The sequence below is a fragment of the Lontra canadensis genome, unplaced genomic scaffold (genome assembly GCF_010015895.1).
Source record: "Lontra canadensis isolate GAN:19392208 unplaced genomic scaffold, GSC_riverotter_1.0 scaffold8, whole genome shotgun sequence".
NCBI lineage: Eukaryota > Metazoa > Chordata > Mammalia > Carnivora > Mustelidae > Lontra > Lontra canadensis.
The window spans coordinates 9,425,192-9,713,549 of NW_022631002.1; the positions used below are offsets into that span (position 1 = coordinate 9,425,192).

At 45.5% G+C, this 288,358-nt stretch overlaps 3 protein-coding genes and 1 non-coding gene across 4 annotated transcripts; 1 reads left to right on the forward strand and 3 right to left on the reverse strand.

Moving 5' to 3' along the window:
• Positions 1-792: 792 nt before the first annotated feature.
• On the reverse strand, positions 793-8,140 carry CLEC3A (C-type lectin domain family 3 member A). Its single transcript, XM_032854617.1, has 3 exons — positions 7,963-8,140; positions 3,429-3,512; positions 793-1,728 (listed from the first exon to the last, which is right to left on the reverse strand). The coding sequence occupies exons 1-3, from the start codon at positions 8,075-8,077 to the stop codon at positions 1,337-1,339; spliced, it is 591 nt and encodes a 196-aa protein (XP_032710508.1). The 5' UTR covers positions 8,078-8,140; the 3' UTR covers positions 793-1,336.
• A 32,283-nt stretch (positions 8,141-40,423) lies between these two features.
• On the reverse strand, positions 40,424-174,189 carry VAT1L (vesicle amine transport 1 like). The gene is made up of 9 exons (XM_032853922.1): positions 173,841-174,189; positions 151,385-151,514; positions 146,789-147,004; positions 115,819-115,961; positions 106,294-106,397; positions 103,872-103,927; positions 100,135-100,329; positions 43,096-43,179; positions 40,424-41,022 (listed from the first exon to the last, which is right to left on the reverse strand). The coding sequence occupies exons 1-9, from the start codon at positions 174,071-174,073 to the stop codon at positions 40,924-40,926; spliced, it is 1,260 nt and encodes a 419-aa protein (XP_032709813.1). The 5' UTR covers positions 174,074-174,189; the 3' UTR covers positions 40,424-40,923.
• Positions 147,928-148,068, forward strand: LOC116866014. The gene has a single exon (XR_004382309.1). It is a non-coding gene; the product is annotated as a small nucleolar RNA SNORA15 (small nucleolar RNA).
• A 38,374-nt stretch (positions 174,190-212,563) lies between the features above and the next one.
• On the reverse strand, positions 212,564-222,905 carry NUDT7 (nudix hydrolase 7). Its single transcript, XM_032853924.1, has 4 exons — positions 222,854-222,905; positions 220,558-220,711; positions 218,280-218,438; positions 212,564-213,540 (listed from the first exon to the last, which is right to left on the reverse strand). Exons 1-4 carry the CDS (start codon positions 222,886-222,888, stop codon positions 213,172-213,174), a joined length of 717 nt encoding a protein of 238 aa, XP_032709815.1. The 5' UTR covers positions 222,889-222,905; the 3' UTR covers positions 212,564-213,171.
• Positions 222,906-288,358: the final 65,453 nt, after the last annotated feature.

Consider the following 288,358-nt stretch of genomic DNA (forward strand, 5'->3'; position numbering starts at 1 on the left):
ATGTAAAATTATTCTCCTAAGACATATAAATCATCAGTTTAGTCAGATCCAGGGTGTTTCCTCCCCCAAATTGTGCCAAGTTTGATATAAACCAAGGTAATTTGAGTAACTAACCAACATCCAAATACATCCGCATCAATCAGAACTCAGGCTTTATTATTGTGCAGTGAAAAAAACGAAAACTTAATTCCAAGTACATGTAATTAAAGTTTGCAGAGAAAGATGTTGTTCCTAAAACATATTCAATATTTAAAGGAAAAAATGACACTTATTTGAAGAACAGAATATACTTAGAATTGTTGGCTTATAAAAAGCCCATTTCCCCCAAGCCTAAGCTTTATAATTTCATATTAGGCAATGAAGTTATTTTATATGATCTGAAACTATTTAATGGAAATAGCATTTGACAGAGTAAAATGTTACATAGATGTATGACTCCAAAGTAGTAGTATTTAAATTCAATGTTCAACCTCCGAAGGTAGATTGCCCCAATACACTTTAATATATGCTTGTTTAGACATATGTAAGTATATAAATGTAGAAAAGGAAACTGACATATAATATCAACCCTCAGTTTCATCCAGGAGGATTAGGATACTAAAGCCAGGGAAAAGTAGACATGTTTTTTTCCCTACTTTATTTTGCTATACAGTCGCCTTAAGGTTACCCATTCAAGTCAGGAATTGTAATGTAATTCTAGGACTAGAAATTGACCAAATATGCTCCTTTATCATTTCCTTTCAGAACTTGTCTAAGCGTTTTCAAAATCAGGGCATGTATGTGGTGGAGGAAGAGGGTTATGAAGAAAACAAAGTGAAATCAGAACACTTCTGAGACATCTATGTTCTGATGTGGCAACAAGATGCAGCTCCCACCAGGGGATGCAGCAACTCAGAAAAGTTTATGGGCTAGCAAGGTGCCGGGACTGGGATGGAACAGACGCGGCATCAGACTGAGAGATTTCTGGATTTTATCACACCCAGACTCTCTGATTGAGAAAATTCTCATCAATCAAATGTATACTAAACTGTCAAGAGAAAATCGTCCAGGTAACTGTTGTGTTTTTAACATAGACCTCCTTTCTATACAAGGGAAAGTGGGAAGGGTTTGATAGCTCATTTTGCAGAAGCCATATTAACAGTGTGCACATAGCTGGATCATTATTTTCTGATCTCGTAAACCCCATGGAGGGCAAAATCACAAGGAGATGTGGTAACAAAACTGGCTGACTCCTGTATTCCCATGGACACAGATGCCCGTGTGACAATTCTGACTTACTCTTGCAAACCATCAGCCTATAAATCGTGACTGATCTTGCAGTTTTGAGAAGGCCCTATTAAGGGATAATAAATTCGCATATGTACCTCTTGCTACTACGACAGACCTCATCACTCCATTTGCCCTGAGCTGACTGGGAGAACAGGGCACAGTTTTCTCGCTTACCACCATTGGGCTGTGCACGGTCCCAGTTGAGGAAGGAGATGGTGACTCCATGGACATCAACAAACTTTCCCTCTGTGACCATGTCATTGATGCCTAACCAAAAGTCGTTGACACCTGGCAGGCTTCTTTTACCGTAGTCTCGGAGGGCATTGATTTCGTCGGAGTTTCTGGGGATAACCAAGGTTCCTCCCTTGGAGATGCAGTCTTCATTGGCTTCATGGAAGTGCTTCAAGCCTTCTGAAGCAAGGTAGCATTTCCTGTGAACTTTTGTGCCTCGGAGACAGACTGTAAAGATGTGAAATTTGATATAATAAGATGCCTTTTGAGTGTTCCACATCCGGGATTGGACTTGAAAAATAGCAGTTAATATTTGTGGAATGAATGATGTGTCATCATAGTGATGAGTTAATATTTATGGAGATTTTGTATGTGTCAGACCCTGTGCCAAGCACTTTATGATGATGAACTCATGTAATAATCACAGAAATCACATGAAGTGAGATTTTATTACTCCCACCTGTCCATATCAGGATAGTGAGGCTTACAGAAGTTGTTACTTGCCATGACTTAATGTATAAAAACATAACTTACATAACATATAAGATCATAACTATACAAACCCAGGTCTGTCTCACCCTTAAACCATTTTTTGGCCTCGTGCTGCTCTGATATACACATGCTTGTTAGTTTGCACAGCTCTATTGTGTGCTGTTTCCTTGGAACTTTTGGAACTGGGTGGTATTTCATAATTAGTTAACAAACAAAAGTCTGAGTTGACATATAGAGCAACAATAGTTTTGTTATTCAAATAACTCAGCCCTGGTAACTCTGTTCGGGTTATCCAGGATAAACCAAACTTAAAGATAGTTTTAGGGCGAAGCATTGGAAAACTAGGATCTGACATTTGTTAGGTTTGTAATTGTTGGAGAAAATACTTAATTTTTCTGTGCCTCAGTTTCCTCGTCTGTAAAATGAGGATAATCATAATGGTACCTGTCTCATAAGTTGTTGGAGGACTAATGTGTTTGTGTTTGTAGAGTATTTATAGTGCCAAATGGTGGGTAAAGCATTAATAAAACTCTGTTGCCTTCTACATGGGCATTTGATCTTCATTTAGCTTCTGAATTCTGTTCCTAGAAAGCTGATAAAAGGAATATGTCAACAGTATTACTAGGCAAAATTGTTTATGGTAAAAACGACCTTGAACTGATAACATATAGCTGGCCTGGGAGTTATAAATCCTTAATGGAAGGCTGTAACTTTAGTCTTCCCTGAAAGTGGTAACTCATAATTGGACAGGTCTCTTGCAGGACCCATGAAGTTCTGCTTTTGGAGTTGCTATGTAAGGTATTGGATCCTGTGGGTATAAGCCTTGTGGGCAAGGGCTGTTCTTGAACCCATTCAGTATAGCTCTATTTTCCTTACCCCTGGGATCCAAGGAGGGTCGCTCCTGGACAGCATGTGTAGAGGGCATAGCTTGCTGGTAGCTCTACCCCTGTGTAAAGAGGAATGCCAAGTTGTGGTTCTAACCAGTGGCCTTCTGTTTGCATCTGGTGCACCACGTGGCCCGAGTGAGTCCTGTGATCCTGCGTTTAGCTGAACCTCAGCAGATCTCCCAGTAGGCACTTAGTAAACATCTAATGAATGCTAATTATTTTTGCCAATCAACATTTGCTTCAATTCTGTTTCTTTGCCTATTAGAGAAGAATTATAGACAAATTTTTTAAATGCATTGTTGAAATGTGTATTTGTATTTCTATACTATCCATATACAGGAGAAGGGAGTGAGAAATCAAGCTGATATTCCCAAACAGTTGTCTCCCCAGCTTTTGAGTCCTGTCTTCTGGACACCTCTCTGGGTTGTCAATGTCTCTTTTAAAAGTGTCACCTAGAATTTGACATGTACCCTAGGTATGGTTTGAATTTCTGGCAAATCATGATTTCCTGTCTCTTTTGAGATGAAGCATTGATGAGTCGGGTCTTACCTGTCTGTAGGGCTTGCATTTCCTTCAGGGCATTGACTTCTCTCCAGAGCTTTTCAACTTGAGTCTTCAGGTCTCCATCCTTTTCTGGGGATATTTTAGGGTGGGGTAGGGTAGGAGGAATGAAAACATGATTAAAATAAGATAAAAAAATTAAAGCTTTGGAACCCAGAATCTAAGGCAAGGGTGGTTTTGATGAAACTGAGCCAAGTGTACATGAGCATTAATGTGTGAAAATAAGTTGGCCATGAAGGTTCATGAGAGCTTGGTTGTGGTAATAATACTAGATGATCCTTCTGTGAGAGAGGGCTGCTATGCCTCTCCCCCACCCTGTGGGACTCTCCCTCCATCAGACGTCAGACTTACTGACTTTTAGAGCATCTTAGACCAAGGTATGTCATCTCAGGATCCATTCCTTTGGGTTGGTTCCTCCTGCCTGGAACAAACATTCTTGCTCCAGCACTTGTCCGTCTCCTCACTGAGCTGAAATATCTTTTCTAGAAGCCTTTTCTGGTTATCATCTCTATACTAGCATCTGTCTGACTAATCTCTTTTCTTTGATCCTTTACTTTTCTTCAGAGCATTTTTCTCTGTAATTATTTTTACTTACTTAATTTTGGGTGTCTTACTGTCCATGGTGCTCCTGATGCTTAACACAGTGCTTGGCACATAATAGCTGTTCGTAATGTTTGTTGAATGAATGAACAAGATTCTAGGACTGATGGGGTCTGTCTTAGAAATAGACAGTTTGAACTCTTTGGAGGCAAGAATTATAATAAATTGTAATAAATAACAAAAAGAAAAAATACTAAGAACCCTCATACACTGTGTACCACGAGCTTAATTCTTTCAGTATTCCTGTGAAATAGACACTGTTACTGTCCTCAGTTCACAGAAGAAATAGAGGCACAGGAATGAACCTGCTTTAGGCCAGCCAGCAAATAAGGTGCAGTCAGGATTTGAATCTGTCTTACTCCAAGTCTGTGCTCTTCACATCCTTCTGATCTGCTCCTGCACAGTAATTGCCTGATCCCTAGCACATGGCCCTGGACTGAGAAGATGTTTAAAGCTTGGTATGAACTGTCACCACCTGCCTCCTTACACAGATACCATATGAGGAATCTGTGTTCTATCCTGGATTTTTCAGGATAGTCCTAAATCCACACATGCTGATTCGTCATCCTCTTAAACATAAGCTTTGCAAGCCAGGTATTTCCACATTGAGTTAGGAAAGCCTTCTGGGTTGGCAGGAGTGGACCCCATCTGTGTTTCATGTGATATTGCACATCATTTCTGAAAGCATCCAGTAGCTCAGCTCAGAAATACAGTACCTCCAAGAATTTCCTCAAAGAGATCATTCAATCCAGAATAAATGTAAGGGTACATTCAGAATGCAGAACCACCAACTGTGGGAGGCCAGGCTCACCAAGACCACTGAAGACTTTCTTCCAAGTTTCAAGTTGTCAACCATACAAATGTCATCCCCTTTCTCTCTCAGCTTCCTGCTCCATTCCGTATAAATATGTGGCCTCTACACAGAGGCTGTAACGTTGTAATTAACATGAAGACATGAATAATATTAGGATCCTGGGAGATCATTATGGGAATCATTATCCAGGTGACTTGGCTTCTCCTTCTAACCTTTGTGACAAATGTGGATGTGTTTTGTCTACAATGAATACAGGGACTAACTATTTCAATGTAAAATTGAATTTTATTTGTTTCTGCAACATATAATTTATTGAGACCTATGAATTAAATACCAGGGAAATTTTGTTTTTTAGTTAAGTAAGTCCCTTGTTTGCCATTTTGAGTAGAACAAAAACAAAAACAACAACAAAAACTCCCTCTCGTTTTATTATTGTTTTTCTCCAGAAGTAGCTTCTGTGTAGAAATGAAGAATTAATTCTGGAAAATCACCAGTAAACCTATGGAATATATATATACCTCCACCTCATGAACAACCAAAGAAATGTCAACCTTCTTAACAATCAAAGAAATGCAAATTAAAAGAGAGGCTTTTTTTTTTTTTTTTTTGGTGTGGTTGACTGAGCTTAAGCTGTGATATAATGTTAAGTTGTCAAGGTGTGTGGGAATGGCCATATACTGACGATGGGAGCAGTATAGGTTGATGCTATTATTTTGGGAGACAGCTGGAAAGTGTAATGAAGCTGCAGTTTTCTAGAGGAGTATCTTAACTGAGGCAGAGAATCAAAAACAAAATAGATGGGAAGCCACACAGAAGTCCACCAGGAGGGGCACCTGGGTGGCTCAGTGGTTAAAGCCTCTGCCTTTGGCTCAGGTCATGATCTCAGGGTCCTGGTATCGAGCCCTGCATCAAGCTACCTGCTCAGCGGGGAGCCTGCTTCCCCCCTCTCTCTCTCTGCCTGCCTCTCGACTTGTGATCTTTGTCTGTCAAATAAATAAATAAAATCTTAAAAAAAAAAAAAAAAGAAAGAAGTTCACCAGGAAACAATAGATGACATGAATCATGACCCATCTGTGCAGTGGAATATTATGCAGCCTCTAGAAGGACCTATGCATCCCTTATGTTGATAGTTATCCAAGATTTGGTAGATGAAATAAATTAATAACCAGTCCTTATTTGGCTAAAAATACAAGGTTTTAATTGTGCATTAGAACAACTCTGGGAATGTTATTTCCCAATAAGTAATAGTGGGTAATTCTGTGAGGAGGTTTGAGAGAGAAAAAAAACAGCCTTCACTTTTGATTTCATAAAGTTGGGTATAATCCCCAGGTACTTAAAATGTTTTCAAATTGTATATGTTAGTGGAGAGAGAAGTGTTTGGTAAGTTTAGGCTTACTGCTTCACTTACTGCTGTAGAGTCTGCTTTCTTGGACTTCATAGCAAAAACTCACAAAAATTCCTTTGGGAGGATGATGCTGAAGAGGTGTGCACAGTCAGTTAAAAGGCAAACAAGGAAAAGCATGTGTGCACACTTGCGTGTGGTTAGGGATGGGGTGGGGGGAGAGCTACATGACCTGAACCAAATGATCTCAGAAACATCCCCACAGCACACATCCACACATCCACATGTTCACACCCCTCCCCACATCCCTGCTGGGTGGTCACTGCTTTGCCACTGCTTCCCAGCAGTGAAGAGATGCTGACACCAAAAATACACCCTATCATCACACAGTATCTCCTACCTCCCTCTTTCCCCTGCCCTCATCTTCACCGGTACACTTTATCACTCCTGAGAAGTATTTTAATCTTCCATTTAAAAGAGGTAACAGGAAAGTTTAATATTGTATGAGGGAAAAGATTCCACTGAAGAAACCTTGTATCAGACTGAAATCATAGAAATAAATACCCCCTTTGCAAGGCATTTTATAGTATCCAAAACACAACACCCAAGACAAACCTCCTTTTACCCACCACCCATCCGTGTGTGTCAAGTCTGGCTTGCACTTTGTTGGTATGTTTCCTGTGTTTTGTTACTACTGAAGTGAAATCGATAAGCAAGTAGTGTCATAATATTCACCTTGAAATACGCTGAAATGAAAATGAAAATGACTCAGAGGATGAGATAAAACATCACTCTTTGTACTTTGATGCTTTTTCCCTCATGCTTTGCTTCCAGCATATTGCAAATAAATTGCTCTCATCTTTGTTCTTTGCAAGATTTTTTTTTTTTTTTAAGATTTACTTACTTGAGAGAAAAAGAGAGTGAGCAGGGGGAGAGGCAGAGGGAGAGAGAAAATGTCAAGACGACTCCCGCTGAGTGCAGAGCCCAACGCAAGGCTCAGTCTCACGACCCTGAGATCATGACCTGAGCTGAAATCAAGAGACGATCACTTAACTGACTGAGCCCCCCAGGAATCCCTGTTTTTTTCTCTTTTGCCTCTTAACCCAGTTCAAGCCACCCAGACTTTAGGATTGCTTAGAGAATCAGTTTTGCATTAAAATATTTTTGAATGCTATATGACTTCGCATAATGACATATCTTTAAGTTTAAAAACAGGTTCCATTTCTCTCTGACATGAAAAAACTTAAATGTGTAGGATAGACTGTCTTTATATTGTCAAGGGTATGAAAATGTATCTGCGTGATAACCGGTGAGATAAAGGTCTAACTTTGACTATACTTTTAATAAGATTATAGTTATCTTACAAATATATTTGAACAGTTATACAGTATCTAGGAATGAAACAGTATATTCTAATTACTGTCAGTCTATTCTACTTGATCCCTTGTTCATAATAACCAGATATCCACCTATCCAGGTTAACTTGCTCTGAAGAACATTCTGCCCGGCTAAGCTCACTTGACAAAGGATATACAATACAGACATTTTTTCTATTAAAAAAAAGGACTTACGCATGATTCCTTTAAATATCAAAATGTTCCAGAAAATTAAAAGGTCACTCAGTCCCCTGAACTGCCATGTCTGCATGATAGCATGGTGCTATCACCAGAGGCCGTTGTGCTGGAGGAGTGTGGAAATGAACCTTGCCCAGTCCCTCCCCACACTGCGCATGCCTAGAATTTTGCTGGCCTGAAAAGCCCCGTTACCTTTCACTCGGCGTTTACTGTGCTTCTTGGCTTTAAATTTGGACGTGTGGCTGGTGGTCTGGTCCAGGAGTAAGGTGATAACCAGGATGTAAATTACAAGTCCATTCTTTGCCATGGCTCTTGGTCAGGTCTGGTGCCCACTTTGCCAGCTCTTGTGAAGTAGCGGAGAGCAAGAAGGCTGCACAGCCTCATCTTGCCCTGGAGCGCCTGGGGCCAGCTTTATAAAAGTGCGTGTGAAGGTTGGCTGGACTCCTGCTGACGAAATGTTTGGATTCCTCGGCTGACCACAGCATGAGGTGGCCCCTTGTTCTTGTGTCTCATGTTAGACTTTTCTTGTTTTTAATGTCCCTATTACATTCTCTACTTCACTTGCATTTTCAGAGTAAATCAGAGTTAACTAAGGGATTAAGGCCTTTGCCTGCTTTCTTCTTCTTTCTTAAAGTCCAGGAGGTTTGGAGTATCTCTGTGAAGACCTCAGTATTTAAGCCCTGGATTTGGAGCTCTGAAGTTCACTTAATGATGTGGGAAATTTAGTCCCATTTTCAGGGCAAATAAATAAATAAAGCACCCCCCCCCCCCCGGCAAAAGTAGGAAAGCTCCTGCCTGTGTATGAGTGTGTGTGTGTGTGATGCCAGAGTCTACACACACTCAAGGGTCTACACAGCTCAAGTGAAACTTGGGAATGGTTTGCTCACAGAGTATAACAGGGATGGCCAAAGGGATGGTCCATGATCAGACAGAAAGCTTTCTTTTAGGATTTTGTGAATTCATCAGGAGTTACATCTTTGGGAAACACACCTTAGAATGAAAAGAAAATTAAGGTGAATAATTATTTCTGTAAGAATTAATGTAAAACATCAACTCCAGCTGTTTTGAAAATCCCCATCACCCAACACTTTCTGCCTTGAAATTATCCCAAACACTTAAAAAATACTTTGAAAGAAAATATAGAAATAACAGAAGAATAGAATGAAAGACTTAGTATAATGATTCTTACCTTAACAATGGGCTTTTTAGGACAAGTACTAGGAACCAGATAGGCTTTTGTATCAAAAGCAAGGGACGTCCATTATCTTTCTTTTTCTTTTTGAGACAACCTAAGATCAAGGGCTGATTGATTCCCTCTGGATCTTGGAAAACCACAGTCTAATCTGTCTTCATTGCCTTCCTGTGAGAGCCTCTTTGTACCCTACCCATGTGTTAACACTGAAACAAGAACACTGATAAAAGTCTGACATGATTTAGCAATGTAAATGTGAAATAAAGAATAAAGAGTTTACTTACAGCGCAGCCTCCTTGTACTGATTGGGCCTTCTGTGAGGAGGCACTTCACAGCACCGTGGAAACAAGCTGAGCTGGGTTCAGGTTTGTATTTCACCCATTTATCAGCTGTGTGCTGTTGGGCAAGTCACCGAAGCTGTCTGGGCCTGTTCTCACACAGAGCTAGGAATGCCTACTTCATAGGGCTGCTGGAAAGAGTAAATGAAGTGATAGCTTTAAGACCTTAGCACAATGCCTGGTGCTTAATGATAGGAATAGTAACAGCATCTGTAACATCCTCACCGTTGATTATAATAGTATGTACACTTCATCCCATGGAGCACCAGATCTGTTTATTCTTCACAGCAAGTCTATGGGATAAATATTCTCTCCACTTACAGATGATCGAATCTGAGCCTCAGGAAAGTTAAGCGTACTTGTACATCACTCAGATTCCAGTGGAATTGGAGTAGAATTTAAAATCTAGTTTTAAATGACCCTGGAAGGCCTCTCCTTTGACCTGGCCTGTGAAAAATGTGCTTTGATTCGAATAGGGAAAAGGATCAGTGCTTTATAACTGATCTTGCAATTGATTGAAAATACTTTTTGCCAGCTTCTCAAATCCTTTCCTCTGAGATTCTGAGTTACAGAAGAGTCATGGAAAGCTAATGATTTCTCTTGGATCTTTGATCTGTGCTATCTTCTAACTAGATTTGTAAGAAAAGGCTGTCTTTTTTCTTCAAAATAAATCTATATTGTTTTAGGCTCTTTTTCCTTTCCAGGAAGCCTCTGACACTTTTTGGATTTGTTTTCTTTTAGCCAGATTCTAAAACCTATGCTTTCATTCCTTTAAATTAAAAGACTTTATTTTTTAGAAAAGTTTTAGATTTCCAGAAAACTTGAGCCAGAAAGTATGGAGAGACTGCCTTTCCCCCTCCCCAGTTTCTCCTATTATTAGCATCCTGCAAAAAACCAATCAAAGAAACAAAGAAAAAAATCTTGCATGTGTGTGGTGTATTTGTTATAATTGATGAATGAATATTGATCTATTACTCTCCATTAAAGCCTATAGTTTACATTAGGGTCCATCGTTTGTGTCGTACAGCTCCATGCTTCTTAGCAAATAATTGTATAATGTCATGTATCCACCATTACAGCAGCATCCAGAAGAGTTTTGCTGAAGTCCATGCTTTTAGTTCTAATTAAATATTTGAAGATTCATTTCTTCCCCGGCTGTACTGCCTGGTACCCCCTCAGGACTCTCTTCCTAGCTGCTCTAACCTGTTACTCTCTCCCTAGATGATCTTCCTTCTTCTCATGGCTTCACAGTCTCTGTCTGGGACTCGTTCACATTTATCTCTCAGTCAATGACTCCTTCAGAGTCACAGTTCCAGTTGCCCGTGTGACCCTTCCAGGTGGATGTCTCAGAGACATTTCAAACTCATGATGGTTAAAGCAAAATTCTGGATTCTTTCCCCATTAATATCCCATGAATTTCAGAAAGCCTATTCTTCCTGACTCTTCTCCAGTGCTGTTAATATCCCCAACCCACTCAGGGGTTCATTTCTGAAAGCTAGGAATAATCTTTGTGCTTTGCCCACCTGCCCCCACCCCAGACCTTTGTTTGCAACAGCCTTCCTTACAGCCTTGTCAGCAGCAACCTTGTCAGTAGAAACATGTGGTTTCTACTTCTTTGTAGATGGTTCCTCTTTCTTGCCATCATCCATCCCATCTGAAGTCACCTAGAGCTCTTGTCCTGGTCCAGCTCAGCTCCTCTGCTCCTGCCCAGCTTAAGTGAATGCTCCACACATCATTAATGGGATCGTTACTTTCTGACTTAACACCTTCTAAATCTTTCCATTGTACATAAGATGAAACCTGGACTTCTTTCTTTGTTTTCTGAGGACCTTCTACCTGGTAAGACCCATCTGGTTCTTCCTGGTGACTTTTTCCCTTCATGGAGACCCTTTGCCAACTTTGAGTCATATTTAGTTCTATCTTTCCATTCCCATTGTGCTTTCCCACATGATTTTTTTCTGTCTCTATACTGTCGACCCTTCCCAAACTCAGACTCTTGGCGTGAGTTCAAATTAGTGCTACTTTGTGTATGACCAACTCTTTCTTGTCCTCCAGATCTGAACTTGAAGATCACCTTCTCACACATCTTCTCTATCTGCATAATGTAGCAAGGTCCTTCTCTGTCTTCTCCAAGAAGGTACCCTGCTTCTTTTATAGCCCTTTCATGGTTTGGTACTCATTTTAAAAGTGAATTGATGTACTTGATTCACTGGTTGGACGTCAGTCTCTCCGGCTGGGCTGTAAGCCCCCAGAGGGCAGGAGCCATGTTGGGTTAGCTGAGCTATGCATGCAGTACAATGCTTGGCACAGTGTTTGCTCAATAACTATTAACTAATGTGTGGCAGGACGGTCTTGCTTTTGCTTCCCTTCTTTCCAACCTCTGCTCTGAGACTCCAGCAATAAGGCACTTGACCAAGGAAATAGCAACTCAGCTCTTGGAAGAGTAAAGAGACAGACTCATTTGGCATAATAACACTTGACGTCATGCTAGGAAACCATCCTGCTCAGGACTGGGGAGAGACTAACTGGCTTGCACGTGCTTGGTCCTGAGGCCAGACAAGGATAGAGCTGTCCTTTAACTTTTCTTCTTCCTGTTGAGATTCCAAGTCCAGTTCATCCTCCTTTAGGGAAAAAAACACTGGAAACTAAATGACTACAGGATTGGCTGGAAGAAGATGAGAGTAGGATCTGAGAATATTCTTAAGGTAAGGATTTTTGTCCCTGTCCCAAATGCTGATTGACATCAGGCATGGCTTTCACCCCCAGAACCTCAATAGGAATAGCAGGGTGGGGGGAAATGGCAATGATCTGGAAAAAAATCACATCAAGAACTACACACACATCGAAGGTAATGGGGGCTGGTGGCCCTGAACCCACGTTGTCCTTGGGGAAGGCAGGCCTCACTCAGTTTTCTTGGAGGCTAAACAATCCATTTTTTGTGGAGTGGGATGATGTCACCAGCTTGTCTCCTGGGCTGGACCAGGGCTTCTGAAAGGACTATTTAAGAAGAAGTACACATTTATAGCCAGGGAATAGGAACCATAAAAATACTGCCTTTAGTTGGAAAGCATTTTGGTTCTGATTTACAAACTGTCACCAGAGTTTAAATTTCCCTAATAAATTGCTGTTTACAACATGTCTCCTGACCACCCTGTGTAATTGATGTGTTTATTCCACTGGTTGCTATTTTAAAGTTGCTCTAAGCTGCTGTTTTCCAGAGTGTCTAACCAACAAATCCATCGTCCCCCTTGCTGTTTGTCTGTTAATCTCCGGCTGAAATCTTTGAAGGCTGTGTTCAGAGATTCAAGGGCAGCATTTAGGGGAAGTGGTAGGGCTGAAGTTGGATATAGCAGAGATGAGGTTGAAATGCCTGAAGGAAAGATCAGTTATGGTGTCTGTGCAAGTTGTCTCATTTTTACTTAGGGCTATTACTTGTAGCTGTGACTGGCAAAGGTATCCGGGAGTTTGAAGAGACGGCTGAGGACAGGGTTTAGGAAGAGAGTAAAAAGCCCTGCTAAGATGGGGCAGCACTGAATATACATAAAGAGCAAGGACCCCAGTTAAAATTTCAGATCTGTTACTTTTTAGTTGTGTTATATGATCAGACTTTGACGTTTCTCCTGATTGGGGTTTCCTGATCTGTCTTACGGAATGTTGAGAAACCTACAGCATGTGTCTAAAATGCAAGCCACACCTTAGCATAGGCTTTCCTAAAAACCCATCACATAGATGTATGAGGCTTCATGTCTTCATAAGGTCCTCACACTCATCCTTGCCCTGACCTCAGCCCGCAGATTTGACCCCATTTGAACTCATACTGAACATACTTTATCATAAAACTTCTCAACTTTTTTTTACTTATTTTATGTATTTGTATCTCTCCCATTTTTTTACCTTGGACATGTTTCTTGCCCTGTTCTCTGCTGATTTCCTAGACCAAAACTGTCCAGTAGAACTGCTTGATAGCCACATGTGGCTAACAGCTGCCATATTGGATAGCACAATTTTAGTGCCTCACAAAATGAGTAATGTGGACATTTAATAAATGTCTATTACATGAAGTGGTTCAACAAAGAGAATTTGGAGTAAAGAGAATGGAGGTTTAGATCCAATTAATCTCATCGTAACAATTGTGCTGGGATTTTTCCTGTAAATCCTATAAGGAAGGCATTGTTCTAGAGAGAGAAGGTGGACCTATCCTTAGGGAATGAAGTGAGCTTTCTAAGAATCTTCATCTTCTAAGTATTAGTCAAACTTGGTCTCCTCAAGAGGCACCCAGGTGGCTCAGATGGCTAAGGGTCTGCCTTGGGCTCAGGTCACAATCCTGGGGTCCTAGGATTGATCCCCCACATTGGGCTCCTTGCTCAGCAGGGAGTCTGCTTTTCCATCTCCCTCTGCCCACTCCCCCCACCCCCGGCCGCTCACTTGCTCACTCTCTCAAGTAAATAAAATCTTAAGGACAGTATCTGTTGATACTATTTCTACCATTGCTCTAATTTCTTTGGGTTTTCCCTGATATTACAACAACCTCTGCCTGAGTTTCTTGGGTTCTGCTCTAGGCCTGTGGTTGCTCCTTCTCTGAGCTAGTTTCTAGTGTGTGATCTCAGCTTGAACCAGCTCCCTTCCCTCTTCTGGGACTGAGTGTTCTTCTGGCTCCATCCCATTCTGCCTTCTCATGAGCCCTTCCAGACAGTGGCTAACACCAGTGCATCCTTGGCCCTAACCTGAGTCCTCACCTCCCACAGCAACACACAGTATCAGAAAGTACACAAATGACACCGAACTGGGGTTGAATCATGGATCTCTCATTTACCAGCTGTGTGACTGGGGCAGGCTCACTAATGTCTCTCAGCCTCGCATTCCTATAAATTGGGGGTCATAATGACCATCTGCCACCATTGTTGGGAAGATTAAAAAGATTCCCTGAAAACAGTCAATATAGTGGCTGATACATAAGAGATACTTCCTATGAGCACTTTCTATTGATAAATCAGTTCTTGTTATCACCATCTCTGTTATAATGTCCTAGCGCTTACTGACTTCAATCTGAAGTCATTCCCTGCAGCCACCCAGTCTGCCCCCTTAATAGTTATCCCTCTGTCCCATCCTCCAAGCACCCACTATAGTGAACAGTTCTTTTTTTTTTTTTTTTTTTTTTTTTTAAGGAAAGCAAACATTCCATTGGTCTGTTTTTCCTAGGTGTACCAACGTTTCAAATTTATTGTGAGTTTTGCCTGGCCCTGCTGCCAAGATGGTCCAAGAATACAAATAAGTCAGTATTTGCCTCCCTTCTCCTGGGAGCAAGGGCAGCCCTCAGTGGAAAACCTTCCTGATTCCTCTCTGAAGGCCTCCCAAGTTTGGACCTGGTGGAAACAGTTTTCAGCCTTCAGGTAACTACAACGAGGTCGTTGTTCTTCCTTAGAATTCAAAGACTTGTGGACTCTGTATTTAGAGCAAGATGACTGCAGATTGCAGAATGAAACATTGAGAAAATCTGCCTTTCTGGGTATTAACTAATTTTCCAACTTTTAAGTCCATGACCATTTCACTGGTGGAAATTTAGTGATAGAACTAAAGCCATCTTGTGTTCCCCTTGAGCTGGCTCAGTTAAACAGTCAGGCTATTCTATCCGGTTTAAATGGGATAAGAAGGGATTGCCTTTTGGTTCTCTCTCCAGAAAGTGCTTCCTAAGGCTGAAACCCTGCATGGCTAAGCTGAAGAAATTGTCCTTGATGGGTTAGACCAAGGAAATTATGTCCACAATATGTTTCTCATAAAGAGTAATAAAAAGCAACCGAATAGTTAAGTGAATTACATGTACAAGGCATTACTTATATTTATTTTGAGTCTGAGATAAATTAAGAGATAGAGGAAGGAAAGCAGCAGTTGGAGAGGATCGAGAGATTGAAACAGGTTTGGTATTGGACAAGTCAGTCTTAAAGTTTTCAGGAGACACTTGCTGGATTTATCTAGTTGATGGGTAGTAATAGTTGGACACTGGAATGAAGTTAAAAAGTTCTTTAAGAGAATCAGTAATTTGTGAATAGTGAATCAATGATACATCAACAGTGGGGAACTGATGATGGTCTGAATCCAGGATACTCACATGGGGAAGAGAGGAGGATCAGAGACAAACCCATAGCGTCCCAGATACTTAAGGGGTGGGTGGAGATAGGAAGGGGACTCAGTCATCAGAAAAGCTTGAGGAAAACTATGTTTCTCTTTATTGGTTCCACATCTTTTAAACCTAAGGTGAAGGTTCTTGGGGAGGAGAGAAGAGACAGAACTGGCAAATGTGTCAAAGAAGTAAAACAGGAAAAAGACTAAAATAAACATTGGTCTTGGCAGTTAGAAAAATGACTCCAGGCAACTTCTGTAAGGCATAAGGCATGGAAACCGGATTACAGTGAGGAAAATAGTAAGTAGAATTTTAAAAGTTAATTTTTTTTTAGTAGACTTTCTTTTTTTTAGGCTCACAGCAAAATTGAACTGAAGGCACAGTGATTTCCCATATGCCCCCCATATTTGGCTCTGCTTATTGCTTGGGGGCAGGAGAGTAAGGGGTGTATGGGTGCAAAGTGGGGGTACATTTGTCCCTCTGCAGTCTCCTGCCCCAGTCCCTGCTTCTACCCCATCCTCTTTGCAGACCCAGGTCTACACACACAATCTTGCATATCCCTCACTCTCAGTGCAGGAATGTGTTGGCCATGGGGCCACACACATCCATGCCCACAGGCTGTTGGGCAGAAGGTGTGCCCACCACAAGCTCTGTGTGGAAATGGTAGGGATGTGGGGTGGGGGTTAAGGCTGAAGACTCTGGAAAGAGACCATCTTGGTTTGAATCCTGGCTCTATGACTTCTCAGCTGTTTGCCCCTACTACAGTGTCTCCTATCACATAGGAAGAGAAGGTGCAATGGTACCCAGCTCCTAGATAGAGATGAGGTCAGTGAATACCTACAACATGCCGCCAGCAGAGTCTGTCCAATAGCAAATGTCCATTAAACAGATGGGAATGTTGAGTGGTTCTGATCCTTGAAGCTTGAGTTTCTTGAGGTCCTAAAACTTGAGTGAAGTTTTTGTCTGTCAGGATGGGGCTAATTGTCCGTTTGGTGAGTTGTCCTAGAGCCTCTGCTGGGAACCTGGCCTGACTCTTCCCTAATACAGTAGGGCAGTCGGAGGCTGGCTGATAACTCAGAGGAAGGCTACTCTGCATGGGGTGGAAGTGTTGGATGGGTCTGCAATAGCCACGGGTTTGCACCTGCTACTCTGCCAACAATCCAGGTTATTGCACATCGTTTTAATGGACACATAGTTCATGTGCCTCACTTTACTGAACTCGTGCTGGTTGTTTAACTAACTTCCAGTTTTTCCTTTATTATAAATAAGGTTGAGATCTACATCTTTGTGTATACATCCATATTTTTTTATGCTCTAGATTATTTTCTGAAGACACCCTGTTGTATAAATGGATTTATTGAAGGGCAGCATAGTCTAATGCTGGACTACACAGACTGGAGTCTGGATTCTTGAAATCAAATGTAGACCCTGCTACCGGCAGTTGAGTTTTCTCACCCTCCCCCCCCAATCTTGGTTTCCCCATCTATAAAATAGGGGATGATAGTAGTATTTATTTATCTTTCTTTCTTTATTATTTAAAAAAAATTAAGGTTTATTTTATTTATCAGAGAGAGAGAGAGAGAGAGGAAGCACTGAGGGAGAAGCAGTCTCCCCGCTGAGCAAGGTGCCCAATGAGGGACTCGATCCCAGAATCCTGGGATCATGACCTCACCTAAAGGTAGACGCTTAACCAATTGAGCCACCCAGCCTTCCCCAAAAGTAGTATTTAGAATATAAGTTGTCGTGGGGCTTAAATTAATACTTGTAAAGCACTTACTTAAAACAACATTTAGCTCGTAGTAAGCATTAGTAAGTAATATTTAATATTACTGAGCCAAAGGGGATGAATATTTTAAGATTCTTGATACATATTGCAAATTATATTTGATGGTAAAGAGGAGAAGGCCTTAGCTCGTCTCCTTCCTAGGAGGAGTAAACAGTGATGAGGTTGGGGGAGAGGCAAGGAGGATCAGTTTTAAGACACAGATTAGGCCATGTGGCCTAGCAGGCAAGGTCACTGATACTTTAAAGGGTTTCACATGGGGATGGCTAGCTCTTTCTCTTTGCTTCCTCCAAAGAGCATTTCTTCTTGTCTCTTTATTTCTCTGTAATATTCAACTGGATGGATGGTGGTGAGGTCCTGAGATGTGGGTCTGGGCTAAGAAAGATACAGAAGCTCCTAAATTTGGGGGAAGTTTCTGTGTTCTAGCCCAGTACACTGTGGAGTGCTCTGTGGAGTTTGAACTGAGTCAGCCCTGGGTGCTGACCAAGTCAGTCCTGGGTTTCCGTTCTCCACTGTCCTTCATGCATGAAGGAGGAGGGTTGTGTGGGCCAAGGCAGGATTCAGGTATTTCTGTGCTTACTGGCCATGCGTAATATCATCTAATAAGGCCCCAAATGCCATCATCATACAGAACTCTATTTAAAAATGGATGTTCCCATTTTCCCAACAGGAAAAAAAAAAAGTATGTAAGAAGAAGATTTCAATGTTACATCTTTTCTTAGAGATGTGGAGAAGTTCCTCAGGTTATGGAGCAACATGGTGGCTTACTGGAGAGCCGTACTGGTGTCTTGGAAACACTGCTCTTTTTCTCAGAGAAAGCTTTTAGGGCTTTAGAATATGAACCAGCTTTTCTTTGCTTTCAGGAAACCACCAGCACATCCATTTTGAATGTCTGGTAAACAGTGAAGGAGTCAGTGTTTTAGGAGTGTCTACTTTTCATCTCAGGAGACTTTTTCAGCTTCTGTTTTTCCCCGATGAGTAGAGAAGGGCCATCCAATTTGCATTGGATGCTGGTTTTTGCTGTAGGGTTCCTTCCAGTAGAAACCAGACAGGAAATATTCCCAGAACGTGGTTGTTTGGGTGTGGAGACAGCAAGTCCAGGGAACAGGCTGATGTCTCTGAAAGACCAGCATTCACTATGCCCACTTCCTTCTATAATTTATTTCTGTCCAGGGGGACTAGGCTACCCTCCAAAATATATACCAGATATCTGGGATTGTAGTTGAAAAACCCACTGCTTGCCTTGAGTGTGCCTTGTTGGAAATAAAAGAGCAAACAGTCCTGGCTTTGCCTACTGACAGTTTAAGAGTAAGTAAAATAATTATTTCTCCAACCAAAAATGGAAAGAGGATTACTCAAAGGGGATTAATATATTGGACTTCTAAGCCATCATTAAAATTCTGCTGTAAAAGGATATTGAGTGACATGGAAAATGGCCGTAGTATATCTCTAAAGAGGAAAAAGCAATTATAAGCCAGAATTTATGGTTTATATATACTACTAATGGAGACATTTGTGTGCTGAGATTATGGCATTGTTTCTTTTTATTTTCTAAGCTTTCTGCATAAAGCATACATCATATTTAAAGGTAAACATTTTATTGAAGTATAACATATGTACAGAAATGTGCCCAAATTGCAAGTATACAGCTTTCTGATTCTTCATAAAATTTATATCTGGCCATGCTACCAGTACCTAGGTAAAGCAAGCAGAACATCTCCAGAAGTTTCTTGAGCCCTGTCCTAGTCCCTATTCCTTCATGAAGTGGCTGTGAAAGATGTCAGCTAGCCTGGCTCAGCTGTTTCCCAGAATTCCTTTCCCTGTGTATTTTGAGTTATGGTGACGCACTGGATTCCCCTGCAGAATACCCACAACATCGAAGGAGGGGGCAGTGAGAGATTGATCAGGGTTCTGACGTGTGCTCATGGGTTCTGACTTGTCTTCCTTCTCCTTCACTTTACTTCCATCTTCCCTTCCCCATGGGCGGCCCTATGGACGTCAGGCATGAAGACTACAGCCTTACAGAGACCATTTAACTAGTTTCTATTGTTATATAAGGTCAAATCCTACAGTAATCCCCTTGTTTTTTTTTTCAAGATTTTATTTATTTATTTGAGAGAGAGAGAACATGTGCACAAACAGGGAGGAGGGGCAGAAGAAGAGAGAGAAGCAGACTCCCTGCTGAGCAGGAAGCCCCACCATGTGGTGGGGCTCTATTCCAGGACTACTGGACCATGACCTGAGCCAAATGCAGACTTAACTGACTGAGGCACCCGTGTGTCCTTGCAGAAATCCCTGTAATAAATGTAGGTGTATGCACATGTGTATATATCGTAATGGCTTTGCTTCTCTGGTTGAACCCTTTCTGATAGCAGAATTAGCGAGTGGATGATGGCCAGTCTTCAGGACAGTTTCCAGTGAATGGTCCTCACTTCTTGGTGTTCACATACTTGTATAGTTCCCTCTTACAATGAGGATTGACTTGTGTCACTCATAAGATGTTCTGGAAGTGGCTATATGGGACTTTCAAGATTAGGTCATAAAACATATTGCAGCTTCTACTTCTTCCTCTGATTTCTTGCTTTGGAAGAAACCAGCTGCCATGTCATGAAGACATTCAGGCAGTCCTATAAAGAGGTCCACCCCTGAGTCAGAACGGCCCAGCTGAACCACTTCCAAATTGCTGACCCACAGAAACTATGTAGGATAATAAATGTTCTTTGCTATTTTTTGTTGCTAACTTTTGGGGTAATTTGTTATACAGCATTAGACCCATGGAATTCTGAGGAAGTGAAATACCTGTTATTTAAGGCCTGCAAATTTGGGGGTGGTTTGTTATCCACGAGGGATGTAAAAATCCTTTCTAAAATCCTGACAGTCATGCTATAAATCTGAAACAGTTTAGGGCTGTTGTCTGCTGTATGTAACAGCCACTTGAATAAATGGGGCTATATTTTTTCTCATATAATAAAAAATCTAGAGGGAGGTAGTTCCAGTGTGGACGCAGTGGCTTAACCTTGGGTATGGCATCGGCATCTTTACAATTCTCGGGGCCCTCTCCTCAGTTATAAGATGGCTACAATAGCTTCAAGCGTCACATCTTCACAGCATCACTTCTGAAAGCAGAGACAGGGTTTGTGGTCCCACATGGGACCACATGGGACCACAAGGAACCACAGGGAAAGACAGGTCCCACATGCCTCCCTTTTATCACGGAAGGAAACTCGCACTCAGATGTCCCCTAGCAGAGTTCCCTTTAAGGTCTCATTGGCCTGAATTGGGCCACAGGGTTGCCCCTAGACAGGTAGGCCCACTTTGTCTGATGCAAAGGGCACGCTACCAGATTCTTGAACAAAACAGGGTTCTAGCAGCAAAGGAGAGGTGGGGAGGTGATGGCTCTTGGGTAGACAGCCAGGAGGGTTTGCCAAAAACCTGGACCTGACAGAATCCAACTGACCTTTCAGATCCTCACCTCTTTAGGAAGGACTTATTCAACGATCTCAGAGCTTTCTTGTCAACTCTTGAGGGTGTATGTCAAGTTCTTTCTCTTTGAAAAGCTGGTCACTGTAATTTTCTTGGTTTGTTATTTAACTGTGCCTGTATCTCTTGCTGGAGTGCACGTCTCATAATTCAGGCCTAAGGATACAGGATCTGGCACCCGGGACTCAGGAAGTTCGTTCTCCTTCCCTGCTCTGCCTCACTCCTCTTTTTCCTTATTTCTGATCAACAGAAATAATTGTGAGAAGTAAACTTTTCAGTTTTCCACTGACTTTTTATTTGTAAATCTATCCTAGGAATGTTCAATTGACTTGTTGAGCATAACTCTTTAATAAAGCAAGATCGTGGATGTTTAGCAAATAGAAGGTTCCATTGTGAACGAGAAGTCCCATGACTGAGAAATGGGATTTCTCCTTTACTTTGTATATCTGACAGGGCTTGATTAAATATTAATCAGACTCTCCTGGAAACAGGGTCCGAGTTTAGTGATATAATTTTAACTCTTATTCATAACTTAGGATTCATGCTCCTTACTTCTTGCTCTGGAATATTAATGTTATTTCCTCTATGGCTTGTGAAGGAGAATAGAGAGGGAGAAAGGGTCATGTGTCAGCCATGGTTTCCTGGACTTTGAATGGGAAGGCTACAGGTTAGTTTTGACTGGAGTATGGTCCCTGTCTGCATCCCTCTTCCAGATTTTGTCCATCCGTTAATATCAATTGGGCCCTGCTGTATGCCAGGAAGTGTTCTAGGTGCAAAGATACAGCAGTAAACCACAGAGACAAAGATCTCTGCCCATAGAAAGCTATGAATTTTAATGTTTCCTGGTATCTACACTTTTGAGAACTGTCGCACATATTCTCAACTAATGCTCACAAGTACCCGTGACGCATAATTTCTTATCCCCCATGATGGACGTAAACAAATTTTTTTTTTCCCTGCCAGTATGTTTTTCTCCTCTTGGTTATAAAATCTCTGTGGCAAGGAATGAATTTTGCTTTGGGTAGAGATGGACAGCTCCCTTTTCAGCGTTTCAAAGGTGGATCAATAAACCAGAAATGACCAACCAGGAAATCTTATCTCCAGGCCAGGCCAGAGTCCTCTCTGGAGCTTAAACCCCAGAACTATCAGCAAGACTTGATTTACCCCCATCGAGATAACTGAAGAATAGTTGTTTGCAGACAGAATTCACAGGATGCTATCTACCCATCCACACATAACTAATGCACACACACATGAGAGAAAGAGAGACAGAACCAGCCTGCCAATGTCTTTTGAAGTTCTGGATTTAGTTGTGCCAGTCAAATATCTTCGAGAACCAACCTGCCTGTTTATATCTTCCATTTCCCTCTCTTATCTTTTCTGGTTTTTGACAAATTATTGAATACTGTTTTGGTTTCATATTGCTGTCTAATATATTACCACAAACTTAGAGTCTCATTTATTAGAAACACAGGTTTATTTTCTAAATCTTCATGGGTCAGGAGTCAGGGCTTAGCCAGTCTTCTGCTCAGGGGCTTCTAGCAAGGCATCAGCTGGGCTGTGTTTTCATCTGGAAGCTTGCTTGGGGAAGCATCTCTTCCAGTTCATTCAGGCTGTTACCAGCATTTGCTTCCTTGGAGCTGTATGACTGAGGCCCTGTCTTAGTGCTATTGGCAAGGGGGCACTCTCAGCTCCTCAAGGCCACCCATGGCTCTTAGCTATGTGGCCCCTCACAAGCCCACTCAGAGCACGGTAACCTACCTCCTCAAAGCCAGCAAGGGAGAGTCTCTTGCTCTAGTTTTCTAAGATGGCATCATACACAATGTAACCTAATCTAGGGAATGCCTCATTATGCTTGCCACAACCTGTTGGTTAGAAATAAGTCACAAGTTCGGCTCACCCCCTCAAGGGGATGGCATGGTACAAGGATATGATTCGTGGTGGGTCACCAATGAATGTGCCTGCTACTAGAACCTACTTTATGTATCAAGCACTAGGCACCACACTGGGGAATACCAAAGTGCAAAAGAGATATGGCTCCTTCTGTCTTGGAGCTTATATTCTTGTAAATTTGGAGCTTGTAAATTATAAAGCCAATGAAATGCCACCTATTCCCCAGTTTTGTGTTTCCCTATAAGCTAGTTTGAGTTTTTAGCAGCAGAAAGAATCCTAACCAACACAAATCTACTTTATAGATGGGACAAATATGTAGATTATAGAAGTCAAGGATCCTATCCTAGGGCTTTTTCCCTGGGCCCATAATCATGGAATGGGTAAGGCTTTGGGGATAAAATGTGGGGGTTAATTGTGTTTTGGTTCCACTGTTTCTGACCTTAGACACGTCACCTTTTTGAGCCCCACCTTTCTGATCTCTAAAGTGAACATAGTACCTGTCCACTGTAGGCCTATTCTGTGTGGTTCCTATGTGACAGTGTTCTGAGAATAGCTGTAGACCCAGGCAGATATTGCTAATGCACTTGGAGACCAGCAACAAGATGACACCACTGTGGAATATTTCTGGACCAGTTGATTGTTTACCTGGGTCTTCTCAAAGGACATATCTTGAGAGGAAGCACTCTTCCCTTTCTTAGAATCTTTGCTTCTTTACTTCTGGACACCCAGAATGTGCCAAGTGAATGCTGGTCAGTCCATCCTTCCAGGGTCTTGTGCGTTCTTTCATCAGTGCATTTGTGGGAGATGGAATAATGGCCCCTGAAAGATTCCCACACCCCGATCCCTGGAACCTGTGCATGGCAGAAGAGGCTTTCCAAATATGTTAAGAGTCTTCAGATGGGGAGATTGTCCTGGATTATCTGGGTGGCCGGTGTAATCACAGGATCTTTATAAAGAGAGAGACAGAAGGGTCAGAGGTACAAGGAAGGAGATGTGGTAATAGAAGCAGAGTTTGGAGTGATGCCATGGCTGGGAGGGACCACAAGCTAAGGAACACAGCAGCCTCTAGAAGCTGAGAAAGAAGGAACAGATGCTTCTCTAGGGTTTTCAGAAGGAATATAGTCCTGCTGACACCTTGATGTTGGCCAAGAATACTCTTTCCTGAACTTCTGACCACCAGAACTATAAGATAATAAATTTGTGTTGTTTTAAACTATTAAATTTGTGGTAATATTTTATGACAATAATTGGAAAAGAATAGAGTGCTAGTGCAATAACAGTGTTGTTTTATATGTGTGGCCTTAGTGTGTGCGGGAACCAAATACTATCAGCACATCAGAACCAGATTGTAAGTATTTGAGAAATTTGCAAGCTCATTGCAAAGTCATGATAGCCTGCAATTGACTATGTTGGGAGTAATTATACAAATCAACAGCTAATTATAGCTTCTAGAAATTCTGGGGAGGTAGTTTGTCAGCATATCACTATGGATGGGTGTCTGTGTATTATGGGGAGTGTGGCGGGGGGCAACGAGGTCTAAATGGAGATAATGTGATATATGGTGATTCCAGAGGACACCAAGGCCCTTGAAGGCAGGACCATGTCTTATTATCTCTAAAACTCTTCCTTCCCTATGCTTTGTACCTTGTGTGCCCCCCAAATATTTATTAAATAAAAATTTGGAATATGTCCTCTTTTAATGACTGGCCCAGATGAGATCAGTCCTTCAATCTTGGACTCTTATATACTATTGTCCAATCAACCATCCAGCGGCACCCCAAAATAGCAGAAAATGATGGGATTTGAAACCAGTGAGAATCTGGATTTGAGACACTGCCCTGTCACTGATCAGTTGTGGGACCCTGCAGAAGTAGCTTTTCTGAGGTCCAGTTTCCTCATCAGCAAGATGGAAATTATGGTTGCACACTGTTATGTGAAGGTTGAACACAATAGTGGGTGTGGAAGGAGTTTGTAAACTCTAAAATGCCATGTAGATGCCATTATCACATTGAAAATGGAGTTAGAGCCTCATGATATAAAACTGTGTGTGTATGTGTGTGTGTGTGTGTGTAAGAGAGAGAGAGAGAGAAAACACAAATAATTATCTGTGGAGTTTTAAAAAATGTATTTACCTTGAGAGATCTGAGGCTTTCTGAATATGAAACTTTGGGAGCAGGCCCCTCCTGAAATGGACAGGTGGCATTTTCAAAAAAGCCCCACCGTGGGTGATTTCCGTTTACACCCACTGTTGCACAGAGGCAAGAATGTTTGAGGTGAGTTTTCGGAGGCACCTGAGCTCAGTTTCATCATTGGGAATGACTTGACTTAACTAAGTGATTGGTAGCATTCCTTCCAGTAAATAAGACTATTATTTACCTTCCGAGCCGGCCAAAGTGCCTGACAACACCGTAGGCCCTTAACAAAGGTTTGTTGGATCAGAGAATGAGAAAGCAGGGGAGGTGAAGATAAATTAGCCACGTGTCTCTGACCACTAGGTGGCAGGAGCATCATGCTAAGTCCAAGCTCAGGTGCCTGGCTGCCCTGATGGGGCAGGGGTGGTTGACCAGAGCCTTCTTGAGGGGCCTTGAATGTCTTTCTAAGATAAGGCCTGTCATGGGAGTATAGGGAGGTGCAGGGAGCAAGGAGGCCGTTTTCACCAACAAGCCTCACACTTAGACAAGGAATTTCACAAAAGGTCTCACAGACAAAAGAAATTATTTCCATTGTCATAAAAAAACACAGATAGGATAGAAAAAAAATTTTCATGCTATTATAGATCTGCATATTTTGTAAATGTAACATTTCTTAAATTCCTTAAATGTATGGATAGCCCAAAGATGTAAGTGGCAATTTCTCCCTGCTTCCCTGCATTACCCCGCCCCCTCCACTCCATTCACAAGGTCCCGCACCCCTTCCCCACAGAGCCACAGATGGGACAGGCCTCCTGCTGGAAGCGACCCTGGACTGATCGGCCGCAGAGCTCGATCCCATTGCAGGAGGAGCCTGGCTCCTAAGCAGGGTTTTTCAAAATGCAGCAGAATCACCTGGGGCTGGTGTGTATAAAAATGCCAATTCCTAGAGATCACCAGACTGTGAATCCGGGTCCCTGGCAGTGCTTTAGCCTGTGGTCGCCCTGGCTGTGAACCAGCCGCATGCGATTCTCACGCATAACCCAAGTGTGAGAACCCCTCCATCGGGCTTTCTTAGGACCCATGCTGGGGCTCTCATGGGCCTTCTCAGAAGTCCAGAGAGGTTCCAGCCACCTCCAGTTTCACATACAGACACACACACACACACACACACACACACACACACACACACGTTGTTGTTGTTTTCTGGATTATATGCATGGGGACACATGGTCATTGTACAAATCCAAGAATTATAAAATAAACATGGGAAACAGAAATCCTCTGTCATGGTGTGGATCAGAGAGAGTTAAAATGTTAGCAGTTGGTGTTCTACTGCCTTCAATCGTGACCCCTCCCCGCCTTTAAGTATAAAAATAAACCAGTTTTTTTTTTTTCCTCCCCCTCCAGAAAAGCTTCATAAAAGCAAATAGGATGCCTAACCCCAAAGAGAGCGTTTTGGAGACAGGCAACAGCAACCCAGGATGCAGGCAAAGTGATCTGGTTGACACTAGTGTGTGTTCCTGAGAAACCCTCCAGAGTCCAAGTTCAAGGACATCTTCTTGAGACACATGTCTGGCTGTATAGTGAGGCTTAAAGTTCATCACAGACATACTTGTCGTTGTGCTCTCTTGAGATTTCCTTCCTTTACCGAGGCTGTAGTTGTGCAGCTGTGCCCATGAGTTGATGCTGTTTGAGCCCTTCCCTGAGCCGCCCACGGAACAGAGTGCTTTCTGTGCATGATCTCACTGCATTCTTTTCTTTTCTTTTTTTATCTCATTGTATTCTTATGGCAACTCATTTGCTCGCAGCTGTTAGCGTCCTCGTTCTACATATAAAAAACATGATTATGATTACATGAGGTGATGACAAGACTGACCTACGGCCCCCAGGTATTAAAGTAATCATGGGGCCAGGATTTCTGAAATCCGTGTAGTCTAACTTTAGAGCCGCACCCTTATTTACTATATTAACAGGGCCATTCAACTGTTTCCAGTGCCCGCCCATGAGATCCCTTGTAGGCATATGCTGTTTTCCTTATGGGAGAGTCAACTGTGCTTTGCTCATTGTCTAGGATTTCCCATCAATTCTCTCAACAATAGTGCAAGGCAGGTGCTGGTTCCTCCCATTTTGCAGAAAAGGAACTGATGTTTGGAGTATATGATAGGCACAGTTCTAAATAATGATTCCTCCAAACCCTCCCCCCATGATTCCCACCCTAGTATCCATGCCCTTGTATAATCTCCTCTCCTTGAATGTGGGAAGCACTTGTAATTCACTCTCCATTAATACAGGATATGACAAAGGTGGAGGGATTTTGCGGATGTTATTGGGGTCCTATCATAGGTGATTTTGAGCTAAGAGGGAGATTATCCTGAGTGGGTCTGGCCCAATCAGGTGAGCCCATAAAAGACGGTCCAGGCCACCCATCAAGCTAGAGGTATTATTCCACTGGCGTTGAAGGAATATGCTGCCATGTTGTGAGACAGCAGTTGAGTGCGTGTGAGGGTCGAAGAGGGCCCTGGGATTGAGAAGGGAATATAGCCTGCTGACCACCTTGATTCCAAGCCTGTGAGACCTACACAAAGGACCCATCTAATGATGTCCAGATTCCTGATCCATGGACATGATGAAATATTTATCCTGTAGTTTGAAATCCCTAAATTTGTGGTGACTTGGTATGCAGTTTAGGCTTCTCTGTCTGAACACACCACACCCAGGACTGTAGGGTCAGCCCACAGGTACTCCTTAGTTCTTCATAATAATTGCCTGTAGGATTCTTTGGCATCTTTCTGCAATTCATACACCACTACCCTCCCATCCCTAGAAAGTTCTGAAGTGAGGGGGCATGTAGATTTTTGTGAAATATCCCAGAAGATCCGAGTCCCACCTGTATAGCTGAGCCCTGTGGCCCAATAGCTAAGTTGCACCTCTTCAAAGCCGGAGGTTGTAGGTTTGCGTTCCACCATATTTGTGGTTTCCAGAATTAGCAAAGAAAAATTCAAGAGGGATGTCCAGGTGCATTTGAATTTCAGATGAATAGCAAATAATATTTTAGTATAAGTCTGTCTCATGCACAATTTGGGACATAATTATACTAAAAACTTATTTGTTTCTGAAATTCAACTTTAAGTGGGCATCCTGGATTTCAGCGGGCAGTCCCCCAGCAAGATGCCCCTTTATTTCCCGTGAGGCAGCGCAGCGTAGTGGTTGATGAGGGCTGAACACATGGATTCTGGAAGCAAACTTGGGTCTAAATCCTGGCACCACACAGCTGGCTGTGGAATCAGGGCGAGTTATTTCACTTCTCCTTGCCTTGATTTCTTCATCTCTAAAAGGAGAGCGTATAGTGAGAGGATTAAATGAAATAAACCATGCAGAGTGCTTTTCAGGGGGTCCTGCCTTGGTAAGTGATACATAAATATTCGTGGGGTTGATGCTGGGAATCCCTAAGGATGTCCCAGCACCACAGCAAAATACTCAGTGGGTTTGGCTCTGGTTTCCTTCCTCGCACTTCGGTGCCGCTAAAATTGAGCCCTTCCAAAGTACTGGGAACATTTTGGGGAATCAGTTTCAGTTTTGGGACTGCAAACGCTTGGCAGTGAATGACGAGCTATAGAAGTGGCTGACAGATGGTTTCTCTTTCCATCTGAGTTTCCTGGTGTGGAGGAAACAAAACTTCTGTCGATGATTCATTGTTGAAGCCGGCTTCAGCCAGCATTTAAATAGCACCGGCTGGCTGGAGAAAACGTGGCCACCACCCAGAAGTGAGATCTGTTTCAAAACTGTGATGTGCAAAGTGCATTTCTTAGAGATAAAACCAGGTTATTAAATCATATGCACTGGCGTGTCTTCTCAAGAAAGTCAGGCTTGCCTGGCTGCCCGCCTCCCCTGCTTCCAGCTGCCTCATGGATCCCAGTTTCTCTAAGCCCTGTTTGCTGGAGAGCAGTTTCCCTCAAGCTGGAGAGTCACACGGTTGGGGTACATACATTAAGAATGCTGGATCACGCAATTCCCTTTAAATCTTGATTATGGTGTCAGGGAGACAGTTTTAATTTGATGTTGGGATGTCTTTTAAAATCTTTACAGAACTTGCTAATCCCTTTTTTATTAACAGGAAACTGACCTGAAGCCCAGAGACTCTTAAGAGACAACAGTTTTTAATTAGACTAATAATGCTGTATTATATTAGTTTTAAGTATTCTTTTGGCAACTTTTTATTTTGACCTAGTTTCCAACTCATAGATAAGATGCAAAAATAGTGTAAGGAGCTCCTTTATGCTCTCCACCCAAAGTCACCTACTGATACGTTTTGCCCCATCTGTCGTGTAATTCTCTCTCTCCCTCTCTCCCCTGCTTCTCTTTGTCTTCCTGTTCCCCCCGTCTTTCTCTTTCCCTATATTTTTTAAACCAGTTGAGTGAATTTTGGAGAGACATCATTCCCCTTTATACCTAAAGTACTACAAAATGTGTATTCCTTAAGAACCAGGACTTTCTCTTGATGATCAAAATAAGGCAATTTACTGTTGATACAATGTTGTTATCTAATTTGCTGTTCGCATTCAACTCCATCAGTTGTAAATGAAGTTCTACAGAGCTCCCTCCCTCCCCTGCCACCCCCATCCAGAATTCAACTCAGGGTAGCCAGTTATCTTCAGTTGTCCTGTTTTTTATCTCTGTAGTAGTTTGTGATAGTTCTTCAGCCTTCTTTGGCTCTATTGATCTGGCTGTTTGGGGACAGTACAGTACCATTTTTGTTTCTTGCTTTTTGTTTTTGTTTTTTAGAATGTTCCTCAGTTTGGGCTTGTTTGGCATTTCCTCATGAATAAATCCAGTTATGCATATTCCGGCAAGAATATTACAGAAGTGATATTGCGTCTTTCTCTGTACCGTATTAGGAAGCATATAATATAAGTGTGTCCATATTGGTGATGCTGCCTTTGATCATTCGGTTTCTCAACTATAAAGTTAATCATTTTTCACTTTGTAATTAATATGTAATTTGTGGGGAACTATTTTGAGACTAGGTGATAACCTTTTTTTTTTAATCAAACTGAGCAGCTGGTTGATTTTCTAACATTTCTTTTGTATTTTTTAGTAGGCATTCAATGGCAATTACTTATTATTTAATGGTGGACACATAGATCTTTAAGTTTTATTCATTTTTGTATAATCCATTAATATCGTCATTTATTCTGATGCTCAAATTACCCCATATTTAGGTGGTGGGAGTCCCTAACCTGCCTTCATTGTATTAATGTTTAAGATTACTTTCTCTTCATGGTAAATGACACTCATTTTCCTTTTCTGGTAGCAATAGAATTTTTAAAAATTTATGCTTAAAAGTGAGTTTATTTAAATAAAAATAATATAATTCTATACAATATGTGTATATGCATATATAGACTATTAATAAAAATATTAATGATACTTTGGACCCAGGTATAACAAAAATCACAGAAATGTTGGTGTGCAAATAACAGAAATTTAGGAAATGCTGCTCTTATATGGATATGTTGGCTCTCGTTTTTGTATTTTAAATATTTGACCATTGTGTCCAAATTAAGAACTTAGAATGTGGGGTACCTGGGTGGCTCAGATGGTTAAGCATCTGCCTTCAGCTCAGGTCATGATCCCAGGGTACTGGGATTGAGCCCCTCATCAGGCTCCCTGCTTGGCCGGAAGCCTGCTTTCCCTCTCCCACTCCCCCTGCTTGTGTTCCTGCTCTCGCTGTCTCTCTCTGTCAAACAAATACATCAAATCTTTAAAAAAAAAAAAAAAAAAAAGAACTTAGAATGTTTCCAAAGTGCTTCCATTTGGGCATGCATACTTTCTCTTTTACACTACCTCTTTTCCTTGATGTGCAATAATAATCCTTTGCCAGGTTTTATGTCCTGGCCTTTCTTTGAGAAATATGGAATACAGCCAGGAAAATGAACTATCCCCATTACAACCTCACCAAGTTATTCAAGGCCCAATTTCGAAGAACCCTCTTATAATCAGGTAGGTTTCTTTATGCATGCAATAAAGATTAGGTCTGGCTTACTTGAACTGTACGTATGGGATTGCCCACAGAATCTAAGACAAGCCTGAAGATCTAAGCTTGGGGAAAATAGAAACATGATAGCTTTGGGGATCTGGGTATCAGGGGATCACGGGAGGCTCTTTAGGGTACCACCACCTGGGTGATGCGCTTCTTTCATTTTTCTGCGTTTACATCTCTCTTCTTAAACTTCATGTTACTAGAACAGCCATTTGGCTTTCCCTGGGTCACAAGTTCCATTTGGCTAGAGGAGGGAAGAGCACCTTGACTTACCGGAACCGTGAAACAACACACAAGGCAGGGTCATTCCCCAAAGGAAAATCAGGTGCAATTGACGGAACATCTCAAAATAAAGCAGTTATTACATACCAGGCCATCGGTTAAAAGTTTAACATCTATTGACTGATTTAACAGATCCCATAAACTGATAATAGTTTATTTGAGAGAGAGCTGAGCAGAGGAGAGAAGGAGAGGCAGGCTTCCTGCTCAGCGTGGGGCTCCATCCCAGGACCCTGGGATCATGACCTGAGCCAAAAGCAGACACTTAACTAACTGGCACCTATCCCAGGCACCTAATGATAACATTTTAGTGTTGTCATTCCCCTTTTACAGAGGAGACAACAAAGTAAGAGATTACATAATGTGTGCAAGGTCAAACACATAATATGTGCAAGGTCATACAGCCCGTGACTATAGGAGTCAGGATTCAAACCTAGTGCAACTATTTTTAGAGTCCCTGCTTTTGAACACTGAGCCGTAGTAGGGTGCAGTCAGTACTTAGCAGGAAAAGCCTACAGTGCCCACCCACTTCCATTCCATAGAGACTTACTTATCATCTGTACAAACGTCACTTCTACCTATTTTGCACCCTAGAGCCCCATGCATCTCTCCCTTTTACACTGCTAGCCTTCTCTGGGTGACTAGGTCCCTCTCACTCTGTCTTCTAGACAGTGGGCTCTTTACCAGCAGTGCCAGCCATATTCATCTCTGGATCCTTTACAGTACATAAAACAGGGCCATGCACATAGCAAAAGCTTAGTAAATATTTGTAGACTTGAGGGGAGTCTCCTTAATAATATTTACCTTAGCAAAGTTAGATAATAGATGCATACATACATACATACTTACTTACTTACATATAGATAGATAGATAGATAGATAGATTGCTCCTGATTGAGAATGAGAGCTTTGGATATCCTCTTAATTCATCTAGTTAACAATAAACTACTTCGGGTCAGTGCACCTTTGCACTGACCTCCTATCTTGCTAGTTGATGAATCTCAAAGGATCATTGGGATATCCAGTCATCTGCCCTCAAAGACAGTAATAGTCAGACCAGCTCTTACTATCAGCAGTCAACCTGAGCATTAGCTTGGGCTTAGTAAATAAGTATTTATGCTTCTCTGCAGAGGATTGTTTGTTTTTGCAAAGGATGAAGAGATCAAATGCATGTGTGCATTCGTGATGTGTGCATTGGTGTGACTCTCTGCTTCCCAGCACAGCTTTTTAATTCATTAGGTTGCTGGGCGCCCTCCTGCTGGCCTTGGATAGAATTCTCCAGAGTCAGGGAAACAGAAATAATCCCTTCTTGCTCCTTGGGCAGGCTTTCGAAAAACTGAGAAGGGCTGGCCCCAGAAGTCATTTTAATTGACACTGGCTTGGCTTTTGAATATTTTTTTTTCCAATTTGTTAAGTGGTATTGTGTGTTTTCAGTGACTGAGGCATTAGAGAGAGCTTAGCTTGATTTCTGGGCCCAAATTCTGGAAACTCAGTTGCTATGTGTAGTGTTGGGCATTTTACTTAACTTTTCTGAACTTTGTCTTCAGTAAAATGGGAATAGTATCACTTTATAAGGTTGTTGCATTTGGTAAGTTAGTACATTAAAAACGCTCTTTTCCCCCAAAATAGATTCCAAGGTAAGGATTTGGGTGCAAGTCATCTATTTATAAGGTGATATCAAGAAGCAGGAGTTGGACCTTTGAGATTCTGTGTGGAACATGGCCCAGAATCATGACAGCAGAGGAAAGGGAATCTGGGAGTTTATCCCTTAGCTCCAATTCTCTGCTTCTGTGACTGGTTTAGGATGGACATGTGACCCAAGGCGGACGAATCAAAGCCTTCCTGAGAGCACCTTGAGTCCCACCAGAGCTAGTGGAGAAGAAGTCGTTCTTTGTCTAGAGGAAAAGGGAGTGACGGTCTTACCTGGGAGATGTTAAGTTGGAAGTGCTGGCCCCCATCTTCCCCAGCTGAGTAAATATGGGCAGACCACTTCACCTCTCTGCAATGTAGTATCCTTATCTGAAAGCAGGGTTGCTGTCTTTTTTTTTTTTTTTCTTCCAAGGAATTGTTTTGATTCAGTGAAGGTATGTGTAAAAATGCTTGGCAAATAGCAAATCTTCAGTAAATGTTAGTTTTGTTTTTGTCGTTTGCCTTGATTTGAATTCATTCTATGGAAATCTCTGAATGCTAAACTGGGACGTTTTTTGAAAGCGATTTCCCATCTTCATGCGTGTGTTTGTGAGCATGCCATCTGGGGCCTCTGTTAGTTTTGATGCCCAGCTCTGGTACGTGGTGATTTACTTTCCGAGTACCTCCCATGGACACACGCCCCCCAGTCCTCAGGAAAAGCCTGCATCACCAGCCTTCTTTATCTTATCACTCCTGAAAGAAAGAGGTGTTCTTTCTTTCCCACTCATGCTGGGTTAGTAGGTACCTTAATTCATGAGCAGATAGACAATGGATTGGCCTTGGGGGACAAACCAAAGATCGGTTGTACCAATATGTCCCCCCTCCCAATCTGTTCTTCCTCCCAAAACTGGACCAAATAAAATGGTGAAATTTATTTTTGGAAGATACTCCCTAGTCTCTTGCCTGATTCCATTCTCTAGTAATCCCTTGATTAATCCCTATGCTTTTAGTAAAAATCCAGAACCCTCAGAGGGACCTTTGTGGATTTCTATAATGCAGTTTTGTTCATCTTTTGTCTCTCCTCTCGGTGCATGCAATAGCTAAATGGACCATTCTCTGAGCCTGTCCTGTGGTTCCCCACTCATATACCGAAAGATAGTTACTTCCCCTGGACAACTCTCCTCACCTGCTCCCGATGGACATTATTCACCCATTATAGCACTCTTTACCACATAAAAGTCCAAGGCAGGCTTTACAAATAAAGTGCCATTTGCAGAAGAGATAGAATTTATTTGTTATCACATCATTAAATTGTAAGTTTTTGGATGACAGAGGCTATGTATTTCTTATTTTTCCTAAGACATTAAAAATACCTTGTTGTGAGGTGCCTGGGTGGCTCAGTGGGTTAAAGCCTCTGCCTTCAGCTCAGGTCATGATCCCAGGGTCCTGGGATCAAGCCCCGCATTGGGCTCTCTGCTCAGCAAGGAGCCTGCTTCCTTTCCTCTCTCTCTGCCTGCCTCCCTGCCTACCTGTGATCTCTGTCAGATAAATCAATAAAATCTTTTAAAAAAAATACCTTGTTGAAAACATGTTAGGTATTTGATTAATGTTTGTTGAGTGAATGGAAAACCTTGTTTGAAAGCATTTACCATCTGGCTTCCAGACTGGAACTTGTGGGTCATGGTTTCAGTCTGGTTATACATACACAGTTAAATTTGATCTTCATCACAATTCGAGGCCATAAACAATGTGATTATCCCCATTTTAGTAGGGGAAAGCTCAAATGCCAAGCAATTTGCCCAGATTTGACCCCCAATTTGCAAGATCCGAAGTCTTATGCTCTCAATCACCACACATGTGGGTACGGACGCATGTGGTGTTTTGAGGGTGCAGTTGCTACCATCTGAGTCACTCCTTCGCCTGGATGTTTGGGTGCCAATTTGAATAACTCACGGGACGTATTTCCCAGCATCTTAGCTTGGCTGATAGTAGGAGCTATGTTCATTCTGCTCAAGGCAGAGAAGGCAAAAACACTGTTGTCTTTGACAACCCAGTCTGCTGTAACAAAGAGTCATAGACTGTGTAGCTTCTGAACAACAGAAATGTATTTCTTACCATCTCAAGGCTGGAAGTCCAAAATCAGCATGCCAGCATGGTCAAGGTCTAGGGAAGGCTGTTTTTTTGGTTGCAGACTGCCAGTATCTTTGTATCCACACACAAGGGAGGGAGAGAGAGGGGGAAAGCAAGCTCTCTCTGGACTCTCCTAATGGCAGTAATCTCATTCATAAGGGTCCACCCTCATTACCTCACCTAATTCTGATTACCTCCTGAAAGCTCACCTCCTAATACCATCCCATGGGAGAGAGGGAGGGTTACAACATGGGAATTTCAGAGAGTGACAAACATTCAGTCATATTTTTTCTCCCACAATCAAATTAGAAGTGAAACATTGAGATCTATATATTCCCTATTGTTTAAAAAAAGGGGTGGGGGAGCTACTGAGTATTTCCCAAGCACATTCTTCTTCCCTGCATTAACAAATGGGAAAAGAAGCCAGTGTTGATTGTGCTACATTCCAGGCACAATGCTGTGTGCATCAGGTACATTACGCTCAGGAACAACACCCATGCCTCTTAAAGGACTTCATTCAAGCATTACTTCCTCTGTGTACACTTCCCTTGATATCCTCTTTTATCACAGAGTTGATCCCTCCCTACCTGTGCTCACACTTGCCCTCCGACGTTGCCTCTTTTTTCTATGTTGCATATATTGGCATCCATTTCTGCCCATTCCCTAGACCTGCCTGTCCAGAATGGATGCCCCGACTCACAAGCACTACTGAGCATTTGCGGTGTGTCCAGGGCAAACTGAGATGTGCTGTGTTAAACCACACACCTGACTTTGAAGTCTTCGTTTGAAAAATGGAGGGTAAAATGTCTCATTGATAATCATATGGACTATATGTTGAAATGATAACATTCTGTATATTAGGTTAAATAAAATATTTAATTTTTTTTTTCTTTTTGAATTTGACTCTTAGAAAACTTAACTTTGTATGTTGCTCATCTTCATATCTTTACTGGATAGCACAGTTTTAGACTGTGAATTTATTTTTCTTTCTTTTTAGACTGTGAATTTCTTGAGGAGATATCTGTCTCTTATTTCTAGGACACGGAAGAGGGTCCTACACCCTGTAAATGTTCACTAAAAATCTGTTGAACAAACATGTGTCTTCATTTAACACAGAGTCCCAGATCTTCTGGCCCCAGTGATGAGACCTGATATTTGGCAGGAAGACCCCAGTGAAGGAACTCGTCACAGTGAAGGTTCGGTGAAGGGAGGCATTTTGGCCTTCTATGTTCAGAAACCATATTCTTCAAGTCAAGGGACCAATTAACAAAATAAAAGGTGAAACAAAGCACCTGAGTGGCTCAGTGGGTTAAGTGGCTGACTTCACCTCAGGTCATGGTCCTGAGTCCTGCGATCGAGCCAAGCATCGAATCTCATGGGGCTCCCTGCTCAGTGGGGAGTCTGCTTCTCCCTCTGCCCCTACCCCTGGCTCATGCTCTCTCTCACTCGCTCGCTCTCTCATAAATAAGTAAAATTGTTAAAAAAAAAAAAAGCAAAAACAGAAAGGGTGGTGTGATGGGATAGCTGGAGTGGGGAAGTAGTTAGTAAGCCTGGACTATGGTTACTGGAAAGCTTCAACAGTGTCCCCCTTGGACTTTTGAAGAAAGCAAATTCCCTGGAAGAGTTACAGTAGGAGCTGTGAGAACTTATGTGTTCCAGATCGCCTTGCTGCTCCTCCATATCCTAGTGGCTTCTTGTGGCTGTGCATCCAAGGGCATTGTCTGGCCACAGTAATGTGCATGATTCACACAAGGGGAAGGTCAGGAGCATCAGGGCATCAACACAGTTGTTAGAAGCAGCCCGCTACTAACGATGCACGGGGATTGATGGATAATATGACAACTTCCTCATCTTTCAAATGAGAAAACTCAGGGACCTGTTTACCTCCCCCACAGTGGTAACTTGCTCATCAACACACCCTGAGCTGGCTTCTTCCCTTTCCTGTTCTATCGTCTTCTTCCCTGAGCTGTGCTTCTTGGAATCACCTCCCAATGCTGCTGCTGGTACTCAAGTCCTTGCTCTGACACTCAGTGTCTGATTCCAGAGGACCCAAAGCAGGACAGCAGAGAATCGAGGTACTTGATGTCCCACTGGAGCCATATTTAGGCTCATCTCCTATCCCTGTTTGCACTGAACCCCACATTTACTCTTGGTAATCACCTCCATGCCCGAACTTTCAGGCCATACCACCACCTCACACCTTGTTCCTTTTCACAGAAATCCAGGATCATCGGCTTGGCATTCAGAGACCTCCACACCTGGTACTGGCTTCCCATCGTGCCTTTCTCCTGTCCCACTCCATCCCCATGTGTGGATTTCAGGTCCACTGTTCTCCTCTCCACTCCTCAGTATGCCCTTCAGAAGCTCTCACCTCCTTGCTTCTCCACAAACGTTTCCCTGTGCCTCGGATGGCTTTTGAAAGATTTACCTCCATTTCCACCCAAACCTCATTCACAGTGCTGAAAAGAATTCTGTTTCCAACGGCTGTTCCCCATTCTGAGTTGTAAGTGAAGATGTGGATTTTAGTTTAGATTCTAGTTGCTGGGTTGTGTTTAAATGGGACAGTGTACCAGCGCTGGCTAAATGAGACCGTGAGATTTATATGGAGTATGTGAACATTAAATCAGATTATGTAAGAAAATCCTTTATGCAGGCACTTTGAAGGAATTTCACTGACAACGTGAGTAATATTTCTCCCTTGCAAATTCAGGTTTACATGTCTGTGGCATTTTATTGACATGGGTCTTGGGTCTATTTTTTTGGCTTCCTGCTGAGAATATGGGAAACACTGTAAGGACTCCCTAATCATGAATTCTCTTTCATGAAATCTTAGCCTTGAGGATTTACTGTTGTGTATCTCTTTGATTACCTTGAGGATATTAGATCATGAAAATGAAAATGGTTGAGATGTATGAGGGGGTTTTTTGTTTTTGTTTTTGTTTTTGAGAGAGAGAGAGATGTGTGAGTTTTAAAATCAGTACCTCACTGAACACTAGGATGGAGGGCCAGAAAAAAAAAAAGCTTCTTGATATGCATGTTATTTGCTACAAAGCAAAACAAGTTTACAAACATATCCTTGAAATCAGAGGAAACAATATCTGAAGAGTTTCTAGGGAACAAGGGATGGTCATTTAAAATGCACCATATTTCACCCTATTTAAGCCAAGAAGCATGATAGGATGATTAAGAGCATGAGTTCTAGCTTGGCTAGAAACCCTGGCCCCACCACTTACTAGCTGTGTGATCTTGGCCAAGTGCAAAAACCTTAATCTTCAGTCTTTTTACCTATAAAATGGGCTGTTGGCAGGGTAGGCAAGTTAATGTAAATATTATTTAATTTTATGTAGCTCTCTTAACAGCATATGTTGGTATCTTATAAGCACCATTATAATTATTGTTGTTTTTATATGATGTCTTCAGTAGTTACGTTATTTAGTGGTTATACTTTCTTGCTTGAGTGAGTTCGAATGTTTCTTTTAAAGGCTCATCTCGACTCCTATCTTCTCTACAGTCTTTAGTTTTTCATTTGAAAATTCTGTCACATATATATTTTCTTTCTTGTTTAGTCACTCACTTCTTCCATTTTAATAGTGGGGCTGCTTTTCCAACAGCTATTTAAGTGGAGTCACCAATGCCAGGCGAGGTTATGCTATGCTGAATACTTTATTTATATATTTTATGTAAACATAATTTGCTTTGTAGGCACAATGTAACAAAAGCTCTAAAGCCACAAATACGTTAGACAATGTTTCAGTTCACTCCAATCAAGTTTAAATGACAGAGAAGCCTTCACAGTTCCTTTAAGGCAAACTGAGACTTTCTTTATACTTCCTTCAGAAAACCAATCACGTGACGGGAAGAAGGTGCTTAAAACGAGAGTGCATTAAACGACTGATTTTGGCATTTTTCTTTCTCTTGTTCCTCATGGCGTAACTGGACCTTGATAGTCAGACTCTAGTTTACTCTTCTGACTCGGTATTCTGAAGAGACAAAAGGGTTTTCTTTAGCCAACTGACATTATTTGTGATGACTGTATTAATTTTGCTGGTTGAAAAACAGATTTGGGGAAGTGTGATTTTTTTTTTAATGCCTCTCCTCTGGACAGAACAAAGGCCGTTTGGATTCCCACTCCCCTCTCAGAGGACAGCCCTGATTTGGCCAATGGCTCTTTGTTACCCCAGCCCTAGAAAATGCCATTTCTGTCCAGCTCACCAGGAATGTCACTTGGGTAGTGGTTCTTCTTAAAACCTCATTATCAGCTTGGTTAGGGGAGAAATGTGACCAATAACACAGCGTTTAATGAAAGTGTGTGTGGGGGTGGGGTGGGGGGGGTGATAAACCTCCACATTATCTTTCTAAGTGGCCCAGAAATGAAAGATTGGTGAGTCCTGGGGTATAAACAGATGATGTGAGTGTCTTCTTCTGAGATACTCTCATCTCTCTGCCCATCAGATGGCAGCACCCTTTCTTCTCCCCATATTTTACACGTACATTCACAATGAGGAGAAACTCCCTTCAGATAAAGATTTGGCATAAATAAGTCACCATTACAAGCTTAGGATAGGAAAAAAGAACATGATTAATGAGGTGATATTTGTTACAAAAGGACTTTGGAAATAAAAAGGTAATTGCTGGAATGCATTCCTTCCCATCGTTTGGGGGAAAGAGTTGGGTCTTCCCTAAGGCTCACTGGTGGAGAGATGGGGCAGTCAGGAGCACTCCAACGTCTTCCAGAAGACAAAGTGAAGGAGGAGGGCGCTGATCACGTGGGCTCCTTGGGTCTCCAGCTTGGTTTGTGAGTGAAAGAGTCACCCTTTGAGCCAAAGTGAGAGGAGGGAATAAGGACCCCCTTGTGGAGACATTGAGCCTCTCTCTCATCCTTCAGGGGAACTGTTCACCTCAAGACATGTGGTGCAGCGGGGTATGGGGTTTCTTAAGAGTTTAGGAGCTGGAAAATTAGACAGTGGTGTATAATCAAGTAGTTTGGTCCCTGAATTCCAAAAAGCAGGGGCTTCCAAAGAGCCTGCACCATAATTTCATATTTTAGAGGAGAGGAACTGCACATTTGGCATCAGATACTGAACATCAGCTGATTGTATCGCTAGAGTTTGTTACATGTCAGAACATGCTTTGGCAAGAAAAGAGATACTCATTTATTTATTTATTTATTTTTTCCTAATATGGTCTACAAGGGAGGTCTTCCTTGGGGGATCCTCAGCCAAGGCAGCTGTTAACTACCTGGAATTGAAAGAGCGAAATTGGTAATGCCCATGGGAGTGTGCAAACGTAGGCAAATCTCTGTAATGACTTCTGAAATAGTCCCACATATGGTGAGTTTTCTTGAAATTAATAGAAAACATATGTGGCGGGCAGGGAGGAGGATTTTGCTCATGGACCTGGTTTCAGAGGAGAAGTCTCTGTGGCCGATACTCAGACTCATGCTGTTGACCCATCTTCTGTCCTGAAAAATCCACATCTACTTTCCTGTGTTGATGGTTAAAAACCTATGAATGGATCAAGCATCAGAGGCTGAGAGGAGAGTGGTTCAACCTTTTTGACCGATAAACAACTGAATGGATACCAGGAAGTTGCCTCCTAAATGGGGAGAGGGAAAGTACTATTTGGAGAGATCCTAGGCTTATAAAAGCACCTCCTGGCCTACCCTCCTTCTGCCAGCCACATTGGCAAGTGCCCTTGTCAGAATCATGGGTGCCTGGCAACAAAAAGTGTCATTGGCCTGAAGAATTCTAGGATCTGGACAGTGCTTTTATGATAACACCTTTCAATCCAAACTTGTCTTTGCCCATGTCTGGTCTCGTAGGCATTGGGCCTGTGGGCTCGTATTAATTTGCAAGGCTGTTCTAGAACTGTCAAGAAGGACCCAAAGATGGATGGTTTTGAAGTAGGAGAGAGGGGGGAGTGTAATACACAGATGGGGGGGGGACATAATACTGCTTGGGATGGGCTTGGCACTTAATTTCAGAAACAACAGTGATCAACAGCTTTTAGCTCAGCTGACTGCAGACAAACACAACACACAGTGGACTACAGCATTTGTTCACTGGGGCACAGAAGAGCTTTCTCGACGGGCTCCTCTTGTTCCAAACCATCCTTCACATTCTCCTGCCTGGGTCCTGGGTTACTGGATAAAGGGCATCCGCTCCTTGTTCTCACTGTCCCCCTCGTGGTCCTCCTCCTCTTCTCCCGCCTCGCTGGTCTCTGTGCTGTCGTTGGCCATCTGCAAGTCAACAGAGGATGTTTTAGAGGGTCTGCAGGCTGTCTCTTACCTTCTCTGTGCATCTGAGGAAGGCCCCTTGGGAAGGACTTCTTTGAGGGCTAAGAGTTAGGGTCGCTTTCTTCCCCAGGAAGGCAGTGTGGTGCTGGCTGTCTAATGTTGGGTGTCCTAAGAAGCAGACTCTTGAGATAAGGATTTGAGTGCAAATATTTGGAATTTGGGAGATGATTCCAGGAAGCACAGGTAAGGAGGGAGGAGATGAGGCAGAAAAGGCAGGGAAGTCGGCACAGCGTGTGTTAATAAGTAGGCTCCTACTGTGGGCAGCTGGGGCTCATTCGTGCTGGGGACTACTGGGAGCCAGTGAGGGACACATCTCACAGTTGTTCCACATGAAGGATAAGAAGCCAGGGAATGGCCACGGTGGGTTTTCTCCCCGACATCTCTGGCCAGTTGTATACATACTGTCCAAACACGCTCCTGTGGCTGGAGGCTCTCAGACAGAGGGATCAGGTGCTAGGGGAATGGGGGCACTCATAGCATCCACAGCACAGACGGGCCAGGGTTCAAATCCTGATGCTGTCACTTCCTAAGAGCCAGGACAACTAACAGCTGTGTGTGTCTACTTTGTTGTCAACATCCCCACCATTGGAATGTCCTTTCTGTGAAGATGTGTACTTTGGTTCTAGCCAAAGCCTCATAAGAGCCCTCCTGAGATTGCAGAACAAGGACCACAGCGTATGCCAAGGCAGGCCCTGAGCCCTCAGAGTTGGGCTTTTCAGCTCCTGCTCTGCTCACAGACCCCCATGGTCAAAGAGGCCTTCATAGAGTTTGAGGGCCCAAGAGGACCTCATGTGTATGGAGACAGGCAGGAAGCTGATGCCAACTGTCCTGCTTAAAAGCAACAAACTCTCCAGGATGGCTCTAGATCTCCTCTACTGGTAGGGTAAAATAGATCTGGTCATGTGTTTTAAGAACAACATAGGTGTACAGAAAACCTGGGGCCTAGCCCCATTCTCCCTGGTTTCAACCCCTCATCTGCCTTCAAACATTTGCTGGCAGAGTCCTGGGACTTCGGAAGCACTTAATAAACAAAGTACCTATTGTTATCAGTCACTTGCATTTTGTAAAATGCTCTCTCCTGAAGTCATCCTTCATTGAGTGAAATGACTATCATTCCTGAACTACATTAAGTTTACAAAACCCAAGGAAACACTTAAACAAAACAAAACAAAAAGGAAATACACACACACACACACACACAGTAAAACATGGAAAGATTTTAGTTCTTTCTCTTTTACAAATGCCTCATGCAGGTTTAAAACTAAACAGGTGAGAAAGCAAACAAATAAAAAAAACCCTTCCTAAGTATTTTCTTTGTTAAACCTTTCCTAGAACTTAGTATGAACCAGCCAATGCCTTATTTGTATCATTCCACCTGACTTGTGAGAACGGATTGATCTCCACTTTATGGGGATACTGAAGACGGAGCAGCGGAATAATCACCCAGGGTCTCACACGGGAGATCAGAACCAGGTTTCAAAGCCACGCGGTCCGATGGCACTCTGCGTGTTGACCTCCACACTACATTGCCCGCCACTTGCAAGCGGCCCTTGCAAGAGGGCTAGGGTGTGAGCATGACATGCTTCACTCCTGATGGGATCCCTGGATGTGAGGGTGTCATCCTGACTAAAGGAAGCGAAATCAGTGCAATCATCAGGAGGCATCTCAGAGGCAGGTGGCATCCTTCTGTTGAATATGTGAATGTGAATTTATTCGATTTACCAGGAATCCCTCCCACTTATGGCAGCCAAGAGACAGCACTTGCAATAGACACAGATCGATCCTGTCCTTTCCTGACTGTCCTCAGGTTGCTCTTGAAACGCTCTCACTGGAGCATCTTCCTTTCTGTTTTAGCCTGTGTCCCAGTTCTGGGACTCATCGCTCATTTGCACAATCATTTGATTACACTGGTCTGCCGCAAGCCAGAACGGCTTGCATTTCCCCCTACCTGACCTGTGCCAGCACCAGATAGGCCCTTTTGTGGTGAACTGAACGGACCCTCTACTTTTGACTCACCAGTGGAGTCGGGGTCTTCTCTACATCGAGAATTAATTTGCCGATGTTCCCCCGGTCGTGGATCCGTTGCATGGCCTCCTTCACCTGAGAGGAGAAAAAGAGAAGCAATGGTTGGGTGAGAAATCGCCCAGGTAGAAAAGCCAAACCACTTGCTGCCCACGTGGGGGCGCAGTGGTTCAAGGTTGGCCGCTAAGCCAGCGATGGTTTGGAACAAGGGGTGCAAATAGGAGCTTGTGCAAGCAACTTGGTCTTCTGGGTCTAAGGACTGAAAGTGATAGTTCCTGCAATAAGACTAAATGTTCTTAAAAAACAAGAGTCGGGGTGGGGTGGGATGGGGTGGGTGGGGAGGGGAGTACCGTGAAGTTCTAAGAGACACAGGGCACATCAGCCAGAGTAAATTTTTCCTAAAGTCTCAGATTTTTAAATATTTTTGTTCACTCATTCAGTCCACAAAATATTCATCAAATGTCCTTGTAGGCTAGACACCATGGTTTTTGTTTGTTTTTGTTTTGTTCTAAGTAAGCTAGGATGTCTGTCTTGGAGGAATTCAGTCTGGGGCTGATGGAGTAGTGTTTGCTTCAAAAAACCGAAGCTCGCTTCTCATTTGGATAAAAACTTGACAGAGCCATTAAAGTGTGCATACTCTAATTGCTTTTCTAGGACTTATCCTAAAGACATAATCCAAATGGGGCCGGGGAACTCGCCACACGAAAGATATTCAATCACAGCTTTGCTTTTAATGGCAAAACACTGAAGCAACTTGTATATCAAAGAATAAGGGAATGGTTAAGTAAACCACGGCTCTTACATTTATCAACGGAATAGAAATATTATGTCGCTATTAAGCTGCTAATTATTGAAGAACGTACAGCAGGATTAAAAGCCTTCATAATATTGCTAACTGAGAAAACCGAGATGCATGTTTTTATTTACATCCCCATAATACCATGGACATCCTAAAATATCTAGAAAGGGGTTTGGATATATGATAAAACATTAGGTAGGGGAAATTAGTGCCTTTTAACTCCAAACATTGCTATTTGATTATGAAATTCAAATCAGTATTTAATATAAGTTAAATGCATCTTTAAATGTAGTCTTTGGAAAACCTAGCATTGGTTAGCATCAGCCTCTTTTATAGACTGTTAGTCTTTTATAGACTGTTAAATTTCCTGACCCTAATACATACGCCAGTATATTTCTTTTATTTCTGTGATGAACACTGCTTTTCAAAATGCTGTCATGTCTGGTCATAACAACTATTTACTGAGAATGTTTCAATATCATGGCAGACAGCTTCCAAAATGGCTCCCAACCGTTCTTTCCTCCTGACACTTAACAGCCATGTAATCCCCTTCCCTTGAATGTGGGCTGGACTCCTAACTTGCTTCTGACCAGCAGAATATAGCAAAAGTGATGGGATGTCACCTCTAAGACTAGGTTATAAAAGACAGATTTCTGTCTGGTAATCTCTCTCTCTGACTCTTCTTGCCTTCTTCCTCCGATGACACAAACTGCCATGTTGTGAGCTTCCCTATAGAGAGGACCGCATGGCAAGAAACTGAAGGAGATCTCCCACCAACAGCCAGTGAGGAACCAATACGCTCAGTCCAGAAACCTATGAGGAACTAGATCCTGCCAGCAACCAATGGGAGAGCTCAGAAGCAGATCCTTCCCCAGTTATGCCTGGAAATGAGACTGTATCCCTAGCTGACACCTTGTTTGAAGCCTTGGGAGATCCTAAGCTGAAGGACCTAGCTAAACCATGCCCAGATTCCTCACCCACATAAAGTGTGATCAGAAGTGTTGTTTTAAGCCTCTAAGTTTTGGGGGTAATTTGTTGTGCTGCAGTAGATAAGTAGCCTTATTTTCCCTACATAATTCTTACCTTGCAAGATCTATATTACACCCATTTTACAGGTAAGTACCTTGAGGCTCAAAGATATAAGCAATTCATCCAAAGATGATATGGCTATCAGTGCCAGAATCGTGGCTTAAACTCAGGTTTGTCAGACTTCAAAACCGATGCTTTTTCCAGTTCACCCAGACTGTGTTTCATCTGATTCTCAAAGACAGAGGAGGGTGGTAGATAATGTCTCACATAATGACTTCCCAGAACTCAGTTGTGGATTACCCTGGCAAGTCATTAAGCACCTGGTAACTCCTTGGAGATTCAGAACAATTTTGTGCTGCTTTTGCAATAAGACAGAGCCCACGGAAACTGAAAAGCTGTTTTCCTACCAGTTAAAGCTTATTGTGATGCTAGAAAAAAAGCCCCCTAAAGGGCTGGCTCTAATCTGCATATTTTGGGGATCTTTCTTTCTTTCTTTCTTTCTTTCTTTCTTTCTTTCTTCCTTTCTTTCCTTTCTTTCCTTTCTTCCTTCCTTCCTTCCTTTCTTTCTTTCTTTCTTTCTTTCTTTCTTTCTTTCTTTCTTTCTTTCATTCTTTCTTCTTTCCTTTCTTCCTTCCTTTCTTTCTTTCTTTCAGATTTCATTTATTTATTTGAGAGAGAGAGAGTGCACCCAAGTGGGAGGGGCAGAGGGAGCCCGGGAGAGAGAGACTCTCAGGCAGACCCGGCACTGAGAGTGGAGCGGACTTGGGGCTCAGTCCCAGGACCCCAGATCATGACCTGAGCCGATACCAAGAGTCAGAGGCTTAACCAGCTGTGCTACCCAGGGGGCCCTGCGAAGTGAACTGATTCCTTGAAATCGCTTCTGTGGGGGATAGGGAAAGAGTTAGGAGTCTTCCTAAGAGGTGACTGAAGTGGTCTGATCCCCAGCTATGCTGTCTGCGTTGACATCTTATGCTGCTCTTAGCATGTGAAAGAGTCCTTTTGATGACAGCTTAGAGGAAAGAATTACAATCTTTTGAGCAATTCTTTACCAGGAACAGTATAAGGCTTTGCTTAATGTATGAGGTACATAGGTTGCTTTTTATCTGCACACCTCGGGTTCACAGAAGAGAAACCCAAAGGTGAAAATCGAAGGAATCTGCCCCCGGTCACCATCTGAAAGGTGGGTAGAACCACTTGGAACCACTTGGGAGCTGAGAGAGCAGTTCCCCCTTTTCAGAACTCTGGACAAAACCTGGGACAGGGGCGCGCCTGGATGGCTCAGTAGGTTAAAGCCTCTGCCTTCAGCTCTGGTCACGATCTCAGGGTCCTGGGATTGAGTCCCGCATGGGGGTCTCTGCTCTGCAGGGAGCCTGCTTCCTCCTCTTTCTCTCTGCCTGCCTCTCTGCCTACTTGTGATCTCTATCTGTCAAATATATAAATAAAATCTTTAAAAACAAAACAACAACTGGTAAAGGGCTCTGCCTCTGCTCTCCAAAGCTGCCCTCAGATAATCCCATCACAAGGTAGAGTCTGCAAAAAAAGACCCTGCTCCCAAATTACCAGTTTATAAACTGAGCCACCTCTGTAGGTGACAGTGCCCAAAAGCTGGTGATGGTGAAACCTCCAGAAAGCTGCTTGTTCTCTCTTGGGGCTGGCATTTTTCTAAGATACACTTCTGCTTAAAACCTTTTCCCATTGCACTCGAGAAAAGCCTAGTACACCTGCACTGCCTAATGCAGGAGCCACGAGTCACGGGGGCCACTGGACCCTTGAACGGGGGCCAACACAGATTTCAGTGTAAACCAGCTGGCCAACTTCAAAGACCTAATAAATAGACTATGCACTGTCTCGTTCAGAATTGTTGACATGCATCACATATTGCAAGGATAACGTGTTAAATATTCTGGGTTAAGTAAAACATATCACTAAAGTGAAAAGTAAAACTGTGAGGACGTTACTTTTTATCACAATTTTACTCTTGCTTTTCTTTTTTTTTTTTTTTTAAGATTTTAATTATTTATTTGACAGAGAGAGATCACAAGTAGACAGAGAGGCAGGCAGAGAGAGGGAGGGAAGCAGGCTCCCTGCTGAGCAGAGAGCCCGATGTGGGACTCGATCCCAGGACCCTGAGATCATGACCTGAGCCGAAGGCAGCGGCTTAACCCACTGAGCCACCCAGGTGCCCTTACTCTTGCTTTTCTGGATGTGATTACAACAAAACTGAAAAATTTGTGCGTGGCTCCCATTGGACTTCTGCTGGACAGCACTGGACTTGATCTTCCGGAGCTAACGTCGGTCGCTCTTTCTGGTTTTACTGCTTTCTCGTATACCTTGCCCTCTCCGGCTGCTGGAGACGTACCTGAAGCTCCCTGGGCTTCTCAGTTGTGTCCCTTTGTAGAGATTGGGCTCCTTCCTGGAGTGCGCTGGTCCTGGAGCTAACTCACATTTGTCCTGTGGCTGGTTTAGATGCGAACCCTTGGAAGCGGCTCTGCATCCCCCACCCCCGCCCCTCGCAGTTCAGGCCAAGTCTCCTTTGGGCTCCCTTGGCACCTTGGGCCGGCTAGTAATGTCACCCTTACCCCAGTGTGGAACTTAGCTCCTCTTCTCTACGGTACAACTCTCTAGACCAGCGTCGTGCAGTAGAAATAGGAAGTGAGCTACAGAGGTTCTAAAATTTCTCTAGTTACTCCCGTTAACAAATGTAAAAAGAAACTGGTTAAGTTAATTTTAATAATATATTTTCTTTAACTAAATCTATCCAAAATATTATCACTTCAGTATATACTCAATATAATAAAGTCTTAATGAGATATTTTATATCCCTTTTTCCTCCTTTTTGTTTTTAAAATTTTTTAAAGATTTTATTTATTTATTTGACAGAGAGAGATCACAAGTAAGCAGAGAGGCAGGCAGAGGGGGTGGGGGAAGCAGGCTCCCCGATGAGCAGAGAGTCCGATGCGGGGCTTGATCCCAGGACCCTAAGATCACGACCTGAGCCGAAGGCAGAGGCTTAACCCACTGAGCCACCCAGGCACCGCTTTTTTCCCCTTTTGTACAGTGTGTTTGGAATCCAGGGTATACTTGACACTTATAACGTGTTTCAATTCAGATGAGCCACTCTTCAAGTGCCCAGTGGCTGCACATGGCTCACGTCGACCATACTGGAGAGCGAAGCTCCAGATGGTAGGACAGTGGCACCAACCTCAGGGACCCCAGTGTATAGGAGTATTTAGCATATGACAGCCTCCAGAATGAATGAATGAATGACTGAGCAAGTGGGTATGTGGAGAGAGTGAGATGCCATGTGGCTGAGCCGCACAAGAGGTTTCTGTTTCATCTGGCCCTCATCCCAGAGCCCCTGGCCCAGGCAGCTGCTTCTTGGTGGCCTGCTCAGTGCTGTCTGGGTGGCCTGTCTGTTTGTCATCAGGGCCATGGTCCCTCACATCCAGTCTGAGATACGACTGCCAGCTGTGCAGCTGGCCAGATTTGATGTTGGCAGCTGGATTTTCCAGGGCTAGGGATCCTGCTGGTGTCCCATCCAGACAGTGGGAGGAAATTTGAGTCACATCATTAAAACATCTCACGATGCCAGGACCCTGAGCACAGAGGCTGCCTGACCGTTTTCTGATACTTCCTGTCCTTGGGAGACTACCCTGGTGCCATCCAAAGTGGATGGTGGCAGGAGGGAGTGAGATCACCACCAGGCTCTGCTCTGACTCATCGGGTCATTCCGGGGAGCTGCCTCATCTCTGCTCCTCACCTTCTTAATACGTTCAACAGAAACAGCTCTTCTCTCCATCCATCATGCAGTCACTCACTCAAACAATGCCAAAGCCCCGTTCAGGAGCTGTGTATAATGGATGAAACAGATACGCTCTCTCTGTCCCGACATCCTCACAGTTTTGCTTATTAAATAGGTTAATCGTAGTAAAAAGAATCTCACAATTAAAAACATGTCTTCTTGATCTGTGTATTTAGCCCCCGTGGATCGCAACCCATCCGAATTGACCCTGTACCATTGGTTCCTGCTCCAGCAACGTCCGCTGGCATTCAATATGGCATTCAAGCACGACCTACGGGAAGGTGAACGGGGTCAGACCATGTTTGCTTGGAGCAGTAATTTCGGTCATTCTTATTTTTGTCTTCAGTGGAACTAAGAGAGGAGAGGCAGGGTTTCTGGAAGGCTGGGAAGACAATGGTGAGTAAACGCCTATAAGATCCCCTGCCTTCATGAAGTGTATGGTCTTGTGGAAGACACAGACAGAGAATGACTCGAATAAATGTAAGATTGCCGCTTGATAATTTTAAGATGCTGTTATGAGAGTGTGAATAGGGGATTTGATCTGGTAAGGAAGGTCAGAGAGAGCTTCCCTGAAGTGGTAATTGAGCTGGGATGTAAAAGATGAGTAGGGAGTAACTAAGACAAAAAAGAAGAGGGACCGTTCCAAGCAGAAGGGGCGGGATGGGAAAGGAGAGACTGAGAAGAGACCAGGGGGCGACAAAGAGCAAACCCGAATGTGGGGCAAGATCTGGCAAGCGTGGTTGGGGCCTATGGTGCTATATTCCAAAGAGTTTCCAAGGATGCAGTGGCCACACTGACCATACAAATCTAGACTGTCTTTCCACCTCCAGTTGCCTTCTAACTAAGTAGGCCGTTTTTTTCACACTTGAGTAATGAAAGTTAACAATGCTCAATCTTTGTTGGGATCTCATTTAATGTTTCATGGTCTTCAATTTCCTTTTGAATGGTGTGAAAGGCACAAAGTCATTAGGGTACAAATGACACCACTTAATAATCAAAGCATTTGGCTTGTGCCATGAATAATAATAAGCCTAGCCACCTAAAATAGGGAAAAAAATTAAGATGGGTTATTCCATGGATCACTGTGCCTATTAGGTGATAAATTAAAAGGTTTGAAAAGGAAGAAATGAGTAATACTATAATTAAGAAGCACATCTACCAATGTCATCTGTGGAAGATTACTCCCATTAACAACAGCCATCTTTGAGATGACTTCAAATACACAGTGGGTGTTGAAAAGTAACACATTCATTGCATGTGGACTTGAAATCTGGAATTTCTAAAGTGAGCGAGCCCCCAGATTTTGACCTAGATGGAAGAGTTACCAAAAAAGTAAAATGTCAGGGACCGTGGGTTGACCTACTTGGAAAGACAGAAAAATGATTCAGTCAACTGCTCTTTTGGACCAGTTGCACATGGGGTCTTTGCAACAAAGCAGCGTGTGGGCTAGGATGGAGAAAAGGAGGTGACAAAGGTACAGAATTGAAGGAGGCACTCACTCTCAGGGTCATGCAGGTGCTGGGTCGGCACCTGAGAGGAAGCCCCTCTTAGATTTTAACCCTTGTCACCTGTATGGCCCCACCCTAGTTCTGGTCCTCAAGGATGGCTGTTATTTTCTTTAAAAAGGGAAACATTAAGTAGCTTTTAGAAGCACGCAAGGGCTTGTGTGCAGGTGTTTGGGGGCATTTTTAGTACCCAAGGGAACCGAGAAGTGTTGATTACATCATTTAGACATAGCTGTAGTTGAGACAAGGGCTAGGATGCCAAGGGTGCCAAATTCGAGGTGGTCACCAGAGCAGATATGCGTGGCACAAGTTGTCTGGCAATGGTTAATGGCCAGTGCAAGTAACGGAAGTAAGAGAGGTGTTATGCTTGTATTAGAGGCCCCTGCAAACAAGTGCTCACGTAGAAAGCTGTTTCTCCACCACTTTGACTGAAGGGGGATTTACTGAGGATCCCTCCGCTTCAAGAGAAAGGATAGGGAAGGGCTAGAGGCTCTGGACCTAGCACCGTAGTGATATGAGAGTCACACCTGTCTGTCCATACCTTGTGTTAGAAGGCAAGAGTCGCAAGGAAAGAACTGGATCTAAAACCAGGTAAACGTCAAGGACAAGGCAGAGGCAGTCCCTCCGTGGGGTGGTAGGGGGCGTTGTTCACTGTCATCACAGCAACTGACACAGGACGAGCACTGAGCAGGTGCTGTCACCGAGCAAAGCATCTTACAGGCATGATCTCATTTCATTGCATCGACCCTGTGAGGTAAGTGGGAGTTTGTCAGGCTGCCAGTCAGGGGTACCTAAAAACACTCCCCCTTTTCTTCTGGAGTCCGTGTTGCTCATGGAGGACCCCTGAAACCGAGCTTTAGTGCGGGAAAGTGGCCCAAGGTGGAACAGTGGGATGTGGAGGAGCCGGGCCTCCAACCGAGCCCTGTGTAACGCCAGCACCTAGCGCACGGTTGCCAGGTATGCAAGCCTGGGATGAAGTGCGAGACAGGAGGGAACATTCTGGGGCCCGGGTCCCTGTATGTAGGAGCAGTAACACGTTACTTCCTCTCTACTTGGGTATGCACCTTACTGGTTCCCTGGCATGATTCTTATTATCCCTCTTGAAGAGTTTGTCACCAAGGAATATTCAGGTATTCAGCAGCATCGCTGGCTTATACTCACTCAATGCCAGTAGCACTCCCCAGTCTGATAAGTAAAAACGTTTCTAGATATTGCCACATGTCCCCTGGGAGGGCAAAATCGCCTCTCATTGAGACCCTCTCGTCGTGTTGCTCAGGATCCCCTCTGCACCCCTCCCACTTGAGCTCTGTGCCCTCAAGGGCAGGCAGCTGCCACACCTCAGCACCCAAAGGCACTTGCCCACAGGAAACTAGGTTCTGCTCCGGTCCTCGGACTAGGCCTAGGAAGTGTGTGGTCCACAGCAGGTGCTCAGTAAGAGAGGAACACGAGGCGGACTCTGACTTCAAACAGCTCGTTGGCGATAGTAGGTTCTCAGAGTGTGGACTGAAGGCTGCCTCCATCAGAATCACAAAGCGTGGCTTTCAAAGTGCTGTATTGGACTCAGCCTAGACCCGTTTGTGGAGACCGTGGAGATACTCCCCTCCAGGTGATTCAGGGCCTCTCAAGTTTGAGATCCTCGAGCTCAGCTGATTCTTCACTGAACAAATGCTGACCGCCCACTCCAAATCAGGCCTTGTGCTTGGCTGACTCAGGGCAAGGAATAGGAAAGGTAATAAGCCCCTTGCTCGACTAAGATCCCTCACAGAGAGTGAGCCTGTGTTCCCCCTTTCTCGTATCTGGGAAGAGCCTAGTTAACACGCGGCTTGTATATCATTGGGTGTTAAGAAGCGGCAGAAAGCCACAGCTATAGCCCCTCCCATTCCAGGGCAACGGGGAAGGAATCAGATGTCAGCTTTGGTTCTGCACCCTTGTGTGGACATTAAACAACCTGACTTTTACTCAGTGCATCAAGAAACCTTTGGGATATTCTTTTACAGTGAATTAAACCCATTCACTGGCTCTGTGTGGCCCCTCAAAGGACTCAGCAGCTGAGTTTCTTGTGCTCATCATGGAGGGGATGATCTGTGTGGTGGTGGGGTCATAGGATACGTGTGCGTGCATCAGTTAGAATCAGTGGGTTATTGAGCAGTCCACAACCTATGGTCACAAGGAGCCAGATCTTGCCGTAACACGAGCGGAAAAATCAGAAGCAGAGTTGCAGGCTGGAAATGCAGGGAGAAGGCTTGTTTCTTTTTGAGGAAGGAGAGTAGGATCTAGCGTGACCCAATGGCTAGTAGAGATGTATGTCCTTGAACTAAGATATGCAAATCAGTGCTCTGCACGGTGAAAACAAATGTCCAGAAATAAAATTGCATTTCGCTATAACTACAACCAAGTAAATAATTGCTTGCATATTGATAGGAATCTGGCAATAACACCTTGAAAAAAAAAATCACACCGAGTCTTCAGCTAAACTATTCATTCTTTTCATTAAAAAAAAAATTATGAACACACGGAAACGTCTGGGTAATAGTTGTGTAGGGCTGCAGAAACGAAGTACACCAAACTAGGTGGCTTGAAACAACAACAATTTCTCAGACAGCTCTGGAGGTTACAAGTCCAAAATCAAGGACTAATTGATTATTAGCTGCCATAATTTATGAGGAGACACGTCCCTTCATCTATTATTGAATTACCAGTGATAAACAATTCAAATAGGAAAGGCAGGAGAAATAATTGATTTTTTCCTTATGTTTACTGATAGCAACAGCTTTTCAAAAGAAGCAAAATGAAAGAAGCAGAATAAAGCTGCATGAGTAAAACAGGCACTACTTCAGTAGCTAATAGTCCTTATTTGTTATTTAAAGGCAATAAACTGGAGAAAAATGTTCATCAGGAGTAGGATAGGAGAACTACAGGAATCTCTGTATCTTATTGACATGATAAGGAGAGTAAGTGATTGTATATTCAGTGTGACCGCATCTGTGTAAAACACAAACTAAAGATAACAATAGGTTGTATGAACCCAACAGCTCTGGCTACATCCGAGTGGTAAGGATATGGCTAGTTTTCATTTTCTTCATTATCTCTGTTTCAAATGTTTACTTATTTATTTAAACCACCCTATTGAAGTATAATTGACATGTAAAAGCTGTACATAATCGATGATTACAACTTGATGAGTTCGGGATAAGTGTGCACCTGTGAAACCATCACCACCGTCAAAGCCGTAAACATACCCCTACCCATCACCTCCCAAAGCTTCCTCTTGTTCTCGTCATTATAATAATTACGTTGTAGTTATGTTTTATGATAAGAGCACTCAACATAAGATCCACCCCCTTGGCAGATGTTAGCTGTGCAGCACATATAGTGTGTTAGCTTCAGGCCCAGTGCCGTACAGTAGATCTCCAGAACTTACCCATCTCGTGAAACTGAACTTGGCGCCCTCTGGCTCTTGCCTCCCCAGTCCTCCCTCCCCCGGCCTCTGGTGACCGCTCTCCAATTCTCTGCTTTTGTAGGTGTGGCTAGTTTCGAATCCACATAGAAGTGAGAGTTTATTTTTTTCTATGTTTATAAAAATGTCCACAATGAGCATGTGTTCATTGTAGAATAAGTTTTAAAAGTAATAGTGAGTATACCCTCTAGGTCCACCTGTGTTGTAGCAAATTTGGCAAGATCTCATTTTTTTATGACTGAGTAATAATATATAATATAAATATATATAAATATTATATATACGTATATATGTATTTCTCACATCCTCTTTATTCACACATCTGTGGATGGACACGGATTTGCTTCCATATCTTGGCTATTGCAAATAATGCTACAACAAACATAGGGGGTGCATCCATCTTTTTGAATTAGCCTTTTCATTTTCTGTGAGTAAATACCCTGTAGTGGAATTACTGGATCATAAGGCAGTTCTATTTTTTTTTTTAAAGATTTTATTTATTTATTTGAGAGAGAGACAGTGAGAGAGAGCATGAGAGGGGAGAAAGTCAGAGGGAGAAGCAGACTCTCCAAGGAGCAGGGAGCCTGATGTGGTACTGGATCCCAGGACTCTGGGATCATGCCCTGAGCTGAATGCAGTCACTTAACCAACTGAGCCACCCAGGCGCCCCAAGGCAGTTCTATTTTTAATTTTTTGTGAGGAACCCACAGGGTATAATGCTCAGTTAAATCAGTCAGTCTGAGAAAGACAAATACCATATGATTTCGCTCATATGTGGAATTTAAGAAACAAAACAAAAAAGACAACCAAAAACCCAGACTCTCAACTGCAGAGGAGAAGCTTGTGGTTACCAGAGGGGAGGACAGTGGCGGGGTGGGGAAAACGGGTGGTGGGGATGAAGAGTGCCCTTATCTCGGTGAGCACCGAGAAGTGCATAGAACTGCAGAATCATTACATTGGGCACTTGAAACATAGGTAACACTGTATGTTAATTATATGTAGTAAAAAAATAAAAGAAATAATACCACTTAAAAAAATAAAAGTGATGGCGAGGGAAGCAGCACCTCCCCTTTGATCATCCCAGTAGTGAATGGAGGTTATAGAGCAGGGCTATTTCATGGGGTGTTTATTTCCTGGAGATGCGCAAGTGACTCCAAAGTAAACGAGCCAGGAGCCACACAGGAGAGCCACGTGTTAGCACGATCAGAGTATCTCCTTGAGGATGCCGCATCACAGGACGCCTCATCAGCATGAGAGGCTGTCCCACCCGTGCTGTCCAAGAGGAGACTCATGACCTCCCCAACCCCCGACTCTCTCCAGGCCACCAGAATCTAGACTCAGACCCCGCCCTGTGCAGCCCAGCAGTATGAGGTCTTCCCTCCCACCTCCCCGTGTGTGTGGTCTCCCCATCTCAATCGCCCCATCCGGGAGGATGATTTTCCCAGCCTCCTATTTGGTCCCAGGTACCAGGTTTTCCACCTGGTCTGCCCTCATTCTGCTGCCAGAGGCACGGTTACTGATGGGCGCTGTCATTTGTCCTTCGTGCCCCAGATGCTGGGACTGCGCCGTAAACTGGTATGTGATGACGGTGATCCTAATAGTGATTTTTGATGGCCAATACTGACCACTTCGCACAGGACCTAGGCAAAGGCTAAGTTAAGCATCAAGTGTTTTTCATGGAATATTCCATTTGCTCCTATGATGGGTGTACCATAATTATTCTTATTTTACATACACAGAAAATGAGGATCGGGGAGGTTAATTAACTGCCTAAGGTCACAGACACAGTGGCTGGCAGAGCTAGGGTTTTTAACCTGGACTGTTGATGAAATCCAGACAGATGAAACTCTTAACGCCTGGGGCTGCCTGCAGACACTCCTGACAAATAGCAGGGTGGTGGGGGGGAGGCAAGAAAGAAAACAAAAGTGACCAAACATTAATCATTGTGGGAGCCGGGTTGACGGGTATGTGGGTTGGGGAGGGCAGTCGTTATTCTCTCACTGCTTTTGAATATGTTTGGAATTTGCCAAAAAGCTTATAAAACATGAACGTCGAGCTTTGCTCCCCGAACAACAACCATGACAACAGCTGTAGCACCCAAATGCACAACTGTTACCCTATCATTAGGAACCTGTATGTCATATATATACCAAATATATCATCAGTGTATCATTATATATCATTCTATTTGATGATGATGATGATGATGATGATGTTATAATTGAGGGCTTTTTGAAACTTGGTGCTAGAGAAGCTGGAGGTGTTATTTTCATCTCCCCAGATAAAAGAATGTACCCTTTCAACCAAATAGCCCAGCTCAGAGAAGGTAATAACTTCCAGTATCGACCCAGTGCCAGGCTGCATTCCGGGGGACGAACGCACGCGGGCCCTGCTGTAGACAAGCCCAGGGTTGCTGAGCGGGGAGGCCACCGGAACGCTCAATTCCAGTAAAGCGTGGGAAGAGCTATATTGGAGGGATGAATGAAGAGGCGGTCGAGCCAGGAGAGGAAATGACTCAATTTAGAGAAAAAATGGCATTTGTGCTGGGTTTCTGAGGATAGGAAGGCATCTTCCGGGAAGAGGAAATGCTTGTACTTGAGGCAAGAACAGAGTCGTGGAGGAGGATTTATGGCTCATTCAGGGAACTGAGCCTTAGTGAGGGGGGATGCTGTGTGCTGAGTTTTGATGGTTGGGCTCTTCTGTGGGGACAGGGAGTGGGAGGGGCCTTCACCTGGACACAGGCGGAGGTGCACCCTGGCCAGTGGGCACTGGACAAGGAGGGACGGGAAACCAGTGAGATCTGGAAATTAGGGATGCTGGTGAGGTAGAACTGACAAGATGCAGTGGGATATGCTGTTAAATCCCACTTCGCCTTTAAGACCGTTTCAGGCTGTTTGTAGAAGCCATATAATTCCCCTAAAGATAGAAAGGTCCTCTAAAATGACCTATGTTTTGAAAGATTCTCCATCAAGCAGAGATGAGATCTGAGGTAATTTGATTTATCTTCATCCATTTTAATTAGCTGTGCAAACAGATGACCTTGCTAGCCCTGGAACCTTCCTTATGTCAGAGTCTGTGTGACGCTAAAGTCTAATTTCTAATTACCTGTGCCCATTTGCCAAGGCTCGGAGGGGCACGCGGGGGTGGGGTGGGGGGCTAGCATCTTCTTTCCTGCATCTTTCTTGCTTGTCTATCAGCTGAGTTTTTCTCCTTCTAAGCACTAGGGAATAGCTATTAGCCTCAAGATGAGGTTGCCATGGCAACGAGATAGCAAACCGAGTCAATGTGGAGTGGGAGGTAGGAAGATGAGGGAGGTGTGGTCCAGCAACCTCCCATTCCTACTCAGGGACCCCCTACCTCAGCCAACTTGTTGGCCAGTAGGGGATGGAGTGGCTGAGTCACTCTTGCTCTGAAGTGGGGTTCACTGATTAGGCAGTCAGACTGGACTGTTCTCTGAGGGATGGCTTTTGGGCAAGAGTCAGATTTCTGGGTTCTCTGGGGGAACAGTAGATGTGGGAAAGTCCTCATAACAGACAAAGGGTTTGGTAGAAGTTGGGGAGGCAGATGGCAATTCACCCACACTAATAAGAAACTGAGGTCAAGTAGTGTAGGAAATGTTTGTAGAGTCTGGTTTTTTTTTTAAGAGTTGATAGAGATCACAAGTAGGCAGAGAGAGAGAGAGGAGGAAGCAGGCTCCCTGCTGAGCAGAGAGCCCGATGTGGGGCTCGAGCCCAGGACCCTGGGATCATGACCTGAGCCGAAGACAGAGGCTTTAACCCACTGAGCCACCCAGGCGCCCCAAAATGTTTGTAGAGTCTTTAAAAAGTCTTCAAAAAATATCTTGCAAAGCCTTTAAATTTCTCCAATTTAGTAATTCCACTTTTGAGAATATAGCCCAAGGAAATAATCCTACAAATGGAATAATAATAGGAAAAAAATTATACTCAAAATGTTTGTTCCAGCTATAACAAAAAAGTTAAAATCTAGATGTCCAGGAATGGGGAAACAGTTGAGTAAACTCTGACATATTGATTTGTTGGCATATTATGTGGCCATGGTAATCTGACGTGCTTAGTAAGAGTCTCTGAGAGGGGGGAAGAAAGCAGTCTGCCAAGTTTGTTTGGCAGCATGATTATAATTTTCTAAAAAGTGTCAAACCCTTGAATCAAAGAAAAGCAAAACCAACCCCCAAATATAAAAATACTGGAAGAAAAAAGCAACAAAGTCCAACTGACCCTTGAAAAACACCACAGTTAGAACACCAACCCCAGTGCCCAAACACCAAAGACAGTTGAAAATCCATGTCTGACTCCGGACTCCCCCAGAACTTTACTGCTAATAACCTACTGTTGACTGAAAGCCTAACCAGTAACATAAACAGTTACCACATATTCTGTATGTTATATGTTCCATATACTGTGTTCTTACAAAGGAGTGAGCTGAAGAAAAGAAATGTCATTAAGAAAATCATAAGGAAGAGAAAAATGCATTTTTAGTCCTGTATTACAAACAATCCATGTGTAAGTGGACCCACACAGTTCAAACCTATGTTGTTCAAGGGTTGACTGTATGCACAAGGGTTATTGTTGGGTGATGAGAATATACATGTTTGTCTGTTTGTTTTTTCCTCTTTCTTTAATAGGATATACCTTTAAATGTCTCCACTGAGTTTATGTTATTTTGCCTACTGGAAGAAAATCATTTATTTTTTATTTTTTTAAAGATTTTATTTTTTTATTTGACAGAGGGAGAGAGAGATCACAAGTAGGCAGAGAGGCAGGCAGAGAGAGAGGGGGAAGCAGGCTCCCTGCTGAGCAGAGAGCCCAATGCGGGGCTCGATCCCAGGACCCTGAGATCATGACCCGAGCTGAAGGCAGAGGCTTAACCCACTGAGCCACCCAGGCGTCCCAAGAAAATCATTTTTAAAAAGAAAATCATTTTTGAAAGTTCTGTAATCTGTATTCTAATTTTTGGGCTCTTTTATTGTTAAAGCAATTCTTGGCACTGTGGGAGCTACAAGACCAGATGATACAACAGTTTTGTCCCATGGATATGATGGACTATGTCCCTTAGCTTCTGGATGGTTCTATCACTGAGCACTTTGAACAGACTTTGACTCAACCCAGACAATCTGTGTGAACACACAGCAGACAGTCCTGTGTACAACGTGGAATCTGTAACTAGCCTCATCGTTTTTGATTACTTGGGATTCCATGCAGGTTTCAAAGAAATTATCCCACGGTTGAAGAATGCCTGGGAGAGCGTTTAATTTGTCTCCACGTGTGTGCAGGTGGAATTATGCAAAACCTGCCCCCATGAAGGTCCCACCTGCCCGGGTTGTTTCCCTTTACCATGGCTCATCAGTCTGCAGAGTCTTGGCACAAAGAAGAGGCAGGTCTACCTGCCTCTCAGCCACCCACAGCTGTTTAAGTAACTGAAATTAGATCCAGAATAATAATGTGGACAAAAATAGCGATTGGAGCCCTGATGGTGTTAGGCAATGATAGTAATAGTAGTGATGATAACGGTTATGTTTTCCAAGTCCTTACAACATGCCAGCGGTGAGCGGTTTCCGTGTTTACAGTCATCTCCCTTAATCTTCACATCAATTCTATACATAGCAGGTGCGTTATTTCTACTTTCAGAGGAGGGAGTGAAGAGTCGTAGAACTTTATATGCTCAAGGTCCCACAGCTGAAAATGGGGAAGAGCTAGGATTTAGAGAAGGGAGACAGGGTATTTAAAATCTACTCTGTTGTCACCATTATGTCATTCAGTGTTTCTATAAAAAGTCTGAGACGCTTGGGGCATCACCGCAGCTTCTAAGGATAAGAACACTGAAGCCTAGAGACACTGAGTAACTTTCCCAACACCACACAGCTAGCAGGAAGCAGAACTACGATTCAAAACCAGCTGTGTGTGTGTATGTGACCCCAGAGCCCGCTTCTTTCCCCTTCCTACAGCACAGAGGCCCTGTCACCGGGCGAAGAATATTAGGCAAATATTTCATTTCTAACACTTAACATTGGACCCAGTGTAGAGTAGATGCTTTACAAGCTTTGTTGAAAGCCTGAGTAAATGACATCCAGATGCTGAGGAACTGTAAGCAAGACAGTAAAGAGGTCATGGTACATCCATCCATCCCAAACAAAATAGTCAACCAACCAAACAAAAGTGTCTTGGAATCGCCATCCAAAGAGTGTTGTACACCAAGTATGCGGGTGTTCCCCCAGACCTTATGACCGAAGAGGTGAAAACAGTTCATGCTCTGAGAGATTGGTTTTGCTCTTCTGGCAATTAGGTGCTGCTCCGTGAGGCTGCCTTGCTGGGACATGCCTTTGAATGTCACACGGGAGGCAGTCACCAGGAGCAAGTGAAGTGAGAGCCATTATGGGAAGATGAAGGATGTGCCCTTGCAGTCCCAGGACGGTCCCTAACTCTGCCCACAAGGGATGAGGTGCAGTCCCAGCCACGGAGGCTATGTCACTCCTCCTCAGCACGGCAGCTCCGGGGGTTCTTCCGGTATTTCAGCAGAACAAATACATCTTCCAAGTGACCTAGCTCACTAACTCTTTAGAGTGTGTTCTGCAACCTTGGCACTTAGATCATTCTTTGTGGTGGGGAGCGGTCCTGTGTGTTGTGGGACGTTGAGCACCATCCCCAGCCTCTACTCGCTGGATGCCCGAAGCAGTCCCCAACTTGTAAGAACCGGAAATGCTTCCAGACATTGCCAGTGATCCCCTGGAGAACAAAATCTCTCCCAGTTGAGAACCACCACCCAAGAGGTAGGCATTGGAAATTGCAAGCTGTAGGGGAAGGCAGGTCTCTGGCCAAGCATCAGGTAGTAGAGTCGCCTCTGAGGGTACATCATCTTTAAACAATTCCCCCTCTCCCTGGTCCTGCATTCGTGGGAGACAGAGAGGGCTGGCAATCCTAATGGTATCCTAGTAGCTGCCATTGCTACTGAGAGTCCTGTGTTCTGTGGTCCTAGACACATTACGGCTCCTTCAGGTTCAATGACTTGCCAGAGACCACACAGCTAGTGAGTGACCAGTCTGTGCATGGTCCCATGGCGCTGCACGACCCTGGGGCCTCCCTTAGCCTGATCTCCTCCTGGGTTGCCAGGGTCACTAATTGGAGGGGGAGAGAGAAAGCTGTTCCCTCAAAGTATCTCCCCTCCAAAGGTCCCTCTCCCCACGGCCATTACCACTCTAACCTGTGGGGGGCGCTGCTCTCCTTCCCTGTCTGGCCCAAGTGCACCATTGCAATTTTTACTTAATTATTGAGTTGAGCATTGGTTATAACATGTAAATGGGGCTTAACTAAAAGCTCAGACATTACCCACTCCAATAATTTACTCATCTGTGGATGAAGACCACATCATCTCTTAGTCTCAGGATCACCAGGCAGTGGATAAAGATCAAAGAAATGTCAAGGAGGAAATCAGCAGTGAGAGGGAAAGGGACTTGCCTAAGGACACACAGCTAATCAGTGACAAAGTCTGGATTAAAATCCAGGTCTGCCTGACTTGAAAATCCCGGCTCCTTCCACTGCTCTTGGAACACTACAGTCAATGTGGACGCCAACAGTCTTGGCCAGCATCCTTAGTGACTTGCGAGCTGCCGTTACTTGTTCACATGCGGCAGCAGCAGGAGAGAGGGAGAAGCAGCTGGCTCTGGTCTCAGAAGACCACCAGTGGGTTCTGGCTTCAGTGCTTCAGAGGAATCTTGACCTTTTGTCAATTGCTTCATTTTCCTGCCTTGGGTTTTTCTTTGGAAATAGGATTGTGGGAGGGAGGTTCCATCCGATTTTCAGATGCAGGTGTTTCAGAACCCCCAGCCAGTACATCTCATGGACCGTCTGAAGGAACGAGAACGTTCTTAATGCTTCCTCTGGGGCTCTAGCGTCCTCACCGTCCCTGCCCCCGTCCCTGCCCCCAGCAAGTCAGTAGACCGTACACGGGTGCTTGAAAACCACAACGGTGGGAATCTTTCCACCATGAATACCGGTAAATGGCTACAAATGAGAGCTTCCCACACCCCCAAGCTCCCATTGTTAAAACATTCCAGAGGATTCCTCCAGCTAAAGCTTGCCACGCCATTTTGAACTTGTAAAGGTTTACTCTGTAGGCCTAGCCTTCTGGGGACGTCCATTCCCCTCCTCCCACCTTGGAGACTTGGTGTGGAACAATTTGAGATGCACTGAATAACTTCTTTGTGATGATCTCATTTCCATCATTGCATCTTAAAGAAAAGTGATAGAAACCACTGCTGAGAAATCTGCCATAATTGATGATTGTGTGTAAAGCACACTGACAATCCTTCTTTCCAACACACACACTTTAATGAGCTCTTTTAGCACTGGCTCTGCTAACTGTTTGAATTTATAATGCCCTGGAAACTCAGTGTCTGAGGGTAGAATGGTTATTAGGGAAGAACAACAAAAACAAGATATAAGCCAATAAATTGAGCAGGAATTTTTCACCCCTTCTATCCCTTCATGTCACTGCTGTTTCATTCCAAGCCTTTCTGTGTATCTTTTTGGTCCAGAATCTCAAACCCTCTGGTCTTTCCTTACCCAGGAAGCAAGAGAGAGACCACATCCAAGTTACCTGATAGTGGGAGGGGAGGGGGGAGGCTTCAGGATGAAGTTTTGGGGTGCTTATATCTGGCACAGGAGTGTTACCATCAGTGTGATGGAAAATGGGTAACGACACATTTGTTTGGTATCTGCTGTGGGTGCGGGAGAGAGCCCCGATTTGTAGCGCTTGCTGATTTCTTGATGCAATGATTCCCACCACGGCCAAGGTTAAGCTACCTTACAATGTCACTGATGCAGAGCTGAACAGAGTGCAGAGCCGTGGGCTCTGGGGGGCTGGGGCACGCTGGTTCCGGCACACTACTGAGTGTGGTTCCAGTCCATCTCCAGTCCTTGCAACATTTCCGAGAACTGATAAGTGCTCGGTCCCACAGAGAGGTGTGGACAGGTACTTCTCCAGAGGTAGTTTGGAGAGGCGGTGACAAATTCCGGTCCAGAGTGGAAGGGTTACCCTACTGTCCTCTGTGGGTGGAATCCCTGGGAACCATTAGGGGGCAGCAAAGCGCTTGCAGGGGAAGAAGCTGCTGGGAGTAGGAAGTCCAGAGCGGAGTAGTCCTGATGGGTGCAGATAGCAAGGTCCAAAGCCTCATTCCAGGAGCGGCGAAAGGATCCTGGGATACCTTCCAGCCGTTCATCCCTTCTCTCCCATCCCCACTCTAACATTTCCATTTTATCCTTCTATTTTTTTTTAGCTTTTCTTACCTTCTAGTATAGAGTGAAAAGCAATTTATTTATTATGTTTATTATGTTCCTCCCCCGATCCCGCACCCCCACCCTGTACCACGTAAGCCCTAGAGATTTTTTTTTTTCCTTGTCAGTTCTATTGACAGGTGTAGCTCAAGTGCCTAAAACAGCCTGGAAAGTAGTTGTAATTCATTAAGTATCTGTTGAATTTGGATCCAGTAACAACGGGAGAGACACAAGATAGGAACTTAGAGCAGAGGTTCCCAACTTTCAGTGGGAATTAGAGTCTCCAGGAGATTCTGATAAAATGAAGAACCCTGGCCCCCTTTCCAATAACCTCTGATTCACTGGGTCAGGGGTGAGGTTCGGGATTGGCCCCAAGTGGTTCCACACTCTTAAAGAAACCCAATCTCCATCCTCAGAGGGCGTAAGCCCCAGTGGCTACAGCCCACAGGAGGAAGGGTTCTGCCCCGCACGTTCTTAGCGTCCCCCTTCCCAGGTGGTGGCAGGCAGCTGAGGGGACCCACCAGAGGATGCCTAGACGGAAGGCAGGAGTCAAGCAGCAGTCTTCTCTCTGGGTGAGTTCAGAACCCTAATGAGCCCTGGCTTTTCTCGTGCCCGCACCGTCATCAACAGCCTCGTTGGTACGGTGAGCAGCCATCTCCCCTGTTCAGAGCAATGCTTTCTGTTCTCGGAATTGCACATCTTCCCAGTTCCTAAACTTTCCAGGACTTAGCCCCTCCCATCAGAAGACTGTGGTTGTATCTCAAGTCTTGGGAATGTTTTCCTAGGAAATTGTCAACTCTCTCAAAACCTCTGGCTTAAAAGACCTTTTGAACCCTCGGCTCGTAGGGGCATCACAGCTGGCTGTGGGCTCTGCTGGTCTTCTCTGTCATGTGACTCTAGAGCTCCAGCTCGCCTTGCCAGTGGGCCTTTCCCTGGTCTCAGAACTCAGCTCCTTCGCTTCTCCGTTGGCTTTTTCCTGAAGGTGGGAGGCAGGTGCTTTGTGGCAGAAAGAGCTGCCTGCATAGTGATTTGAGAAAATTCGGGCTCCTCTTACTGAGCTTCCTGACCCTGGGCAAGTCATGACTTCACCCTGAGCCTTACTCTCTTCTGCTCCGGAATGGGGCACATGCTGCTCCTAGAGGTTTCGGCCGAGGGCATATGGCTACAGAAGTACGAGAACCCCTCGACCTCCAGTGTCCATATATTAAGGTAACTAGGTTCTCCCTGTTCCTACCACGCGTTTCCCCAGTCAGCCTAAGGAGCCAGTAAGAAAGATCATTGGTGCTTTGCTCTCCTTACGTCTTAACCATGCCTCTCCCTTTCTCCCCACCTGCTCTCCCTTCACCCAGGCACATGTCACTGATTCTGGGAAGAGAAGACTCAGGGGGTGTGGAGAGAGAGAGCCAGCATGTTCTGGAGAATGAAATGAATATTTATTTGGCATCTAGTATGTTTCGAAGGTGCTGGGCTCTTCAGATACATCCGAATGCTAAACAGCCCCCGCACACAGGTGTGATCCCTTCAGTCTGATGGATGGAAAACTGCAGCTCAGAGGGCTTCAATGTCTTGTCCGTGGTCTCCCAGGAAGTTTTTGCCAGACGCTGGTCGGCATGACTTCACCGCCAGTATGGACGGTACTGAGCAGTTCTGTGTCCTGCGCGGGCTATAGGCCCAAACCTGAGTCTGAACCTTTTTCACACTGATCACTTCCTGTTCTGGTCTTCATTCTCTCTCTCTCTGCCTCTTTTTCTGTCTCTCTGTCTCTCTCTGAGATTTGCGATAAGGGAAGGATCTTCTGGGCCATGGAGGGAGTCCTGGGCACAAGGTTCCAGCCGACTGGAAATACTTAACTTTCTAGTGCCCCCAAGAGGCTGCTCACCTCCGATGTCCCTGAGAGTCGTAATTCTGTAGAGGATCCGAGCTCTACGTGCACTGCCAATTTATTTCATTATCTATAATGAGCAGTAATGACATTTCTTAATTGCACTCCATAAAAATCTGAGGTATCACTTTAGAATTATATCAGATTCGGTGATGAGACGGTTCCTACAACTGAGAAAAATTCCCCTCTGCAAATGAATCTCTTACTGTTTCTTCAGAGATGCCTTATACCCGTGAATCATTTGTGCTGGTTTCACCTGAAAGTCCGAACCCAGCAGAATTGGTCTGTATTTGGCGCGGCTCAAGTAAGGGAGAGAAAAGCGTGCCTGCAGAAACATTCTCTGGGTCCATAAGGCAACAGGGTATCCTGAGGCATTTTCCTCTCCACCCAAAATTGAAGACTGGATCAGAGTCCCTTTCAGAGGCGACCAGAGAGACAGGTCTGTTAAACTGCCCTGAAATTGCTCTCCCGCCTGCAGGGGTCCTCCCGGAGATGTGGCCCGTCCTCTTGCCCATCCTCACCCTTCCATCCTCTGATGTGGGACCTGTCATAAAGGGACCCCTCCTGCTTGTCTCTGAAGCTCTGCTTCAAAGTTCTGCTGTGTGAAGACAGCACACAACTGAGTACTCTTGTTTCCGATGGAACGATAAACCCATCTGTCTCGCCTTCTCTGCTGTAATTCCTAGTTTTCTGTGGAGGCCGCTGTTTTGTGTTTCACAGTTTTCAAAGCACTGTTCCGCCTACCACTGTATTAGTTTCCTCTTGTTACCACAACCTTACTGGCTTAAAACAACACAAACTTTTAATCTCACGGTTCTGGAGGTCAGAAGTCCAAAATGACTTTCACTGGGCTAAAATGAGGGTGTCAGCTGTTCCCTCTGGATGCTCTAGGGGAGACTCTGTTTCTTCGGATTCTGCCTGTGTCCTTTGGCTCATGGCCCCTTCCTGCTCCTTCATAGCCGGCAGTATCCTAAAATCCTTCCCTGACTCTGACCCTCCTGCCTCCTTCTTGTGAGGATCCTTGTGATGACATTGAGCCCACCTGGCTGGTCCAAGACAGTTCCCCCATCTCAAGACCCTGAACCTAATCAGAATCTTAGATCTTTGTTATTTGATGGGACCAAAAAAAAAAAAAATACATATATATATATACATATATATATATATATATATATATGTATATATATATATTCCCAATTTCCAGGGATTCGAACATGGACATGTCTGGGGGCCACTCTTCTACCTACTATACACCCACATCCTGAATAGCAGGTGGTACATGTAGGTCTTTAATAAATAAGTGAATGAATGACTGGATTTCTAATTCATCAGTCTGCACAACAGCCCTGTAAGGTAAATACAGCATCTAGAGTCAGACAGCTATGGGTTTGATTCTGGCTTTGTCACATAATACCTGAAGGACCCTGGGCAAGCTACGTTCTGAACTACAATTTTCTCCAGTTGAAAACAGGAACTAAGATGTATCTCAAATGAGACAGAGACATGAAACAGCAAGATGTGATACCTGAAGTAGTCTATCATATCAATGTCCTTTTCTTCTCTTGGCCACTGAAATGATCAGGAACTGAAGGGATTGAGGTAGAGACATGCATGCTACCCATATCTGGTTCTCGTCTCCTTCCTGGACACTCAGGAGAATTACACTTCCCAGCCTCCTTAGAGTTAGCTAGGACCCTTTGACTGGTTTTAGCCAATGAGAGTTGTATGGGAGGAAATTCCCACCGCACTGTCCCTGTGTGCGCACTTCTAGCCCGCTTCAGTCAATGCTCATTCTCTTGTGCGCTACCTCAGCAGACCCTGTTAACAAGACCCCTTTTGTTCTTTTTCCTTTGGATTTCTGTGAATTCATGGAGGCCAGCAAGAATGTAGGTTTGTGGGAAGAGCAGAGAGAAAGAGAAGCCTGGGTTTGTATGGCTGGCATGAATAATGCGTGGTGGTATCTCACGGATTGCTTCATTGGTAGGAGGTGGCATTCTTTCCCCCAGACATGCTCTGTCTCTACCATGGATTCTAAGTAGGGAAGCACCATCCTATTCTTCCCCCAAGTTTGAACTATTGCACTGACAATCTGATGGCAGAGACATAGCTATATTTTTGTAAAGAAGGTAGTTTCCCACACTGTGTTCCATGGAACACTCGTGCCTCAGGAGATTTTAAGTGAACTACAAAAGTAAAGAGTTTCCACAGTCAAACTAGGTACGACAGGACAGTTCCTAAACCTGTCAACAAGAAATCCTACTTGAAAGAAACCTGCTGAACTTTTTTTAACCTTCTTTTATTTACTTTTTTTTAAGATTTTATTTATGATAGAGATAGCGAGAAAGGGAACACAAGCACAGGGGGGCTGGAGAAGGAGAAGCAGGCTCCCTGGAGCAGGGAGCCTGACATGGGGCTCCATCCCGGGATGCTGGAGCCAAAGGCAGACGGTTAACGACTGAGCCACCCAGGTGCCCCTTCTTTAACCTTCTTAAACATACGTCAGTTCAAGCTTATAAGATGTGTTTCCTGCATATCTTCTCCCCACATTGCAACAAAAGAATAAGAATCCAAAGATCACTGTGCACTAAATTGGATGGATGGATGGAAACCCAAAGCAAAATAATACTGGACGGCGCCCTTAGAGGACACATGGGCAGTCGTAAAACAGCTCAGTAAAGATACTTTAAAAAAAAAAATATATATATATATATTTTTTAACCTTAGATCAGAAGTTTTTTTTATCAAAATAGCAAGTTAAAGTCCACATACGGCTTAGGTATGGAATTTGGGTTTTCTCCTTAACATTTTGAAGTTAAATATATTATTCCTAAATCTGCCATGTGCCAGCATTCACTAAGACCCATGTATTTCGGCAAGCTATGTATTTTTCATATCCCTTCATGGGTTTGTAAGGAATTACTAAATATACCGATTTTATGGTTTTCCACTAGGATTCCACTATACAACATTCCGCACTTACATGCAGATGGGGTTTTTTTCCTCTATAATATCACTTCAGGAAAAGTACTGTTTTGCACAAAAATGAAATTGGGGTAGATCTCATATAACCAATGAATTTTGTAGACCAGCAAACCTAGTATTTGAGCCCAGAACCTTCACTTTCTTCCCTGATCTACGGGCCTTAATCTTACATGGAACACCTGCTGGGAAATCTGATGTAAAAATGAATTCTAAGTAGGCTGGTGCTGTTTGTTTCCTAGAGATAAAATATGTGATTTTGGCCAGGTTGTTTTCTCTCTCCGGCAGCCGTTTCCTTATCTCTGTAGATAGACAGGTAGGTAGGCAGACGGGTGGGTAGGTATATAGGTAGGTAGGTTAGGTAGGTAGGTAAAAGAAGCTATTAAACTTTCACTTCCACTCTTCTCTCATTCTGTGTATGATGATGTCCTTTTGTTTGAACTAAGCTGCTTAATTCCCACTCACCCCCTTCAACAGAAGAATGTTCTTCTGAGGCAATTTCTGATCTGGGAAGCAGTCTAATAAAAAGATTAAGCTCTTGACGTCTGGAGTAGAACTGACTTTAGTTTGAACTGCAGTTCTCCCTCTGTGCTTCTGAACAAGTGACCACTTTTTTTTTTTTTTTTTAGCCTCATCTTCAAAATGGAGGTGATACTTCATCTACCCCTAGAATTATGAGAGTTAAATGAGATAAATTTAAAATACTTAATACAGAGCTTGGCACATCATACGCACTCGAGAAATGAGGCTGAATTTTATGTCTCAGGCTGGGTCAGAGTCAAACCAGAAAGAATAAAGTGTCAGAAACCAGCCCGCCTTTCTTCATCTGCTCATTCTAGAAGGACAAATGTGCTGGGTAGGAGAGAGAACATCTATCTTCATGTTCCCTCAGACAACTCTGCAATGTCAGGACAGGCCAAGAGGAGATGTAGGTCTCCTGTGAGCAAAAGCAAAGGGTTTTCTTCGCAGTCATGGCTTTCAGTGCCCTGGGATTGACCTTGTGCAAGCACCAAGGGTGAGCCATGCCTTGCACAGGGTTTTACTGGGTGTCGGGGAATTCACTCTGTGATGTAGGCGAGGCAAGAAGAGACCCATCTAGAACACTGGCTAAGGATTAGGGGTGTGCTGTTGAGTACAGTTCACTGAGGTGTCCTCTATATAACCCCCCCCCCGCCAATGTAGGAACCTATCTCCCCTGCTTTGACAGTCATTCAAAGGATAATATCATCCTGAAACCAATACTTCTCTATATGTTCACTAACTTGAATGTCAGACTGAACTGCTGGCGCTCCTCCTCAGTGTGATGATAGGGTGGATGGATGGGGTTGGGGGAGGTGGCCATTTCACAGCGTACAGCTGAGCAGTGGACCCCAAAGAACACCAGTATAGTAACAGTGAAGAATACCCAATGGCTACCAGTGGGGCCATGCCTGGCTAAGAAACACAGAATATGGACTGGGATGGAATGGGCTGGTTCCCTCCACGAAGGGTAAGGAATATAGCCCCAGAGTGAATGTTGGTGATTAATTCCAGGAAGAATAAGGAATATGGGCTGGGGGTGCTGGTGGCTTGTTCCAAGAAGGACAAGACATGTGGGTTGGGGAAGGGGCTATAGTAGTGGTCCCTTCCAAAACAGATAAGGAGTGGGGGCCATGGGTTTGGTTTGGAGATTTCATTTGGAAATATGGTGCTATTCCTGGAAAGGCATGGAGAAAGCAGAGTGTATTGTGCTATATAGGATGGTGGCCTGGTAGGGGTGGTGCATTTTGGAATCATTCTGCTGGCTTCAAATCCCAGTTCTATCATTTACCACCTGGGTCTCCTCAGATAATTTGCTTCACCTCTAAGTGTTTCCTCACCAAAAAACAGAGGTAATGAAGGCACCTCCCTCGTGCCACCTTATGAATGTGAAGCTCTGAGTAAGGGTGAGGGTGGCCTTTGCCTTATTCTGTAGGGCCTTCATTTCCACCCAAGAATTCCCACCTGATTCCCTGTCTCCCTCCCCATTCCAGAAATGTCATTGGCTTGAGGTATGTTGACTACTTGGGAAAATGGGGCTGTTTACTTCCATCTGAAATTTACTTTTATATTTTAAATGTTCTCTGGAACATACGTACCCATGATTTGCTAGAGCCGAGAATTGCCACTAAGGTTTTATTCATGAAGTATTAAAGACTAAAAGAAATTCAGCAGGTCTTAAAACTCCTCAGGGAACAATACAAATATATATTCTGAAGAACACGCGTGGAGAGCTCGTGTCATTCCTGTTCCCACCGATGTAGAGCGATATTGCTGGTCTTTCCCTCCCCAGTGATCCCTGCCTGGAAGAGAGTGCCCTACTGTTCGGGAGGCATGGAGCCAAGGGCTAATTATTGAAGGAGAGAGAGGGGGTTTCTGGAGACAAAGGAAGGTGTCCTATTCCATCTATCTAGAGAATTCAGAGCTCAAATAAGGACATTTAAAGTATATCAGTACCATGTAGCATAAAAATAACAACTTCCTGGTACAGCAGCCTGGAAAGTTTTAAACACTCTTTTTTTTCCCTTTTTTAAGATTTTATTTATTTATTTGACAGACAGAGATCACAAGTAGGCAGAGAGGCAGACAGAGAGAGAGAGAGGAGGAAGCAGGCTCCCTGTGGAGCAGAGAGCCTAACGTGGGGCTCAATCCCAGGACCCTTGGGATTATGACCTGAGCCGAAGGCAGAGGCTTTAACCCACTGGGCCACCCGGGTGCCCCAGTTTTAAACACTCTTAAAAAAAAAAAAAAAAATTCTTACTTGTCTGAGTTCTGTATCAGTATAAGACATTTTGTGCTCCTGTTTTTATAATTGATTTTGGTAAATAATATGAAACAAGTCATTTCAGAGTGGATTGCTTTCAGATCTTATTCTCTTGATCATAACTACTTCTTTAAATGTCACTGGGGTGGAGAGAGTGAGGTACACATGCTTTAAGGGGAAAAGGTAGGGCGTACCACCCAAGAGAGGGGTTTCTGTGACACCAATTAATGGGACATTTGGATATGACTTTTGTCTTACACGTAATGAAATGTTAGAAAAAGTCTCGGTACTTGAGGGAGTTTTAAAAGCTCTGAGAGACAACTTCCCTCTATCCCTAAGTCCTCCCTTCATGGTGTAATAATAGTGAGAGCTAAATCCTCACAGTTAACAATAGTAGAATTAGTGAACAGTTTTTACAAGTGCTGGGCACTGAGCTGTGATTACATAATTCTTCTCATATAGAGTTAATGACATACACGTCTGTCAGAAAGGAGTCTGGTGACCTGAGAGATGATGGCTTCCTGGGTACCATAAGGGCGGCAAATGGTCCACAACCAGGTCTCAGTGTCCTCACAAAGACTTGACAAAGGGAAGCCAGCCTTGAGGTCTTTGATGGGATTCAGCTACATTAAAACAGCCTTGTCAATAAGTCCTGTGCTGAAAATGTTCCCCTGGAGCCCAGCAGACACCAAAGAGAACTGCTTTAGATTCTGATAACAGGAAGAGGAGGCATTTCATTGGAAAGAAAAGGATCAAACCAGAGGTCAAATGATGCTTGATTTCCAAGAAAACAGAGTTAGAACCATTGATCAGGAATGTTAATTATAACAATTTGAATTTCAAAAACCTAATGGCTAAGGCAGTTTTATTTTCTGAACTGCAAATCAGGGCAGAGGGCCGGATGTGAATCAATGGGTGTATCTAGGGTGACCTTGGGGAGACAGCAGTTGTTTGACCTTCATCGGGTTATTTAACTGTGCCCCGTGTCGGTTCCTCCACCTGTAAAATAGGGGCATAGCAATCCTCACTTTATGCAAAGCCCTCCTAACTGCCTGGTGGGTACTAAGTTCTCAATAAGTAGCTGATGATTGTTACGTTGTTTTGCATATTCCTAGCTGGAGGGGTACAGTATGTAAATATGTAACTTCCTCCTCACGGAGCAAGTGATTGGTTGATGTGTAACTTCAGGCTGTCATGATGGAGTGACCTGAAGAGCCAGAGTCGGTTCCAGGTCACAGGCTGGGGGAGAAGTGCCTCCACAGAGGGAGACTGCAAGGGGAGTGGCACAGGACTGCCTCCGTGAGCTGAAAACGAAGGCTCAGCCAGAGCCGTGGTTCGGGAAGTTGCAAATCAGAAAAGCAAAAAAAAAAAAAAAAAAAGGAGGGAGGGCATGAGGGTGGGGCTGGGGAGGACTGAGCCAACTTTATTTTGTATTCTGAGATAGTTAAAAAAAAAATCTGCACACAATCAACTACCACATTTTTGAGTGTTCTCTTTTTTTCCCATTATTCTTTAATGATGGATCATTGGCAGGAAAGGATCAAATGAACATGAATCATTGATCATCAAAGGACCAAGTAAAGCGTATAGTCAGTTTCATAGTCAAGGACTTTCAAAGCAAGAAGGGTTGGGGTGGGGGTGGGGATTAAAGAAGGATGATACTTCCAGAATTCTGTGTTGTTTTAAAGATTTCTCAAAGGGCACTGCCTTGTGATCCAGCAATGACTCCCCAAGTCCACGATCCATAATACTCTCAATTTCCTCTAGTCTCTCCTCTAGACTTTATATCATTCACAGTGCTGGGGGAAAGCAAAATTGATTTTAGGAAGGGAAACCGTGAAAAATGCTTTGGGTTAGTCTCTTCTCCTGCTGAGTTCATTTTATTAAACGAAGCAGAGAAAGTACCAGAACCTGGGAAGCTGAAAGTGTCCCTTTTTCTTATATTAGCTGGGGGGATGAGGAAAGCAGCATTTATTGAATAAATCTCCCTAACATATGGACACCTTTCACTCCCCTCAACTCTTCTTTACATTTAAGGGGTAGGAGCTTGATTTTATAACCAGGGTGAAGCTCAAGGAACTTAAGCTCAAATAGAGGTTATTTGGGAAAGGTGGGCTCAAATTCACACCCATCAGATTTAAGTAACTATGAAGGGCAGAAGTGCCATATTCGGGATCAGGGTAGGATGAGAGTTAAGAAGGCGTCACGTGAATCTGAGAGCTCTTCCCCACATTTTGCACTGAGTGCCTCCTCTGTCCCACCCTAGTCCATCCATGCTACTGTCAGGATTGGTTGGGGCGTGGTGGCGGCAAATGGGCTCCTAACTTTAGGGACCTCCTAAGAGCTGGACACTCTGCCAGGAGCTTTAGGTGAAGAACCGCATCTTCTCAAATGCCTTTAGAGAGGGTGTATTTACCTTCAATGTGCACAGGATTAGGTAGAAACAATTTTATAAACCAGAATTTCTCTTCCTGAGCGGGCCATATACTTGGCAAGAAATCCTTTAATAAAATGAAAAGGGGACAGAAAATGAGCTGGCATTTTCCCTGCCCTGGGGCTTAAGTAGTTGCTGATAGTAAGTCTTAGAAAGGAAGAAATTACTCTGCCAGACAGAGGGAAAAGAATTTGGTCTCAGGAGACATGGTTGAGGGACGACAGAAAGAAGGGGTAGTGAGTGGCAGTTTAAAGAAGGCTGAGGACTCATGTACCTTGATGTGACCCCTACCCTCACCCTCATATGCTCCTGAGTCTCAAGCAAATTTCACGAAAGCTCAGTGTGCCAGACATTGGGGGGGAGGGGGATGGTGGGGGTATATGAAGCAGTGATGGTGCTAAATTGACATCAGGGTGCCTCCAGGGGAAACAGCCCTGCCACACTCGTGGGAAGACCACCAGATCGGAATAGGGAGAATATTGGAGAGCATCAACTTTTGCAGACCATGGGACTGATTGGCTGGGCATCTGAGTCAATACTGCTTTTTAAGGGGAAAGGAGGTCCCCAGAGGACATCTATGTATTATGTGCACTGGAGAAAATGAGGTTCAGAGAGCTGAATGCTCAAGGTCCCACAGCTGGAAGGAGACAGTGGAGATCCAGGTTCAGAATTGCATGAACCTCGTCCTCATGAATGCGGGGGGGAGAAAAGGTAGGAGGGCAGGCCCCAAACTATGAGGGAGACGTTAAGGTGTGTGGAGAGACGGTCAGTTGATAAATGCATCCCATACACACCAGCACGGGGCCACTAAGATCTGGAGAACTGTTCTGGGATGGTTTTCTCAGCAGCCATTTCTTTTCATTGGAGGCAGTTTGTTTTCAGAAGCTGCATCTACCAACTCAGGTAGAAAATTTGAGCCAGAAGGGGCTTTGGGGGATATCCTTGCCCATCCCCTTCATTTTATGGCTTGGGAAACCAAAGCCCAGACGACAAAGTCCAGTGACCACACAGAGGCCAAAGGAGAACAGAAAAAACTTTACTTACAAGTGAGGAGGTCTGCTTGACTTTGATAAAATCAATTCTTCCAAGGACAAGGATTTGAATACCTGATTCTAGGTCTCTATGGCTGCTCCTTTTAATGGATGCTCTTGGCCCCTACCCAGTCTCTAGCTACTTAGTGCTGGCTGGAAAACTCAGCTACCCCTTTCCACAAAACTACTACCCTCTGGAAGTTGAAGTGTACGTGTACTGAGGGGAGGGGTATCTGCAGGTTATGAGGTCTGCTGCTGGGGGCGGGCATCGTGAGTTGGGGAAATTTCCAAAACCCAGCACTGTGGCAAGACAGCCCTGGCTTTGAGAGGCCACCAAGCCTAGTGCCATGGTTCTCAAGATTTAGTGCACATACACGTAATCAGGATTCTGAGTTCAAAGGTCTGGGCGGGGCCCTGGAATCCACACTTCAGAGCTCCCAGGGATTCCAGCTCTGTGGTTCAGAGACGGCACTCTGCGGGGCACTGACACATAGTGGACTGCATGGTCGGGAAGCCCAGCAAAGTTAGGTTGAAATCCTGGCTCTCCCTAATAGTAGCTACCTGCCTATAGGGAGGAGTATTGTCCTTTGTGCTTAAGCTGCTGCTCTGGAGCTTTCTTTGAGCTAACTGGAATTCCAACATTTATTAAAAGAATTGATATGGGGCGCCTGTGTGACTCAGTCAGTTAAGTGTCTGCCTTTGGCTCAGGACATGATCCCAGGGTCCTTGGATAGAGCCCCATGGTGGGCTCCCTGCTCAGCAGGGGATCCTGCTGCTTCTCTGCCCCTGCTTATGTGCTCTTTCTCCTTCTCACTCACTCGCTCACTCTGTCTCTCAAATAAATAAATTAAAATCTTAAAAAAAAAAAAAGAATTTATACAACATAAAGATAAAAGGGTGCTGATTGTCCTTAAGCTTCTTCCTCCATCAAGTGGAAAGGGTTTTGGGGTATGGAAGTTTAATAAGAATTTCTTAAAAAGTGCCTCACACAGTGCCTGGCACATAGCAGGAGCTTTATAAATGTTAGCACCCGTCTCCCTCTCTGCCCCATTTGAGTGGCTGCTTTCTTTCCCGCCTCTCCCCACTGTAAGCTCCCACATCTGCTGTCACTGCCAAACTGCCTCTCCCCACATCACCATCCCAGCTGTGACAAGCCACCAGCAGCTGCCTGGTTTTGTGTTTTTTTTTTTCATAAGGAATTAATCTCCGTTCACTCTGAGGCCAAGGCAGAGGAAGTCCCTTACAGCCATTAATAAGCAGTGCATTTCTCACAATGGCCTAGGCTTCCTTTGTCTGTTCAGCTGAAATCTGTCCAGCTCGGCTGCCTTGATGGAACCAGCCCTGATAATTCCCGTGCTTCCGCAGCTCTGAGACGCTCAGCTCAAACACTGTGCCTTTTAATTCCACGACCTGAGAAGAGCTGCATGCATTTCACGCATGTACATGTGTGCAGACACCGGCACGCATGCGCGCGCACACACACAGATGCACACACATACACAGTCATTCTTCATTTACCAAATGCAGTGTCCTACATGGGTGCTCGAGTTTTCCAGGTTGCAAGGACTTGTCTCAACAGGTGCTAACCTGAAAAGTTTTCCTAAAGCATACACAATTCCCTGATTGTTATCTATTGAAGAGGAATTTGAGAGGATTTAGAAAAATACAAAGGCCCCAAAGTCTCAAATCAGGACAAAGGGAGACGGGAATGGAGACATAAAATTGGGGGTAAGATAGTAAAATAGCTTCAGAAGACCCTACGAGTTTACATGGGAGCCCCTCTCTGGCTCCCACAGCCAGTGCGCAGGGGGAAGTGTAATTTATTACAGGATTTGCGGTCTCCAGCAGATCAGAGCCAACCAGTTTCTTAAGAGAAACACCATTCTTTCTCCCACTGGATGTTTCTTACAGGTCCTCATCCAGGGGGGCTTTACATGGATAAAGTTCTCCAAACACCCCCATGAGACACACAGTGAGTTTCTCCTATTGCAGCATTTCTCAGGGCCAGAGAGGAAAATGCCAACACACCACTCAGTAAAAGCCATTCTGTGAGGAGTCAGAGCAATAAGGTCTTGATTTACAGCGTTCTTGGGCTCTCACTTGCTTCAATTTGGAAAGAGTCAGAAGCCTGTCAGCACTCGCTTTCCAGCTCCCAAGACAGTCCTATCACCTTTCAGTAATAGCCCTTCTTTCTAAGATGCGATCTAGCCTCTGAATCCTTCCCAGCATGGATTTCCAGGTAGCCACTGCAAATCCTTGAAATTATGAGACGTATTTGCCACTGCTGCTCATTTGGAAGAATGGATATTTGTGTTATTTTCTAATGGATTCATTACACTGTGTGTGTGTATACAGTGTGCACACACACTGTGTACATTTATAGCATGCATATTCCTCTGCAGAGGCATGTTACGTATACACATGTATATGTAGATAGTCTTCTGATCATCAGGTAGCATTTTGAACAATAACTCAGTGGGGTTTTTCAGTGCGAATGAGCATGCAGTTATTCTGTTCCTGCTATAAATGGCAGCTGTGTTTTGGTGGGACCTGTGGGCAGCTGGGTGGAGGTCCACTCTGCTTTTTCCTCCCCCACTGCTGGGTTACTGGCTGTCACACTCCCGGCCACTCTTTGTGAATGGACCTGCCTCTTCTTTCTCCTTCACCTTTTGAAACTTCATATCCCACCCCAGATCAGATGAGAAGCAGCCAAGCCTTCCTGTGGTTATCATTGTGTGAAAAGTAAAAGTCCCCCGGTGCTGAACTGGGTCTTGACTGATTAGGCTTTCGCACCTCTGTAAGGTTCCAACAGCGATGACTTTGCTGTCCCTTCCGGAATTGTGATGTGTCTGGATACAGTTTGCATTTCAGGTAAATGAGATACATTGAACGTGTCCGAGAATTTCTTGCTTTCTAAAGTCCTGGTCTGCGAGTCCAAAAGCAAGGAGATTTAGACAGTAAGGGATATTTTCTAATTTCTTGCTCTTTCTCTGTAGTCTCATCTCTATTTCATATACTGATACACTTTCACTCATCTCACTTCATTTCATTTGGAAGAAATGGGATCTGAGATGACAGCTCAAATTCACCCAACAACACTTGCATAAACCTGCATCACCCCTACCCTTTCGCAGTCCTGTGGAGGGGGGGGGGGCGAGGGGAGTGTTCTTCCGTTCCACATATTTCCACCTCTAATTAATTTTAAATAAGCTGCCTGGCACTGCTCTTGCTGAACACTTCACATTCCAGCTCTGACTCTATTACTGTTAATTGGAGAATGTTTTATTTCAACTAATCAGCCCAGCATCCTTTCCAATCAAAACAGCATTCTGGTCTAGGTACAACACCCATCACCAAAGGGCCCAATCAGATTTGCACGTCGGGAAGCACGAGGGGCTCTCACTTTCCCCCCTGGACACCCAGGTTGTAGGCAGAAGACACACATACACACCTAGAAGCTCTCACGAGACTTGGATGCTTTCATCAGTGGCTGGTTGCTTGCAACCCTTCCCCTTCCCCACTGGCGGTGTCGACTGTGAAAGGTGATACTGACACCTTAGCATTGTTTATAGACCAAGGCTCTTGTGAATAAATAAGAAGCTAGATAGGAAGGAATGATGGATAATGCCTGCTTCCTGAGCAATTTAATTTTAACTAATAGCCATGCTAAACTCAGGAGAGAAAGAGAGAGCTTATCCCACTGAACACACATGGACTGGGAGCCTATCCCGGGCTGGGCATTGTGTTACCCACTCTGAACCCTGAGATGAAGAAAGGAAGTTTCCTGCCCCCAAGGAGCTCAGAGCTGGATGGAAGAGAGGCAAAGAATTATGTAGGGTGTAGTAGGAGATAGGGCAGAGGAAACCCCATGGGTCATGGAAGTATGGGGGTGAGAGAGGTTGACTTTACATGGGGTGCAAAGCATCCCATATAAAGAAGATGTTTGGTTTGAGTATGAAAGAATTCTTGGTAGGACAGGATTTTTTATTCCTGTGACCTTCTCCTCCTCCTCCATGGTGTGTGTGCTCGAGGGGGATTGCCTCTGGGTGGAAGAGTGGAAAGAAATCATTTATTTAAAAAGTAATATATTGAAACCCTATTATGGGAGGGGGCGTGTATGTCATCAAGGGAAACATGTGTTTGGCTTGTAGATGCCTTTTGTCACTTGTAAAAGGCAGTATGCCTCTCTGGAGACACAGAAAGATGGAGATTGGAGGGATACCCAGGTATGCTACTCCAGGATGAAGCCACGGGCCCCGTGGGGTGTCAAGGGAGAGGAAGGACCAGGAAATGGTGGGGAGGACAAAAGACAGGAACCCTGGAAGCTCATACCAAGAAGACTACTTATGGACTGAAAACTAAGAAACCTTGTTCACTGTCCCATGGCATGCATACTCATGATCAGCTTTGGAGAGCTGACATGTTTCCTTTCCATTGTAAGCCTGTCTTTTCAGGGCTGGTGCTGGATATTGAGAAACAATCAGAAGTGGTGACTTTTCCATCCTCCTGACAGCTCAGATACACAGAGGGCTCCATGAGCAGCACCTGTACTCCCAGCAGACATTTGCTGGCCTCAGGGGAGCAGGGGTCAGGGGGAAAGGAGGCAAGGAGACAAGTGGCCAGAGAACTAGTCTAACAGAGAAGACGGTGGGTAGTGGGAGAAACAGTGGCTGTAGGAGAAGAGATTAGATTCAAGAGAAATGTAGAAGAAAGAATGGACAAAATGTGTGTGAGTATGAGTCTGTGGAAGAGAGAGTTCTACCATAGCTACCTGTGTGGAAGGTAGTGCTGTTAGCTGGGCTCTCATGAGAACAACATTTCCAAATATCTCCATCAATAACTAGTTCACTGGGCTCACTGTATCCTCTTTTCCTGGCCTCTAAGACAACACAGAATAAACAGCTTGCTGGGCCGGCTGGTGTGGGGTCAGTGAGAGAACCTTCCAGTTTCCTGGGCCAGTTAGCAAATCCCTTGATGTCTCTGCTTTGCATCCCCACAGCTCCCCATTCACACACTTACTGGGCCATGAAATTCTTCAAAGTGTGTCTTTTTGGTAGAAGAGATTCAGGCTTATGTCTTTTCACATTTCCCTGCCTAGGTGGGTGTCCTATAATTTCTTGTTTCCCAGGGTGATGGGAAGGGGCTGCTTACACCTGGGGGGCCTTATAGATCCAGGAATTTAGTGTCTGACTTCAGGTGATTTCCATTCCTGGGGCTCCCCCAAGTATGAACATGGGGAAGTCTGGGAATTCAGAATCCTTCCAACCTGTGTCTCCTTCTTAAAGGCAAAACAAATCACATACCTTTCTCATGACTCTTCAACATACTTCTGTAGAAACCTCTCCTACATCTCAAGAAATTTACTGGAACCAGAAGAGCAAGGCAGGATAGCGGAGGGACCCCTAGATTAGACAGAAAGAACCAAATCTCCACGCCCCCTGTACCAGTCTTGTTAAGCCTCGGTTTTTTCTTATAGCCATGTAAACTGCCTATTCACGGAAGCTACAAATACTCCAAAACATGAGGAAAATGTGGTTAGTTCTCTGAGCTGGATTGAAAAGCGCCTTCCTAAATGCAGTTATTTCAAGCTGAGCGGGGATCTCTGGGACTGCATTAGGATGAATTTAATTATCTCCGTTAATTTGCAGTGGGACCTGAGTCCCTTTAGCAGCTTTTATTACCCAATATTAAAGAAGATATAGTTACAGGAACTACTTTAATAAAAGGTAATATCACTGAAATGACAAAGCATAGACATGTCTTTCCACGTAATACATGTATCTTAGAGCTAAAGTTGCCTTAACCTTCTCTTTTTTATCTCTTTTAACTTTTCCCCCCTTCTGATTCCACCTCCCATCTCTCTTAGTAATACTTACTGAGAAGATGAGCCTAGACTTCCTCTAATCTCTCCCTTTATTTTCCTTTCATCCTCCATCCAAATTGGCCCTCCATTAATGAAGTGAGGCTTCCAGAGTGATTCTGAGAATCCAGGTTGTATTTCTGAGGCTCTGTTAGGCCAAGGAGACAAATTACTCAAGAATATCTCTTATCTAAATCCTTCAAGTGCTGCTGGGTGAATCATAACCTTTTGATTCACTAAAGTAATACACAGAGATGGCTTTTTTTTTTTTTTTTTTTAATCAAAGCAGTGTGTATTAGAGCTCCTGGCTGGCCCAGCTGTTACCGTGAGAATGACTAACGTCACCATGAGAGCAATCACCACTAATCAGAGGGCACTCTTCACACAAGAGGCTGACAACAAAGTGGAGAAATGACAGAGGTCGCTTTGAAGATGTGCCTGCCTTTCAAAGAAAGGACAGAATTCAATATGTCATAAGAAGGATCCCCTTAGGAGGAGGTTCAAAAAAGGAAACTCTGCTATAGATTCTTTTAAAAACCTTTCTTTGTTTCTTTGATATTTCTATATGTGATCAAAATAACAAAATACCAATTTAGAAACCACCCTCATATTTATGTATTTTTTCATCCTCAAAACAACCTTACGAGAGCACAGTAATATCCCCATTTTACAGACAAGGAGGAGACCAGGATCTTCTGAGTTTCATAGTCACGTAGCTACTAAGTGGTACAGGGGGGACTTGAATGTTGATCTTTTGAACACTGCAGGCCCCTGGTACCTCCTTCTGTACCATGTTGTGGGGATCCTGTCATAGGGAAAGTTCCTGGGGAGACAGCCTTTCCAAGGACAGTTCTTTGTCCAAGTACATGCTCAAGTGAATTTCTACTGTTGAGTTCACCAAACCCAAAACTAATGGGTATAGCAGACCCTCATTGTTGCTGATCCCATAGTGCCACTCACCCATTTCTTTCCCCGAAGGCTTTCTCTACCTAATGCTGCCTGCACAGCAGGCCAGCAGTGTAAAAAATTAACATTCCCCATCCTCAGAGCAGCTTTCAACCAAGGACCGTTAGAAGTTGATGCTTAAGTATTCCTGCTTCCTTGCCCCACAGGTGGGATTACTCTGAGATGGGAGTTTTGTGGTACCTCATAGTTCCCTCCTAGGATTAACCTCCATTACCCACAGGGGTAGCTGGCTTGCTAATGCACCTTGCAGGGACTGCCTTTCTTTTCCTCTCTCATTTTCCCACCTCCCCCAGAATGTTCTAGATCCTTAAAAACAAACAAACAAACAAACAAAAACCTTGCACTTGGATCCCTGTCTCAGAGTCTACTTCTGATTTCTAAGACCCTCCCTCTGGTCCCATCTCATCTTCCCCACCCCTGCTTGCCATTAGTTTTCCATTCATTCATGCATCCCTATAGGCTCCATCTTGGGTGTAACAGGTACAGGAATGCTAACAATAGGTTCTCCTGCCTCTAAGCCTTTGCTTACTCTTGTTTTTACCCAAACTCGGCACTGTCCTATTCTGTGCTTCCTTTAAGGTTCTACTCAAGTCCATCTTCTCTGTGAGGTCTTCACTGATGATTCCCATATGGGTCCCTCCCATCTACTTAACAGGCTTTCTGCAACATTTCCCCATAGAAAACAATGTACTCCTTTGTCATATGTTTCCTTGTCCCCTAATTCTTCTTTTATCCATACCATTTGTTTCCCTCCCAAACAGACTTTAAGTTCTCAAGTATTAGGATCATGCTCAATAGCCAGCAGTATGCTGGTAAATGTTTAACAGCTGACTCTCTGAAAAAAATATATATACTTATATATATATATGCATATATGGACATGCACACATTTACTATAAATTTCACTGACATAGAGAATGTATCATCCACAATTTACAGGTAATAACAAGATACACACTACTCTTTATTTTAAAGCCCATATAGTTGACTCATTGTCATAGATCACCTTCGCTGTTTTTCACGGAACCGTTCTATCGGTAGCCGGCTGATGGTCACAATTCAATCATGACTTTGACAAATTGAGCGGCATGCCCAATAGATTTGGTGTTATTGACCCTGATTTATGATTGATATCTGATCAACTGTTAAGCTATTTCTCACCCTTTTCCAGATTTTCCTCAATAAACTGTCACCTCTTTCAGCTTCAGTCACCAGCCATGACACTTTTTCAAGTTCAATCTGCAGTATTCACATTTTCTCCCTTACTTTCTTGGGTTTATACAGCCCACAGCCCCACAAAATCAAGCCCTGGTTTCCGTGGTATAAATCCTCCCACTGTGGCTGATTCTGACGCTACCCAAGTGATGTCACGGCAGTTAGCATCACGAGCAATGCAGAATAGCCACGTGAGACGGTACTTTCCCCATCCAGACAGAGTACAGGTGGATAATCTCAAGAGCGCGGGTCGTCAAATGTAAAATAATTGTGAACTGATAGGTTTTAAGTCTATATTACCTTTTCTTACCATATCATTTTTTAAGCTAGAAGTTTATATACTTTGATATTTAATATCATAGTTTTGTTGAGTGACTGGCTCGCAGAATTCCTGACTATCGAGCAGTGGGCTCTCATGAGCTGGTAGGAGCCAGCTCCCGCACACCACGGTTCTGTTTCATAATTCAGAGAGTCTCTCTCGTGGTTCTGAGCAAAGCTCTCTAAATACTTCCTGTGTGAACAAGCAGCTTTAGTTCTCAAAAGGGCAGATGACCGGAGAACTTGAGAAAATAACGTGGCCCTCAGTAAGTGTTGCCCAACGGCCCAGGGCAGCAAGCCAGAGGATGAGAGGGTCAGTCCCTGGGCTGATAGTGGGGAGCAAGGTCAAGTCTGATAGTGGGGAGCAAGGTCAAGTAACAGAACCTGCCAATTGACCTCTTTGTTACTTCCTTATTAAAACCAAGGACCTTGGTTTTATTGTTTTATTATTTATTTTATTATTATTTATTAATGCTGATTAGCATTTGGATCCCCCTGTCCTCCCCTCAGCAGGGACACGGGGCTAACCGAAAATACTGTAGATCCACGGTTGGAGTTATTTCTTGTTGTCAGTTAATAAACTGGCCTTCCAGTTTGGACATTGGCCTTATTGGATGGAGCAGGCTGGTGTAGACACTGGCAGGTTATTCCTGAGTGGTACAGCCCTGTTCTGCAGGATGGGACTCCGTGTTCACATGTCACCGTTACAAGCAAGGCTGTGGAGTCAGACTGTTGGGGTTCAGATACCCGTTATTAGCCATGTGACCCCGGGAATGTTCCTGGATCTCCTTAAGACATTGCTTTCTCCTCTATAAAATGGAGACTGTGATTGCATCTTATTTGCTTGTTGTCAGGATTCAACGTGACACCTGGCACACAGTCTGTGCCCTAATATGCAAGATGCTGATGCTGATGAGAGTGATGTAGTAGCGCCTTTGTAGCGCACTGGTATTAATACAGTTTCTTTAATGCTGACTTCTCCAAGTCTTTAACATGTCACATGCCAAGTGATGCCATAAGCTGAATTTCCCAAACCACTGGCATTCATGCTTATGAACCATGCCTTGAGAAGTCCATTTTTACCTCTGTCTGGAAGTCTTTGAAACTTCCCTGTAGGAGAAAAGAGCAGCTGCTCTGTTTCTCAACTTTTCATTTTCCTTCCCTTGAAGTGGAAAAGTTATTTGTGCCTGTTCGTCAGATAGTGGGGCCCTTGTCAGAGCTCTGGAGAATCGAGGGGAGCTTCAGGATCCCTCTTTTCCATGTGGGAAGAATTCATATGTTTACACAGAATATTCAGGTCAAGCAGCACACAGCTAGGGTTTGCTCACACAGGAGACCAGCAGGAATGAGCGCTGTGCCTGGTGGAGTCCATCCTCCAAGTGATTGTATCGTTTGTCAATCAACCCTGGAGTCTGTGGCCAGGGTGTGTGTACCTGGGACACTAGCTCCAAGGGTGGGTTGTGCGAGCCTCTTCCCCATGGTGCACTCTGGGAGGACGTCATATTGATAATTTGCTATGGGTCCTGGTTGGAGTATTTACACCATAGAAATCGGCAAACGCGACCTATCTTCTCCAAGGCCAGTTGCTGAAACATTTACCAGCATCCCACTGTGTGTACCTCCTTCTGGGAACTTTCTGTGCTGCCTCTCACAAGACGTACCACTTTATAAGTCTCTGTGTCTTATTTCACTAAGGACACTTAACATTCATTGCATCAGACCCCTCTTCCGCGGCACTTTGTATCTTCTGGGTCCCCTTCATACTCTAGCTACTGCCGCTGGGACCAACTTGAGGCAGTGCCTCAGGCCCTGCCCATACCTGTGCCTCACCCCAAGGTGTCCCTGATGTGAAAGCGGAGGACAGGCATGCACAGCCCAGGAGTCCTGGGAAGTGGGTGCCTGTGGCAGCCCCTTTCACTAATGGGGGCTGATGGTCAGTGATCATCACAATTCCCCTCTGGTATCTTTGGAAGGCAGTTCTGAGATGCATTTCTGGAGTCTCCCCAAGAACTGAGGGTCTAGCGGTGCTGACTCATCCAGTCTACCCAAGCCGATCTGACTTCGACAGCTCAGGAGACAAGGGCTCGGAGTGACTCGGTTACTTGTCAGGGAGGAGACAGAATTTGGACTTGCATCCCTGGGACTCTGAATCTGTCCACGCCTCATATTGCCTCTGCCCGTCCATCAGCCCAGTCCTGCCCACTCCCCTTCCTCTGCCTCCTCCTCATAATGGCTCCTGTGGGGAACACCTTGGTCTCCTGGAAGAATGCAGTTGGAACCCACTTGTGAAAGCAGTAGCTGCCTTTGCTAACATAACCTTTCTTCGGTTCCTGAATGTTCTCCTTCTCCCTCTTTTCCTTCCTCCTTATCACTTTTCATATAAAAGTTTGCACACCAGCATGTTCCCCAGGCTCTGCTTTGAGGGAATCCCAGCCTAAGACACCCTCTAACTGACTATAGGGACATCTGTCACATGACCCTCCTGTTGTGATAAGCATAGTGTTAAGTAGCACGTGGCCCAGAATGGAGAACCAGATCAAGTCCACCTCCTCCTTGAAGCCCTGCCTGACTTCCCCAGACCTCCTCCTGCTGTGCCCCCAAGAGAACCACACTGTCCTGGAATTGATGGATTTACACACCAGACCTCTTTCCTTCCAGACTCTAAACGCGAAGACAGTGGGGACGTTGTTTTCCTCGTAACTTTCCCTAGCACAGAGTAGGTATCAATAAACTTTTTGAAGAGTGAATAAAGAAAGCACTTGTTAAAAAGTTTACTGTTTAGCACATCTGAGAAGAGCCTGTTCATCCCACACTCACTGTCGAGTGGAAGATGGTGACAGGAATTCCCGCTGTGTGCCAAGGCCATTCCAGAATTGCAGAGAAGGATGGTGAGAGGAAACTCGGGCCACAACCAGCAAGGAAAAGAAAAAAGAAAATTAAACCTGCAGCCAACATGAGCCCAAACTTCCTAGATCTGATAAAATGTTTGGAATGCCAGTGAGAGAAGCAGTAGCCACTCCTGACTATTTTTAATGACTGTTTTTTTTGTTTGTTTTTTGTTTTTTGTTTTTTTGAAAGGCGTGCTTCTCAACTCTGCCAGGCCGGGATAAGCTCACGAACAGTTTGGGGGAAGCGCAGACATGGGGGATGAGAGCTGCAGAGTGAGTCACACTTGGAAAGCATGGAGGGAGGATCCAGTAACACAACAAACCTAAATTGCATCTAATGACATAAACAGAGAATAATGATGCGGGGAAGACTGCCAGCCCGGAAAACAGAGCGAAGGAAGTCGACTTGCAAATAAGAGGACCTCGGAGGACATGGGCACACGGTAGCCACGTGGAAACCGGAAGCAGGGAAGCAACATAACATTTGAATCAGACAGGAACGTGAACTCCATGGGGGTAGCAGGGGTATTTCTGTATTTGCTCTTAGAAGCTTCCTCCAGGGAAGATCTGAAGAAGCCTCCCCATCAAATCTGTGAACTCAAAAAGTAAAGTTGGAATCTTGTCAAAGGGAAGGAGGGCAGTGAGACTAATGTCAGGTGTCTCTGCTCAGCTATCGCTTTCACTTTCTTGATTCTGCCCCAATTTTTTTTTTCCTTAAAGATAACGAAGCCATGCCAAGACGTTTAATATTACCTTTCTTTTTTTTAGTCATAGGAAAATTATTTCAGGATTTGAAGCACCGAAACATCCCATTGTCTCCACACCAGTTGGCCACAACATGGAAATAAAGCCCAGTCCCCCACAGGTAGGGGTGTTTTGTGAGTGTTTTGTAACCATGTAAGCATTCAGACAGAGTTGAATTCCTTCTATTTGCCAGTCTTTCCTGTGACCCTCTCCCATTACTGAGCTTGCAACACTGTATTTTAATTGTCTCTTTGCATGCCTGCTTTACCACCAGCCAGCACTCTCCTCAAGGCTGCTTTGCTTTTCTGCCTCTCCCCCGCTTAGTTCTGGGCTCCGTAAACAGTAGGTGCTCAACAAATGCAAGTTGGCAAACAAGCAAATGAAAAATTATTCCATGCACCTGCATGGAAAGTGAAAAAAAAGTCTTTTCTTAAATAAAAAGTGGGTCAAGGAAGGAATCGGAGTTGCCCAAACAATATTGAAAGCACCCCTCTTTACCTGAAATTCTTGTGTGAGAAAGGAAGGTCTCTAGGGCATTTGGGAAGTGTTATGGATTGAATGTTTGTGTACCCCTCTCCCCCCGAAATTCATTATTGAAGCCCTAACCCCAGGGAGCCATACCAAACACCTCCACTTTCTTGTGTTGCTGTGTCCCTCCTTAAGCAAGCATCATAACAGGCTCATGGGCACAGCTGGAGCACTTACAACTACAGCTGTAGGGATGGGGGAGGGCAGCAGAGGTATGAGAACAAAGCCCGTGATGGGCTACCTCTTTTTAAAATCCTGTGTAATGGGCATAATGTCATCTGTCCTGCCTGTCACTATGGGTTTACTGGGGGGCTTGATGCCCCAAAGGCTAACAAAATGCTGTGCAAAGAGAAGGTAGAGGGTGGGATGCAGCCTCTCTGAAATGTCACCTCTGCACTTCTAAGCACAGCCCGCATTCAGGGGTTTGCCATTAGGTTCCTGTATCTTGGAGGAGGCATCAGCTCTCTCGGCCTCAACCTTCTCATCTGAATCACAGACAAAACTGGGCCACCTACAGAGGGTTGAGGTGAGCATCATGTGGCTGTCAGCTTAATCACCATGTCCCCATCCTCACCCAGCAGGGGTCTGTAGAACAAATCCGCTGAAGGATAGTGTGTGTCTGTGCCAGGGAAGCCAGGAAAATGCCTTTTGGGAAGGGATGTGGAAAGGGAGAAACGAAGGTCGCACTGAGCACCCAGTCCAAGGCATTTCTAGACAGTACACAGTTTACAGCATACACATGGCTTGCACTAGACTTTAAAACTAGCAAGAAGAGCAAGGGCGATCAGCCGCATTTCACAGAATCAGGTTCACAGAAACTGAGGCTGGTAACCCAAAGTCACCCGCCTCCATTCACTGGAGTTAGGGAAGGAAGCACCAAGGTCTTGAAACCCACTCATCTTCCCCTGAACCAAGTGGCCTCTAATCAGGGAGACTGGGCAAGTAGGGAGAAGAGCCCAGAACACAGTCACCCCCACTTCTGAAGGGGCCAGGCTACGGCCACGAATACGGCTTAGGAGAGAGCAAGCTTGAGAGCCGAGTTTTGCCTTTAGCACCTTCGTCTCTGTGCCCTCGTCCACGTCACTCACCCCTCTCCGTGTCCTCTCTACCGCATGGAAATAGCAGTTCCTTACAGTCCTCAGGGCTTCTGTGAGTCTAGACGAGCCCAGGCCTGCAAAACGCCCAGGACAGTGCCTGGTTCAGTGTCAATGTCAAACTGGCTCCGCCGTGGTTCCTTTGTCCCTCACCCAGGGCTCCGCAGGCAGCTGCTCACTTGGAGTTTACTGAATGACTAACCAGAGCATGGCACTTTCCTGGCAACACCACACCAAACAAGCTCATAGCTTAGTGATCAGAGTCTAGAGGGCTGGAGAACCAGAGGATCCGAACACGAGCATGTGTTTATCACTGGGGCTGCTTAGAGCTTCTGTTCCAGAAAACAGCACCCACAGATGCCTTTGGAAGGGAGTAAAAGCAAAAGGCAAGAAGCAATGGTAAAACCACTGTTGGCGTCACAGTGGTGGCAGACCAGGGGATGGCCAGCCCTGGGAGGGTGAATTATAAGAGACAGAAAGGCAGGGCCACACCCAACCCATCCCTGCCCAGATGGGAACAGAGCTGACTTCTACAGGGTGCTAGGACAAGCCCCACAGCCTGGCCCCACACCATCTATGACATTTTCATGATGACCCCATAGGGGAAGTACTGCTGTTACCCCCATTTCACAGATGAAGAAGGGAAGCCTAGAGAAGTGAACTCAGGTGGCTTTCCCAAGGCCTCACATCTGTCACCCATGGAAGGAGGACTTGGCCTGATTCTGGAGCCTGTTCTTTTAACCCCTATACAAAAATTTATCTCTTCAAACCCTTTACAGTTTACAAAACATTTTCCCATCCTGAGTATATCCGACTCACCATCTGTTGTGTGTTGAATTCAGGTCCTTGTTGAAAATTCGTATGTTGAAGTCTTAACCCCCGGGACTTCAGCATGTTACTATTTGGAAAGAGGATCTTTGCAGATGTAATTAGTTAAGATGTGGTCACCCTGGAGTAGGGGAAGGCTTATTCCAATGACTGTTGTCCTTATTAGAAGGGGAGATTTGGAGACAGACACTTACACAGCACCCCATGTGAACACAAAGGCAATCATGGGGTGACGTGTCTATGAGCCAAGGAACCCCAAAGATGCCACTAAACCCTCAGAAGGGATCAACCCCACTGACACTTTGATCTGGGACTTCTGACCTCCAGAACTATGAAACTAATACATTTCTGTTGTCTTAAGCCATTCAGCCTGTGGTCCTTGGCTATGGCAGCCCATTTTCAATGGAGGAAAGGGATGCTCAGGGTGGAGAGCACCTTCCGCAGGTGGCAGGGGAAGCAAAATCCACAGCATTCCCACCTGCCAGGATATGGCCATTCTTCATACATTCTCTGATATAACTGTGTGCTCTAGTGTTCCAACGACCTGGGTCTGCCGCAGAGTTCTCTTCCTTCTCTGCTTCTAGCGAGTAGGTCAGAATCTGTGATTAACACATCAGTACAGATACCTTGGAAAATATTTGCAAACGGTCCTTCTGGTGTCACCTTGCAAATGAGACCTATAAAGTGATTGCTCCATCGACTTGGAAAGCAAACAGAGGCAACCAGGCATTTCTAGCCTCGGAAACAGCAGAATTTTGTCTAGGTCTTTTAAAAACAGTCAAGAGCAGCCTGCATTGACTCTGTGCCTGGCTCACAAGAAACTCGTTTTGTGATGTATGTTCAGCCGAACGATAGACATGAAGGCAAAAGCGATCATTTTCATCATCGCAGAAATGTACTCATTGCTGAGCTCCCAGGAGGAGTGCTTAGCTGTGAATAACCCTAATCCGGCAACACGCCGTGGTCTCTGGTGGATACAAAATTGTCTGGTTAGAGCCTGGATGCTTAGACGCTGCACTGGGCTGATGGACACATCTGCCTGGAGGCCCCAGAAATCTTCTCCACAGCGTACCCTGTGTTCTCCTTGCTTGGTGTCTTGCCTGAGAGCCCCTGGCCCCAAAGATCTCAACCTGGCGGCGGGGAGGGGGCTACGTCTGCATTGCCCTGCAGGACTAATAGCTAGCGAGCACTTAATAGCCCTCAGGCATGAGGTCATTTAAGTCCTCCAACTAGAAACTGCTGGAACATACCATTATTTTCTCCATTTATCTTTTTTCCCCCTTTTCTCCATTTTTTCATAGGTAACTGTCCATGAACATGTTGATGGAGGCGGCAAGCGCAGGGGTTCCTCTTTTGGGGTTGGGGGACATGGCACAGCTGGGGAATGTTGGGGATCCTGTTGCAGGAGAGCCAATGCCATTCCTGAATCTTGAAAGGGGGGCAGGAATTTCACAGGACAGTGGTGAGAGAAGGGCATACTAGGCAGAAATAACCGAGAACAGCATGAAGACGGGCACGGGGCAACAGAGACCTGGGTTCTTGAAAACCACAACGGTCCAGTTGGCCAGAGTGAGGATGGCACAGCTGGGCAGTGGTAGGAGCCTGTGCCTGCCCACTTCCTCCCCCTGTTCCACGGTCGGCCTCCTGGCGTCCCCAGCACTTTCCGCTCAGCCACATACACCTTTTCCCAGGGTTCGGATGTGCCAGCCTCCTCCTCTCTCTCTCCCGCTTCTGGGCCTGGGCCCAGGCTGTAGGATATGCCTCAGTCTCTCCTCTCTTCCTGTGGGTTTTACGTCCTCCTTAGGTAACCATCTGGCTGTTCATTTCTGCCACCCTGGCTGCTCCCTCAGTGTGGACCCACACCTTCCACTTCAAGTTCGTTTTCAGAGCCCAGCTCTGTATTTGCTGACTAGATGAGGTCTTAATTCCCAATTGCTGCTATAACAACCTCCCCCTCCCCCACCCAAACTCAGTAGCTTAACACAAATTTATTCTCTTACAGTTATGCAGGTTAGAAGCCTGAAATGGGTCTCTGCATTAAAGTCAAAGTGTGTGCAGGACTGGTTCCAGGATTGGTGGTGGTGGTGGCCCCACCACCGATGGATGAGCTAGCCAGAGCTGTGTCTCAGTTTGCTCATCTGTTTGGCAGCTCAGAGCAGGGTGGAGGGCGGGCGCCTGGCACGGCCTGCGGACAGGGTGGTGCTGGGATGTTTGAGCTGCAGAAAACCCACATGACCCGGGCTTGCGGGGAGACCGTGTGTGGAAATTGGGAACGTGTGTGTGTGTTTGGGGCAGGAGTGACTGTGCTGAACTGAAAAATCTAGTATTCTCCTCGAGAGAAAGGGGGACGTGCGGCAAAGGAAGAATGAAGCTTAGGGACATGAAGCAAACTAGCCGTCACTCCTGGGGACTCAGTTTCCTCATCTGGAAACTAGGGGAGGGCGCCAGGATACACGGATAGTTTCACAAGGCCATGCAGAGAGGATGCCGTAAGGACTGAGGCTGGCGATCTGGACTTGCCAAGCTGTACCTCCGCCCATCTCCCCTTATCCCGACTCTACACAACCCTTCTCTCCATCCCTCCCAATGATGTATCAGTCTTACTGAGATATGATTTGCCTGTCATACTGCAAAATGAATTATAGTGCATATGATGTATATAATGCCATGGGCTTAGTATAGTCCGCATTGGGCAACCACCTGTCATTTTAGACCATTTTCATCCCTCCAAACAAGAAGGTACGAGGACCATACCTCGTAGTGGTCCTTTTCATTCTCCCCCAAACCTCCCAGCACTAGGCAACCACTAGTCCACTTTCTAAACAGCCCCGCCCTGGAGCCTGCTCCTCCTGGCTGTTTTCGGGCCTTTTGTTCTGCTCAATGGGAGGCTTATGCTGGCTGTCAGCCTGCCTTAACCACACATTCCCTTCCTGACCCTCTGCATCCAGGCTTCTGCCCTCATCATCTTACTGAGAGGGCTTTCTGAAAGGTCAACGTGACCCAGGGCCAAATCCAAAGGCTTTTCCTCTATGTACTTCCCAACTTGTCAGCAGCAGCCGACACTAATGACCTGTCAGACGGCCATAGTGGTCCCGGTGCCACTGCCCTGTCTGTGGATGCCTCATCTTTTGCCTGCTGCTTGAAAGCTGGGGGATGCTGGGGTTCTGGCCTTAGCCCTCTTCCCTCGGCCGCAGAGAAGTGGCACGAACTCAAGAACCGATCTGTCTTGGTGTGACTGCCAGCTTGGCCACGCACCAGCTGTGTGACCTGGGGCACCTTCGTCACGAACCCATTTTCTCGTTTGTGCCATGGTGATAGTAACAGTACCCTCACTCGAGGTTACTGTGGGGATGCCGTGAGTTAATCAGCGGAAAGTGCTCAGCACACAGAGACAAGCCATGCCAAGGGTTCTCTAATGTGATTATTTTGCTTATTCTTTTGTTCATTGAGTTTATTCACTGCCATTTTTTTCATTAACTTTTCTGCATCAGACTTCCCTGGGCTTCAGATTTTCATTAAATTCAGTATAAGCAGGAGCTTGGGGGCAAGTGTAGCTTCCTGAAAGCCCGACATTGGTGACCTGGAGGATGGGGAGAATAGCGGCTGGGTGTTAGGGCTGTTGGGCGGCCCACATGGTTTGATACGTGCAGAGCACTTGGAACAGTGCCCAACGCACAGTGAATCCTCTGAAAATGGTGGCAGTAGCAGCAGCAGTAGTAATGGTAGCACCAGTATCCTCTTCTTTCATCTCCGTGTGACCGGGGTTTGACTTGTGGACATCCCCACCTGCATGTTCAAACATCATCCTCAAACCAAACTCACAACCAAGCTCTTGAGATTTTTTTGCGGTAGTGTCTACCACTGCTGAGTAAAACGGTATTTGCCAGCACCCCACTCCCGGTCTCCCCAGTTACAAGACCACCGGTCATCTCTGACTTCTGCTTTTTTATTTCCAATTTTCATTCTTTCCAATGACTCCAACTCACTTAGTCTCTCTCATTCCACGGCCCCCCTCTTCTGTCTGGGGCTCACCTACCCATGCCTCAAAATCTGCAGTGACCTCCTGGACAGACCATATGCCTTCAGTGTGTCCTCTAAACTAATGTACCCATGATACAACACACATTGCCTGCTTTGGGGTGATGTCTTTAAAATACCCTCCCTACCCCCAACCATGCCTCAGAAGAAGCTTCTGAATCTTTAAAGAGGGTCCATGCCAGCCAGTTGCCATCTGCCATAATTAAGTGGGACTTTCCATGGTTTCTCTTTGAGTTGCCTCCTTACCTTGACTTCGGACAACTGGGTCTGATGCCTGGCTTCATCTTCTGTTAACTTCCCAGTCTGATGTTGGAGTCGAAAGCTGCCTTTTTTTTTTTTTTAAAGTTTTTATTTATTTATTTGACAGAGAGAGAGAGAGATCACAAGTAGGCAGAGAGGCAGGCAGAGGGGGAGGGCGAAGCAGGCTCCCCACCAAGCAGAGAGCCTGACGCGGGGGTCAATCCCAGGACCCCGAGATCATCACCTGAGCCAAAGGCAGAGGCTTAACCCACTGAGCCACCCAGGTGCCCCAAAGCTGCCATTTCTTTGCACTGACAATCACACCGCACACCTGGCCTTGTCTCTTGGGTAATTCCACTGTCTCTCCCCAGTTTCAACATTAATCTGTCTCTTAGCAAGTCACCCTCTTGCTGAGGACAGGTAAATGTCCCTATCAAGCTCAGCATTGTATTATTTTTTTCTTCCTTGATTCTTTTAGGCAGACCTGTCTCTGTGTAGGTTTTGTGATGGCATAAGGTGAAAGGCACACATGTAATTAAACCCCAACTCTTAACATGGAGGGAAAAACGCAGGGGAACTACAATGAGGGCCACTTAAATAAGTGACTGCATTTGGATAGTTAGCTTCATGACGTTCAAGGCAAAGAGAGATGGACAAGGAAGGGCATAATTAACATAATTTGCTAAAAGGTAATCATGCCAGATTGCTAGGGTGGCAGATTTTTTCCTACTCTTAAACAGAAGGATGACATCATTTCCTAGATCAGCTCCAGCAGGATTTCGGCAACAACAGGCACGTTCTTCTATCTCTGCATGGTCTAATATGGTAACTGCCAGCCACATGTGACTATTGACTACTTAAAATGTGCCTAGGACCCCTAAGGAACTGACTCTCTAATTAATTTGACTTAATTAATTTACATTTAAATAGCCACCTGTGGCTAGTGGTACCATATCAGAGAGTGCAAACCTAGACAATTATGTAAATAATCTTGTAAAATGCTACAGACAATGCCTTTAATAAAAAAAAAAAAAAAAGATTTTAAAACTACCAAAGATCTCCGGGCAACCCTATATGAGTTTGCTGGGGCCGCTGTAACAAAATGCCATAGATTGGAGTCCTAAACAACAGAAATGTATTTTCTCACCATTCTGGAGGCTGGAAGTCCCAGGTGAGGGTGCCAGCAAGGGTTGGTTATATTCTGGGGCCTCTCTCCTGCCCCTGCAGATGGCTGTCTTCTCACCATGTCCTGACACGGTCTCTCTGTGTGTCCATCCTTGGTGTCTGTCTGTCTGTCCTAATCTCTTCCTCTTAGAAGGACAACTGTCAGACTGGATGGGGGCCCACCCCAAGGCCTCATTTTAACTAAATTAATTCTCTAAAGGCCCTGTCTCTAAATACAATTCCATTCGAAGTCCTGAGGGCCAGGGCTTCCACATATGAATTTGAGGGGGTACGCGGGTCAGCTCGTCACAGAGTCCTCCCTGTGCTATGAAATGGCAGGTGGGCAAAGGCATTGGTAATCAGAGCTATATAAGTCACAGGTGTATCACACTAGCGTCAGACTTAAGACCGGGACGGGCTTCCGGAAATTGAAAGAGTCAGATGGTGCCATGTTCCTTAAGCCACACTCTCAGAGAGCAATCACCTCCCCTAGAACGTCAACTCCTACTTCTCTGCTTGGCGGTGAAGGCTGTCAATGTGACTCCATTGACCAGACCAAACATACTTCCTCTCCTCCTTCACCAGCCACCTCTGCTCCGTGCCGTGTTTTGCTCAGACCTCTCAATCCCACCTACCCCATACCCCTGCTTCTGAGATTTTGTCACTGTCCCCCGGCTTGGAATGCCCTGTTTCGTAATCCCAATGTCATCCAGAGAATTTGTATCCTTCCGATCTCAACCAAGTCCCACCTCGTTCTTGGAGCCTCTTGTGAGCACTCATTCTTAATTAACATCATTCCCTCTCGTTTTCAAATCCAATTGCCCTTGAAAACAGTACCCCATGACCAACACCTCAGTGTTGTCTCAGAAACTAAACCATAAACTTAAGGGTCGGGGAACCCTAAAATAGTACTAGCACATAGTAGGTCTCAGTAATGTCACTGCTGCTTGGTTGACAAATATGTCTCATTCCTTTCCCACCTCTGAACTGTCTGGAAAGATGAGCTTTTTTCTAACTTAATGTACAGCTGCACATTTAATATCTGGAGGCAAACCTGAAGCTGGCGCATATCTCTGCTTCGTGTATTAAATTTACAATAAAGTCAAAGACAGATGGCTAAAAAGAAACACTAAATCGTTTCTGAAATTATTAAATCTTCTAGTCTGCGGGCTCAGAGAGCCCAAGAAAATCTTCTTTTAATCCCTATGGGTTTCATATTCCATCGATGAAGTTCCAGAGCTGGCCTGAAAAGCAATTTTATGAAATCATTTACCAGAGGCGAGGGGGAGAACATTACAGTCATCCCTCTGAGGTTCTCCAGTAATAAGCACGCTCTATTCTCCTCGAGCCCAGAAGAGTCGCGTGGGCTTGATAAATAACTTGAGTTTGGCCCAACTGCAGCTCTAAACAGATGTCTGTAAATATTGTGGAAAAGAACCCTCAGAAAGTTGGTGGGTGTTCCTCATGAGTGGCTGTGGACGTTTTTGTTGCCAAACAGGCAACGGCTGTCTGTCTCCCCTTTGTGGATGACTAGCTTGCCATAGGAACGTGTGATTGCTTTGTTTTCCTAGTGACAATCTTAATCAATATGGCTTCTTTTAAAGCAGTGTTTCTCAACTAGTGGAGGTTTTGCCCCTCCTCCCATCCCACTCAGGAGCCGTTCAACCATGTCTAGTGGTATCTTTTATTGTCATGGCTGGCAGTGGGGGGCGCTACTGGTATCTAGTGGGTAGAGACCGGAGAGGCTGCTAAAAATCCTACAAAGCATAGGGCAGCCTCTACCCCCAGCAAAGGATGGCTTGGCCAAAATGCCAATTGGGCCCAAGTTGTCTTAAAGTAGTAACACCTTGTTTTAGTATGTCTTGTTCATTGACTCATTTATTCATTCATTCAATGCATAGTTATTGTAGAACCTACACAATACCCACGTAGTCCTGTTTCTGTGTATTGCTGGATTCATCAGTTCACTCATGAAATGCCTGTTTGTTGAGCATCGACTCTGTGCCAGGCACTGGGGTCTTGAACAGCACAGTCGGGGTCTTTCCTCCTCTGGGGTTTACTTTCTAGTGGAAGGGAGACAAGAGTCTCGACAAGCCAACAGATGAACAAGATCATTTCAACCAGTGATGAATACAATGGAGATTGTTGAACAGAGTAAAACGAACCCCCTAGGTGGGTGGCTGTGTAGGAAGCCCCTTTCAGGAGGGGCTTGGGGGAGGGCCTCTCTATGTAGGTCACGTGGAAGCTGAGCTACGAATGGGTGGAAGGAAGCGGCTCTGAAATCTGGAGGAGTGTTCAAAGTACCTCTGTTCCCAAAGGCTTAGGTAGTTTCAGGATCAGGGACACGCAGGCCACTGAAACTCAGATGGAGGAGGCGAGGTGGACAGCGAGAAGATGACGAGAGGGGCAGGAGTTATGACCAGACAAGGCTGTACAGTCCAGGAAAGAGTTCAGACTGCATATCAGGTGCAGTGGGAAGTCATGGCGGGATTTTAAGTGGGGTGGACACAGTCTGGGTTAGGGAGAGATAAGTCCACTTGGGCTGCTGGTGGAGAATGGGAGGTAGAAGGGAGGGGCCAGTCAGGAGCTCACTGCAGGAAGGAGGCCAGCTCGGGCCACAGAGCCCTGAGTGGAAAGGAGAGCAAGTAGGTGAATTTGGGAAGTATTTGGGATAAAGTCCCCGACTTGCCTGGATAGGATCCGTTACTCGGTCCACCGCAGCTGCCGCCTGAGCTTCCTATCTCTGGTCAGTGCGGGTCCTGAGAGCCTCCACTCTGCTTCCTTGGCCGAGCCTGTCCTGACTTAACTCCCACATACACGGGGCTCCTCTGTCCCCCACTGCCTTAAGTGAGCAGACCCTCCCTAATGAGAGCTGAGCTCAGCTTAGCTCCCCCCTCCCATTCCTAAGTCCGTCAAGAGCTTCCTTGAGTATCAGACTTCTGCAGCTGCAGCCTAGCCCCCAGCCTCACCGTTTTTGCTTCTTCCCTGGTAGATCATACCCTTAGAGTCCCAATGTGGCACCTCCTGACCATGACCCGTCAGCAGCCTCCCATGGGGCTTAGGCTACAATCCAGATTTCTATCTGGTCCCTGCTCACCAAGTCAGACTGTCCTTTTTTTTTTCTTTTCCTTAACCATTTTTGTAATTTAAATTCAATTTAATTAGCATACTATATTATTAGTTTCCGTAGTAGAATTCTGTGATTTATCAGTTTCATACAATACCCAGTGTTCATTACTTCAAGTGCCCTCCTTCATGTCCATAATCCCATTACCTCATCCCCCCATCTCTCTACCCCCCAAGCAACGCCCAGTTTGTTCCCTATAGTGAAGAGTCTCCTATGGTTTGCTTCCCTCTCTGTTTCCCTCGTACTTTATTTTTCCTTCCTTTCCTCTAGGCTCATGTGTTTTGTTTCTTAAATTTCACATATGAGTGAAATCATACGATATTTGCCTTTAACTTATTTCACTTAGCATAATACCATCTATTTCCATGCACGTCATTGCACATAGCAAGATTTCATTCTTTCTGATGGCTGAGTAATGTTCCTGTGCATGTGTGTGCATGTGTGTGTGTGTGTGTGTGTGTGTGTGTGTGTATAGATAGATAAATACACAGATATACACCACATCTTTTTTATCCATTCATCCGGGCTTTTTCTGTAGTTTAGCTACTGTGGACATTGCTTCTATAAACACTGGGGTGCAGGTACCCCTTCGAATCACTATGTATCCTTTGGATAAAGAGCATTCCCACATTTGCTCATACCAACCTGTGGAAAGGGGCCACATAACCGATCCCTCTAATCCTTGTCCTTTTACTTTTGAGGGTCTCTCTGCCTTGCAGGCACTTTCTTTATTAGCTTTCAGCCTCTTTCACGTCCCAGCTCCAATGACACCTAACCTTTCTTGTGTGAAGTCATTCTACAGAAAGCACTTTAGATGGGAGCGATACCAGCCTCACAGGGGTGAAAACTGGTTCTTGGAGGATGAAAAAAAATCTTTTAATCTGTAAAGCACAGATACACATGCAGGACATAACCAGAAGGATAGCCTGCTAGAGGAAAGGTAGGTAGCTGAATTGTTAACGAGAGAGATAGTATACCCATGGTATTAAAATATCATAGAGGGGATTCATCTGGAAGAGAAGTCTAAAAACTCTCCCTCAGGGGCAGGTAACAAGGAGAAAGTTGAAAACCACTGGTCTGTAGAAACTGTCTCTCCACTCCACTTACTTGCCAACATACACCCTAATTTAATTCCTTTCAGAAACTTAGGACAATTGGCAAATACCCTGCTGATTTCTGTTCACTGCCAGGAATCTTCTGCACCTCCCCAATCCCTCCAAATGTAAGCTCTGTGAAACCCATGTATCTTGGCTGTCGTCCACTGTGTCTCGAGCATCTGCACATAGTAATCATCCAGTATCTACTGTGACCAAGCAATGATTTCAATTATGAGAATAAGGACCCAATGGGTGAACTGGACCCCTCCTGGATTTCAACTCTCACTTAAATGCTTCCCTTTTGAACACTGAGTTTAAGCCTTCTTCCTTGTCCCACAGTCGTTCATCTCCTAGCCCTTGTCTTGACTACCCCCAGTTTTCTCTCCTCTCTGATCACTGAGAACCAGCAACCATGCAGTCAGCCCTTCTTTATGCCACCAAGACACCACAGTGAATACCACAGGGATGTCTGACTCGGTGAATTAAAAACATTTCCACGAAAAGTATAACAGCAGGCCAACCATCTTGGAAATTACACAGCAGAAAGAATGCATGATTATCTGATTTAACAAGAAACTGAATCATAGTGACCATCTGCAAAAGAAAAAAAGACTGGAAGGACACAAGCCAAAATGTTGGCAGTGTTATCTCTGGAATGTGCACTTGCAGTTCATTTTCTCCTTACGCTTCTGTTCTTAATTTAGGACTTTCCTACAATAAGCCTGTATTTCCTTCAGCAGAAGACACCAGGGTTTTGGTGGCTGGTTTTTAAAAAAACCATTCATGATACTGCAGTATGAGCGGCAAATACAGGTGTACCTCTGGTCCACTCACCCAAGGCCAGTTCTACTTGATTACATGGGGACCCCCACAAAGCTTTTTCTAGGGCAATTTCTGTGTTTAGGGGAGCCATGGGATTTTGGCCAACGCAGTTCATTAGGCAAACAGTACCAGCTTTATTGCAGGACAGTACCTGCTATCTGTTCCACAGAACATTATGTTCGTTAGCTTTCCCAAGGATGTCTGTGACTCCCCAAAGCACAAAAGATTTCTTGCATTGTGAGGCACTCACCCATGCAAAATACAAAAACCAAACAGACGCAGAACACATTCCCACATATTTTAAGGTATTTCTCAGGGAGTTTCATGGCTCCCTGAAGCCAACAGCCCGACCGAGGAAGATTACTCAGTGAAATGTCTCTTTAAATCTGGGCTTTACCTCTTTATTTTCTCCACACACGTAGCTACCAAGACTGGCTACCCAAATGTCCGGAACTTCCTTGACCCTGGAGGCTCTTCTAGACCTCGCCTCCTCCTAGCACGTCCCATCTGCCCCAATGCAGCTAGTTCATGCTTCAGTGTCCTAAAACGTTATATGACAGAGTCTTGATCTTTTTCATGATCAAGGCACACTTCCAATCTGAGAACTTTTGGCAGATTCATTAACAAACACACTCCGTTCATTACTAGACCCAGTAATTCATGCATAATTACAGTGCCCACTGGGACAGCTAACAGCATCTCATCTCACAGGGTGTCCCAGCCCCTGAGTCTAGCACACAAAACATTTGGGCTCTGAGCCACTGTCTGCCCCCACCTTGATGTCATCCACCCACAAGGGGATGATACAAACGATGCTGCAGCCATAGTCATGCCGCCTGAGAAGCCGGGAGTTCGTCCATACCCATGAAAACTTGGTGGCCTATCTGAGAACAGCTCATAGTACAAGTGGTACGTTGAGGCGCATGATTTGAGACTCACTAGGGAACTTAGAGAATTTCTTACCTCCGAAGCCCAATGCTATAGGACAATGAGTCTTAGGACCCTCATTTAAAGCAAACAAACCTGGAGAATAATCTTTGAATAAAAGACTGTGTATCTGCCCAAATCTCCCTGGGCTCAGCAGAGATTATTTGCCGGGGGACAACGTCATTCTTACCTCCTCCAGGGCCCAAAGGGAGTCTACCACGGGCTTGATCTTCTTCTGGTTGTAGAGCCCAATGAGTTTGTCCACCACTCCTCGAATGAGGCCCGCGCGGCCCTGTTTGAAGAGCAGGTTCAAAAGGGAAAACCCCGCGATGACTTTGTTCTCTTCGTAGAGCTTGATGGGGTTCACCTTCTCGACCTGCCACCACTGGAGGAGAGAAGGTGCCCATTACAGGGAGCCAACGGCAGCCACGTTCACAGTATTGGCAGGCGGAGAACAGGGCTGCAGCAGGGTGGGTTCCAGGGGGCCCGGTGGGGTGGGGGTTGGGGGGTCCTTGTTGGGGTATTTTTTTCAAGCGGCCATGCAGACAGACAGCGCTGCAAGTGCAGAGTGAGGCTTCTGTGCCAAGCATGAGGTCTGGGCGGGAGAGAGAGACAAACATCCCGAGAATAGCTATCAGGCCACATGTCATTGGAACCCTGAGGCCCAGGGTTAGGACTGCCCGCTCTGGAGATGAATCCTGGTACTACTTGTGCTCCCTGTTCCTCTCTGTGCTTCATAGCTTCCAGCTACAGACCATGCTAGAGTGCTTCCTCCCAGGCTTCTGGAAGAGTTTAGCTTATGAACAGTAGGGAAGGAGCAGGGTGGCAGGGAAGTCTACCAAGTGTGGTGGGGACTCGGTGGGATGGTGACCCAGCCACAAGAGCAGCTTTCTTAGGTGGAATGATGGTGCAGCTGGAGAGGTGGGTAGGAATCCAGCAGAAGAAGAGTGAGGGAACGTGATACAGGCAGAAGGCACAGCACAGTGGAGCATGGAGCCATAGTGTTGGGACAAAGCCAGCAGTTCTTATCTGAAGGACAGTTGGCAAAGTCTGGGAGTGTTTTTGCTGTGGTGACTGGAAGGGAGAGGAATCTACTGGCGTCCAGTGGGTAGAAGCCAGGGATGCTGGTAAACATCCCACAGTACATAGGACAGCCCCTCATGACAAAGAGTTATCCAGACCCAAAGCGCCAATAGCGCTAACGTCCGTGACAGGATACGCATAGGTGGCAAGTGTGGCTCTCTCCCTTCTAGCCTCTCATCCCCCACTTCTGACATGAAAGTAAGTGAATAATCCAGAAACGGTTATCCAGCTGCTTTGTTCTGATTTAACTGCATCTCCTTTGGTGCTGGTTAGAATTTAGAATGCCAACTTCCAGTTTCTAAAGGCTCTAGGAGAAGTGGTGAATCGTTTAAACCAGAAAGCAGATTGGAATGTGGTGGGCACATAGGAACATTCACAATGTTTACATTATTGGGGTGTTTATTTACATCCTGCCTCTTTCCTGAATTGTGGGAGCTCACAAAAGCTCGCCAAAGATTTTGATATGTACTTTTTGAAATGGGAAAATCATACTATTAGGAAAATAAGTGTGCGAAAGACAAGTCAAAAGCAGGAATAAGGTTCGTATACGAAATTCTTTACTAATGTACATCCCCTGAAGGCCTGGGGGCCAGCTCTAGGAGAGACATGTATTTGGCCATGGGCTGGCTTCCCACAAAAACAAAGCAGAGAAATGATTAATGACTCGTTTCATGGTGCATCTGCATTGTCTCAGGGACTGTCCGTGAAATGAATGCTTGTAAAATCTGCAATTCCTGCAGCTATGCTTAAGTTCCAGAGCCAGACACCTAGTTTTGAATCCCAGTTCTGCCGCTTACTAGCTCGGCAACTTACCTAACCTCTCTGTGCTAAGTTTCCCTACTGCACCTCACAGGGTCATCATGAGGAATAAGGTGTTAATATATAGAAAGTTCTTAAAACGGTGTGTGACCTGGAGTAGGTTTTCTATAAATATAAAATATTTGTTATCTTTGATTTAGTGAGTAGGAGCTCTGAATTTGGTGTCAGATTGCTCTCTAGGGGTTAGCCACTGTTAATCATTGCTATTGTCAAAAAGCAAATGGTGTATTGGACAGAGTGAGTACAAGCTCCATAAGAGTTTTAAGGTGGAACATAATTAGGATATCCGAGTGAGAAATTCTTGTATAGTTCCAAGTATGGCCTTATTTTTGGGGCCTTTCTCCAATACCATAAAAGAAAATTCCTTTCTAGAATCTTCTAGAACAAAGTTATCATTCCATTCCTCGGCATGCCCTATCTTCATCTTACTTCTCACTGACCGACTAATATTGGACCAGGCCTCCAAAAGGAAATAGTCTTCGTTCTTGCCCTCCAGCTATACAGCACTCTTGTAATCAGCTCCCCTGCTTTAGGCAGGAGAATCTCAACCTCCATCCTGGCCGTGTTTTCATGCGTGCCTTCACTGAACCTGGGCACACTGCAATTATTTCATTAACACTGTGTGTTCTGATTATGCGTTTAAGGGAGAAAGGGAAAACACTTCTTACAATTGCATGTAATTTGGGATCACTTTGGTTCCCCACAGCAGGCTGTCAGCATCACGTTAATTACAGCTACAGCAACAAAACAGCTGCGAGTGGCACAAAGCCTATCTTCAGGGGACTTGCTCCAGACAGAATCCTTCCTCACACTCCGTTCTTGCTCCCTTACAGATTCTGTCATTGCAGCGATCCTTGACCTGAACACTGAAGTTCAAAGGCAAAGGCAGACCCTTTAATTCTAATGTCACAGGGCAGGGAGTACGAATCATTCCAGAATCACTGGTGTTGGGGGTGAAGCCTTGTGCAGCCAATGTTGGCACTTAGGGGGCACATGAATACCCCGTACTGCCACACTTAGAATGATTTCTGTGGCTTTCTCTGGGCACCCTATTCAAAATGCCTCCACCCAATCCTGCATCCTGTTTTGAATCCCTGTCTGAGTTCTTATGACCATTTACAATAATCATCTTATTAATATGTTTCACCTATTTCCGTTTGTCTCCCTCATTAGAATGTGAGAGTCACAAGGGGCTGATATGTGCCCATGTCACTCACTGCAATGCCCTGGTGTCTTGCACACATGGCAGGTGCTCAGAAGATACTCATGAAGTGAGTGAATCAATCAGTGACACACTGGCTGCTTAGGAGGCTTGAGGAGAGGAGACGAGACAAGACGAAAGCAAGCCCTCCTGAGAAGCAGCAGTTCCCTGTTGGGGGGGCAGGGGTAAAAACTGAAGTTCCAGCCCTAATTAGCTTAGTTCTAGCAAGTATTGCTCGAATGTGGGAATACAAATCCAAGTAGGTTGGAATGCCCAGGGATGTGGTTTCTCAATCTCAAAGTAACCGCTACGCTCAGAGCATGATTATTTAAGCTAGTGGTTCTCAGATTTGCCTGTGTCTAAAATCACCCTGGGGGCTTGCTAAAATTACAGGATCCCATTTGTGTCTCCAATTCAGTAGAATGGAGATACAGAGAAATCTTAAGTACCCCCCAGAGACCTGGGCAGAAACCAGTAAAATGTATTAATGCCAAGTTTATTTTTGACCAATGATTAAAAACACAGAAACTTAAGCAATCTCTGCTGAAATCAAAACAAAGCTTTTCTGAGTTTCTCAGATGCTCCCACCTCTCTGCTTCATTTAGACGAAGCAGCCAAAGTAAACACACAGTCTTACTTATGTGTAGTGAGCAGGGTGGGAACATAGGCTTTCCTGAAAATGAATGATGCGGATGAAGGACAAACAAGGTCTAGGTTATTAGGTCAATGCCTTTAGACACTGAAGAATATAAGTTGCACAGAGGAGCTCACGACGTGCAAATCACCATACAACCATAGTACATTTGACACATATGGATACTCACTGACTTTGCAAAGCTAAAGAAGCTCTTGGTCTCTCCAGTCACCATGTTGGATGAACCTGCAAATGAAGGATTCCCAAATCAAGCTATTGCTAGTGAAAAGCAACATCTCTTGCTACACATGGAAGAATTGACAGTTGTTTGGTCCAGAACTGTCAAGAGCTTGAAAACAACTTTAATTCAGCCTTGGAAAAATGAGGGAAATGGAGGGAGTAGGTGGCATCAAGTTGACCTGATTTTGGCCAGCTGTCACTGGATCAAAGAGAAAGTGGTATTTCTTGAGGTGACCATCCGATTACTTTGGAAAATTGGGCATGTATCAAAAACATGATTTAGGCCCACATCCTAAAAAAATGAAAAGTTGTTCAAAATGTCTTTTTGGTTCCATTCTTCAAGACTGGGAAATGGAGTCCTATGTGAGCCTAACTCATGGTTTGAATTTGATTCCTTAACAAGTGAAAGGCTTGGGGCTCTGGGCTGGTCTGGGCACTTAAGTAGCAGGGAGAGATGGGACTGAGCTTGAATTTAGATGGATGGGAAAATGGGGTACAGAAGAGCAGGTGAGAGTGAATATAGGTTCAGAAGCCAAGGAAATGGTGTGATCAACATACTAGCTCCAAAGAAATCTGAGCAGAGAGGATGAAACCACTTGAGACAAATGGTGTGAGAAACTGAGCTTAGCTAAAGGGAACAAACAATATTCAGAGGGAAGATGGGAGATGGTGTTAGGAAGATTTCCTAAGGTGCTCTTACAGAGAGAAAAGACCACTTTGTGTGGTTTTTGGGGATGCAGAGGGGATGAAAGCTCTTAGTAGATCAGATGCCATATTGGTGCTTTTTCAACAACTTTCTTCCCTTGTCTCCAAAGGCTGGGAATAAGTCCTTCTCAGAGAACCATTATTTAATGAAAAAGCAGTGTATAATTGAAACTTCATTATTTGGTCTCAGTAGACTAGTAACCAGTCAGTTAATCACTGATCTGCTTTTATGGGGTGACTACCACCAAGCATCATGGTACCAGGCTTTGGTTACTTAGTAATCAATGTAATCAGTTAGATCCTTGTGAGATGGTAAAATTGTATTCTGCCAAGTGACGTCATAGAACTGGGGCAAAATTAGAACTGGTGAATAAGTAAGAAAGAATAAATTGTCCATCAACATTTGACACACACCTTAGTTATATCCAATATCCCCATATTGTGCATTGACTCTCATAGCTTCTATTATCAATAATAGTAATAATTGAAGAATTATGCATCCACTTGCAAAGACTTTCAGCTATGTGGCCACTATTGAAAATACCAGAACGCTCCAGCAATGGGAAGCTTATTCCCTCTTTTTCTGTCATAATCATGACAAAAAGATGCTTAAATATTTATACCTCTCAAATATCTCTTTTAATGACTTTCAATGACTAGCAGGGAAACGAGTATTTTTTCCTGAGTAATAAAGAGCTAAGGCTCAATTTTCTATTGGACCTATGGAGGGCAGAAGTGCCAGAAATCTCAAACACAGGATAACCCCAGTATCCTTTGGCTTTGGAATATGGTATCTGGCTTCAGAAAGGCTTTTATTTGACTTTGTAGAGACTAATGTTTAAATTAGTTTACAATCATTTAACAGAGGAGAGGGAGAAGAGAAGGAGGAAGTTCTGGGGATCTCATTCTGCCGGAGGAAAATCTCCTAGATATCAATCATAAGTCCCCTCAACCTCAAGAGCATCTCAGGGGCTACAGAAGCAGAGGTGTGTCCCAATCATTCAGGGTGTCTTTGTGATCAGGACATACAGGAGTGGTTTAGAATAGGAAGGAGTCGTCCTTTGCAACTTTATCTCCGAAAGGGAAGACTCTTCCTTAAAACCCCCGTATCCTAGCCACCCTTCCCATTCTACTGTGGGTCCTTCATTCCTTCATTTTAAGAATTTCCTTTGAAGCCATTAGTATTTCCCACCTGTGCCACCTTCTGTGGATCAATGAATACACTTGCTTGGCCTGCCTTTACAAACCCTTTTGGAATGAGAAATATTCATGGGGGTAGTAGGGCAATAGGCACACATGTTACTTTTATAATTGAAAATAACTAGTGGCAATAGCAGTATTATGTAAAACATTTAAAACTGAAGCCCTCCCGGAGCACCTGGGTGGCTCATTCTGTTAAGCATCCAACTCTTCGTTTTGGCTCAGATCATGATCTCATGGCTTGTGAGATCCAGCCCCGAGATGGGCTCTACTCTCAACGGGGAGTCTGCCTGAGGATTCTCTCCCTCTTCCCCTAACCCCCCAAATAGATAAATCTTTAAAAAAATTAAGCCCTCCCAATCTCATTACCCTATCACATCAACACATTTCATTCATCAGAGCTTTTGTAAGCATGCGTGCCATGCTCCCTGTTGCAGACCATGTCCCCTCTTCTCTTCAGCACTTACCATATAAAATATAGGTTCCCAGTGGTTTGAGAAGGCTGAGACCTTTTCCAGTGTTATCCCCACAGAGGCAATCCAAAACAATGTCCACTCCTTCAGCAGAGATTCTAAATGGTGTGAAGACAAAGTAAGATACTGTCAACTGTAAGGGACCAAACTTCTGATGGCTCCTCCTTTCTGTGTCATGTTGTTTACTCCTAGAATCAGCAAAAACAAGAGCTCTGAGAGTAGCTATAAATAGGCCAGGAAGCCTGGAGGCCAGGAGGCCTAATTTTACCTTCCTGGGTCCCACTCAAGAACTTCACAGAGCTGGAGGTAGCTAAAAGTCTGGCTGGTGGCTTATATCAGGAGCCAGCCTGAGTTAGGAAAGTGAGCATGGAGATCATGCTCATTGAATTCATACATTTGAATTTGTGCCTAGCCACCTCAAGTATGGAGCTTGGGTTGTGGTCTAGGCTCTGTCCAAGGTGCTGGAAACAGAGAAGGGGAACAAAACCAACATGTTGTCTTCATGGGGTTTCCAGTCTAGCAGGGACTAGCTTTTCTCCCCTTCTCCCTCTCTCCTCAGTGAATCATATTAATTTAACTCACAAACTTGTATTCATTCAATCTCAAGGTTCAATCTAAAATGGAATCATTGAGGAAGAGAGTTAAATAGACAGGTTCTTAAGGTGCCTGGTTGGTTCAGTTGGTTAAGTAGCTGACTCTTGATTTTGGTTCAGGTCATGATGTCAGGGTCCTGAGGTCAAGTCCTACATTGGGCTCCATGCTCAGCAGGAAGTTTGCTTGAAAATCCTCTCTCTCCCTCTCTCTTTGCCCCTCCTCCCACCCTCTTTCTCTTTCTCTCTCTCTCAAATAAATAAATCTTGGAAAAAATAAAAAAGTAGAGAGGGTCTTCCTATAGCAGTAGAAGGTTCCAGAGTAGAGAGAATCCATATTTATACTGTATTAAGCAGACAAAACATTTTTTGATCCCTTCCTCCATTAATTTATTTGTACATTCACCAATTCACTCACTTATTCATGCATTTAACAAACATCTACTGGGCTTCCACTGTTAGAAGATATAATGTGGGAAGGAGCTGTAAACAGGAAGGCTCTGGGGATTGTAGGGAAGCTATTCATGCCCCCAGGGCTCCCAGTTATGGCTAGGCCTTGATCTGCTCAGACAAGAATGGCATCTCTTCAGATTCGTGAGTTTGCAGGATTATCTTGTCTTAGCACACAGCTCAGTATTTCTACCTCCACCCTCATCCCCAAACTGAGTTCATAGTTCATGTCAACAGCTAGATCCTGTTTTCATAAGTAGAAAATTGCATGTGTATCTCTAGGGTTCAGATACTAAGTCAACTGCCCCATGCCCCAGGACAGCCGAGTTGTGACTTTCAAAAGCTGAGTCATGATGTTTGAAAGCCCTCAAGTCAAGTCCAAACTCTAGTCATTACAAAGATGCATCAAAAATTATCAGCTTAGCTTTTGCCTAATAGAATGCTTATTTATAAAGGTATATCTGTTCAAGTCCAACCTATAAATTCAGAACCAGGGAATTAGGCCAGTGGATCTAAAACTTAAGCATCAGAATCTCCCTGGTGGGGGAAGCTCATTAGAACAGGTAGTTTGCCCTCCTTCCCCCTCTTCTTGTAGCTTCTGATTAAGTTGGTTTGGGGTAGGCCCCAAAGATGTGCATTTCTAACAGGTTCTCAGGAGATATTGATGCTGCTGATTCTGGCTCCACACTTTGGTCTAAGCCAGCTACTCAGGAGCCAAACTGGCATTATTTTTTTTTTATTAACAATTAATTGGTTCATTCAATATTTGGGCCTGGCACTGCACTAGGCACTCAAGGTATAGTGGTGAGCCCAAACAGATTTGACTTCTCCCCTTTTAGAATTCCTGTTCGGTAGATATTCACCTATAATTACACACAAAAAAAAGTAAATTGAAATTGAATGGCATCTAGTGCCATGAGACCATGTCAATCTGGAGTTTGCCCAATCGGGTCTTCCAGAGAAGGCATCCCTGGGAAAATGCAGAGTGAAGTTATCTAAGTAAAGAGTGGCCAGAATAATGTTCCAGTTTGGGGAACAGCATATGCAAAGGTCCTGTGGTGGGAGGAAGCCAGTGAGCAGGAAGACTAGGAAGCATCCAGTTTGGCTGGAGTAAAGAAAATGTAAAAAGATGAGGCCTCAGAGTCAGGTGGGAATTGGAACACAGACTCTGTTGGTGGGCTCTAGATTGGTGCCTCACACCTGGTGATCAGGCCTTCACACCTTGCATCATGGGCTGGGTAGGTATGTTACTGTCTTCCTCACTCCTACCAAGTGTGTTCACTCCTGTGGAAGTAGGGCCCTGCCCTGCTTCTACTACCAGCCCTCCTGGGCCACCTTCTTACCCGCGAATGCCATTTCCCCAGGACCTCTTTCCTTTGCTGTAAGATGCCCACCTGTGTTCAGGAGCAGCCTCCCAAATGCTGGGCTGTGCACACCTTTTGGGGTACCCCTGAAGGACCTGCCCAGCCCCAAGTGCTCATTTCCTGCCTGATGTTCCTCACATTTATATTCTGTGAGTGTACATTTTCTCCCACAGTCTGCCAGTTAATTAGCTGCCCCTTCTAGACCTGTTGCTCTGTCCTCTGGTTCTGCAGAAATGCAGGGCAGCCCACATTAAGCTACTGCCCACTTCCTCGTCCTCACTTGCCGCTAACTGCTCACGGCATTCTGACCTTGTAGTGATTCCTAAAACATTCCTGCCTCAGGGCCTCTGCATATGCTATAATCTCTGCCAGAACAGCCTTTCCCCAGTCTCCTTAGAGCTGGTTCCTTACTAATCATCCCACCTAGAGTGGGAGCCCCAGATTATCTCTAGCTCCCTTTGTGCTTTAACATCTGTACTAAAGACACTTTTCAGTTTGTCATGGGCTGTAATTATTCTAGTTTATTTGTCTCTTCCACCAAAATGTACGCCCCATGAGACAGGGACCATGTTTGTGCTGTTTTATCCTCAGTCCTCCTTATCCTGCAGGACACAGTGTTAGTTCTCAACAAATATTGATTGACTATATGAATAGATGATTAAATAAATGATGAATGAATGAATGCAGGACAACGAAGAGAACATTTTGAGTGGTATTTCCACATTTTTATATGTGTGCCTCCTTCAAAGGAAACTCACATTTTCTGAGCTCTGCTGTATGCCGGGCATTTCAGAATTAATCTTCATGACAAGTCTGGGACAGGCATTTTAACTCCACTTGTTTGAGGAGGAAATGGAGGTTCTCAGATGCAGCACCTTGCCCAAGCTTATGTAACTGGTACACCCTGCGTTCAAACCTCGGTCCAGTTTCACTCCCGAGCAACGGCCTTGCCACCTTTCTGAATATAAGATTTAATAAACATTCCAATCAATCTAACTATGGAAGCATTGTTTTAGCAAGCAGCTCTGGGAAGCAGTCAATTTAATTTATTCTTTGAAGAATTCTGGTTTAAATGTCTTTAAAAATAAGTATAGGTATATTTAGAGTTAGACCACGTTACTCCAAACAGGCCAGGAAGCTTCTATTTTCAAGCTGCTTTTTTCAGTCCTAGCTTATAGGAGAGGCCCAAGGTCAGGGTCCTACACATCTGTCCTAAGTTTTCCACCACTGGACTACCACTCACTAGTGCTTACTTCATGCTGGACAGTGTGTGTGCGGAGCTGGGTGGGGACACAGATGGGGGCTCAGGTTCCTCCCTGCCATGAGGGAGCTCATGGATACTAGGGAAGACAGACCAAATGGACAGCCCAGGCAGTCACCACAGCTCCAGTGGAGCCACTTGGGACAACGGAAGAAGATCTTTCTGTTGGGAGATGAACAAGAATTGACTGGGTGTTGAAGGAAGGGCATTGTGCAGAAAACGTTGTGACACGTCGACCCAGGACAAGCAGCACCAAATAGGCCCAAGGAAGAGGCTTTGGGGCATCAACCATGATAATGAGAGACTCTGTGTGCACACTGTCTCCTTCCAGAAGGACCTAAGTATGTCTGCCACAATGGACAAGTAACATGGAGTTGGCAGGCATGGGGTTGGCATAAGGGCAGCATAGCTCTGGGCTTAGGAATATGAATTTCATCTCAGTATTAAGCATCCTGTTGCCACCTACATGCTGTGTGACCTCAGGTGAGTTACTTAGCCTCTTAGTGTCTTGGTGTCCCCATCTGTAGAAGGGAATGATGGTGATAACCCCTGCCCCAGGCTTCTCTGTGAAGCTTGGATGGACTGAAGCACATGGAACATAGGGCCTGGCTCATGGTAACTTCCGGGTCCATGGTAGTTTTTTAATTATTTTTTTCAGGGTGGGCCAACTTAAAGAGAATTCTTTTAGTCAGGGAAAAGAGTATAAAGGAAAGACGGCAAAACCTCAACAACCCAACCATGAACCCAAGTAAATGTCAGTGTGGGTGGAACCACCAACCCAGAAACCATTAGAGCAGACGCTTGATCCCCTTGACCATCCTAGGAGAGCATGTCCCACTGTCAAGAGCGCTTACCACGTGCCAGGCACAGTGCTGAGCACTTCCTAAGTTGTGTCTCATTGAGGACGTCCCAACCCCATAACTTAGGGACCATCATTATCCCCGCTTAATGGTTAAGGAAGCTTAGGCTCCATGGGGTCAGGCAGCATACCCTAGGGCCCACCATAGGGAATGAGGAGACTTGCTCCATCACATCTAGAAACGAAGTGAGGGCCCCAGCAGCAAGGCAGGGGTTCATAGGTGGGCGGTGGCCAGCCCTGGTGACCACCTCTGCCACCATGAGTCACACAGGCTCCCATCAGGGGCTGACCAAAGCTGGGAGCTGCACCCTGGGCTTCTTGCTGGAGGGAGATGCTGCAGATCTGTGTTCCTCTCTCCCCACACCTTTCTTGGCGTTGTGAGAGCTGAATCAGGTAACTCTGGTTTTGCACATACACAGGGGTCACATAAGCCACAAATCCCTGCCCCTGTGCTGTCCCTGTGTCCTTTGGAAGGTCAGTGGTGGGGTGGGGGTGGAGGGTGAGAGCAAGATGTATACCGAGGAGAGGGAGATGTCCTTCCCCAGGCCCTGAGGCTGAGGATGCTTTGGTTGTTTCTGTCAAATCTTTAAGCAGTTGTTGCTCCTTATAAGGCTAGGTAATTTCCTTCAGGTGAGTTGGAAAATTTAAAAGATACTCCCTCCCGGATTCAGTCATCAGAAGTCCAGCCAGTGGGTCAGACAGAATGGGACTCAGTTGGGTCTGTCCCGCAAGTAGCCTTGGAGCAGCGCTTCCCTTACTCGCGCTCACAGAGAAGCACCTCAGCAGCTCCTTTTAATGCACAGTCATGGACATCACAAGCAGAGCTACCTAAGCCCTTGGAAGCTCAGGGGCCATCCTCATTTCTTAGCAACCCCCGTCTCTGGCGGTGTCTGCCTCGCCTGCATGTGTGTAATCATAATTGCACAAAAAGCAGACAGGGTGAGGGCTTTAGGGCTTTGCTCCCATAAATCTCTGCAGATTCAAAAAGCAAACGCAAAGAGCCCCAGCTCAGGGATTCTCTGGGCCAAATGCATCAGCAAAATACTTTGGAATTGCCATTCGAGGTCTTCCTGCCTGTCCTTCCTCCGTCCACAACCCCTTGCGCCTTAGCTGCGAATGCCATCTCTTTGCTTCCCACCCACACAGATCAGTGGCGGAATTCTACCCGAGCAGTGGTAGGTCCAACAGAGCCATGACTGGGAGAGAAGCCCTTGACTTTGCCAAGAAATGTATCCCCCTTTATTGTAACTTTCACCCCAGGCGGATCCTTGGTTCTCCGCTCAGTGCTTCTCTTTCTGAATTCCTTTTTCTTTGAGAACTCATCTGTGCCATAGCTTTAGCCATCACCTCCGAGCTCATGATGGAGGGATTAGGGCCTTCCAGGGTGCCCAGCACAGTGTCCGGGGCACAGAAGGCTGAGTACAGTTCTTGGCATATAGTAGTCTTCCCCCAGAGGGCTGAGCACAGTACCCAGTGCACAAGAGGCTTTTCACAGGGTACTGAGCACAGTGCCTCGTGCATAGTAGGCTTCCTAGTAAATGTGTACAAATACTTAGCCATACCACCTCTAGGAACCCATTCTTTTTTTTTTTTTTTTAAGATTTTGTTTATTTATTTGACAGAGAGTGCACAAGCGGGGGAGCAGGAGAGGAACTGAACAGGGAGCCCAATGCGAGGCTCAGTTCCAGGACCCTGGGATCATGACCTGAGCCAAAGGCTGACGCTTAAGCATCTGAGCCACCCAGGCACCCCTAGGAATCCATTCTTGATCACATTCTCTGCTCTCTCTAGGTGATTAGACTCTCCATGATTTCCACCATCTCAGTTTCTTTGCCTGCGAAATGAGGAGCTTTCCCCTTGCAGGATTGTCTGAGGAGCACACACAGTGGTGCAGTCATACGGGTCAGCAGAGGGAGCGGACGCCAGCAGAGCCTTGCTTGCACCCGCTCCCCTTGCTGGCATTCGGTCCCTGCCTCCCACAACCTACTGAGATGTTTCCCATCCTCAGATTCCCTGCTGGGGGCTGCCCACTTTGGTGCGCCTTCTCTCTCTCTCTCTCTGTCTTTCTCTCCTCTTAACTTTTGAAGTCCTTACAGTGAGATGCACATGGTCAAAGCTTCTAATTCTTCCACTTGGTTTCGAGCATAGACAGACAAGGGGCAAGGGACGTAAAGGTAAGGTCTCTATTACAACTGGGCCCCCTGTGCCCATTCAACCAGGCTGAAGGCTGAGATCGTGTTCAAAAGAAGCTTACCAAATGACTGGATGACAAAATCTGCATCTTGAGAAATTTGATGTTATTATTCTCCCCCTCTGTATCAACACAGAGCACAGAACACTGTAGCAGACAAGATCCGTGCTCAGAAACCAAAGAGAAATCACTCTCCATTGCACTCTTGTTGCATATTAGTGGTTAGGGTTTTTTTTCCCCCTCTCTTTTCATTTTTTGTCTTCATGCGCCAAGAATTTATACAAAGCTGTGATCACAGTGTAGCTGGAATTTGGCATTCTGCTTTTTTTCCACTCCATGTGCTACCATGGGTATTTTTTCATTTTGTGACAGAATCTTCATAATTATCTTTTTTTAGGGGCTCCATAATACTCAAGTGTGTGGGTGTAGCATAACGCACCAAACCGTTTCCGAGCTGTCGCTAATGGAGGCCGGTTCTGAAATCTCAGCCTCACAGAGAGTGCTGTAACTCTCCCTGTTGGTCTGTGTCAAGCACCGGCCCTGAGGCAGAAGCGACGCTGGGCTCGGCGACAGGCACCAAGTACCTCTTGCTTGTATCTTCTTCTGGATTCTTTCCTGAGGGTAGGGTCGGTGGGACGGAGGGCATGAACCCATCTGCGACTTCCTAGTCATTTTTACTGGAATCCTAGGGTCTCTGCTTAAACACACAAGCAATCAGGAGAAGTCACATTTGAAAGAAGCTGGTGGTGAGGCAGGTCTCAGATGCTGTCACTTTCTGCTGGTCTGACATTAGCATGAATCACTGACTTGGGGGCTAGAAAGGCAGCAGGTTGAGGACAGTGAAGGGATGAGGGGATGGAAAATTGTTCAGGGAAAATGGGGAAGGCAGGAGCTCTCTGGTTATGTACTGTCATTCATTCATTCATTCATTTACGATGTCCTTAATTTATTTGAGAGAGAGAGAGCATGGGCAGGGGGAGGAACAAAGGGAGAGGGAGAAACAGGCTCCCCACCGAGCAGAGAGCCTGAAACCAGGACCCTGGATCATCACCTGAGCCACCCAGGCACACCTCACTGTCACATTTTTAGAAGAGTAGTCACCTCCTGACGCTCATTGCCCATTGCCTCCCACACCCTACTCCCTCCAGCTGCCCTGGTCTCCTTTCAGATTCTTGAATTTACCAAGTCGTTCCTGACCCCCAGGCCTTAGCACATGCTGTTCCACCTATTCAGAAATGCTGTTCCTTTGGCCAGTTTCTCACCCTTTAATGCTCAGCCTGAATCTCCTTTCTTGACAGACTCTATGTCTGATCTCCCTGTCTGCATATGTTCACCAGCACCTTGCATTTCTCCACTAAAGCATGTACCAAAAGTACAAATCAGTCAATTTTTAAAATGCTGCTTTTGTTCCTCTTCCCTAGCTAGACTCAAAGCTCCATGAAGACAGTGACTCTTACGGTGTTTTTTTGTTTGTTTTTATTTATTTGTTTTTGCCAGATCTTCTGCCCTAGCACAGAACCTGGCCCATGGCAGGCACCCGGTACGAAGTGGATCAGGGTATGAACGAGGAAAAATTAAAATTATCATTTAAGGGATTAAGGGCAAAGCCTGCTGGAGGGACAATGGCAGTTCATTTTCCAGACCACAGCTTGAGAGATGCAAGTTAAAAGAAGGAGGAGCTACCTGAGGGTTAGGAAAGTCGGCAGAGATCTATCCGGGAAGTCTTTAAAATATGCCTGCAATGTCTAGATATCTGAGAAACAGGTGCTGAACTTCTGATGTCTAGTTTGGAAGGTCCTTTCTCACTGGAAATACCGGGACAACCTTAAACTCTGTGCAAATCTCTACCCTTAAAATTTAAAAACAAATCTGAAAATCCAGACCATCAGAAGACTTTCTAAAAAAACCTCCCCAAATTTCACCTACTCTGGTCTAATTCTATCCCCTTGGACAACCATATCTCCCATCCTCTAAGTCCTTCCATTTGGAGAAAGTTGTTTCTCTATTATGATGCGAGACAGACAAATGAATTTCTTTGTATCATACAATTTAGTGCCAGGACATGAAGAGACCAAAACCACAGCTCTGAGACGTGTCTGAATCCCCTTAGGAGCTGGGGGAAGCCAAGCCCGAGCGTTCAGCCTCCCCCCATTCTGAGCAGATATAGGGGATGTGACACACAAATCATCTCAAGGCAGCTGGGTTTTCCACCAGATTCCCCGTGTTGTCATGCACGGGGCCGTAGTTAACAGCTTCCAGACCACAGATGGAGCATGGGTCAGGTTAGAAACCCACGTTCCCCACCGTGGGTCTGCCTGATCTCCCTGCCTGCGACCTCCCACCTCCCAGTCCTTTTCTGCACACCACCAGTGACTCTTCAAAACTCAAATCTGATCATGTCACCGCTTTGCTCCTTCTGCGGCTCTCAGTCACACCCAGGTCCGAGGCCAAAATTCCTTTGTCTTGTATGTGAATGAATGAGAAATAAACCTCTCTGTGTTAAGGTCATGTCACAGCTACTATCATAATTTAGTTTGGCAGCTTACTCACCTGCACTGTTCGTCAGTTTTAGCCTCTCCTGAGGGGGGCGGGGGGTGGTCATAACAGGGTTGCTGAGGATTAAATGAGCTCATACCCATGAAGCATTCAGCACAGAGCTAGTAACAGTAGGCCCCCGATATATGTTTACTCTGATTGTTGTTACTATTATCATCATCTGCCCTCCTCTGAACCAGTGCTACTGTTCTTTGAGAAAGAGAGAGAAGCAAGGGCCCACCAGGTACTGACTAGGGCCCACACCTTACCTTTTCACTTCCTGCACATAGTCTGCATTCCTGTCAAAGAGGTGGGTCATGGAGTCTTTGATTGCTTCATGCTTGAAAGTAGAAGCTGTTCCAAAGACAGTCACATTGGGGATAGTGGAACACAGCTGAGCCACAGCTTGGCCCTGGAAGTGAAATACAATAGACAAGTCACACAGGAGAGTTACCATCCAAGAGCCCGTCTTGCTGGATTAGAGCAGGATTTCTCAACCTGGACCACTGACATTTTGTAGGCTGGATCAGTGTTTGTCGTGGGGGCTCAAGTGGGCATTGTGAGACGTTTAGCAGCAACTCTAGCCTCCGACATGCTAGGTGCAAGTAGCGCCCCTCAGTTTGTCTCCAGACATTTCAGAAAGTCCCCTGGGGGACAGTGTCTCCCTTGGTTGATAACTACAGCAAAACCCCAATACCAAGACTTAACAACCATTATTTTACTGCACTGAATCTCGGGTTCCTCATCTAATTAACAATAGTGGTACATACTCCATAGGATCTTGGGGAGATGTCTTAGCAGGGATCCCCCAGAAGCAGACCCTGCGGCAGGGATTTGAGAGTCAGTACTTGATCTGGAGTATGACCACAGGAAATACTGGGGTATCGAGACAGAAACAGAAGGCAGCCAGTAAAGGGTGTGCTATTGAGTCAGCACCCACCCTGGGTAAATGGAACTCAGTCTCTCTGAGGCGTTCCCTGATCAGGTACAGAATATACCTCGGAGTTATCCCCAAACACAAGGTGAGCAGGCTGGACTATTTATTCCCGAAATTTCCATCTGCCATCAGTCAGGAGTTGCTCCTGCAGCAGTAACTCCCAGGTACGTCTGGCTTGTTCTCACGAACCAAGCACGCTCCCACAGCTAGACAGAAGCCCGAAGCACGCAACCTGTGGCAGTGTCGTATGCAGAGAAGCTACGGTGACAGCATCCAATCCGGGGCACATTAAACAAGACCATGAATAACACAGGCCAAACGCTGGCCCAAAACACGACACTTAATATAAGTTACTCAATAAATCTTAACCCTCTGGTCCCTTTCATGGCTGAGACATTCAGGCATACAAAGAAAAGGCATATGCATAAGGTTTAAATGTTGAATGGTCTAAGAGAAATTACAGACATCGTTAGGAGTGGGTGATTTTTCCACATCCTTTTTCAGTATGGTCAGAATTGTAAGTCATTGGACAAAATACGGTGATCATGTGAGTCCAGAAACCTTCCAGCAAAAATCCAGTTTGCTGCTAATGAAGGTGCATTCTAAAACCAAGTTTTCTTTCCAGTCTTCTGTCTCCCATCTTAAGGAGGCAGGGATTATTCTACCAAAGGCACCTGGGATATTAACTTCTGCCTATCACTTCATGATGTGTCTTCATGTTGGTGGACTAAATCAGGTTGGCAGGTCTATTTTTGGAAATGTTATTCTTCCTAACGCTGGCAATGAACGGCAACATTGACTGAATCCTAGAATGTCAGACTTAGAAGATCATCCAATTACCCCTTCCCCATCATTGTTCCACAGATGAGGGAAAGGTGACTCAGAAAGGTTAAGCGGACCCAATTCTTCAGAGGCAGATCGCAATTGGAAGCAAGGTCTCCTAACTTCTGGATCTTGCCATTTTCTGTAATGCCATGCTGTCTACTTATTTTGACATTTTAAGCTAAGCAGACTTCCTTTGAAGCTGCTGCCTAAAATAGACATTTTACTGACTTGGGGGGGTCAGCATTTCAGAACATGGGCATGAACTTAAGACTCCTGTCAGGCTATCATTCTCTCTTCTAAGAATACCTTTGACATTTGGTTAATTTTTTTTTAATCACTTGATTTTAGAGAACAAAGAGGGGACTATCCTTCTTGGTGAGTGGAAATATCAGCATTCCATGTTGCAGTCCTCTAAAATTTAGCAGGGCTTGAGCTAACCTCATCTGTGCTGGGATGGGAGATTAGAAATAGTTCCAGGATCTGTGTGGTCCTTCCAGCCCACTGTCCGTAGGCCACCATGACATTTATCTACTCAACTACTTTTTCAAATTCCTATTATGTACTGGTCAAACTATGCTATGGACGGATGCAGGAGGGCCAGAAATGACTGACACACCTCACTGTCTATTCTCTGGCCCCAAGTCCCCCACCAAGTCTTAGATTTGTGTATTGAATGACCACTTGGTGCCGGTCTCCACCTAGCTGTCCAAAAACAACACATCACAGTCAACTCATCTAAAACATAACTCTTAGCTCTCTCCATATGAGTTACTCCTATTGCTTTGCTGGGGCTGTTTTAACAAAATACCACAGACTGGGGGACTTAAACAACAGAAGTTTTTCACCATTCTGGAGGCTAAAAGTCCAAAACCAAGGTGTTGGCAGGGTTGCTTCCTTCCAGTGGCTGTGAGGGAGGGGTCTGGCCCAGGCCTCTCTCCTTGGTTTGTAAATGGCTGTCTTCTCCTTAGGCCTTTTCACATGGTCCTCCCTCTACCACCACTGATTGCCATTCACCATGATCCCGGTGCTGTGCAACCCTCATTCCATGGTGTCCAACCTATGTCCAAATTTCCCCTTCTTACAAGGACTCCAGTCACAGCGGATTAGGACCTACCCTCATTTCAAACTTGACTACCTCTATAAAGTCCCTACCACCAGATGAAGGCACCTTCTGAGATACTGGAGGTTAGGACTTCAACATACGGTTTTGCGGGGGGGTGCGATTCAACCCATAACGTTCCTCTTTCTGCATCTCCTGCCTCAGTGGCTGAAACTTGTACCGTTTACGTATCGCTAGGCTAAAGTCAGGAAGCCGGGGTCACCTGGCTCTTCCTCTTCAGCCCCATATCCGGTTAGTGCCTTGTTTCTACTCACGTCTCTGTGACTATTACTTGTTCATCTGGGTTGTTGAACTTCCTTGCCTGGACGACGACGACGCACTTGTGGACACCTGGCTGTCCCTTGTGTCCTTGGCACCATGGGCAGCGTGATTTTTCTCAAACACAACACTGAGCACCTCACTATTTGTCTCAAAACTTCCCAGTGCCTGCCATGGCTTGCAGAGTGAAAAGCACACCCTTAAGTTTATCGCAGGCTGGGCTTCTGGGATCTGCCCCCATCTGCCTCAGAACATGCTAGAACATGCTGTCCCTCCACTTTTCCAGCATCCGCTCCCTAACAGAACAAGGCACTTGATCCACCGTGGATTGAAATTTGCCACGATCCCTCATTCCATGGTGTTCTCAGAACGATACTTTCACCTGACTTTGCTGAAGAGGAGACTGGGTTTACACACCTGCTCCAAGGCCACTAGGGTAAGATGGCAGACCTTGATCTGCTGTACTCGCCAGCTGAGCAAGCTCGAGTAACCTTTCGGTTCTTCTGGTCATGCATCTCGATATGCAAAGTGTAAGGCTCTCTGTGCTCTAAGGTTTCGGTGGGCCTGTTTGACATAACGCATCCAAGGGCTTAGCCTCACAACAGTGAACGCTCCGTACTTGCCATCACTGTCCTAGGAATACCATTATTATTTTTCTTGCTTTTATGTCAGCAGTACCTGACAGTATGTCAGCAAATCTACCATCCTGATCTCTTGAACGTATCACACTATTTTAACATGGACACTAGGTCCTCACATGCTGTCCCCTACCTGTCATGCCTGTCCTTCCACTTCCATCTTCAGAGCATGGCCACTCCCCCTTAGGCAACTCCTCTTCCAGAAATCCTTCCCAGGCAGGGTCGCTTGCCTCTTTTTGTGCCACCATAGACTGGTGGTTCCTTCCTCCAGGACATCGGCCACCAATGCCTTCTGGAAGGGGGCTGCTGAGTGACCCATCTGTGAGCCCCGTGAGGCCAGGGACCATGCCATATCTGGGTCTGTACCTCAGTGCCCAGGGCAGAGCCTGGCATCTGACAGGTGTTTGGTAACGCTTATCCAATGGATGCATGAGAAACTACAGGAATGTGATGTAATGCGGGAACCCCCATCACTTCGCAGATTGCCATTCCTTTAGCCTTGCACAGTAGGTGTAAAGCACAGGTTCAGTTAATGTATAGCATCTGACCTGAGCAGAACTTTACCGTTTCCATTTTTAAGGAAAAGATAGGTGTGGTAGCACAATGAGACCATATAAGTAACTGGATTACTTATGTATTTATACAATTATATAACATAATATGTGAATATTTTATATAATATAAAATACAGAAATAAATACATAATATCATGTATAATTAGAATAATATGAGTATTATGTGTATATATGTATAATCAGTATTATATGCATACATATATAATATCTATTATAATATTCTACTTGTAATATATAATTAGTGTAATAGTACATCATCACATACAATATATAATTAGCATAATATACAAGTATTATATATAATATTATATCATAATTTGAATTATGATATAAATCATCCTGGGGAGAAAAGCAAGTTCAGCGGACATCTGTTTGTAGCACCCCCGCTTTGAGCTCTCTCTTAACGCACTAAGGCAACGAGAGGCCCTTGCAAGATCCTCGGTGATCTAAAGTAAATAATACTCAGCATTCTGTAGGGAAGCAGGATGTGTGCATTCCCTCACATTTACAGAAAATCTGTACTCTCCCTTTTCCAAGTCCCAAGGTGAGTGCTGGATTAGCATCTAATTTATCCTTGTTTCTCCCACGTGCCTAGAAAACAGCATGGACTCGATAAACATTTGTGGAAGACGGAATGAATTTTCAATAAAAAGGATTTTGCAATTTACCTACAGACCCAGAACATAAAATGAACAAGACAATCCATTCTCCCAGCAACAGCAGCAAATGGAGCTTTGCACATACTTGTTTTTAATTGATTTTCCTGTCCCTCTTTAGAATGTAAGAATTCTGCAGCGAGCATTTGCCTTCCTTGCCTGTGGCTAGCAAGTACAGCAGCTGCTGTTCCCTTTGCCTCACTGTAGGCCAGATACTGTGCTTAAGGGCTCCGTTCAATCCCCAAACCACGTTTAGAGTAAATGCTTTTATTTCCTGTTTATACCTGAACATAGGAATTCAGACGGGGAAAGGAACTTGTCCAGGGTAATCTGGCTTGTAAGTAATAAGGCCCGGGGGTCAAACTCAGGTCTCCCTGACCCCAGAGCCACTCTGCCATTAGTCTTCTTATGTGTCCAGCTAAGCACTTGAGTTGCAGACATGGAACTGAAGACTTAGAGAACCCTGGGTCCTTGGCATCAATCTGGAAGGCTTCTCTGAGCCCCTCTTAAAATAGCCCTGTCTCAGGTTCATATGGGTTAACAGACTTCCACCAGCTCAGTCATAATTCCAGGGCCGCCAGGGTCCCCCAAGTAGTGCGCAACAATGAGAAATCCAAGGACAGTATTTACAAGGGAGCGGTTTGGGGTCACTGGAATCCGACCCTTATCAACAGACGAGTGGTTCAGAGTAAGATCCTGTTCCGGAAAAGCCGGGCACAGCAGACAAATGATTGGAGGAGCAAATGCATCTACAGAAAAGGCTTAGTATACTGAGTGGTACATACAAAGTACTCAGGAAATGGCAGGTTTTTGCTTTCATTGCTCTGGGATTAGGACTGAGCGTGGTAGAAATTCTGGGTTCCCCTTCAATGGGAATGTAGGATCGTGGATCTGGTCAATGCATTGAAATTTAGAAATCAGCATCACAGACTCAACTAAGAAGACACGAGGAATGGATGGCTTTCTCTATAACACAAATGACAACTTCCTCCTTGGATTTATTTCCCATCATATACCCAAAGTCTAGCTTCAGCCATTTGGAAGAATGCTCAGTCTTTGCTAAGTGTCACCCCTTTCTCACCACAGGACTTTTGCATAGAACCTTTTCCCTGTCTTTTCTCCTGTCTGGTGTCTAGTCATCCTTTGAATCTTGGTTCCTCGGTTACTTCATGGAGTCATTCATTCTATCACTGGGGCTAGTTAGTAAGTGCCTCTAACAGATTAGACATTGTGAAGGGTGCTGGAAAGATAAAGGTTAGCAAGTTATATATGGTCCTGTCATCCTGGAGCCTGCATTCTTGTAAAGACAACTATTTTAATAAAATAAGTATAGAATTAAAAGTACAATTATAAACCTAAAGCAGGATGCTGAGAACACCAATTTCAAAGACTGAACCACTGATATAAGACCACATTTGTACACTACATTTTCCCAAATGTACAGAAAACAAGAGGCATGTGCTAAAAGACATGTGGGGGAAAGAACAGATAAAATGGAAAGTAGACTTGGTCTCTATGTCCTCTCCAGTCCTAAGATTCCCAGTGCACACGGACCACTTCTTCAGCTGCTAAAGAAAATCTTTTTGAAGAAGCCTCTCAAAAAAGAATGCAAGTTTGCTCATTACCCTAAGTCTGGTGAAAAAAATGGAGCCTTCTATTGCTAACTTGACCATTTCTGAGATCATTCAAAAAATAAGATTATGTTTATCTCTTCCAAAGTTGTCTTCACTTTTAAACAGCTTACTCGTGCAGCGTCAAAGAATGGAAAAGAATTAGCAAAGTGAGCTTGTGAAAGACTGACAGGATTCCTCGGGTAAATGGCAAGGAAAGATTGTTTTCTTCCAAAGAATTGTCAGTTTCTCTTTTCATCTCTGTCAATGCATAGAGGCCCTTAGACTGAGAATGCTAACTGAACATTTTTACAGAATCTTGTACACTGCATACCGGAGCTGAGCTTTTGCTTTTCTTATGACAACATAGATTCCAACACTGGGTTTAGAGACAGGTTTAGAGCCATTTATTTCGGATCAGTGCTGTCATTCGCTGTTCAACAATTCAGTGGACTCGATTGTTACAAGGAGAGGAAATTCAAATCCCACTGTGGGGGCTGATCCATGTGACTCGCCATCAAAGGCAGCAAAGAATATGCCATGTTCTCACCAAGTACACTCTAGGAATCAGGTTTCTTTTTCTTTATCTTGTTTGCACTGCAGACCTGTTGTTCTGCCCACGACACTCCCTTTAACATACGTGTGCAGAGAATTGCGACCGCAAGGAGCCCCAGCAGCCCCTCGGCTGAAGGACGAGAGAAAAGGAGGAACCAATTGCTCAAGATAGAAGTACGGCCGCTTTTTTTTTTTTTTTTTTTTTTTAATCCAAAAAAGCAGTAGACACATTCCAGGGAAGACATGGTGGATAGTATCTTTATTTCCTACTTTTATTTATTATATAGATCAGGGCTTCTCAGTAAGTGGTGCTGGAACCAGAAGCACCAGCGTCCTCTGCAGATTTGTTGGAAGGGTTACACGGCCCCTCAGGGCTGCCTGGTGGCTCAGCTGATTAGGTGTCTGCCATGATGATTCTTCTCTCCCCTCCCCTCCTTCTGATCTAGGGGCCTGGGATAGAGCCCTGTGTTGCGCTCCCTGCTCAGCAAGGAGTCTGCTTTTCCCTCTCACTTTGCCCCTCCTCCCACTCCTGCTAGCTCTCTCTCTATATAATAAATAAATAAAATCTTAAAAAAAAAAAATCAGGAAAAAAAAAATCCAGAATCAGAAACTCTGGGGGCAGGGCCTGAGATTCTGAGTTTTCACAAGCCTTCCAGAAGATTCTGACGCACCTCACATTGAGAACCACTGATACATATCATCCGTATTGGCACCCACTCTGCTCCACATGATTTAGAGGCTGAGCCCCCCCATGATGCTCACAATATCTTAATATCAGATATTTTATTTAAAACCAAGGTAGGGCCTTGTTATTAATATATATTTATAGAATTTATAATTCTGTATATTTATAATGTGTAGCCTTTTGCTGAGGTCCAGCACTCTATAAAGTTTCCCTTCTACCAGTGTGGTCAATGATGGCATCATAACAACCCCCCTTTTCCTAGTTGGGATTGACATCACAGCCCGTGGGTTTGCGATGTGGGACCCTATAGATCAGGCATGACTCACACAGTCTTCTGTGAGTCAGAGGTGCAAGGAGAGAAAATAATTCGCCATCCCCATTAGCAGGGTCTGAAGTTCTGGGCACTTGGAGAAATTCAGTCCCCCCTGCTCCGCAGGGCTCAGCTCTGCCGCTGAACATCCAGGTTTTCCAAGCCATTCACAGCTCTGCCCATCTGAGACTGCAAGGGTGAATATGTAGACCTTTTCCCCTGCCTGTTCTGCACTGAGCTCATTCTGGGGGCGCTCAGTTGAGACGCAGTAGGGCAGAGCGGTGACAAGTGTAGGTTTATTTATTCCACCTCATCTGCACGCGGAGTTTCCTGTATGCCAGTCAGGGTCTCTGTGCTTCACAAACACAGCTCCTCTGATCTGCATCACAGCCTCCAGGAGGCTGAGGGCTGTTTCGTCCTCATTTTCTAGATGAAAGAACTGAGGCACGGAGCAGTTGTGTAAATGCCCAAAGTCACACAGCAATACCAAGACAAGAACTGAACCCACGGTGTCTGGCTCCAGGACAGTTGTGGGTCTGAAGACTGAAGAGAGAGAAGGAAGGGGAACCCTCTCCTACTGGCTTGTGACTCTTGTTCAAGCCCTGAGGGCACTTCAAACATCTCATTTTACCCTCTCAACATCATACTCCCACCATGAAGACAGGCTCAGAAATGGAGGCACAGAAAGTAAGTACTAGCAACCAGAAATGGTGGCATTTAGACCCAGACCTCCTTGTCACTAAGCCTGAGTTCTTTGTTCTTGACCACTAGTACATGGAATAGAAATGAAACACATCAGAGGTTGCAGAGCAACCTAAAACTCCTGGCTCCACACCCGGTTCAGTCCTGGAGCGGCCGCCTAACCTGCAAGGTTCCGCGTCCTCTTATTTAAATCAGGGATGACAAAGTCTACTTCATGAGGTCAAGTGTGGAACTCAGGAGACAACATAAGTGATGTGACTCCCCAAGATTGACCCACAGCAGGTTCTCAATAAGCAACTTTTCCCCTATTGCCCTTCAAAGCTGCCTCTTCCAGGAAGCCCTCCTAGGGAATCCCCAGAAGGGGTTAATGTCTCCTGCTTTGCCCCCAAAGTCACACACATCACGGCTCAACCATCTTTTACTCCATGCTGTGATGATTCTTCTCTCCCCTCCCCTCCTCACTCACCTCCTCCCTTCCCTTCTTCCTTCACCTCTGTCTCTCTCTCTTCTTTTTGAGAAAATATCTCTTTTTGCATCTCCCACCAGGTGTCAACTCCTTAAGGTGAGGACCACCTCTTACTGCCCTTTCTATCTAGCACATTGAGCCCACTGCTTAGTTCCCAGTGACTGCGTGTTGAATGTAGGAGAGAGCAGTAAACAGAAGTCTGGAGAACAAATAGCAAAGGTCAGAGAGGACTCTCAAGGTCAGAGGGTGATCCACAGCTGGGACTGGGGATGCAAGCAAGCCCTTCTTTGCTTTATCCCTCCGCTGGATGCGGACAAAGTCTACCCCAGACCCATTTGGCAGTTACGACTTTTTATCAGAGATGGGGGGAAACTTACGTGCCTGCCAAGAATAAATATTTTCTTGTTTTTCTATTCAAGCATATGCATGGAATGGGGAGAAAGGAAAGATGAGGGAGGGATAGAGAGAGAACATTAGGGTCAAACAGGTGTGACTGTAGAAATCTATTTCTCGCAGTCACCAGAGCCTTATTCTACTTGGATCACAGCCTTGGTTCCTCCTAGCTCAGTGTCTTGCAGATGCTGCCCTGGTTCCCTCCCCCCACCCATGCCCACCTGCCAGTGGAGGCCAGCTTCTCAGAATCTGGTCACCTCTGGGGACAGGGGGATGTGTTCCTGAAGGGATTGGGCAAAAATTACTCCCATGCCAGGCACAAGCCCAGCTCCCCTCCCGATGCCTAAAGCCCTTGGTCTCAGCACAGCGGGGTCTCCTAAGTACTGTGCAGCACTGAGCACAACACACAGCTTGGGGACTGAGGGTGGGAGAGAAGGGACTTCAACTTCTCTGAAGTTCCTCCTAGGAGGTGGTCCCATGAACAGAGGGTCCAACTGAGAGGTTGTGCTGGTAGCAGCTCAGCCTTCTGCTCTGATCCAGAGGGAGGCCAGTCTTGTATCCCGTCGTGTGTGTTTGAGGGTCCAACAACATGGTGCCTGTTTGTTTGAGCAAAAAGGAAGGGTAGCCCCAAGACAGGGGTTGGGAGAGATGCAGAAGTAGGACCTTAGGGAAACAGATTGTATGAGGCCCCCTCTTCCGAGCAAGACCTGAAATAGGCTGGTTCCAAAGGGAGCCCTGGACACACAGGAGCAGAAATGCTAAGTCCTGGGCCTCCTGGGTGGCTCAGTTGGTTAAGCATCTGACTCTTGATTTCGGCTCAGGTCTTGATCTCAGGGTTGTGAGATCGAGCCTTAAGTCAGGCTCTGTGCTAGGTGCAGAGCCTGCTTAAGATTCTCTTCCTCGGGGCGCCTGGGTAGCTCAGTGGGTTAAAAGCCTCTGCCTTTGGCTCAGGTCATGATCCCAGGGTCCTGGGATCGAGCCCCGCATCGGGCTCTCTGCTCAGCAGGGAGCCTGCTTCCTCCTCTCTCTCTGCCTGCCTCTCTGCCTACTTGTGATCTCTGTCAAATAAAAAAATCTTAAAAAAAAAATAAAGATTCTCTTCGTCTCCCTCTTACCTCCTCCCTTTCTCTAAAGAAAGAAAAGAAGGAAGGAGAGGATGGTAGGCAGAGAAGAAAGAGAAATCCTGAGTCCTAACCCTCCTGCCATTTCAGCTTGAGTTGCTCGTATTAGCAGGAAGGGCCAGAGCACAGCATCTCCAAGGGCCTTCCGGAAGGAGCTCAGCATACAGGGCGGAGAGAATAGGGACTTTAAAAATACAAACTTGGAGTGAGATTAAAAGGAAAAGGCTATACATATTTAATATATACATATTCATGAATTTAATGCAAACATCCCTTGAAACTCTCAGTAAGCAATGCCACCAACAGAAGAACAAATCCTACACGATCCCACTTAGATCAGGAATCTAAAACACTCCAGGTCACAGAAGCAGAGGGTGGGAGGGGCTGGAGGTAGCAGAGTGGAGATGTATCAAAGGGTGCGTGGTTTTAGTTACATAAGACGAATGAGCCCTGGCGAGGTCCTGTACCGCATAGAGCCTCTGGTTAACAAGAGTGCACCGACTACTTAAACATTTGTGAAGAGGGCAGAGCTTATGCCCTCCTTCCCTCTGTCCTCTTTGTTTGTGATAACGTTTAACATAAGATCTTCTGGCTCATTTCCTGTAGCATAATGTCCTCCTGATTCATCCATGGTGTCGCAAAAGGCAGGAGAGCCTTCCTGTTTACGGCTGAATGATATTCTGCTGTCTGCCTATACTACATTTTGCTTACCCACTCATCTGTTGAAGGACATTTAGGTCGTTTCCATGTCTTCGTTATTGTAAATACTAACTGCAGTGAATGTAGGAGTGCAGATAAGGTCCTGATTTCAGTTCTTCTATTTATTTTTATTTTTTGTAAGATTTTATTTCTTTATTTGAGAGAGACAGAAATAGTGACAGAAAGCATGAGTCGGGAGGAGAAGGAGAAGCAGGCTCCCCGCTGAGCAGGGAGGGCTCAGTCCCAGGACCCTGGGATCATGACCTGAGCCGAAGACAGATGCTCACTGACTGAGCCACCCAGGTGCCCCTCGATTTCCGTTCTTTTACACAGATACTCAGAAGTGGAATTGCTGGATCAAAGGGCAGTTCTATTTTTAATGTTTTCTGGAGCCTCCATAGTGTTTTCCGTAACGGTTGTACCAATTTGCGTTCCTACCCACAGTACATAAGGGTTCCTTTTCGACCCCATCCTTGCCACACGTACTTTGTGTGTTGTTTTTGAGGATAGCCATCCTAGCAGGTGGGGGGGGGTATCGCATGTGGTTTTGATTTGCATTTCCCTGCTGAGTGATGATGAGCACCTTCGAGTGAGGCAAACCTGAATCTGAAATCTTGCTGTCCCACTGCCAGGCTGTGTGACTTTGGCCAGATCCTTCACCTCTCTGGGCTGCAGCGGTCTCATCCATAGAATGGAGAAGAAGCCAACTATGAAGAGTGTTGCTGAGCGCAGACTAGAATGCTTAGGACAGGGCCCGGCCGACAGTCCAATTTAGGGCCGTTCTGTTCTTCCCACAGGAAAGACTGCTATGTGCTGTGTTAGGATCTCAGGCTTCGAGTTCCCGGCTCTACAGCTTCTTCTCGGCTCCTTTGGGATTTATGACTGTCAGGGGCAGGGCAGGTAGCAGGCTTGGAAGGGTCTGATGTCTGGCCACCACTCCTCACTCCCCTACCTCCTGGCAGGCACCGCTGGGAGTTCTGGCAACTGCAATGGGGGCATCTATGTTGTAAAGTTTTTGAATTTTCTGTTAGTTACATGTTTTGGCATCTTAAAGAATCTTTCTGGCTTGAGGTGGGGGGGCACCCTCCTTCCCTGGGCGAGCCCATCTTAGAAATTTAAAAAAGGCTCAGTTGGGAGCATGCCATCGATATGCAAGCTCATGAACCCAGAGCCAGACATCCTCTCTCTGGTCCATATACCCCGGAGGCAATATTCCTCTGCCTGGATCACCCCAGGGCCAGATTCCAGGGAAATAGAGACCATCCCTATAGCCCAGACCCCACTGAAATTATTCACACTAGCCTAAGCTGCCCATACTGTTCTGCTTTGCTTTTCCACAGAAACCCCAATAAAGTGCATTTACTATTGCTGTCCTCTGCCTCCTGAACACCCTGGTGTCTTTCCCATGTGGTCCTATGTGCCCCCATGTCTTTAGGACCTGTGGGTATAATAAACCTTGTTTTCCTGAGCCTCTCCTTTATCTCCTCTTGTGGCCACATCTGACTGACCATCTAATAAAAGAATACAAAACAGCATCCCTCTTTTGTCCCAGGGATTGAGTGGTTTTGCGCAGTATACAACTTGCCCAACCGCATATGGTGACCCTACTACGCAGCCCTCATGGGGATCACAGACTCAAATCTTGGGTCTCCCATCAGTACTACTTATGAACTAATGGAAGCCACGGGTGGCCGTAGGCCAATCCCTAGTTCATAGACTCCCACATTGCCTGAGACTTGGATTCCAGCAACCATGTGACGAATCCTAGCCAGGGAGCCAGTCCAGCCCACCAGATGGCAAAGTCTCCTTCACAGGGCTCCAAATCATGGTGGGGCAGAACCACTTCCAGGCTGGCTGCCTTCCACACAGTGCATCTGGATAAATTTCCTGGATGATTACATTTGCGTGGTGGGATGCCGGATTCACGTTTCTAGCCAAATGACAATTTGTACCTGCACTTTGGGTCTGTGGTTTTGATAAATGCATCTATTTCCACCAAAACCTTGTTAGGTAGAGTGAGCATAGAGTTTCTCATCTAAATTGGGATATTCTTTGAGAGTAAAGGGGGATACTATTACTACCTTTCCCCATCCAAGAGGTATAAACTGGAAGTGCCCCAGGCAGATCGGGTCACCCTACATATTAGAGTTGTCCCCCTAATATTAAGTCAAGGAAAATCAAGGTGGCCAGAAGAGGAGAGCAAAGATGTCAGCATCTGTGGGACTTTGATCCTTGGGTCCACCACTCATCACCTGAGGGACAGTGGCCCACTTATTCTGAACAGACAGCTTATCTTTAACACTGGGATAACACCTACCTCACAAGGTTGAATGAGTGTTAATAGACACACACAGAAAAAGCTCTGCACAGAGTTGCATACCAAGCAGGGGCTTAGGAAGTATATGCTTGCGTGCCCTACTCCCAGCTTTGCCCATTGACTACATTGCCTGCGCCCCAACTGCAGAGATCTGGGGAGATGGGGTGCCTCCGTGCCAGGCAGAAAGGAAGCATCTTCACTCAGATTTCAGTCTCCACAGCTCAGCGGTGTGCCTGCATGCCTGCATGCCTTTTCCCGAGCGTCCCTGTTTGTTGAAGGCACCTCATTAATCAGAGCCCTGGACAGGAACAGGAGCCTGACCTTCTGATCCTGTCAGCAGCTTCGCCGGAAAGCAACTGCCCCCCGCACGAAATACCCAAACTCTCAAAGCACCGCTACCCCCTGCCTGCCCTTGGAGATCACAGGTCGAGACTCTTTCTGCAGCTTCACACCCCTGGGCCAAGGTTCTGAACCTGGCATTGCAGAGCCCATCCCGGCAGAGGGGGCATCAGATGCCTCTGGACGAAAGCACGTTTAATCTTGGGGCCTGTGGGGGTGCGAAGTGCAGAGGCCAGTGTCTAGATGGCAATTCCACGGGGATGCTCAGCCCCATCCTGGGCGCTTTTGGCTTCTTCAGCCTCAGACCCACTCTCTCTAAAGAGCAGCTCACTTCCCAGAGCTTGGGAAGTTCCACATCAACAGCAAACTTTCAAAGTTCACTGATTTTCTCTGCAAATGTAGCAAGTATGAAATTATTCCACACTCGATCTTGTGTATCAAGGCCTCTCTCTTGCTTACAGTGACACCACCAGGTCCAACCCTAGGGCTTCAGTGGCCTCCGTTGGGACCCCACGGTCTTTGCATAACACCAGGCACACAGAAGGTGTCCATAAAAATGTGGGAACGGACGAATGCGAGAGGATCTCATCCCATTTTTGCTCCTTTGGCACTTCTCAGTAAGGCAGCATCCTGGTCCTTTCATGGTTTGCTTTTCACAGTCCCATCAAGTTCACGTTTATCTGTTGAAGCGTGCACCACATAAATCAGGGCGTTGTGCCCTGTGCATACTGAATGTGTGCCGCGCGCTACGCAGCAGCGTTCTGGGAATACTAGCAGCCAGCAGAAGGTTCTGGACATGGATTGCCTTTGGAATAGCCCTGACTATACTTAGCAGCCATCTGGAATTGGGCGAGTCACGAGAGCTTTCGGAACGTGAGCTTCCGCACACGTGCGTGCCAACGGTGCCCGCCCCTCGGTGGGCCTGACGAGTGACAGATGTGATCCCGCAAAGGTGTGGGCAGCCTGCCTGCTGGACCCCTCTTCCGTTTCTCCAACAAAGTCTCTGACCAGGCAGTCACACATGGTGGGACAAGGCGGGGCGGGGGCATGAAGAGCATCGAAAGCCTAGATTTGGAGTTTTCATTTTCTATGGATGTTATTGGTCGGTGCCCTCCACCCACCCATGTGGGGCAGAAAGCCTGACTCCGCTCCCAGTATGTACTCCCAGGATGCAACCTGATGAGACAGGAGTGGAGAGTGAATGGCCTCCCCGGTTAGCCAGTCTGTTCTCAGGCAACTGTGTGGTTCTGCTCATTTACACTGAGCTGTGGGAAGCCTCCCTGTAGATTTTGCTCCCAGGAGGCATGGCCCACTGACCAACACACTTGGGGGTCTCACAGCCTGCATTACTGCTCTGTTGATATTCCTAACATCATTCCCACATCCTGAATCCTTCCCGTGTCCAGTCCCTCCAATTCTTGTCATTGGCAAATAGAACTCTGTCCAGTGGACAGGGACCTGTAGGATGGAAATCCTCTGAAACGTGTCATGGTGGGACCATCTCCCTCCACCTGAGCATTGGCAGTTCTAGAAAGTTCTGTGTTCACAGCCTACTATCGTATAACCAAACTCAAATAGATCAAAAAGATGAGGAGAGCCCCCCCCAAAAGTAGGGAGAAATTCCACTGCTACTCAGTGTTGGTATAACAACATCTCACAGTCTCTGCAAAGGCAGCGCTGTCATCCTTGTGGTCTCCTGGGTTTCGCCACCCGATTTTAGAACTGTTCAGTGGCTGGTCAGGCTCTCTTTACATGTCTGCATAAGACAAATTCCTTGCATGGCCCCGTAAATGGGTATTTTTCTTTAGGCAGCCGCATCATTTAACCTTCTCATTTTACACACAGCGAGTTGGATCACGTGATCTGCCGCACTTTAGGGCTCTCCCCAGTCCACACTCCGGTGGGCAGGCAGGCTGTTTATCTTCCATTGGAGCAAAAGCGTGCACACGGGCCCATTATTGCCAAGCTTCTAGTGCCTCACTGGGCCTGTATGAGAGCAACCCAGTTGGAGGACCACAGGTTTGTACTTCGGAAGCATGGGGGACAGAGGGAGAGGGGGACGGTTTGGCTTTTGACCCCTCCCCCCACCCACAAACCCACTGCTTTTGGCCACTAAATATTTATAGGTTGCAATCAGCAAAGAAGCTGAAGGTAAACCCCTCCCAGGGTCTGAGCTTCCTGTCTGCTTCCTCACTCCCAAAGAGCTCCTGGCAAGCCGGAAGCTATTACTTCCCCAAGCAGAGCACAAACCCTGAACATCTTAGCAAGCTCTTCTGATACGCGAGAGGATGAAATGCCACATTTTGCAGTGGAAGGATCTATTCTGATTTCTACTAAGCTCTTTAAAAAGTATTATTATGAAAGCAACACATGTTCATGCCCATGGTAAAGAATAAAACTGGGAAAATGCAGGAAATTATAAAAATGCCAACCACAATGCCATATCCCAGAGATAAATCCTCTATATATTCTGGCTTACTTTGTGCCCGGAGTTTTACAACATAGAGACATCAATGTTTGATTGTCCGCAGAACTGGAATCACACTGAATATACCACTGTGTGTCCTGATTATTGTTTTCTTCCTAAGCTTATATTGTAAGCATTTTTTGTGGGTCATGAAAAATTCTTTAACATCATCATTTTGAATGGCTGGGGAATCTGCCATTATGTAGATCTATTATAATTCCTTTTAACCAACCCCTGTCTTACAGGAAATAATAATGCCACACTTTTATAAGCCGTATTTCAGGGAACATCTTTGTACATAGATCTTTGACTGTAAGTTTCAGAAGGCAAAGACTAAATCTGTTTTATCTGCTGCTGTATATTTCGTGTCTAACGCATTGTTGGACAAAGTGTAGATGCTCAGTGTTTCAATACAGACTGGGTCCTTCCTTGACGAACTCTGACTCTTTCTTTAGACGATATTGCTTGTGGGTAGGGTCGCGTAATGTATTTTAAATGGCAACCCTACCAGTATGAAATTTTGAGGTCAGAAGGCTTAGTTAGCACAGTTCTAAAGAGAAGGCTGGATGGCAAAGCAGGAATTCCAGACTCTATGATCCACAGTGATAAAATAGAGCTTGCCAAGGGCCGTTTCTGCTTTGAGAATACATTCTGGTTTTGGTAAATCAAACATGGTCTCTGGTTTAACGACCTACAAGCTATATTAAGGAATGGAACTGTGCCTTCATGTGGCTCACAATTTGATGAAAACATACTCATTTATTAATTGTACATACTTAGTAAATGTATCCTTCTCTGCATAATTAAAAATCTCATTATCATTACACAGATGCTGTCTGCCTGGAACAGGTGAAGTTCATCAGTTTAATTTGATCAAACAATTGCCAAGCACCCACTCCATCCTGGATCCTGTGTTGTGTGCTAGAAACACAGAGATGCCTAAGACCTACTCTGACATCAGGAAGATCCATCTAGACAGGAGGACCTGTGGACAGGTATGGCATGCTAGTGCTTTGCATCTAGACATAGTTAATACGTATCTGTTGGATGGATGGACAGATGGATGGATGGATGGATGGAGTCTGGTGAAAACAAGATCAGTAAAACAATGTTGAAGGTACAGAGATGAGAGCATAGGGAAGGCTTCTAAGAGGCGGTGACATTAAAATGATGAATGAGAATTTGCCAGGCAGAGGAACAAAGTGAACTAGCAAAGCCTGCTGGGTTGAAAAGTGTGTGGTTGCAAGGGGAAGACGGACAGACAGGCATGACAGTAGATATGGAGGTTGGTTGGAGTGGCTGAGGGGATGATGGGGAGGGTTGCTTGAGTTAACCTTTGACTGATCATAAATGACTTGTTCAGACAGTTTGGGTTTTCCCCAGAGCAGACTCTAAGATGAAGATCTGTGTGCATGTAATTTACTTGGGAATCCCAAAGATGGGAATGAAGAAGTCAGATGGGGAAGTGGGGTAGAGAAGCCCGGGAGAAGGGGAAGCCAGTCAGATGGTTTACACCGGTGAACAGTTGGACTCATCCCGCGTGGGGACTTCTGAGGGGCTGTGTGGGTGGTGCTAATGCTTATCCTCCCACCAAGGGGGAGGAAGCTCCGGGAATTTATCCCCCAACCCCCTGGCTCATGTGCTGAGGGATGCTCCAGGGGCAGTCACTCCCGTAGGCAACCAGTCTGCCCACGCAAGGGCCAAACTCAAACCAGAAAATGACCTCCGTGCATGCTGACATGAACCCGGACTGTGCATCAACCTCCAGGAGGCAGTGTGGGTGGGCGTCTGGGTGCCTGCCACAAAGCCTAGTGGGTAGTGACCCTGATGAGACAGGGAGAACTGTCCCCTTACAACGACTTAGTACCCTTGGCAAATCCTGCCTGGGGGGTTTGCTGCTTTCTGAAGCCCACAAAGAGCTTTCTTTCTTGCTTTTCACATAATGGCCTCCTTGTCTCTGCTTAAATGTCACTCACTCAGTGAGGTTGTCTTTGAAGATTCAATCTGTATCTCTCTTCCTACTTATCCTCAATGATAGCATCTTGATCCTTTCTTTATTATATATATACATAAAATATATATTACATATTTATATATAATATATACATACACACATATAAAATATCCATATATACTTGTACATATATGCATATGTAGAAAACATGTATGTATGTATATGTATTTGTTACCCGGCTATGTGACTATCTTCCTTATGTGCCACTGCCTTCTAGGCAGCTAGCATGCTGCCTAGCACATAGTAGATGCTCAGTAAAGGTCTGCTGAGTGATTAAATAGAATCTACCACCTGCCTCATGTACTTCCTGGCAGAGGAAGCCTCGTCTCCGCCATCGTCCCTAGCCCCGGGCTTTGGGTGCTGTCATCTCTCCATGCTGTGGGTTTGTGTGGCTGCAGAAGAGCCCTGAGAAGCAGGGAGTAAGAACTGGCCTCTGCATGGTGCCGGAAGGGGAGTCCAGGTCTTGGCATTGAACTCGTAGCTGTTTCTCATCCTGGGGCTGGGCTCTAGAGAACAGGTCTCCTTTCAGTGCGTTTTCTTGAGGCTTAAAATATTTGCCGTCCTTAATGCATTCCTCACTGGATGTAGCTCCTAATCGCCTAAATCCAGGATTTCAGCCTCCCTGGTGTAATTAACTCCCTGGAAGGGTTAGAACTTTCTGTGGGAGAACTCAGAGGGCCCCTGGGAAGTAAGGATTGCCAGATAAAATCCATATTTGCTAAATCTGGCAACCCTACTAGGCTTGACCTTCTGTCGGGGCTCTGGGGAAGCAGGGAGTAACGTGGCCATCCCTCCCACTCAGTGGCTCGGTGCATACCCACCACCTTCCCTGCCCCTACTGCCACCTGGCTAGTCAGGCCAACGTGACCCTGTATGCCATCGGAAAAGACAGCAGGCAGCAAGGTCGCTTCGATGCTCCCAAAACAGGCAAGCAGGCAGGAGCATGGAGCAGATGGGTAAACCTGGACCTGCTGCCACCGTCCTCACTTCCTGGCCTTACCGTTGTGGTTTAAAACAGACTCTTGGAGAAGGACCCATCGGAGTGTGAATCCACCTCCAGCTCGGCCAGCCGTGTGGCTGCAGATAACTGACTTCACTTGAGCAAGACTTGGTTTCCCAAATCTCGGAATGTGTTATGACCATAGAATATACCTCATCGGGCCATTGTGAGCATGAGTAAAAGAATGGGTGTAGGGCACTTGACAGCTTGCTTGTGAAAAAGAAAAAAAAAAAACAAACAAACAACATTGCCATGCCTAATTTTACGTGTCTCTGTAACATATATATTGTACATAAAATTCATAAAACTTGAAAAATTGGAATTTGGCAATGAAAACGTCATTTCCAACAGAACAATTAAAAATAGCTAAGTGGGTATTAAGTGCCAGGTCCTGCTCTGACTCCCTGGTCTGTGTCTGCTTTTACTAGCAAGTGCCGAGGCGCATACAAGGGCATTATTACGTTACCGTTATCTCTGCGGGGGCGGGGGGGGGGCGCGTGGCGTGGACGCATCCCGGGCGCCATTTACCGCACATGCTCCTCCGGAGGGTGGCTTGGCACTGGGGAGCGTCTCCTCTCGCTGACTGAGGGACCACAGCGGGAGCGTGGTGCCCTCATGCCAGCCTGGCACACGAGGGGACGGAGGCTCAGGCAGGTAAAACAATGGGGTTAAACCAGCCCATCAGTTGCTGAGACGGAGCTGCAAACAGGTGGGTCTGGAACGGAAGACTCTCCACTTCTGTGCCAAGATAAACAGAAGCCAGCCCGCATCGGTGCGGGGGACGGACGCGACACTAACGCTCTCCCTGCATCTGTGTTTCCCGGGCCTTACACGTGCCGGAGCTCCGCCACACGGTGACCGTGATGTCTCTTTCCTCCTGAACTTCTGTTCTGTGTGAGCTCTCCATACACTGGTTCTCAGCCAGGAGCTTGCACTGGCATCCCTCTGAGGGGTGCCTGTTGAAATGCAGATTGCGGGCCCCATCCCAGTGTCTGACTGGGTGGTAGGTCCAGGGTGGGGCCCGCCAAGAACTGGCATTCCTAACAGGCTCCCAGGTGATGCTGGTGGTCCAGCGACCACACTTTGGGAACTACTGAATCAGCTCACCGAACGCTCACTTCAACACTTCATGATGAGGAGGAGGAAGCTGAGGTCCCAAGAGTTTAAGTAACTTGCCCCCAAAAAAGAGAAATACAGGTTTAGTCTTTTATTTGAGCTTCCCTTCCTTAAGCCGATCCCAGAATAACGTCACCTCTTTGTCCTCGATGCTGCTGGCGAAGCCCACCACAGAGGCCTAAAGCCCAGAGCCCCAGCTCAGGGCCGTGTCATGGAGATAGTCCAATGTTCTGGCTGGCACAGGGATGGGAAAGCGTTATCCGGGCTTGACACTGTGAAGATTCCAGCCCCAAGCAGAGTCCTGGATACTGCCCCTCTCGAAGTGCTCTCATGAGGGAAATTGGAGAGAACAGTCTGGAACACAGCCATCTCTACGTCACCCAGCTCACACCCTGACCCCTTCAATCTCTTTCCCCTCTGGCAACACGGGAGCTTATGAAAATGTCAACCACGAGTTCAATCTCTACTCAAAACTGTCTGATTCCACGTGGGTTTTAGGGTAAGGACAGGCATAGAATTATCAACATAGCTGCTATGTGGTCACTTCTCTGCCCGTCACTCACTGCCACTTCTTTCTCCTTCTCTCCTGTCCTGGTCAGCTCCTTGCACATGTACAGATTCCATATCATTGCCGGTCCTTGTCACCTTTCCCTCCTCCACTATGCCTACCTCCTGGTCTCCTCCTCATTGTTAGGGACCAGCTCTAAGTTTCATTCCTAAGCACAGTCTTCTCTGGGTCAAGCAGGTGCCTGAGTCCCATGTTCTACAGTCACAGACCTGTCCTGCCGGCAGGGAAATGTGCATCCTATCCGCAAGGCTGCAGGCTTCGGGGGGGAGGGGACAGAAAGAGGGAAGAAAGGAGAAAAAAGAGAAAGAAAGGGAGGTAAGAAGAGAGAAAGGCACCTAGAAAGAAAGAAAGAAGCAAGCGAGAGACAGATACAGAGAAACAGAAAGACAGACACAGAGAAAGAGCCCAGGCAGAGAGAGAGAAGAGAGAAACGGGGTAGGGGGGCTATGACTAAGTGTGGGAAGGATGGGGCAGGGTGAGAGAAGAGCTCCAGGTCGTGTAAGAAAGATGGGGTTTCCATTTCACCTCAGCATCCTGTCACACAGTTGAGAAGCCCAGGTGTGTGTTTAGTGGCGGGAGGGGTGGACAGTGTTGAGTGTCATGGAGTGAGCCGCAGGGTCCAGCCGGGGCGCTGGGTACCAGACATGTGGCCGACATCCTGGTGGTGTCTGTGAGAACAGACGAGGCTGCTTCTGGCTATGCAGCTCCCTCTTTCCCCACTGAACTGATTTTTCATCTTAATAAGGGCAATAATAGTCTGAAAAGCAACTGTGGCCTTTTGGGTTTGTCGCCAGGGAAGTGGATGGGTCCCCAGAGCGCCATCAACTCAGCCAAGACCAGTTCATGTGTTTGGAGTTCTTGACATGTGTCCAATGGCTGGAACTATGGAGCTAGATTTTCCTTAAAGTCTAATCATGTCTTAATGTTTGAGGAAAGTGATGTTTGAAAGGGGGCTTGTGTGACAATCCCAGTGATCCCCGGGGTCACCCAGCAGCCGGCTGTCAGGGAAGACCCACAAAGGGAGCTAAGATGGGCCTTAGCTGCCTGTTGCTCTAGGTTTCAACCACACGAGTTGACTGTACTGGTTGCTGCCCGCTGGCTAATCAGATAATGATAATACTAACATGATGGTAATAATAATAATCATAGCTGCTGACAGTTGAGTTTTCTGGGTACCAGATAGCATACAAAGCCCATTACATAACGCTCTTCTAAAACACCGTATAAAAATGACGAGATAGGTGTTATACCCATTTTTTTTTTTTACAGACAAAGAGACAAGGTCCAAGGAAGTTAAAGTACTTGTTCAAAGTCTCTCATCTGGAAACCAGAGAAACTAGGATGAAAACCAGCTCTGGCTCTGGGATCTGGGCTGTTAAGTTCCATAACTTCAATGCTGCCTTTTTGGCCCCCTTCTTTTCCCTTTCCCTTTTTCTTCCTTCATTCCCTCTACCAATGTCTTTCAGCTGACACCCTGTGTCGGGTCCTGGCTCAGTGCTCAGGATACGGGGATGAAGAGATCACACCATCCCTGCCTTCACCGACACGGCAGCTGGCGCTTACTTTCAACCAGACAGTTGACATCAAGGGCAACTCCCATGAGTGCTCAGTCTGCATGACTGCTTGACTAGTTGGGCCTGTCAGCACAAGATCCTCCCCTCCTTCTGAGCACCCCTCAGTTCCTGGGCCAACCCCAGGTCGTCCTCAGCTCCTGGGGAAAACCCCCCGCCAACAAAACCCATAGAGTAGAATCCATTCAGCTCACTCTAAGCAGAAGCAGGGCTTCTCCCAGGATTGCCAAACTCTCAGCACCGCCTCATCCTTGAAAACGTGGGGTCTGTTTTCAGAGGGGCCTGAGTTCACACGCGAGCTCTTTCTTCTTCATGGCTGTGAGACCCGGAACAAGTTACTTAACCTCTCTGTGTCTCCGTTTCTTTGTCATAGTGGGAATGTGATAGTATCTGCCTCGCAGGCAGTGGATGGAAATGACCGGGCTCCATCTACTCAGCCCTCATCCCCTTGTGAACGGATACATTTATTCAACTGTGATTGAATGAACAAATCCCATCTCCAAGGCCAAATTTAACCTTTATAATATTTATGATAAAGATGGTTTCTTTGACCCAGTCATGATTTACTCTAAAGGAGTTAAAAGCAACTAGAATAAAGATCAAATGAGGTTTTTGCAGACACAGACATAGCTTGGAAGAAGTGTTCCTAGATATATTTTTCCTAGATATATTTTCCTAGGTATAAGGCATATTGCTGACGTGAGGGCTCCAGGCACCAGCTGCTGCCCTAGAGGCTGCCAGAAGCCGCGAGGTGGGGCGTTGTTCCATGACATGTCACTGAAGCACCTTTGACATTTAGGAAGGTGAGGGTCTTTTCCTTGGGGTCATCAGAGAACAAGGAGTTAGCCATCCTGGAGTTAGGCTGCAGCCCTTGCTGCTTAAGCTACCATACCATTTATCCTCGTAACTTCGATTATTCATGAAGGATATGACAGAACCACTTTGTTCTCTTTAAATTTTCAGAGGCTTCGTTTCCTAGTGTTGTAGCCCCTGGAGAGCAGGAGGTCCTGCTCTAGTGAAGCCCTCCGTGTCTAGGGTACAAGGTGGGGCCGGCAGAAGAAACGAGGGGAGGTGCACACATTTCCGAGGCCACTGCTGTGGGATCGGGAGTTCCCGGTGCTGGATATTTGCACTCAGATTTCATCCTTCCTGCTGGTGAACACTGCAGCCTTGGAAGCAACACTGAGCCCCTTAACCTAGGAAATTATAATCACCAGATTTCACTGGGTGTCTGTCCCGTGCCGAGCACTGCCCCAAGTTCACAAGTACTACCTGAGGCTGGCACTAGTATCAGCCCATTTTACAGATGGGGAAACTGAGTCTTAGGGTAGTTGTGAAGGTGGGCTTGGGGTCTGACTCTAGAGTTCATCCTTCATCTCTTCACTGCCGTGTGCTGTGCACTGGGCTCCAACAGGAGAGAGCTGTTACAAAGAACACGATGAGTCACGTTCTCAACGATTCTACTACACAACTAATGTTTGTTCAACACAAGTTGGTGTCTGTCTTTGTTTCCTTCCGGCCCTAAGGCCTCGTGCACATCACGCTAGTTGGGATGCTCAGGGATGGATACGGACTAAGGATAGCTGGACCGTGGAGTGATGGAGAGGGTGATAGGTGGGACAGCCATGGGGCCATGAAAAGGGCACCTCATTCAATGAGTAATGCACACAGAATACAGATTTTAAAAAAACTCTGTAAAGAATATTCAGAATGTTGGACGGCATGAGCAAGATCACTGAGGACTGCTTAAGAGATTGAAATGTACAGGATCACCAGGAATGCTGTTTACTTCCCCCTGGGATTAACTCAGTGATGGGGCTCTCCTTTGCTCAGCAGATAACACTTCTAGAACATAGGAAAATGGCCTGTGACAGCTTTTTGATTCACAGATGTTTACTGCACTTATTAAGTGGCAAGAAACAGGCACTAAGACCCAGGTGCTGTGATGGAGGGGGGCTTACAGGTTGGGGGGAGGGGATAAGATGAGCAAACCAACACGTAATAATCATAATGATAACAGCTAACATATTGCGTCAGGTCCTATGATAAGTGCTTCCTAAGCATCACCTCATTTAACCTACATAGAAACCCTCTGCGAAGTAAATGTAATGTTAGTATTTCCATTATGTGAAGGAGGGGACTGAGCAGCCTGCCCAAGGAGGTGGGCTTTGGATGTAGACTGTCTGCCTCCAGGGGCCATGGCTTCACCATTACCCCAGGGACAGCAGAGGGAGGAGGTGGTCGCAGCCCAGGGACGCAGGAGAGCCAGATGCTCTGTGTGCGGGGCAACGGAAACGCCACGTTAGCTGCTGTAACAGGTGATCCCTGGAATCTCTGGAATTAAGACAACAGGAGTTTCTTTTCTCCCCCTGCTCGCATAAAGTCTAAATGGCCATGGGGCAGGGACAGGACACGGCATGAAAAGGCAGTCACTGAGGGTCCTAGCAGTGGGAGGCATAAGCTCCCGGGCCAGCTTTGCCATCTGCTGGGAAACGGGAGGGCAGAGAGCACGGAGGGTCTCACAGGAAGGGCCGGCCTGCCAAGTGGTGGGCATCACGTGACCTCTGCCATGTCCCATTGGCTTGAGCTCAGGTGTGTGCCCCAGCTGGACACAGGGCCAGGGGCGGGGGAAGGCGGCTTAAAAACGCTGAATGTGGCTGGACAGCCAGCTCAGCCACACACCTGTGGGAGCTGTGGGTCCTTCGGTGTTGCTGAAAGAAGAGGGGTGGGGGGAGGTGGCCAGAGAGAAAGACAAGTTCCAGAAGATGAGGGCCATCTGTACCAGGAAGCTCAGGAGACTGAACTTGAACCTACCAACAGTGGGAGTGTCTGGGGGTATAAGCAGGGGGTGACAGGAGCAGATCGGTGTGCTGGATGCAAGTACAGAGCTGCACTGAGAGGGGAGACTGCTCAGAAAGGCAATCAAATGGGGGCTGCAGGGAAGTGGCAGAGAGAGGCAGGGGCCATGAGAAAACCAGGAGGAGGGGCAGGGAGAAGCGGGTGGGTATAAGAAATGCCCTGTTGTCTAGAATTCTTTATACCTACCCCTGCCTCTATTTCTCATGAATGCCCTACCCTCCATCTCCACCTCCATCTCCACCTCCGCCTCCACTCTTGTCCAGGGTGCCTGCGTGTCATCCTGAGATCACAGTGCAAAGGCCACTTCCTTGTGAAAGCCTCTCCCGCCCCCCGCTGCCTCCCCTCTCCCCCGCCTCTATCCCAGGTCATTTCCCTCTTAGAAGCACTGTATCGGCTTGGATCTCCCTTTCGTGGCACTTGGCAAAGTTATTCTTGTGATTCTGTAGTTCTTTGCCCACTTTTGATTTATAGGGCTTCTTGCTGGAAGGAGAAAATCTGTTTTTTTTCTCTGTTGAATGCCTAGTGCCTAATCTGGAACTGGGAAGGCCCTTGTACCTCTGTGCAGAATGAGCAAATGAACGAAGGACTGAATCATAAGATATGGAAAATTATCCCATGCAGAAGGGCTCCCCACGGCTCCTGCATTGCTGGCTAGGTTGGCTGGGTAGAGGCTGGGGCCTTCCGTGATCAATGATGATTTTGTTTTCAACAAAATATTCTCACATAGTGATTCTGCAGATGGTTGTGTCCTTTCTGATAAAACGGAATGACTATCCGACAGGTCCAAATCCTCCAGCACACGGAGGACCCAGACTTCCCCCCAGGCTCTACCAGTGTAATGTTAACATGACGTATGGTGAGTCGGCCATTCAGAGAGGACCATTTGTGGTGGGGGAGCCTCGGGTGCCCCCTCCGAAGACCCCGGCTCTCCCATCTGTGGTTGCTCCCTCCCAGTGATTTCAGTGGCAGGGGGAAGTGCCCCATCCCTAATGAGTACAACTGAATAATTGAGTAGTAGCCATTTAAGTCCGTCTGGAAGCTGAGCTCTGCTTTCCTTTCCAAGATCTGTGGCCCGTCGCAGGCTGCGCCTCTCTGTTCAGATGACATGATGAAAAGGTAAAAGAATGCCCAAAACTGGAAAGCATCAAATGTCAGACAGACACAACGGACCGCAAGTGACAGCAATGCCACCCTGCAGAAACCAAGCACATCCCAACCAAGACAGCCCGGGCCCTACCAGCTTGGTAAATGGGACGGGCAGCAAATTCCTGGTCGTAAGGCCCTGACCCGAGCCCCACTCACTTTCCCTTTATGAGACTGTAGGCCCATTTTTTACCAGATTCTGAAAATACGATCAGGGGCATTACCTTCTCAGGCTGTCGGGTTCTGCTCTTGTCACAGGGAAAGTGTGTTCAAAGATGTGACGGAGCAGTGTAGACACCGGGGCAATTCCATTGGGAAAGTAATCTGCTCAGGATGGAATTGCTTTACTACGCAGTGGTCCCTCCCTTATCTGCGGTTTTTCTCTCCGCGGTTTCAACTGCCTGTGGTCAACCCAGGTCCAGAAGCAGACGGTCGGAAAGGCCAGCAGGAGCCTGGTGCTACATCCCCGAGCCTACATCATTCACCTCATTCCTAGTCATCATGAGGCATCTTACCATCTCACATGGTCACAGGAAGGGTGCCTACAGTACAATGAGGTGTTTGAGAGATCACCGTCCTATAACTTCATTACAATACACTGTTGTGTTATTCTGTTTCTCACTGTGTTGTTCATCTGTCACTATGCCTAACTGATAAATTAAACTTTATCCTAGGTGTGGACAGACAGGAAAAAACATGGTACGTAGGCTTTAGTGTATCTACAGTTCCAGGCATCCATGGGGTGGGGGTGGGGAGTTTTGGAATAAAGCCCCCTTGGATATTAAGGGACTGCGGTGCTGTCTTAGTGTCCTTCAGAATTACAGCTGAGGCTGGGATTCCTCACATTCTGTCTGCAAACTCCCCAGCCGTGGATAACAACCAGACAGCAGTCTTGGTGCCATTAGAACTGCAAACTTCATATTAACTTGACTTAGGAAACTTTATGCTAATTAGATGTTTTTTTGTTTTTTAGAGAGGGAGAGAACATGGGGGCAGGCAGAGGGAGAGAGAGAATCTTAAGCAGACTCTACGCCCGGTGCAGAGCCTGACGTGGAGCTCGATCTCATGTCCCTGAGCTCATGACCTGAGCCAAAATCAAGAGTTGGAAGACTTAAGCCACTGCGCCACCTAGGTGCCACTATCCTAATTAGGTATAATCTGTCATCTTATCAACCCCAAGTGAGAAAACATGCCCCGGGACCACAGCTCCTGGCTCTACAGTCAACACTGGGTAGAGGTCAAACAAATGCATAAATGAAGGAATGAATGATTTGGGTTTTCCCAACATTCCGGGTTGTTGAATGGAGAGAACAGGTTTTGGAATTAGCCAGAGATGGGTGTGAATCCCAGTTCTGCTGCCTGCTTCTTGTATCTTTTTCAGGCCCCTGTGGGCCCTCTGCAGTGAGAAGGGAGGTGGCCCAGGGAATGTGGCTGCACTCATTTCCCCTTGAGGCTGCAGTGAGAGCTTCCCACGTATCACCACGAACAGTGGCTCCAAAAACAAAACAAAAGAAAACAGTTGTATTTTGTCCTGGAGATCACAGGTCCAAAATGGATTTCACTAAGCTAAACTCAGAGCGTTAGTGGGGCTGTATCCCTTAAGGAAGCTGCAGGAGGAGAGCCCATTTTCCTGTCTTTCCCAGCACCTGCACACCGCCCGCATGCCTTGGCTTGTGGTCTCTTCCTCCATCAGCAAAGCCAGCAGTGCAACATCTTTAAATCTCTTTCCGACTCTTCTACCTTCCTTTTCCATCTTTAAAGACCCTTGCGATGACCTTGGGCACCCCTGGATCTTCCAGGCTCATCTCTCCATCTGGAGGTCTTTACCTTAATCACATCTGCAAAATTGTTTTGCCATGCAAGAGAAACTACTCATTGGAGCCAGGGATGAGGACGTGGGTGTCAGTGGGAGGTCATAATCCTACTAGCACGGCAATCACGGGCAGAGGCTGCACTTACCAGATTTGTTCAACAGTGATGGGAAGCGCCTCCATTCTTCCTAGGTTACCCCAGATAGTGCCTAAAAAAGCACTCCCTAGGGAGCCCCGCCCCCCACCATGACAGCCGCGAATGCTTGTTCCTTGGGAGGAATCTAGCTCTGGGGGTGACTCACTGCTCTTTCCACTGTGGGGCAATGGAATGGTCTGGGCTCTCCCTGGGACTCCTTGGTTTTTGTAAGATAGCATCAGCTCCACCCAGCTTGGTTCAGTATTCACATACATGGACGTGCAGTTGGCCAAAAGTCCTCTAATGGCTACCTTGAACTCAGTGCTGCACACCACCAGTCAGATCTCGGTTGGGAGAAACATCATTCGAGGAGACACACTCACTTGAGAGCTGGGCCGTCCAATGACACCTTTAAACTCTCCATAGGTTAAAACAAACCACATCCCTTTGGCTCTGGATATCTGCTTTCACTAAATGTTGCTTTACTTTGGTGCTATTAGCTGACATTCAGGGCACACCATAAGAACAAGCATCACGGAAATAGTTGCATTTATTTTAACAGCCTTGGGGAGGATGGTTTACTGCATGTCCACATATATTTCCTATGAGAAACCACAGAGAGCTACTTCCAGTCTCCTAACACAGGGCTAGCTATGGTTCCCCCACTAATTGGTTTGTTTCCCTCAAATGAACACTAGCTCGTGTGGCTGGTTAGGAAGGAAGGATCTGCAGCAAAGCTTTAGGACGTCAGAGTCTGCATTATGGGCACCTATTTGTCTTCCAATCTCATTGCTCCTTTCCCGTTTGCCTAATCTGTCTGACATTTTGGATCTTACTGTTTTAGTGTCCAGAAGCCCAGAATAAGGCATGCTAAAAACTTTTGTTATCCCCCAAGAGTGAGACACATGCCCCTCTTGGTTCCAGGAACAAACTCAAAATGAAAAAAAGATGAACATACAAAAGGAAACCTCATCAGTGCCAATGTTTTAAACACTGGTCCCCAGCAGAACTGGGTACAGCACCACTGTAGAGACTGGAGTTTGTGTCGACAACATGAAAACAAGTCTCCGGCACTTGGTATGCTGAGCACTTAAAGACCATAAATGCCAGCATTCTAAATGGCTTGCTTGCTGCTAGTAGATTCACTGGCACTGAAATCCATTTCTTTTCTAAGGATGTTTAGCTTTTATTATATCTTTACTCATGGTCAGAAGACATCAGCACATTTGCTAACGCGATGGAATATATTCCTCATAAGGCATTCCTAAAGTTTCATGTCTTTGCCTTCACATTTTCATGTGTGAGTTTGCCTTCTTGGAAAGGAAAACAGAAACATCCTTTATACCGGGTAGGGTTTTGATAGCCATAGAAAGCCAAGATAAGAAAAAAAATGAATATTGGCAGAACCTCCAATGAAAACATCTTTGAGATAGACCCAACCATACGAATTCATTTCTGAGCTCATCAAACCATGGAACCACCAATACCGAGGGCAAACCCTACTAAAGGCTGTATTAGGAACTTATCTTTTTAATCTCTAACCCACAGAATCCAGAACATAGTGTGTATTCAGTAAATACGTGTTGGATGAACAAATCATATCTCTCCCGTTCAGAAAGACCAAAGTTCTACGTAGACCCCAGTAGACTGTGATGGGAACACAGTCCTTGCTGTGCGGCAGGTGTGCAGTAGGGACGGACTGACTGGCACTGAGATATATCCAAACCACAGAAGAAATTTCCACCACCCCTGATCTGCGAGGCAGCAATTTTGTATTTCCGTTATTTCTCCTCTCCCCTTATCAAAGACACGCCTGATGGGTGATACTAGCGTGTTCTACCACTCTCCCAGGCATTTTAGGTTTATGTGTCATTCCCAGTGTGCTAATACAACCTCCACTCACCTCTCCCACTCAAGAAAAGATATCAGAACACAAATGAATAGGGATGTCATGACGATGGGAACAACCTAGAATCCATGGTGATTTATCAAAGAAGTAGGTCATCCACCATTTTGGTGCTCCAGATAATATTAGTAGTGCATGACTCATGAGGCATCGCATAATGATCAGCGTAACAGTCCATTGTGAGACCAATACTGAAACCATCTCCAAGACCCACTGAGTCCTAACATGCCATCTTGGAGACCTCTCAGACTCCAGACGCTCATCCTACCCCCAACACAGTCATCTGTATGAGCTCTGCCACGCACGTGAGCTTCATCCAGAACCACAGAGATCACAGCCACTAACGGACAAAGCTCACATAGGAATCTCATTGCCAGCTGGCTCTCAGTCCACTCTCACCATTATGATTTTGAGGAAGAGGAGGCACAACCAACTGACTTACCACGCCGCCGCCAGCCGAGTGCACAAGCACGGACATCCCTTCTCGAAGGTTGGCAACTTCAAACAGCATCATGTAGGCTGTGACGAAGTTCATGGGGAATGCGGCAGCCTCTGAGAAGCTCATGTCGTCTGGGATCTTGTAGACAAATTCCACCGGCGTGCAGACCACCTCTGCCCAGGCATTGTAATTGACAAATGCCATGACACGGTCACCGATCTGGGAATGGGGAGGCACAAGGTTAATGGAAGCTTCTTACTCTTTTTTGAAAGATTTCTCAAATCCTCCTTTTTTTTTTTTTAACATTTTATTTATTTGATGCAGAGAGGGAGAGAGAGAGAGAGCACAAGCTGGGGGAGTGGGAGAGGGAGAAACAGGCTGCCCACTGAGCAGGGAGCCTGATGTGGGGCTCGATCCCAGGACCCTGGGCTCATGATCTCACCCAAAGGCAGACGCTTAACCAACTAAGCCACCCAGGCACCCCAAGACTTCTCAAATCCCTTTAAGAACCTAATGGAAACTATAGATTCCTTCCCAGAAAAAAACAAAAGAATACCAAACCCTCAAATACGCTCACTCTCACTTACCTCCCAATTCCAAGGCATTCGTGGATGCTCTGAAGCTCATCTATGAAAACTTGCTGGAGGCCATGGAAGCCAGGTTCTCTACCCCCCTTCCCAAGCATAAATGTACAATGTCATCACATCACACCCGTAGCATGTTATTGTCGGGAGCTCATTTTACCAACTCAGCCTTGCATCTCATCTCTGTTTTGGAGTCGAGGAGAACTAAGCCATAAGGAAATTTAAACAGGCAGAACTGAGAGTAAAATCTACTCTCATTTGTTTTCTGCTACTCCACAGGGATTCCCTGCCAGGCTAGTTTACTGGGGCATTTGCATCAAAGGTTAGCACCGGATTACAGATCACAGTAGACATGAGATGGGGTACATCAGAGGCGTGTGTAAATCTAAGTGCAGAAGACTGAACGAGAACAACCAGACTTACTTAGAGCAAAACAGGAGGGTGCCATGGGGTGTGACAAACAACTAGCCCTTTTTTGGACACGTATTATACATTAGGCATTGTCCTAAGGGCATCGCATGTTTTAACTCATCTCATCTTTACAAAACCCCTATGAAGGCAAGGCTGAGTACTGTGTTCTGTTTATCAGTTGTTTACATAGCCAGACATCATGGGAAAAAAAAAAAGCATTCTTTAAAGTGGTTATGATGGATTGCTAAGTTTTTTCATAGCATATCATCATTAAAGGGAAACAGAAATGAGTGAACCGATGGTAGCAGCTTGTAGGAGCTGTGGAGCGCTGGTGAAGTTGAACCACTCTGCCCTTTGATGTTAGTTGCTTGGACTCTGACTTTCAAACACAATATTCAAATCACTGTGGTCAGAGTGAAGTTTCAGTAAATGAATGGCTTTTATATACGTGTGCTTTAGTTTTATGTATTTATAACGGAGTCTCCTGTTTTCTCTATAGCTTAGCATTTCTCTTCTTCCCCTTCTTTCCCTACTCGACAAATGACAACAGAAGCCTCCTATGAGATGGGTCCGTAAGAGCTCATATTACAGATGAACAGTTATAGATTTTACAGACATTGAAATGGAGGCCAAGAGAGATGAAGGCACACGCTCAAGGTCATGTAGCTAGGGAGTAGCTGAGACAGGAATTGAGTCTCGCAAGGAGGACTCCAGATACAAATGATTAATCCATCACACCTGGGGTGAGCGCTACAAAGAAGACAGAGTTCTCTAAGGCTGCACGCCAGGTGGACCAACCGCCTCTGGGAATATTAGTGTAACTCTTTACGTTTCTTCCATGTATTAGGAAGGGGTCCTTAGGGAAAGTAAATAACATAATATACACACAGCATACTTGGCAGTGATGCATGCAAGGTGAAGAAAGAACAGTCAGTGTTACTGATTTCTGTAACAGACTGGTTTCTGGTCTCATGGAACTGACAGGTCAATGATCACATACTAAACACAGACCCACTGTGTCTCACAAAGCAGAAGGCACAGCTGTCTAATGAAGGAACTGATGTAAAGGAGAGGCTGTCCCCGTAGCAGTGAGTGCCCCAATCCCTAGAGGGGCTGAAGACCAGCGGCTGAACGTTGGGAATTATCATCTTAAATGTCCAATCTGGTCCCCGCTTGGACCGGAGGATAGCCAAGTTCTAACACTGGCATCCTCTTCCGCACAGCATCGTGCAAACCCAAAGACACATAGTACCTCCGGGTAGCTGATGGCCCCAGTGTCAACACAGAGGGCAGTGAAGAGTAGTTCAGCCCCCTCGACAGTGACGGTCACAGCCATCCCAGCAGGGCTGACCGCTCCAGGGCTCTCCTTCAACTTTGCACCATCGCTTCCTTATAAAAATGCCAAGAGTGGTTTAGCCATCACATCAGATCTAGTCTGAGTCCAGACGTAGGCAGCTTATTTTTTTTTTTAAATATCGAATTCACCTCCTTGTTTGATTTTGTTAATAAAAAGAAATCGGTGCTGGATGACGGAGCCCCAGTTTTTCCTTTATGGCTGTGCCTCTGGAGACAACTTCGTAAGCCTCCCCTGCAATGCATCAGACCACAGCTATTCACTGTGCTGCCCTGTGATAGTCCATCTCCGATGTCGTGGTTGAAAATCTCAAGTCAAAATTTTAGGCGGAATATTAGTATCGGTTTTCCCCTAAGTTGCACCCAGACTGGAAACCTACAGGTGGCTTCTGTCATTTGTTTATGCAGCTGAAAGTCACTGGAGGGGACTGGGGGTGAAGGAGAGGACTGACAGGAAGTAAGCCAGGCCTAAGCAGTGGAAGAGGGATCACATATAAAGGAAAAATATATAATCAAGCACTGTATGACCTCCTTCGAAACCGAGGCCAATGACATCACTGTCTACTGTTATATTCTAAAATAATGGAGTATTTGTGCAAGGCTCAGGATTAATAGCATGAGGAGTGTGATCTTCTTCTTCAGGACTAGGTGGAGGAGTGAAGAACAGATACTGTTCCTCATACACAGCACTGCTGGGAGAGATGGTGCTGCTTCTGGGTCTGTTGCTAACCTGGGGACAGAAAATGCAAAGTCATATGAAAGGAAGGTGGAAATGCGTTTACGTCTTAACACTTTTCTGCTGTATTATCTGGAAACCAGTGACAAAAAGACTGATGTGTGGGATGAGATTTTTCAGACATTCATCCCAGGGAATTTGGAACATATTGATATTTTCAGAGTGTACTGAGGCTCAGATGCACTGAGCCTGAGCCGCAGGCTCCCATTCAAGGCCAAGGGCATTTTGGCGTTGCCTCTATAGGATTTTCCTTTCTGCATTTAGCTCTGCAGCATTTGCAGGTTGGGAACTGGCGTGAAGATCTGGTGACTTGAATCCATGTCCCATTACCTCTCTGGCCTCATCGGAAACACCTGTACCCTTCTGAACTTCATCTCCAAGGGGATAATAGCAGTGTTTACCTCTCAGCATTGTGGTGAGGCTGAAGAAGGATGACTTGCCCGTGTTTCTGGTTATGGTGGACTCTCAAATGTTAGCTCTATTCATTTCTCCCTGGGGAAGCACTTAAGTTATGAGCGAGAGCTCTTGGACCTGATTGGCATTGGTTTTTCTCACTCCAAACTGCTGCAATTTTGTGCGATTGATTTGCCCACAGTTTTTCAGTTTTTAGAGACCGGATTCTATTTGATTTGCATTACAGTGGTAGGAAGGGTCATATATCTTTTCATCGATAAAAAATTTTTTATTATGGAGAATTTCAAACACATACAAAATAGAAAAATATAATATCGCTTTTTATCCACTGCCCTGTTCCCAAAGCCATCAACCCCTGGCCAGTTCTGTTTCATTGGCAAGTATCTCTACCCTGTGCCTTTAAAAATCATCATTCAAAAATGTCACTTTCCCAGTGTCCAAAAGAATCATTAATAAGGGGCGCCTGGGTGCTTCAGTCAGTTAAGCGTCTGCCTTTGGGATCGAGCCCCACAACGGGCTCCCTGCTTAGCGGAAAGCCTGCTTCTCCTTCTCCCTCTGCCTGCCACTCTGCCTACTTGTGATCTCTCTCTCTCTCTGTCAAATAAAGAAATAAGTTCTTAAAAAAAAAAAAAGAATCATTTATAAGTGATTACTTAAATGCATCAGTTAAGTAGATACTGAAAGGAACCAAATTATGAAATACAGAGGATGTTTCTGCCCAACTTCTATGTTTTGTAGTTGGTTTTTGAGCCTGAGGCAGTGGGAAAATGGGAGCCATGGAGAGGGTGAGGGGTTATGCAAGCCTAGTTAATCCAAGGCCAGATATTCTTGTTAACAGCTGTATTGCATGAATTAAGGGGAAGACAAATTTTTCCCTGGCCACTTCACCAGGCTGTCCCCAGAAGCAACCAAGACAGTACACGAGAAAGGTATGAGGCATGTGGAAAATCCTATCATTTATAAACATGTTAGTAAACCCTACCAGTGAGATCCAATAATAACATACACCATAGATTCTCTCGGACTTTTTTTCATCATCTTTTATATGCCAACAGATTCCAAATGGATATGACTTTCTTCCATCATTAGTCAGCACATTACCTCATATCCTTTCACGCTGTCCCCTAGAGCTTCAACAATCCCAGAACACTCGAATCCTGGCACCAGGGGGGTCTTGGGAGGATTGTCGATGTTCCCCTGTCGCACCATCAAGTCAATGAAGTTTAAACCACTGTGAATGGCAAATGTAAAAAGAGAGACATTCAGAATGGAATCCAAGAGAATGCACTTGGCTTGACTTTTCTTCCATCCCCTTCTTGGACCTCTCTCCCTCCCCCCACTCCTCTCTCTTTTCTTTTTATTTATTTTTTTTTACTTCTTGAAAAATATGCCTAATAGTAAGTCATTTGACTGGAAGTCATGAATAAAGCAAAAACAATTATCTCTACAGACAAGGGACGCTTTCCTGGCAGTTAGAATAGCCATTGCGGATGTTGCCCTCCGATGTACACGACAGCCCCTTTGTGCTCTCGCAGAGCCTGCTTACTCCTACTCTAACAACACGTGTTGGCTAACCTTGTCATTAGCCATGCTAGCATTTCCTCGTGGGGAAAGAATGTACTAGGAAGGAGTTATAAGAAGACACATGGAAAGCAGCCAGACACCATGGCCATCAGCCAGTCCACGAGAAGAGAGAGAGAAAAAGGACAGATTCAAAAGGTCTCAAAACAACCTCACATATCAGTCAGCACACAAACTCACACCAGCACTGTGCCATCCACAGCAACCATAATGGCAAGTAGCCGCCATCAAGGGACTATGTTACATCCAACTGGAGGACTGTAACTGGAAGTGAGATCAAATGGATTGATACTGGAGGGTTTGTTTCAAAAATCTTAGTTCTCTCTGGATGAGAAAAGGGACCAGGTCTTTTCTATTAACATATTACTTTTGAAATACATTAGTTATCATTAAAATATATTAAGCCAAAAAGAAAAAAAAAGATAAAATATATTAAGCCATCCCCCTGGAAAATCATATACTCAATTTTAATAATATCAATGTTCCAAACTGTTGTTTTCTTTTTAAGAGCTAGTCTTAGAAACTGTGTTGAACACTCATTTACTAATCAAATGAGAAAACACATTTTTTTCACCAGATACTCTAATGAGTATATAGAGTTAGTATACTAACTGTTTTCATAAGCCACCATTCTAAGAAAGACTCGGGTTATAGGAAACAGGCGTGAAAACTCCTCGGTCTGGCCCAGGGTCCTTCTTTTCCAAGCAAGATGACTCGAACCACTTTTGAAACACAGCTTGCCCATTCCTTCCTCAGCTGCCTTGGAGCCAAGGAAACATCAGACTCTACCTAGATCTCCTGGTCATCAGTGTCCCCCACAGAGAGTGGGTAACGATGAGGGGGATGACATCCTTGAAAGGTGGGTTCAAGGGCGGCCACCTTCTCAAAGTTTTCCTGGCCACATATCAGGCTGCCCCAGCCTGAATTTTTCCTGCCCCAGCTGAAGTATCGCTAATGCGTGTCCTCCTCAAAGGCAGCCGCCTGCCTCGTGTCCCTCTGTTTCCTGAGCACCTGGCATGCACCAGACCCACAGAGGCATAGCAGGCAGCAAGCAGCACCTGCCAGGTGAAGGAGTGTACTCATGAGTACTCAAACAGAGGTGCCACCGGTGTGAGTGGCCTTTCAAAAAGGAGCGAAGAGATGCTCGGAGGAATGGACACATTTCCGAGATATGCATGTGACTTCCAGAGATCCTACGCTTTGACGGTTAACAGTTCGTAGGGTCATTGATCAACCAAACTGTTCTCCGGTAGCACGGTCAGGTTCTTAAGAGCCTGGAGTGGCCTGGGCACCAATCCTGGTTCCACCACTTTTGCCCGTGTCACCTCGGACCCGTTCCTTAGCCTCTGCAAGCCTCTGTTTCCTGGTCGGTGAAGTGGAGGCTATGGTTGTACCTGTTTCACAGGGGTGGTGGGAAAATGAGTGACAGGTAAACACCTAAGCAAGATGCCGGGTACACAGTAAGTGTCCAATAAACGCTAGCACTCAGATGTGTATCTTCTCTTGAGAAGGCAGAAGTACATGGTACGTTTTAGGAAGACTCCCACTGAACAAGAGTTAAAAACCGTTTCAGAACTGTGATAGGAAAGCTTGGCTATACCCAGGAGCTTCACTTGGGTGAGACAGCCCATTTTCCAACCCAACCAAATAAAGAAAGCATCACCGTATAACAATAAAAGGAATTTCTATGTCCCAGATCAAGCACTCCATCTCTTTCCTGCATATTTTAGCCCAGTGTTTTCCTTTATGTGAAAACTTATGATTTCCCAACACCCTGATGGACAATGCCAGAAGAAATTACTTGACAGTTCTGTAAACCTGCTAGTCCCCTGGAGGTCGCATCCTAGACGCTTGTTATGCTGTTCAGTAGGGCTGCCTTGGACTCCCATGCAGCATGACGTGGGCACACTGTAAGCTGAGAGCCAGCTGCTCAAATCCAGCGAGAAAGGCCAAGTAAGACCGACTTTAGAAAAGCCCATAGCATTCCATTTCCACAGTGAAGCAAGCAGCAATTCTGCTGGGGTTGTGGAGAACACCGCCTGTCCTCAGGAAAGAAACAGGAAGTGGGTATATTCCAGGGGACAGGGAATGGGCCAGTATTCATGCCCACACAAAGAGTGGTGAACATTTATTAATGGAGTACCTTTACATGCTGTACCAGACCTAGTGCAAGGTGCCCGTCCACGTACCTGCTCCTGAGATGGATAGAGCAAGCCTTTACTGAGGGTTCAGTTTATGGCAAGAACTGTGCTAAGTAGTTTACTTTCATTATTTAAGACTCAACAATACTCCTACGAGGTACGAACTATCACACCCATTGTTCAGACGAGAAAACAGAGACTGAGCAAGATGAAGTAATTTGCTGACGGTCTCACCTTTCGAAACGGTCAAAGTCAGGATCTGAATGCAAGCAAAGTCTAGAACTTGAACGCTTACATACAGCATCTCTTCATGGGAACCTCACCCACGGCCCTGGCTAAAGTGGCGTGTCCTAGGGGCCATGTTTATCACTTATCTCTCGACAGCGGATTGCAACAGTGGGGGCCCAAGGTTGGAGGAGTGGCCATTCCTAACCTAAGCAGGAATCCAATGCTTCTTATGAGTGTTCTCTCCAAAACTCTGAATTAGGAAACACATATCAATAAAAACAACTTTTCGTCAGGAAGGACATCAAAAGATAAAACTGAACTAGAGGGCCCCATTGACCTGTGCTCTAGGAAGGCAGAAGTGAAAAAGCCAGGATGTAGGGAAATTAAAGGGAAAAGACTTGGAAGAGCAACAGAAGCAACCCAGCAGGCTGACCAAGGGTGGGCTTCCCAGATTTCGGTGCCAGGTTCCCAAGAGTGAGAAGGTCCAGTCTCCATACTTGGGACGGCCCAGGCCCGGTGTGCCTCCTGCCCTCTGATTCACGAATTCTTTTGCTACTCCACACCTGTCTTTAGAACAGAACCTCTTTGTTTGGGTTACATGTGTGGTCCCTGTCTCACAAAACCAAAAGACACAAACAAAGTAAAACAAATACTGTAGTCAATAACCCTAAATCATCCACTGGACAGACATTTTTTACCTCATTTTTAAAAAAGATTTTATTTATTTATTTGACAGAGAGAGAGAGATTCACAAGTAGGCAGAGAGGCAGGCAGAGAGAGAGGGGGGAAAGCAGGCTCCCTGAGGAGCAGAGGGCCCGATGCGGGGCTCGATCCTAGGACTCTGAGATCATGACCTGAGCCAAAAGCAGAGCCTTAACCCACTGGGGCACTCAGGCACCCTGACCTCGTTTTTTTAAAAAACAAAACCAGTAACACTGTGCAGAGATAATAAGTTTATTGGCCCAAGGCCAAACAGACAGTGAAGAGCGAAGCCATGGACTTAGATGGGGGCTAACACTTTTCTTTTGCTGAACTATACATATTCTTAATTATAGTTTCCAGTATTCTCTAAGATAACCTGATTTTCACTGAGACATTGTTTGGGGATGGCAAGGACTATTTTCATGACCCAGGCTCACATAGAGGGTAATCTTCAGATTTCTCTCTTACCTAATATTTATATGGTTCTTAAACATTTAAGGTTGTTGCAAAAATAAAATAAAATAGTGCTGGAAAGTGCTTAATAAAATGTTCTGCTAGGTAATCTTACTTTTCTCAAAGATTAGTATATTTTTTTGAAAGATTTTATTTATTCATTTGACAGACAGAGATCCCAAGTAGGCAGAAAGGCAGCAGAGAGAGAGGAAGGGAAGCAGGCTCCCTGCTGAGCGGAGAGCCTGACAAGGGGCTTGATCCCCAGACCCTGAGATCATGACCCGAGCCAAAGGCAGAGGCTTTAACCCACTGAGCCACCCAGGTGCCCCAAAGCCCACTGAGCCTCCCAGGAGCCCCAAAGATTAGTATAATTTTAATAAAGAAGACCTTAATTTGTTCTTCCCATACTATTACTCAAAAGCTATGTTTAAAGGGTTATGAAGACAGGTTTGACAAAGGGACCCCCAAAATCTCAAAGCAAAGGACGAGAGATGTGATAGAAGACACAGGGAGATGTGGGGTAGCCCCTTTACAAAATTATACTCTGTTATGTCACAGGACAGTGCAGTTTGCAATGTGCTTTCACACACATCTCATGAAGCCTTGTAATGATCCCAGAAGGGCAACAAGTCTGTATGTTATTATTCCCATTAAATAGATGTGAATGAGACTCTTTAGATAAGAAACCTGACTTGTCAAAGACAACACCAATTAGCACATGGCAGAGCTGAGACTTGAATTGAATTAAGGTCTTCAAACTCCTTGTTTATTGTGTAACCCCTGGCACCATGAACTCTTAGATATAAGTAGATATGGTCATCCGTGCACGGTGGGGCCTTGGCTGAGCCTTTGAGGACCTCCCCAGGTAAGTGCCTCCCCAGCACCAAGTAAACACCAAACTGTTTACTGGTGCTCCTTTGTCCTGTGTGCTCTCCTTAAGATATTACCAAATCAAAGTTTAGGTAAATGGGAGGTGGAGGGGAAGGGTGGTGGTGACTGGCTGGTTCAGCTGGTGAAGCATCTGTCTTTGGCTCAGGTCATGATCCCAGGGTGTGGGATTAAGCCAGGGTCCTGGGATTGAGACAGGTGTTGGGCTCCTTGCTCAATGGGAAGCCTGCTTCTCTGCTTCTCCCTCTGCCTCTGCTCCCCACCCCTACCGCCTCACTCTCCCTGTGCTCACTCTCTCTCACATAAATAAATTTTAAAATCTTAAGAAAAAAAAAAATCTTAGGTAAACAGGAAGGGATACTTCGTGGTCTTAGAAAAAGACACTGATTTGGGATGCTGAGGTTGTATTTAGAAGGAAGGCAAGCCAGCCATAGTCTCGATACTTTATTTTCTGTTATCTACTAAGTGATGGATGCCAACCCTGTAATGTGTCATGGGAGAGGTTTAGCTGCCTTCATTTTACATTCTGCTAGACTCAACAAATGTTTCTCCTGTGACAATGCTGCTGCATGTATTAACGTGTGGACCATTTCAGTCTCCTTTTTGTGCATGAGGAAGGAGAGGCATGGAGAAGGTGAAGTGCCTTGCCTGGGGTTGTATAGTTGGTGACAGAACTGGGATACGAGCCCTTTTCGTATGACTTCCAATCTTGCACTTTTGACTGCTAGGGCTACTATACAGCATGGTGGACTAGTCTGTATTCTTGTCCTCAAGGCTCCTGGTCTGGGAGCTGTTCATTGCTTTTGGATATGCTAATGATACTGAAGAAAGACACAAGGGATTCGTTACAGGATACCACCAAGTGGACGATGGAAGAACCAGCTATAGTTTATTAACTTTCCAATTTGAAATGGTATTGGCCCAAAAAGTTTAGCCAAAAAGAGGCAAGGACATAAGGAGAAGTTCCCCTGTCTCTTATTCTCTAGGTGAAAGGAAGTGAGGGGTTGTTTATATGGAAGGATTGTAGATGTCCTGCCTCTTAGTTCCTTCCCCCGGTTGTTGGTACCCTCAGCACTGGTCATGAGACTCCAAACATTGTCAGACCACCACACAGAGAACAGTGTGATGAAAATCTCCCTCTTCCAGCAGCTTACTTCTGTTGACACAGATCAGCAGAACTCCATCATACATTCTGATCTCACACCCGACAGAAATCCCAAGTATTGCCTCGTCATTGGTTCAATCCCCTTCGGAAACCTGTTCTTTTACCTACGAGGGAATATTGTTGAGCATATCACTTGTTACAGTACACATTTGCTTCTTTATGAAGACAGGAATATCAGCACAGGGACTGGTTTTTACGGATCTTCCAATCCCAGCAGTTTATAAACTAATCATATTCCTTTCTTTGCACTGGCTAGTAGGAAGCTCCGAGCCAGATTTGCAGAACTCCCCCTGCCCCTATCCAGCTGCAGGACATTATGGTCTTGGTCCTCTCTCTCATCCTAACACTCAACTTCATCTTAGTTTTCTGAATGCTTTGGAGTTTCCATTTAAAAAAAAAATTGGGGGCTCCTGGGTGGCTCGGTCGTTAAGTGTCTACCTTCTGCTCAGGTCATGATCCCAGGGTCCTGGGATCGAGCCCCGCATTGGGCTCTCTGCTCAGCAGGAAGCCTGCTTCTCCCTTTCCCAGTCCCCCTGCTTGTGTTCCCTCTCTCGCTGTGTCTGTCGAATGAATTAAAAAAAAAAAAAATCTTAAAAAAAATAATCTTAAACTCTAATATAATGCATTTCAAACTTTATTATGTATCAGAATTCCCTGGAGGGTTTGTTAAAACACAGATTGCTGGGCCTTCCTGCTGAGTTTTCTGACTCAGCAGGTCTAGAGTGAGGCCCAAGACTCTGCATTTCTAGCAGGTTTCCAGGTGATGCCGCCACGGCTGGTCTGGGGACCACTTAGGGAACTGGCTACAGTATCCTTTCTTTTTAAGCTACTTCACGTCCTTTTTGGAATGAGGCAAGGTAAAAATTAATAGATGATGATTAAATAGATAAGAAAATGGAAAGCTCGCTCACTGTCCTCCAGGGCCCTTGAATTTTTTTATCCTGGTCCAAAGGATTATACATACCCTTGTGAAATGCGGTCTTACTAGATTAGCCTCATTATGCCAATTTGTCTGGCTCTTTTTGGATCCTCATTCTTTCATCCAAAAAACTGGCTCTTCCTCCCGAATTTGTATCCTCTGAAAGTGTGGTTATCACGCCACTAACGCCTATACCCAAACTGCGAACAAAAATAGAGGTTGTCACGTTCTTGGTGACTTAGGGTTTTTATGAAGATCATGAAAGATGTCATGGGAGGGAATCTAAAATATAGAACTAACCGACATGCTTTAAGCCTCTTGAAATCATGAGTTCCTACGTTCTCTGAAACATGTCCAACACCCTTTGAATTCATGTGTAACCAGTACTCACTCAGTGAGACCATGTTCTTTCGTAGGGCTTTGTGACAGTTGGAGCGCTCCCCCCCCACCAGAAACTGGCAGATATGTGGAAACCCCCATTCTAGTTTCTCTGATGATGGGGCATGGGGACAAAAGGAATTATTTGTGGCTAGATAACATTTCGGGGATACTTATTATGTAGCAGGCATGGCGTTAAGTGTTTTAGAAGCATGATTTTTACAAAGATAAAAACAGTGCTAGGGGATCGCTCATATTACGACATTTTACAGAAACAAAACCAAGGTACATGGAGGTTCTTGAAACCAAGGTGCGAAAGCAAATAATGTGAGTTCAGGGCTGTGCTTTTGGCTACTGGGCTTTGCTTCTGAGAGAGCATCACTCAGGTTTCCCAGCTCCTTGATTCATCTGTCCCATGGAGCCCTTCCTACCTCCTGAGCGTATCCTAAGGCTTGGCTCCCCGGAGTGAACAGGGGCCCTCGAAATGATAAAAGCTGCTTACAGTACGGCGTGATCGGTGGCTTTTTAGAGGATAAGCAAGAGAGCTCACACAGCCACCAGACATACACTGTCCCACAAGATCACCATGAAGTCAGAACACTGACCCCCAGAAAAGAGTCACCCAGGAATTGTCCTGGTGGTCTTCCGCTACCACCGAAGCTAAATGTAGATCCTTAGCTTTAGCCCTCTGGCCCCCTCTCAAGTGAGTTGCTTGAAGTCCTTGAGCCTTCATCTACTCATCTCCAAAATGGGGTAGCAAGGTGCTCACCGTGCAGTGTTGGTGTGGATGCTGTATGACAGGGCATGTGACACAGAGCACCTCACGCACAGTGAAAGACTCAATAAACGTGAGCTGCTGGCATTGTCACCCTCCCACTCCCTCACCTCCACCATCATGACACAAAGAAGGTGTCACAGGTCAGCTTTCCTGGGAAGCAGCCTCTCTCTGAGCCCGAGATTTGCAGACAAGGAGGTGTGAAGGGGAGAGCTCTAGAAACAATACCTGTGCACTCCTGAGGGCAGCTGGCTGAGTAGAGGAAGAAAATGCAACACTGATGTAGTAGTAAAAAAGACTCAGTTTATCCACAGAAAGTTCCAGAGCTGGGACGGCCCTTCATGTCATCATGAATCAAGGCCAGGGGACAAGGCCTTCATACCCTCACATCAGCTAGTCCCGGATGAGAGCTGCCCCCCGGGGAGAGAGTTCAGGGGCACAGCCAGGAGGGGTTGGCCACCATCACTCCAGTTCCTAGGTCCTCAGAGGGGTTCTGGGTGGTGTACCCAATATCCGCTATAAGACGGGAGGCACCTTCTTCCTTTTCTAGGTTTTATTCCTTGTGGGCACAGAACAGCTGTCACTGATGGTACATATTTATGGAGCTTTGTATGGTGGCCCCTGAGGAGGAAAGGTCCAGAGATTTTATAACCAATGGAAGAAAAGAGAATGAGATCTTTAAGCCAGGACCTGAGAAAATAAGAGGAAAGGGAAAGGCAGCAATTGAAGGGAGCAAAGCACCAAGGAAGGGACAGACACTAAGAAAAACAAGAAAGGGAAAGGCAGATGGATTGTCAGAATACTTAGGAAGGTTCCCGAAAAATAGGAGTTTGGGGCTTCCTGTGGGTCTGTGGGAAGTTGGAGGTCACAGAATGCTGGGAGGGACGTGGCCGTGGAGGAGAACACTGTCAGACTGCAGGTGGTTAGTGTGGAATTCCCTTGGCTTGGGGAGTGTCCATGGGTGCCTCAGCCAGCTCCCAGAACACCAGGAGGACCAACGGTGAGGCTGTGCTCCAAGCACAAGCCGCACCCAGAGGGGGAGGTACGCCCTCTTTACACTGCACTTCTCCTGCTGCTGCTGTGATCATCAAAGTATTTAACTCCCAGTCCAAGCGGGGGCAAAGAAGCAGATGTCTGAGTCATTCCCTCCTCTCCCCAGTGCTGACATTTCTGTTTTTGTTTCTTCATCTCAGCTGATAACTTGAGAAAGCCCGGGACAATAGGCCTTGATCTCAGAAAATCTGGCTTCCAAATTCTTCTTGTTTTCTTTCTGGGTTTGTGTTAGCACCCATTCTGTTATCTCAAGACCGATAGCAATCTGTTAGGGGAGGGGAAAAAAACACTCATTGTCTAAAACAAGGACACCTTTTACACAGATTTCAAATGGCGCCTCTCATTGGAGAGCAGCCAGAATTGTCCCGGATGGACCTCAGGAGAGAGAAGCCACCTGTGTTCCATCAGCGGTGGGAATGTTGGAAGTAATGCTCAGACTCTGCTCTTCCCATCACTGGCCTGTGGTTCCTGACACAGGCCCCCCACATCTGGCTCCACGTGACCCTGCCCACCCTCTCTAACCACTGTTTCCAGATAAACAGACCACTGTGGCCATGTGAGACATACAGAGCTCGCTGGCACTTTTGATGTCCTTTGTAATCTACCATTTTGCTTATGAAGTCAATAATACTGCTGTTGCCCCCGTCCCCCCGTCTCCCCCGCCCACAGATCCTGATCCACAAATTATAGATGATGAGGGCAGCGTAGTCTGGGCTACAGTTGTACATGTCTGTTTCATTCCCTCTGAGAGAGGAAATATATATTCCAACCCTATGTCCAAATTAGTTTTCAAAACCTACTTCAGTAGTATTCCAAAAATGGAACCAAATGGCCAGTGATTGAAAATCGAAATATCAAGAGCCAGCTTTCAACAGAAACAGAAAAGCATGGTACTGATGGATCCAAAACAAGCTCTCCTTGATGCCAAGATGAACCCCTTGATTTCTGGACCTGGAGTCCCTCATTTACTCTCAGCCTCTTCTGGGGACACAGCAGGTATTTGTTCCTGAGAAGGTTCCTAAAAAGGTTAAAATCTCTGTGTTCCGTAGGTAGATGTTGATGGAGTCTCTGGCTTCAAACAGGCGTCTGGCAGTGGTTGGTTATGTAGAACATTCAATCTAATTCGGTTTAAATTCAGCAGCCCCTCCACAGCTGGGGGCTTACCTCAGCATGAATGTTACAGCAGTGACAATGGTGGCTCTCCTTCCCAGGAGTTCAGAGATCAACAAATAAGTGAACAAAACAAGAGATGGTACAAGGGTCATAGCTCGCACAGAGAGGGCAGTTCCTAACTCGCTTTGCAGGAATCCCCATTTGCAGGTGTCCCCAGGGATGTATCACATAGGAAGGGGTGTATCCTTTGCTCCTGTTCTCCCAAACTCTTTTGTTTCATCCCACCTCTCAGCGGCAGGGAGAAGGCAGTTGAGAAGGCAGTGTCAGACAGTGCAAAGCGGTTCCTGCTTAATGTCTCACTGGAGACCCAGTAGGGTGAGGACCCCATAGAGAAACAGTCCATTTTGGCTTTAACATGACAGTGACCCCCTAAGTCATCACTACTGATAAAAACAGTGTTTAGTGAAAGAGTTGTTTCAGTACCAAAAGATAAGGTGAAGACTAGAGCAGCAAATTACCCAGCTGAACATTCTGCAGTGGTAGAAAAGCCTGTATCTGTGCTGTCCACCCACTGGCCACATGTGGCTACCAAACACTCGACAGGGGGCCAGAGTGATTAAGGAACTGAACTTTTAAGGTTAGCTAATTAGTATTTAAATGGGATTAGCCTAAGAAGGAGGTAGTAGCAGAAGCACGACCCTGCTATCTTTCCCATAGACTGAGCAACTCCAAGGCAGAGCTGGTCTTAAAACCCACTCCTCTGTGTTCACTGCTTAGCACAGAGTGTTTTCTGCTCTTGCAAAAACTATGCGTCCACAGAAGGTATCTGCAGGAAAATAGCTAGGAGTGATCCAAGCTCTTCCCTTCCTTCTTTCTGAAGGGGATGACCTCGGCCACGCAGCCTTGGCGTGTCCGCTGGTGTAGCATGCAGGAGGGGAACGGAGAGGATCAAAGTCCTACTTGATTGATGTGCTTAGGGAAGAGCAAAGATTTACTTCTGGAAGATAAAAGAAGAGGCGTGAAAGGTGAGCAGAGATAAATGTGTAAGACAGGAGATCCAAGGGCAGGATTTAAGAATCTGGGGAAGTCTGAAGAGTAGCGGGGGGGCCCGTTTGGAGGTTAGCAGGAGGCCCGGGGGGATGGAGATGGGGAGAAGAAATTTTTGAGAGGATTTTCTCTGGAGCACAAGTGGATCCAGCTTTGGTGTTTTCTAAAGGACTCCATAGAATCTGACAGTGCTTTGAAATTGTATTGGAAGTTGGGCTTCTATTGGAGAGTGAACAGACCCAACTACATCAAGGATACAAAAGGGAAGAAGAAGAATAGGAAAAGCAAAGACAATGTTAAAAGAGCAAAAGCAAGAAGTCGAGTCTCCTGCAAGTGCTGTTGGTGGAGGACGGAGAGGTTGAGGCTCCGAGGGAGTAGGAGGGTGAAAATTGCCTTTGCTGTTTATCTCCTATGGAAGAGCAGTCCCAGAGGAAAGACTCCTCTGCAGTCGCACACTGAAGGCTCTCCACGATCTGAAGGCAGAGAAACCCCTCCGGAGGGTGGGCGCGTGACTAGCCGCATTTCACATCCTGGGTTCTGGCTGTAGAATGCGGACTCAGAGCTTATTACTAGGTCCCCAATAAGTACAATGTCAGTGAGTTTAGCGGGGAGGGTAAAAAGGTATCCATTTACAAGATCACTCAGACCAGTCACAGGAATAATATGTAATTAATAGCTCCCCATGAGCTGATGGAACTAGGTGGAGTGTAGACCAATGAAAAACAATTGTTTCTGATCTTAGACAAGGAATCTTTTTTTTTGAATAAAAAAGGGAAGTCTAATAAGTAAATAAAATCTTTAAAAAAAAAAAGGAAAGTCTGTAATTTGATGGAGTCTTTTGGAAGAAGCGAGTGTGTGGGCTTTGGGAGGAAGGAGACGGGGATGTAGAGTACAACAGGCAGCTGGGAAAGCCTCATCAGCATTCAGTGTAGGACTCAAGGCTGTCAGGGCCAGTGGAGGTGCCCCCCTATGGATCTGTCTGCATGAAGAGCAGCTAAGCCTTCTGGGGAAAAGAAAAAAATCATCCTAAGGCAACCGTGAGTTGGAGAATATGAGTAAGTCAGGATGAAGCCACCTGTGGCAATACAAGGGTGGGCAGGGTGGGAAGGGAGCAGCTTGATTGTGGTGTGAAATCACCCTTCACACCCTTCATAGTTTGAGACTAGAACAGAGCAGTGAAAATGGGTATAAAAGCCCGGAAGATGAAGCCCTGGGGAGAGAGAAACCTGGCTCAACATCAGCTCTCTTTGTCTAATAGTTGTGTGATCTTTAGCAAGTTCCCTCATTTCTTTGATCCCGTGTCTTCATCTGTGAAATGTTCGGTATCCTAGAAATGCCTATGAAGCACTTAGCATAGATACTCAATAAAGGCCATTACAATAATAGCGACGATAAGTAATTAACCAAAGAGTGTTACATTTATTAGCTCTGAACAGCAGGGGCATGAATACATAAGGTGGCATAGGCTGCTTTTAACCTAAACAGGTGGAAAGGATGCCCACAGCCCTAAGCAGAGGGGCACACCACGCAGGATGGAGAGGATGGGAAACACGGCGGGGTGGCTCCAGGGTGTGGTAGGAGGGGCAGAACAGGGCCAGAGGAGGCGGTCAGAATCAGTGGGGCAACCAGCAGAACTGCCTGTGTCAGGGCAGGAAACCCTTGCACCCCCCTGGCAGGTGTGGAAGGGGAAGGTCCTGAGACCTACCAAGGAAGATAGGAACAGAGTTACGGACACACTATACCGCTTGTTTTAAAAAGATGGGTTCCCCCCCCCAGTAATTTGAAATAATGTATTTACTTTCCAGCTTTACCGAGATGTAACTGACCTATACCATTGCATGAGGGGAAGTGCACAATGTAACGATGGGATATTTATGATTATTGGGACATGAGCACCGCCTAAGTCTGCTCATTATCTGGATATGAGCACCGCCTAAGTCTCAGCATCCAGGCTGCTCATGCCTGGGTCCCCAGATGGACACACGGGACAGGCATGCTTGAGTCAGTCCTCCTGGAGTAACAGTCCCCAGACGCAGCCCACAGGGTTCTCTCCAAGATCCCTGGCCTCCCGCACTTGGTGCTGCGGGATGTCAGTGAACAGAAAATGACAGAGCATCTTGTGAAGTCAGAGACCCCACACTTCCTAGCCAAGGGCAAGTAGTTATTAAAGAATTCAAAAAGCGAACGTCCAGTTTTGAGAGAACAGATGGTATCAAGGACAGGTGAAACCAAACCGTCTGCAAACAGAGCTCCTTCAGCATCTCAAGTCTCCCCTCCAAGCCCCACACGCTGGAGAGATGGAGGCCCCTGTCCGAGGAAGCTGAGGGGACAGAGGGAAGCTTGTGGACCGGCTGCCGCCTGTATTAGGCAAGTCAGTACTGATGCTATGTCACTTCTGTAGAAAGCTACACCTAACATTTGGGGGGAAAGTTGGTAATGTATTCGTTCATTCCCCAGACATTTATTGAGTGCCTACTGTTAACCAAGAACCAGGCTTGGTGTTCACCAGTTAAATGATAATAGAGCAAGTTTCTAGAATTTCCAGGATTACCAAAGAGATTTAAAAGACAGTGGGCCTCCAAGCTGAAAATATGATATATGTCATTTTTTAAACTGATGCAGTCACTCTGTGCTGAGACTATAAGGTCTCAGGATAGGGAATAGAGCTGGCTTCTCCAGTCCCGTCTCTGATTCATCACTTTTTATGGTGAAGATTGAACTCTCCCATCCCCCACGGTGGCTACCATTTTGATTAGTTCGGTGTGTTTCTCACCCGTGTCTTCTGTTAACTTTCATTAAAGGAAAGTTTTTCCTTTACTTTCAGAGTATCTACCCACCCCACCCCCCAACACACACATACACACTCACTTCGTGTGTTCCTAGTAGGGCAATCATTATGCTCCATCCTTCAGGGTAGGAGGGTACGAGATGCAAACATGGCCAAGCCCGTCATTCCCTTGGGTCAGGCAGAGAGAAAGAGAGATCCAGTGGCCGGGTATGTGATTCACAAAGGGCCATTAAGATTCCTTCCTTGATATTTGAAAATTGGGAGAAAAAGTTGGGGCTCTGCATTGGGCCTTGCTAACCTTGCACGAGCCATCTGTGGCAGAAGGCCGCCATGTCTCCTAGTCTCAGGAAGGAAACTCATTGCAGGAGAAGCCCATGAAGCTACCTTGTAAGGAGAAGACAAAAACATGGAAGGGAAGAGGGGAGAGCCTAGAAGGCCAGAGACAACTTCACCATGATGGTTGGCATGACTGAAATAAAGGAAAGAGAAGTCAGAGCAGAAGTGACTGGTCTTCATTTTGAAGATCTCTGATCTTGGCTCAGCTTCTGGCACATAGTAGGAGCACAGTACACCTTTGGCTCCATTTCCTCTCTTGTTCCTTCAGGAATTCATCTGAATCTTCTTGTGTATGTCATGGCACGATGGCACATGCTGTCTGGGCTACTTTTTTTTTTTTTTCCCAAAGATTTTATTTATTTATTTGATAGACAGAGATCACAAGTAGGCAGAGATGCAGGCAGAAAGAGAGAGGAGAGGAAGCAGGCTCCCCACTGAGCAGAGAACCCGATGCAGGACTTGATCCCAGGACCCTGAGATCATGACCTGAGCTGAAGGCAGAGGCTTAACCCACTGAACCACCCAGGCGCCCCCGAGCTACTTTTGACATAAGGATCTTATACCCTTTGGAGTCTGAATAGGGAATCCATCCAGAAAACTTCATGAAGTATGGAGGGACTTTGTAATGTCCTATTCTTTGTGTCTCCTCCCTACCACTAAGACATATTTAACATATACTATGTGACAAGGACTTCGTTCAACAAATATTAAATATATCACCATTACTAGATACTTTAGACGTATTATCTCTTTTTACCCTCCCACAAAAAAGTACCCCATAGGTGCTATAATTATACCCACATTACAGATGAGCAAACTGAGATGATAAAAGCTGAAGACATTTTCCCAAGGTTGGACAGGTTGCTAACACCATCAGATCCAGGATTGGAATTCAGGTCTGTTTCACTTCAGACATTAACTATAACCAAAAAGCATCCTTCCTTTCATCCAGTCTGGGTGTGTAGTCAATGCCAGCCCAAGAAATGAATCATTATCATTCCCTTCACAGAAGATAATGATCCTGCATTGGGCTCTGGGGACTACAGCCATTTAGACAAGTCTGGAGTAAGAGGGCCCAATGCTTTCACTTCCCAAGAGGGTTCTGTCTGGGAAGGCACTCTTTAGCATGCTCCTGGCTCCAGGACGATGCCAGAGGGGTGAGGCGTAGCTGAGGGGTCAAGGATCACTGACAGAACGGGATTGAGGACAGAAGCTGACTGCATGTTTTCATCAAGAAAATATCACATTCAAAGATGAAACAGCCTCCTTCTTCGAAGCACATATTTTGTCTCCTGGGCCTTCAAACATTAAATTTACTCATTTTAATACCGTAGCTCCAACTGATTTTCTGTGTGAGATCACACACAGAGGAATCAAACTAATTTGAGATTACACGCCTGTTGCCCTTTTCCTATGAAGAGGCTCCTCTTGTATCTAATTAAACTTCTTCTTCTATGACAAATGCCAAGGTGCCAAAAAAGATCCCTATTAAGAGAAATATCAGGAACTTGGGGTCATGGGGGTGCCATTCCCCCATGCCTGAGCGAGCTCTGTTGTCAGTGTTGAATGCCAGCGATGGACCCGAAGGTCGTGGGATTTGGGTTCCTCTGAATGAGAGGGAACAAACTCCAGAGGCTATACTATTCTGCACCCCAGCTACCTGAGAAATCATGCTGCCTCCCGTGTGGATCAGCCAAGATCCATTCCAGCCCTGGGACTGAGACTCAAAAGCCAGCCCCCTGCTCCCTGATGCCAGTGTAGTTTGGTAGAACAGCAGGACCAAGGACCAGAGGACGGCATCCAGTTCCCACCAGTCTTTTTACAGCTTGAGTGACTGAGGAGGGCAAAGAACCTTTCTTGAATACCCACAGTGTGCAAGGGACAGTCAGCACTGCAGTCTTCCTAACACACCAAAAAGTGGGTGTAATTACCAAAACGAGGATGTGGGCAAGTTGAAAGTACTCTTTGACTAAGATCACACAGCCATGGTGAGGCAGAATTCGGGTCTGAACTCAGAACTCTTGTAGCTTCTCACTCTTTCCACCTTAGCTCTGAGTCCCACTTTGCTCTCTTGGGAAGTACGCATGATAACCTAATGGGGTTATGAGGGTCCGATGTAAAATAGAAGAGAGCGATGGGCTTTTGTTGCTCCAAAGATGGTGCAAGGAGAGGGGAGGATGAGCGTGATTATCAGTCATCGCTTCCTTTGCCCATCACGGGCCACCTGCTATATAATTAAGATCGGGGCGCTATTTATGGAAACCTACTGTATGCCAGATGTTCTATGAGATGTTCTGTACTTCCTTTTTCTATGAAATAGAAGCACTGATTCTGGGCAAGAAGTCCGTCCCATTATCGGGTGAAGAGCAGACATGGTCACTATCCCCAGCCCTCACCAGGGAGGACACAGTTCATGGGCAGATGCAAACTTTCATGAATAAGTAAGATCCCTAAAGTAGCATCTCCATCTCCTTGTCACCAAGTGGGGCTCAGAGTGAGTCAGCACAGAGTCATCCCTTCCTGTCAAATCCTGACATCTCTATCCAACAGATAGATCCAGAACACCTTGTTCCTACCTCCATGCCAGAGAGGCTCCTGGCTTGCGTACTAGAACCCTCCAAGCAGTTTCTCAGCTTTACAAACGTCACTGTCACTTAATCTTACACGCTCCACTTGTTTATTTGAATACACACGGGAAAGATGATATTGGCCATGTTTCATTAGATTGGCTGTATCGGTGACACTTTAACGCTTTGCCGTTTGGGGGTATTCTACAGTCAAGTCGCCAATGTAGCAATAGCCCAGTGGAGCAAAGAGGGCAGAGGAAGGAACCTGAATGTCCTCAGTGGATCCAAGGAGTGGTGATTGTGTTTAATCAGCATGGGCATTCTGCACCAACAGTCCTAGAAATTTGATCTTAAGTAGATCTCTAAAGGGTCCCATCCGTCAGCAATGAAGGGACATGGGCGTGGTTTAGAAATACAATGGCCATTTGGGGAGGGCGAGATGGCACTGTACCATTTTGAGTCTTAATCATTTTTACTTCGAATCAGTCAAACGCAAGCACCGTTCTTTGTATTCCTGATTCCAGGCTTGGTGCCTGTCTGCCTCTCTGTACCCCTGGGTCTCTCAGGCCTTTCTCTGTTGTGCCTTTGTCACTGAGTCTTTCTGATTCTCCCAGACGTAAGGAGTCCAGGTACAGGCCGACTTGGATTAGTGGTTGGGGATCGTCCCAGGTCTCTTAATGTCAGCTTCTCATCTTTAAAGTAGAGACAGTGGTACTGATATTGTTGAGTTGTCGTTAGGATAAACTGAAACTAAGTACACAGCAGGGAACTCAGTGTGTGGCTGCTGACAAGTGCTTGGCAAATGTTAGTGCCCTCCCCTAGCCCAATGCGTGCCACCCCTGTGACTGTTAGAGTCCCACCATGGGTTGGCTTCCTTTAGTGTGGCCTGCCCTCAGCCCATTTTCAGATCAGCCAATAGAGCCATGACCGGCTGGGACCATTTTTCATCCAACTGCTCTCATTCTAGCAGTTTCATGTGGCCTCTCTCTGTAAATCAGTCTGGGGAAAATAAATGTCCCCAGTCCATTAGTGCCTTTCCATCACAAGCCAATCTGAGCCACAAACCAGACAAGGCTTGTTAATGGCCACTTAAATATATTTCTGCAGCCCAGCCTGGAGACCCTCGGCCTCAAAAACTTCCGTCCAAGAAAAGTCTCACCAGGACAAGATTTTTGGCAGCAAAGGCGTAGACCTGACTCTTAGCAGTTATGGGGGGGACCATGTACCCTAATCTGCCTAGAACAATTCTGATCTGTTCCTGCTCCAGAGTAATTATTAATCAGTGCCCCCTTTAACACCCCAAAAGGTCCAGTTTGAATTATATACTGTACATGGTAGCTGTGGAAACCAAGAATAATAGTTTAAATAATAATAGCAATCATTTATGAACCACTTCCTATATGCCAGGCATCACCAAAAAGGTCTTTATACACTGTATCTCATTTCAGCCCCATTACAGCACTGTAAAGGGAGGTGCTATTATCATTTCTATTTTATAGATCAGGAAACTGAAGTTTAGAGAAATAAGCAACATGCTCAAGATCAACCAGCACAGAGGGCAATGTCTGCACCTCAGTCGGATCCCTTTTTCCAGGGCAGTACACCCATCCCCCCACTGCTGGAAGTGCAGGCAGCTCCTGGCTCAGTGGGGCGCCCTAACCCCCATCCCTCTTCCAGAGTAATGGAGCTCAAACGGAAGGTGGCGCAGTGGGGGAGGGTTGGGGGAGTTGGGGTGGGTGTGCGTGTGTGCATGTGTGTGTGTGTGTGCGCACGCACACGCAGGCACACACAGGGGCATAAAGGCTTCCCCTATTGCTTCAAGGTCAAACTGACTCTATGTACAATCCATGCTCCAGAAATCCTGGTGGGAGCCAGGGGAGACGAAATCCTTGCCTCGCTCCTTCCTTGTCCTGCTTCCCTTGCTCCCATTCTCCTGAGAGCACCCCCTCAATCAACCACTTAAAGAAGCATCTCTGTCTTGGGCTCTGCCTCTAGGGGGCAAGACCCAAGATCTATGGTTAGCAAGTGGCAGGGCTCGGACTCATGTCTAGGAAGGTCTCCCTCTTCATCACGGAGCAAATGTGACAGGACGTTGCCTATATTATCGACATGATTTAAATGATGGCCTCCAAGTTATCAGATTGTCAGGAAGTCAGTCATATAGGCGTACATACAACAACGATGACAACAGCCACAACAACTACTGCTTATTTAGTGCCATTCTCTTTCTTGCAACTGATCGTCTCAACAACATAGGTTCATTGAATTCTCTGCATTTTGCAGTTGAGGCATGGCAAGCTTGGAGAAGCTGAGATGTGTCTGTTGAGGTCACACAGGTAGGAACTGATGGGGTTTGGGTCTACATCCAGATCCTTCTTCTTCCAAAGGCCATGTGCTTTTTCTGCTTGGCCACTTAAACTACTTGCTGTGTAAATTGCTCAGTGAACGGTTGATTAAAGGGGTTCCCCATCAAAGCTGATGCTCTTGTAGCAAATTAGAAGACTCTGCAATCCCTCCCACCCTGCACTCTCCAAAGTGTTTCTTTTTGAGCTGTATTTGACCATCATAGCTCCAGTTGGGGAGAAAAACCATATTACTCTGGGAATCACCAGAGAATGTTCTCTAAAGTCAGACATAAAAAGATCAAAGGAACCATATTCATTGAAGAAAGTAAGAAAAGCAAGCTTGCATGCCAAAGGTCCAGAGAGGTAAATCATATTTCCTGTGGTTCTTCCATGGAGGGAGACAAGATGGAATAAAAGGAAAACAGCAGAGCTTTAAGGAGAGACAGACCAAGACTCAAATCTTAACTGTACTGCCTGTGTGATGTATTTAGCATATTACTCAACATCTCCAAGCCTCAGTTTGCTCTACCATAAAACCTATCACACTGGACCATAAATGAGACGGGGTAAATGAAACAAAATATGCATTTCCCTGTACCTCTTCTCTTCCATTTCCATAAAATTTATACAGTAACCAACTTGGACCTTCATTCCAGGTCTGAGTAATACTAGTTCAGATGGACTATGCTTTATTCCCAAGCAAACAGCATATCCTATTTGATGATAAGAGGTTCCCATTAAAAATAGAGAGCAGATAAAAGGGGGACCTTCATCCAGGAAGCCATCAGCTGATTCATAAAAATACAAAATGAATCATCCTGGTTCCCAAGGCTAAACTTACAATCACTAGGCATCTTTGGCCAGCTGATTCTAGCCCAGTGGAGGAGGAAAGGCCCAGAGGGCAATCTTCACAAACCTCCTTCAGTCCCTCCTTGCAAAACTGATTAACTCTGCTTCCAGCCTGGGGAAATGAAAATCAGTCTGGGCCCTTTGCAATACTGGATCCCAAATGTTCCCTCATGCCTCGTTGGCTTTCTGAGCAACTGGGGTGGGGAATCTGCAGTGATTCGTGTGTGTGTGTGTGTGTGTGTGTGTGTCCAATAAAGAACAGGCTTGTGCATCTGGCTTTGAAAAGCAATCTCCTGGCTTTCATCTTGACATTTATTATTTCAAAATGCTTCAGTTCCTATCAGTATCTATGTAATTAGCATAAGACTAGAGAACCCAGACCTATTTGTACTGCAAATGATGCTCTTTTCTTTAAAAAGTAGCTTCAACATTTTCACTCTCTGAACGTACCCTGAATGGAGAGTCATAATGAAATACACCCATACACACACACACAGACACACACAAAATATTTTTGATCTGTGGCTAAGGAAGGAAAATTATCAGTATATAGTTTTAGTTTTACGAAGCAGACGTCCTTCCACAGCAAGTGAAGAAAAATAAGGACTCAACAACCCTGGTCCAAGCGTCTTTTCTTACTCCATTCATCCAGCAATAACTTAGTCCTTCAGCATAAGGACTAAGTGTCTGACAAGCACTAGGCTATGCTGGACATTGGGGATTTGTTGGTGAAAAGGGCAGACGTAAGCTCTGTCTTCTGGGACCAATCAGCTTGGTTCACAGAGTTAACAAAACAGAATTGTACTGGATCCCCCAGTTTGCAAAATCCTCTTCCCTTACCCTGAATTCCCAAGAGTCATGTTTAGAGGCAACTGTGACCCGCTATATGTGTGAGGAATGAGTCAGAGACCAGCGCCCGCTTCTCTTGCCAGCTGCCTTCCAGCCTGGCATGTGAATCCTGCACCTGCTCCCAAAGCAGTGAATGGGAGGAGAATCTCCTTTGCATTTTTCTTGCCTCTGCATATGGTCCCAGAGTCCAGGTTTGGGGTCTAACCTAGGAACAGGTAAGCCGACTGCTGCTTATGGGAGCAGCCTCTACTGGGGGCTTTAAAATACAGACATGAGAAAGGGTAAGTCCATCTCACTGTGCTGAGAGCAAATTCCCCTTAGGTGCTTCCCACGCTGCTGCATAAAGAACCCAAGAGTGTTGGGTCCAGTGAACCCTCTACGGTGAGCCCTCCCTCCTAGAACTTCAGAGAAATGATCCGATAGTGACAGCACGCAGAAAGGCTTAAGCCCTCCAGAGCGAATCCCAACCGGGAATAACTCTGAAGTTCCCCCAGGAGGAGTGGGGAATGGAAGGACACTCAGATTGCTGAGCTGCGTTTGAGATGGGGATAGTTCTGAGAAGATCGCGGGTTGTTTGTTTATTTTTCCACTTTGGAGAAGCACAGAAGACGCTCGTGGGGGAAAAGGGGAGCCTTGGCCTCACTCCTCACCGAGCTGAGATGCTCCAGGACCTAACCCGCTGCTTCCCGGTGCCTTTCTCCCTACCAGGGCATCAGAGGGGCAGAGTGCAGGAGTGGGGGGAGAGAAGGCACTTCCCCAGCCCTGCACTCTGTTGCCAGCAGAAACCCAGCACAGAGGTTGAAAAGATCGAGTAGCAAATCCTAGCCTGGTCAGTTAGTAGCGGCAGCGAGATGTTGGGCAAATCACTGTCTGCGTCCTGGTCTCCTCACCTGAAACGGGGTGTAATGATGGTACCTAACTCATCGGGTCCCAGCAAGCATTAAATAAGATCGCACACGTAAGACTCTAAACACGAAGGCTGGTAGACAGTAAGCCGACGGTTATTATTTTTTAACCGTGTTATCAAACTCCCTCTCCTGGCAGCCGGGCTGTCCTACCCGACGGAGAGCCCCCGGAGCGCAATCTTCCAGACCACAGTGCTGGGCGCCACCATCCACCGCTTTCCTCCCCCGCGCAAGAGCTCACAGTCCCCTCCGGTCACCCCTAGATCCGGCTTGGCGAGGGCGAGGGCCACCTCGCTGCATCCCCCCCAGCGTCAGCCGGCCGCCGGCAGCGGGAGGCTCTGAGACCCGGGAAGGGCGCGGAGGAGGCGCCCACGGCCACTCTTCCCCGCGCAGCGGCCCCGCCGAGGCTCCGCCACCCCCGCCCCGGGAACGCAGAGCGCGCAAAGAGAAAGCGAGAAAGACGCGGATACTGGACCAGGCTTTGACGCGGATCTTGAGCTCGCCGTCCTGCGGCTCAGGCATGGCCTTCCTGGTGACCCGCAGCTTGTTGAGACCCCCGAAGCCGGCCAGCACCACGGCGCGCATCTCCTGGGCGTCCCCGAGGCGGTGAGAGCCGCCGCCGCCGCCGCCCTCAGCAGGCTCTTTGCCTGCCTCCTTCTCGATCATTTGCTCCGTCTCCTCCGCCTTCTCCACACCTTCCTTGGCCATGGCGCACGGGGGCGCGGGGCGCACGGGCTGCGGCGGCTGCGGCGGTGGGCTCGGGATCCTCTCCCGCGGGTTCCTCCTGTTGAATGTGGGATGCTCGGCTGTGCAATGGCTGCAGCCTCTGCGAGCCGCGCCAAGGTCCACAGCCTCCGCCGTAATCCTCGCAAGAGCCGCGCCCCAGCCCGCCCCCTCCCGCCCCCGACCCCGCTGCCTGCCTCTCTTCGCTGCCCAAGCGGAGCCTTAACTCCAGTCCCAGAGCCAGTCTCAAATCGGGCTCTTGATCGAAGCCCCGGGGCCCAGACTTGCCCAAGACTCGTGGATAAAACACACAGAGGACGCAGTGTCCTCCGCGGTGGGCGCAGTACTTTGTTATTTACGGCGCAGTCTCGGCGCCTTGAAATGGACAGAGAGGAATGTCTGGGCCTGGAGGATGCCTCCCGGAGTCGGGGTTGCAGCCTCTCCCGCAGATCTGCGGGGGCCCGGCGGGGCAGACGCGAAAGGGGGCTGTTTCCCAAATCTCCGGTACCGGCTGGAAAGGGGAAGAGGTTCTGGGAAGCAGGAAACGAGAAATCCCACTTACTCCCCTGAAGAGTCTAAACCAGGGTCTTTTCACTCCAGACCCTCTGGGTCAGTGCAGATGTTCTTTACCAGGCGTCGCCAGGAACCTCTTATGATGGCTAATTCTCCCTACCCGCACCATTTTTGGCCATCAAAGAGCTTTCAGAAAAGAATTCTGTAGCAGGAAATGGTCCTCTTTTTGTTTTGATCCCCAGAAGATCAGTGTACACTCCCCCCCCACACACACACAGTAACTGGCTTTTTGGGTTTTATTATAAGCCCTTTGAAAAGGAACTTATACAAAAACCTGGACTTTTGGGGGGTGCTTGGGTGGCTCAGTAGGTTAAGCATCTGCCTTGTGTTCAGATCCTTGGATGGCACCCCCTGCCCATGGAGGGCTCAGGTGGAAGGAGATTGCCTTGCAGCTGTTTATAGAAAGATTGTAGTGGGGGCGTGATAGGTGTATATTCTACTTCCTGTGCAGCCACTTCCAGCTTTGGGACCTTGGGCAACTCACTCAACCGTTCTGATCCTCAGCTCCCTCGTCCATAAAAAGGGTACATTACTTAGGGTTATTTGCATTGTGCTAAATGCGGGGGCAGGTAGGACTTTCAGTGACAACATGGTCTTTACCTTTAAGGAGCTTATTCTCAAGCATGAAGCAGGGAGGACACAGCCAACAAATAGCAATGACACAGTGAATGGTCTGAGCACGTCTTCCATTCTCCCTGTGCCTCTCTTCTATTTTCAAAAATAGTACTGTGTTCCCTCCTACCACGTGTGCCTGGAATGTATGTGCCACTTCTTCATCCGGTGTTATCTTCTACTTCACTTTCAACTTAAGCACCCATTCCATGTATCCACAGGTTGGGTCTGCATCCTTTATGGCAAAACTCTCATGGCAGTTGTAATGAGCTTTAATACGATCACCTGATAATTAACGTCCGTTTCCTTTTTCCAACTGTGATCTCCCTGTGGGCAAGAGTGATTTCTGCTTTCATCCAGCATGGTTTCCCTGGGGTTTAGCGCATGATTGGTACATAGTAGAAAATGCTCAGAAGAGCCTTTGTTGAGTGAATGAATGAGCCAGTGAATCCACATGCTACTGTGGGAGCCCATAGGAGGGAACCGGCTCATGGAGTTGGAGAGGTCCTGCGTGGAGTTGGAGAGGTGAAGAAGTTTGAGCTAGACCTTGAATGGTAAGCCAGGTTCCTCAGAGAAGATTACAGGCACGTCCAAATACATGGAAAGGGGACAGGTGGAAGGAGAAGGCACTTCTTATTCTGTATGGGCAGATCATTGGTGTGGTTAGCAGTCACTGGAGACTGGGCTGGAAGATTGATTGGAACCAGTTTTTGAGGTGTTTTACATACCATGTTTTAAAATTTAAGTTGTAATTGCAGAGGCATTGGGGGCCACTGAAGTCTTTAAAAAACAACGAACAAACCAGGGAATGGTATGACTGTATTTTAGGATAACGTTGGCACTGAGTGGGTGGTGGATTAGATGGTAGGCTTACTGGAAGTGTGCAGATGGCTTAGAGACTATGGTGCCGACATAAATAAACAAACAGAAAAATAGGAAGAGCCTTAACTGAGGCGGTGGCTATAGGATAGAAGAAGGGCTGGATAGGAAACTGAACAGACAAGGCTGTTTGGTGAATTGAACATGTCATTGTGAACCCAACTGTCCAAGTTGGGGAGTCTATTTCCATTGTCAGATCCAGTGTTTAGGCTGGATTCTATCCTGAAACGAGACTTTGAGTGCCAGTGGGGTTTTTTTGGAGGTCATCCCAGGAAGCTCCCATCAGGAAGGGGGAAAGTAGACTGGGAAGCTAGAGAAGCCAATCCCAGGTGCATGAATAAGCAGGTTAGCACAGGGACAAAGGGGACTCAAACCCACAGAGGACCCTTGTGGAACAAGCCTCAGAGTTGTCCCGCCCAGAAAGCAAGGAAATAGGTATTTACCACTAAATTTTCCATACGATTGGCTAAGGGCTATTCCTAGAAGTGTTAACTCCCTGGCACTTCCAAACTGCCCCATGCACCTGAGCTGAGAGAGGCCCCAGGCAGAGAAATTTGGATGCTTTCACTAGGAAGCCACTGTCTTGTAGAGGGGATGATGAGCTGGAAGGGGATACGGGTTTGCGGCTGACAACATCTACAGTATATGATGTTGTTTTGGGGTATCTAGCGCTCTGGGGTATCTAGTGCTCAGGTATGCTTTATAATGAGATTCTCAGAATAGCTTCCTCTTCTATAGAAGAGGAAGGGGCGCCTGGGTGGCTCAGTGGGTTAAGCCTCTGCCTTCCACTCAGGTCATGATCTCAGGGTCCTGGGATTGAGCCCCACATCGGGCTCTCTGCTGAGCAGGGAGCCTGCTTCCTCCTCTCTCTCTGCCTGCCTCTCTGCCTACTTGTGATCTCTGTCTGTCAAATAAATAAATAAAATCTTTATAGGAGAGGAAACTGAATCTTAGCATCAATGCTCTTAACATCTCATCATGCCTGTTTATTTGAATGGGCCAAGCTGGTTCATCCCCTGAATGATAATACTCCATGGCATTGTTTATGTTCTCTGCTCATTCACTGGCCTCCTAATATCTCTGTCCCACCAAGATTCCTTGCTTTTATCCTGAGGGTTTTCCTTTAGCATCAGTAAAGTAAATTTACTTTGCAGTCAGCACATAGCATATTTAAGAAAAAGCGTTTGCCTTATATGTTAAAGGAAGTATAATTACTCCCTCCAAGGGAATCTTCTGGCTGTTTACAAACCCTGGATTATAATTGGTATGCAGCTGATTGTCACAATAACCAAGAGGAAACACACCGCAGTCTGTGCTTCTCGGGGAGGAAAGCCTTCCTCTGAGTCCTATATACCACTATTTGGATTATTAAGTATTCCCAAACCTGCTCCTCTCTGGTGGAATGTGGCAAGAGCCATGCTGCAAGGCACCCCTCCAAATAAACACAATAAATCTATTTTCAATTTGTAAAATTGCTTTCTTGGGCTTTCACTCACTTTACAGCTTCGGTTGGGAAATAGCTTACATTGTAGGGCGATGTTGAACAGCGGCTGCCTCTGGTGGAACTCAGTATTACAGCTCAGCTTTATGGACCTACCTATGGCCTGAGAACAGCCTTTGAGAGGAGTGTAGATTCAAATTCAGGAATCCCTCAAGGTACTGGCCATCTGAGGGAGTGGCCAATAGAGGTGAGGTCTTTGAATAGGAATATATGGGAAACAATCATAGTGCAGTTTTAGCAGTGGTTTCCTAAATAACTTGGAATGGTTCCGTAACTTTCCTGAGAAATATGTCACCTACGGCAAGCTGTCAATGTCTTCAGCTATATCCTTCAATAATATTTATTTTCTTGGGGCACCTGGGTGGCTCAGTCAGTAAGTGCCAGACTCTTGATCTCAGCTCACGATTTCAGGGTCCTGGGATCAAGCCCCAAGTAGGCTCCACACTGGGCGTAAAGCCTGCTTGGGATCCTCTCTCCCTCTGCCCTTTCCATTCTCTCTCTCTCTCTTTCTCCCTCTTAAGAAAAGTTTTAAAAAATTAATATTTATTTTCTTGTATTTTCCTCAATACAAGTAGGACCATTTATTATACATAACTTATATTATTTAGTCTACAAAATAATCCTGTACCATAGGTACTATTATTCTTACATGGGAGGAAACTTAATATAAACTGAATAACTTTCCCAAGGTCACCAACTTAGTCTGCGGTAGAGATGCGACTTAAGTGGGAGCCATTTGAGTCTAAAATGTGGCTACTTACCCTATGCTATAATGTCTGTAGTTTTATATGCTGTTAGAGTTTCAAAATGCCACTGAATGGGTCAAGAGGAAGGAGACAAATTTAGAAGGTCAATGCTGAAGAAAGGTAGCAGATCCTGGCCATTGAAAACTCTTAGTAAAATCCAAGGGCTCTTATGGAAGGAAGTGGGCCATAATGTCCTATAGTTTGTGTTGGTGTAATTTAAAAGATAATGGAGCATGATTGCCATGGGCACAGAATTATTTTCAGAGAAGCACTGGATAGGTTTGCAGCCTATCCTGAATGGGATAGAGTAAGCTTCCTAATTATATCTCGTAGGACCAGTCACAAGCGACTGAGTCTAGATGTGTCAGAGGAGACAAAAAAGTGAACGGACATTTATTCATCACCTTTTGCGTGCTGGCCTTGGGCTATTGCTAATACTGCAGGTAGAGTTGTGAATGAGACGAACATATTCCTGGTCCTAAAGCGGCTGCATGCGTCCCACAGAGACACATATTGGTTGAGGTTGGGTTCCCCAGGAGCAAACTTTTCTTCATTCATTTCATTCTGAAAGCAAATGACTTATTTGAGTGGTGGTTCCAGGAAATAGGGGTCTGTGGAAATGAGACCAAAAAGAGAAAGACGTCGATAGAAGATGCATTATCCAGCAAGTTATCACTGTCATTGGCTCAGTTAAATTCTGCTGGAGATCTCTAGATCAGGGCGTAAAACACACCTCAAAGGCATCCTGATCAGGAGGCAAGGTAAATGGGGTGCCTACCAACTACTGCAGCCCTTGGTCTAGGGCTCTTGGTGGGGGCTGCTAACCATCTGCCCCTCAAGTCTGCCCCGTGTGGGGGCTGTTCTGGAGTGAGCAGCTAGACTGCTATCCTGAACGCGTGGCCGGTACTTCAGTGTAAGGCCACCGGACCGTGGCGCATGGCATCATGGCACATGGCAGGCAGGAGTCCCAAGAGCGTGTGGGAGGAGCATTGACAGACTGCTACAAATAGTAAACCAAAAATATTAAATAAGTAATGAAATCATTTGCCAGCCTGGTTAGTGCTGTAAAGAAGAGACAGATGGTGCTGCCTACAGGGTCAGAGAAGGCTTCCCTGTGAAAGTGATGATAAAGTAGTAGATTCAGCTACAGACGACAACAACAAAGAAGGGGCTTAGAGAAGAGAGCATGCGTAAGGATGGACCGGAGTCTCTACAAGGTCACCAAGGATCGACGGTCCTTCCCGTTCTGTACTTCAACTCCATGTGGATCAGCCCCCGTTCTCATGGCTCAAGGAACAGTCTTCATGTCCACGTTCCAGGTAGCAGGATTGGGGTAAGTGGGAGGGGGAAAGACCCACATCCTTCTTTTTAAAGGAGACTCCAGGAGTCCTCTGCTTCCATCTACTTCCCTCTTATTGGCCAGAGTCTGGTCACATGGCCACATCCTGTTAAAAAGGAAATGAAGACATACAGTTTTTTTCTTACTTACATGCAATTGTCATAGGTAAAAGTCAGGGCTCTATGACTTATGGGAGAGAGGACAGAGAGCACTGGGAGGTATAGCTGTGCTATTGAGATGCCACTAGAGGAGAATGGAGAACCTGTGGAAGATGGAGGCCAGTCCTTCCCGTGCCTCCCGAGAGCACAACATGGTCCAAGGATGCCAACCCCTGTGACCCAGTGCTGCTCTCTCACCAGCTTCTTTAAGACAGTTTTCCACCCTCTTGGAATTTTCTCATCATAGGAATTCTCCATATGAATTCCTCTTCATAGAAATTGTCATTTTATAATGGAAGTTAACAAGAAAACCCAGTTCTTGTTCCATAACCAAAAGATCCTAATCATAGGACACTGAAAACCATTTTACTTCTGTATGATCATGATCATGTATGAATAGAAATAGAAACATTTCACCCATTCTTATCCTGTTATCCATAGAGAGATGATCTTATCAATTGTTTAGCATCATTTGGTAAACGTGGTTGGCTAAGTAAGGAGAATATACCACCTAGGACTGAGTAAGGAATTTAAATCAAGTAGTTTATGTTTCTGAGCCCTTGTTCATGCCAAAAGATCATTTCTAGGTGCTTTCTTTTACCCCTGCCTCCGAATATTATCTAGGGTTTTCCCCCAGCTCGAGGCTGTTTGATTTCTTGCACCAACCATCACTACGGTGATGCGGTCTGACTCTTTAAACTGTTGCAGAGAGCTGTGTTTTCCCCCAAAGTACTTTGCTGTAGATCACCGTGAATAATGGTAAAGGGATGGGGATGTAAAGTTCAGGTTCAGAAGCAGACAAAGCATTTACTCCTCAGATGGAGTGCAAGAGAAACCAGAAAGGAAGAACATTCCCTCCTCCACCCCATCAGCACCATTTTTCTTATAAGCTGAGAGCATCATACTATAAATCAGAATGAAATAACCCTCCAGCTGACTCAGCCTCTTATTTCCCTGATGTTTTGGGGCTAAGAGTTGATTTCCCTGAGAGTTTTGTTTCCTTTTTTATTTTATTGACCCATATCCGGTTGGTTGCGAATGTGTGAAGTGACAAAATCTCATTGTAAATTGAAAATGCTCAGTATGAGAAAGGCACATTTTGCCTTGCCTGTTCTGAAATTAGAAGACTCCAGCCCTAGGAGAAAAGCTTTCCAGGGGCAGGCATCCTACACTATTCCTTTTAATGTGCATCTCCTTTTTACAAAGTGGGGTGCTTTATCCAAACTAAGGCAAGAAATAATGTCCATTCATCATCCACTCATCCATCCGTGCACCCATTCATCTCTTTATCCATCCATCCATCCACCCATCATCCATCCATCTATCCATCCTTCCACCCATCATCCATCCATCCATCCATCCACCCCTCATCCATCTATCCACCCATCAACCCATTCATCTATTTATCCATCCATCCATCCATCATCCATTTGTCTATTTATCCATGCATCCATCTGTCCATCCATCCATCATCCATCCCTCCAGTCCCTGTATTCCTGCTGTGCAATAAGCAAAGTGGAAGGCACACATAACCTTATTTCCAGAACTTGTTCAGATCCCAGTTTTCCAGTTACTAGCTATGTGGCTTTTAGACTCCAAGAGGTTAAGAGAGTTGCCCAAATTAAATGAGAATGAGGAGCCCTAATTTTCAGGCATGGTGTGAAAAACTGCATGAGATATCGTGCCAAACTCCTCCAAGTATCATTTCCCACACATAGCAGTAGGTGAATGGACAATAGTTCCCTTTCTGCTTCCTTAATGACTAAGGTCTGGTACCATCTTGTGAGGGAGACAGACATGTCAACAATGTGGTCCAATGTCCCCGGGGGGTGGGGGAGGGCAGGGCAATATAGGTAGAGGATAAGTGGTAGAAACTGGGGTTGGACAGACTGTGTTCCAATCTTGGCTTGAACTGTTCCTAGCTATGTAATCATGGGCTAATTCCCTAATCTTTCTGTTCCTTTATTTTCTAATCTGTAAGATGTGGATATTGATCACACTTACTTCACAAATTTGTGTGGGAAATTAAAAGAGGTAACCCAAATGAATGTCTGTGCTTGGAAAAAATCACTCTTTCTTGTGAGTACTTGGTAACTGCTTTTGTCATAGCTCTTAGTATTTCAACAACTGTGTTTAATTTAAAAAGTTTAGAGTTCTAATCCAATCTTTCCCAAAGTACATTCCATAAAACAGTAGTTTCTTGGGAGAGTGACTAGGCCTACGGTACTAGGAGGCTCTGTGGTCAAATTTGCTTGAGACACTCTAGGTCAAGTGCAGCCAAGCAGCTTTCTTTAAGGACATTTAGAGCCTGATAACAGTGTGATCTTTGAATCTCCAAATGGGGACACAGAAGGCAGCTTCACCCAAACTTGGTCCACTTCTACCTCCTTTTCCTTGAAGTCCATAACCAGCATTCCGCAGGGTATCTTTTGGGAGACATTGCTCTAGACAAATCAATGGAACACTATTTCTGAATGTCATCCTTGGAGCTAGACCCTAGAGAGGAACCAAAAGGAGGAGAGGACATGACCTGCCCTCTATGAGCCAAGAGGCTTGCTCAAGAGAAAATAAAACTACAAACGCTTTTGAGAAGACTTCCATAGTAACATGGGGCCCAAGAAGATGGTGAAACCAATCAAGTGTCTGGTGTGGGGCACAAGAGAGAGTGTGGAGAAAGTGACAAACCCAATCCCTCCCGTCCCTGCAAGAACACATGTTCACAGAATGTACACCAGGTCTTCTAGATGTTCAGGAGAAGCCAGAAGTCTGGATTTTTAGATGAAATCTCCCAGATTTTTAAAATTCTAACAAATATCACATAGGATGAGCAAAATGTAGCTGAGCCAAGTTTAGCCCATGTGATACAAGTTTGCAATTCTTGCCCTAAGCCATTGTTCTCAACTGGGGGTGACTTTGCCCGTCTGGCGATATTTGGCAGTGTCTAGAGACAGTTTTGGTTGTCACAGCTGGGGCTGTGGACATCTAATGGGTAGAGGGAAGGGACGCTGCTGACGATCCTGCAATGCACAGGACGACACCCATAACAAATCACCCAGCCCCAAATGCCACAGTGTCAGAACTGAGAGATCCTGCTGGAAGCCACGGTTCCTTAGAGCCTGTGAGCTAGGAGGCCTGTGCTTTCGACTTGCTGCCTGTGTGACTTTGGAAATGTCCTTGTTCCAGGTGGTAAAAGGAGATGCTTGGACTAATTGAGGCTCAAGGGACTTTCCAGCCCAGGGGCTGAGGTCACATCAGTCGTCACTCTTGGCAGTGGCCTGGCACCAGGGCTGTCTCGGCAGAAATGATGTTGATCGGCAATGATAGCTCCTGAGATGACAGCACACACCAGGGCAATGTGTCCAACCCAGGAGCCTGTCCTTTGGAAGTGTTCAGAAGCCTGTTTTCTGCCGCTCTCACACCAGACACTTGAATAAATTTGAAGCTGATTTAAGGAGGCTGCTAAATCATCCTGGGCAGTTTTCTTTTAGTGACAATTTGTATTTTGTTGAGGAGAAAGTCAAAGGACGTGCTTTAATTCAAGATACCCCTGCCTCGCCATCAAAAGAAATGAAATCTTGCCATTTGCGATGACGTGGATGGAACTAGAGGGTATCGTGCTTAGTGAAATAAGTCAGAGAAAGACAACTATCATATGATCTCCCTGATATGAGGAAGTAGAGATGCAACATGGGGGGTTAAGGGGGTAGGAGAAGAATAAATGAAACAAGATGGGATTGGGAGGGAGACAAACCATAAGTGACTCGTAATCTCACAAAACAAACTGAGGGTTGATGGGGGGAGGGGGGTTGGGAGAGGGGGGGTAGGGTTATGGACATTGGGGAGGGTATGTGCTAGGGTGAATTCTGTGAAGTGTGTAAACCTGGTGATTCACAGACCTGTACCCCTGGGGATAAAAATATATGTTTATAAAAAATAAAAATTAAAAAAAAAAAAAAAAAGATACCCCTGCCTTTCCGACTAGGACAGTCTCCCAGGTACCAAACTGGAGTCTTAGCATTGCTTGAACCCCTTCACCCAGCTGGTTATCAGGGACTGAGTTTGTGTGAGTGTATGTGTGTGTTGTTTTGTTTTGTTTTATCTGAAGGATTGAATTCGATCATGCCCACAGTGGAGTTGAGGCAGGCTGCAGGTTGAGGTGGATTGATGCTTTGACCCGGAGAAGCAGTGATGGAGGGGGAACAGGACAGAGGGTAAGTGGAGCTGGTGTGACATTACAGCCAGCATGTTACTGCTAATGTGAACTCTGAGCTCACCCCCACCCCAAGCGATGAGCCACCCACTACTCCGGCTGCCCTCCTGTGGCCTCATTCCTCTCCTCCACCTGCTGTGTGGTTTCCCAAATGGCACAAACTAATCAAGTGTCTGTGATCCTGGCAAGGTACAGGCAGGGATGCTGTTTAGGGATCCTGGGCATGGACCGATTTCCACCCCTCCCCCAATCCTGCAATAGGAAGTTGTTGTGACCTTTGGTGACCTTTGGTGATGCTGAGTTGTGTTCAGAAACAATCAGAAGATCTAGATGTGTGCAACATTTGCATTAACAGCGGTGTATAGATGGTTAGGGCAAGATCTTTTGGAATGGTAACATGAGCTTGAAGATACACCAGCAGTAACAAAGCAAAACCCCATGCTGGGTGCACAGTGTCCTCAGCAGCTATGACCCCTATGAGGAGCTCTGGGGCCCAGAGAAACAAGGCCAAATGTGCTAGTTCTGCCCCTTCTCTGGGCAGTTATCACTCTTCTGGTAATTTCCTGTACCCTTAGCTGACTGGGCTGGAAAATCAGTCTTCCTGCATGATACGTGTGTGTGTGTGAATGCATGCGGTCCCCGCCAGTTCCTCACACAGGTGCAATCCAGGTGAACGTACAATGTTGACGATGTGCACGTGTCTTGGCTAAGCACCCCCCCCCCCCCCCCGCCGCCCAAGCAGACACTGAGGCTAGGCTGTGCATTCAGACAGCTTGTTTGGGAGCAGATCCCAGGATGCAGTAGTAATGGAGTGGGGAGGTAGATGAGAATTGGAAGGAACCAGGAAACGAGTGCACTTTCGAGCAAGTTGTATCTGGGGCCCATCACCCCTGGAGAATGATGGAGGAGAGTGGAAAACCTGCCTTTGAGTTATTCCAAGGGCAGCACTGATGAAGCTGAGGTATTTAGGCAACAAGAATTCCCCCTGTATGATCTGCTGAGGGCTGCTTTTAGGAGCATTAACTTTTCAGAACTTCCTGCTTGCCCTGCTTTCAGGCGACTGGCTCCCACAGCAGAAGCCCTCAGGCAGAGAGCGGCAGGTCCTCACAGCCAGCAGCTTCAGGAGGGCAGAGGGGAGTGCTAAGGGCACTTGGGTTGGGCAGTGCTGGCACCTGCTGTAGCATATTGATTTAAGCTATTATTACCATCCTGCTACTTACATGAACGTAAGCCAACTGTAATATCCTTATGCTTCTAGCTCTTAAAAATGACTCAAAAAGGCAAAACATGCTTACACATTACAATTTTAACAAAAGAACTATAAGTCAAAATTACAGCAATAGCTTGAGGCGATGGGTGGTTGTTTGGTCAAACAAAATCAAGTTTTGTGGTGTAAATATGGCGCTCATCACCAAGGGACAGGTTCTTCTGAACCCAGAGTTCCAGTACTATGCTCTGTTACCTAGGCTTCCCCTGACTTTTCTGCATTCCAGCTACTGCACAAAGTCAGTCCTGCACCTCTGAGGTCATTTGGTTGTCGTGTGACATACTGCATCATTTTTCAGTCAAGGTTCTTTTCTCCATCAAGGTTCTTACTTGAAACTGTCTGATCTGACACAGAAAGGAAGGGAATTAATTGGAGGCATGTTGGGTCACTCACAGGCTCTGTGGGAGGACTGCAGAGTCCAGGCTCTGGAAAGCTGCTAGAACAACAGGAGTTGGGAAGCAGACAGGACCCCAGCTGAAATTACGCCAAGGAAGCTCTGTGGTGAGGACACTGCTCTCACCATTTCTGATAAACAGGGAACCACTTTGTGCCACCACCACCCACAGCAGACTCTGGGTACCACTGCTGTTCCATTACTCTGTTGACCCTAAGACCTCGACATGGCCTCCACTGCTGCAGCCCCCCATCCCCAGAATTAGCTCTCTGCCTCCTTGCTTCAAAGCCCAAGCTGGGTGTGAAATGATCGGTGATACATGAACCACAAGCCTGCATCCGAACAAGGGGGAAGGCTGGCAAAGCAAACATGTTGTACCATCAGGTTCTAGAGCGGGATTCACGCTTTGTCTACCTTCAGGGTTCCAGGTGGGGTATTCCCTAGACATAGGAAGAAGGTTTAGATGCTGGGTCAGAAAAAGTTGACTGATGTCCACTCCAATCTTTCCCTTTTCTTTTTTCTTTAGTATGTCAGAGTTAAAGAGGCAAAGGGAAAGCTTGGCGGGCTGGTGACAATCCACAAAAGTGTCCCCAAAAAGTATTAAAGTGGTCAAATTAAAAAAAAAGTTTTCAAGTTTCCCATATAAGGAAATGGGAAGTGTTCTTGGTACATAAGCACAATATAGTCTTATCATTGCATGCCTGTTAGAACATCTCATTCTGGAAGATGGGGGTCATGTCTTACTTATTTCTTTGTGGACAAAAGTAGGCATGGAATGTGTGCTTAAAGGAGGGAAGAAGGTGACAAGGGAGAGAAAGAGACAGTTTCTGTTAGGTCTTTAGCTCTTGAACACAAACAGATTGGGGCAATGAATCTTTAGGCAGGAGCCAGAAGGGAAGTGCAATTTTTAGAATAGAGCAAAAAAGAATTCCACTTGGTATGGGAAGAGATCTTTTAAAGGGTAGGGAACCTCAGTTGTGGTTTGAAGAAAGGACACATGGGTACAAAATCAAGAAAGACCAAAGCATTTATAAGAAAACCAAATGTCCTACAGAAAAAAAAAAAAAACAAAAACAAAACAAAAAACAGTAGGAGAACAGTCAAAGGTGAGATGGCTTTCCAGTCTGGAAAATAAAGTATTTTCCTGGAAATAAAACATAAAGGAAACCTTCTAATTAAGACTTCTTGAGCAGCAGTTCTCGCTGACTTCAGTCATCATACCAGAGTTTCTTTGGGGGGAAATGAAGCTTTTGTTATTTTTAATAAAAAATTCTAGGGTCCTAGGTAAATTTGCTTTGCCAACTTTTCTATAATTATGTAAAAAATAAAATTATTCCCATAAGAAGAGTATTGGAAACAGATGGGGTGTATAATCTATTCAAGAGTTTTCCATCTGTATTTTTGAGTATTAACTTGGGATTTCATGGAAAGGCATATGCTCGGAAGCGAAAGTCATTTTCAGATAGACATAGTTCAAGCGAGAAGACCGTCAGCATTCATGGAAAAGACCCAAGACACACAATCTGGATAGGACAGTGATTTATTTAAGAATGTTCCAGTTGGTAAGCAAGATGCATCTGAAAAAATAAGCTCAAATAAATACAAATTTGAATGCTGACTTCTTTCCTCTTGCCAGGAAATTTGAAAAGCGTGTAACTACTGTGTCCGTGTGTATCTTTGCTACAGGCCAGTGTGACTCTGGGTTATAGGGCAGAAGATCCATGTGGAGTGTTTTGGGAGGTGAAAAGTGGTACAAACATTTGAGAAGGAAATTTGTGCCTGTGAAACAAAAGCCTCTGGAAGATGTAAATTTTGACTCAGCAATTCCTTTTTAGAAAGATATATTAAGGAAATTAGTAAAGATGTATGCAAATATCTCCACTCTAAGCATTTTTCACTGTGGCGTTAATTATAATACTCTGAATGTGGAAATCTTAACTTCTACAACAGAAGTGAGGATGAGAGATAAAATTAAAACTCATGGGATCTTTGAAAACATTATCAATGGATGAATATGTTAAACAGGTTTAAAAAACACCCACATAAGCAATACCTCCATACATGCTTATGTATTTAATGTTAAGATGATCGGGAAAGATCAAAGAAGGTCTTCATGGTGATTTTCTGTGCTTGATTATTTTATGAATATCCTGGAATTTTTATTCTTTATTCATATCTGTACTTTATAATGTTTCTACAGTTAGCATATACTGCTTTTATACTGAATACTTTTAAATGACTTTGTTTTAAGAAAAGAAGTCTGGCATATATCTTCCCTCCCAGCTCTATTGATGGAAAGAAGTAATTTTTAATTGGTAACTGAATAGCTATGTGGTGTATGATCTTTTTATATATGTCATCTCATTAGCTGACACAATAGCCTATGGGGTAGAAAGTACATTTATCTTAATTTTATTGATGTTTACAAGAAACTGAGATGCACACACTAGAGCGTGGAAAAGCTGGGTTCAACCCAGGTTGACTGGTTCCAAAGCCCGTATTTGTTCATCATACTAGCTGCCACCTGGTCCCAAAGGATCTCCTGAAGGACTGTTTCACTCATGCTTTTCATTTCCCGGAGTTCTGTGCTCAAACTGGCTTTGAGTTCCTTCTCTGGGGTTGGGGGGAAGGCAGGAATTTGGTCTATCGGATTTTAAACACCCCAAAATATTTACCTTGGGGTGGGATTACTTCCCTTCCTTGCCCCTCTCCTGGGACAGAGAGTGTACCAAGTCTAGGCCGATATAGATGGTATTTGGTAAAAGGACACAGGGTGGGGAAAGAGAGAAGGTCCTCTGGGATAACACAGAGGGAACCCCCAGCTGCCTTGAAGATGCTGCACCTGCAGGGTCCAAGATGAAGATGCGTCTTTATTCCCAGGGAGCTCTCCCAGAAAAGGAGGGAAGGAAGGAAGGGAGGAAGGAAGGAAAGAAAGAAAGGGGGACCCCCCAAGGTGGGGAGAAATAAAGGATTAGAGGTACAAGGACAGTGAACGGAAGACATAGAATTTCCAAAGGAAGAAAGTATTTTTCACCCTCTAACTGCAAAACAGGTAGTGCTAAGGCATGACCTCAAATGCTTAGAGTTGGAAGGTCTCATCTCTGTTCACTTGCTGGGAGAATTGGTGCCAAAATGATGACGTAGGGAAGCCACTGGCCCTAGGGTTGGTACGGGCTGGCTGGTCTAACTCAAAGCCCTTCTCTCCTACTGACCCTGAGTGTGTAAGCAACCGACTGACCCTAGGTTGCTTCCCATTGGATTGAACCTCTCCTTCCTGGTCATCCTTGTGGATTGCACTTTATTTTTTGAGTATGTGGAACATTAACATGCTTCCAAAAGTCAAAACTATACGAGAAGGTATACTCAGAGAAGCTCACTCCCTTTTGCATCTCTTCCTTCCTAGGCCTCCTCTCTGAGCCTAGTAGGTAACCAAGTTCCTTGTTTTCTGGCTTATCTTTGTGTTTCCTTTTTTAAAAAAATATTAATGCATATATGTATGTTTTCCTTATGTCTCTACTAACACATTCTGTATATGCCTTTTGGCTCTTCGCTTTTTTTCACTTAACAATCTCTCCTGGAAATCCCTCTATAATCAGTTCATAGAGATCATTCCTCTTTCTCTTTACAGCTGCTCGGTAATCCATTGTTTGTGTGTGCCAAAGTTTATTTTTACCTAGTTTCTAAATCTTAACAACTAATTCAATTTTTAAAATAGAATAAAATACTTCTGCGGGCTATGAGTCTATCATCTCTGGCCAAGGCATATGCAGAGAGTCGAAATGTCTTTTCCCACGGAAAGGAAAGATTCTGGGGTTGGGAGGTTGGGGAGGCAGAAGCACCAGGTCATAGGTGCCTCTCTCACAGGTATGAGAGCCTTTCTTCAGACTGAGGGAGGACTGTGCATCCCGTGAGTGATCGGGACCCCTACTCCACTCCCAGCACAGCGGAGAGGTGGCAGACCCCAGGTACCAGGACCCTCAGCCTCCTCGGCAACGCCTCTACTCTCATCTGTGTTTGGAAGCAACAGGAGCATATCAACGAGGCCCAGGAGCCTCCTGAATGGATGGTCTGCTCTTGTGAAGGCCTCTAGGACCTTCACGCGTTGGAAGGAGATCCACTGTTGTATTTCCTGCCATCCTGGTGGCATCGGTCATCACCACAGGTTCTTTTTCACTCCGTGTATTTACTTGTCTATAGCTGAGATGCAGAAGGCTATTAGGCTAAATTTTATTGGGAAAAACAAATGTGATGTTCTGGCACCCTGTACGTTGGAGCCAACTTCATTCCCCCCTCATGTACACCATCCTCTTTGATTCTTCTAGAACTCCTGCCAGGAAGATGTTACTCCCACTTTATAAATTTCTAATTTATAGGATCCAGAAAGACTAAGTTTCTTGCCCAACACCACACAGCAAATAAGTGGCAAAACTAGAATTTGTACCCCGTGTCTGACTCACAGATCCCCAGACCGTCTTCTTCAAAGAGTCATACTTTGCACAGTCACTGAACCTGCAGTAAGTTCATGGTCACAGCAATCACCGTCTTTCAGAGAGTTTCGTTGCTCTGTTCAAAACTCAGACAGTACAGAGAGGCCCCAAGTATGCCATGCTTTAGAGTCTGTCCAAGAAAATCTGTAAATATCCAGGAGTGATTTTGAATAAGCAGTTGAAGCGGTGATGAATATTTATTTGGCATATTTTATGAATCTCATAATTCAGTTTTACCTCTTGTTTGGAGAGGGGGAAATTCACTCCAAATAGGGGGGAAGCCATGGAAACTCCAAGAGCTATAGGTGAATTAATTAGCTTGCTGTGAAAGTGGTTTTTGCTTTTTCATTACGTCCTTGTTAAAAGCAAAAGAAAACCTCTAACAATGGGCTTAAAGAAGAAGCCGGATGGTGTTTGGAAGGATACCAGGGGCGGATGGGTCCCGAACACAAGAAATCTGGGAGCCAGACTAGCATTTTCTAGGTCTCTGGGGGCCGTGTGGTGCTTTCTCTTTGCTTCTCTCTGAAATTTTGCTGTTCTCCTCCCCCCTTTCTTTGCTTCTCTGCACATATGGTGGAAAATGATTGTTCAGTCCCTCAGCGTTCCTTCCCTCTGCTCCTTTCATGGATAAGACAGGAAGTAAGTGAGAGCGAATGAGTGTGGTAGGAAACCAAGAGTCTTCAGTGAAGAGGGGCTCTCCCTGCATGTTCTAGAAACCACCATTCAGGGGGTGCTAAGCAGGCTCTGCAGGGGAGGGGAGTGCAGAGGGGAGCAGGGCAGGTGAAAGTCTGAAGGCTCCAGGAAGGTTATTGACAAGTCGCCCCTGGTTTCTAGCATGCTTAGAAGAGGCAGATGCAGGCTTTGAACCCAGGTCCCTAATTAAAACCACCCATCTGTGACTATAAAACAGGAATGATTTTGTTTTCCTGGCTCCCTCCTGGATTATTGGGAGCTTCAGATAAGATGCTAATAATTTGGGGTATTAAAGAGTACTCCCTAGAAGTGAAAAGTATTGGTACTACCACACCTACCAAATGCAGATACTACCTACAGACCCTGGATTAGGAGGACACAAGTAAGAAGGAGTTCTGCAAACGCAGGGGTGGATCCTGTCTTTATTAAACTATCGACGTTTCAGTAATTATGCATGTTTGCACACCTTCCGATTTCCAGAAATCATGCATTAGACTCTTCTGACCTTGATTACTTTGTTGGTGTTGATTTAAATTACGCATCCAAGGCCAGTGCCTCACTCCCCTGCCCCAGTCCTGCCCCTGCAGTGATTGACCTTACAGCGCGGTTTCCCAAAGTGTGCGCCACGTGGAAGATAATCTTAGGTGGTACATGGCCGTGACATTAGATAACACTACTCACTTCATGACGACATTTTCCTTTTTCCATACCTTCTGGCGAAGTGAAGGAGAAAGTATCAGGTGGGGTGCTAGGAAATATTTCACACCTCTCCAACTAACCCTGGCTCCCTTTGTTTAAGTATAAGAAATTAGATTTGGAGATGTGCACTCTCCTTTTTCTACCCTGCTCGTGCCCTGAGAGGCTGTTCTCCAAGGAAACCACTGGAAGACTGTCCACAGGTTCACTTGCCCACTAGTTTCTGGATTCTTCTAATAACGGGAAACACTAGGAGGCGACTGGAAGACTGGAGGAGAAGCAAGAGCTTAGATCTTCATTCCCCCAGCTCCTCCCCTGCCACCTTGGTTCTCCTCCAGATGCTGTGCTCTGTGGTGTTCTAACAACCACTTCTCCTTTTTCCCTCCTAAGGCAGCATTGTCAGAAAAGTACAGGATGTTCAGTCAAATTTGTATTTCCAATAAACAACAAATAATCTTGGTACAAGTAGGTACCAAATATTGCATGGGACATCGCATACTAAAAAAGCTATTTGTGGTTTCTTGAAATTCAAATTTAACCTGATATCCTGTGTTTTTATTTGCTAAATCTATCAAGCCTACCCTGGTGGGTCATTGCTCCTGTCACTTGCCAGGTTAATTTCCTTTAACCTTGCTCGGCATCGCTGTTAATAATTTCTCCATTAAATCCTCTTTGGTGTCCCCATTTGAGAGTATCATCTGTTTTCTGGGGAGCCCTGGATACGTACTAGTAAGCATTGATATTCTGCGTAGAATTTTATAACATTGTTTTGTTCCTCATTTTGAGTTGATCTTCTCAAGTGATAAACAGTTTTCCTTCCATGGTAGTGAAATATATTTTCCCTTTAAGATAAGTGTATATAGGTTTGAAAATAATAATAGGGGTACAACGTGGCATTTTTTTTTTTTAAGGCAAAAATCATGGAGAGGATACCCAAGCCAACTGACTTTTTGAAAAATTGAAAAACATGGCATCTGGAGTCAGATCAACTCTAGTTCAAATCCCAGCCCAGGACTGTTGTAAAGATAAAATGAGATAACAAATGCCAAGTAGCCAGCAGAGTGTGGGGGCTCTGCTGACAAGCTGTGTCGTATCTACATATAAAAAAGCATGCATATTGGAGAGGGCACGGATTGCATAGAGCACTGGGTGTGGTGCAAAAACAATGAATACTGTTAAGCTGAAAATAAATTAAAAAAAAAGAAAAAGAACCAAGAAAAAAAAAAAAGCATACACGCGTTGTCTGCGTTGTCTGCTCAGAGAGGTAAAGCAACTCACCCAGAGGTGCACAACAAGTGGAGAACATTTGGGGCTATGGTGCAGGAACCTGGCCTCCTGCCCTGTGTTTTTCCACGGGGCCATGGGCTGGTTGTGTTGTGCGTAGGGGAAATGCTGTGCCAGCTATGGTGCTGCTTCTTGCTTTCAGTCTGTCTGGCAGGAGGGGTCAGTCCTCATGACTTTGGTTTTTTGGAATGCTGGGATGAAGGCCCTTGACTCTGGCGAAATTGATGTTTCAGAGGGAAATGTTGAAGACACACGTTTTCTTTGGGTTTAGTAAACTCCGAGAAGGAAAAGAATGGTCTCATTTATTACTGCCTGCCTGCCTGCCTCCCTGCTGACTGACTGAATGAATGGTTGGATTCAGAGGAATGAGGTACTCACCTGTCAATCTCTGGTCATTGCACCCAGCCCTTACATCTCCTGAGCACATCTCACCAGCTGCAAGTTGAACCTCTGTGGCTTCGTCCGGTTCCTGGAAGATCTGGGCTCAGGAGATTTGGGCCGGATCTCGGTTAACCTGCTCCCGAAGTGGTGTTCTGCTGTTCACAGCTACTAACGTAGAACCTGCTATGGGCAAAGCATATCGTTAGACCCAGAGAGAACCCCTAAGAATGAGCCAGAGGGAATGAGGGTGTCCCTTCTCCCCAGCCACCCACAGGGAGGACAGCTGCTGAGCCACTCCCGCGGCCAGGACAGTGCTATGGACCTCACACAGCCTTTCCCTTCATCCTCACAGCGGTCCAGAGAGGACGAAGCTGAGCCTTCAGCAGCCATGATGTCCTCGTGCATGTCCTGTTACCTCGCCAGTCCTCAGGGCTATGACAGGAAGAAGGTACTGTCATTTCCTCAGTTTACAGGTGCGGGTGCTGAGACTTACAGGTATTAGCATCCTGCCCAAATGTGTGACATGCTATGTGCCACGTGCTGGAAGCAGGATTAAAACCCAGCACCGTGGCCCAGATCCCAGGTTTTATGCCATCAGGGCTGGTGTGGGATGGTATGTAGGATCTGCTTATACGTGGTTAGAGGCAAGTGGGATTTGAACCCACACTCTTTTCTTTATACGGTTATGTTTCGTGAATTTGGTGTTGTTGTGATCTGAGAACTTATATTTTCATTGAACTGAATTCACGTACGTGAAAGTGCTGTGTGACAAGAGAGACAGAGAGACAGAGACAGGACAGGGGAAGGAGAAAAGGGGAAAAGAGAGCAGAGGTTGGTATAGTAAGGTTGAGGCAGCACCAAAGGACATTCAACATTTGGATAAGACAGTGGCAGGAAGCAGATGTCACAGGGGAAGGAACAGTGTGGACAAAGGTGGGGGGTGAGAGGGAAGCACAGGGACACACGAGAAGGACCGTCTAACTCAGTGCTTCCTGAGCACGCCCATCTCAGCCGGCTCTGGGAGCAGGGTTTCTGGTGGGTGTCTGTCGGGGGCCCAATTTTTAAGAGTCTGTAGAGCTGTTCCTTCTGATACTGGGCTCCGGATTTCTCATGCAAGTTCTGCCCCTTGGTTCTCTAGTTTTCATGAGCGAAGGCATTGCTGGAAGAGCTAAGAACAGGCAGAGCATGGGTATCGAATGTTCCTGCCTTTGCTGGGCACGTGGTTGTGGGCATGGGTCTCCGGGGCCCACGCCGATATCCCAATGGTTATAGAAGGGTCAGCTAGGTGGATGATGGCTGCATTACCTTTCTCAGAAGGAAATAAGATTTTGGTTTTGTGGGGTGTTTTTGTTTTTGTTCTTGGCAAAATGCCCTGTTGTGTGAGGCCTTTTTGTTTTTTTTCTTCTTCCTGTCTGAAGCAAGGAACACCAGGACCTTCATATTTGCCTTCTTTGATGAAAAGACAAAGCTGAGGGCTTCGCATTTTTCCATCTTCTTTGCAAAGTGGGCCTTTCAAGAATGGTAAACAAGTAAAGAACTGACATTTGCACAGTTTACAAATGGCTTTAGCACTTTTGATCCATAATAGAACCAGTAGATCCTTTTCCTGGCATCTAGCGAGTAATCGGTCCCCTATCCAGTTAAGTAATCCGAAGCTGGAATTGGTTAGGAGGGGTCAGGGTCAAGAGAGGAGCAAACGCAAAACTTCGGGCACTCAGCTCAGGACATGTTGCGTTGCATGTGTTGTCTCTCTGGTGTGTTTCTCCATCGCCGGAATCAGGAAGCCTCTTACACTTGTGCTTAGGACACGGTGTCGCATCAACGGGGCTTAGAAGGCATTAGGTATTAGTATTTGTTACCTCACTGCTGTGGTTGCTGTATCCCTTCTCTGCTGCGCTGAGGCATTTCTCCCATTAGCAGAGGTTCCTTGGGACACAGGATGACAGGTTGGGAAGAACAGGGAGATGCAGCAGACCAGGTCTGTGTTGCGCTGGGCCATGGTACCGAACGCATCTCACCTTTGTTTTGCTAGGAGATCGGGGACAGCCATGCTTGCCTTTTACTCTTGAGCTACAGATCACTAAGTCAATCTGGGATACGATGACCAGCATTTAAAAAACCAAGTGAAACAGGGGCGCCTAGGTGGCTCAGTGGATTAAAGCCTCTGCCTTTGGCTCGGGTCATGATCCTGGAGTCCTGGAGTCAAGCCCCGCATGGGGCTCTCTGCTCAGCGGGGAGGCTGCTTCCTCCTCTCTCTCTCTCTGCCTGCCTCTGTGCCTACTTGTGATCTCTCTCTGTCAAATAAATAAATAAAATCTTTGAAAAAAAAAAAGTGAAATAGAACAAATGGAGTGGAAAATGCCATCATGGATTACCCACAGTGTGTAGTTTTCATGGAATGTGTACGCACGTGTATGTGTACAATGCATTACAGTAGAAAATGAATTTCCTCCCGTGGGTGACATCCAGAAGGTTTAGGAACGCTGTCGTGGAGATTAGAGGCAGTGAAGTACAGCAGGTGTGCGAGGCACAGAGGAAGTGATCGAATGATCATTGTGACCCTCAGCTTCTTTACTGTCAGCTCCATCTCCGGACACGCCAGAACCCATGCTTGTCCACCTACATTGGACCAGATGGCTCAGGGATCTCAGACTACCAAAGGAAAACTCAAGTGGCCAGGCCAGTGCTCCTTAATCCTGCCGACCGGCAGAACTGCCACCGGCAGAACTGCCTGCAGAGGCCCATTCAACAGACCGTTGACTATAACCGGCGCCAATCTCCTGAGTCTGAGACGTGCTGAGCAGAGAACAGATCGAGCTCGTCTTGAAGGAATCAGGTGCCTTCCAGGCACGCTGTGCAAGGTGCTCTCTTGCCATTTAATACCTGGTGTCCCCTCTTTAGTTAAAAAGGACTGAGGCGGCAACTGGCACGTCGATGACCACTGAGCAGTGGCGGCCGCGCTCAGATCAGGGTGGCATCTGCTTGGAACAGAACATCTTGTTATTCTGGGTCCCCCTTGCAACGGCAGTTCAAGTGTGGTGGTGCGTGAGAAACACCAAGCTGCTCTTTGTTCCAACACCTACCACTAACTGAACGTTAATTCAGTTGTGCTGAGCTTTTCTAAAAGAGCCTCCAACAGTCACCAGAATGACTTTTCTTCCACAAGGTCTGATCTTGTCAGTACCCCGATTTTAACCCTGTAATGCTTGCCTGTTGTCTACAGGGTGGTCACCGATTTCCTGGCTCAGGCATTCAAAGGCCTGCCTCATGGGGTTCCTACTGACTGCCTTTGCGTCATCTACTCATCCTCCTGGCTTCATCCTGATGCTTTCTTCCCCCTAATCCTTACAGCTTTTTGAATGGCTTTGCTATTTCTTGTCTCCGTGCTTGTCAAATGCCTTCCCTTCTGCTTGCAGTGGCTTTCCCTGCCTCAGTCACCTGCTGAGTTTTTATTCATTTTCCAGGACTTCCTTCACCTCTTTTGTGAAAGCTAGAAGGTTAATTACGTCTTCCACTGAAAACATCTGAACCTAAGGGAGACGTTCATTAATATTTGATTAAGATAGATTACAGTCAATTTATTTAGTTGCCTGTCTCCACGAAGGCATGTCTGGGTGGGCACGTACTAACTGTGGCACCCATAAATGAATAGCAGAGTCAACTGACTTTTAGGAAAGACCTACTATGTGCCAGAATGGAGCCCCAGGCATGGTCCCCCCAATACCCATGCCCTCTTCCCTAGAACAGTGAATGTTACTTTAGGTGACAAAAGGACCTTTGTAGGTGTGATTAAATTAAGGTGGTGGTGCGTGAGAAACACGCACCACATATAAATCTTCATATATAGGGATTCTCCTGGATTATCTATTTGGGCCCTACGTGTAACCACAAGATTCCTTAAAGGAGGAAGCAGAGGGAGACACAAGGCCATGCGAAGGGTGAATGAAATAAGATGCTGTCTGCTGGTTTTGAAGATGGAGAAGGAGCCACAAGCCAAGGAATGTGGTTCTAGAAGCTGGAAAAGACAATGGAAGAGCTTCCTCCCGGGAGCTTCTGGAAGGAGCATGGCCCTGCCAACACTTTGGTTTCAGTCCAGGAAACTGCTTTTGGACTTCTGGAAGTTCAAGAGAATAAATCTGTGGGGTTTGAAAGCCATTCCATTGGTGATAATCTGTTACACCAGCAGGAGGAATCCAATACACCAGGTAACATGTATGATGGGACAGAACTTACAGATGGTATTTACTGGGGAAGAATAAAATAGAGCCATGCTTCCCCAACTTCGTAAGAATCACTGGAGATCTTGTTTCACTGCAGATTCTGATTCGCTGGGTCTGAAGAAGGGCCTGAGATTCTGTATTTCGTATAAGCTCCTGAGTGAGGACTGCGCTGCTTGCACAGGGACCATGCTTTGAGAAGCAGCAGACTTGAGCGGTGGGCGGACACAAACTGGACTGAGCAAAGGGAGAGTTTTAGAGAGGCAGCTGTGGGCACAGAGATTTAGAGATAGAGATCCACTGGGTGGGAGTCTATGTGGTAGTGGCCTTGGGATGGTTGTATGATGGTACCAGTGATTCCTCAGTGCCCTCTTGGTTGGGAGTTCAGAGGCCTGCAAATGAGGCAGATGACAGATGACAACTTGAAGGCCAAAGTTATTAAAAGATTGGCCACACCCACATGGAGTGAGACCTAACAGATCCAAAATAAGTGGGTTTTTTCCCCCTATTTCCCTCCACCACCTTTTCTCAATAAGGAATAATATGCATGTTCTGTGGGGCTTTGCAAGGAGAAGAGATATTTTCAGTTTTCCTGCCATGTCTGGAGCCCGCCTCGGTGGAGATCTTCACATCCCCGGGGGAAATAGGCACGTGTTACCAGCATTGAGATTGGACTTGCCAAGACTGAGGCTGAGAGAGAACAAGAGCTTTTGCCAGAGCATTCTTTCGGGTTAAGTGACAGTCCAAGAGCTGAGGGGCAGAGTCCCTCTAGAGCACGGATGCTGAGAGGGTCGAGAGGTAAAAGGCCTCCTCTTGGTGGGTAGAGGAGGAAGTGGAGAACTAAGCATTAAGAGCATGAGCTGGCCCTTACAGAGCTCCCAAATGGTCAAATCAGAGAAGCCAAAGGCATTCGGCAAGCCCAGGGAGTGCGGCAGGACTAAGATGGGAAGAGAAGATGCAGATCCAAAGCAAAAATGGAAGAGCAATGGTATCGGAGCCAAGCAGGGGCCATGGGGGAAGACCATGTCCTTTGCCCCTCACCAGGGCTGTGGCGGTGGTGGGCTCCTCATCAATAGCGTGGGAACACTCATGCTGATGCTGTAAGCGGTGGTGGAGGTCAGGACTCATCTGCGTGAAGTGCCTGTCATTCTCAAGCTGTCTTGGAAATGGATTCCTTCAAGCAGCCACGCTGTCTGCTGGTCTTTATGCATTACTGGGTTTATAGTCTGAGATGGAACAGGATGACCTGAGATAAGAGTTTGCCAGAGAGTTCCCGCAAGTTCCTTATTGGTTTTGTTTTGTGTCCTGTTGTTCCGGGGCTTAGAACATTTAGGGAAATCCTTGAGTTTTTCCTAAGTTATTAAAGATCGTCAGAGGTTAGGAGGGGAAAGGAAAGAGTATGTTCGGGCAGGGGAGTTTTAATTTTGTGTGGACACCTTTGGCTGCTGGCTCATGTTTATGTTCTGCATGATACAAAAGGGCCTTCCCTGTACGTTCTGCACCCACGCCCATAGTCCACCCTTTAGAGACTCCTATCCCAGTTCCCAGTTGTAAGTTTTACAATTAGAAGTGGATTGAACCCTAGCTTTACTTGGAAAAGTTACTCGATACCCTCTGGGTCTCAGTTTCTTCATCTGACAAATGAATGGAAATAGCATCAGTCTACCTCAAAGCCTCTGTGAGGGTTAAAAAGGAGAATGCTGGAAGACCATTTAGACCAGGGTTCTGCAAACTTTTTCTGTCAAGGGTCAGGGAATTCATATCTGTGGCTTTGTAGGTCATGGGTCTCTGTGGCGACGCTCAACGTTGTCAATGTAGAGCAAATGCAGCCACAGGCGATGTATCAGGGAATAGGTGTGGCTCTGTTCTAACAAAACACTACAGAAACAGGCCAGAGTTTGCAGATCTCTGCTTGAGAATAGTATGACACAAGCCTTGGGGCGCATGGGTGGCTCAGTCTGTTGGGCACCAGAGTCTTAGTTTCAGCTCAGATTGGGAGCCTGGGTGGCTCAGATGGTTAGTTTCAGCTCAGATCATGATCTTAGGGTCCTGAGATCAAGCCCACATTGGGTTCCATGCTCAGCAGGGAGTGTGCTAGAGATTCTCCTTCCCCATACCCACCATGCTTGCTCTCTCAAATAAATAAATAAATCTTAAAAAAATACAAAGTAAGACTTCAAAATGGCAGTAGCAATTATGAATCTACACTATTGTTATTTGAAGTATCTCATATTGACCTAACCCTCTTTCTTTCAGCAGCCAGGTTCTCAAAAATTGAGGCTGGTACCATCTATTTTAATCCTCTGTGGAGTAGTCTCTTTGTGTGTGGAAGTGGTAGGAGCACAGGGAGGATTCTTTCCTTTGGGCTTTAAATCTGACAACAGAATTCTATAACCCAAGTGTTTTGGGGGTATCACTTTTTAAAAGTATTTATTTATTTGACAGACAGAGATCACAAGTAGGCAGAGAGGCAGGCAGTTGGGGGAGAAGCAGGCTTCCCGCTGAGCAGAGAGCCGGATGTGGGGCTCCATCCCAGGACCCTGGGATCATGACCTGAGCTGAAGGCAGTTGATTAACCCACTGAGCCACCTAGGTGCCCACCCAGGTGTATCACTTTTTAAATATGTTGGCCCCTTACTGATTTAATTCTTATTGATCAAAACTCTTAGTAAGTGAGGATAATTTGAGAAATAAATAATAGATAGCCTGGTTCATTTCTCATTAACATAGTCAAGATTCAACCACAGAGCTGGAGAAGGGAAATTTTATAAGGAACAGTTAAGTGCAAAATGTGAGTAGCCCAAGATAATCTAATTGTTTACATTTAGCTGTCCCTGAGGTCTGAGTACTTACAGCCAAGAGAATTTATCTGATGACTTCAGTCCAAGAAACACAACTTTATTTCCCCCCTACTAACACAGCATAAGCATTAATTTAACTGGGTTGCCCTGCAAACATCAGTGGCCTTATGTTCTAAATGAAAGCGTTCATCAGCCAGCTATCTCCTGATGCGTTATTAGCTGGAGGTCAAAATTAATGAATTTTGTCAGATTGCCTCAAGTAGAGATAGAAAAGAAATTGGCAGACAGTTTCCACTCTGTCGTCTGCTTAGTGTTTTTGTTATGTTTTATTTTTAGTGTTTCTCTGGGGGAAAGGCCTGTCCTCCAGACTTAGTATTGCGTTGAGTTGTTAGGACACAAGAGTGAATGGTATTCTGTCCCACCCCCCAGCACCTCTGTAAGGTCCTCCTTAAGATCTGAAGTTTGCTGCCCAGAGAGGAAGAACAACACTGGGATCTAGGACAGGAGCCTCCGAAGCAGTGATTGAGGAAAGTCACCCCTGACGGAAGGCCGAAGGAGATCTGAAAACACGCTAGGGCCATCCAAAACACACAGCTACCGTAGAGCCTTACAGTAATGTTCCTGACTTCTCTTCTGTCTTTCACCTGAAATCTGAGCAGGTGGAATTAGAGTGTGGTTCTGCATTAGCCTTATTCTCTAGGAGAGCATCAGACATCACAATTCTCTTTACTCGCGCTGGACAACGGAGCTAACAGTTCCCCGTCTAGCACATAGGATCATAACAACAGCTAAACCAGAAGCATAGCGAGAAAACCCTCTGTAAGCACACATTATTGTTCATTCTGTTCGTTGCTTGGGTCCTTGTAGACCCGAACACTTCTACTAGGAGTGGCTAGAAGACGAGGCTGTGGGCAAAGAGTTGCCTGACCAGTGAAGGTTTTCAAAATCCATGAATCCCACTAAAGGACCCACTTGTGGTCTTGTATTAAGAATCTATAGAATGAGAAGCAAGTGTCTTCTATATGTAAAGGCTCAGATTCTCTTGTAGGTACAATATATGTTTTTTCTTTGGTAATTACCTCTATCTGGCCATAGTAGAAATCTTCAGTTCAGGGCATTTGTGATTATTTAGCAGCCTTAAAATTTCGCAAGACTGAAAAATATTTTTTCCCATCTTGGAGAACTAGTCTTTGGGGATGGTCTTGGGCTAGATCTACATCAACATTGTTTAAGACAGAGGAGTGTTGAGAACCTCAAAGGCCACAGAGATCTCACGCCTTTGGCCCTCCAAAGGCACGTGCTTTCTCCCACAGTTGCACACGTGCACTGTCAAAATGGAAGGAGGAGTACCAGGCGCCTGATTTCTCTTTTCAGAAATTCAAAAGACCTTTCAGAGTCTTTCCCCAATATTAGTTTATTATTCTAGACTTTCTTCCAGGTTGATTTTCTCCGGGGGGCTCTGTGGTTCTCCTGACAACTTGTGTGTGGTAGGGACTCCCGCTAGGTTCTCACGCACCTGCACATTGCTGGACCACATCACTGGCAAGTTTTAATTCATGTCCTGGGCCATGACTCAGCCTGCATGCGGATTAGTTGGTGAAAGCACATGCCCAAGAAGGGGAGCAGGCATAGCCACACGTATCCTCCATACATTCAGAAAACCATCTCAGACTTCTCTAAATGTTCTTCGCGTGACCAGTTTGTAATGCAGGTACACGGATATAATACACTGGGGTGTACACAGCTGACATGGGACACGCAGGGAATGAGCAGGAGAGAGAACATTAATAGAAGACAGTCTCAAAGCCATCCCTAGGCCACCACAGTGTTGCCCGGGCACCCGAGCTAATGCTCACCAAAGATGCGGCCAGGACCACCGTTCTCTGATTCCCCAGACGAATGCTAACTGAAACTCTTGATTCCAGAATTTAGATTTTTACTTCCTTTTTCTCTTCTGGGCATTAGGTTGGTTTTTTTTGTTTTTTAAATTCTATCCTCCTACTCAAACATCTCAAGTCCTTACGCTTTATAGCCTTTCAAAGTTTTCGTGTTAAAGGGTAGCATGATCCCAGCCCCCTTCCTGCGAAGACAATGTCAAAGACCTTGGTGAATATCTATCTAAAAAGAGAGGTATGAATGAAATTATTTGACAGAAATGAAATCATATATAATTTTTCTATAATTTACAAAAATTTATTTAAACAGTTCACAAGTTGTTTGTGTGTCTAGATTGTCCTGATTTGTTTCCTAATGTATACAAATACAGAGCCAGGCTAATTAGCTGGAGTAAATTAGACATTTTTAAAAAAGAAAACAAAAGACATTAACAATTCTGAAGTAGTTCAAATTGTTAAAGATGCACAAATGGTTAAAACTAAAGATGGATAAATGGTTAAAAAAATTGTCCCAGGGTGAAACAAATCACTGATTTTAAAATAAAATAAAAATAAAATTGAAATACCTGGGAAATTTTTAACCTCACCATTGATATGATTTCATTATGGTGCTGACCTAATTCTTTGTGGCAAAGAATTATGACTTGGCCACCTAGTTTTCAATAAAACTAATACATTCATGCATTCAAGATCCATTTACGAAGTCCTGGCAGAAAATAAAATCTAATAAAATGTTCCCATACTCACAGACCTTATGTTCTAGTGGGAGAGACAGGGAAAAAACACAAGTAAATAAACACACAAGAATATTAGATATGGAAGTGGTATACCGAAAATTGCAATAAGGGTATGTAATAGAGAGTGGCATCAGGGTAGGGCTCTCCCAGAAAAGGACAAGTACACCAAGAACTGATGATAAAACCAATGCCAGGCATGCAAAGACCAGAGCAGGACCATCGCAAGGAGAGGGGACAACTGGTGCAAAACCCCTACATAGGGATGACCCTCGCATGCTTCAGGGAGAGAAGAAACACTGTGTTGAAGGAAGCTAAGTGGCCCAGGGTGAGAGGGGTTGGAGGCGGGCAGGGTCCAGAATGTACCAGTTTGTCAGCCAGGAAACAAGCATGAACTTCCTTATAGGCACAGTTGGAAGGTACAAGAAGGGCTTAAGCCAAGAAGTGACATTATTTTGCTCATGTTTTCCAAAGATCACCGCAGATGTGAAGGACACAGGGTCAAGAATGGACGTAAGGAAGGGATCAGGTAGGAGGCTGTTGTGGGCCCAGGTGGGAGGTGACGGTGGCTGAAACCAGGTGTCACGGGGGATGCAGAGAACTGGGTGGATTTGGGGTATGACTTGGACACAGAATGAATAAGACTGGTGGAATGCAAGTGACAGAGGTGGAGGGGGAAACCTAGAATCAAAGAGCATGCCAGTGGAGCCACTGAGAAAAATAGTTATTTTGTCTGTTAAGGATTTTTGGAAAAAATTGCTTGTTTGCGCTTCTATTATAATATGAAGCATAGTGTGGATTTTTTTTTTTTCTGATATGAATAATAGTACCTTCCATTTATTGAGTACTTACCACGTGCTGGCCATTCTTTCCCTTACTGTGTGTGTAGGGGGCATACACGTTCGCCTCACTTACTAAGTTACAAAATGACCCATGTGTTCCATATGGCCTTTGCCCCTCTGGGGATTGCATTTCCAAGGAAACAGACTATTGAGCACAGGCGGTGAAGCCAAATCCTATTAAATGTGCAATAATTCAAACAAAACGTACAAAGCCAACCAGCACTTGGGTTTGGAATATTGGCTTCCAAATGTCCCGCTCCTAATGCCTAGCTAGGTACCTAATAAGGTTCAACGTTTAGATGCCTGTCTAATTCTACCCAGAGTTCTGGACTTGTACATTCCTGCCCCAAATCCCTGCTCTGAATGTCAGAGTTTTTAATTAATCTCCCCAAATGGCATTTTCGCATAATGAGCTCTCTGCACGCTGCTAGCTTCAAACAGTAGACAAAAAGCAATTCTTTTCTCTTCCTCAGTCAGATTTTTTCCTTTGTGAAACGTAGGTAAAAGTGCTTAGATACCTATCTATGCTCAAATATGGCTGGAGAAGGTCCAGAATGAGAGGTTACAGAAGTAGAAGTTGTTAGAGAGCAACTAGTTCAAATCCACTTTATACATAAGAAACTTGAGGTTCAGACAGGTTGATTAATATCTCCAAGGTCACACAGCATATTAATAGGTAGTGCCAGGGCCAATGCCCCCACTTTCCTGGCTGGTGACCCAAAACCGCCTCTAGGGTTTCAAGGTTGTTCCTCTCAAACTCCTCCCCACAAAGGTCTACTGACTGCTCCTTTCTTCTTTTCCCACTCTCTTCACCTCCATCTGATCCCATGACCCCCCGCTTCCCTCTTTTCCCACCCACTTCTCAAATGCAACTTCCCACTCCAGCTCCTACCTCCAATCCTATCATCATTCCCACCACCATTTTTCAGGCTCATCTATCTTCTTACAAGATCAATGCATTTACAGACCAAAAGTATTTAGCACAAATGTGTTTTTTTAACCCAGCACCCATGAGTTTGGCTATAAGCCTGTCCTCACTTGACCCTGTCATTTCATTAAAAAAAAAAAAAAAAAAAAAAAAAAAAAGTTAAGGGGAAGGGGAAAAAAGTGTGATTGGAATCCATGTGCCACATCTAGATGAATTCTTCTTATTTAGGAAAAATCACTGCTAAGCTTTTTGGACGTGGAAGGTAATTCCTGATGGTCATGAGATGCAGGGAGTCTAATAAGTAGATACAACTCTTCCATGAAAGAAATGAGTGCCACTTTGGTGGTATGAGTGAAGAGAGCAGAGAAGGCAAGGGCCAAAGTGCTGAGAATAGTGTCAACCTGGAGCCTGGTTTGGTGGAAATGGGCAGGACCTTTTTAAGAACAAGAAAACATGATATTCAAATTTAAGTTCTGCTCTCTCATGTTACAGTCTGCTTACCTGGCAGATGCCCCTCAGTCTCCAACTAAATAAAGGCACACAGGTTTTTATATAAGGCATCTTGCAAAAAAACACGGAGGGGCGGTCTGTGACCAGATTTAGGCTGACACTGGGGTTGGGGGAGGGGAAGAAGGAGAGACCTAAAGATACAGAACAGGGAACTAAGATTCCCTGAAGCTGGAAATTGAACCAGAGGTGATTCCTGGAAATGTAAGCCCTTAAGGGTTTGAATAAGCCTCAGAACATTAGACATCGAGCTTTGCATTGGAATTACAGTGGAGATTCAAGTCAACTTTATCCAAATGTGCAGGAATGGGTCCCAACATGTGCCATGCATTGGAGATATGATGAAGAGGATCTAGTTCTTGCCCTCTAGTGTTCCTAGGAAAGTATATCAAGGCAGCTAGGTATGGAAACAACCAAGGTATGGGAACAGCCAAGTTACTGATTGAAGATAGCGCCTCCCTGATTCACTCTGGGTAGGGCACTTTGTCCCCTTCATGCAGTGAATGGGGTTGATTAACAACATGGAGCCATCTTGGTTGATCTTTGTCAAGTACTCTATCTGGAAAAGACTGGATTTTTCCTCAGCCCACCAGACTGGCTATTTGATTAGAAATAGTTGCCTCTTTGCCTGTTCAGTTTTATTCTTTACCTTAATAAATATGTTTTGAGCATCCATTTTTTGCCAAGTGCGGCACTAAATGGTAGAGTACAATGATGGACCAAAACTGAGACATGATCATGCTATTGTGGAACTCAGAGTCTGCAGGAGGAAAGAGACATCAGTCAAGGAATCAGACAAAGGGATGTAATAATGTAGCTGTGATAGGAGTGATAGGGGAGAGGTATATGGTACGGAGAGAACTTATCACCAGGCGAACTGACCTACTTAGGATGCCAGAAGAGGCTTCCCTGAGAAGCTGAGATCTGAACAATGAGTAAGAGAGTATAAGTGGCAAAGGCTAATGTGAAATCATTGCAGACTAAAGAATAAGCTTGTGCAGGAGTCCTGTGGCATTCACAAATTAAAGCAAAGCCAGTAATATGAGCAGGGAGGGAGCAAGTGATACAATACATAGCTGGAGTAGGTAGGCAGGAGCAGGATACAGGGCATATATGCTCCATTAGTCTTTCCTGTAAAAACAATGGGAAGTCATCATGATGTCTCGAAGAAAATATGATCATATTTAAATGCTGAAAAAATAACTCTGGCTGTAGGGGAACATGGTACAGAGCAGTGGTTACCAGACAGATGTTTTGCAGAAACCTACAATATTTTCAACTAAGTTGATGTCAGTAGAGATATGAAAAACTAGCTTTGACAGATATTCAGAAGGTAAAATCAGTGGAGTCTGGCAACAGTTTGGATGTAGAAATATCTCAATTTGAGTTTACTAGAAACTCTAAAACAAAAACTCAAGTAATTTATTGGAATATACAGGACACATCGGTAGGGGATGGGGAAATGAGATAAGAAAAAGAAGGCAGCCACTAAAAAGTGAGGTATTAAGCCAGCTCCCATAGTGGATGACTGGAATGTAGTTCATTCTCGGAGTCAATGAAGAATCACACCTCAGAATTATCCCACCCAAGGGGTGAAGAAGCTGGACTACTGATATACCCAATTCTTCTAGTCATTGACTGAGGATTGATTTGGGGGCCATTAATTTTCAGGCACTTCCAACCTGCCTGCTATAGATTTAGAAAAATCTTCGGGAACAGAGATGTAAGAATTGGCTATTGGAAGTGGTCTGGAGCTCATTGCATTGATGGGGACCTGGAGATAGGGTGACTATGTCTGCTAGGGAGTAAGGGCAAGGACAGTGTCGAGGACAACTCAGATTTCCAGGCTATTGAGATAGAAAACACTGGAAGGTGTTGCCCATCAGACACTGCCATGCCCTGGGAATGCCAACAAGGTAAAGTCATCACTGCCTTCATGGACCTTATGGTCTAGCAGTACTAACTAGTTAGCAACCACTCACTAGAATTTACAGTCTAGTTAGTGAGAACACCCAAGGATGTTCTCCAGAGAGCAGGCAGACAGGCTCTGGTGCTGCCTGTCCTAATCCCAAGGGAATTACTGAACCAATAATACTGATTAAAAGTCTGGGCTGCATGCCAGTCCCTGGACAGTCAACAGTGGACTATTTCCATGTTAATCCTTAGGCAGAGGGGAGACCTATTCCTCAAAATTGTGGGGGGAAGTGTTCAGAACCAGGAGGTATTCATGTCCTAGGGCCAGTGTAACAAATTGCCCATGAACTTGCTGGCCTTCAACAATAGAAATTCATTGCAGTCCTTGAGGCCCAAGGTGTTGACAGGGTCACATTTCCCCTGAAGACTCTACAAAAGACACCTTCCTTGTCTCTTCCTGATTCTGGTGGCTCCTGGTGTTCCTGGGCCTGTGGCTTATCCCACCAACCTCTGCTTCATCTTCGTGTGGCTCCTCCCCTGTGTCTCTGTGTGTGTCTTTAAATTCTCCCTTTCCATGCACTGATAAGGCCCACCTTTACAAATGGCCCAGATACAAGGCCCTTTCATCCAGGATGATCTCATCTCAAGATCCTTAATCACATCTGCAAAGACCCTTTTTCCAAATAAAGTCACATTCACAGGTACTGTGGATTAGGACCTGGACATATCTTTTGGGGTCACTATTCAATTCACTACAGGGGGCTAAGATAGATTGATAAATGTTTATAAGAGGTTAGGAGCTCTAGCAAAACTATTTCCAGTATATCATTTGGTTCAATATTAGGCCATTTAGATTTATAGTCAGAAAAAAAAATGCAGGCAACTTCTCAGAATGCTTTACAGGCTCCGTGGGATATAGCAGATTTAGAAGAAAAACCCAGGCTGGTGGAAGGAGAGGAAATGAGCCCAGAGAGGAATCCATTCACAAATTAATAAAGAACCACAAGTGAATTAAGAAAGTAGAACAAAATAACCAGAAAGCTTTGGTTTCACATGAGAAAGAATTGGAAAAAAGAGGGGGGAAAAAGGGAAACAGAAATGCATTGACAACCATGATGAAGTACAGAATAAAGGCTTGACAATATAAAATGAAAAATGAGGAAAGTTATCGTCAAGGAAATATCAAACCAAGGCTATACCTATAAAATAAAAATTTATGGACTTGAATATGAACCCTTTAAAAAGGATCTTTAAATTGCTTCAGGAAATATTTCTTCTTCTTCCACTTGTATCTGGTAGACTCTGATAGGACGGCCACTGCCTAGATTAAAGACACATTGCGACCAATTATTGGCTAACTAACCTTTCAACTCTGACTTTTGGGGCTCACTCATCACTATGCACATGGCCCACAGTGGTTCCTGAGCAAGTATTATGTTCTGGCCCTGTTCAAATTCTTTGGAAAATCTAATAGACGTGGCTCAATTACTTAAGTAGACCACACAAGTCAGAGATTACTGGCCACCAAATGAGATATTGCCTTTGGATTGGCCATCGATCCCTGCTTCATTTAGTCCAGGGGAAGTCAGCCTGAGCAGTCTCTTGGCATGCCCATCTGTCCCTTTCTGGGTCATGGCCAGAATAAACACAAAGATACACACATATTAAACAGATAGGCAAAGTGGTGGCACGAAGCTATGTCCATGCTGTGGTGTAGCATGGGTGATTGAATGGCGGGCACACAGGAACAGACACTTAAAATCTGAGTGCTTTTCAACAATGGGAAGGTGCAGGGAGGGGCAGAGTGGTGATGGGAAGGCAGTCAAGAATTCTGAGTGCAGGATACACACAGACCCCATGAGCAGCCCAAGTACACCCTGTCGAGGTGGACTGAGTGATGATCACTCCAGTGATTGTATTGAAACCTTGTGCTATTCTCAGATGACAAACCAACTGGAAACAAGAATAAGACTTCAGTTCTGTTTAATCATCTTGTCCGAGGGGTGAAGGAAGGTTTCCCCATCTCGGTCCTTAGACTGGAAAGCGAGCAGCACAGAGTTGTTAAATTAGCAAGTATGCTAGCACTTGCATTTATTAATTGGTCAGTTCCATTTTAATTAAAATCCTAGCTAATTAGTCATTTCACCATGTGCAATGTCAGCTGTGTAAGCTGGAGGACATGATGAAGGCAAAAACAAACACTGCTCTCCCTCCAATTTATTAAGTTTGTATTGTATTTCCCTCCCATGCAGGGAATCAAGGGAAACATAACTTAACCTTCTGTTCTTGCCTCTGTCCTTACGAAGCAAGCCTCGCCTTGGAGTCAGTGGGTAATAGTAAAGACTATAGGCTCCAAAAAATTCATACATGTGGGTTGGGATATTGGCTCTTCCATTTACGTACCGTGTGACCAGGGGCAAATATTTAACTTCTCTGGTCCTCAATTTTTCTCTCTAAAAATGGGAATAAGAATAATGCTCACCACAGAGATCTGGTGTCAGGGTTAAAGGTGTCGTCAAAGTAAAGGGCCAGGTATAGTACAGGTGCTTAACCAGTGTTAGTCCCTCTCATCACCACCACCATGCTACCCATGCTTGGGTAGCATCTCCTTATCCAGCAGGGCTCAGCTCTGCCACCACCTCCTCTGAGATGTTCCTCTGAGTCCCACATCTGAGTCAGGTGTCCCACCTCTCTGTGTCTCCATGTTTATTCCTATCCCTATACTGTATTTGACTCTCCAATCTACATGTGTGGCACACACCTCATTGGTGAGCGATTGTGGTTATTTTAAAAGATTCAAATAAACACAGGGGGCACCTGGGTGGCTCAGTAGGTTAAAGCCTCTGCCTTCGGCTCAGGTCATGATCCCAGGGTCCTGGGATTGAGCCCCGCATCGGGCTCTCTGCTCAGCGGGGAACCTGCTTCCTCCTCTCTCTCTCTCTCTGCCTGCCTCTCTGCCTACTTGTGATCTCTGTCTGTCAAATAAATAAATAAAATCTTTAAAAAAAAAGATTCAAATAAACACAGTATTTTTCTAGGATATGGTGTATCTTCAAATGGCTACCAAGTTAGTAGGACATAAACACTTACTAAATTATGTTGGATGTAACAATGTGACAAACCAAATTAGTCAGGGTTTCTTTTGGCCTACATGCACCTGGAAAAAATTACCGAGATGTCACGGATGCTCACTGTGAACCGAGAAAGTTAGGGAACCTCTGGCGTAAGGAAATGGTGATGTGCCAAGCCAGAGAAATGACAGTACTTGAGATTATTGTTATACTGTAACCTGGTAGTTATAATAATGCCATAATTACTAGCTGACCGGTAACCGAGCCGGTATCTACTTCCCAGGCATTGCTCTGAGCGCTTAGTTGAGCTTTCAGTAAAGGCGTCATATGTACTCACTCTTTTAATCCCTTCAAAAGGCCTAAAACAAAATGTTTCTTTCTCCCACTGATGGAAGAGGAAACTGAGGCCTATAGAGAACGAGTCACTTGCTAATGGGTCACCGAACGGGCCGATGCCGGAGCTGGGATTCAGATGTGGGCATCCTGACTCTTGCACTCACTGCTCTCAAACACCTGCTTACTGAGGCTGCAGGGAAGCAAAGAAGGAGACCCAGCAGAGCTGTCCGGATGACCCACTCTACAGAATTTAGGGACTAGAGACAGTAAATGTTTTGGAATGTTCGCCTAGCCCACTTTCTTCGGAAATGCTCCTCTCCGCACCCTGATGACTCTCAGGACTCAGAGTTGAGGGCGTTTGTGGTCCCAACCCCCACCCTTGACCATGCCCACAAGTTACAGGAAACCTGCCCGGTGACCCAAGCTAGGCTAAATGAAGCTTCCTCCGGGGACCAGGAGACTGACACACTGAGCTGCAGGCCTGTATCAGTCAAGAACCTGATGGTTCTTGCCCCAGTAATGGCAGGACACAAAAGGGAAGGTTTACAACTTCTTTGCTTTTGAGGTAACTAGCCGGGGCGCTCCTTCCCCACTACTATGCTTCTTGAAGCTGATTTGTTCAGTGGTTTTGCAGATTCCCTGAGATCTTTGCCCTGCCAGTAACCTTTCATTTGAGCCAGATTTGCTAGATTTCTGTTCTTTTTAACCAAAGGATGTTTAACTAGAACCCTGAACATTGATGTCCTAAAATACAGGAAATACACTGAAAAAGAAAAAAAAAAAAAAGAGCAAGGGGAGGCAATACCTCCATTGCTAAATATTTAGCCCCTTGAATTGGGCATCATTCTGATTGTAGACTTGGGCTGGGCTAACGCCTCTTAGAAACCAGGCCGATCTGAGGAGTTCACAAAAACAAACAGTTCAGGAAGGCGGCTTTCTGCACTGCCAGAGGGGTCAACAACCTACCAGGCAATTACACTGCTGTCAGATTGTAAATACACATTTGCAAATGCCTCTATAATTGCTCGGAAACAGTTTAGGCCTATTCATGCAGGGCCGGTTACTGAATGTTAATGGAGACGCTTACCCAACATCTGCTTTCAAGGTTGGAGCCAGATTTGTGCCATTTCCCTGTTTATGGATATAAAGCAGCCGATCGGTCATTTTCCTCTGCCAGCACTCAGGAAAGAAAAACTCTGAAGCCGTGGGCAGTTGCCAGGCTGATCGATGGGTTTGGTGCAGCCATCACATTTTCAACTAGACCAGCATCTTCCTAAAACAGGTTCAGCTTTCTGAAACTCTTGTAGCAGTCGGTAAGATAGGATAATTGCTGTCACGGACTTAAGGTTATGTTGCTTTATGCACTCGTCTCCCTGACCTCATGCAGGATGGTTAACAGTACATTTAAATGAAGAAATTCCCGCTGACTTGAAGGCACGAGGTACGGAAAGGCCCACGTAAGAAGCGCTGGGTCCCCAGGGATGCAGTGCAGAATGTCTGTCTTTCTGACTTTTCATCTGAGGCTTGTGCTTGAAACCAGTGTTTTTCATCCTCTGAAGACAGAGAACATTATCTCTCCCGACTAGTGGGCATATGGGTCTCTAGAGAATAGCAATTCCTCCAGTTCAGTTGCTCTGGATGACGACTGCTAAACCCATCAACACCCACGGGCATCGTGTACAGGTCACAGAACCCATGTGTGAAAGGTCACATTATCCCAAATTCTAACTGCTGGCAACACTTCAAGTTTGGGTGAACATCCATTGAGCCTTTTTCAAGTGTTACGGTATATTAGGGTAATAGCTCTGCTCTAACAAAATGACCCCAAATAACAGTGGCAGAAACGACAGAATTTTATTCTTCTCTCACGTAATAGGTCCGAGTGAACAGCACATAGGGCGACAGGTTGCTTTACTCTAAAGAGGCATTTAGAGATCCAAACTCCCACCCGCTTTGGGTTCTACCATCCCCCCAGGCATTGTCCTCGTTTGTATGGTCAAGGCTAGGCCGCAGGTAAATCTACCTTGAAGCTTCTCGAAAGGGTCCAAGGAAGCTGGCTTCTCTCTCCCAATTGGAGATGACCTGCAGGGTCAACTTTCACTCACATCCCATTGGCCCACATTAAGTTGCAGAGCTTACATTTAACTGTAAGGAATCCTGGGTAATGCCGTTTCTTCTTGGGAGCTAGGAGCTTTGCTTCGACTCTACTGCCAGGGAGGAAAATGTGGATAGCTTCTGATGGCTGGCCAGAAGTTTCTAGTCATGTGGAACAACAGACAGAAAGGTATTACCTCCCACGAATAAAATAAATGCCACATGGTCATATATTCAACAAATATTTATTAAGTGCCTACTGTGCCAGATACATGTGTAGAAAAAAAATATTAACATACTGTGTTGTGAAATTATGCAACACCATGAATACATTTTTCCACTTTTGCAAAATCTTTCGCTCTCTTAGGTATTACAGGGCAAGTGGGAAAAAGGCAAGGTTTTTCCCCTTCATGTCGCAGGAGAAATTGTTGCACCTGTCAGTTTCCAACAGCTCGCATTATTATTGTTCTTATAGATAAGCACAGTCAAACTCCTCTCAGTTATTCGGATGGTGGTCTCATAAGTCATAACTTACTTGTAGCATGCTTCTTTAGTTTCAGGAAGATCTCTTCAGAGGATGAAATTAGATCATTGAGATTAAACTCCATTTCAAAGATGGGTTTTTCCCCCAAAATAATTAAGGCAAGGAACAGGGCAAATTTTGCAGTTATCCCGTTGATTTGGTAAGTGACACCATCTTCAGGGTTTGTGTACTCAAAGCAATGAATAAGAATGTGATGACCACAGCGTGTCAGATAGTTCTGGTGGTAGACGTGTGGATGCAGGAAATAGTCCAGAGGCACCAGGAACACACTCTTAACTTCATCGGGATTAGGCTGGGCCTGGAAGTGGTGGTCTAGAAATCCGACAACTGGGGTTATCAGTGTGTCGCTCTAAAAGCAGAAAACAAAATACACAAATTAAGAAAACAGTCCAAAGCAGTCAGTGATACAAGGTGGGGAGGGAAGGAGGAAGAATTTGCTCCAGACATGAACAGTCATATCCCCTGTGAAATGGGGGTTAGTCTCACCCCTCCTGAGGCAGTATCTGTGAGATGACTCTGAAAGTGTATTTTTGTGAACATATTGGTATAATCTTTTGGAAGAGCAATCTGGCAATGTTATAAAAATGTGGTCCCTTTGACCTAGCAATTGCATTTGTATAAATTTATCGGTACGATAAATTCCTACCAGTGAGAAAAGATACAAGACCAAAGCATTTCTTTAAAGATTTTATTTATTTCTCTGACAGAGAGAGCGTGAGCATACAAGCATGGGGAGCAGCAGAGGGAGAGGGAGAAGCAGGCTGTCCTCTAAACAGGGAGCCCAACACGGGACCCTGGGATCATGACCATGACCATGCTTAACTGAGCCACCCAGGTGTCCCTGGACTGAAGCATTATTTGCAACAGCCCCAAAGTCTAAAGTTAGCACTCCTCCACTGATGGACATTCAGGGTAGGTCAATTACAAGTGTATCTGTATAATGGGATACTCTGCAGCCCTCAAAATGAACGTGAGACACTTTTCCCTGTCAGTACAGACAAGGATGTACCACCTTATCAATAGAAAAGTGACATATTAACTGTGGCATACACCCAATTATGGGAAATTGCATTTATAATTATATATGAACTATTTTACATAACAGATGTTTATAAGGGGGGGCGGGGATTTCTATTTATAACCACAATTGCTTGCAAATGAATGCAGGGTGTTATTAAGTGAAAGACCTGCTGGGAATCTCCTAGGGGAGGCCTGGGGTTTAGTGTAGGAGCTGCATAATAATAAGATAAAAGCTGCATAAGCTTGAAGTGGAAAGGCAGAAGAATCTGGCATTCTGAGTGGGGGGAAGCATACAGAGAGAAAGGGGCTGGGAAAAGCCAGGGCTATACCTTGAGGCTGGGACAGGAGAGCAGGATAAAGAGGTCTGTGGAAAATTCTCAAGGGAGTGACAGCTGAAGCATGTTTAAGAACAGTGATCACTCAGACCATTAACTGAATTAATGGTGAAAGTCAATGTCCAGACCAGGGGTGGAAGACGGGAGCTTACACTTCAGCCATCCTTTGGGTGGGAAATCTAGGGTCCTAAGTGGCCCCAGGGCAGAAGCGGCGTTCTACCCATGGCCATCACCACCTGGCCCTGGGTGAATGCTCAGCCTCTTGGGCCACAGGGCTCCCCAGAAACGGTCTCTGGGAGATGGGGAACACTCGGATGCAAGTGATTTCTTAAGGAAGTGCTCTCAGGACAAAGCAGGAGGTTGGGAGGAAGGCAGGCGAGGACCCCGCGGGGCATCGGGGTAAAGTACACCACAGAGCTGGGCTGTCATGCCCCTCAGCACAGCCACTGGTGAAGGACTGTCTGGCCAAGCGCGTTCTCAGGCCCTCCAGGCTCCCTGTGAGCAGGGAAGGGTGGAAAGCTGCAGGTGTGAGTTTTCAGAAACATAATTAAGAATATGAAAGGGACATTCTGGACAGAACTCGCAGTGTTGGTTCAGCTTGCAGTTTGTGGCTGCTGTCACCATGAAGTGACCACAGCCTCTGGGGCGCTGGTCTAGGACCCAGCACCCTCTCCCTGCTTCTGCACGACAGCACGACCCTGAAGGAGCTTTAACAGTGGAAATCAGAGACCTGTGCAACCTGCTCAAGGTCAGGGCCAGCTAGTACTTGGCAGAAACCGGGATTCACCAGCCTGCTGCCCACACTCTAGAGCACAGTGCTTACGGGCTCTGAAGACACAAACATCGCCACATTTCAAAGAGATGACACACCAGCCTCGCACATGGCCTACACGCTGCTGTGGAGAGCTCTCAGCGGAGGGCTTCCCGAGGGCTGAGCTGGGAGCACAAATTCATCCTCACTCTATGGGCCAAACTGCGAGGCACGGGTGTGGACAAGCAACTTCACGTGGCCAGTGCTGGCCCTTGGCCTCGCCTGTCAGAGTCTGAGGAAGTAACTGGTGGGGAAAAAAAATCAAAGCCACAAAGGGAGAGAATGGCTTGAGACTGAAAGTTTCAGAAGGGAAGTCAGGCACATTTAGCATGGTTCAAGTTTGGAGAAGTCGGAGAGGCTTTAGAAATCTGCGGATGAAAAGCATGTCTGGACACACTGTTCCCAAAATACAGGTGTCTGTCTCGGAAGGAAAAAAGGATGCGGGATGCATGGCAGACATTGTGGGACCAAGGAAAGACCGAATTTCAGCCACTTGCTCAGTTGGGATCCCGTGGAGACTGGCTGTTGCTGCGGCCCCAGAGATGAGGCACACTTCAGGGCCCCTGGAAGAGGCCACATGCTTTTAGAAACATTCCCAGGAAAGGACACACCACTGAAAGGCACCGGTATGTTTACAGGAATCGAAGCTTCAGAGGGAGCGAAGTGAAGAAGAATGAATGGAAACGTACTGGCCATGTATAGAGGAGGAGGAGACCAGTCTCCTGAGGCCCTTGCAAAGAGCGGTATGTACACGTACGGCAAAGGGACGCCGGGGGTGGGTTTGGAGGCCCATCGCCTGCTAACCTGCAGGGCTAGCACAGGTGGCAAACGGCTAGCAGCCCCTCCTCAATCTGACACCCAAAAACCTCGGCGGACATCGCCATGTTCCCCGGGGGACAAAATCAGCACGGGTTAAAAACCACTGGATTAGGTTCTGCTTTTAAGTAGTCAAATCAATTACACTTTTGTAATTTTTTCTTGCACTAGATTTTTTAGTACATTTTGCACTACATTTAAAAGATCTGCAAGGTCCGAAGAACAAACCCACCCTCGCCAGCACTTCCAAACACAGGATACCGTTCTTGAAAGCCTTTGTTCATTCTAACTTCTTGATAATGTGACTGGCATTATTGTAAAAAGAGGAGGTCATTTTAGAAAGCTCCGGCTTCAGGAGTGTCTGGCCCACTGAGATCTCCTGAAGACCAGACATTCTCCTGTGGAGACTGTTGTATTCTGCCCCTCACAGGCAGGACTCAGTAGCTCCCGGGTGCTTTGGAAATGGAGTTACTCTCACCGTGGGAACTTTCTACCATGAGGGTTCAGTTTGTCGACAGAGTTTTAAAATAAATCCTCCCAAATAGGCCAAGGGATTTGCAGAAGCTGAGCAGAGGGGTTCCCATTAGAAAACATAGTTGCCTAGGAAGTGACTGATACATTTCTTGTCCTAATCCCATGTTTTCTCCTCTCATTTAGGAAGCATTTATTTGAGAGGCCATTAATTTCTTCCAAACTAAATCTCCCTTGAGTGGTGACCTTTCTGTTTTGAAAACGGACCTATTAAGATGGATGGCTCAGCATTACTGACCATGACAACACTGTGCCATCGAGACTGGGAGGCAAATGGAACATCAAGGATGGTGAGACCCACTGGTTTTCTAATTGTTATGCATCAGTGGGACTCTCCTCTGGAAATGAAAACGTACCTGAAAGTCCAATGTATAAAACACAGTTTATCCCTACTTCCAATATATGATTAGAGCACTGCCCTCTGTGGTATTATTCCCCCAAACTCAAAACCCTAACTTAACCATGAGGAAAACATCAAATAAATCCAAATGGAGAGGCATTCTATAATATACGTGACCAGAGCACCTCAGAAGTGTCAAGGTCATGAGAATAAGGAAAGTTTAAGAAACTGTCACAGACCAGAGACTAAGGAGATATGACAACCAAATACAATATGGTATCCTTGATGTGATCCAGGACAGAAAGAAAGACATTAGAAAAATTAGTAAAAGGCAAATAAAATGTGGAGTTTAGGTAATAGCAGTGTACTAACATTGGTTTCTTAGTTGTGACAAGAGTGGCGTGAGATGTTAATGATAGGAAGAAATGGTTTGGGTATATGAGAACTCTCCGTAGTATCTTTGCAACTTTTCTGTAGATCTTTACCTATTCTAATATTGCAAGTTTATATTAAAAATTTAAACCAATAAAATGCTGTTATCCAAGCACAAATTTACAACATTTACTCCTTTTAAAGTTAATTAATGCAAGTCATAAGCTCATGTGAAATAAGATCTGGATATTATATCAGCCCCAGAATTCATTTTGTTGCTTTCGTGGTTTGTTTTTCATGTATGCAATCAAGGAAATCCTGATTCATAGCAAAATGTAGTTACAAATAGTAATAGTTCTTAGATAGCTTGCCTAGTGATCTCAGGGTACTGCTCAATTAATGTGATATGGAGAAGCTTGATTCCAAAATATGTATAAAAATGAGTACTCAGGACAAAAGTAAGGCATGTGGCCTCCAAGAGGCTAAAATTTGGAACACAGCATGCTCAAGTGTGTGATATTTTTTTCAAATGAGTTCTCAAAAGAAATGTATATTGGCAAAAAATAAATGTCAACTGAATCTTAAAGAATTCTGAAGCATCTACGGGGTTCTACAGAATCCAGTTTGAAAACCACTGATGGAGTTCAGTCCTTTCATTTCTGGATGGGGTAAGAGGGGCCCAGACGGGCAAAGGGGCTTGCTCAAGGCCACTTAGCTCACAAGGGGCAAAACCCACATAAGAGCGAGGCTCTTGAGTTCGCGGACAGCACTGTCTTGCTTGGCCACACGTGGAATGCTAATGATTACGGGTCCACTGGGCGGCCACGAGAGCGGAAGCAACCCAGGTCCACTCTAGCACTTACGTCAAGCAGATATGGCACCAGGCAGCAGACAGTCTCCACTTGATGAGGATGTAGCCCTACTTCCTCCTGGGCTTCCCGGAGCGCCGTGGCCACATCATCCATATCTGCGGGTTCAGACTTGCCTCCAGGGAAGCAAACTTCTCCAGGTGACCTTCGTAGCTGGATATCAAAAAGAACAGAGCTTCCATTTGGGATTCCAGTTCTGGCACCATGCCCTTGTTCAGTAAGTAGTTACTGAACTTAAGTTTTGTGCCAGACACCACTCCCACCCGGGTGGTAATAAGAGGCGGGGAGTAAGACCCTCCCCAAATTTTTTACTTGAATCCTTTTAAAAGATGACTTTTGAGAACTTCCTTCACTTGTAATTTTTCTCTCCTTGCCCCTAAAAGATGCCATATGCACGAAAACGTATCTACGCTGATGGGGGAATAAAGCCAAAAGGAAGTAGAATAAAAAGGGCAATGTTATCAGTAGACAGCCTTGACTAAGGGCTTACCCTGCTCTGGACATGCTGCTTCACAAGTTTTTCCACTGAGCCCTCAGAACAGGGCCACATGGTGGTATTTTTTTTAAAGTATTTTTTTTAGTTGAGGTGAAATTTACATAATCTAAAATGAACCATTTTATTTATTTTTTATTTTTTAGAGAGGGAGAGAGAAAGTGAGTGGGGATAGGAGGTGGGGGGCAGAGGGAGAAAGAGAATATGAAGCCCACTCTGCTTAGTGTGGAGCCCGACGTGGGCTCGATCTTAGGACCCTGCGATCACCTGGGCTAACTTGGCTCTAGGTTCCAGAGCTGGTGGGAGAGCCCACAATGAAGCAGAAGGGAGTGAGGACAGGTGCCCCTTCCCCATTTACTGGGAGGAAACCCCTGAACCCTACTTGTATGACTTCAGGGAGAGGTGTAGCTCCAGCAACACCTGGGAAGGAATTTCTTTAGATAGGTGTTGAGATTTAAATATTCTTTTTTTGTTTCTAATGTGATCTTTGCACACCAGAGTTTATGGTCTAAGATGATTCTCACATAATGCATGGGTGAAAAAGTAACCAGAGATCCATTTCGGTCTTGCCTCAGTTGTCTACATTATTGTTTGTCTGATAGTTCGAAAAATAACACTGACCTCCTTCTCTGCTCTTTGGCAGAGCTGAGAACAGACCCAGGTCCCCTGGTTTCCTGTTAGGTTATCTCTTGTTGGAACCTGTATTTTCTTACCTCCTGTGTTTATGTGACTGTTGCCTGACCCAGACCCAGAAGAACCCAAACCCACAAAACTTCAGCTGATTCCTTGGCTTTCTTTTCCCCCCTCAGGGGATACTGTTTACTGATGTTCTGCTTCGAAAGCCATGCTCTTATGGCCCATTTTCATTTTTGTACTTGGATAACTTTAAAGTTACTGGTTCCCCAGCCTTTCCTCAGAAGCACCTCAACAGCAAAGGAGAATGACTATATCCAGGGGTGTACCCAAGGGAACTCCATTCCCAGCCCAACATTTCTTTAAAAGTAGAATGGTTTCTCTGAAAACCTAGGCCTTGTCTGCTAATGGCAAGAGTGAGGGCAGCTGAAACTGACCAGAATCCTTGCCAAGTGCTGGGGTGGTTCAGGCGCTTTCCATTTGTTGCCCTGGGAAATCCTCACAGTAGCCCTACAAAGCAAGCAGTGTGTTCTGTCCGACCTCTGCAAGTAAAGAGACTGTAGCACAGAGAAGTAACTAGGACAAAGTCACAGAACTGGTGAGGAGAGAGCCTGCATTCAAACATGGGCAGCCAGCTTCAGTGCCCAGGCTGTTAATTTCTGTGCTCTAGAATTTCCACATTGTACCTGGGGCGGGAGGCTTAAAGAGTGGCTGTTGGCAGTGGCGCTATACCCCTCATTCCTGCCATCAGGGACATCTGGGGAAATCTGTGGTTGTCACAAAGGGGTGTGGGTGTCTGTATTATTGGCCCCTAGTGCCTATAGCCCACGGATGATCCTAAACATTGCACAATGCACAGAATAGCTCGCTCGGCAAAGAGTCACCCAGCCCAAATGCCAGTAGCACCAAGATTAAAAAATCCTGGTCTAAAAGTATTTCAAATTACTTGCTAGCTAAATTACTTAACTTTCTAAAACTTCTCCCCAAAAATGCCATGTTACCCTGTGGCTTCTTGGGCCCCTGAACACGATCTTGAAAGTTCACTTGAGAATCCACAGCCCCAAAATGTGTGCAAGTGGCAAATAATTTCTGTGAGGTTTTCAAATGTCCTGGAACTTGAATGGTAGGAGCCTTTTGGTCACCTACCTTCTCCGACCGGAGGGTGAACAACAGTTGGAGTTTTCCTTCTTTGGCCAACAATGGCAAAAGGACAGAATATTTGTTAGACGACAAGTGAGAATATTTGGTTCCAACATCATGCTTTTTTAAGCGGGCCTTAGCATCATCTATCAAACTTTTTCTAAAATGGAAACAAACCAAACGTTTTAGTAACCAGAGTTAGGATAAAAAGCTCCTAGTCCTGCCTATGTTTCTGTTTCACTGTGTGTCTTGGCGCTTACCATTTCTGACCCTCACTGTATTTTTTTAATAGCACAGCAGAAATGATAACACCCAAATCACATGACTGTTGGCAAGATAAAATGAGCAAAAAAGTACTAAGAAGACAGTTTAGTACACAAGGGTACTTTGAAACTTAAGTAGAAATTATGGTGAAATACTCTTTCAACGATGCAAGAGTTCAATGTTAATTCTTAAGTATATTCAAGTAAGACAGGTTTGGTAAACAAGTCACTGTAAGGTGAGACAACTGTCAGGTAAAAGACTTTTTCTTAACCTGGCCCTTATGTTATCAAACCCTTATGTCTTCAACTGCCTTATAACAGTGGTTCCCAAACTTTAGTGGCAACAGATTTGCCCAGAGGGCTAGGCCCACCCCAAAACTGTGGCTCAGTAAGTTTGGGGTGGGGCCTGGAAGTTAGCATCAAACTCCCAAGCAATGGTGATGGTGATGTTGTGAACCAGGGGAACCCACTTTGAAGACCATCACTGATAATGTGCAAGTATCTGGATTCATAATAAGCACATTGGGTGCCCTGAATACATGATGGTGAATGTGTTGGTCCTTCTGACTGGTGTATTTTGTTGCTGGTTTGTGTAGTAGTTTAAATAGAGTTCCCCCCAAATTCATGTCACTCAGAAGACTCAGAATGTGACTGTATTTGGAAATAGTATCTCCGCAGATGTAGTTATGGATCTTGAGATGAAATCATCCTGGGCTCTAAATGCAGTGATTGGCGTCCTTGTAAAAGGAGAGAAAGCACACACACACACACACACACAGGGAAGAAGGCGATGTGAATAAACAGGCAGAGACAGGAGTGATGTTACCCTGAGCTCAGCAACATCAACACCCATCAGAAACTGCCAATGGGCAGGAAGGGTCAGACATCCAGCCTCACAACTATGGGAGAATAAACTTCTGTTGTTTTAATCCATCACATTTGTGGCACATTGTTAGGGCAGCCCTAGAAACTAACAGTTCAGTTTTCATTTTTCTGGGGGAAAGGCAGTCTTGCATCATGAGCAAAATCAGAAATTTAAGTCAGGCAGAACTGGTTTTCAGATGCTTAGGAAAACCTCTCGGAGCCTTGCTTTCCTCATCTGTGACACGCTTGGAGCTATTTGTGAGCATGTGATGACACTGTTAACATACTGTGACTGGCACTCCGCCAGGGCCCAACGAATGGTAACCACTGTCATCAGTGTCTCAGGCATTAGATGGGCAGTGGTTTGCGCGAGGTGCTGCTACCCTGTGCCTCTGTCTGCGTGGCGGGTTGCTCCTTTAAAGTGGCTGGGTGACAGCAGCGGATTTCAAAAAAACGACCAAATACCTAAAAAGAACCACAGCATGCTGGCACTGGAGCGGATGCCGGGGTGCATCCCATGCGCACCGGCCTGCGTCCAGAAAACCCGCCCAGTTTGCTCCGGGCCGACTGAGTGTGACTTTTAAGAGGCCCCCAGAACTGGCCGGAGGGACCAGCAGTAGCAAAAGTCTGCAAAAACGTGCCTGTCCATATTTGGGGCTGGTCCTTCGAATAACCACCACGAAAACACGATAGCAGCAGCCACCCTGTTCTGAGCACGCGCGCATCCAGCGCACTTTCCACGCTTTTCTCCTTCTAGCCTCACTACAGCCGGGTGAGGCGAGGACTCGATCCTGGCCAGGCCCAGAGAGGGTAGCAACTGAGAGACCGAAGGTCACCTCTGCAAGTGGCCACCGGGGCCTTGAACCCGGAGCTGCCTGGCGCAGGCTTGTGGTTTCTGGGGGTCAAACTCCAGAGAAGCTCTGGGCTGAAGAGGGTAGGCAGTTGGGCAGGGGACACGCTCTGCCCGCGGGGAAGGGGCGCGAACCTATGAGGCTGGGTGTGAGCCCCTGGGGCCAAAGCTCGGCCGCCCCAGGCCCGCGAGCAGCCAAGTAGGCTAAGCGCCCGAGCGTAGGCTCTGCAGGTAGGCAGGTGGACTCGGCAAGAACAGAGCCCCGCACCGCCGTCAAGGCTGGGCCAGGCCCTGCTCGGAGCGCCAAGGGCGGGGGAGGCTTTACCTGAGCCGCTCCGGGGATGCACAGAGTCGTGACATCTTCTAGGACAAAGTTTGTTTACGGACGGAGACGCCGCGGAAGCCCTCAGCTGGGCGGGCATGCGCAGAGCAGCCGCGGCCTCGGGCTGGGGGAGAGGCGGGGCCTAGAAGGTGGGGCCTAGGAGGCGGGGGTTGAGGCGGGGCCTAGGGTCTTAAAGGAGGGGCGGGGCGGAGGGTGGGAGGGGCGGGGCGGAGGGTGGGGCGGAGCGGAGGGTGGGGCGGAGCGGAGGGTGGGGCGGAGCGGAGGGTGGGGCGGAGCGGAGGGTGGGGCGGAGCGGAGGGTGGGGCTTAGGGCTGGGAGGTTTGGGGTCGCCCAACGCGGTTTCTGCTCAGCCCCTTAATCTTCCCCGGAAGGAGAAGTGAATGAGGAGTTCTAAGGGTGATCGTTGTAAAAAAAGGGAAGGGGAAAAAACGCACAAATGCAGTGCCGGTGGTTTGAGAGGATTCTGATACCCGCATTCACTGTCGCTAGGAGGTTAAGTTGGTTCAACTTTTCTGAGCAGCAGTTCACTGAGCGCCTACTATGTGCTAGCATGATGGGGACCCCACAGCGAGCCAAAAGACCGGTGGCGCCTACAGACAAGTGGGAGAGAGAGAGAGGGAGATGGATCACACAATTGCATAGATAAAGCAGAGACCTTTAATCCTTGAAGAGCATATGAGGGAGAAACGCTGGTGAAGCCTGTCAGAGAGGGCTTATCAGAGAAGGTGGAAATGGGGCGGACCTGGAAATCAGCTGTGCACCAGGTGTGCTACTCGGACCAGAGCGTGAGCATCAATTACCTGCGCGCTGTTAAAAATGTACATTCTGGGGACCCCCCCCCCCCAGAGCTGCTGGGTCAGAAACTGGGGGTAAGCCTCAGCAGTCTGGGCTGTAAGGGGAGCGTGATCATCAGAGAGCTACTGCAAGGTATGTGGGGAAAGTAAGTAAGGGAAAGAGGCAGGGGAGAGGCTTCCAGGAAGAGAACAAGTCTGTGCAAAGACCCCAGAAGTGGTTAGGAAAGAGTGAGTGGGAAGAAGCCTGGTTTGAGCTGACACTTGTAAGACACCAGACATCAGGGAATTAAAGCCAGGCTGTCTTCTCTATCAGGCAGAGGCACAGGAGGTACGATGCCTGGGGCCCAAAGGAACTTTGGGGTCTCACAAAAATGTCTCAATTTATATTCTTTTAAAATCAGAAGGAGAGGGGCACCTGCATGGCTCATAAGCGTCTGCCTTGGGCTCAGGTGGTGATCTTGGAGTCCCGGGATGGAGACCTAGTCGAGCTCCCTGCTCAGCGGGGAGTCTGCTTCTCCCTCTCCTTCTGCCCCTGCCCACCTCCCGCCCTGCTCATGCTCACTCCCTCTCAAATAAATAAATAAATGAATAATCTTTAAAAGCAGCAGAAGAAAATGAGTATAATGATAAGCAATATGAAATAATGAATGCAGCCTGGGTTATATCCTTCTTTATACCAGTGAAGTCATAAAATATAATTATTTGGTTTCATTTTACGGAGGAAGGGGTCCTCAAAAACAAAATTGCCCAGAGCCCCGTGAAAGTCACAGGTCTTTGGTCATGGGATGGTTGAGCCACAGTTCCTAAGACCCTGAAACCCACTCAGCTCAGCTCAGATGTTCTACTGGCCAGTCCTTGCCGAGGCTAGAAGAACCCAAACTGAAAACTTGATGACATCCAAATGACAATGTTGATGGCACTTTCACCCACCTTGGTGACTTAATCTGAGCAACCACACGATGTGGAGTTATTTCCATAGAGCCGTTACCATCCTCACTTTCCAGATCAGGCAATACAAACATGTCTTAAATAATGTCACATGGCTACGGTTCAAGGTTAGCTGGTTCTGACCTTTGTGTTCTTTTATTTTGACACTGCTTCCCAGAGGCAACTGACCTGTGAATTTGTGGCTCTGGTTGTGAGCGAGGAGGTTAATTAAACCTGTCATCCCATATCCACTATGTACCAGGGGTGGGCTAGCCATGTCTAAGATGGGGCCCCGTGACCTCTAAGGCCTCCCGGTCTATTGGGGGTGATAATAAACGTGAGCCTCAGTTCTCATAATTCAGTGTGTCCTCAGCTCTGGATGAGGAGGGATGCAAGTGTGGTTCAGAAGATTAAGGTGAGGGCTGAAAATCATTGTCTGAGGCTTTTCTTTGCTCTTCTTTTTAGACCTCCTTTGATTGAATCTTCATTTTGTTGGTGAGCGAAATGAGGCTCCGCATGGCTGAGTGTCTGGCTCATGTTCAGACAGAAGCTGGCTTTTGACCCCACCCACTGAGCTGCAGCTGGAGCTGTAGTGGGGTCCCAGAGATACGTGGGATTTCAAGAGCACAAGGTGGGAAGCCGACATTGTGGGCAGAGGGAACGGTGGAAGCCAAGCTTGGGTGAAGAGTCCTGTTCCAAGCATAAGGCAGGGTAGCAGAGCTGGAACAAGAAGGGATGCTCTGCAGAGTAGAGCTCTGGGAAGAGAGAAAAAGGCTTTGGAAGCCAAAGCAAAATGGAAGTTGAACTTCTTGAAGAGAAAGGATTATCAGAGCAGGGGTTTCCAGAAAATCTCTGTGGAAGCTGGGTGGGGAAGGATTGAAAGTGGGGAGAGACCAGAGGTGATCAGAGGGGTGTCCCAAAAGTCTGGGTCCAAGGAGCAGAAAAAGATGCTTTAAACTTTCGGGAAAATTCACACACTCCCCAGATCAGTCAGAGTGTGGCAGGGGTCTGGGTCACTTTAATGCATAACGCAGCATCCCAAGATGCTCTGCTGTATGCCAAGGCTATACGTACAGCATCTTCTTTCAAGATCAGAAATTCTGCTGTAAAAATACTTTTGCGAGACTGGAAGCCACAGCACAGGGAACATGGCAAGGTGAAATGTATCATAATAAGATTATATATGTATGGGTGTGTGTCTGTCTCTGCACCTGCAAAACAACACAGGCTTCAAGGTTAATAGGCAGCGTGTTTTAGGGCAAATGTCTTGTCTCTGTAGTGTTTGCACACAGATTTGTTGGCAGTGACATAGTTCTGGAAAAATGTGTCGAAGAGAGGCAAAGCTGTGACAAGGTCCAGGCCAACCTCCAAAGCTCACACCTCCCTGGTGCAGTTCCATCAAAGAAGCACATCGCAGGCGTGGGGGGGGGGGCTTATCTGCAGTCCACCCACCTGGAAGCTTTACTTGAGCAGTACCTCATGGCCAGCAGGGGTGGCCCAGAGATAAGAAAACACCAATCAGCCTTCAGGAGCAAAGGATGTCTGGGGAAAAGACCTACAGCAAACAATTAGCTTTAATGCCAGATAAGTGCTTTAATCCAGAAAAAGGGCTAAATGCTCTGGGGAGTGAGGAACGGCACCGATCAATGAATTCTGCCTGGACGTAGGCAGTGGGGTCTAGGTAGGCTGTGGAGAGCTGGTAAGATCCTAGGGAACACTTAGCACCGAGCATTATTTTCCGAGGCAATCCGAGTTTCCTTTTCTCCTTCTTCAGTTTGCAGGAAGGTCCCCAAATTCTTGGAAGCAGACACTTCCCTCTGCCAGCTCCCAGGCCCATCCTCCATCAACTCTCCCCCACCCCCACATCTGTCCAACTGAATTAAGGAGCCACAGCCTTCCCCCCTTTTTGGGAGAGGGAGTTGAGGGAGTTCTTTGAGGACCAGTTTTTTTTTTTTTAAATTTTTAATTTTTTTAAAGATTTTATTCATTTATTTGACAGAGATCACAAGTAGGCAGAGAGACAGGCAGAGAGAGAGGAAGGGAAGCAGGCTCCCCACTTAGCAGAGAGCCCGATGCGGGGCTCGATCCTAGGACCCTGAGATCATGACCTGAGCTGAAGGCAGAGGCTTTAACCCACTGAGCCACCCAGGCGCCCTGAGGACTAGGTTTAAAGAGGAACTTCTCTAAGGGTCAGGGGTCCTCAGCATCAGAATCATCTGGGGGCAAGGATGCTGCACGGACAGCTCAGTGTCCCAAACCCCACTCCACAGGTACTTACTTCAGGGTAAAACTCACGTTGGAACATGCATTTCTGAGCAAGCTGCTAGGTGATTCTGCTGTGAAGCCCGAGGACACTGGTTTAAGGTTTCCCAAAGGAGACGTTTGACCTTGAGAATCAAAGCCACCTCCTTCCAGCACTTGCTAATATGGCAGCCTCAGAAGGAAGGACAGAGGGTGGTCCCCCTGCGAGCAACTATAATTCTTGGTACCATTGGAACACTCTTCCTTTCTGGTCTTGGGTGTTGACAGTTGAGGCAGATCCGTGTCAGGAGAGGCTCCAGGGAAGCCGAGCGGATCATTTAGTAGACAGTAGGCTGGGCTGGATGGATTCCTACATAATGCGGCCCTTGACGTTTTTTCTTTTTTTTTAAAGGCCTGTTAGTTCAGTACATTCTCGGGTCAAGTGCCCATTCTTGGCTAGGCAGGGAGCTGGGTGTTAGAGATACGGAGACACACAGAAGTTGGTCTTTGCTCTGGAGGGTTTGGTGTCAGATATGGCAGTGAGTAGTTTTGGTGTGCGCAAGAATCTCCTGGAGCTGATTAAACATGTAGGTTCTGGGGTTGTGGCCTCAGGGATACCGACTCAGGTGGGGCCTGAGCATCCCCATTTGTGTCCTGACCTTTGGGTAATTGTGGTATAAGGGTATGCTTCGAAGCGAGGAGAAATGGAACTTGAATCTTAAAATAAAATAAAATAAAACAGTAAAATAAAATAAAATAAAAGTGGAAATCAGCCCAGCCCAGGAAGTCTGGGTAGGCATTTGAGCCACGAAGTCAGTTAGCCCTTGATTTTTGGCAGCGGGTGTAGACTAGGAATTAAAGGTTAAGTAGGGATTACAGGGAAATGCTATTAGTACTGCCCTAGATTACAAAAACATAAATTGCTGAGAATTTATTTCCAAGCACCGCAAATGTGATTTTTCAAAGTAATTCATGGTGTTTTCATCCACCTTTAATTTTCATTGTGTTACAATAAAATAGATATACGCTTGCATATTAAAATGGGTTAAAGTTCTGCGTTTCAATGAGCCAGGCTAGCAAAAAAAAAAAAAACGAAACAAAACACGAAAACTGTTGGGCATGCATCGTTCATTTGTTTTATACCATTGTTGGTTCTCATTTCTGTGCCCCTTTAGAAATGAGATAAAGATTAGTTATGTTTGATTCCTTTACTGTCATGTAATCTTTGTGTAATGGAACCATCAAGTAGGTTTAATTACCAGTAGCAACTGTGCTGGGAAATCTGAATGAAGGCTCCGTCTCAGACACAGGGAATGGTGTGACCATGCCGCACAAGGAGGAGCAGTCTGGTCCCAATTAGCTTGTGAATTAGTTGTGAAATTGGCTTGAGATTTTTCCAGCGCGTGCGGGAAGCTCTGTCTGTGGAGGGACCACAGACTCTGCTCCTCTGGGAATTTACCCTCTGTGTCCTCACAACTCAACCCTGGGCCACCAAGAACTCACCACTCAACCCTGGCTCAAGTCTCTTGCCTTTACAAGTGTGTGTGGCGTGGGGAGGCAGAAACTCAGGTCCCTCCCCAAATCCGGATGCCACCACTCAGCCGTCTTGATGCCTTATCCAACCCATTCTTGACACCGCAGCAGAAACCACACTATCTGCACTCTGCTCTCGGGAACGATACCCTCCCTGGCAGGCAGCCTCTCCTGGTGTAACTGGTATACACACTGGTGGGTGGGCAGACAGACAGACGGACAAGCCCTTTGAGAAGATGCTGCCAATTTGCTGTTTGCCTCTGGTTTCCTGTCTGTCCCATGGTTGGCTATCTTAAAATTGCCCCAGAATAGTGTCATTGGGGACGGAGGGTGCTGGTCATTGCTTGAGGTCTTCGGTGGAAGACCTCAGAAAAGGACACAGGCTGTTTTGGAGCAATTTCAAGGGTCTGGTAGTGGAGGGTTATGCTTCCAGCGGCGCTGTCCGGTAGAACTTTCCGCAGTGAGGGAAATAATCTTTGTGTTCTCCAATACAGTGGCCGCCAACCAGATGTGCATGAGTCCTTGGTGTGCCTGAAGAACCAAAGTATTTTTTAAAAATATTTTATTTATTTATTTGAGAGAGAGAGAGAGCGTGAGAGGGGAGAAAGTCAGAGGGAGAAGCAGACTCCCCATGGAGCTGGGAGCCCGATTCGGAGCTCGATCCTAGTACTCCAGGATTATGACCTGAGCCGAAGGTAGTGGCCCAACCAGCTGAGCCACCCAGGCACCCAAGAACTAAAATATATTTTTTAAAGAATTTGTTTATCTATTTGACAGAGAGAGAGAGATCACAAGTAGGCAGAGAGGCAGGCAGAGAGACAGTAGGGGGAAGCAGGCTCCCCACTGAGCAGAGAGCCCGATGCAGGGCTCGATCCCAGGACCCTAGAATCATGACCTGGGGTGAAGGCAGAGGCTTTAACCCACTGAGCCACTCAGACGCCCCTTATTTTTTTTTTTTAAAGAATTTATTTATCTATTTGACAGAGAGAGAGATCACAAGTAGGCAGAGAGGCAGGTAGAGAGACAGTAGGGGGAATAAAATATTTTAAATTGTATTTACTTTCAGGTAATTTAAATAGCCATGTGTGTCTAGTGGCCAGCAGTTAGCACAGTCTGAGGGTCCTAGTTTCTGAGTTTCTAGCCATCTTGCAACCTTCTTGGAAATATCAGCTCAAGTACCTAATGTCTAGTTAAACACATGCTTTGGGGAAAATTCTTAGAAGTTTCTTCCTGGGGTATTTTTGGGGGCTGGAGCCCAGAAGCAGGCATCCTTATTAATTCTTTTTTTCCACAACAACAACAAATGTGAGCTCACATTCCCCCCAGCGGACACCACCGGCTCCTGTCCTTGCTCCTATCACATCAGTGAGGATTTGCATCAGGCTTCTAGATTTACCCAAGACAAAAAGCTGTTAGCAATGAAAGTGCTTATTTGTTGATGCCTTCTTCTCCATAGCGTGAGCTGTGTTGTCATGTGTCATACCTGTTAAATCAGGTGTCATAACTGTCGTTAAAGAGTTGATGTTCTGGGGGGCCCTGGGTGGTTCAGTTGCTTAAGCATCTTCCTTTAGCTCAGGTAGTGATCTCAGGGTCAGCAGGGAGCCTGCTTCCCCCTCTCCCTCTCCCTCTGCCCCTCCCCACCCATGTTCCTTCTCTCTCTCAGTCTCAAATAAATGAGTAAAATCTTTGAAAAAAAAAATTTGATGTTTTAGAAGGGGAAATATGGTATTTACCATAGTGGGATCCAAGCAAACATAGGCCCATCAAGTGCTCTGTGGGAGAGCGCCACGGTCAGATATGTTTGGGAAAAGCTGTATGCGACCCTCCTCTTGCAGATTTGTGATCTGTATTAACATGGCAAAGTTTCCAAAAAGTACAGCTGTAAAGAAGTCTCCTTTTTTTTTGCTTATGCCAGCTTTTCTCTGAAGTATTTGGCCTCACAGTTCTTTTTGCCCCATAATACCCGCTAGCACTGATTGGAACTAGTGTTTTGCTGAAGGCAGGCTGGGTGGTGAGGCATCAGCTTGATGAGTAGGGGTGTAGGGGAAAGATGGATTATTTCCTCCTGGGGATAAAGGAGATCTTCATGGGGAATCGGGAATCCTGATCTGCTGCCCCAAATGCTGCCTAAAACACCCCCATTCATTTTTCCCTTAACCTACTTTATTTCTCTTCAAAGCACTCATCACTGGATGATATCATATATGTTAATTTTGCATGATTCCCTGCCTTTCCCCACTAAAACCTTAGCTCCGGGAGACAGGAAGCAATGCGTCTTCTCCCCACCACTGTCGCTGCAGGACCCAGATAGCAATACACAGTTTTTGGCTAAATGTGGAAATGAAGAAAACATTTCAACTGGGCTTTGAAGGAAGGGAGAATTTTATTTTTAAGGTTTTTATTTATTTATTTATTTATTTATTTGAGAGAGAGAGCAAGCGGGGGCCAGAGGCAGAGGGAGAAGCAGACTCTGCAGGGAGCAGAGACCATAATGCAGGGCTCAGTCCCAGGAACCCAAGACCACAACCTGAGCCGAAGGCAGACATTCAACTGACTGAGCCACCCAGGCGCCCCAGGACAGGAGGATTTTGATGGGCTTTGGTGATGGAGACAATCACTCTAGGAGGAAGGAGACACACAGAGAATAAAGCTCTCAGAGGGTTGTGGAGAAGCTGGCTTTCTTTGAAGACAAGGTGGGAGGCCAGTGGTGAGAGAAAGCCTTCAAGGATACAGAGGCCAGCCAGCGGGGGGCGAGAAAGAGACGGGAGGGGAAGGAGGTGAGAGAGAGAGAGGAGGGCCACCTTGCTGTATAGGAACAACCCCTAAGAGGGGTGAGATGTGGGGCTCACCCTTCTGTCCCCAGAGGGTGCTGGGTTCTCTACTGGGGATAAGACGCTGTGGACAGTGGGCCACTCCCATCTTCCCGCACTCTGGCTGGGTTAGCAGCGCACAACATGCCCAGTGATATACATACATCTATGCTGTATGCACGCAATTTGTTTTTATAAATTTTTACAAGACTACATTCATAATGAACTTGCTTCACTTTATCTACACGGAAGCAAAATGCATAGCAAAAAACATGCTATGTTTTATGCGAACCAGAGGTTTGCAAAGGATGCCATCCTTATGAACAAGTCTCAGTGGGACACTCAGGGAGGAGGTGAGTCATCTTTCTGGGAAAAGGCATCTGCTGTCGGGCTGTATTTCCTTTCTGCGTTGTCATTCAGAATACAGATGTGCTCTAGAGGAAGGGATAAAAAGCAGAACATGTTTCTTTTAACGTTGTTTGTCTTTCTTCAGACTTAAAGATAACATTTTGTTCCCCAGATAGGAGCTGGGCAGCTAAGTAGGCTAATTTGTATAGCCTCGTGGGCAATGAGATGTTTACAGTGGCCACACCATGCCTCAAACTCCGACCTCCTGTTGAGATTAAAATGTATGTCAGTTTAGTAGAGGTAAAAAGGTACCCCTGGTAACACCCTCCTGCATCGTGGCAGCCCCCGGATGGCTCATTTTCCTTTCCCTAATGCTGTGACAATGTTTTATACACTTTCTGTATCAAAAATCGTCATCATTGACAGCCGCTTATTCTTGAGGGCCCATGTGTGAGGCATTGTGGGAACGCGTGTTCCTTGCTTTACGTGGATGGGTTTAATTAATTCTTATAACTACCCTCCAAGGTAGAGACCTCTCTTTGCTTTTGTAGAGAAACATCCTGAGACTGAACAGATAAGCAGGTGAACAGCAGGGAGCAGGACAGACAGAGCTAGGATTTGCATAAAAGCCACTTCACTCCAATGGCAATATCCACGTATGACATTTTACTCCTTATTGAACATTTTTTTTGTAATTTTTCTGTATTTTTGTGTCTGTTTGACTGCTACTTAATATATACATGTGTATGTATGTATACGTAATATACATGCCCTCAGATGTCTCTTATTTGTAATGTATACCTTGCCTATTAGAGAAGAGTTTAAGGTGCTTTGCCTGATATTAAAACCAAAGAAGCCTGGAGACACGGATTGTGTAAGTGGGAAAGAGGAGGAAATTGTCCCAGAAGAGGAAGGCAAGGTGGAAAGATGGTCCTTGCATTCAAGTTTATCTGTGAACTTCCAGGTAGCCAAGGGAGGAAGGAAAACAAGAAGCCTCCTCTCTTTTTTTGTCCCACGTCTACAGCCCATTAAATGTTTCCAGCTTACGTTGTCCTTGCATGTCCACAAGCAATAGGCTCTTCTCGCTGCTGGCAAGGACCAGAGCCCCCCTGTTTAACAAAATGCAGGGCTGAGAAGGATCCAGTATAAGCAAGCAGGACGTGGTCTCCCCAGTCTCCCTGCTCTTGGAGCTACCTCTTTATCAGAGCCAGCAAACGTCCTGGCACTGTCCAAATCTCAGTGGTACCTCAGGGTTAGAAGACGCACCTTGGACGAGACAGCCAGCGAGAAACGGCCAGAAACTAAGGGATACAGAGCTGAGCCCAAAACCCAGCTCTGGGCTGGCAGCCTGTTCCAGGGCCGAATGGATTATTGGCAGGTCCAAAAACCTACCCACACAGGCTTCCAAGAACTTCTCTTACCCCTTCTCTCTGCTGCCGCGACCCTCTACCTTCTACCACCTGGTCAGATACCGATAAAGGAGAAGGAACCCAGGGGAGGCTGCTGTCCCACTGTGGACTCCTGGGGCCTCATAGGCGGCAATACTGTCACTGTTTGACTCCAGCACTCCCCGAGGGTAGGAGAAATGCCTGCCTGGTTCACTTCAGCTCTCTGACCAAAGACCCTCCGTGACCAAATTTCAGTCTGGCTCCTCAGAGCCCTCTTTCTTATGAAGCATCAACCTTGCTCATGCCCCATCCTGTTTTGGGTTGCCTTAGCCCAATTTAACAAGACTCCTGTTAAGTCAGCTTAATGGGGATCACCTTACCCTGACACCTGGTCAAGTTCTTCATTCCCCCCCGTTCTAGGTGTAAGTCCATGACCTTATAAGACCTTGACCTTGACCTCCACCGCAAGGTATAAGACTTTTGGCAAGAATCCTGGTAAGTCAGTTTTGCAAGAATGCTGCTACCCTTGATGTCACCTCCTAGTAATTTTCCATCCTCTGACTGTCCACTTTGCTCATTGGACATGAATCCCCACTTTCTGAGTCGTATTCAGAGCTGAGCCTGATCTCTCTCCGCTGCGGTGAGAGTCTCGACACCCGTTGCAATAGCCCTAAGTAAAGTCTTCCTTACCTTAGTAACAAATGTCAGAATGTTTTTTTCAGGATTTATTTATTTATTTTGGAGGGAGAGAGATAGAGAGTGAGTGTACACACAAGTGGGAGGGGCCAGAAGAGGGAGCGAGAATCTCAAGCAGACTCCACGCCAAGCGCAGAGCCCAACGTGGGCTCCATCTCAGGAAAATGTCTGAAGGTTTTGTTTAAGGATCCCTAGACCTGAGTGACACATAAGAGTAAGACAAAGAGTGTTTTTATTTGAGGAGCGTTTCCCCTTTCTAGCTGTGTGACCCTAGGTAGCTCCCTCAACCTCTCTGACTCGTTTCCCCTGGAAAATGGCAGCGATCCTTAGAGCTGCCCCAGAGCGCTGTGAGGCGGGAGTGAAGTGAGGCGCAGAGTATCTTAGGCCCAGGCTGTGGCACTCTGTAGGCAATGAAAGGCTCAGGAAGGTGGGCAAGGCCAGATCTGCAGGGCTTTGTGGCCAGAAGAAGGAATGGGGAATCCAAGCCTCTCTTTGAAACAAAGCATTATGAACAGTCCCCCAAAGATGTTGTCCTAAAACTGCCTCTGCTGCCGTATTTTTGAAAACTGTGTTTAGGTGGTGGCAGCTGCTGCAACGAGGCTTTGTGTTTTGTGATTACTTGTCTCGTGAACAGCTGTTGGTTCCTCCTGGATCTCTGTTTACCTAATTTGGTTAGGCTGGTACACAGACAAATGGGCTTTGATATGATAAATGGTCCATGAAAGCACCAGGAGTGCATACAGCACTCATTTTCCATTCTCTCCGGGAATAAAGGAAAAGGTGACCAGCTGTAAAAAACCACCAGATTAGAGGAGGATTTCTGATGGTCGACCTGCTGGGAGATCATCTTGGCGCATGACCTGCGGAAGTCGCAATAATTTGCAGTTATGTACCAGGCTTTCTCTTAGGACACACAAACACTTTATAGATATTGCCCTCCGCTCAGTGAGGCAGGGATGCTGGGATGTTAGTATTCTGCAATTAAAAAGTCATCTTAAAAGAAACACTTTAATAATCTTTCTCATGCTGCACATTTGAGAAGCTGCTCAAGCTGATGTTTTGGGACATGTTACCTGATCACGTCCCCTGAACACCTAAAGGCTTGGGGCTTGCATGTGTGTTTCTACATCGGCCTGCTTGTTAAATTCTGGAGCAGTGCGGCTCTGGTTTCCCTCGGATGTGTTAGAGCAACAGGGCTCTAGCCCATCCATCTTTCAGAACCAGCCATACCTTGGGGAGTCCTGAAGGTCAAGAGAAATAATGGTGACCGACTCCTTGTTTAGGTCCTCCCTACATGCTGGCTCAAGGCGTGTATCTTACTGAGGGCTGCTGGGCACAGTGTCTCCTTTCCATGTTTCAAACTTCTTTCTAGAACAGAGACCGGGGGGTTGCCAGTGGCTAATGAGAGCTAAGCCCCTGCACCAGGGAGTATGGCAAGGTCCTCTGCTAGGATCCGTGAGAAAAGTAGGTTTTTAAATCCTGGTTTTTGAAAGCCACTAACACCAGATGACTTCAGGAGAGTTACTTACCTTCTGCGAAACTTTCCTTTTGCTTTGTCAAAAATGCTTGCCTTCTGAGAGTGTTGAGAATTACTGAATGAGAGAACACAGTAAAGGGATATACATGTTTAGGGAAGGATTTTCACATGTTATTTGGGACCGAGGCCTAAGATCAGGCGTTGTGACCTCTTTTCTGATGTGGAGATAAATGTTGCCCCAGCATCTGTGCCTGCTCCCCGTAGAATCAGAGGGATGAGTGCATGGTGTACGTAACTCATTCTTGCTCATTATTCACCCATCAGGACGGATACTCACCCATCCCAGAACTCATTCTGAGCTGAGCCTGTCCTGACACCACCGTCCCAACAGCCCGTTATAATTAGGACAGTTCAGTCCTGGTGGCCTTCTCTTCTAACTGCCCTGAAACTCACCAAGGGGAAGACTGGCATGATGATGTAGTTTCCACCTGGCAAAGCTTTTTTCACTGTTTTAGTATTTCAGTCCATGGGGAGAGTTCCTGTGGAGAAGGGTGCTGGAGGCACTGAGGCTCACCAGACATTGTCCCTGTTTCTCAGCTCTGCATCAGGACCGGTAGGAGTGGTGTTGGCCAACAGCCTTTCGACAGAAGTAACCTGCGTCACTTTTGTCATTCTCTGGCAGCTCCTTCCTGAGTCTTCCTGCCAAGAAGGCCATGAGTCCCATGTGGCACAGCTACAGGACGGTATGGCAGGCTCCTGAGGGAGAGTGCCATGGTTTGCTAGGGCTGCTGTAATGGGGTATTGCAAACTAAGTGGCTTAATGTATTGCCTGATAGTTCTGGAGGCTAGAAATCCAGGATTGAGCTGTCTTCAGGGTTGGTCCTTTCTGAGGGAAAGGACAAGGGAGAATCTGTTCCAGCCTCTCCTTAGCTCCTGGTGGTGTCCTGGCAATCCTTGGTGTTCCTTGGCTTCTAGAAACATCACTGCCATCTCTGCCTTCATGTTCACATGGATCTCTCCCTGTGTGCATGTCTGTCTCTGAACTTCCTATTATTATGAGGACACCAGTCATATTGAATTAGGGACCTGAGCTACTCCTGCTGACCTCGTCTTAACTAATTACTGGGATAATGACCTTACTTCCAAATCAGATCACATTCCGAGAGAGTGTGGGGTAGGACTTCAATATTGACCTATACTAGATATGTCGCATGAGGGAAAAAGAAATGTTTGTTTTCAGCCACTGAGATGTGGGGGCTGTTTGTTCTACCAGCATTGTCTCACTTGTCCTAACTAACACCAGAAGTTTAAATTAACTGCACATATGACATCCTCAGCTTCCTCATAGGTGGCCATGAAGTCGAGAGCAGCGTTTCTTCAGAGAGACTCTCCCAGGCATGGCCACCTCCTAGACGGGTTGGTGATTCACTGTCACTCGGCCTCACAGAACTGCTGCCATCTGGTTAGCTTTCTAAAGGACTGGACGGGTCCTCCGTGCCTCACCTTGTCCTCCCTGAGAGGAATCACAAAACAAAGACAGGAGGAAAGAAAAATGCTCTTTTCCTGGAGCAAAAGGACAGATAATCCCCTTGTGAGCATTACCGAGTTTCACAGAAGCATCTCCAGTTCAAGAGATTTACCTATATGTGAGGAAATTGGGATCTTGTCGGGTAAAGTGTCCACTTACCCCAGGTCATGACGTTAATAGGAGGCAGACCTGGGTCTGGGAACTGAATCTCCTTTTCTAAGTGTGGAGGGGCGTTTTGGAGCAAATGACAGCCTGGCCTGGAGCACAGCTCTGGTGTGAATGTTTGTGTCCTCCTAACGTGTATGTTGAAATTCCAAAATCCAATGTGCTAGTGTTAGGAGGCAAGGTCCTTGGGAAGTGATTAGGTCATACAGGGGGGGCCTTCAGGAATAGGATTAGTGCCCTTATAAAAGAGACCCACAGAGCTTCCTCTTCCTTCCGCTGAGTGAGGACAGTGAGAAGTCTGAAGGGAAGAGGTCCTCGCCTGACCACCCTGGCCCGACCATCCACCCTGAGCTCGGACTTCCAGCCTCCACAACTGTGATGAATGACCTTCTGTTGTGTGTAAGCCACCCAGGCTGTGGCTTTTTGTTGTAGGAACCCACACAGACTAAGCCAGGCAGCTTTTATTGAAGTAATGGGAATGGATGCGAGTATGATTTTTGCAAAGCTGAATAAGAACGATGGATCTCTTGCACTAATGACAGCTGAGCACTTGGGCTGTGGCTACTATGAACTGAGGTGTGCTGGGAGTGTAAACCGCACACCGAATCTTGGAGATTTGGAAAAAAAGAAGAATTTTTTTAATAAGGACTACATTCTGAAATGATAGATATGAAGTGAAATGAAGTATATTTAAAAAAAAAGTATTTACTTATTTTAAAGAGAGAGAGTGGGTGGGGGGGAACAGAGGGAGAGGAAGAAAGAGAATCCCAAGCAGACTCCCTGCTCAGTGCAGAGCCTGATGAGGGGCTCGATCTCACAACCCTGAAATCATGACCAGAGCCAAAACCAAGAGTCTGACCCCTCACTGACTGAGCCACGGATGTCCTAAAATGAAGTCCATTTTTAAAATGAATTTCTTCTGTTTCTTTTTACTTTTTAAAAATGTAGCTACTAGAAAATATAAAGTTATATATGGGGCTTGCAATTATAGCACAACATTATGCTTTTATTGGTTAATATTGCTATAAGGTGACTTAAATGCAGATTCCAGAACCCTGCTCTGGGCCCCATGACTGGAATCTTTGCTTTCTTGTTCAGGAATCTTAATTTTATGAAAATTCTCAGGGACTTCTGTAGCATATTACATTTTGAGGTCAAAACACTTGGGGTGCCTGGGTGGCTCGGTCAGTTAAGCATCTGCCTTCAGCTCAAGTCCTGATCCTGGGGTCCTGGGATCGAGTCCCACGTCAGGCTCTCTGCTCCGCGGGGAGTCTCCTTCTCCCTCTCCCTGCTCCTTCTCTCTCTCAAATACATACATACATACATACATACATACATACATGACACCAATTTGCTGGAGACAAGTGGTGCTCGTTCACCAAAGTCTGCACCATTCCCCGTCTTGTCCTCCAGACTGAGAAGCAGGACAGCCCTTGCCATAAGACAGATGTCAGCAAAGTGAGAGAAAGAGGAGAGCAAGATACCTTTCTTTTTTTTTTTTTTTAAGATTTATTTATTTATTTGATAGAGATCCCAAGTAGGCAGAGAGGCAGATAGAGAGAGAGAGAGAGGGGAAAGCAGGCTCCCCGCTGAGCAGAGAGCTGGACGTGGGGCTCGATCCCAAGACCCTGGGATCATGACCTGAGCCGAATGCAGAGGCTTTAACCCACTGAGCCACCCAGGCGCCCCAAGATACCTTTCTTTACCTATGACTCAAACTTTTGGAAAAATACAGGAGTCATTTTCACTTCTACAAACACCCTTTCCCATATTTGTTGAAACACAGAATTTACGCTCTAAGTGTTTGTTCAGCTGCGTCTGAATCGTGCAGGTAGAACCCATCCCTCTTCATGAGAACAAAGTGGGGGAATCTTCTTGATCCCTCTGGCCCTGGGGGTCGGTGCTGAGTTCCCCTCCACCTATGGCACAAGTGATGCTGTCTGAGTGCTGAGAAATTGTAACTTGTGTTTCCCCTCTTTGCTGAGAACCCCCTCTCCTCTCTCACACTGGATTTCTGGAGAAATGGGAGGAAGCCTTAAGGTGTGTAATATGGGGATCAGGCTGCGGTTAATACTCACTGTTATTTTCTCTGTAGATCAAATGCCTCCTCTTTAACTATGTAGCAGGGAAGTGGAACAAGACTTATGAGCATGGCTACAAGGATTTGAACCCCAGCTCTACTATCTGTAGGCTGTGTGACTTTATGCAAGTTTGTTACCCTCTCTGTTCCTTAGTTTTCTCCTCTGTAAAATGTGGCTAAAACTGGTGATCTCCTCATAAGGCTCTTGTGTGGATTAACGATGATGAGATACACAAAACAATTTTAATGAATTCTAAACAAATATGAAGACTTCAATAAATGCTGGACATTCTCCTCCTCCTCCTCCTCCTTCTTAACATCAACCATCAAAATCATTTTCATGTTTTATCTTTCTCTTTTTTCTCTCCAGGGTGGAAACTTCTCCAAAAGCAAGGGTACTTCCGTGGCGTATGTCTTGTCTTATCTCATCTAGCATAGTGTCCATACTTCATAAAGTTGCTTTATAAATGCTTCTTAAGTCTCATAAATACTTCTTAAGTCTCTCCTCTGATCTAATAATGATAGATGACAAACATTTTTACCCCAAAGAGTGTCTCCCAGGCATTACATCAAGAAACAGAACAGAATTTTGTATGCAACAGTTATACAGTAACACTTTATTATTTTACTAATTTATTGCTCAAGCACACCTGTTAATCTTATGACATCATCATGTGCCCTTGTTATGTACTTGGCCTTAACCGAATGCCGTACAGTCAGCCACTGCCGCCAAGAAGCCCAAAGTTGAATGTATGTTCTGTGTTTCTGATGCGCTCAGCATTTTGTTAGCCTTCTATTTTCAGCAGAGAGAAATTTCATAAGAGTTTACTTACCTGACTACTGTTACTGTTTGTGGCTGGTTCACCCTGATCTGGGGAGCTGTGCTTTTCTGGTCTCACCAATTATGGTAATATCTGAAAACAAAGGCAATGTTATTTTGTGGGGCAATTCTGAATTTCAGTATTCTACACAAATCGTAGAGCTTGGGCACGTCTGCGAGAGTAAATCATTAGCCTGAGTGGACTTCCTCCTCACTTACTCCCCTCTCTTGTAGAAACCAAGGAAAACGGGTGCCCGAGCGTCATCAGCAACCTTGCTATGTCTGTTGGTCCATGACTGGGTGGGACAAGCCTGGTGCTCACTGAGGGCTGGCCTTGCCCTTCCTGTGCCTTCCCCTTCCTGTCGCTCCGCCTTTTCATCTTCCCTCCTACCTATCTACTCTCTTCCTTCTGTCAGAGACAAAAGCATTCTCCACGGCCCAATCCAGGATTCACCTCAGTATATTGTCTGACAGAAAAAGAGGGTAGCTGCCTCGGGGCTCGTGACAACTCCTGTTTGCCATTATTACGAATTATCTTAACCACACAATTAACGTCTCTATTTCCCATGTCCTGGTTAGACTAAATAATGAACTCGTAGTTTCCATGAGTTAGCCAACATTTCCATCCACCTGAAGTAGGAATGCCCCACTGTATTATTTTCTTCACAGCCTGTGACTACCTGAAATTCCATTGTACATGCTTGCATGGATTTGTTCATTAGCTACGTAACCCACTAGAGTTTAAGCACCCTGGAGAGGGCCCTGTTGAGTTTACTGCACTGTTCCTAGTACCTAAAATAGCACCTGCTTCGTGGTCAGTACTCAGTAAAGACTTGTTGAGTAAAGAGCCATAGAAGCAAGAGCTGACTAGTGTAGAACGTAAAGATGGCGCCCTACTTCTTATCTCCCTCTTGCTTAAGAAAATAGTAGCAGTGGTAATAAAAAATGAACACAAAGACCAGTGCTATACTTCTTCATCTTTACTTCTCACAGGCAGCCCGTCAACTAGTCTGTAAATGCAGTTTTCAAAATACATCTTGAACCTGATGTTGCGTCTCCATAGTTACACCCATGGGTAAGCCACCTTCATTTCCCCATGTGGACAATGGCCAAGACCTGGTGTCTCTGTGTCCTCCCGTTGCAATCCCTTCCTCTGTACAGCAGCAGAAGGGATCTGCTTAAATTCGAGTGGCATCATGCCAGTCTTCTACTTAAAGTCCTTCAAACCCCAAACTCTTAGCAGATAATGCAAACTGGCACTGAGGGCTGTGAGGCCCAGCATGACCTGCCCTTTCTTTCTTGGTCACTGTCATCTCACACTTCCTTTTCTTTGGCCTACCGCGTTCCAGCCACATTGGCTTTCCATGGGTGCCTCGAGGGTGCCAGGCTCTTTTCAACCCCAGGGACTTTGCATGTGCTGTCTTCTCAACCTGGAATTCTTTCCCCTTCAACTCCCTCTCTTCCTTTAGGCTGAAATGTCATGTCTGGAGAAATACCTGCCATCATTCCAAACTAAATTCCCCCCATTCCCATTCTGCTAGTCTCTTTGTCAACCCTTCTTTGGTTTTTCTTTATTGCCCATCTTGCAGACTGTGGTTCTTTGTTTTTCCCTCTTGTCTACACCACCAGAGTCTAAACTGCAAGAGGGTCATGGCAGTGGCTATCTTCCTCTCCCTGCATTCTTAGTACTGAGCTCTGAGCTGTTAATGGAGCTTGTATTAGTGTCCTGTGGCTGCTGTAACAAATTGCCACAAACCAGGAGCTTAAAACAGTGCAAATTTATCAACTTACAGTTCTGGGGTTCAAAAGTATGAAAGGGTCTCACTGGGCCAGAGTCACGGTGTTGGCAGGCTCCAGGGACTCTGTATGCTCTAGGGGAGAGCATCTCCTTGCTCCTTCCATCATGGAGGCTGCCCTCATTCCTTGGCTAATGGCCCCTTTCTCCATCCTCCAAGCCAACCATATTTCATCTCTCTGTGTCTTTCTTTTATAGTCAGATACTCATCTGACTCTCTTCTTCTGCTTCCTTCTTCCACTTTTAGGGACACTGGTGATTTCCTTGGGCCCACCTGGATAATCCAAGCTAATCTTACTATTTTAATTTCTTTTCCTTCCTTTTTTTCTTTTCTTTTCTTTTCTTCAGGCCAATCTCGTGATTTTAAAGTCAACAGATTAGCACTTTTCATTCCATCTGTATCCTTACTTTCCCTTCATTATGTAATTTAACGTATTCACAGGTTTCAGGGATTAGGAGGTGAATATCTTGGGGGACCTTTACTTCTGCATTAATAAATTTTTATGGAACACCTGAATAATAAATAAATGGCCAGCTCACCTGAAAATTCTTTGTGGGCAAATGGCTGCATTTACATTTCTTCTGTTGCTTCTTGTGCCTACACAGGTCAGCCAATATTCAGGCTTAGTAGTTAGTCTGATGGGCATTTTCTGATTGCTGGAGGAAGACAGTAGACTCAGGAAAGAGTTCTTTCTTTAATGATCAGCCTCAGAAGAGGGCCCAGAGACCCTTAAGGTACTAGGTGAGAGGGTTTTCAAGATCTAATTAAATATCTAATATTCGTTAGAAGCCATGAGATTTATAGTTGGTACCATGATAATTGATATGGTTTTTCTGGGAGTGACAAATGTAGGCATTAGAAACATTTGCACCAAAGGTGATTCTGACCAAGGTGATTAATTTCTGGGAGATTAATACAGGGAAGCTGAAGGCCATGTTTTGCAATCAAGTAGGCTGTGTTCCCCATGACCTGGATAGGATTCCAGCTTTGGAATGGGAAGAAATATGGAGCTAGATACGTCATGGCTACCGTACAAATGACACACCCTCACCTTTGAGGTGAAGGAGTGGAATGAAGTAGTGGGTTTGCTGAGAAAAGCTGCCAGTGCTCAGCCTCCCATAATTTCACATGCTTTTCTCAAGGACAAATAGCAAAGACATTCAGTTGCAAGATAGCTTTTTCTTCTCAGAGGAGACCTCGTGTTTAGCTGTCATTTCTTGGGCTATTTTTAGTGATGGTGCTTTAAAAACTTGAGGAGCCTTTCTCCCCTCACCAGGCTCAAGCACAGGGTTGCTATGCAACAGTCCCATCTCCCTGGTGGTTCTCATACTCTTTTCTCCTGGATATTTAGTGAACTGGACCTTGGCTGGAGCCAAACAATAGAGTGAGACAGGCTCGTGCAAAAAAAAGCAAGGGCTTTGGCTCTCACAGACCGGGGTCGGCTTCAGTTGCTCCCTGAGGGTGTGTGGCCCTTGACAAATCTCTTTCTTTCCTTGGGTCTCAGTCTTGCTCTGTGTGAAATGGGGGTGTTACTCCCCTCTAACCCGTCAGGTTTTTGTGAGGATCAGATGGGATGCTACCTGTAAAGCCCTTAAAACATGATAATTTCACAAAACAGGGGTCTGTTTTAATTTACACAAAATGAGCTTCATAAAGTCATGTTTGGAAAATTGAGGAGATCCTACTGATTGACCCTGCGGGGCTTGTCTGCCTCTTAGGCTTTTAAAATCTATCACAAGATAATTTCCTATGAAACTAAAAATAAAACAACAGCAATGCCAGCAGTTAACATTTGTGAGCCAACACTCGTCATTAAATACTGTTTCATAGGTTTTTACGAAGAGCCTTGTGACTGCATGGCTTGGCTCCCTACACGTGACAGAGAAGCCCTAAGTTACTCTCAAAATAAGGTCCCCGTGCCTCTGGGACAGAGGTCTGGGAAATTCCTTGGTGAGCCATGAGTGACAGCTTAATTCTCATCTAGAGGTGATCGCCTTGCACGCCCACCCATGACTGAGAACAAAGCCCATGTGTCCAGTGCACGCCCACCCATGACTGAGAACAAAGCCCATGTGTCCAGTGTACCAAAAGGCTTTCACACAGGTGGGAAGAGTGACCCATTGTTTACTGTGTGCCTACTGAGTACCTGTGGCTTTTTAAAATGTTACAATGTTTAATCCTCACAAAGACTTTATGGCAGAGGTACTATAATAACAGAGAGGGCAAGCTGCTTACCTAAGGCTACTCAGCTAAGGAGTGGTGGACAAATACTTTGCATTTGGAGCGAAGTCTAGGGCCCGGATTCATTCTCAGCCATGACCCTGTACTCCCTTCCATTGGACATTCACAGAACAGCTGCCCCATAGACTGGAAAGGCAATATCTGCTCAATTTCGAATCCGACGAAACAAGGCATTAGGGAATTCCAGTGACCTGAAGGCAAGTGGCCGGGCTGCTGTTAGAAGACAGGTTTTGGACAACTAGAACAATAGTCCATCATGCTGCATTCGTGTTCTGGAAAGGGACCATTTTTGACTCTTCATGAAGGAAAAAGGGACACCCCTGTGATCTGTGTATGCAGCTAGTTTACTGCACAACGTGTTCTCGCTCGGTTCCCCGAAGATGGCTGTAATAACAGCCCTTGGCCAGCTGGGGCGCTCTAACCACCAGCTGGGCGCGTGCCTGTCTTGCAGCGTTTCCCATTGTATCGCGTGTCCAAGTCTCCGCGCCCACTACCCCGCACCCCCCAGCCCCTGCCCCTGCTAAATGCAGATTCTCCTTCTCCCAGCCTGTGACGCTGCCTTTCCAGCCAGATCCCAGGTGATACTGGTGCTGCCGGTTCTGGGACGGCGCTCCGAAGAGCAAGTACCCAAGTGAGAGGGCTGAAGGAACTTTTGTGGGTTGACTGACAAATGGAAACTTAGTGTCTGAGAGGTTTTTCGGCTTCTTTCCATTTTTCCTGTTTGTTACTGGGATACAGACTCTCTGATCAAAATTTGAGTCTTTGAAATCACAGCTGCTAAAGGAGGTGGGGAGGGGAAAGAGCACGGGGGTGGGGAGGGAGGAGGAGGAGGAAAAAAAGAAAGGAAAAAATACATGCATAGGCTATTGTAAATAACCTGACATGCATCCTGGGGTAGAAGAAAAGCCAGAGACAGCAGGCCACAACCAGAGGAGATGTTTTGCTCGGCTTTCTTCCAATGGGACTAGAACAAGAAGTGTGTGTGTAGGACGGGAGGCGGGGTAGAGGGTCTGATCTGAAATAAATGCAAGGAGATGGACTTGTGAAAAGGGCCACTGCAAAGGATGGTAAAGGATCCAGAGTCTCGTACTGATTCTGCCAGTAACCCTCTGGTCTTCAGGGCAACGGCCTGTTCGAACTGGTTCGGCATGACCCCTGGTAAACTGCATTTCCCCAGCTCGCATAGCATCCTGACGGCCTTCTTTCTAAGGTGACCAGATGTCTTGGGTTTCCTGGAACAGTCGTCATTTCGAGATCTCGTCTTGGTGTCCAGCTCTGTGCCCAAATCTGCACCCCGGCTCCGTGTCTTGAAAAGACAGTCGTTGTAACTGTGCCCCAGCAAGAACACGTACAGTTGGTTAGCTTAGCTGATACCCTGGAGGTGAGGAGTCATGGGGCTTTCAGGAATCTGGTGAACGCTCTGGATCCTCGTGTCAGAAGAACAGCCGTGTGTGTGGGTGTACAAAATTTTATACTTTCTAAAATGTTTCAGAGACTCCCAAGCCTATTGCATTGCAGGACCTAATTGAGTCTGTGGATTCCAAATTCAGAATTCCAGCTGTAGGTGATGGGTGCTGATGTACACAGAGAGAAATGAGCTGCCTTTGCAAATGAAGCCTATCAATATACCACCCATCGTGCTGGCAGTTTCATTTCTGCCCCTGCCGAAGAGCGTAGGTGATTTTTACTCATGGAAACAGACTATTATGTTGATGGCCTCATCCCATATAATGTGTTGTGAACACAAGCAGTGTTTCATTTCGTCGACTCATACTTCCCTTTTAATATGGTTAAGATCCTTTTCTTCAGAGACATCCATTTTCTTGGTATGTGAATTACGGTTGAAAGAGAGTCCTAAAAGGTGAATAAATGGCTTTTCTGTTTTTTTCTTATATTTAAGTATTTTTTTCTTTTTATTTTTTTAGAGAGGGAAAGAGTTCTCGTGCATTTGTATCAGTGGTGGGGTGGAGGGAGAGGGAGGGAATCTTAAGGAGACTCCCAGTGCTGAGCCTCATGTGAGGGCTGAATTTCAGGGTCATGGGCTCAGGACCTGAGCTGAAACCAAGAATGGGACTCTTCACCAACTGAGCCAGCCAAGTGCCTATAAATGGCTTTTCTAATAGCAGAACACGTGTTTTTCATAGACAAAGTTTCTAGAACTAGGAGGGACCCCTGAGATCTTCCCATCCGGGAGATAGCAACACTAACACCTGCCTTCCAGATGGGCAGCATCAATGAATGAAATCAGCCCGTTGCATCAGTTAGACAAGGACACACCCTGTTTGCACAGGGCACACTTAGAAATAGTCTTCAGTTCCACAAAAATATCTTCTTTTTGCCACTTTTATTGAAACACATGGGTTTCATTGTCTGTCTGCCCCTGTACATAATCTTTTCCCCCTATCACGAGTTGGAAAATTAAGTCGTTCTCTACAAAAGGAGAACAACAAAGTAATGCAAATAGAAATGAAAACTCACTTCAGCCTCAATACCAGAGCTTGATAGGAAGAGTGTGGCAATGTTGATAAACTGATTGCCAGGGCGCCAGGGAAAGTGGCTAGCAGCTACACACTTCTAACAGCCGTGTCCACGAGGAATGCGGATGGTGGTGGCCCAATCTTCTGCTTTTTCAGGAAAGCCTGGAAATGTGGAATTTGAGTGGACATCTCTTTAGTTGAAAAACCTTGTCTCTGTTGGGTTTTGATGTTTGAGTGTTTGTTTTTATATTTGTTTTGTACTGTGCGACCTGATAAAACGTGTTGGCTTCCAGTTTGTGGTTTCTGATCTAGTCCAGCTTCTTTATGCCACAGGTCGGGATGCTAAGGAGAAACGTGACATCTGTGTATATGGAGTGAGTGACAGTGTTAGGGGATTGAAGCCAGGCCTCCGGGTGTTCAATTTATTTCTACTCCTGTTCTACCATGCTGTCCCATTACGTTCATTCTCTGACCATTTCTTATTTTGCATTGAGGGCAAGCAACATCCTTAAATGTAAGACATTCTCCAATCAAGAGCCAGAGGTTCAAGGATCTCTTAGGGGATGTGGAAGAGCAATCACATGATTTCTGGTGACAAGAAGCAGCACAAAAAACCCTTAACATGGCTTTAATTCTACACTCCATCATCACATGCTGTTCCCTGCAGATAATTTGTCCTAGAACATGCTATGTTTGGAAAGTCATTAAGCCATAAATCAATTACTCTCCAGAGCATTTTATACTGGATTCAAATAAAACAGTTGTGGTGGTCTGAAGCCAGAAGCTCTTGCAGGCTGCAGAAATTGTATGATGTCAGGAAACTTACAAAATTTATCTTTTTGGCCTGATAAAATCCATGAAAATAGGCAAGGATTTGTCAGCATTTCGATCCCAGGGTTTAATGTATTCTAGCGAATCAATAGAGGGAGCATAACCTCCCTCGAGGACGCTCAGAGCAACAACGCATCGATTTTTCATATTCTGCCTGGTGACTCTGGCTAGGCATTCAGTCCTAGGGGGATAAACCAAAAAATGAAGATCGTGAAAAATAAGCCTTTCAAACCTCATGGTGGGTGAGAGAAATTCACGCAAGAATTAAGGAAGGAGCAAGTCTGGGTGGCTCAGTCGGTTAAGCGTCTACCTTCGGTTTGGATCTTGATGTTGGGGTCTGGGATGGAGCTCCGCATTGTCACTGGGCTCCCTGCTCAGCAGGGAGTCTGCTTTACCCTCTGCCCCTCCCCCTACTCGTGCGTGTGCACTCTCTCTCTCTCCTTCTCAAATAAATAAAATCCTGGGGCACCTGGGTGGCTCAGTGGGTTAAAGCCTCTGCCTTCGGCTCAGGTCATGATCCCAGGGTCCTGGGATCGAGCCCCACATCATGCTCTCTGCTCAGCAGGGAGCCTGCTTCCCCTACTCCCCTTATGCCTGCCTCTCTGCCTACTCTCTGCCTACTTGTGATCTCTGTCTGTCAAATAAATAAATAAAATCTTAATAAATAAATAAATAAATAAAATCTTAAAAAAAAAAAAAGAAGAATTAAAGTAAATGGAAAAGGACCCAAAGCCGGTGTTCTCTGGAGGATAGGGCCAGTGGGACTCTGGCTACCGGGAGCAAAGGGAACAGCTTCCCTATTGGAAGAGTTGAACTGGGAAGACGTTTGGTTCATGATCAGCAAAGGCCCTCAGTGTAAGGTCTTTGGAACTAGGCCAGTCTTCTCCACCAATGCGATCCCATCATTCAGCGTAGAGCCCAGTGCTTACAGAGTGCCCGCTATATACCCAGGGTCTTTTTATTTTTAATCTATTAAATCTATTAAGTGTTTTCTATGTGTCAGGCACCATGTTAAGATGGAGAAAAAAGACGCAGGTACATATTCCCACGAATCTCAGGTTGTGTTGAAGCAGTTTCTTCAGTGCATCCTGAGTTCTCCCAGAGTAATTTCACTCATGGACGACTGCCTCATTATTGTTCTTTGTTGGGGGACAGAACCGGGGTTTCCTACTCTGCCATCTTGGTTCTAAACGAGCCATCTGCTCAGATACCCATGTATAAACAAGGGCCAAACTGGGAAATCTGCTCAGAGAAGGATGCTTTTGGAGCTGGGGAAAAGAGCTATTTAATAGCTTTCAAACTTGTTTTTCTTTTTAAATCAGCATAGCCATTCTTAAATGATGTCTTCTGGGAGATCATAATATATGAGAGGTCCCCTGGTTGATGTGAAGTGGCAAAGCCGAGCTCTGGAGGGGACTGTAACCGCCCAAGCTAGAAATGCCTGCCGGGAAACTGGGACCAAGGGGGTGATGTTGGCAGTGGTGGAGAGCGATGGGGGACCACAGAGATGATTGGGAGGTGGAATCTGTTGTACTTCTGTCGGATAGAATTGGAGGTGAGGGAAAAGAAGGAGGTACCAAGGGGTCTCCTGGGTTTCTGGCTTGTGCAGATGGTTGGGTGGTGGTGCTGTTTGTGGAGATGGGGAGCCAAGGGGGAGGATTTGTACTGGAGGGAAGGCCCGTGAGTTCAGTTTGGGATACAAGGAATTTGTGATACCTAACGGAGATGTGAAGTTGTATATCCAAATGCAGGAACATTGGAAAAGTCAAAAGAGAGGTCAGGGCTAAGAATATTAATCCTAGTATATTTAGCCTACAGGTTGGACTTCGGAGGGCAGATAAAGCTCACCTTGTAAAATGTTACAAAAGAGGTATAGACCGGGGTTTCTCAGCTTGGCACCGTTAACATCCTGGGCTGGATCATTCTTTGCTGGGGCACCTGCCCTGTGCACAGTAGAGTGTTTAACGGCGTCCCTGACTTCTGATCCCTGATGCCAGTGGCACCCTCCCACTCCCAGTTGTGATAACCAGTATGTCTCTAGCTATTTTCACCTATTTCCAGGGGGACGAAACTGCTTCTGGTTGAGAACCATAGGTAGAGAACTATGGTTAGGAACTGAGGTCATGGTGTCCATGACCAGCCATGCTACCCAGGTTAGGGAACTTACCGAACTCTGTGGCTCAGTTTCCGTGCTCTAGAATAGAGACCTCAGTAGGGGATGGTACCTTATTAGCGTTGGCAAGGCAAATGAGAAAGCTTGAGGAAATCTCACGGAAGAATAGCTCCTGGGAAGTGTTTGCTGTTGTTCTATTCTTGGTGTTATTCTTACTGAGAAGTACGTAGGATCTAGAGGTCTTGAGAAATGCCCAACATTTAAGGTGAAAGGGAAGTAGAAGGAGCCAGCAAGGAAGACAGAAAATAGAAAAGAGTGGTTGGAACATAGGCGCAAAGAGCGGTGAGTGTGACGTCACAGGAGCAGAGGGAGAAATGAACTCGATATGTTTTATTGAGACAAAGTCTGGAATAAATGCCTTTGTTAAATTCATGAGCATACGGGGATGATAGCTTTACTGTACTTCTACACGGTGCTCAGAATGTGCTTATGACATTTGGGTAAAGACTTCTTTCCCGCTCTCAGACTGATAATCCTCTTAAAACCATGTGACATAGTTAGTGAAGACACATAAAGCATCGGTGAAAGCCCGGAAGAAGCGGCAACTGCGTGTAGAGATATTACCTAACTCTGACCGCTCCTTCAGGGGATCAAGACAGAGGAAGAGGAAGGGAATAGGTAACAGTTACCTGGATTTAAAAACAACAACAACAACAACAATTTAGAGGCATAACTGCATTTATCAGCCAAATCATGGTGTCTGTACAGTTTGACATCTTTGGTCCTGATACTCCAGACAAAGAACCCTTTTCTGCATGCCTCTCCTGCTTCCCCCACCCCGACTGACCTTACACCATTTTCCACTAATTCTCAACTTCTGAAGTGGAATTCTGCTGGAGGGAAATGAATGGACGCACTGTGTGGAAGAACAGGATTCCTGGAAATGACGGCTGTCTTCCTCCCTTCCTCTCCTTCTCTGTCTCCCTTCCTCTCCTCTCTCCCTTGTTCTCCTCTCTTCCTCCCTTCAGATGCACACGTCCTCACTGTGCTGCTGGCCTTAAGCCAGGTGCTAGAATATAGACAAAAACAAGGGAGAGGGGATAGTCTAACCTAAAAGTTCTTACTTTTTTAAAAATGAAAGCAAATGATAATCATTGAGTAATGTATAGAGTTGTTGAATCACTCTATTGGACATCTGGAACTAATTTAACACTGTTAACGATACTGGAATTAAAATATAATTAAAAAAAAAGAACAAATGCCTTAAACACACTAAACACACACACACACACACACATGCTTATGAAAATGGTAAAGAAAAAAAACAGAATGTGCTGATCAGGAAATGAAGAGGCACTTGCTTTCTATAGAGAGATCCAGAAAGGACCCTCTGGGGACACAACATTTAAGCCAAGATCTGAATGAGAAGCCTGGAGCAGAGCCAGGGGTGAAAGCTACAGGTGGAACAGGCCCCTGGAGGAAAATCTTGGCCTGTCTAGTGCCCGTAGAGCCATCGAGTCCCCTGAGGGGCTGGAGGGGACCACAAGGGCCACATGAAGACCACAGGAGGCCTTTGAAGTTGTCCTGGGTACAATGGGAGAGGGCAGAGTTGAGGTGGTGGGGACAGCTGTGAGTAATCACGCCTGCCAGGGAAGAGGGGAGGTTGCCCGGGTGGAGAGCGTGGCTGGGGAGAGAGGGCTGATGGGCAAGTTTAAGAAGCGTTCTCTTCTCCCTCATCTCTGTGTGACTATCCTTGCTATGAGCATTTAAAAAAATTTTAATGACTCATGATGGGATCTTATCTCTTTTCCTGAAGGAGTCTTTGGGGAATAAAGATACATTCTAAATTCTCAGCATAGTGCTGTAGGAGACAAATAAGTCACTAGTGTGTGTTCCTGCCTTGTCATTTATCTGTGAGAGATGGTGCTTGTTAAAATGTCATCCTCAGCTTTCATGTTTTAAGTGAGTATCACTTACTCTTATGCTTCCATAGTCTCTAGAAGAGTAAATTAGAACCAGGGCAAGGGTTGGAGGGAGTAAAATGGAAAAACTGCTTTGGCTTGAAGATCATTGGAAAAACTCTCCTTTTTTTCTTTTCTTTTTTTTTTTTTTGTAAGCATTTATTAAGTGCCTCTGTGTACAAGGATGAAAGGCATTTTTTTACCTCTTGGGTCTCAGCCTAGTTGTAAAGTCAGACACATAAGCAAATAGAGTCAGATGATTGCATATTTGAATAGGGTAAATACTAAAAAAATTATAGGGGACAAAGTAGAGAGTTAGATCTGCCTAGCGAGGCTGGGGAGACTTTCCAACGTAGGTGAGATGTGAGCTGGGTTAAGCTTGGGTGGTGGTTCACCAGTTGGAAACGGGAGCAGAAGGGACTTCAGCCATAATGATATTGTATGTGCAAGGGCCCTGAGGCCTAAAGAAGCATGCAGGTTCCCAACACAGTGATTAGCAGCCATTAGATGAAGAGATTAGTAGCAATTAGATGAGACTGGAAAGTTTATGGTAGGCCAGGCTGTGATGAGCATATAAGACATCCCAAGAGTTGCCTGGGTGGCTTAGTGGGTTAAGTGTCCAACTCTTGAATTCATCTCAGGTCATGATCTCAGGGTTGTAAGATCGAGCCCCATGTCGAGATCTGTTATCAGTGTGGAGTCTGCTTGGGATTCACTCTCTCCCTCTCCCTCTGTTCCTCCCCCACTGCCCTGCTCTCTCTCTCTCTCTCTGTCTCTCAATAAATAAACAAATGCTTAAAAAAAATTAAGACATTCCAATGTCCAAATGTCCAAAAGTGGACATTTTCCTGCAGGTCAGTGTTTCTAAAACCCAATTTCAACCATTCAAGTACCATCGCTCATGATATTTCCCTATATACATCTGAAGGGGAGCAGAATATACCACTCCAAAATGTGCCTCTTTGGCATAAGGATCAGTTTAGGTGGATTATTTTTAAGAACTAGCAGACATAGGAAAAGCTCTGAAAACTGAGTAGAAAACATTCGCATTTTTTTATTAATTATTTTTATTAACATATAATGTATTATTTGCCCCAGGGGTACAGGGCTGTGAATCGCCAGGTTTACACTTCACAGCACTCACCATATCACATACCTTCCCCAATGTCCATAACCCAACCACCCTCACCCTACCCCCTTCCCCCCAGCAACCCTCAGTTTAAGACATTTACATTAATAAGGAAAACCTCTGTTTGTAAGAGTGTTTCCCTCTGAGCAGAAGGATGACTCCAGTCTCTAGAAATCCTTCTCAGTGGACAAGGAACAGACTTAAATCTGTACCGCAGCCTTACCCTTGTTCACTGAGCTTTTCTTTTCCTGGTAATCCGCCAGGATGTGTTCCCCTGCCCCCAACATCTTCTTTTGTCTTTAGCTGGAAACAGTATCTAAGGTGGTGGCTTAGGCCATATGGAGGAGTTACTTGGTTTTCTGGTTATTTCCTGTGCATACATGAAGTGTACATTTTATGAAATACCTCCTTGTTTCTCTTCTGTTGATCTGTTTTTTATTATAGGAGGGTCTAAGTAAAAAATCTGGAAGGATAGAGTGAAAACTTTTCTTCCTCCCCCACCTATAGTATCAATACTTATTAAAGTTGTTGTTTTCTTTAAATTATCTTGTTCACTTAAATGTATCTAGGGAGGAAAATTTTAAACATAATATTTTAAAGAAATGTTACATTTCAAAATGAAGTTATGAGCTTGATGGCTAAGTTATGGTTTTATATAATACATATTAAATTATATACATGACTGTCAAAACATAAGAGGCTCTCCTGTGTACTGTTTGTACTGTCTACATCATCTCACATGCTACATCTCCCTCTGTGAGTGAGGCTGCAAGTAAAGAGAAGGTTGGATGATTATAAGCAAGTACATGAGAGTATCACATTGGGGAGAAAATGTTTTTCTCTGTTCCTTAGGATTCTTCTGGCTGGTCTGAGGATTAAATTGAAATGGCACAGATTAACAGGAGAAAATCAGATTTAATCAAATACCTACTAGGAATCTGCACAGACATGAAATATTCCCAAGACAGGCAAAATGAGATCATGTGTCATCCTGGACTAAGGAGAGGGGTAGGGCTCTGGGGCTTCAAAGTGGAGGAAGGCAGTTTGCTGGGCCATCTGGAAACAACAGAACATAGAGAGGACCTTGATCAAACGGGCCCTGCTGGGTTCCTCCCTGTCTACCACACCTAGTTCATGTTACACTATAGATATCTATGGTGATAGCTCCCTTCCTAGAGTAGGTCCTCCATCTAATTTCCTTTAGGCAGTTGAGGGGAAACAAAAAGACAAACATCTTGGGTCTTCTGTTTCCTAAAAATAATCAGCCTTAAACAATCCACCTGCCAAAGAGGCACGTTTTTCGGATGGAAATTTGCTCCACTACAATCATAGATATGTTCTAGAGGCATCACTGAGGGGATGCCTGGCTCAGTGGGTTAAAGCCTCTGCCTTCAGCTCAGGTCATGATCTCAGGGTCCTGGGATAGAGCCCCACATCGGTCTTTCTGCTCCTTGGGGAGCCTGCTTCCTCCTCTCTCTCTGCCTGCCTCTCTGCCTACTTGTGATCTCTCTGTCTGTCAAATAAATAAATAAGTAAATCTTTAAAAAAAAAAAAAAGAAGCATCACTGAGGTAGAAGAGGGGTAGTAGAGTGGAAAGGAAATTTGATTTCAAAACGCTTCCCATTCATTACGTGCAGAGTTCAAATAATTATACTAATGAGGTACCTCTCATGTGTCTGTGGAAATGTAGTAGCTCTGGGGAGAAAGCACAGTATTAGGAGCCTCTGATTTCATGGTGTCGACATCACCAGTCCCTCCCTCCCCTCTAAACCTGGGAGTCTTTGATTCTGCTTCATCTCACGCATGTTTGGGATGAATTCCAGATTTAGGAGGCTTATGACAGACGTGACATCTTTTCATTGGAGGGGAATGTTATTGCAAAAATGCAGATCAGGGGACGTGCAGGGCATGGTGATAAATCAGAGGGGACCTGTCCCTTGCCCTTCGCCAGGAAGCACAGTGAGACTTCTTAAAAAGAAAACCACAGGCCCCAAATGGCATCTCTTAAGTGAGATCACCAAATCTGAACTTAACACTTGACCTAATTGCTGTTTCTTTCTTTCTCTCTCTCTCTCTCTTTTTTTAGATGTATTTACTTATTTTAGAGAGAGAGAGAGAGTGTGCCCACTCGAGCGGGGGAGGGGTAGAGGGAGACAGACAGTGAAAGTCCTAAGCAGGCTCCACACCAAGTGGTCCTGGCAAGGGACTCGATCTCACGACCCTGAGATAATGACGTGAGCCGAAACCAAGAGTCGAGGCTCAACCCACTGAGCCACCCAGGCGCACCCCCCCCCCCCAGCTGTAGTTTCAGCCTCCCTTATAATGTAGTTTTAACTGGTCAGTCAGGCATTTTCTGATCAGCATCAATAAAGTGATCTGTCACAAAGGCCCTCTCTGTACCCCAGGGGAAGATGAGGTAATCTGTACAAGAAGACTGACCCCTAGCCCTTTCCTGTGAGGCAGGGTCCTCGTCCTTGAAACAATCCTTTCTTTCTTTTTTTTTTTTTTCTAGCATTTTGTACTCCTCCTGGGAGTACCCTTGCTAGATGAGAAGCTGCCTGACTCGTGAGTGGCTTCATAAAGCCAATTAGATCTTCTGATTTGCTGTACTGAATTTTTTTTTTAAGATTTTATTTATTTACTTGACAGACAGAGATCACAAGTAGGCAGAGAGGCAGGCAGAGAGAGAGAGGAGGAAGCAGGCTCCCTGCGGAACAGAGAGCCTGATGTGGGGCTCGATCCCCGGACCCTGGGATCATGACCTGAGCCGAAGGCAGAGGCTTTAACCCACTGAGCCACCCAGGCGCCCTGAATTTTGTTTTTTAAGCGCCTAGATGACCTGTTTTAAATCAAGACCTTGAGAACCCCTTACAGCCAGATAATGGAAGTACAGAATGGTCAAGGCATGATTGCTCCCTGTTGAATATAGGGGGAAAAAAACCCTTACATAGGATCAAGCCCCAGGGTCAGATCTGCAGATACCTCCAGGGGCACCCCAGGTACTTGAAATTAATGAGGGGGAGCCCATAGAAGGGCCCGACCCATCTAAAGGAGTAGACAGCTACTTAGCAATGCCTGCCAGTCCTAAATGTGGCCGAAGGGAGTGGGCCCAATATCTTTAGATCTACATTTTCAAGAAAATCTGGATGCTTTTGCTGTACATCACAAATGTGTTGTTGTTACTGATGGTCTTCCTCCCCCAATCCCTGTACCTCTTAAGAAAAGCAAACTCTATGGGACTTACATTATAACCCCTGACCTAGTTTACCTTCCCATCTGATTTTTGCAGCATTTCTGACAGAGAATATTGGCCATGCTTGATCACCTCCAGAGCCAGAGGGCTCACTCCCTCAAAAATTAGCCCACTGTGCTCTTGGACAGAAAATTCTTATTAAAAAAACAAAACACTCAAGTATCTTAGCCTGGAATTTAAGCCTTTCCCTGTATCCTGCAGCATGACACACACCTTAGGAGTGGTCTATGCTTTCCAGAATGGCTGATCAATGCCTCTTGAATATACCATTGACTTCCCAACATGAAGGTCTTGTTCATATGCTCCCTCTGTCTAGAACAGACAGAGGCTCTGCTCTTTGATATTCTAAATTTAATAGCCTGTTTTTTAAATCTAGCAAAATTGTATCTGCAAAAGCAACACACTTCAGGAAAAAGGCAAATTATGGATTTTGAACATAGTTTGAAAAGCTCCTCAAGCAAAATCTGCGTATTTGAATACTCCAAGTCAGTTACTGGTATCTAATATTTATTACTTAAAATACTGTTGGGGTCGATTCCACGTTAAAACATGTTAAACCCCTAGGGCCTGCCTGGGCCTACTTAGCCATAGTGACTCCATGTTGCCTAGGTAGACATTTTGTTGTTTAATAAATGCCTCAACAGTTATTGATATCAGTTCCAGGTAACTGTTGCTAAAACACACACCTAAAACAAGGCCATTTTGTTTATATCGGTTCCAGGTAACTATTACTAAAACACATACCTAAAACAAGGCAATTTTGTTGTCTAAGAAACACCTCAACAGTTACTAATATCGGTTCCAGGTAACCGTTACTAAAACACACAGGTAGGAGACATCCAATCAGCCAAAGTCACATATGTAGATGTCTGCGATTGTGCCCTATAAAACTAGCCTGTAAGACCAAGGGGCGTTGCTCTCTTTGGAGGCGGCTCTGGCCGGTCAGTCTGACTTCTAGTGCTTGGCATAGAATAAGGCTTTGGGTAACTTTGTCTCAGTCTCATTCCTTTGATAATGGACCCAACAATACTTGTTGTGTGTTTAACCACTGAGCTCAAACTCACTCTCAGAACCCTCCCCCATGTGTTTCTCTAGGCAGTTCAAGCAACTGAACTGGTGGGTAGTTCAGAATCTTGACTTGGAGGGGTCTTTTGGGTAACAGGTTTGTTTTTTGGAAGGTTGGGAGTTCTGTTTTGAGGGGCTGTGTGAAAAGTCTAATAGAAAGTGGGGTGGAAGAGAGCTTTGGACCTTAGGGGCACTCCCCTCAGCCTGGTCAGAAAAGCATCCTGGTGGGATAAATGTTGCTGAGTTTAGAGCAACATTTATTACAGGGAGAATTTGGTTCTTATGATGCTGAAGTGAGTACTTGTGCGGCAGCCCTGTGATACCCAGCTGTAATGTACTCCTACTCAGCACCTGCTTCGTTCATTTCAGCTTTCTGTGCCTGCAGTGCTGAACCTGCTGGGACTGGAGGGCTCAGTTCAATGGTAACATTCCAGGAATCTGCTGAGAATCCTAACACTGTGGCCAACATGGTCTCCAGGCTGTCCTCCCCACAACAATTTCTCCAGTTCACAAAGCACAGGACTGATATTCCTCTTAGCCACAAGACAGTGTGTGCATGTTAGACTGCCACATTAGAATGACCTCACCAGGCAATTTGGTGGTTGCAGTCGACTTGGAGTGGGTGCCTGGACCTTCTGGCTGAATAGAATGTAACTGTAACTAACAATTATTGATGAGTATGCACTAGAAATTGTGCTAGACACTTTATAAGCACAGTCTCATTTTACTCTCCCATCCCTAAGATGTAGGTAGTGTTCTTCTCCCCATTTTACTGAGGAAGATACCGAGGACAAATACCTGAGATTTACCAGTTAGATACAGAGCCAAGATTCAAATCCAAGGCATTTTGTTTTTAGGTCCTGTGCTTTTAATTAGCAAGCCTACAGGATAACAGCTTGTATGTCCTCCCAGTGACCTCCATGCCCCTTAACCTGTAGGTGCCAAGCTGCTATCTTAGTCTTTAAATCCAAGCCCTGAAAGAACTATTCCTGTGAATGCTGTTGGTTGTTTCAAAGATAACTTACATTTTATGGGGAAAGGGGTAGAGGGAGAGAGAGAAACCCAGCAGGCACCATGCCCAGTGAGGAGCTGGACATGGGCTTGATTTCCTGATCCTGAGATGATGACTTGAGCCAAAAATCAAGAATCAGACAGTTAACTGACTGAGCCACCCAGGCACCCCACAACTTATATTTTTTACTGTTTCCCTTGACTCCTGAATTCACTGTTCGTTTCCTATATCTGGTGACCTTCCAGTTCTGCTTCAGGTAGAGGGACAAACTTGTACACAGTCCTATTACCCATTTAGAACCCAACCCAGGAGCCTATTACTCACAAAAACCCTCATCCACGATCATCTCCGCAATCCACTATCATCTTCCTCCTCTTTATCTCTGTCTCTCTCTCCCCCCTTCCCTCCCTTGCTTTTCCACTGTCCCTTCTCCTCTGTCTCTCACATGGGTCTCAAGACTTCGGCATTTGGAGCTGGTTGGTGACAGATTTGGATCTCGGGTGAGGGGAAGATGAAAAGGCATACCAGCCCGTTTTTCCAGAGCCCCACTTGAAGGGCGATGAGCACAGTCTTTGCACAGTGGAACCTCATCCTTCAGGTGCCATTGTTCCCACTGCTTCCATGTCTCCAGTTCCTCAGAGGACTAATGGACAGTTGGCAAATGTGAGGCTCAGGCACTGCCAGCTCCCTGTCCTAATTCCATCTTTTATTTTTTTTCCTAATTCCATCTTAATGCCTTCAAACCTCCAAGATCATCACGTTCTCAATCGGTCCAGGCTTGAGAAACCATCCTACAAGCAATTTAAGGGATGGATAGATAAGGGGACAAGGTTGCAACGATAAAGCCTCATGAGGAGATGACTAGAATACTCTAAGAAATAACAAGGCTAGTACAGGGGACTGGCAGAAAGGAATCCTAGCTGGGGGTGTTAATGGGGTGGGGCTGCAACATTTCACAGCTGGGGATAGCAAAGACCCTATGCTTTGGAGGCTAGAGACCTGGATTCAAATCCTGCCATTAAATGGTGGCTAAACCTTCAGTGGAACATTTAATTCCCCCAGGCGTCCATTTTCTCTTGCAAGTATTGTTAGGTTGATTATTTGAGTAGCCATCACAAACATTTGATCAGTCCTAGAGACTAACAAGAAGGCAAAATAAGATTCTGTTTTGACCTTGGGGTGGGGGGGACATTAACCAGAGGGGAAGACATCAGAAGATGTCCTCAAAGATGGCGTCAAAGCAGGGAGGAGGGAGGGGCCCAAATTGTGAGGAGTTAGGTGTAGGTCAACTGGGTGACATGTAGCCTGGGAGACACAGTCTATGCTTGGTTTTATTTATTTTGCAGACACATCATTAACTATGCTAAAGATTCATGGGAATAGATGATTAACATATTTGATCTTGAGGCAAACCGTTGGAGAAATACATGAGGATCTACCCTTCTCTGGGTTTTCTTTTCTTTTTAACCTCACGGGCTATGTGATGGATAATCCTGCTGAATAGCCTGTAGCTGGCTTGGAGGGTCTTTCTGTCAGCAGCTGGGCTTCCTGCTAGGCCCAATCTCAGCCAAGTGTTTTTTTCTCTGTCACTGTGGCCTTCTCCAGTCCCTTTGTTAACACAAGCACCAAGGGCTGGGTGACCCAGAGTTTGCTTCGGCTCCTTTCTGAAAGGAAGCAAAGCAGCACTGCGTAGAAACAGGCATTTTCCCATTTTCAAAGCTTTTCTTTTTTCTTTTTTCTTTTTTCTTTTTGGGGTAATTCCAACTCCCACCACTTTGCTTTTGGCAGGCATTGTAGCCTCCAAGTAAGTGGCAAACCATCTTTTGTTTTCATAAAGACAGAATGAGCAATTTATTGCACTACAATGATTAGCAACTGTGGTCGGTAAATTCAGGGCTCTTGGACGTATAATTGGTGGATTCCTATTCTGTCTTGGGGCAGACTGACCTCTGGAAGTTTCTAACATGGCTGGGTATTCTGGAAGTTTGGGGAGTGACAAGCCCTTTCAGAAGAAAGCAAAGTGAGCCTTGGGGGAAAGAAGAAAAGATATTGGTTGGTGAGCCTCCCAGGCTAGCAGGAGACTTAATTTACCCATTATAAGCATTTCCTGTAATTAGCTGAAAATGGCTTTAGGCTCAATTCGATTAGGACTAGATGAAAAAATTGACAGAAATCTCCAGGCACGTTAAGAAATGCACTTCAAGCACTCTCATTAGAGTGTAAATGATCTTCCCTTAGACAAGGTGCAGCTCTAGACAGAATGGAGAGGAAGGGACTATCACTTGTGATCACTGGTTTCACCGCCCCTTTTTTTCAGGGGCTTGTACATGCCAAAAAACATGGACAAGAAGCCAGTGCCCGGGGTAGGACCAGAAGCTGCCCTGTCCAGCACAGGCCTCTCCCCGAGTCATCTGTGTGATCTTAGGCAAGATGCTGGCCAAGATGCCATCTCTCATCTCAGAACCCAGAGCTTTCCCACTGTGTGATTCTGTGATCTCTTTGGGAAGATGCCTATATTTCACCCACCCCCCCCGAAAAGATGAGTGGTCATACTATATTTTAGGATCCAAATAGGTCCTGTGTTAGGAGAAGGAGAGAAGAAAACATGGGCTATAGTGTTTGTAACTTGAGTCAAAGCATGGTAGAGCCAGGAAGGGTAGTAGTGAATGGCTCAGAATTTGCAGACAGTCCTGGGTTGAATTCCTGCTCTGCCACGATCTGGACAAATCACATAATCTCTCAGAACCCCAGTTTTCCCATCTGTACAATGGGATGACAGGACTGCTTTGCAGAGGTAACTGCCATAATGTATATGTATAGAAGTTGGGGCAGTTACTTAACAGCATTACTTAATACGTTCATCCTGCCTTTTGAGCTGCTGAACACAGCTAAACATTCTTTGCTACTCCTTCCATTGAAGTGTAGAGCCAAGTCCCCCTCTTCTTCACAGTGGACAGGCTCTCTTGTCTTCTTGACAAATGGAGTGATGTTCTCGATTCTCTAGAATTGAGCAAGGAGCCTTGCAGCTTCTGCCCTGGCCCTCTGGAACACTTGATCTAGAGAACTGAGCTACCATGTAAGAGGTTTGATCCCCCTCAGGTGGGGGAGACCACATGAGCAAGCTCATAGAGAGGCTAAGCTACACTGAGAAAGATGGGGGGTGGTCTCAATGGTCCAGTCCTTGGCTACTGGGTCAAACCAGGGGAAGCCCCAGGCATGGTGGAGGAGAGACAGCTACTCCCACTGTACCCCATAGAACCACGAGAGATGATAAGAAGGAGATGTGAGTTTGAGCCCCCAAGTCATGGGGTGAGTGTGTTATGCGTTCTGAGGAGCTGCATGAATCCTAACCCTGTGTTGTTAGTGACAGTGAGGTCCAGAATCCTTGACCTGCAGGAGATCTTCCTCTCTGTCTCTTTCATTTCCACATTTGCTTCTGTGGCTATGTCTGAGCTTTGTCTGACTCTAAACCCTCGCCTCCGTTTCTAGCTTCGGTGTAGACCAAGGTCACTAAAGTCACAAGGACATAAACGGAGTGTGTGTAAGGAAGTTCCCGATATACAGTCTGCATCAAATGGAGATCTGATTCCTTCCAGCATCTGTCCAGGAAGTGGCCGCAGTGAATCACATCACTTTAATAAAACCGAGTCATTCACTGGGGCACAGCGTTTGTTGGAATTTAGAACATGTGGGTGAGTTCGCCTCTTCATTTGGGACATCTCATCCAATGCTTGCTCCTCACGCAAGGAAGAAGTTCACCACATTCAGGCACCTCTGCATCAGAGTCAGACCTGGATGGGGAACCCACGTGCGGGAGGGGTCCCTATGGCCAAAGAGCCCTTCCCCCACTTGGCAGTCAAACGTGGCAGGCAGAGTTAATAGGCTTTCTCAGAAGAAGAGGGGGTGTTTTTCACTAGACTACACTCATCAGTGGACCTTTATCCGGTTTTGTCTGAGGATTTTCTGAGTTTCTGATAAAAATTATGGGTCCTGTTTCCAAAAACATACACAAAGAAACAATATTCTGCCTATACTTTTGGGAAGTTGGGGAGGTCACAGACTCCAGAAGCCCATTCCTGAGTTGAGAATCCCTGACCTAAAGAAGCCCCTTATATTTTGATAAAACCTTCTTCCTAAGCAGAATAGTCCTCAGAAATGTTTTCTGTTGTTCGATTTGCCTGCTAAGGTTGTATGGTTTAGAAGAACCCCTCCCCAAACTGTCAGGGTTTTTAGTATGGAATTAAAGTTGTTGATAAGACTTTGGTAAGCTTTCATATGGGTAGTTTATCAGAAATAATTAGACAGAATCTTTGCTTTCTTATTTGTTTGATTTTCTCTTAGAGGTTTCCTGATTTTACTCCGTTTATTAAAATCAGACTCAACAGACTTATGAAAGCATGTGCTTATGAGGGGGACTCATCTTTATCCTGAAATCAGCTAAGCAAACTCTCTTCCGACCACACTGATTGCAGAATGCAACGCATAATTAAGTGTTTACAGAAAAAGCCAGCAAACAGGGCTGGGAGGAGTGTGTCAGAGCAGCTCTCGTTGCCATAGCAACGCCCGATGAGCCTTGCAAAAAAATGAACGCTTTCACAGGATCACTGATGCAAAATGATAAAGCCGCAACTAACAAGAACACAAAATCAACTACATCATTATGTTCGGGGCATTAAGAATTTAATATCTCAGCTTACCACGTCGGCTTTCAATAATCCTAATTCATTTTTGGTTGTTTCTAAGTTGCTTAAGTGGAAGACAGCTGACGTCTGTTGAATAAACTTCATGATGGCGAGTCTTGACATTATTTACATAGTATTGTAGAATAAATTTCGTAAGCAATTAGGAAAACAGTGTAATAAATTATGGCAGGTTTTACTAGCCATGATGCCAGACTGTACCCTCTCACGGATGAGCCAGTGTTTAGCCTTTGTTGAAATGAAAAGGCACTCTGAGCCCCTTTGGGCAACTTTCCTTGTCTTTGGAGAAGTATGTTCTGGAGTCCAGTGGTCTTGGCAGGAGACAGGTGTGGGGTTGAGAAGCTACCAGTTTTCGGAGGGTGTGTGTTCTGCTAGAGTCTGGAGCCGTGACCTTGTCTCAGGAGCTTGAGGCTGACTGAGGAAGCTGCAGCTACCTCTTCTGGGTCATCTCTCTCCCCATTGCTCAGTCTTCCTGTCAGGCGACCAGGCACCCATGGGCCAGGGGACCTCCTGTTCTCAGCAGGCTCATTCATTTGACTGACGCAGTGACCTCACCATCCAGTAGAGGTCATCAGAATATACAGATGGAAAAACCAAATCAGCTCAGTGGCAGCCAGTCAGTATAGACAGGAGGACTGATGTGAAAGTATGCAAACTCATGGAGAAGAGAGCCTTGAAAAGGCGCTTACCTTTGTTTTTCCATCTCAGGGAGATGGATGGTTTTACATTTATGGTATGTAATTATCCTAATGAGTCAGGCAAGTATGCAATCCCCTTTTCCATATAGGGAAACTGAGTTTCAGAAATGCTAAATGAGGGGCTCCTGGGTGGCTCAGTGGGTTAAGCATCTGCCTTCAGCTTAGGTCATGATCCCAGGGTCCTGGGATTGAGCCCCCCGCATCGGGCTCTCTGCTCAGCCTGGAGTCTACTTCTCCCTCTCCCTCTGATGCAGCTCCCCCTGCTTGTGCACGTGCTTTCTCTCGGTCAAATAAATAAATAAAATCTTAAAAAAAAAAAAAAAAGAAAAGAAAAGCTACATGATTTGACCAAGAGTACCAAGTGGTCAGTGAGGATCCTAATCAAATTTGGCCTTAAAAGATGGCGGTTTTCCACAAATAGCAGGTGTACAGAGGCACAGCTGTATCACACCTCCTGGGTCTGCCGTCTCCCACGGCCCCGAGACAGATGATGCCAGTCACTGCAGCACCAGTGACGCAGCACAGCCTAGTAAACCGCTTGTTTTCAGATTGGGCCGCGTGTGGTGAGATGCTCCTTCCACGGCTGTGGTTTGCTGTCCCTCTTGAGGGTTCCAAAGAGGCTTCCAATGGCTTTTGCTCATTGCCCTGAGAGAGACAGGAGAGGTGGGTAGTGTGCAGTGAAGCCACAATGGGCAAGCTGGAGCTCTTGACAATGGGTGTTGTGCTGAAACCAGCCTCCCTTAGACAAGAATCTCGCTGGATGCCAGTTCTGAAATTGTAGGGATCCGCCGAGATTTGAAGAAAGTGGAGGGGTGTGTGTGTGTGTGTGTGTGTGTGTGCACGCGCACATGCACAATAGATCTCTTCATTGCCATTTATTATCTTTGGCTTTCATGATCTAGTATTTTACAGTCTCTCAGTAAATGGCTATAATTTGGAGGTTGGTTTGATGACCTGAGGTTGTTATATGGATGTGAGCCCAGACTCCCTGGGGATGTGGGAGGCATCAGTACTTTGTAGGAGTGCCCAGAGCAGGGGATATGGCCTTTATAAGCAAGACACATCAACCCCCATGCTCATTTTCGTAAGGACTTTAGTAAATATGCAATAAATGTTAGAATGGTGACATAAAATAATAACTTAGGGATTTATGTGGATTATTTCATTTAATCCTCACAGCACTGCATTTAGATAAAGAAACCGACGCTTGGTGAAATTAACTAGACTGAGGCCACACGTTGATGAGAGATAGAACAGGGAGTCTTGTTCTAGAGCTCACAGCCTCCTTTGGACCCTCGGGATTAAATCAATGCTAGTTATTTATTTTTTTGGAAAGATTTTATTTATTTATTTATTCAACAGACAGAGATCACAAGCAGGCAGAGAGGCAGGCAGAGAGAGAGAGAGAGGAGGAAGCAGGCACCCTGCCGAGCAGAGAACCCGACATGGGACTCGATTCCAGGATCCTGGGATCAGGACCTGAGCCAAAGGCAGAGGCTTTAACCCACTGAGCCACCCAGGCGCCCCAATGCTAGTTATTTTTGAAGAAAGTAAGAAATTATCTAGGCAGAGATCTGAGTCTTTCATGATCTGCATTTATAACGGGCTTTAGTTATTTGTGATTAAGACCATGATGATAGGGGTGCCTGGGTGGCTCAGTGGTTAAGTGTCTGCCTTCCACTCAGGTCATGATCCCAGGGTCTTGGGATCGATCCAGTATCAGGCTCCCTGCTCAGCGGGAAGACAGCTTCTCCTTTTCCCATTCCCCCTGCTTGTGTTCCCCCTCTCTCTTTCTCTCTCTGTCAAATAAATAAATAAAATCTTAAAAAAAAAATAAAGAGACCATGATGATAGACTCAACAGACAGGCGTGTTCTGTGTTCATAGATTCATTCATTGATCCATAGACTGTTATCGGGTACGTACAATGAAGCAGAGTCCATGCTAACCATGGCAGCAGACCCAGGTTAGCGAAATACAGTTAGAGAGAATAGAGAGAAGCTGGGGCATTATACAGTAGCAAAAGGCACATATTGTCTTTCCGTCAGCATGAAAAAGGGGGGCTTGACTCAGGTTTAGGTCTGGGCTGGAGTTCACCATAGTAGCATGGAGCTAGTAAGAGAATTGTGCAAAGGTGGGGGTGTGTGTGACAATTTAAATATATACCTATTGGATTCTTTGCCAAGAGGCATAATATTCCCTTTTCAACCTCTTGCGACATGTGGAGCAACAGCAAAGTTTGAAGCAGCTTAAAACCAGAAAGCCTCCAATGGATTTAAAGATAGTTGAAATTCTCAACATTGTGGAGTGAATGCAACTGGAAAATGTGCTCCCGAGAATGTGTCTTATTAAAAGTGACCAGCACGGGAATGTCACGTGGTACGGCTACTCTGGAAAACTCTGCCTGTTCTTGAAAAAGCTACAAGTACAGGATAGTGAAACAAAGTGGGGAAAAAAGAAAAAACAGAAATGAAACAACCATTTTAGTGCATGACCTGGCAATTTCATTCCCTCGAATCCTCCAAGACAACTGAAAACCTGCCTTTGAGCAAAGACCTGTCCAAGAATGTTCATAGTAGCCTGATTCACAACTGTAAGAAAATGGAAACAACCCAGTGAAAACAACCCACATGCCCATCAGCTGGTGAATTAATACACAAAGGTCTACCTCGGTGCAGTGGAAACGCTACTGATTGATACAAAGGAACAAGGTTTTGCTCCTTGCTACAATATGGATGACCCCCCAAAGTCATAAGCCAAGCAAAAGTAACCAGAGGTAAACACATTTTGTATGATCCCAAGTAGATGAAGTGTCCCAGGAAGGCAGACCTGTTGAGATAGAGTGGGGACTAGGGATTTCTTGGATCTGGGAGTGGGAAGGAGGAGTAAGTGCAGGCTGGCACACAGAGGAGCCCTTTGGGACGAGGGGATGTGGGAGAACTGAATTGGGATAACGAATGCACAATTCTCAAAGTTTCCTAAAAAGATCACTGAATTGTATTTAAATGAATTTTATGGTGTGTAAATTATACCTTTAAAAAACTTTTTTCTTTTAAAGATTTTATTTATTTGCCAGAGAGAGAGAGAGAGAGCGCAAGCAACACCACCCCACCCTCTGCCCTGCTGAGCAGGGAGCCTGATGCAGGACTCCATCCCAGGACTCTGGGATCATGACCTGAGCCAAAGGGAGATGCTTAACCAACTGAGCCACCAGGCATCCTCCTTTAAAAAACTTAAAAAAAAAAAAAAGTGAGCAGTAACCTACTAAATTTTCTGTTCAGGTTAGCTAGACTATCTGAAGTGTCATTTTAAACATTATGTAAGAGCCATCTTGGCTCCAACTCTTTTATTTATTCACTCACTAGTACTGCAGTATAGTATAAACTATAACACAATGCTGCATGAGTTTCCAGGGTATAATAGTGATTGGACACATCTACACATTCCTCTGTGCTCGCCACAAGTACAGCTACCGCCTGTCCCCATACAACGCTGTTACACTACCATTGACTATGTTCCCTATGCTGGGCTGTCCTCTCTTTTACACACAGCTCTGAAGGCTGTTCCGTTCTTTGGCTTAGGAAAGAAAACAGCACAGACTTTAAAGATGGCTCAGGGGTCGCCGGGGTAGCTCAGTGGGTTAAAGCCTCTGCCTTTAGCTCAGGTCATGATCTCAGGGTCCTGGGATCGAGCCTCACATCAGGCTCTCTGCTCAGCAGACAGCCTGCTTCCCTTCCCCCACTGTCCCTCTGCCTGCCTCTCTGCCTACTTGTGATCTCTGTCACATAAATAAATAAAATCTTAAAAAAAAAAAAAAAGATGGCCAGGGAGTTAGTAAGTCATTGAAGCCTAAATGTTTTTCATGTTAGTTAATATTAAAAGATCTGTGATTTACAGATGTTTCCCACTAAATCTGAGCTTCTTGTCAGCATTTCAGATTCCGTAGGACTTTTTGGGCATATGATAGAGCAATTAGTGCTGACAGCCCCTTTCCATAATTGTGCTGTATCCAAGGCAGGCCCTGGAAATAAATGGCATTTCTCAACCAACAGCTATGAATTAACTAAGACAAGACTGTGTTATTTTGGGGGAATGCATCCGATGAACATTTCACATCTTTTCACATCTCTTTTGATGAGCTCTGGACTAAAATTTATGGGAAACATTTGAAGAAATCGAGTCTCCTTGAATCCCATTTCTGCATATTAAGCCAACTTTTCTTAGATAAGCACTGAAGAGTCAGTAGAGAAATTTAATTCTGGGAGAGGAATTGATAAGATTAGCACAACTCATTCTCAGGAATGGAGGCAGACAGGCATCATCTGAAATTGTTGGCTTGAATTTTCACCCCCTAGGAGAGCTGGGTCCCTCATTCTCCGTTTCCATAGTGATTAGGAACAAACAAGCTTGTGTCTGAGTTCTGGTTCTACTACCTCTCACTATCAGTTTGACTGAGTCATTTTAATCCTCAGTTTTTCCATCAGTAAATTGGAAATAATAATAGTATCTGCTCCAGAGGGTTATGGTAAGGGATTACAAAAATAATTCATATATAGAGTTTAGTCCAAAATAGGTGCGCTAAAACATAGACTATTAGTAATAGTAGTTGTGGTACCCTGCAGAACCTTCCATGGGAGGTAGGAGCAATTTTATAATTACAGATTAGAAATAACTAGAATGTTCTAGAATGTGAAATCTTGGAGGAGGGCACTGTGTCCTCTGTGTCAAACACAGTGCCAGGCACATTCTACTTGGTTCAAAAGTATTTCTCTAGTAATTGACCTGAAGGTGCCTCATTTTGTAGATGAGGGAGATAAGCTCAGACAGAGTATGGTTTTCCCAGGTTGCACAGATGGTCGATAGCAGATGGAACGTTTTAGCCCTGGCCATTCCTCTGGGGCAACTGGCCCATTTAGCATCATAGAGTGAAGACCATTCTGGAAAAGAGCTGGGTGGGGGGCGGGGGTGGGGGAAGGTTCATAAAATCTTGACCAGCTGTGACTCCCAGGGCAAAAAAAAATCATGGTTGATTGTCTGAACCATTGCCTCCCTAGAATTTTTTGCCACCTCCCCAAAACCCCACCTGTCACTGTGCCTATGCAATTCCAGGTCAGTGTTCAATCTGTCCTATCCCCAGGCTACTGAGCTTTGTGGTAGAAAAACACGTGATGGAGAGGTGTCCTCATTACAACTGTATGGCTTCCAGGGCTTAAGGAAGCTCCCAGGACAAAGTAGACACTTGGCATATCTTACTGAGAGAGGGTATGAGTGAGTGAATGAATGAACCAATCTTGGTCTGAATTAGGAGCCATAGTTGTCTTTGGTCAGCTCCTCTCCCATCCCCTAAGTCCTTGCGCACAGTAACAGAAAACAGCAGTAGTTCACTCTCTGGAGTTCACGTCCAGGGCCACCATTGCCTCATCTGGATAATGGGTTTGGTGGGAGGAGTTAATGGATTAACTCATGTAAAGCGCTTTGCACCTTGCCTGGCACATCCATAAATATTATCCTGTTATTATTACTACGATTGCAACCACCCTGACCTCCGACTTTCCAGTGGGGAAAGAAGATCCTGCCCCCCTACTTGAAGGACAGACTTGGAGCCTTGGGGGTGGGAATGGTCTCGAGTTCTAACTCCCACTCCCAGATTATAAGACATACTCCGATTTACATTTTAGCAAGGTTAGGACTTCAAGAGAGAGTAACTTCAGAATAGGTGGGAGTATAGTATCACAGAAATTTCAGGAAAAAATAAAATCTGGGGGTCATCTAGGATAATGCCTTCACCATGGGGGACACGGAAAGCCTGGAGTGGAAACACAATTGTTTTTTTCTCTTTGTCATGCAAGTGTCTGATTTAAGCTGTGATTGCCTAGGCATCTGTTTCAAAGAGGCACCCAGTTCAAATAAGGCTATCTCAAACAAACATATTGCCAGCCGCAGGAATAGATAAAAACCAGGCCACCCATCCCCCCAGCCCCCAGGATCCTTTGTTTTAGAGATCTTGGTTGATTTCAGTGATCTGTAACTGACCATGAGGGCCACCTGTTTTTCCTCTTCTTGCAAATTAAACTCGGGTCTTATGTTTTAAAATCACCAATGAAGAGTGAGCCAGAGAAAGCCCAGTCCCCCCACCCTCCACCTCAATAAAAGCAGAACACCAGGGCTGCTCGCTCTCTCGCTCGCTCTCTCTCTCTCTCTCTCTCTGTACCTGTGACCTTGCTATGTGGCCCCTGGTGTCCTATGTCATTTCCAGGACTTGTAAACTTGTAAGTATTCTTTTCTTCTAAGTTACTTGATGGTTATTGCCGAGGGTGTCCTGCGATCATTTTAAGAACCCCAAGTGCTGGTCCAGCCATAATGCTGGCTGTGGGAAGGCAGAGACCAGCACAAACCAGACCCAGAGGCGAAGTGGCTGACTTCCCACCAACGCTAGGACCCACACATATTGATTCTCAGCCCAGAATATTTCTTATGCTGTCAAGCACAGAGCACACAGGTAGTGATCGATTCCATGCTTTAATCGGCCTCCGTGCTGGTCAATCTGGGCTCTCCTGTCTCCTTTGGTTTTTCCTACCCAAAGAGGAATGGGCTGCATTGTGCACTCCTGCCCTCTGCTGGGGGATGCGTGTATTGACACAAAGGAAGGTGAGACACCCACCCTTAAAGCCAGCCAGACATCACACTGTGATTCTCTGAGGGGAAAAGGCAATCTTTGGGTCCCTTGAGGGGTCTGTGTCAGGTGCTTTCTGGGAATCCAGGAAGGGAAGATACTGCTTTTATTAAAGGAGCAGGGGCTGAGCCGGGCGAGTGTTAGTGTTTCAAGCAGAATATTGGAGAGACCTCTACTGCGGTCACCTCAGCCCACTCCTTACTAGGACTCAAACTCCTGGAATATTGCTAAGAGGCATTTTGCAGGAATCTTGGTCTTTTCTAGTTGTAAATCTTTGGATCCTTAGAAATTGGTTCACAAAGATCTGGAAGAGTGAATGGAAAGAATAAAGAAGGGATTGAAAAAATGGCTACACACAGTTTTATATAAAAAAAAAAAAGATGGTCAGGTTGGGCTATGGCTGGTCACAGCTGTGAGTGTGCCCATTACTATGTCCAGGGAGAGAGTGGCCGCTTCCCTGTGAACCCTGTGGTTCCCCATCACAGCGCCCATCTTGCATACTGGATTCCTTACTTTCTTAGAAGCTCCATGAGGACAGAGCCTGTGTTTACCTTATTTAATACTCTTATCCCCAGAATCTGCCAATTCTTGTATACCTGCCTTGTATACCTAAAGTATACAGAAATTTAGTAAGTTGTTGACTGCCTCTTGTCATGCTGGTAGTGTACCAATGAAAAGCTACTTTATGTTTTAGATAAGTACCCGCAGTGTGGGTCATGGTATTATTATCAACAATTGTTGATGAGATTGTGTTTATTATCACAGCCCAAAGAATCCGAGGGAACCAGAAATGTGAATTGATCTTTAACACTGTCATTGGTAAGCCTACCATTTCTTTAAAGGTGTGACCCTCTGAGAAATAGAGATTAACTTCATCATTTGTGATCCACACAAAATGCGTGCTTCCATTAACTAGGAGTTGATACTAGGCCTGGCACTTCCCGGCTGTGGGGATTTGGGCAAGTTCTTTCCATTCTAAGCTCCTGTTTGTGTGTAGGTTAAGTGGAGATATAAATAGTAACTGTTCTTGGGTTTTATTTTTTCCCCTGAAGAATAAATGAGTTATGTATTTCATTTACCTGGTACCATGGCTGATATAAGGAAGAAGCTTAGTAAATCTGAGTAAATATTAATCCTGCCGGAAGAAGAAAGAGGAAAAAGAAATAGTTATGGTTGTTTCAGGTACAATCGATGATTCAAGATCCTTATTATGTTGGGTATTAAACTTCCTTCCTTAATCAATTAATTAAAAACCAGTTTAAGCTTTTAACTTCTCAGATTATCTAGTTGGGAGAAATGGCTTTAAAAAACGGAGTGTTTCTGGGAGTGCCTGGCTGGCTCAGTCAGTGGAACCTGGGACTCCTGATCTCGGGGTCATAAGTTTGAGCCCCATGTTATGCGTAGAGTTTACTTAATTAAAAAAAATAGCATTTCTTTTTTCGTTTCAAAAAGTAATGTATTCTCACTATGAAGAAATCAAAATTTAGAAAAACGTCAAAAGGAAAAAAGTAACCACGAACCACACCACTCAGAGTTAACTCCTGTATAACCTTCAAGGCATTTACATTTTATACAACTCTGGTCATTAAAATCACTCTGCTTTTGTAACTTGTTCTTATTTTGTATTGTGACTCCTCCCACAACAGCAAAAATTAAGTTATTGGGTAGTTCCAAACACACTGCGTGAATGTGCTCACTCTGGGCATCTTCTTGGTGACTAAATCCTCGCACGTGTTCTTAACACTTTCCCTGGGAGTAACTGAGCAGTAACTTTGTTGCTAAGTTAGCAGGTGCAGTCAGCATCTGGGAGGATAATTTTCTCCAATACCATATATGGTTTAATTCTCAGAACTGAGTCACAGATTTCCACCGAATTTCAAAAATGGTAAAAGATCAAGAAAGATTTTACATCCAAACTCTGAATTCTGGGCTTCCTTAACCTTCCCGAACCTTCCTCTTGGTCCCTTCATCTGACAGCTGCTATCCATTCTCCCTCCACCCGTCTTAGAGATTTCTGAGGGGTGGTTTCGGTGGCTCTGGTCTCCTCCCCTGGGAAGCAGTAGCAAGCCAGGCCTCGGACCCAGTGATGTGCTGGTCAGTGTTGAACAGCCGGCTCTGGGGAGAGGGAGGGAAGCCCTGCATTATAGCATTTGCCAATTTGAAGCTACCAACATGAGATCCCTGACTAGGGAATTGGGCAAAGTGTACAGTCTGCTCTCTAGAGCTAGAATGAGCTGGCTTCAGCACACCCCCGTGGGTGTCAAAGGAGAGTCAATAGAGCCACCTTCCTTCCCCAGGGAGCTGCGAAGTTCAAGAGACACGACACCCTTTGCATTCCTCTTTACCTTCCGTTTCCCTGCATAGCCCTGAGAAGAACCAATTTCGATTTCAGGCACAAAAGAAAGTACCTCACAGTCTGTTCCCACCTCCTCTCCCCCTCTTCCAAATGGTTCCCATCTTGTTTTAGAGAGTTTGTGCTTCAGGGAGATACACATGTTTTCTTTTTATGATTGCTGGTAAATAGCTTAGCACCTAATTACAGTAAGGATGACTGAAATCCGCTTATACTAAAATGAAAATGACTACTATAAGATTCTATCCTGTTTAGATTGTGGTAAACAGAAAATCGATCGTGTCAGATGTCAGAAACATCCTTTGGCATCAATGATTTCTTTTTACAAATTAAATTAAAATACAGACAGTTCTCCTGGCATGCTCATTTCATTTCAGTGTTCAACCATTATTTCCAGAGCATCCCTGTATGTGTAAGGGTTCATATTGGGTACAGGGACAGATGCAGAGCTAGCCAGTAAGAAGTGCTGTATACTGAGCTCTTCCAGGTGCAAAGAACTGTGCTGAGCAATTTACATAAATTACCCAAGTGGCTTAGCCTTCGTAATGAGCGTGCATGGAAGGTTATATTCATCCCCCTCCCACAGAAACAGGAAACAGATGTTTAGGGCCAAACCCATCTCACTGATTACCAGGTCTTTCTTCTGAGTCACTTTGTTAGTCTGCTGGGACTGCCGTCATGAAGTACCACAGCCTGGGAGACTTTCACAGCAGAAATGTGTTTTCTCACAGTCCTTGAAGCTGGAAGTCCCAGATCAAGTTCTGGCAGGGCTGGTTTCTGGTGATGACTTAATTCCTGGCTTGTAGATGGTCACCTTTTCACTGTGTCCTCACATGGTGCGGGGGGGCGGGGGGAGCGAGTGAGAATGTGAGAGAGAGACATATCTTGGGGATCATATGGATTAGGGCTTCACCCTTATGACCTCATTTGGCCTTAATTACCTCCTAAAGACCTTATCTCCAAATATAGTCACATTGGGGTTATGACTTCCATACAAGAATTTGGGGGGGGGCACAGTTCAGTCCGTAGCACACTTTAACATGCTTCTTTCCCTTCAATAGTTCCAAATATATATATAAAACTGGGGGCTATATATATAATATATATATATAAATATTTATAATATATATATATATAAATATATATAATATATATATATATAAATATATATAATATATATATAAAAATTCGTGCCCAAAGATCATCATCTTTGTGGTGCCTATCGCTGAGAAGGTGAGCTTTAATCAAATGTTTAGGGGTAGCAGTAAAAACAAAGGACTGATTTACACCCTAACATAGATGAATCGCAAGTGCGCTGTACCGAGTCCCTGACGTCAGACTCAAAGACGCATTGTGCATGATTCCATTTGTATGACATTGTGGAAAAGGTGACACCGCAGGGACAGAAACAGGCCAGTGGTTTATTGATCTTCAGGGAGTGTGAGTTGGGGATGGAGGGGAGTGAGTTTCAAAGGAGCAGAAGGAAACTTGGGGGTCGTGGAACCATTCAGCTCCTGGAGTGTGATGGCGGTTATGTAATTATATGCATTTGCAAAACTGACAGAGCTATGCCATAAACAGTTTTTTGGTCTTTTTTTTTTTTAAACTATATGTAAATTTTGCTCAGGGAATGTCTGGGATCTTTCATCTTCGTGATGTCCTGTGAAGTCTGGCGTCCACTGCCATCCATCCATCCATCCATCTTCCTCTTTGGGTGTGTGTTAGAGAGCTTCCTCATACAGAATTTAATTCTCAGTAAACATAAGTTCTTCCTTTTCCCTTCATGTGTGATCTTACTGTGTTTTCCTTGGTTTCTCTGTCTAGGAAGCGGGCTTGGTCCTGGGTCATTTTGTTCACGTTGTAGATTATATACCTAACAATCCTGAGAGACCATTATCGTTACCTCGAATTTCCTGATAAAGAACTGAGTCTCACGTTTTCTTCCAATGAGCTGACTGGGCTCCCAGATGTGGCAAAATGGTAGAGCAGCATTTCATCCTTGGTATGACTGATAGGACAGATGTTTGGTTATGGCTTCCTGATTAATTTGTCTATTTAATGACTCAGAGTCAACTGGAACACTAAACAGAACCATTAACACAAGGGGATGAAACTGTAGGAGAATTTACTGGCTTGTGAATTTCAAAGGCCGTGGGCTTTTACAAGGTTCCGTCTCCTGCCTCAACAATGCCATGAAGGACCAATTTCTCTTCACCTTGCCGCTGTTTAAGTAATACAGGCTGTTAATCTGCCACCTTCATTCTAAGACCAGATACTCTTTGTGGTCCCAAGGGAATGGCCAGCGGTTTTCCTTCACATTTCATTCCATCTCAGTTCCCAACTCTGAAATAATTATTGTGGACACAGGGTTGCATTCTTTGATTGACTCAAGCCAATCCCCAGCCGAACCACAAGGCTGGCAAATACGACTCTTCAGAAGGAGAGAGTAGGGTAGGATGCTGGGGAAGCTTCCAGAATATCTGTTACAGTCTTCAAACCTAACCAAAAAGCGAGCTCACTGGCCAAACATATGTTTCCTATTATCTATGTATGCGTTGTCAATGTCTTCTATTCACAAAGGCTCAGATGGGCTGGGAAGGTGTCTTGTCTCACACGAATTTCGGGAGGAGCACCCTGAGTCTATGGGCATGCCATCCCCTTTTCACTTACGATGGCCAGGAAAGTGCCTGGCCTTGGGGGTCTGGGAGCCTTCCTTTCTCACTGAAACAATGTTCAAAGTCACCAGATTCTCCTTTTCTTTTAAAATCTGCAATCATCGAAGCCTTCCATGGGTACAATTCTGGTGAGACTGGAGAGAAGAGATTTGCGGTCAGTTTTGTACAATAATTAGAATAAACATTTATTTAGTGTTTCGTACAGCATATACTTACGGGATTTAGAAGCAAACAGAATGCGGAGGCGGCTGACCGCACAGTAAAAGCTGCAGTCTTCTCCAACCGCATTCCATTATCCAAAGATCTCCATTTGGTGTGCATCCTAGATGCAGATGGTATTTTTTTTTTAATAACAGGAGAAAAACAAACAAGTTTAACAGCATGTATACCTCCTGTGTACACTGAAGATAATCAGGGAAACTGAGTAACTACTTAAAATGGCCCAAGCCACCCCCACAATGGTATTTTTTATCTTTTACTCTGAATTGTGGCCAAGATAGCTAATTGTCGCCCAATATCTGTCCTTCCTTTTTTGCCCTGCAGTAGTAATGATAGACTAAATAATAACAGAATAAAGAGCTACATTTCCCAGTCTCCTTTAAGATTACACATGACCATGAGACTAAGTTCTGTTCAATGGGATGTAAACAGAGTGACGTGCACAACTTCTGGCAAGTGTTCTTGAACGGAGGATTGTAATTTCCTCCTCTGTCCTCCTTCCTTCTGGCTGGAATACGGACAAGTCGGCTGGCATGGGGGTCGCCATCGTGGATCAGAAAGAAAGGATCGTGTGCGGAGTGTGGTGGAGCATCAGGTTTTGGGTGGGTTGAGGTCATCACCCTCGCCCTGGACTTTCTGTGTTTATGTGCGAAGGAAATAAATCCTCGTCTACAAGCCACTCCGATGTTATTTTTCTTTTACTTGCGGCTTATGGCGTAGTAATACACTCCATATTGCTGCAGACAATACATGATTGAAATCGTGCCTGGCACGCTGTGATACTTCCATAAGGACTTCACACGGATTTGGCTAATCTTTAATAACCCCATGGGGGTTATTATTATTTTATGCATTTTCAGACAAGGGAAGCAACTCCAAAGTCACACACATCCTAAGCAGTGAGATGACCACGAGACGGGGGATTTGTACCCCGGGGGTCTGGCTCTGGGGTCCCAGCTCTTAATCTCCATATTGCCTTTATTAATACAAATTCCACCCAGCTGACTCTGCTGGGGGAAACCCATGGAGAAGGTGTCCAAATCTAGCACAGCACTGAGGACGTTACTGGAGCGTAGCTTCTTTCAAAGTTGCTTCTGATGCATCTAATGCAAATAATTGGAACCAAATGGGTCAGATTGCCATTAAAATATACATAGGGGTTTAAAAGTCCAGAGCAAGGCGTGTGGCCAAATACATAGTGTGTTTCCTTGTGTTTTCTCGAGCTTGGAAGGTTGGATAATTGGCCTGCAATGTCGTGTGGCCCAGGAACGTAGAAGTTCATCTATTTCAAATTAATCAGGTTTTGTGGTGTTTTTAGAGGATCTCTGGCCAAATTACAGATGAACAGGGCGCTATGACCCGGATCTCCTCTCAAAGTCCGGAGGGCAGGTGTGTCTTCAGTGTTTCCAAATCTAATTTATAAATGGTTGTAACCTGAGCAGTTTACTTTTTTGTCAATAGAGCATTTGTCTTGTTTCTATTCCAGGATTTCATGTGGAAAAATCTCTCATGAGCCTTTCTAGGCTGGGGCAAACCATCCTGAAGCATAAAAGTGAGGGATTTGTATTCACGTTCAAGGCCACAGAGGCCTAGAGGAATTTCATTCCGACTCCTGTCGGGCTTTGTAAGTTTGTGTATTCATTCACTCAGTTATTCATAAGCAAGCCTTTAGTAAATGCTGTCTGTTGACAATGTGACTTTGCGCAAGTTACTTCATGTACATTACTTTAAAAAAAATGTTTACAACAAATTTCAAATAGATTTAAAGTGTTTTGCACATAGTAAGTGCCTGAAAGGGATAGTGGCAGTTATCCTTGTTTTCGAGGCCTGATGCGAGGCAAAGAAAAAAAAAATCAACATCAAATTAGAGTATTATAGGCAAGTATGCCATCCTCTCTCTCAACCTTGACAGATGTGGATAATCATTCATTTATTCAAATGTCAAACAACTATCGTGTTCAACCTCTATTACTGCCAGATATTATGTTAGGTACTGAGTCTAAAATGGCTAAATAAAGAAATACTTAGTTCTAGTTTTCAAGGGCTGCCCTTACTTGGAGTGGGGTAACCTTTTTGTGGCTGCTTTCAGCTGTGAGATCTTCGGCAAATTGCCGAACTACATAGTAACTCAGTTTCTCCATCAGGTAAAGGAGGAAAATAATTCTCCTCTTGTGAAATCGTTGTGAGAAGTAAATGAGATAGCAAATTGTGCCTGGCATGTGATGGATGCCCCCCAAAATATGACTCATTACTTTCTCTTACCTCCTTCAAGAGGAGCCCCTGTGCTCGTTCCTGTTGTCCTGTATAATCTAACAGGGGAGCCAGACAAAACTGTAATCCCTGTAATAACTGTTAACTGTTCTATATGCTTTTTAAGAAAAGGGTCTTTGCCTGGTATCTCTCACTTGCCAGGCACGTGGCAAGTTCCAGTGGTTCTGATTGAACGACATTTGGCAAGAGGTGTACATATGGAAAGGAGGTAAAGATGTCTCAGGTGGGAAAAACCTGTGGGTAGAGGAACTAAGAAGTGAAATCAAAAAGTGTGAAATTCATTACTACTATCTTTGCTTTGCTTCTCTTTCCATTGCAAACTATACCAAAGACTCCCCCCGCCCCCAAAAAATGTTTTCATGGAGCTGGAAGCTCCATTAAAGGTAGGGACCAGGCTATACCAATGTGTCTTACGCTTTAATAGAAATCGCTCCAAGAGCTTGTTCAAATGCAGATTCTGACTCAGCCGTTCTGGGTGGGGCCTGAGACTCTGAATTTCTAAAGAGCTCCCAGGTGGTACTGATGCTGGTGGTCTCAGACCACGCTTGGAGGAAGAAGGGTCTACATCTTTCTAATTAGTTATTGACATGTCCAAAACAGGGTTCGCCCTGGATTTTCTTTATTCACGTATGTATTTTTTATTTTTAATCATAGACTTTATTTTTTAGAGCCCTTTTAGATTCAGAGCAAAAGTGAGCAGAAGGTACAGAGTTTCCCACATCCCCCTGCCCCCTACTCGTACAGGCTCGTGCACATCGACATCACCTGCCAGAATGATCAATTTATTACAATCCGTAAAACTGCACTGACGTTTGATCACCCAAAGTCCGTAATTCACCTTGACGGTCACTCTCGGTCTTAGGCATTCTATGGGCTTGGACAAATGGATAATGACAGGTAGCCATCATTATCGTATTATAGAGAACAGTTTCTCTGCCGCAAAAATCCTCTGCCTCTTCACTCCTTCCTCCCTCCAGCCCTTGGCAACCGCTCATCTTTTTTCTCTCTGTAGTTTGGCCTTTTCCAGAATGGCGGATGATTGGAATCACTTCTCAGATTGACTTCTTTTACTTAAGAATAAGCATTGAAGTTTCCACCGTGTCTTTTCATGGCTTAACAGATCATTTCTTTTTAGTGCTGAGTATACTCCATTGTCTGCATGGACCGGAGTTTATCCATTCACCTCCTGAAGGACATCTTGGTGGCTTTTTATGAATTTCAAGCAATGTCAAATGATATTTATTTTCTAATGATCTTCACTGGCAAAATAAAGGAATAAAGGAGGCGGGAACTGCACACGGTTGGCAATGTACTGTTTTATTGCCATTTTTTTACTGCCCCTTTGGACAGTGACCCTCCAGAGCCGCAGGCCTAGAGGGTCTTCGTCCCTCCCCAGTCCTGAATGATTCACGACTCCCCGCGAAAGGCCACTACCGGCCACTAGGGGGAGCCGTTTGGTAGCCTTAGACGGCTCCCGGGCGGCCGGAGGTGTGTTTTTTTCCCCTTGAAAAGTCGACCCAGTCAACAAAAGATGGCTTGCGAGATTAAACATCCCTATGCCAGATGGCGTGCTGTGCGAGTGGCGGAGATGTCCCTGCGGCCCGTGTGAATGAGTGTCCTGCGGGAGCGTGGCCGGGCGGCCGGGAAGGCTGATGCCGCGGTAGGAAGCGCCTCCGAGCGGAGCGCGTCTGGAACAGGAGCATTTCCGAGCAGAGCAGCCGGGCTGAGCACAGTGTTTATTCGTAACAACAGCGAACCAAACTCCTGACTTGGTTATAGAAAGGAGTTGTTTAGGAGATTGAGCTGGACTCCCCGGGGGCTTCCAGGATGCTGTGCGCACGCGCGCACGCACACAGGTTAACCGAGAGCCCTGGGTGCCGCAGGTACTGAGAAGTCCTTGCCCTGCGGGACAGGTGCGTCCTGTGCTTCTGACTGTCCACAGAGTGGGCACGTTTACTCACTGTAAGCTTTCAGCTGCATGGAATACTTTTACTGATCTTCTGAGTGCTATATACCTCCTAAGCAGACGTTTGTCCTAGTGCCACCGTTGGTGAGGTTTTAGGACGGCTGGTCCCGGACAGGCATCTTTTGTAAATCCTTTTCCCAATTCCTGCCATAGCTACGTACCACTTTTCTTTAGTTACCTTTTAATAGTTTTTTTTTTTTAAATAAGTGTCTCTTAAAAAGAGATGTCCAGACATAAACTCCAAGAGGAGAATAAGTTCCACTTGCCATTAAAAGAAAGCACGTGTAAAAATAAATTCAAGAAAGGCACAACAGTCTTACTTAACTCTAGCTGGATATTGTGGCCTCTTGAAGGTTTTTAAGCCCGAGACATGATCCCTGTTAAACAAGGCGGTTAGCAAGTGCTAGAGAGAGGTGTTAAAGATGTTTTAGATCCCATGTGGGATTTTTTTTTTCCTTGACAAAATAATCAAGACGCCTGAGAGGGAACAGCTTTCTCCCAGTGTGATCCGGGTTAGTTAGCGTCTTGTCTGCGTGCAGCTAGTCATTCTGTGATCCACTGAAAACCACCTGATAGAACACCAGGTGGACTCCGTCAGCATTTCGGGAACTCAGCTTTAAATCATGGTGATGAAAGCATCACCTGCTGGAAGGATCTCCCAGGAGTGAGAAGCTGCCCAATTTCTTCAAGAGGGAGGAAGCCATAGGGCTGCCCTGAAAGCTGACTGTGTTCTTAAAAATAACTCCATGGGATAAACTAGAATTTAAGAACAGCCCCACCACCTGGCACCACATTTCTCTGTTTTAGGGTTTCAAAAAAAAAAAAAATTGAACTAGTTTTCAGGAACTTTGACTCCCTTTTTTTCCCTCACACCCACATTTAAATTGCTACTAAGTCTTACTGCAGTTTTTGCAATCTGCCCTTTGCTTGTGTCCCAAGTGATGCTGCGTGGCTTGAAACCCTTATCCTCTGTTGTCTGATCTTCATACTGCTTTCCTGTCTTTGACTCTCTACCTTTCAACCCACCATCTACAGAGAAATGATCTTCCAATAACAATGCACCTTTTTTCTTTTTTTACTGCAATCTTCTCCTGTTTAGTGATTTCTAAGTAATTTGCCCAAGGTCACATAGTTTATAAGTGACAGAGTTGGGATCCAAATTCACTGGTTTGATAGCAAAGGCCATCATTTTACGACCATATCAGTCTTCTTTGGCAAAGATCGAATTTAAGCAACTGACCTTATTCTGAAAAAAAAAAAAATTGTAGGCTTGAGGGATACAGTATATCCAACATTCCCCAAGTCTAAAAATGGCTATTAACTCAACCAATCAATATCTATTAAGGAATAAATAAATGTGCATCTTTTTGGTTGAAGTGATAGAAACACACTCCATTTGGTTCAAATATTACATGATATTATTAACTGTATACTCTGGATAACTGAAAAGTTCAGGAGGTAGGTCTAGCTTCTGACCCGAGTGAATCCAAGAACCAGGTCTCTAGGACTTAGTCACCGGCCGGTATCCCTCAGCCCTGCCCTCACCTGTTTGGCTCCGTTCTGGAGCAGCTCTCCTGCCAGTGGAGACAGGCAGGCTGGTGAGGACCAACTAGCGCCAGCAACCTCCAAGAAGGAGACCATTCACTTCCGCGTTATACTTGTAAAAGTTCCAGGGCCGAATCTCATTGGCCCAGCTTGGGTCATGTGACAACCAGGTACCAATCGTTGTTCCAGGGAAATGGGCTTTGCTGGTTAGCCCAACCTTGATCAGGTGCCCCCTGGGACTCAGGATACGGAGTTAGCTTCTTCTCGGAAACAAACGGACATAGGCTGGAGGAGGGTAGTTTTTCTTAGGGGAGTTGAGATGCAGTTACCAGAAAAGACCAGGGAGTAGGGCATGGGGAGTAGGTGCTGGGCAGGCAAAAGTGACAGGTGCCACTGCACGTGCTCTGTGCCCATGACTGGCTGCATGTTGTGTGGGACAGAGGCATTTTGGCATGTGCTTGTCCTCAGAGAACTAGCGCTCAGGAGGCAGGTAAGAAACCAGGAGAGAACAAGGGGGAGCATTATTTCTACTTCATGGTTCACACTAAGTAAAATACTAAGTGAAATAGGAATTCAAAAGGGGAGGATCGTGTCGGGGGTGGGTAGGGGAAAATCCTTAGAGAGCCTCGCTAGAGAGGGTGGGCAGGAAAGGTGAGCAGGGAGGGTGAGCACGGCCATGGGAAAAGTATTGCCAGTCCCCCGGCCCCACCTTCTCCCCTTGTGTCGCACACCCTCTTTCATGATATGGCAAGAGGAAGACTGCTGATGAAATAAGGCTATAAATCAACAATTCTCAGCCATTCTCAGGCACGGAATCATCTGGAAACCTCTCACTACATCTCTTCCCTGAATGCCCCACTGAGGAGGGGTGTATGCCAGGAAGGAATGGTCGCATGTCTGCTACTCCTGATGGGATGAAAGGTGTTCCGAAGTTTCCAGAGATAAGAGAAAGGGATGTGTGCTTTGGATCCTGAAATACTGAGATTTCTTAGACACCGAGAAGAAAACGGGAAACCATCAAAATTGTGCTTAAAGTGACCACCAGCTTCAGAATCGCGCAGTGTTTAATAAAAATCACAGAATCCTTTCGAAGCGGGAGCTGGTGAGACTTGGAAATCTGCATTTTGAGGTAACTTCTAAGGTTGGCTTTTTGGTACATTTTTTTTAAACCTATGGTAACGACTGGCTGGTGAGGTCAATGGAACAGACTCTTGGAAATGTAGGACTGGGTAGAATATTAGAAATTTAAGAATTTGAGTTTCTGCTTAATGGCCCTTTTGCTCCCTTTCCCTCAGATTTTCTCTTCTTCTTAACGTCTGGCTTTGACGTTGATCGTGTTTCAAGGTCTGCAAATGGGGTCCCTGGATGGGTCAGCAGTGAGACTGGTGTGTGGGTAGAGTTAAAGGAGATAGACATGCTGATTGGTGAACAACAACTATCATTTGAATGCTTGGCTTTCCCCATCTCCAGCCCTGCTGCTGCATTTTAGAATAAGAGCTCTGCATTTGTGGTCTGTGGGTGATTTAGGGTGTCTGTGGAGCTACTTTTCTGGAGGCTGGTCTGCAAACTTGGTGTTAATACATGTCTGTGAATTTCTGTGCAGTGCTCTATGGCTTTTTCATGATCTCAAGGTGGTTTCTGATCCTAAGAAATGTCAAAACCTACCACCTTGGAGACTCATTTTCCCGGGGACTAAGGTCTGTTCAGAAAGATTCCTTAGGAAGAATTTGGACACAGGCTGTTTCTCCTTTCATCTGTTAGTGGATTGGAAGTCAAAAAGCCCCAGCCGCCAGCCCAGCACCTTTCCTGTGTCTTGGGAATATAAAAATATGAAAGGAATTTGTTTTGCTGAGTAATTTTGAGTAACTTGAGCTGTGTATTTGAAGGAAAGGGAAAAATCTATCAAGCACTTCTGTGCCGTATGGCACAGACAATATTTCTCCCACCCAGATGCCCCCCAAATTGGAATCGCTGTTACCCTAAGAACAATGGGTGGTCCAGGAAGTGGAATGCCTGATTTTAGAAAGCCAGACTCATCACTGGGGTGATCTTTTATAGAACTCTTTGTTGAACAATGGTTTTTGCCCCAGAATGTGATCACAGCTGTTTTATTTTAGCTAATGCAGCAATTCAAGCAATTAAATCCATATTCCTCTGTGGCTATTTATTTTCATGAAGTAGTTCTCAGTGTATTGTCATGAAAGAATTCTTTGAGACTTGCAAAGTTAAAACAGAATGTACACTTTTTTTCTTCTAAAATAGCCACATCTGCTTCTTCAAATTGTCTTTTCTTTGTTGATGTCTCATAAGGATGTCAACTTTTAGTCTGTAGGAGTTGAGTTCCATTGGGAGAACTGAGATTTATTAGTCAGAGTCTGTAGAATTAATATTATGGTAAATCATAAACCAGCATAAGGAGGACCTATTCCTTTTAGCAGCAAAATAATAACTTAAATCACAGAGCTAATGTTGAAATCTTATATTATTGCAGAATTAAATCATAAATGATTATTTCCTCCCTGTAACATTGTAAGAATGAAAGGTTTGATGTATCTGTATGACTTTCTTTCCTTTTCCTGTGATTATATATTGCATACTTATTTTATCCAATCATTCAACAAATACTTATTGAGCTGCTACTATGTGTCAGGAATGGTGAACAAGACGGACGTGATTGTTGACCTTGTTCAAGTTTATACATTGCCAGAAAGATAGGCAAGGAGCAAGCACATAGAGAAATGAATAGAAGAATTGTAGATTGTGGTACATGTTGGGAAGGATATAAATACGGGGCTAAAATAGGAAAGCACTGGGGAAGTAGGTTACTTTAATTAAAAAATACAGGTGCAAAAGCACTCTCTGTGGAACTATTTAAGCCGAAGTTTAAAAGAGAGATGATTTTTAAAACAAGTTCATACATTCACATGAATAGGGGAAGAGCATAGCAGGCAAGGGAAATTGCCCATGCAGAAGCGGGAAAGAGCCTGGTGGGTTTCAAGAACTATGGTGTGAGTGACAAGACTGGAACGTGGTGAGTGAGGGGAGTGAGGATGGAAACGATTATTGCTGCTCTTGACTTACTGAAGTGAACTTCCATTCTTGGCTCTGGAGTTCCCCTGGTACAGTTGCTGACATCTTACTTGCCACTGCCTGGGGATAAGGCATGTCCCTTGCAACAAAATCTAGGAGGGACTGTACAGAGATCATGAATGGGTGGGGTGTTATGGATTGTTTATGTCACCCCCCAAATCCGTATATTAAAGCCCAGATCTACAATATGATAGTCTTTGGAAGCAGGGCCTTTGGAAAGGGGGTAATTAGGTCATGGGAGTAGAGCCCCATGAATGGGACTAATGCCTGGATAAGAACAACCAGGAGAGAGAGATGATGTCTCTCTCTTCCTCTCCCTCTCTCTCTGTCATATGAGGGTACAGCAAGCTGCTGGGCATTGTATAAACCAGGAAAAGTGCCCTCACCCACAACCTGAGCGTGCTGGCACCCTGATCTCAGATTCAGCCTTTGGAACGGCACAACATCAGTGCCTATTGTGTAAGTCCCCAGTCTGTGGGGATCTTTGGTAGCAGCCTGAGCTAAGGCAGAGAAGTAAAAGGTACTGTAGTGCATTAAGAAGGGAGCTGGTTGAAGGCACTCCTTAGTTTCTGCTTAGCCGTACAGAGACCAGCCCCCAAGCTGCAGAACTCAGGGAGCCTGAAGCTGGCCTAGACACTAGAGAAACTACTCCAACCCTTTGGGCTGAACAGGAACCTGTATCGAAGAAACCTGACAATTTGACATGGTTGTTTATGGTTACATGGATTTCCTTTTTTTGCTTACTTTTAAATGGAAAGAGGAATTATGTAACTTGTCAGCCGGGCCTCCCTGAGCTAAAGGGAAATACTGAAAGGTTTCCACTTATCCCTCCTGTTCACAAGATGTGGGCTAAGGAAGAAAGTTGTGATCCTGACAGTGGCAGGAATCAGAGAGAAGAAGGGAGCAGAGAGGGAGAATAAAGTCAACTTTTTCAAATTTTCTCCTCCTCATTGTCAAATGAGTGGGTTTTTCCTTAGTACAGGTGGTTTATCAAGATGGCCCAAAATATGGCGGTGGGACTTCATGCTGCCCGTAGATTCATTTCCACTGAGCACCTGTTCTGTGCGAAGCCCTGTGAGCGATACCTATGATAGATACTAATATGGATTCCGTACTGACTCTCACATCAAAGCCTGGAATTGTTAGGCCAAGTTGCCACTATACAAGGAAGTGTGCCATAATTCAGAGCAGGGACAGATTATTTCTGGAGAGAGGGACCTGGAGTGGTTTTATGAGGGAGGAGACATTTAAGTCAGGCTTTACATTATCAGTGAGGTTTGGGAGACAGGCATGTGAGCCAAAAGTAGTCTCAGGCAGAGGGAACATTGTCATAGATCGGGCAGCGGGACTCATCCCTGGTGTTTGCAAGTGTTGCCTGGGGAACCTGTGAAAAATGAAGCCAGTGGAGATCCATCTTGAGAGATTCTGATTAGCAAGGCCAAAGGTGGGGCCTGGGAATCTGAATTTGAAGGGGGGGGGACGTCAAATGAATCTGATACAGAGGGTCCAGGACCTCCCTGGAGGGATGCCGGTCTAGAGGAAAAGGAGACCTCAGAGGTAGGGGTATTTGTTGAAGGGCATCATTATGGGGTAAACTTGGAAACGTTGGTAGGAGCCATGCACATAGAAAGTCTTAAATGCTAAGTGCTTTATTTTTCCATGTAGCTACCATATTTGGAGCAGTCACTGTGAACTAGATCTTCAAAAGAACGTTATGGGACAGTGATGTTAGTCCCATTTAAGAAGAAGCTACCTAACCGAAGACGAGTGCAAGTGACATGTTCAGGTTTTCCCTGCAGGGTGAGTGGCAGAGCTGGGGTTCAAATCCAGGTGGCTCAGTAGGTAATGGGGAGAAGGGTCAGTGTGATGAGGACCAGATTTAGAGTGAGGATTGGCTGCCTGATAAAAGAGAAGAAGCCAGTAGGGGGGACCTTACAGAAGCAGCGTAGCTAAGGGTTAGGTACAGAGCTGCCCAGTGCAAGAGAGGGGAGATGAAGCAGGAATTTCTAGAGCTTTTGGGAGATTGTGTCATACAGGGTTCTGTGGAGAGCACACTGCTCAGTCTCTTGTGATTTCTGCAAGGTGCCTGAGGCCTTACATAGCCACTCCTGCAAACCCTCTCCCTTTGAGACTCTGGGCACTTGGGTGTTGTTGCCCCTGTTTGTGAGGTGCTGACCCCCAAGTTGCTCTGGCCCACGGGTGGGGGGCTGTAAGTGGTTAAGAACAAAGTTACTGACATCAGACTTCCTGGATTCAAATCCTGATGCACCACTCCCTGCCTGAATGCCCTTGGGCTAGTTTATTTAATCTCTCTGCGCCCCAGTTTTCTCACCTGTAAAATGGACAGATAACATTAGCATCTCCAAAGAACTGACGTGAGATTTACACAGAAAACAGATGTAAGACACACTCATTAAATGTTAGGATTCACTAGTATTGCTGCTATGTTTGTTACTTTATTTTTGCTTGTATTTTTGTTTTATTTCAAATCCTAGGCCTTATGATGCCCAGACATGCCTCTTGCTAACTTTAGGAGCCACAGGCTTATTTGTTTACCTCCGAAAGAAATTCCTCTACCAAGTGTCTGTCTTATGAGGGAAACAACAGTGGACAGTGATCAAAGAGAAATTCCTCTTCTGATTAATTTTATTGCTTTGCAGCATCTAAGGAATGTGAAGGAGGCTGTAATCCAATCCTAGAGGAACACTGGACTATTAGAGAAGAAATCTATTGTTGGAATCACATCAACCTTGGCTCTTCCAATGGCAGTGAGAAGCTCCCATTATGGGTAGGATTTTTTGTTATAAAGTGAGCAAAATGTTGCTAAAGAGAAGGGAGTATTTTCTCTTCTTAGTACTTCTCTCTGGCTATAAAAGAGGTAATATTATATACAATTCACATTAGTTCAGTGACCTAGGATGGATATGTGTCCCACCTGGCTCCATCCTGGGCAATGCAGCAAGTCTGTCTGTGTAGACTCCCTTCTCATTAGCCTTTCCGTTTATTTAGAATTGGGGCCATCGACTATATAAATCATGGCAATCCTAGGAAGGCTGACATTAAAAACAAAAACAAAAACAAAAAACAACCCGAGCTAAATTATTTAAAGAGTAGATTTGCAGGACAAGGAAGGGGGTTCTACTTTAGGATTCTCAAAGAAAGCTGAATGTAAGGTGAGAGAAAAAGATGAGACTGAGCCATCTCTTTAGAACTTGAGAAGAATTGTCTAGGTGGAAGGAAGAGAGAGGACAAAACCGAAGAGCCCTTAGCCAGGACAGGCTCCACACATTTGAGGGACTGGAAGGGGTCCTGTTTGCATGCGTGTGGTAAGCAAAGAGCAGGGTGGTTTAGGGAGTGGGAAACTACTAGAAGCTGGAGTAGATGAGGCTTTGAAGTCCATGATTTTATTTTGAGTACAGTTGAAGCTATGGAACATTTTAAAGCAGGGTTGCAAGGTATTATGACTTACATTAAAAAAAAATCTCTGTGGGATCTGGTAGAGAAGAGGTGATAGAGGACAAGAGTGGGGACACAGGATTAGTTAGGAGGTTACTGCTGCCATCCCACCACATGGGATGAATTTTTGACAAATTCTACATAATTTATTTCTCCTTGGGTGCTCGAGTTGAAGAAAATTCTGGGTTGTTCTGAATTTAGTAGTTGAAAAGAAGTCGCTGCAACTACTGAAGAGTTAAAGCCTCTCATTGGCATTTCTGGAAACGGTTGCAGAATTCTAAAGATAAGTTTACAGGGTCATTGGCCCTGATCCTACCATGCGGTATGGAAGTCTCTTCATAGAGGTTGGTCTTTGCGATCTCAGAATGCAATGGGAGGATTACAGAGCACCTTGAGGAAAATGAGAGCCAGTCTCTGAAAGAAAGGAACCTTCTGTCAGTGGAAACCACTTATTACAAAATAATGAACCCAGAGGTAGAACAACAGAGTCGAAGGGGAGTGGGAACATGGAGAAATGAACACCAGTCCTTCGGTGCCCTAGTTCCCAGCAGGGGATCGGACCAGACTCAGGGGGATATGAGGACAACAGGGCACATGCTTCTGCTGGGCAGCTGGATCCTTCTTGTGCTAGACTCAAGCCATGGACGTGACCCACCCCAAGGAGCCTACTCAGCATCAGACAGGGCCTACACTAATTTGGAAACTTCTGACACTCTCAGAGTAATTGCAAGTCAATTTGGCCAAGGGCAAGTTACTGCCAGTGGTGAAGTCATTTTGCAGAATTTTCCTTCCTTACCCAAATCCTCCAGCTAAAGGAAATAAGTGAAATTTAAGCAGAATATTGGACCCCCAGAGTGAAACTCCTAAGGTAGAAAATGAACACCAACTTACAGAGCCTTAGCCCTTCTCAGAAACCCGTGGAATTAATGAAATCCAGCTCTCTCTCCCCAGCTGACCTGTTTTCTTTCTTTCTTTCTTTTTTTTTTTTTTTTAATTCCAGGCCTGGGACTGAGCACCAGGTTTTTAAAAGTATATCTGAGCCCACTTCAGAGTCATCTCATTCCTGTTGCCCACAGCAGAGAAACTATGGTCAGTGGTAGGAGTTAGGAGACAGAGCTGAACTCAGAATTGGGAAGAATGGCTTAGTAATCATTCCT

What these genes read in the sequence shown, in the direction of transcription:
- CLEC3A (XM_032854617.1), bottom strand. Translation starts at nt 8,077, where the DNA reads ATGGCAAAGAATGGACTTGTAATTTACATCCTGGTTATCACCTTACTC. An exon ending in CAGTAAACGCCGAGTGAAAG is followed by an intron (nt 3,513 to 7,962) that starts GTAACGGGGCTT and finishes AAATATCCCCAG; the next exon opens with AAAAGGATGGAGACCTGAAG. An exon ending in AATGCAAGCCCTACAGACAG is followed by an intron (nt 1,729 to 3,428) that starts GTAAGACCCGAC and finishes ACATCTTTACAG; the next exon opens with TCTGTCTCCGAGGCACAAAA.
- VAT1L (XM_032853922.1), bottom strand. Translation starts at nt 174,073, where the DNA reads ATGGCCAAGGAAGGTGTGGAGAAGGCGGAGGAGACGGAGCAAATGATC. An exon ending in TATGTGCAGGAAGTGAAAAG is followed by an intron (nt 106,398 to 115,818) that starts GTAAGGTGTGGG and finishes CACACCATTTAG; the next exon opens with AATCTCTGCTGAAGGAGTGG. An exon ending in GGGAACCTATATTTTATATG is followed by an intron (nt 103,928 to 106,293) that starts GTAAGTGCTGAA and finishes CTTCATTTGCAG; the next exon opens with GTTCATCCAACATGGTGACT.
- NUDT7 (XM_032853924.1), bottom strand. Translation starts at nt 222,888, where the DNA reads ATGTCACGACTCTGTGCATCCCCGGAGCGGCTCAG. An exon ending in TCACCCTCCGGTCGGAGAAG is followed by an intron (nt 218,439 to 220,557) that starts GTAGGTGACCAA and finishes TTTGATATCCAG; the next exon opens with CTACGAAGGTCACCTGGAGA. An exon ending in TGGTGCCATATCTGCTTGAC is followed by an intron (nt 213,541 to 218,279) that starts GTAAGTGCTAGA and finishes TTCTGCTTTTAG; the next exon opens with AGCGACACACTGATAACCCC.